General features: G+C 45.9%; 7 protein-coding genes across 7 annotated transcripts; all 7 read left to right on the forward strand.

Moving 5' to 3' along the window:
* Positions 1 to 13369: 13369 nt before the first annotated feature.
* Positions 13370 to 18537, forward strand: LOC139322411 (SLAM family member 5-like). Its single transcript, XM_070951509.1, has 4 exons — positions 13370 to 13820; positions 14747 to 15010; positions 18127 to 18243; positions 18425 to 18537. The coding sequence occupies exons 1-4, from the start codon at positions 13370 to 13372 to the stop codon at positions 18535 to 18537; spliced, it is 945 nt and encodes a 314-aa protein (XP_070807610.1).
* Positions 18538 to 29614: 11077 nt separating this feature from the next.
* On the forward strand, positions 29615 to 54368 carry LOC139322227 (maestro heat-like repeat family member 5). Its single transcript, XM_070951252.1, has 26 exons — positions 29615 to 30047; positions 30760 to 30896; positions 32354 to 32449; positions 33494 to 33610; positions 34442 to 34564; positions 35118 to 35267; positions 35874 to 35993; positions 36554 to 36633; positions 37136 to 37271; positions 37630 to 37725; positions 39205 to 39309; positions 39848 to 39983; positions 44456 to 44574; positions 44910 to 45059; positions 45259 to 45413; positions 46987 to 47125; positions 48464 to 48615; positions 48976 to 49113; positions 49577 to 49691; positions 50607 to 50750; positions 51664 to 51840; positions 52116 to 52265; positions 52515 to 52640; positions 52974 to 53076; positions 54020 to 54085; positions 54205 to 54368. Exons 1-26 carry the CDS (start codon positions 29648 to 29650, stop codon positions 54366 to 54368), a joined length of 3594 nt encoding a protein of 1197 aa, XP_070807353.1. The 5' UTR covers positions 29615 to 29647.
* A 10871-nt stretch (positions 54369 to 65239) lies between these two features.
* LOC139322412 (maestro heat-like repeat family member 5) lies at positions 65240 to 90344 on the forward strand. Its single transcript, XM_070951511.1, has 26 exons — positions 65240 to 65675; positions 66395 to 66531; positions 67973 to 68068; positions 69113 to 69229; positions 70061 to 70183; positions 70738 to 70887; positions 71480 to 71599; positions 72160 to 72239; positions 72744 to 72879; positions 73238 to 73333; positions 74813 to 74917; positions 75456 to 75591; positions 80064 to 80182; positions 80518 to 80667; positions 80867 to 81021; positions 82625 to 82763; positions 84145 to 84296; positions 84657 to 84794; positions 85284 to 85398; positions 86334 to 86477; positions 87393 to 87569; positions 88081 to 88230; positions 88480 to 88605; positions 88947 to 89049; positions 89993 to 90058; positions 90178 to 90344. The coding sequence occupies exons 1-26, from the start codon at positions 65273 to 65275 to the stop codon at positions 90342 to 90344; spliced, it is 3600 nt and encodes a 1199-aa protein (XP_070807612.1). The 5' UTR covers positions 65240 to 65272.
* Positions 90345 to 119889: 29545 nt separating this feature from the next.
* Positions 119890 to 133799, forward strand: LOC139322413 (SLAM family member 5-like; the record flags this gene model as incomplete). Its single annotated transcript, XM_070951512.1, has 5 exons — positions 119890 to 119905; positions 128821 to 129018; positions 129948 to 130211; positions 133354 to 133470; positions 133687 to 133799. Coding segments are annotated over 5 exons (708 nt in total), but the record flags the coding sequence as incomplete, so codon positions are not given.
* An 11088-nt stretch (positions 133800 to 144887) lies between these two features.
* Positions 144888 to 170731, forward strand: LOC139322226 (maestro heat-like repeat family member 5). The gene is made up of 26 exons (XM_070951251.1): positions 144888 to 145320; positions 146041 to 146177; positions 147659 to 147754; positions 148799 to 148915; positions 149747 to 149869; positions 150423 to 150572; positions 151196 to 151315; positions 151876 to 151955; positions 152458 to 152593; positions 152952 to 153047; positions 154513 to 154617; positions 155156 to 155291; positions 159764 to 159882; positions 160218 to 160367; positions 160567 to 160721; positions 162295 to 162433; positions 163794 to 163945; positions 164285 to 164422; positions 164885 to 164999; positions 165899 to 166042; positions 166956 to 167132; positions 167652 to 167801; positions 168051 to 168176; positions 169337 to 169439; positions 170383 to 170448; positions 170568 to 170731. The coding sequence occupies exons 1-26, from the start codon at positions 144921 to 144923 to the stop codon at positions 170729 to 170731; spliced, it is 3594 nt and encodes a 1197-aa protein (XP_070807352.1). The 5' UTR covers positions 144888 to 144920.
* A 19274-nt stretch (positions 170732 to 190005) lies between these two features.
* Positions 190006 to 209340, forward strand: LOC139322414 (SLAM family member 5-like). Its single transcript, XM_070951513.1, has 5 exons — positions 190006 to 190029; positions 196601 to 197132; positions 198062 to 198325; positions 201443 to 201583; positions 209288 to 209340. Exons 1-5 carry the CDS (start codon positions 190006 to 190008, stop codon positions 209338 to 209340), a joined length of 1014 nt encoding a protein of 337 aa, XP_070807614.1.
* A 6380-nt stretch (positions 209341 to 215720) lies between these two features.
* Positions 215721 to 228289, forward strand: TMEM79 (transmembrane protein 79). Its single transcript, XM_070950930.1, has 4 exons — positions 215721 to 215801; positions 219670 to 220532; positions 223990 to 224203; positions 227928 to 228289. The coding sequence occupies exons 2-4, from the start codon at positions 219815 to 219817 to the stop codon at positions 228142 to 228144; spliced, it is 1149 nt and encodes a 382-aa protein (XP_070807031.1). The 5' UTR covers positions 215721 to 215801; positions 219670 to 219814; the 3' UTR covers positions 228145 to 228289.
* Positions 228290 to 285679: the final 57390 nt, after the last annotated feature.

Raw genomic sequence — 285679 nt, forward strand, 5'->3', positions numbered from 1 at the left:
CGAGCCATCTCCGCCGCCCGCCGACGCCTGCCCCCCCAGCCGCAGCCGACGAGGATGACGCCTCGACGTACGAGGTGGACAGTATCCGGGACTCCCGTTGGCTGAAGGGGCGCTTCCAATACCTCATCGCCTGGAAGGGGTATGGGCCCGAGGATTTCACCTGGGTGGACGCATCTGCCGTTCAGGCCCCTGACCTGGTGCGGGCTTTCCACGAACAGTTCCCGTCCCGACCCCATCCCGACCGTCAGACCCGGGGGAAGGGCCCTGCGGTGGGGGATAGTGTTGTGGCCCCGCCCTCTGAGCCTGTCCCATCGGAGGAAGAAAGCTCCGAGCATGAGGAAGAGGAGTCAGCCAGGCCTCCCTCTCCAGGCCCCTCCCCTCTGGCATTGTCTCAAGTGCCGGCCGAGGGAGAGGAGACAGCTGATTCGAGTCAAAGTGATAATGACACATCATTCCTGGACGCACGCCTCCGAAGGCGTGATAAACGTTTGCAGCAGCTTGGGAGGCGTGCTAGGGATTAGAACTGAGTCACTGGACCACACCCCAGAGACCACACCCCAGAGACTATATAATAGAGAGTGGTGGTCAAGGATCTTTTGTGACGAACAAAGCAAAACCTTGGAGTCACTAAAGCCTCATCCGGAACTGCTGGGAGGAATATTATTTCTGTTTGGACTTTCTTGAACGTTCGTATCTTATCTGTCTGTTTGTGAAAATAAAGTAACTTGGCAGACGGTGTGTCTATCGCTGCCAAGTCGGAGATAAGAACTGAGTGCGTTCCAAAGTGTTTCCTTAACCCTCGACTGGCTGTGTGTGTGTGTGTGTGGGTACGGGGACAGATCAGAAACCTGAGGTTTTCATGTCCTCATGAACATGAGGTTCATGAGGACTTCCTTGACGGGTCTGCCTTTTAGCGGCTTCTTGCTCTCCCATAAATTTCTAAAGCACTCGTCAGAGAGTTCTGAGAAGAAGAGACAGACAGAGATTGATGGGCAATTTGATGGGACAAGTCTTCTCAAAGCGAAGAGAGAAAAAATTTGCTTAGACTAGACTGATCCTGAGGGAAGGGTCAAACGTGTCATAACTCTCGAGTCCCTGATCTTCATGTTCTTAGACAACCGTCTTGAGGAGGAACTTTGAACTCCATATATGGAATTGGAATTTTTTCCAATTCCATATATGGAGGAGGGGGTCAACTTATTTTCCAAAGCAGCAGAAGGCAGGAAGAGAAGCAACGGATGGAAGCTACTCATGGAGAGAAGCAGCCTGGAATTAAGGAGAAACTTCCTAACAGTGAGGACAATCAACCAGTGGAACTTCTTGCCACCAGAAGTTGTGAGTGCTTCATCACTGGAGGCTTTTAAGAAGAGACTGGATAGGCATTTGTCTGGGATTGTTAGCATCTCCTTCTTGAGCAGGAGGTTGGACTAGAAGACCTTCAAGGTCCCTTCTGGCTGTGTTCTGATAGATAGATTGATTGGTAGTGTGGGGTGGGCTGATGTGATGGGACAAGGTGGTTCCATAGGTAGCCCAGCCCTGTAGCGTCTATACCTGGATATGAAGGCAGGACGGCGTCTGGAGTGGGTTTACTCCCCCGAGGCCTTTCCCTCTTGGGCCTCCTTGGAAAGGGAGGGGGCTCTTTCAGGCCAGGCTTCATCTCCCCCTGAGAAGCCTTCAGAGGGGTCCTGGCAGATGTCCTGCGCACCAAATCAGGTAGCACCAGCACTGGAAGCTGCACCTTCTTCCTCATGTCCAATTGAACTGGGGAAGACGTCACAATCAGAGGCAAGGCCTCCATGGTTCTTTGACTGGCTAAAGAACCGGATGGGTGGGAGCCAGAGAAGAGGACTTCCTGATTGTCCCACTGACGCAGGTCATTGTTGCTGATTTGTGACTCTGACTCCTTGCTGTCCTTCTTCAGGAAGGGAAGCTTTTTCAGCCTATGATCCATCCTGTTGTGAAGAGTGAGTGTTGGAACTGGAGTAGAGTAGAGTAGAGTAGAATAGAATAGAATAGAATAGAATAGAATAGAATAGAATAGAATAGAATAGAATAGAATAGAATAGAATAGAATGAGCTGGAAGGGATCTTGGAGGTCTTCTCTTCCAGCCCCCTGTTCAAGCAGGAGAACCTATAGATTTCAGATAAGTGGCTGTCTAGTTTCCACTCTAGGGATTCACTTAACAACGGTGGCAAGAAAGGTTGTAAAATGGGGCAAAACTCACTTAAGGACCGTCTCGCTTAGCAACCTCAATTTTGGCCTAGATTGTGATGGCAAGTCAAGGGTTGCCTGCGTTTCAGTTTCCTTGCAGACCATCCAGAATCTCTTCCTTTGTGAGATGGACAATCCTTTCACTTAGATGAAGAAAGAAAGAAAGTTTGTTTTGAAGGGGGCGATTTTGGTGATTCAATGCAGCTTCTGGTTTCAGAGCTGAGTTTGCTTCAGTTGCTTTAAACACCGGCAGCTCTTTAAATTTCGAGTTTCTTGGCCTCTTCAGCTTTGAACAACCTTCATGGCATCAGATCTCCCTACCGTCAGTTTTGCACCTAACCATTCCTTCTTTCTCACGGGGTTACACGGCACATCAAGGTGTCTGCGCTTTCTCCAGAGATTTGAGCTGCCATTCACTTGCTGAACGTTTTCTGGATTGGACACAAATAGTTTCTTTACTGGAAGAGACTTTAGACATGAAATAAACGCTAATAAGTCAAACAACAATAGGAGAGCGTGTTACGTTCAGGGTCCCAGCGTCTGTGAGAAATATACCCTATTAATAATGTCTTTGTGTATTTTGAATGTCCTCGCTGAGCCAAATTATCTGCTGTTTCCACGAGTCACAGCTATTGTCTTAATCAGTTGAACTTTGAACTGAGTAGAATTCTCCAATTATTTCAGAATAAGAGAGTTGGAAGCGACCTTGGAGGTCTTCTAGTCCAACCCCTAGCTCAGGCAGGTGACCCTACAATCATCTCAGACCAATCATCTCAGACCAATCTCTTCTGAGAAGCTTCCAGTGTGGTTGGAGTTTCAACTTCAGCTTCAACTTCTGGAGGCAAGTTGTCCCACTGGGTGAATGTTCTAACGGTCAGGAAATCTCTCCTTAGTTCTAGGTTGCTTCTCTCCTTGATGAGTTTCCACCCGTTGCTTCTTCTCCCGCCCCCTTCTTCTTTGGGGCAGCCCCTGAGATATTGGAAGACTGCTATCCTGTCTCCCCTAGTCCTTCTCTTCATCAAACTAGACATAGCCGCCCTGAGTCTTCGGAGAGGGGCGGCATATAAATTCAATTGATTAAATTAAATTAAATTAAATTAAATTACCCAGTTCCTGCAACCGTTCTTCATATGTTTTCGCCTCCAGTGGTATTAACACTTCACGGGCTCTTGATTCTCTCCCTCTGTTTACGCAGCCCAGAACTGTGTTGGCTTTTTTGGCAGCTGCTGCACACGGCTGGCTCCTATCTAAATGGTTGTCCACTAGGACTCCAAGATCCCTCTCACAGTCACCACTATTGAGCAAGGGACCACATCTACGGTACCTGTGCATTTGGTTTTTCTTCCCTAAAAGTAGAACCTTGCTCTTTTCACTCTTGAATTTCATTTTGTTAGATAGCGCCCAATGTTCAAGATCTGTCAAGATCCTTCCGTATCTTGAGCCTATCTGCTGGAGTGTTGGCTATTGCTGCCAGCTTGGTGTCATCTGCAAATTTGATGAGTTCCCCATCTCTCCCCTCGGCCAACATCAAGTTGGCCATGCCCACCAAGCCATCAGTGACCGTCTGATAGGCCAAGTCAATGGGGAAACCGGATTCACTTAAGAACCGCGTGACTAACTTAACAACTGCAGGTCGTACAGTGGGGCAAAACTTGCTGAAGAACTGTTTCGCTTAGCAGCAGAAATTTGGGGCTCAGTTGTGGTCGTAAGACGAGGACAATCTATAGAAGGAAATCACTGAAAGATCTTGTTTATCCTAAGTATTCGACCACGGCATTGGCTTAAGGACTGCTGCGATCACTTAGTGACCACTGGAGGTTCTATGACGGTCATATGTCGAGGAGTATACTATGGGAAAAGGTAGTGTAAATGACAGTTGTAAAAATACAAAACTGCCTATAATGCAAAGAGTAAAAGGAATTTGGGGTCATTGAGTCTTCCTTCCTCCCTTCCTCCCACCCGCCCTCCCTCCCTCTGCTTCCTTCCTTCCTTCCTTCCTTCCTTCCTTCCTTCCTTCCTTCCTTCCTTTCCTTCCTTCCTTCCTTCCTTCCTTCCTTCCTTCCTTCTTTCCATCCTTCCTTCCTTCCTCCCTCCCTCCCTCCCTCTGCTTCCTTCCTTCCTTCCTTCCTTCCTTCCTTCCTTCCTTCCTTCCTTCCTTTCCTTCCTTCCTTCCTTCCTTCCTTCCTTCCTTCCTTCCTTCCTTCTTTCCATCCTTCCTTCCTTCCTCCCTCCCTCCCTCCCTCTGCTTCCTTCCTTTCTTCCTCCCTTCCTTCCATCCTTCTTTTCTTCTTCCCTCCCTCCCCACCAACAACTTCTGGAGGGAAGCCCTTCCACCGATTAACAGACTAGCAGAAGACCTTGGAGACCCCCTGCTCAAGCAGCAGACCCTCTACAACAGGCACCCTCAAACTACGGCCCACGGGCAAAGAATACGGCCCGCGGGGTGGTGTGATTAAGCCCCGCCCCTTGCCCCGCCCCTAACTGCCTTATCTCCCAGCGAGCCAGCTGTAAGGCCAGCTGAGGGCCAGCTGAGGGGTGATCTCGCCGGTGCAGCCTGGAAAAGCAGCTCTGGGCTTGTAAAGAACTCCTTTAAATTAAAAGTCTTTAAAAACGGATTTAAACGGGGGCTTAGGAAGGAGAAAAGCCAGAAAATGGACAGTTAAATTGGCCACGCCCACCCAGTCACATGACCACCTAGCCATGCCCACCCACCCAGTCCGGTCCCCCAACAGTCTGAGGGTTAAAACGTTGGAGGACCCCTGCTCTACAACCTCAGACAAATGGCTGTCCAGAATATTGGGGTGCATCCCAAGGTCTCCTCCCCTCCGAGAAGAAAACCTTCCCGATGGTCTTCTCTCTTAGATCGGGACGGGGCAGGTAGGTGTTGGCCTCTCTGAACATCACCTTCAGCTCCAGTTTAGAGAAGCTGACTAAATTCCCAAAAGAGCAAATATGGAGAGCTCAGAGGAGATCTGCTGTCTTATGGGCCTGCTGGGTATCGTTTCTGAGTCGTGCATGTGTTGGGCCTCCCTCTCAGTGAGTGCATCTACTTTTACCTTTAGGATGGGGTGGTTCTCTTTCCATTCTTTGGCATTTACCCTTTTGTGTTTGGGTTTTTGTTTCTCGCGCGTCTCGCTTTCGGTTGTGTCTGGTTTGTTATTGGTCCTAGCATTGTCATCAGTTTCTTGCCCGGGCAGTACCTCATTGAGGTGTATTCTTGACCAGTTTGTGTTCTCGTGGAACACAGCTGATCTGGACACGACAAATCTGTTGTCTTTGTCGATGAACCTGTAACCTTTGGTTCCGGACTCATACCCCATGAATCTTAGTCTCCTTGACACTTTGTCCCCTTTTCTCCTTAACTTTTTGGGTATGTGTACATCTGCAGTTACCCCAAATATGTGCAGGTGTGCTATCTGAGGCTTCCTATTGTACATGACCTCGTAGGGAGTTTTGTTCACTACACTTGACCATATTCTGTTCAGTGTGTAGTTTGAATATGTGAGTGCCTCTGCCCAGAAGTGTTGCCCTAGTCCGGCGTCTTCTAAGACGCACCTTACCATTGTTTGTAATACGCCGTTTTTGCGTTTTGATACTCCATTTTGGAATGGCGAAAACGGAGAAGAGGAGAAGTGTAGTATCCCGTGCTTCTTTGTCCAATTGGAGAAGTCCCTAGATAGGAACTCTGAGCCCCTATCTGTCATGATTTGTTTTATTTTTACGTTATGTTGAGTTTCTACCCTTTTGTAGAACTCTTTAAATTTTTGGAACACCTCACTTTTGTGGTTGAGGGTGTATACAAATCCGTAACGGCTATAGTCATCGACTATGGTAAGGAAGAACCTCTTCTTGTATTTAATAGAGGGTCTCATGGGTCCCACCACGTCCATGTGAACTAATTGGAATATTGAGTTGGTGGTGCGGGAGGCCTTCTTGGGCCTTGGTTTGGTTTTGATTTTTCAACATTTACACACAGAACACTCCAAATAATTTTTACAGTTCTTTAATGGCAAGCCATTTGAGCATTCATTCATCTTTTGTACCATTGGAAAACTAGCATGGCCTAATTTTCTGTGTAGTAAGTGGGCGCACCCATCATGAATGGGTTTGCCAATATGTGGTTTCCCTTTGTGTGTTGTGTTTGTGGTGGGTTTGCCTCCTGCAGTGTGTTCTCCTTCACCCCCTCTATTTTCTGTGGGCATGCTTGTCCCTTTCTCGTTACTTTCTGAGTTAGTGTTTGAGTGCTCTTGGGGCACTAAGTAGGATAGTCCCCCTTCTATCATGATCTTTCCTATGCTTCTCTTTCCTTTGGTCATATATGCTTTCCCTTCCCTGAAGGTTGTCTCAATGCCCAAGTCTTTACTTAGTTTGACTGCTGCTAATATATTGTGGGGTATTTCTGGGATGAATAGTACCCCCTCTATCTTCCCTATTCCATCTATGTGTGTGCTCCCTTCTCCTTTCACCAATACCTTGTTCTGGTTGGCTACATTGATGTGGTATTCCTTAGGCGTGAATGCCTCCAGTATGTTCCTATTGTTGGTGGTGTGATTGGTGGCTCCTGAGTCAATGAGCCATGTGTTCCTTCCTTTTGCCTGGGTGTTTGGGTGTTGGTGGTCTCTAAGTTCGTATAGTGACCCAGTCTGACTATCCCTGGAGCTATCCCTATATCCTCTCCTGTCCCTGGAGTTGGGTGAATCCCTGTGCCTGAACCTGCTTTCTGGGGAGCGCCTGTCTGAGTATCCTGGTTTGCGGCCTTGCCTTTCCCTACGGTAGCCGTGGTCCCTGTCCCTCTGGTTTCTGGGGCAATCTCTCCTATAGTGATTCCTAGACCCACAGTTAAAACATTCTGGCTTATCTTGGTCCCTGGTCTGGAAGTCTACCCTTTTTGTTGGTCTGCTTTCCCTGAGGCTTGATGAGCGTTCCCTTCTCAGGCTGTCCTCCGCAATCAGCCTGTTGGATAATGTCTCTAAAGAGAGGTGCTCTATGTTGAGACTCTCCAGTTGCATGATAAAGTTCTCCCAACTGGGGTTTAGGGAGTTTATGATGATGCTTTTCATGATATTATCAGAAATGGTTTCCCCCCTTTGTATGAGTTCTGCCCTGGTGGTGTTTAGCTTGAGTATATGTTCCCCCATGGGTGTCCCTGCCTTATGCCTGGCTGAGTAAAATTCCCTGGATATTTTGGTTGTAGTGGCTGCACTCTTACTGTAAAATAAATTAAGTATTTTTTGTAGTATCTCTGCCACGGTTAAGTGGCGCCCAAGACTGGGGTAAATGCTGGGTGACAAGCTAGACATTAGCAGATAGTAAGCCCTGTGGTGCAAACAGTCAATCTCAAAAGTCCATGGCTTCTTGGGTGGGTCATCAAATAAGTACAACATATTTTCTTTCAGAAAAGCAATCTGTAGTTGGTGGTACCACTCCAAGAGATTGGCCCCATCTAATTTCAATTTGTAATTGTCAGCAGTAAAAGTTATGTTACTTACAGTCTGGTGCTGTCCATGGTTCTTTATGTGAGTGAACTCACAATATGCTGGGGGAATGCTTGTTGCCAGTCTGAACTGACTTATCTCTATGTTCCTTGTACTTATCTCTACGTTCCTTGTACTTATCTCTATGTTCCTTGTACTTCCTGTAGGTGGCGACTGGGCATGCGCGAGGCTCATTTCGCGCCGGAGGTCGTCTGGTGAGGAGCTCCTTATTGCTGCTCTCAGGCCTAGGCTTAGGCCTGCTGGTGGGGGGCTGGGCTCGCTCCTGGCGGGCCCGTAGCCCTCCCTGGGCGTCGGATGCCATGGCTGGGCCCCTGCATCTTGGGCGAAGGCTGGAAGAAGGCGAGGAGGTGAGGCGGTCGCAGGTCGAGGATCCCTGGAAACGGCGGCGGTGGCTGTCGTAAGTCGAGGATCTCCCGGATTCGGCGGCACGGCAGCAGCGGTGGATCCTGGGCGACGCTGGAGGACCTCCGGATGGGTCGGGGAGCCTGGTGGAGGCCGCGTGGTTGGTGAGTCGTTGTTTCTTCTCCTCATTCCGCGGCCTAGGGAAGTTGGTGCAGCGGGTGGCGAGCGTGAATCCTGCGGGTATTCAGTCCTGCAAGCGGCCGGGTCTTGGGTGTAGTTTTTGGGGTGCGTTGTCCTGCGTGGTGTCTGCTGGCATGCTGCAAGGGTTCCGGTAGCTACCCTGCTGCTCTTTTGGGGGTGCTGAGCGTCGCTTTGTTTCTTCCTGGCTCCTGGGGGCTTGAGTGCTGAGCCGAGTGCTGCAGCCAGGTTTTCGATCATTTCGTCTGCTTCGGGCTCAATGGGTGAGCCCCCGCAGGCTTGTGATCTTGCTTGGGTGCTGTTTTGGGGGTCTTCCCCAGCGAAGTTGGGGTTCTCGCTGTTTCCTGCCATTCGATCTTGGCTTCCCATTGGCTGTTGGCCATTCCAAGATGGCCACCGAGAGCATGGCGCGGAAATGAAATCCTCTACGTCCGGAGCTTCAGCTTGGGGATACCTTCCTCTTGCCGGGCTGAGGATTTCTTCTCTCTGTTGCTGGGTGCTCATCGCTGCTCCATTGCTTTCGAGTAGGCTTTGGAGTTTCGCGGTGAGCTCCTCTTTGCTGGCAGTCGCTTCCATCATCCCCAGGATGGTGGATCGGAATTCTTCATTGCTTGGTGGCTCTGCCCTTTCGCAGTAGTAGGTTTCTTCTCTTGGCCCTTCGTCCCTGAGTTGTGGACTCGGGTTGTAGTCTCCATCACCTTCAGTTGTGGTGGTCCTTGCTGTGGCACCTTCGAGAGCCTGCAGTTCTTTCATCTGTTTGATGTAGGCTCTGATGGCCATTCTTTTCTCTGCCTCTGTCTGGGTTCTTGATTCTGCCATCTCTGTGAGTTGTGGGTAAGCCGTCCTCTGCTACCAACCTGTGACTGATTTCTAGGATCTTACCCAATAACTCCAAACACAGGATGCAGTGAACCAATGCTCTTTATTGATCAATGTTTCTATTACAGGTATTTAGCTGGAAGTGGCCCCTGGACTCCTGGACCATGACTTAAGTACCTGGGAGGCGGAGCTAAGGTAAGGAGGGGTCAAGGGAGGATCTAGGTGGATGTAGAGTTAACCCTTATCATACCTGGGATGGTGAATGGTGGGCATTTATACATAACAGAACCAGCCTATGCCAGTCTTCAAAGCCCTGAAACCTCATTGAACATCAGTTAACTCTGCATTCGTATTTGTCTTTATCTCCCCTCCCATTTGTGTTTCCTTATTGATTTATTTTATTACATTTCTATACCGCCCTTCTCCCGAAGGACTCAGGGCGGTGAACAGCCAGAAGATAAAACACAGAGATACAAAAATTTAAAATAGATTAAAAATGAATTAAATAATATGGCTGAATTTAAAATACCCCATAATTTAAACAGATTAAAATTTGTATTTAAAATTTATATTTAAAAGGGGAGAAGATTTAGGCCAGGCCAGCTTGATGAAAGAAAAACGTTTTAAGCGTTTTTGCAGGACTAACATCTCTGAAAAAGGGGGCAGAATGTCAGAACTGCAATCTTCAACTTGGCACTTCACTGGCGTCCTGCCACCAATTGTTAGGGGAGAGGATGGAGGCAATTGTCATGGACAGGGTAGAGTTGGCCTACAGGGAGGGCGTGTAACAGGCTTCAAAGAAACCACAGGTGTGAGAACCAGCCTGTTCCAGTCTTCAAGTCCACAAAGCCTGAGAAAAGAATGCAAACTCCACCAAGAGGCACCAAACATCTGAGCGGTTCCCCAAACACCTCCTCGGCACACCATTGGTTGAAGACGAACCGGTCGGGGTGGGTGGATGGGATGGTGAGAAGGGGAGAAATTTGCAAATTTTTGACCAGGAGCTTTAGTTCTAGCCTGCTTTTGCTGCAACCACTAATTCCTCTTTTAAAAACCTATCACTTCAACCAAGTGACACTTCAACCAAGTGTCCGGGAGGATCCCGGATCTGCGCACCTTCCGTCGCGCGCTTAAAACGTTTTTATTTCATCAAGCTGGCCTGGCCCAAATCTTCTCCTCTTTTAAATTTAAATTTTAAATACAAATTTTAATCTGTTTAATTATGGGGTATTTTAAAATTCAGCCAAATTATTTAATTCGTTTTAATCTATTTTAAATTTTGTATCTCTGTGTTTTATCTTCTGGCTGTTCACCGCCCTGAGTCCTTCGGGAGAAGGGCGGTATAGAAATTTAATAAAATAAATAAATAAAATGGAGTGGAGGGTCTTTCTTTCCTAACGTCCTAGTTTTGGCAAGCCTAACAACATCATCCTGGGCAAAGGAATGAGGCCAGGAACTTCCTGACATGATTGGGATACCTATTAGAAACACTCACGTCAACGGACTCTTCCACCACATTTTTGTTGCGATTTGGCAAGATCTGGCCATGAATGGTGTGAATGGGTTTTAATTGTTTTTTTTTATTGAAAAGTTTTACAAACAAGAATTTTTTTTTCAAATATTTCCCCTCCCCCACTCCTTTCCTTCCCCACTCTACCCCCCCCCGGACTTCCCAGAACAAAATACAGGGTAAAACAATTAACAATCATGTGCTAAGCTAAGCTAACTAACTACAGATTCCTATCCCCCCCTCGACACTTTAACTCACCTTTTACTTAACTAAATATACATACTCTTAACTTTTCTATTCATTCATAAGCTATTTGATACTTTTTAGTCCGATATTTGTTTTGAATATAATCAATCCATCTTCTCCATTCCAATATATATTTTTCTTGTGAGTGATCTTTCAAATATGCTGAAATTTTCGCCATTTCTGCCAAATTTGCCACTTTTAATGTCCACTCTTCAATAGTAGGCAATTCTTCCTTCTTCCAGTATTGCGCCACCAAAAGTCTAGCTGCAGTTATTAAATTTAAAATCAATTTAGTCTCTATAACCGTACAATTATACCCAAGAAAAACAATTGTGGGGTAAACTTTATCTTCTTTTTAAGAATATTTTGGATAATCCACCATATTTTAATCCAAAATGCTTTAACTTTTTTACAAGTCCACCATATATGATAATCACAATCACATCTCCAACACTTAGATTGCAAATCCGGATACATACAAGCCAACTTTTTAGGATCTAAATGCCATCTGTAAAACATTATATAAAAATTTTCTCTTAAATTTTGTGCTTGCATAAATTTTACATTTGTTTCTATTTCTTGCATAAGTATCTTGGTTACCCAAACCATGTCTATTCTGGACCAGGACTTATGGGGGTTAGAATAATATGTGAATTTCTTTACCTCGGAATTATAAAATCTGCAACCATCTATTAAATTCACTTCTTGTACTAAATCCATAAAAGTTCTAGGCAGTACATTTTTCTTTTTTTTATTACTCTGATCACTGCTATAATCCTTTTTACATCTACAATTGCGTTGAAATCGCCGATCAAACATATATTCCCTATTTTTTCTTCTATTATCTTTTGATGTACTTTTTTTTGTAAAATTCTAATTGTCCACTGTTCGGCGCATAGATAACCACCAATAACATACTTTTATATTTAAATTTTACTTCTATCATCAATATTCTTCCTACTGAATCTGCATATCTCAATTTACACTCTATTCCTTCTCTAATGTACACCACTATTCCTCTTTTCTTTTCTTCCGCTAGTGTTACAAATGATTCCCCTAATTTTTTACGTAATAAGTATTTTTCATCTTGTTTTCTTATGTGTACCTCTTGAAGGCACACAATATCCATTTTTTGTTTTATCACTTTTCTAAAAATTTGATGTCGTTTAGCCAGAGAATTGAGAGCATTTACATTTAATGATAAGATTTTTAAATTTTGTTCCATTCCTTTGTGATTCTACTATGTGATATTTCCTATTACTTCCTGTCCTTTCTCTTAGCTCTTGTTTTCACTCCTTCTTCCTCTTGAGGTTCCCCTTCTTCCTCTTTATCTCCTTCCTCTAGTAGTTTTTCTCGCTCTTCCTGTTTTTGTGTCCTTTTAGTCCTCCGTTCCGGTTCCTCCCTGTTACTATTTGCTCCTTCTATGCCCATCATTTGGTCATGCAGGTTCTGTGCTCTGTGCTGTGAATCCACTTTTATTTTTTTCCCTTGCCACGACACCACCATTCCTTCCGGTATTATCCATCTAAATGGTATATGCCGTTTATTTAATAATGTGGCTAGGAACCAATATTCTTTTCTTAGTTCTCTTATTCTCTTAGGTACTTGCTTTAGCGTAATTATTTCTTTGCCTTTATAAAACATGGGTTCATTTTTTGTCATTTTATAAACAATGTCTCTTATTTGGAGGTGGGGGTGGGGGTGGGGATACAGTACAGCCGCAATTAATAGGACTAAGAACCCAATGTCAGACCAAGCTGTAGTAATAATGCAAATCCAGAGCATGTAAATAAAAATATCAATCTCTGCTGTAATTTTCTGTTGATGTAATTTTTTGTTGCAGTGAATGAAACAATACTTCTGTCACTGTTTTTCAAAGCAAAATCCTGCTGATTTATAAAGACAGGCAATGAGTATTTCAATAATTGTACAGAGATATAGAGAATATTCATAAGTCAGGACTGAAGTGTGGGATCCTTGGTGCTCTCTGAGCTTGGTTGAGCCATGGTGGTGGTTAACAGAGTTAGCCTGCAATACTGCTTTCAAACCAGTATTGCAGGCTAACTCTGTTAACACTGTCAGGAGTTCAATTCCTGTGCTAATTGTACAGGTGATTGTTGATGTGATTTAGCTTCACCTGCTGCTTCCTGTCTGATAGAAAGCTTGTGATCCACTTACAAGGTCAGACACACCTAGCTGAATCAGTTTAATTAGAAGAATATCTGGAATGGTGGTGCTGAATGCTGAGCTGAAGTCTACAAAGAGGACCCTTGCATAGGTCTTTGGAGATTCAAGATGTTGTAGGATTTGCTCGATAGGCAAATTGCAAGCGGTCTAACAGAAGATCTCTGATGGTCTTCAAGTGGGCCAGCACGAGCCTTTCAAACGTTTTCATAATTATGGATGTCAGAGCAACTGGTCTGAAGTCATTCAGTTCCTTGATGGAGGGTTTCTTCGGTACTGGGATGATAGTAGAACATTTGAAGCAAGAAAGAGCACAACACATCTCTAGCGATTTATTAAAGATATGAGTGAAGATGGGGGGCAATGCATCAACAGTCCTCTATCCTGGAGCCATTTAGTCTTTCTTCACAAAGGTTTTCTGGGAGTCTGAGGGTCAGAAATGGGATTCTTGGAAAGTCACGTGGTCCAACTTTGAACGTTTTCTGTGGCCCTGCAGGAGTTTGTGGAAGAGAAGAACTGTATGGTGATCTGGGGTACTCTGTCACTTTCCGATTGATGAAACCTCCACCCTATCAAAATATTTACTGGAGTAAAGGTATCGGCAAAAACTCCATAAATATTGCTGTGGTGAACTTTCGGGAACCATGTCATCTCCAGCACTCCCACGCAGCCTATAAAAAACGATTGTGGGTCTCTAAGGACTGCCAAAAACTAGCTCTCATGAATCTAAAGAAAGAGGATGCTGGCACATACACGGCAGACATTGTTTTCCAAAACACAACTGCAAAGGAGTCCTTTGACCTGCAGGTGCGTAGTAAGTATCCCAGCCATGGCAGCAAATTCCTGGCCTCCCTCCTTTGCCCAGGCTGATGTGGAAGGGTGGGGGGCTTTTCTTTTGAGGGGTGATCTTTAGGTATCCAGTTTCTGCAGAGATGAACTTTTTGGAGGGAGCCCAGAGCTGATTTTTGGATAACTCTTTGTCCATTTTTTCCAATGCAAATTAGTTCAAGGTGTTTTGATCAGGCCGAGCCTTGCTTATGTTCCCCCGCCCCTCCACAAATCTACCATTTTGCTCCCTGTCCCACCCTGTCCACCATCTTCCACACCAGGAGATTTGGTTCGGCTGAGGACTTGCATTTCTACGATGGGTCAGAAATGGAGTTCAAGCCGTGTCCTGCATGCTCTTCCCTCTGGAAGTGGGACCATGGGGATCCGTCACAGCTCCCTCCAGGCTTCCCTCCCACAGGGGCATAGGCTGCATTGGCCAGACCATGTGGGTTCCCAGACGGGGTAGCAGGGAGTGGCTGGTGTGCTTTGAAACTGGGATCTCCAGAGAGGCAGTTTAGGAGTCTGTCTGTGGATCTGGTGGGACTGGTTGGAACCTCAAAGACTTTGGGGGAAGAGTCAGGGGGTCCCTGAGGGTCCCTGAGCCTGGAAGGTTATCATCTTGCCCTCAATCCCTGGTTTGGTGTAAGGAGGGCTTGCTGGAAGGCAGAGGGTGGGGTGTGGGGTGCCTGCCCTCCTGTATCATGGTGGCCATAATGTGTCTTTATGATGTGAGAGGGGGGATTGTTGTGGTGTTGTTACTTGTGACAGAAATGGATGAGACGTATTTTCCTTGCTCTAATCTAAGCAAATCTATGGATTGACTCATGCCGTTGCTGCTTCTCCTTCCTCTCTGGCCTCACTGTGATTTTGTGGTCTCTTACAATGTGATGTGTCTCTCCATCTCCTGCTCAGGAAAGTTGCCAGACTCTGAGTTACGACTGACCTGCATTTCCAAGGGGGCTGGAAATGGAACCTGGCAGCTGATTTGCTCTCAAGAGACCTGGAAAGGTGAGGTGAACCTCAGATGGATCTCAGATTTCTATGCCAGGGATGAAACCTTAGGGAGTTCTGTGATGGAGCTCACCTCCCAAGACCTTGAACTAATAGTCACCTGCGAGGGAGAAAGCAAGGATAGCATAGCATCCAGGACAGTCACCTTAAAGGAAGTTTGTGCTGGTAAGTTTTTCTCTCCATGAAAGAGACTGTTGAATCAAAAGGAGCCTCATTGCGACCACTTCTCCTCCTATGACCGGAGCCTAGTGGATTGGTCCACTTCCTTAGGCACAGGTTGACCACTGAGTGGGACTGTTTCCATTGCTTTATACATTTAACCACTCATGATCCAAATGTGTGTTTCCTGACCACAGCAGAAGTCCCCTCTGGGCATCTTGAAGTTGCAAATTACCCCTTTGCCCTTCCTTCCAGCAATTCTTAAATTTCCCCTTCAGATTACTGATTGATCTCTGTTCATGTCTGGGATTGGAGGGTCTTCTGGCCAAGCTTCCCCTCTTCTCCTTTCCTGTGTTGATTGTTGTGATTATCTTAGAGTCACACATGGGTCTTCTGACCGGGAAGGAACAGCCTTTTATATGATCTCTTTCATGTTCACACACTCCCCCCTCTCAAAGGGGGCCATTCCCCATTCAGAGTCTGCCCTGATCCCCATTCTACATGTTTCCCCTGGCTAGTATCAGCTTTGCAAACCTCACTCAATGAGACAATGGGAAAAAGGGGTTTGGACAGAGCCTCTGGGTCAGTCTCTGCCTGACACAGGAAGGTCACCCTTGCCTCCAAAGCCAAATTCCCCCCTTGATTTCTGGACACCTCCAGTTGAGCTGGCAGCAGGACAGAGGCAGCTGAGAATTGGGATGAAAAGGGGCCACACACATTCAACAGTGTTTGTCTCCAGAAGGTTATGCTAGAACACACACACACACACACACACACCGAGGGGCTTTAGGGGTGTCTTACCCCCACAGTGTTTGTCTCCAGAGGGCAAGTCATCTATGTACTAAGTTTGGTTGGAATTGCTCAAGGCATTCCAGAGTTATGCTTGAACATACATACATACATACATACATACATACATACATACATACATACATCCTTATATATATAGGTAGAGAGGGATAACATGGAGAATTGCAGGATCTGAACTCCCCACGCAGAAACATTAGGTTAAAAGTCACTTTTCAAAAACCCTCCCAATTGTCTGGTGCAGTGGGAGCCAATCCCAAGATGTGAAGATGTTGTGGGAACTCCAAGCTGAGAAGGTGGTAAGAAGTTGTTTCAGGCACAGCAGTCTGGCTCCTCTGGAGTTGAGATGAAACAGATGGTCCCAGGCTCATCCCTTCCCCCACCCATTCCCAGGAGCAAGGTAAAAGACACATCACAGAACTTCCCTCCAAGCGCCCCACCCTTCCCTCCAGAATGGCAGTGTCCCTCCAGTATATGGACAAATGTATTGTAGTAAAGAATAGAGAGGACTCTTTTACACACACACACACACACACACACACACACACACACACACACACCTGGGTGCCAAATCTCAGGGATGTATGTGAGACTCAAAGGGGTTGAGGCAGTACTCCAAACTCTCATTGTGTGACATGTAACTGGAGAGGATTATCAAGGTCTGGATGGGAAGGATCAGGCTCAGGCTCAGGCTCAGTCCTAGCAAGTCTGAGTGACAGTAGATTCAGGGATCTTGTTTCCATGGGGTCACACTTCCCTAACCTCTGTGCCATTCAGGGGTCCTTATGGACTCTTGGCTTGTGTTGAGCTGTGCCCAGGAGGGCTTAGCATACATCCATCTCATGTGACAATCACACTAATTCCTGCCACTGTCACACATGCTGATCCAACTTGTGTTGGGACAAGCCTTTGAAGACCGTGCAAGAGCTTCAGCTGATCCACTGGGGGTCAGCACAAGTAACCGTGGGTACAGATTGGTGCACCCTGGTAACACCTGCTCTGGTTGCTTGACGGAGTCTGGGTGCGTGTCAAGACTGACTTATACTTCCACCTATAGTCTGCTTTGCTTGCAGCTTGACAAAGAAAAGGGAGGGGGTGGAATGGAATGCAAAGGTAGGGGGAATGGCATCCCATGAGACGCTGCTCCCACCCCAAGCAGATGTCCCAGTGCGGTTGCCTGGTTCCCATAACAAAATGCACAGGAGTTATTGGTGGATGTAATGGACCGTGAGTGGCCGGTGGGAAAAGTGGGGGATGACCTATGCTCGCTTTTGCATGGGAAGCCCAGAGCTGATTTCACTTCTTCCGTGCCAATGTGGTTTATTCCGTAAAGTTTTATATTCTTGGTAAAATAATGTTGCGGGAATTTCTTTTTTTGGCTTTGCCAAGTGGATGTCAGTGTTCCAGAAAGCTTCCACGCTGCCACTGGACAGTTGACATCAAACCAGCTCTCCAAATAGCAGCCCACTTGGACCCCACCAGGAGGTTGGCAGTTTCAAGATTTTGGCACCAACAAAGAAATGGAAGGGCGGGAGAAGCCAAGGGAAGACTCCTCTCAAGAGACCCCAGTGGCAGCCAAGCCGAAGGCCCAAACAGAGGGCTGAGAAGCTGGAGCAAGAGCCCGTGCTCCAGAGGGAGAGAGTGACGGAAGAATCAGCGAGCCCCAGCAGAAGCAGAGGATCAACCTGTCCCCCCTGGAGTCACAGTGATCTGGGGGAGCAAGTGGAAGGCTGGGCGAGCAGCCAAATGGAAGTTTGGAGACAGATTTATTTATTTATTTATTTGTTGGTTCGATTTAGATGCCGCCCTTCTCTGGAGACTCAGGGCGGCTTACAATGCGTTAAGCAATAGCCTTCATACTTTTGTATATACCTGCTTAGTAGGGCTTTTGCCCCCCCCCCCCCAAAGCAGTGTTCTTTTTTATACAAAGTCAGCTTATTGCCCCCACAATCCGGGTCCTCATTTTACCTACCTCGAAAGGATGGAAGACTGAGTCAACCTTGAGCCTGGTGAGATTTGAACTCGCAGTAATTGCAGGCAGCTGGTGTTACTTAACAGCACTTTAGTCTGCTGTGCCACCAAGGCTCTTGTTATGATAAATGGTTCCAGAGACATTAAGATGACCTGTTGATAAAGGAGGGTTTGGCATGGAAGGGGAGTAAAATCTACATCCCAGCCAGCCAGAATGATATGTCCCATTCCAGGGGCTGCTTATCTGCCTGGGCCTAGTGCTTCTTCTTCTGCAAATGCAGACAAGCACCTCCATTCTCTGGGGCCCCCTGAAAGGATTAACAGGGGCTGTTACTCTTTTTCAGGACAGACCAAGAACCCTTCAAGGCTGCCTCTCTGGGCCCTGCTGTGCCTTAGCAAAGTGGGAAATCTTCTCCTTCTTGGCTGTTTGGGGCTTCTTCTGGTGGTGAAATCCAGAAAAGGTACCATTTTAAGGAAGCCCTCCTGTGAAAACCAACTTTTCCTTTTCCCTCCTCCCTCTCTCCCCTTCCTTCTCCCCTTCCCTTCCCTTCCCTTCCCTTTGCTTTGCTTTGCTTTCTAGACCTCTACCTTCTGGCCCATCCTGTCTACTAAAGCTCAACCTCTACTTTGCTTTCTACTTAGCAGCTGGAGGAAGGAGGATGCTGGTCCGATTCCTGCCAGCCTCCCAGAGGAGACCACGACCACCTGCAAGACATCCCAGCTCCATGTCAAACCCAACTGATGGATGCGACTGATGAACCTTCCCCAGTTCCTTCGCTTCAGATGTCCGTGGTCTTCTTTGATGGCTTTCAAGAGGGTTCTTTGGGACAAGGGTGCTTGCTTCTACTCACTGAAGATGATTACCAGTTTGGCTATTGGGGGGAGGGCTCAAAAGGTGGCCACAGGGCTAGTCCATGTCACTCTGTGTGGCCACTCCCTTCTTTCCTTTCCCACATCCCAATTGCCCCAGAAACTGCCTCATCTGCCCTCCCCCCCCCATCACAAATAAAACCCACTTTTGCTGCTTGATTCTTTGTATAATATTCAGGAGTATTCCCTGTTCTTTTCTCCACCACACTGTTGTGAGGGAAGCTGAGGGAGCTTCCACAGCTAAAGATCATGCTGGGGCCTCAGAGAGCCTTCCCTATTCTCTCTGGGTGTTTGAGGGGGCTGCTACCCTGGTTTTCCTCCCCTCCATCTTTCCGTCTCAGCCCCGACTCCCTATTTTCAAACTCACCCTTTGTTTCAGTCATTTTACTCTACTTTACTTCTACATAAAGATTCAACTTGATTGCATCCTTGCACGCTGCCTTTTCTTGGAAGCACCCTCAACGAACCATTGATCTTCATGAGATCCCTCACAAAGTGGTAGCAGAGGATGGTTTGAGGCAATGCTTCCAAGCCAGCAGAAGCAAGATGCCTGGAGGTTCCAGCAAGAACCCCCAAGAGATGGATGGCAGGAGATCCCCGATTGTGACCAGAAGTCTTCAATCAAGAATGGCAGCCTTGCATCCAGTCCCAGACGCTAGCTTCGATCCAGAGGAGGGTACAGATGATCTCTATGCCCCCAGAGATCCGAGCAGAGCGCCAGAGACCCGTTCGCATGCTTCCCTGCGATTGCAAGCCACAGAGGAAAGCATGGAAGGCCAGCAGTCCACCATGGACTGCCAGGACACCGGGTAGGTGGCCAGGGACCGGGCCACCCCCAGCTTAGACCGGCTCACTGGCGAGGAATGCAGAGAGAGGCTATGAACACTCCTAGCAACCCAAGGGACACCAGGAACCCAGCCATGTGGGACACCAGCGCTGGGGGCCTCTGGACACTGGGTAAGTCCTTCCCCAGTGCCCAGGAGGCTCCCTAACATGGTGCCGGCCACCCTGGGGGCCCCCGGGGTCCCGGAGCTTTTGGCGGGAAAATTCCCACCAAATCGCAAGCTGTAGCTTCCGGGGCCAACTGGAAGCAACATGGCGGCCCCTAGGCTACCTACTTCAGAGAGGCTTGGTGGGCCTCAGCTAGGCCACGACACCCAGCAACCGATGGCAGCCAGCTGAAGCAGCATGTAAACGGTCAGTCCCCCCACAGGCAAGCCTCGAAGTCTGCCCAGCTGCACCTGCTGCAGCGGGCATCAGGGCCACAATCCAAGCCCTGGTCATGGCCCTGGAAACCACGACCAACACAACCTTGATGTCAGGGGTAGCCAGCCCCCCTCACTACCCCCAGGAGACCAACGAGGGGGGGCATCCAGTCCAGTGTGACCCGCACCTCCAGAGAGTCTCAGAAGAACCCCTCGGGGCTCCAGCCTTCCCAACACCCCCACCGAGGCAATGGAGGACTCACCTCGATGACTTCAGGGGGCCTCCAGCCGAGCCTCCCACCTCCGACGATGGCTGCCTCCTCCGGAGTCTTCAGGACCAGCGGTGGGCCCCTCCAGGGGCTTTTCTGGCCCCATCCTGCAGCCTTCACCCCCTGGTAAGTGTTCCAGTACTGGGAGGGCTTCCAGAAGAATCTTCAGAGCTCCACAGGCCTGGGCTCAGGCCTGGCCCTGAAGCACCGAGAGAGAGGTTCACTCCCATCGGCTCTTGGGCTGGAATGAGCTCTGAGCATGCTCAGTTCACTCCAGCTGAAAAAGAGAAAAATAATCAGAGAAAAATACCTATATTCACCAGCAGAGGGATCCCTCTCCCATTTACTTCAATGGAACCCAAGCAAAGGTACCACGGACAGCAAATTACTACTGTATTTTCTACTCCTATTTACTCGTCTACCTCTGCACTCCCGAATAATTTTGAGAAATTACATCTGGAGGGTGAGAACTTCAACATATGGAATAAAGAGATATGTCTCTTAAAAGAAGGAACCCTAGAAATGGTTTTAGACCCCCCACCTTTCCCTTGGGGCCTCAAGAAGAGTGGTACCACAGGAAAGCCTATACCACTCTACTGAGCTCACTGGATGCTAAATTTTACCCCAGCATTCCAGATGGGCTCACGGCTGGTGAGATTTGGGGGTTGTTATATAGCCTATTTAATAGTGATAGCTTGGGCTCCACCACAAGGCTTACATCGGAGTTCTATAACACCAAGCTGAAATCTGGAGCTAGCATGGTTGAACACCTGGGAAAGTTGAAGGCACTCAGGGCAGAACTGGTGCTCAGGGACTACCCCATGACTGAGGCCAACATGATTGCTGTTATTCTGGCATCCCTGGACAAAAGTTGGGGCAATTTTATTGTCTCACTAGAGGGAACCAGGAAGGAAGCCATGACTCTGTCCTACCTCACAGGGAGGTTCAATGAGGAAGACAGGAGGTGTAAAGATGCAGGAGAATACACCAGGGCCGCAACTCAGTGCATCAATAGGAGGCACCAGAGTTCAGAGCAGGTTAACGCTCTACCCAAGTGTTTCATCTGTGGCTCTGAGGAGCATCTGAAGAAGGACTGCCCCCATTACCAGCAAGGACCTAAGCATGGTTTCAATCAAGGAAGGGGAAGGGGGCAGAGAAGGGGACCTGGCGGGGGCAAAGGTGGTGCTAAGGGCAATTTTGTGTGTACTACTTACCTAACCCCCGCCACAAGGGCTGATGGCCCTATTTGCCTCTGGTTACTGGACTCTGGGGCTTCATCTTACATTGCTAACATGAAGCAAGGCTTTAAGAGGTTAAGGAGAATTAACTCCTCCATCAAGGTTGCTAATGGTAACAATGCTTTGGTTGTTGGGGAAGGCACTGTCTCTTTACCAGGGCTGGGCAATGTTGAAGGTGTGTTGCATGCTCCCTCTATCGCAAATAACCTACTGAGTATAACCAAGTTTTATTTATTTATTTATTTATTTATTTATTTATTTATTTATTAAATTTTTAAACCGCCCCCTCTCCCGAAGGACTCAAAATTAAATCCAAAATGGCTCCCCAATTTAAAACGCCTTACCCATAACCCTATAATTAAACAAATTTAAAATTTCCACATTTAAAAGGGGGAAGATTTAGGCCAGGTTATGTGATGATGGCAGGGTGGAGGTATTGTTTTGCAAAGGGGGAGGTCATGTCACTGGAGACAAAAAGGTCATAGGGAGTGTTACCATTATAAATGGTTTGCCATATTTCTCCCCCAAGTACCCAGCTACAGGAGACAGCTCACGGGGTGCCACTCCAGAAGGGTCCTGTGCGCAGAGAGAGAGAGAGGCCCCACAGCCAGCCCCCAGGCTGTCAAAGGGGCGCAAGGCTGAAGCAGTTGTGCCCATACCGCCTCAGCCAGCCCCACGGCCTTCCAAGGCCAATGCGGGCAAGAAACCTGAGCCTCAGCAGGCACCTAAGGCAGGTAAGCCCAAAGAAGGGCCTAAGGTGTCAGCACCTCCCAAGACAACCGGAGCCAAGGGGGTGTCAGTGGGGAAGCCACTTCATACCAAATGTGCCCACCTCTTACATCGGAGGTTAGGCCATGCCAGCTTCCCAGTGATCAAAAAGATGGGGGAATTTGCTGAGGGGATTCACCTCCAGAATTGTGAGGTATTTCTGGACTGCACCATCTGTAAGAGGGCAAAGAGGAAGGCAGCCCCAATACCTAAGGTGTGACTACGTAAAATCCAATACCCATATCAATTAGTACATGTTGATTTGGTTGGGCCATTTACATCATCCCTAGGGAAAAGGCAGTATTTCCTCACTGCTGTCGACGACTTCTCGAGGTACGGCCATGTGTATACCCTCACAGAAAAGTCTGAAGCCTTTGATGCCATAAAATCACTGTACAACTACGTGGAAACTCAGTACAAGACCAAGATCGCACAGCTGCAGAGCGACCATGGGGCCGAGTTTATGTCCTGAAAGTTCCAGGACTGGGTAAAGCATAAGGGCATACACCATTTTCATACAGTGCCTTTTACTCCTGCGCAGAATGGTGTGGTTGAAAAATGAAATGGTGTCCTGCAGACTATGGTGCGTAGTCTGATTGCAGATGCTGGGGTTGCAGAATCATACTGGGCGGAAGCAGTACACTACACTAGGCCAATTACACCCTGAACCACACCTGGAGCAGCGTTGTGAACCAGACCCCATACTTTCTGGTCCACGGTAGGAAGCCATGTTTGGGGCATTTGCGTGTATTTGGCTCCTACGCTTGGGTGCACATCCCCAAGCAGCTGTGGAAGAAGGGGAGATCCGTCTCCCAGAGACTGAGGTTCTTGGGCTATGCCCTTGGCTCCAAGGCCTACCAATTCCTGGGAGAAGGGGGCAGGACTGTGACCTCCCAATCTGCCTCCTTCGAAGAAGACTCCAATTGGACCCAGATCCACTCAAATGATCTGGGCCCATACATCAACCGGCACAGTAAGGCCGCACCAACCACGACACTGCCCGAGATAACCCTGCCACCAACGAGATCAAGGAACAGGATGAAGAGGTCAGGTCCAGCAATGCTTTAGAGGCCCATGATGCCCAACACCTGGGACCGAGGGCCTCCACATCCTGGTCGTGAACAGCAGTCGGCGAGAAACCTGCAGAAGAAAAGGGTGGTGACTGGCAGGAGGTCAGAAGGTCAAAGAGGTCCAACAAGGGGGTCCCACCGAAGAGAATTGACATTGGTCACGTTGTGTCTGTCAACAGCGTCGTGGTCATCCCAAAGACCTTCTCTGACATCCCGGAGCTGCCCATCGAAGAACAGGAGAAGTGGCAGCTCGCGATGGAACAGGAGATGGAGAGCCTGAGAAAGCTCAAGATCTTCACCCCCAGGCAACCACCAAAAGAGAAGAAGGTCATTGGCACAAGGTGGGTTTTCAAGGCCAACCACTTGCCAGTGGCCACTACCTGTACAAGGCCTGCTTGGTAGCACAGGGGTTCGCCCAACGCTACATGGAGGACTACATAGAAACCTATTCTCTGACTGTCCGGGCAGAAAGTGTCAAGGCCGCCCTTGTAACTGCAGCTGCTCTGGGGAAGAAAGTCTACCAATTTGACATCCAGACGTCCTACCTCCACGCCAACTTGGACCGGCAGATCTACGTGAGGGCCCCTCCTGGTTACCAGCAGGAGGGGGGAAAGACATGGTTGCTCCAAAAGGGACTATATGGCCTCAAGCAGTCAGGGAAACTCTGGTACGATTGCCTTAAAAAGGGTTTAGAGCAAATTGGCTTCAGGGCATCTCATGCAGATGAGTGCGTTTTCACACGTGACACCAAAGGTGATACAGAATGGGTTTTGGTCTACATGGACGACCTCCTACATGTAGGGCCTGGCAAGGAAAGGTGTGACGAATTTGCCAAGGCCCTGGGGGAAAAGTTTACCCTGAAGTCCTTGGGGCGGGTTGACAGGTACCTGGGCGTACATATCTTGGCCACTAAAAAGGGATTTGCATTATCCCCCCCCCCCAAAAAAAATTGAGGAGTTGTTGGCCAAATGCAAAATGGCGGAGTCTAACTCAACGCATAGCCCCATGCAAAGTGACTACTATGGCCATAATGACAAGGACAGCCCTGAGTTCACAGATAATAAATTATATAGATCTGTGATTGGCTCCTTGCTATACATTAGCAATTGGAGCAGGCCTGACATAGCTTTAGCTGTAAATCTATTGTCCAGGCATGTGGAAAACCCAAAGGAATTCCACTGGAATGCTGTCAAGAGGGTACTTAGGTACCTCAGGGGCACGGCCAATGCCCTCTTTATGCTGGAACCAGAGAAGGGGAAGCCGGCCCAGCTCTCCGCTTACTCGGATGCAGACTGGGCTGGTGACACCAAGAGTAGACGGAGCACCTCTGGTTTCCTCATACTGCTAAATGGCTGTCCTATCCTTTGGCATGTTAGGCAGCAAAAAATTGATTCTTGCTCCACGGCCGAGGCAGAATATGCCAGCCTATCGGACACAACAAATGACTTGATTTGGTTCAATGCTCTGGTAACGAGCATCTGGGCACCTCCTACTCTGCCCATCCAAATTCAAGAAGATAACACGGCTGCAATTGGAATCTCGGGGGCATACACGGTGGGCTCTAGGTCACGCCACATAGACATCCGCTACAAGAATGTCAGGTAGCTTGCCAGAATGGGGTTTGTACACATCAAACATTGTAATACAACCGACCAGTTAGCTGATCTGTTCACAAAACCTGTGCCCATTGACCGACACAACCTTCTGTGTAAGCGTTTGTGTTTGCTCCTGTAAACGACGCATCTGCATGTCTATGACACCTGCTCACCCCCTCACTCATACTCACTGGCACCTGTCATTGGCTGGCAAGAAGGGGAATTGTTAGGTGTTTTGTGCCAGCCATGGCAGTTTCTTAAAAGGCCACCAGATGGGAGCAAAGAGGCACCTTTGATCCCACTGCTGGGCCAAAGGGCTCCGGCCCCTGCAGCCCCATTGGGGAGAGTTAATGGCCCTCCGGCCCCCTCACACTTTGGTAAGGGAGAGTCCAGGGGCCCCTATAAGAATCCCTGCACAGGGGCTGCTCTTTGGCTCTTGTTCTAACTTCCTACAGGACTGAACCATGGGCTCAATCCAGGCATGGAAGCCTCCATGCCAGGGAACTCATTTTACTCTACTTTACTTCTAAATAAAGATTCAACGTGATTGCATCCTTGCGTGCTGCCTTTTCTTGGAAGTGGCCTCAACGAACCATCGATCTTAGTGAGATCCCTCACATCCCCATCATCTTTGCTGGTCAGAAAGTCAGAAAAGGGGGTCATGGGACCTCGGGACACTGCAACCGTCATAAGTACATGCCAGTTGCCAAGCCTCTTGAGCTGAATTGTGGCTGTACGTCTAGGTAGCCCAGCCCCAGAGACGAGGCAGGCCCCAAACCTCCTGACCTTCCCCAAGAGCATGAAGACTCAACTCTGCCAGCTGTCTGGGGGCCCAAGGGGGCCCTGCAAGCCATGGGGGGGGGTTGGGGAAGAAGGAGCTTCCTCTCCTTTCAACTCTGCAATTGTCCCTTTTGCCTTTTTTAAAAAAACAAACCTGTTTGGCTTTTTTTTAAAAAGACTTTGTTTTCAACTGCAGCTTTTGTATCGTTGGAGAGTTTTACCAAAACTACTACAACACTTCAGCAATGATGGGCAGTGCAGAAACTGGACCCCCCAAAAAAATCATATATACAAGTAGTCCTCGATTTACGACCACAACTGAGCCCAACATTTTTGTTGCCAGTTGTTAAGTGAATCACTGCAATTCCTAAATTAGTAACATGGTTGTTAAGTGAATCAGGTTTCCCGCTTGGCTTTGCTTGTCAGAAGGCCGCAAAAGGGGATCACGTGACTCCTGGGACACGGCGACTGTCATAAATGTGAGTCACTTGCCAAAGGTCCAAATTCTGATCATATGACCGTGGAGATGCCAGAATGGTCATAAGTGTGAAAAATACTTTGTTCAGTGCTGTTGTAATTTGAACCAGCACTAAAAGAACGGTTGTAAGCCAAGGACTCCATAAGAATAGAATAGAATAGAATAGAATAGAATAGAATAGAATAGAATAGAATAGAATAGAATAGAATAGAATAGAATAGAATAGAATAGAATAGAATAAGAGAGTTGGAAGGAACCTTGGAGGTCTCCTAATCCAACCCCTGCCCATGCAGGAAACCCTACACCAGTATATCATATCTCATATATCTCATATCTCATAATAAGAAAAATTAAAAAACCAAGCTCGGTAGCAGACTTAGCCAATCAAAGAACAAAGTTGATCAGCCTTAATCTTGGTTAGGTTCTTTTGAGATCTAGCACGTTGAGGGACACCATCACACTGAGTCATTCCATAGTGACCCCTAGTTTTGCTCCCCATAATGTCGCTAATGTTTTTTGTGTTTTTTTTTTGAGAAACTTTATTGAGATTTTTTACAAAAAAGAAAAAAAACATAAGTGTACTGACATTTTCAGTTAGTATCAGATGTGCAGTGTTTTAACTATATACATAAATAATACTTGGTGATATTTCAAATCACTTTTTACCATTATTTAACACACCTTTAGGTCTTTCTTTCATTTTATCATGCATCCACTTGTACCACCTTTCCCACACAATATAATAAACTGACTTCTCATCATCGTTTAATTCATGAGTTAATTTAGTCATCTCTGCTCACTCCAATATTTTCCTAATTGTGAGCTCTTCTGGTGGTTGGGTTTTCTCTTTCCAGTACTGTGCGTATGCCAATCTGGCGGCTCTAATTATGTGGATCATTAAATGTATCTTTTCCTTTCCATATGGCTTCTTTACTATTCCCAGGAGAAATATCTCTGGTGTTAATTCAATATCTTCGCCAATTATTTCATATAACCATCTCCTGATCTTGTTCCAATATTCTTTCGCTTCCGGGCATGTCCACCACATGTGAAAGAAGGTGCCTTGACCGTGGCCACATTGCCAACAATTAGGATGTATATTAGGGTATATCTTTGCTAGTCTGGCCGGGGCTAAATACCATCTATGTAGCATTTTATAATGGTTTTCCTTGTATGTCGCAGCTGTAGTCAATTTAAGATTCCTATTCCATGCCTCCTCCCATTCCCCAAAATTTATATCACGCCCTATATTTTTCTCCCATGCATTTATTTGATTCTTTGTGATATCTTCGGACTTGTCATCACCTAATAAATAGTTGTATAGTTTGGCCAGAATCTTTTTATTTGTTCCCATCAGGACTTTATCCAATCCATTTGATCCAAGTTCTAAACCGTATTGTTCTTTGTCTTTCTGATATCTAGATTTTATTGGTGAATAGGTCCACCAATCTAAAGTTATTCCTTGCTCTCGTAAAGTATCATTTGATTTAAGATTCCCTCCTTTGTCTAAGATATCTTTGTATCTGCCCATTTTCTCCATCCCCCATCTATTGGGGTGGATCAGGGCCTCCATTGTTGAGAGCCAACTTGGAATTTTTTTGTAATATCTTTGCCTAATCGGGGTCCATGTTTGTATCAATGAGTCTCTAATTTTATGTCTATGGAAATATGTCTTCCTTTTCTTCTCTACATCCCAAATGTGGGCATGCCACCCTTTCTGCAAATCGTGGCCTTCTAGGGTAAGAATCCTCTCATTTTCCAGGGTGATCCAATCTCTTATCCAGACTAGCTTAGCTGCCCTGTAATATATTTCCCAATCGGGGAGTCCAAATCCACCTATATCTCTTTTGCCCCTTAAAATTTTAATAGAAAACCTTGGTTTTTCCCCCTCCCATATAAATTCTCTGATGATTTTGTCTAATTCTAAAAAAAACTTTTTCTCTAAATTTACCGGTATGTTTTGGAATAAAAATAGTATTCTGGGGAGAATATTCATCTTAATTGTGGCTATCTTGCCCAAAAGTGATCATCTTATTTCTTCCATCTGTCAAGGTCTTGTTTCATCTTCCTAATTAGGGGAGTATAATTGTCGTCTTTTAAGGTCGAACATCTTGATATAATCCAAATTCCTAGGTATTTAATTTTTTTGGCAACCTGAAGTCCTAATACTTGTTTTTCTGTCTCTCAGTTGTATTCTTAATCAATACTTTGGTTTTGGTTTTGTTCAATGTGAAGCCTGCCACCTCTCCATATTTACTTAATTCCTCTAGCACTTTTGGTCCTGATTCTATGGGGTCTTCAAGGATTAAGGCTACATCGTCTGCAAATGCTTGCGTCTTGTAAATTTCCTTCCTGATCTTCAGTCCTTTTATTTCCTCATTAATTCTAATTTTCCGTAAAAGAACTTCTAAGGCCAAAATAAACAATAATGGGGATAGGGGGCAACCTTGCCTTACTCCCTTACTAATTTGGAATGTTTTAGTCCTATGCTCAGTGGCAGACTTAGCCAATCAAAGAACAAAGTTGATCAGCCTTAATCTTGGTTAGGTTCTTTTGAGATCTAGCACGTTGAGGGACACCATCACAGTGGGTCATTCCATAGTGACCCCTAGCTTTGCTCCCCATAATGTCGCTAATGTTATCAAGGGGGTTATCCAGGGGACCCTCCATATCCCATCCCTATTATCTTGGGGAGTAAGAGGCCCCTTGGGTCATGACACCAGCTGTCCCCCATGAGAACATAATGCGGTGATGTCACAGCCCCTGGGGCAGAGATATAAAGGCAGAAGGGATGAGAGGGGAGCTGTGGAGAGTTGAGGAGAGGAGAGGATAGTTGAGTTCAGTTGAGTTGTGTTGAGCAGAGTAGAACAGAGCAGAGCGGAGGGGAGTGTTCTACTTTGTCAAATACCTCGCTGAAGCCTTTCAACTGTTATTTCTAGTCTGTCTTTCACAGTTACGTTGTTGGTAGGTTGGGCTATAGTTTCTTTTTGCATGAAGACCGATGCAAAGAACGAGTTAAGCAACTCTGCTTTCTCTCTGCTGCCTGTAATTTCCTTGCCGTCTTCTCTCTTTAGGGGACTTTTAGTTTGGTTGCTGTGCCAAACCAGACAGTTGTAGAGGTACAAAGGAGAGACTCCCAAATTCCTCTGTAGATCAGCAGCTCCTTGGGCAGTCTGAGCTTGTTGACCCAGGAAGAACATGTGATAAATAGAGATAGATAGATAGACAACTAGATAGATAGATAGATAGATAGATAGATAGATAGATAGATAGATAGATGATAGATAGATAGATAGATGATAGATAGATAGATAGATAGATAGATAGATAGATAGATGATAGATGATAGATGATAGATGATAGATGATAGATGATAGATGATAGATGATAGATGATAGATGATAGATGATAGATAGATAGATAGATAGATAGATAGATGATAGATAGATAGATAGATAGATAGATAGATAGATAGATAGATAGATAGATAGATAGGAGCACCAAGGACCCCTCCTTTCAATCTGGAGTTACAAAACTTCTCCTTTATTGACAGGATCTCCATCCAGTTCAAGAACTCCCTCTTCACGAGAGGATGGACCACATGCTAAAAAAGTTGCCCTTCTTGAAGAAGGAGGACAGCAAGCTGTCCCATCCACAAATTACGAATAATGACCCACGGCAGTGGAAGAGTCAGGAAGCCGACTTCTCTTCCCACCCATCCACTTCTTCGGCCACTCAAAGAACCACGCAGGTCTTGCCCCTTCTTGTAAAGGGTTTGCCAGCTCCAGTGGACATGAGGAACACGGTGCAGCCTCCAGCACTGGTGCTGCCCAATTTACTGCGCAGGACAACTGCCAGGACCCCTCCGAGGGCTCCTCAGGGGGAGATCAAGGCTGGCCTGAAGGAGCCCCCTCCCTTGCCAAGGAGGCCCGAGAGGGAAAGGGCTCCGGGGAGAAAACGCTCTCCAGTCGCCCTCCTGCCTTCGTATCCAGGTATAGACGCTACAGGGCTGGGCTACCTATGGAACCAGCCTTGTCCTATCACATCAGCCCACCCCACACAATCCATCCATCCATCAATCAATCCATCAGGACAGAGCCAGAAGGGACCTTAGAGGTCTTCCTTCTCCAGAGACCAATTGCATTAAGCAATAAGTTTCTCTTCCTACCTTCTAGTGCTTTGGAAAATAAGTTGAACCCCCTCCTCTGTGTGCCAGCCCCTCAAATACTGGAAGACTGCTCTCATGTCACTAGTACACCCTTCCTTCCTTTTCCTAGACTACCCAAATCCAAATCCTGCAATCATCCTTCATCAGGTAGGGACGTTATGGTGCAGACTCCATCAGTCAAAGAGTTTCGACTGTGGGGTCTAGGAAGAGGGTCTTCTCTACCGCTGCCACTGTATTAGGGAACATCTTACCCTCAGAGGTGAGGAAAGACCCCTCCCTCTTAGCCTTTTTCAAAGGCTAGATTTAAATTATAAGATTACAACATCATGAAATTTCAAAGCAATAAAAAATTCCAATTCCATATATAAGATGGTTGTCTAAGGACAGGAAGATCAGGGCCTCGAGACTTTTGACATATTTGACCCCTCCCTCAGGCTCAGCCTGGTGATCCACTACGCACTCCTTGTCTCTCTCTGCTTTGAGAAGGCTTGTCCTGTCGAATTGCCCATCAATCTCTGTCTGTCTCTTCTTCTCAGAACTCTCGGATGAGTGCTTCAGAAACTTATGGGAGAGCAGGAAGCCATTGAAAGGCAGACCCGTCAAAGAAATCTTGGATCTGATGGACGAGAGAGAAATATTAGAGACCATCTTGAACCATCTTCGTCCTTTCCAGGTAAGCAGCTGGGTTTGTGTCGCGGTGGGCCCTGAGGTCCATCGTGGAGAGGGTCCAGAAGCCAGGGCTGCCTCGGTGGAGATCATTTATCCCAAAAGTAGACAAATGTAGTTATGGAGAATTTGCTGAACTATGGGGTCCTTGCTGGAAGGATCATGGAACGACCATGGAATGATTGCCTCAACCATTTTGGACTCCACCTCAACATCAAGACTGGGTACTTAGGGACTGTCACCACCCCTGGAATGCTTCAAATCAATGGAGAAAACCTAAAGAAGGTGGACATTTTTTGGTATCTGGGATCCCACCTCCAATGTCAATGGTGACATCAATGGCGAGGTGAGAGCAAAGGAGAATGCAGCCTGGATACGTTGGCGAGAACTCACCAGTGTGTTACTGGACAGACGAATGGCCACCCATCTTAAATCTAAGACCTACAAGACAACCATCCGCCCTGTTGCACTGTCTGGCACTGAATGCTGGGCAGCAACAACAGGGACCGGAAGCTCTCTACATGCCACGGAAATGCGAAATGGTCCTGAGTGTGAGAAACAGTCCATTTTTTTCAGTTGTAAACTACCCGTTATAACTTCGAACAGTCAGTAAATAAATGTTCTGACCCAAACACGACAAACCCTCTGAAGTGAACTCAAAGATTCCTTTATGAGGAGAGCCAGCAGCCCCGACAAAAAGTTTCTCTCTCACCGCAGGCTAACAAGTCCATCCGGCAGGGAGAAGAATCGTTGTCTGCCACATCTATTCATCTCCGCCCCCTGCCTTTTATCCCCAGAGCTAGGGAGGGGCTTCGCTAGCCGTGGTGGCTCGTCTGTCCCAAGGACCGGCCCATAGATTTCCACTGCTCTCCTCTCCTCTGCCTTCTGTGTATCCGCGCGTCAGGCACTGGACCCAGCTGCTCCTCCTCTTCCTCATCCATCTCCAGACCTGCGGTCTGTTGACTCACCATCTGAGGGCTGACGGATGGCCCAGGCTCCTCCTCTGTCTCTCTCTCTGCCAGCCCCATTCCCTCTTCCCCCTCGGAGCTCTCAGGTTGCCTTGATGCTGGCCCTGACTCCCACACCACCACCACCTCCTCCTCCTCCTCCTCCTCCTCCTCCTCCTCCTCCTCCTCCTCCTCCTCCTCCTCCTCCTCTGATTCGGCTGCTGGAGGGCCACAACAATAAATGGTGATAAATCAAGTTCTCAAAATTTGTGGCAGAGATTTTCCAACCGTTCATCTTAAAAGCTGCCTCAGCTCCAGCTGATATAATCCGGATGGTCCTTGTTACGTGCTTCGTGTCTGTCCCAGCTAGAAAAGTCAAATTACTTATAATATGCATCCAGACGCAGAAGGGAAACCACTCCTCCCCTTGGAAACACACAGAAAGCTGTTCCTTCCTCTGCTCCTTCACTTTCTCACAACTTCTTTTTTGTTGTTCTTGTTGTTGTTGGCAAAGCAGATTCCTTCAGACCACAAACTGCCCAGGAGGAAAACAAGCGCATTGCCGCCCATCGACCAGAAGCAAAGCACGTCCCAGGTCTTGTCTAAAGACAAGGTAAATATGCGGAGGTTTTACACTTTTAGGGCCGCAGTTATCTTAGATGCAACATCAGAAGAGGACAGCTTGCCATGGCCAACTCACCGTGGCTGCCCACGAGCCACAGCAGACTCACCGCGGGTTAATTCAACCATTCCGTTCTCTCCAATAATGTTAAAAATCATTTTAACATTTGTCATTTATGTTTCATTTGTCCCTCCTTTGAGGCCTCCTTTCTTTGACGCTTCTGTTCCACCATTTCCTCAATATTAGACAGACAATGATTAATAGAACTACAGACTTGGAAGGGGGCCTTGGAGGTCTTCTAGTCCAACCCCCTACTGAAGGAGGAAACCCTTTCCCATTTCAGGCAAATGGTTGTACAATCTCTTCTTAAAAGCTTCCAGTGATGCAACACCCACAACTTCTGGAGGCAAACTGTTCCACTGGTTAATTGTTCTCACTGTTTGGAAGTTTCTCCTTGGTTCTAGATTGGTTCTCTCCTTGATAAGTTTCCATCCATTGTTTCTTGTCTTGCCTTCGGGTGCTTTGGAGAATAGGCTGACCCCCTCCTCTTTTTGGCAACCCTGGAGGTATTGGAACCCTGCTATTAGTGTAACTCTTGTTCCCTGGTGAGTTGGCCACGGCAAGTAGGCCATGGCTAGTTGGCCATGGTTAGTTGGCCAAGCCAAGAGGGCCATGGCAAGTTGTCCCAATCCACCACGGAGAGCTAATGCATGTAAAAAGATGAAGCTGCCAGATCTCCACAGAAACCATAAAGGATCTCAGGACGGCCAAACAGAGAATCAGCAAAGGGCACCTATGGGGATGGGGGAAGGGGGGTTAAAGTAGCTTTTCAAGAAGAAGAAGAAAGTCAAAATGGCAATTATTGACTTATTAGATTCATATGCTGCCCATCTCCCCGATCAGGTCACCCAGGACCAGTTTCCGTGTGCTTGACCACACGGAGTCCTTTTTTGATCATAATTTCTCCTATATTTCCTTTTCCTGGCCGTTTGGTGGAGCTCCCTAGGACTCACGGACTCTTTTTCCCACCTTCAGATTAGCCTCTACAAATATTATGGCGTTAAACTGCGAAACTCAACACAGAAGGACCTGGTGACGGAACAGCTCCAAAGCCTTCTAAGTTTTTCACTCCAGGAAGAAACAGACCGAGAAGTGAGTGGCAGTGGGATGCCTGCGGGGGCTGAGACCTCCATCTTTGTGGGGTCCTTGGGGCTCTCTGAGCTTGGATGTTTTCTTGCAGACGTTTAGTGACCCAACTAGGTCACCTCATCAGTGCCAGAAGAGAACAGGTTTTGCAGAATAGAGGTGAAGGGAGGAGGAGGAGGAGGAGGAGAATTGTGGGGTCCTTGGTGCTCTCTTAACTTGGTTGTTTTCCTGTAGATGTTTTATTATCCAGCTAGGTAACATCATCAGTGCTAGAAGAGAATGGGGGTTACAGAGAGGAGGAGGAGGAGGAGGACTGTGGGATCCTTGGTGCTCTCTGTGCTTGGTTGTTTTGTTGCAGACATTTCATTAGCCAGCTAGGTAATTTCATCAGTGCTAGAAGGGCCTGGGGTTTGCAGAGAGGAGGAGGAGCAGGAGGTGGAGAAGGGGAGGAGAAAGCGGAAGGTAAAGACAAAGGGTTAGGTGCAAATAAGAGCCTTGGTGGTGCAGCGGACTAAAGTGCTGTTAAGTAGCACTTAGCTGCCAGCTGCCGGCAATTACTGTGAGTTCAAATCTCACCAGGCTCAAGGTTGACTCAACCTTCCATCCTTCCGAGGTAGGTAAAATGGGGACCCGGATTGTGGGGGCAATAAGCTGACTTTGTACAAAAAACAACACCGCTTGGGGGGGGCGAAAGCCCTACTAAGCAGGTCTATACAAAAGTATGAAGGCTATTGCTTAACGCATTGTAAGCCACCCTGAGTCTCCGGAGAAGGGCGGCATATAAATCGAACCAATAAATCAATAAATGTCCTAATTCACAAACATCGCTTTGCCTAGGGAATCTCGGAATCCATTCGAATGGCATCCTTTTGCCACCTGCCTGAGATTCTGGTGGCCCTGGAGGAGGCTGGCCAGTTCAGGCAGACAAGAGGACCGTTTGCAGTAGAAGCCCCCATTGAGGTAAGACCAGGGATGGGGTTGCAAGGTCTGAAACTCAGTACAGAAGGAGGCTGGGGGATTCTGGGAAGGAAAGTCCAATGTGCTTAGAAGGACTTAGGCTCCAGGCTGTCAGGTCTCCTCAGATTGGTCATAGATCTCGTAGACCAGAGACCAGCGCTGAGGATGTAGGTGGTGCTGAAATTCTCCATCTCCATCTCCTGGAGAACTATTTTATAAGGCTAGAGAAGATTAGGAGCTGCCCCAACAAACACCTCGAGTAGACCCAAAGGTGCTTTTTCCAAAGGCCTGGGCTTGGTTTTTTCCTGAAGACATTTCGCTTCTCATCCAAAAAGCTTCTTCTCTTTTAACCAAAGTCAGACCTGAAGAAGCTTCTGGGATGAGAAGCGAAACCTCTTCAAGGAAAAACAAAGTCCAGTTGCCTTTGGAAAAAGCCCCTTTGGGGCAACCGTGACCTGGATGACTAAGAAGCTCCATCAGTTTCCATCCATTGCTTCTGGTCTTGTCTTCTGGTGCTTTGGGAAAGAGTTTGACCCCCTCGTCTTTGGACTGACAGGACTCACAGACTCTCTCTGAGAGATGGATTCGGACCACATTAATACTCTGCTATGGCCAGGCAGTCCTGGGAGCGCAAGTAGAGGACATGATGCCTTTCCTGGACAACATTGTCTCAGAAATACTCTATCAGTATTCCAGCATGAAAAAGGTAGGCAGGTTTCCACCCTCTACTTCTCTTAATGCTGAGTTTAATCACAAGAACAATTATAATCCGGAGTCCTTAGCTTGTTTGATTTCTTAAAGACATTTCATGACCCAACTAGCATGTTGTGGGAGAGGAGGAGGAGGAGGAGGAGGAGGAGGAGGAGGAGGAGGAGGAGGAGGAGGAGGAGGAGGAGGAGAATCTATGGTCTTGTTGCATTTATTATCCTCAAGGCAGCGCTCATGCATTACACTCTTTCTTCCTTTCCACACAACAACTCTGTGACGTGTTTGGATTGAGACTGGCCCCAACTCACCTAGCTGGCTCTCGTGCCTAGGGCGGGACTTGAACTCACAGTCTCCTGGTGATTGGCCCAAAGACAGTTGGCCTTTTTCCCTAAGGAGGACTAGAACTCACCATCTCCTGGTGATTGGCCCAAAGTCTCTCAGCTGCCTTTCATCCTAAAGTGGGACTAGAACCCAGAGTGTCCAGGGATGCTTTGATTGGGGGCCCCCAGAGTTCAACCAAAGACAATCGGCTACGTAAAGGTTTCAATAAATAAATACATCCTCTTCCTTCTGGTTTCTTTTCATTCCCACTGGGGTTTTCCAGGACGAAGGGCTGAAGAAAGCCTTCATGAGGTCCATCATCATGATCACCAAAGCTGTTGCCAACAGCAGGAGGCAAGACCTCGATTTGCCCCAGAAACAGGAACTGGTCACAAACATCGTTGTAAGTGGGGAGAGGGAGGGAGGCAGGTGCTCCTGGGCGTCTTTCTTTTTGGAAGTGAATTTGAACCGAATTGAATGCCAATCAATGGAGCCTGAAAGGTTTTGTTGCTAAGTGGGACATTTGTTAAGGGAATTCTGCCCATTGTATGACCTGTCTTGCCACCGTTGTAAGCCGAATCCTTTTCGTTCAGTTAATCGCACGGCTGTTAAGGGAATCTGGCTTCCCAATTTTATATAGGTCATCAAGAGGCCACAGTTACCCACCCCTGACTTAAATCATGGTCACGGGACGCTGCAAACTGCCATCAATGCAAGCTGGTGGCCAAGTGACCGAAATGGGGTCACAGGATCGCTGAGGAAGGGGCGCCTCTCGGAACTTGGCATCTGGGTCATAAGTAGTCCTGAAGAGATCCCTCAAAACTTTAAATGGTGGCTAAGTGACCAGTTGTAAGCTGGGGACTTCCTGTGTCAACCAGAAAAAGCGTAGGGCTGGGAAGAGGGCCAGCTGGATGGTGGCCATATCTCAGGTTCTTTCTTAGATGGGTTTCCTTCTCTTTTCAGGAAGTCATTGAAGATGAGCCCGCGAAACCCTTGTCCATCGAAAATCTCCATCAAGCGATCATCACCATCACCTGCATGAGGTATGTACCTGCCGAGAGAGAGAGAGAGAGACAGAGAGAGAGACAGAGGAAGGAGGGAGGGAGAGAGAGAGAAATCCTGCATCCTGTTTTGGTCACCACAATATAAAAAAGATGTTGAGACTCTAGAAAGAGTGCAGGGAAGAGCAAGCAGGATGATGAGGGGACTTCTGATATTTGAGGGGCTCTCACAGAGAGGAGGGGGTCACCTTCCTCTCCAAAGTAGCTGAGAGCATGATGAGAAGCGATGTATGGAAGCTTATCAAAGAGAGATCCAGGAGAAATTTCCTGACACCGAGAACAATCCATCAGTGGAACAGTTTGCCTCCAGAAGTTGGGGGTGCTCCATCCCTCGAGGTTTTCAAGAAAAGAGTGGACAACCATATGACTGGGATGGTTTAAGGACCATCAAGCAAGGGTTGGAGTAGAAGACCTCCGAGGTCCCTTTTAGCCTAATGAGTCTATGATCTTCTCACCCTCCTCCTCTTTTCTCGTCTTTCATCAGCCGTATGAAGCCCCCCTTGAACTCCGAGATGAGGTCTAAAGTGGTGAGAAAAAGCATCCAGAAGGTGTTTTCCTTGCCGGCTTACCTGGTGACAAAACTGAACGTGAACAGCCCAGGACAACCAGCTCAAACTCAGGTGAGCAGTCCAGATGGAGCCAAGCCATCTGAGATCCACCTGGAAATAAGCATGATTCAAAATCTCCTCCAAAACTCTGGATCCATCCATCGAGCCCAATGTCCTTTTGTTCCTCGTGTTCAGCCGAGAAAGCATTTCCTCCAACTCTGGAAGAAAAACCAGCCCTGCAAGACGGGCCACTCCGTTGATTGCAGAAGGGTGGACTTCAACTCCCAGAAGTCCGTGGCTGGCTCAGGATTGTTGGGAGTTGCAGTCCACCAGTCGTCCTAAAAGGGCCATAAGTTCCCCAGCCCTGGATTTCTTCCTCTTTCTTCCTTTACACCACTTCTTCCTTTAGATATTCTTTTTCTCCTTCTAGGATTTTTATGACCAGATGGTGACCACCTGCAACACCATGCTCACTGCCTTGCTGTCCGAGGCTCCCAATTTGGATTCCCTGCAGGATGTCTTGACGGTAAAGAGTGATTCTTTCTCGGGGTTGGTCAGCCAGATGTTTAGGCTGGATTTGGCGATTCTGTCCAGCTGTCGAGTCCCTCCCAAGGACCCGGGATAGGCAAATGTGGCTGTTGGATGGACAACTCGTCCCATGGGACAATTCAACCATTCAATTTAACTCATTTCAATAGTTAAAAAATGATGGTCATTTTTGTCATTTACATTTGTTTTGTCCCTCCTCTGGCATCTTTTCACTAATGATTCTATTCCACTATTTCTCTGATATTCGTGTCTCTCTTGTCCCACGGCAAGGAGGAAGGGAGGGAGGGAGGGAGGAGATGATAATAAGAGTGAGGGAGGGTCTCAGGGAAGTCCACAGGTGCCCCTGACATGAGAGACGTTGAGCTGGCCACTCCCACCTCGGCCACGCCCCCCTCGAGGTCAAACACAACCTTGATTCGGCCCTCCATGAAATCGAGTTTGACACCCCTGTCATAGAGTCTCGCAGCTGTTCCGAGTAAAGCTGCCTTCTGCAATTGACCGATGCAGATTATGTCGATGCCGATGGGATTCATTTTAGCAACAGAAATTTTGGACTCATTGTGGTCATAAGTCGAGGACTACCTGTATTTGTGATGGTTGCAGCATCCTGGGGGGGGGGTGTCACCTGACCACCATTGGCGAACTGCCCAACTGGCTTCCGACAAGCCAAAGTCTACGGGGAAAGCGAGATTCGGCTAATGACTGCATTATTCACTTAAGGACCACAGGGATTCATTCAACCCTGGCAAAAAAAGGTCATAAAGCCAGTCACAAGTCGCCTAACATCCACCTTGGTAAGCACCCCAAATTCTGGTCGTAAGTCAAGGATTACTTATACAGGAAGTCCTCGACATACAGCCATTCATTTAGGGACCGAGCTGGGATGCTGCAACCGTCATAAAGATGAGTCATTGGCCAAGTGTTCAAATTTTGATCACGTGACCATAGGGATGCTGCAATGGTCATAAGTGTGAAGAATGGTCGTAAGTCCCTTTTTCAGTGCCATTGTAACTTTGAACAGTGACTAAATACTAATAGCACTTAGACTTACATACCGCTTCACCGTGATTTACAGCCCTCTCTAAATGAGGACCCAGGTTCTTCTCCTATCTGGGTCCTCATTTTACCGACCTGGTAAGGACGGAAAGCTGAGTCAACCTGGAGCTGATCAGGATGGAACTGCTGAACTTCTGGCAGTTGGCAGAATTAGCCTGCAATACTGCGTTCTAACCACTGTGCCACCACGGCTCTAAATGAACTGTTGTAAGACAAGTTGTATTCCAGAAATCTTCAATTGCTACTCTAGTTTTCAGTCTAAAATAGACCTCAATTGACCAATGTCTCAAATTTGTTGAGTTCCTTAGATTTTCTCCCCAGTCCTGGCAACTTCTGTGGCTCTTCCAACTGTGAATCACAAATTCTTCCTTTCCTCCTCCTCCTTTGTTTTTCCGGGCAGCACATTAATCCCTGGATTGAATCTCCCAAGGGACACGAGAGAGAGAGGGCCATCAAGAGCATCAGACACCTCCTGAAGTTCGTTTCTGAAAACGTCAATTTCGACGTAAGTCACCGTTTGGGATGCGAAGTGAGATGTTTTCAAAGAAAGGAAGAAAAAGAAGAAAGTCCTGCTGCCTTTTGGAAAAAGCATCTTTGGGATGTGACCAGGAGGATATAAGGAGTCCCGCTTGATGAAGGGGTTGGAGGAGAAAACCTCCACAGTCCCTTCCAGCAATTGAGGTTCTGGGATTCTAAGGTTCTATGATTCTGTGATTCAAAGATTCAGAGATTCAAAGATTGTATGATTTAGAAATTCAAAGATTCTATGATTCTATGATTCTAAGATTCTATTATTCAAAGATTCTAGGATTCCCTGATTTGATGAATCTATGACTATGATTCTAGTCTTCTAAGATTCAAATATTGGATAATTCTAAAATTCTAAGATTTTATGTTTCTAAGATTCTGTGATTCTAGAATTCTAAAAGGTAGGATTCTAGGATTCTATGGTGCTATGCTTCCTATGCTCTGATTTCAGCTGGCTGAAACCTTCATGAGCCCCCCTTCTCATCTTTCCCCTCCTTTTTGCTTCCTTTCATTAGACCACAGGTGACTTTTCTTTGCTGGGACAGCTGGTGGCTTTGCTGGGCCTGCACGTTGGCGACACCAGCAAAGAAGTTGGCCAGACGTCCGCAGAGGCCGCCTACCACCTCCACCACCTCATCATGAGCAAAATGGGTGAGAAAGTTGGACTCCAAGGGCTGCCAGGAGCCCAGGGATGCGCACTGCCCAGGAGAACACTGGGTGGCACAGCTTGTGGCGTGACCAAGACCCCGGTCGTTTGCCTGGGCAGAGATGCCTGGAATTGGCCGTTGGTATTGGCACCTCTCAGGGCCAGGGGTCATTTGAAGACTGAGTTTCTCAAGTTAAGTGGATCCGTTAGGCCAGTGGTCGGCAAACTCATTAGTCAACAGAGCCAAATATCAACAGTACAACGATTGAAATTTCTTTGGAGAGCCAAATTGGTTAAACTTAAACTAGATAGGTAGGTACATTGTTATTAACTTAATTAGGGTACTCCTAAACTGGCCTTTGCTAAGAATGTCCTCAATCTGATGGAGGTACGTTCGCTGAGGTCGACCCCTTCCATCTCTCCCATCCACACTCGTCCTGTATACTTCTTTCGTCTATCTCCTTTCGTTCATCCTCTTTATATGTCCAAACCATCTCCCCGACACTACATCTTCTTTCACTCCACAACGTTCCCTAAAATTAACTTAATAAACTTTACTTAAAGTTTTAAGTCTTAGTTAAACTATAGGTACGTTGAATCAAACTTGATCTCATACTTAATAACGATATTATTTATTGATAAAATTAAATTTCTTACAATTGACCTTACAATATCCATAAAATTAAATCATGACAATGACTGACAAACACTAATGTGAACAATGGCCTTGCATCTCCTTGGAAAGTTTGAGTAAGTCAGGTTTGTTTTTAATTTTAGTCACGATTCCAGGTTCTCATCAATAAGACAACTTCTCAATTTACTCTTGATAAGGTTCATGCTTGAAAATGATTGTTCGCATAACTATGTAGACCCGAATAAGGAAAAAACAGCAAACGCTATTTTTTTCAGTTGATGATATGAGTCAGGAATACTATTCCAGGTGTTAAAAATCATCATATCTTCCTTCTCCGGGTCTTTCAAAGCAGACCACTTGTGCTGTGAACTAAGTTCACATTTATTTTTCTCCAATATTTCTGTATCGGCACAAAGACCTTCAAATTTCGAGCTCCACAATTCTTTGTTTTTGAAATCCAGCAATTGCATTTCAAAGTTGCCAATGTCAATATTAAAGGGAGAAAAATTTAATTCTGTTACAGTAGCATTAAGAGGCTTTTTAACAACGGCTAACGTCGCTTTGCTGTTTCTGAATTCCTGAAACCTGTTGAGAAAAGCTTCCCTCATATTTAAAAGTGTTGTTTTGAAATAGCAAATGTCAATATCAGAATTATTTTCTTGGCGATGTTTCAACAGGCTTGGAAAGTGAATCAAAGTTTCTCTTTCAAAATCTTGAGCAAAAAGAGATCATTGGTTTTCGAATGAAATAACTTCTTCTAACATCGAAAAAATGGTGTTTCCTTTCCCCTGTAGTTTACGATTAAGCTGATTTAGATGAGATGTAATGTCTACCATGAAATAAAATTTTTGGATCCACTGATCGTTCGTTAGTTCTGGATAGCGAATCCCCTTCTCATGGAGAAATGCTTTAATTTCTGTTAATAAGGAAGCGAAACGTTTCAAAACGTTTCCTCTTGATAACCAACGTACCTTGTTATGCAGCAGAAGATCGGCGTACTCGCTCTCCATTTCAACTAAAAATCCTTTAAATTGGCGATGATTAAGAGGTTTAGTTATAATGGAGTTGATAATCTTAATCACCAATTCCATAACTTTGCAAATTTCTTCTGGAAATGTCTGAGCACAAAGCGCTTCTTGATGAATGATGCAATGGTAAGTAAGTACCTCGTGATTAATTTTTTCTTTCAAAATAGCAACAAACCCGTTTCTTACGCCGGTCATACTTTTCGCCCCGTCTGTTGAAATTAAGACAATTTTATTGAGTGGAATATGATGTTTTTCAATGTACTCAATTACAGCATTGCCGTGTCCTCTCCACGTGTTTGACCTTTGAGTGGCAATAATCCTAAAATTTCTTCTTTAGGACCTGTAGATGAAATAAATCGTACAAAAAGTGAAACTTGCGCTGTATCATTTATGTCACAAGACTCGTCAACTGCTATTGATAAAGCTGAAACCAATTTAAGATCTTCGACTTGCTGGTTGGTTATATTCGAAGACATTTTGACTGTTCTGTCTTTCACTGTTTTAGCAGACAATGGTAACTCTTTAATTTTTTTTAGAATATCGGCTTTGTTCTTAAAATCCCGAAATAGCTCTTCGGATGCATTTATAAAACAACTTTTTATGTATTCGCCGTCTGTATATGGTTTTCCTCTCTTAGCAATCTTTTGACTAACCACAAAACTTGCAATATTAACATTGTTGGAAGATTGAATCCAGTAATTAAATACAGAACTTGATTTTTCTTGACTCTTCTGAAGTTCCTCAACTGCTTTCTTCCTTGCATCACCGACAGGATATTTACTACTAAATGACACGTGTTTAGTTTTAAAGTGTCTCTCCAAATTTGATTTCTTGTTATGCACCAATTTTTCCTGACAAATAAGACAGGTCGGAAGGCCATTTAAGTTTTGAACAAACGCGAAAGTCTCGGTCCGTTCAACTTTAAATTCATGGTTTTCGTCTTCCGTTTTTCTTTGCTTCTTCTTTGTAGCCATGTCAAACAGGGCACCTAAAAAAATGTTTCATTTTATAATAATAAAGCCACCAACACAAAATAATTACAATTCTTAAATTGATGACAAAAATACCTGTAGGATTTGCAGCTGGTTGGAAAAATACAGGTAACTTTATGCTCCGAGTAGTTACTTTTGTCACCTGCGCGTGATTTGCGGATGCGACTAGCACTAACCACTGCACAAGGAGATTGCTGACTGACTGGCTCACGCAACTCGTGCATGAATCGCGTGCGCCTCTCCCACGCTGCGTATCCCATGGCCCACCTGCGCCGCGTCTCCCGTCTCCCGTCTCTCGCCCGCAAGACACCCCCACTTCTTCTAACGCCACTTCTTCAGAATAGACTCGCCCAGGCCGAAAACCGACTTCTGCGCATGGGCCACGAAGTTTCAATCGCACTGTGCGTGCGCGCCCGCAGGTGGTATTTTGTGGAAGAGCCACACTCAAGGGGCCAAAGAGCCGCATGTGGCTCGCGAGCTGCAGTTTGCCGACCACAGAGTTAGGCTAGGCATCTGCCATCAGCCAGCCTGGGCTTGTGAGTCTTGGCACATGGATTGGGTCTTAGCGTGTTTTGCAAAGCCACCTTTTAGTCATTGGATGGCTGCATGTATTGCAAGAAGCCAGAAAACGGGTTAACCAAGTTACGGGTTGAGTGGGCATTGTTAAGGAAAGAGCTAAAGAGGGTTTATAATTGCAATACATTATTTGTTAATTTTATAGTTTCAACCCCATTTTACGTGTCTTCTAATTTTTAATTGGGAGCCGTCCACAATCGGTTGAAAGACAGGCACTTATATCAATGGTTTACCTAAAGAAAAGGATCGGTTAAATTTGGCTAGTTAAAAGCTTAACCCAGTGGCAACTTTAAGCCATGTGGATTTCAATGCCCAGAATTCCCCAGGCAGCACACAATCAATTCACAACCTAATGCTTCATTTGCACATCAGACCAAGGTAGTCTGGGTTAAATCCGGTTAGATTCATTCATTCCTTTGTTCATTCGTTTGTTGGTTCATTCCTTCATTCCTTCATTTATGTAATTTGTCTCTTATGTAGCCCTATATTTCCCCTCCATTTACAGTCCCATCTATTGTGTTAACCTAGAAAAGGGGTTACAGGTAGTCCTTGACTTACAACAATTCATTTAGTGACCATTCAAAGTTTAACCGGCACTGAAAAAAAGTGACTTGTGATTGTCTTTCACACTTACGACCGTTGCAGCATCCCCATGCTCACGGGATCAAAATCTGGACACTTGGCCACTGACTCCGATTTATGACAGTCGCAGTGTCCCAGGGTCATGTGATCCCTTTTGTGACCTTCTGCCAAACAAAGTCAATGGGGAAGACGGATTCACTTAACAACCGGGTTGCTAACTTAACTGCTGCGGCAATTCACTTAACCACGTTGGCAAGAAAAAAAATCGCAACATGAGGCAAAACTCGCTTCATAACTGTCTTGCTTAGGACTCCATGGTGGCCGTAAGTCGAGGACTGCCTGTAATTGGACCACTAAAGAGGTCATTGTACCTGTTTCGTTCCTGATCAGTGAGATAAGAGAAAGGGGGGGCAGAGAAAGAGGGAGCGAGGGGGGAGGAGGAGGACTGGTGTCTCTGAGCTTTGTTGTTTTCTTGTGAAGGTTTCATGACCCAACTAGGTAACGAGAAAACCACCGAGCCCAGAGAGCACCAGGGACCCCTCAGGTCAGCCCTGAGCTACAGAGCTTCTCTTCTGTTGGAACGACTAAACCGGCCGTCAGACGAAGGATCTTCAGAAGTTCCGAATGCCAAAATCTGACCTTCTCTTGTTTTCCTCCCTCCAAAGCCAAAGAAATGGATGAGAAACCTAGAAACAAGAAGGGGAAGGTCGTCAGTTGGCTGAGGGAAGACTTCTCCTTTTCGGGCCCAACAATATTTTATAATAACGTCTCCAAAATGGCTACGGTACGTTTTCCTTCAGCATTTTGCCTGGCTTCTTATTGACCTTCCTTTCTCTCCTCCTCTTGACCTGGAGATACTCAAAAAAGTCAATATCACAGTGGGGACGGCAGGCTCCAAAGGCCGGAGGGTGGATATCCATCCCCCACAATGTCTAGGAGCAGGCGATCTCGGCTGCCATGTTGGCTTCTTTCACCCACATCCTAATATCACGTGGTGGATGTCATGGAATATGGCCTGCCTCTCTACATGGGGTGCTGTCCCCAGATACGGGTCAAAGTCTCTGGCTTGTCAAAACCCTGATGCATCTCTTCATGGTCTCCTTTTCTTCTTTCCGATAGGCCTTTGGCGAGCATCTGAGCCCATCACAAATAAACGACCTGATCTTAAAAGCCCTGGCAGCTCTGACACACCTGGACAAAAACATTTCACACACTGCGGGACTCCTGCTCAATTCGTTCTTGGAGGAATGTGGGATGGATATGGAGGAGGTAAGAAAATGGCAGGGTTTGGAGCAAAAGGGATAGAGGAGATTTTGTAGAAAAGAAAGATGAGAATGGGTGAGACCTTGTTGACTTGGTGACAACACTTCGGCTGGATTTAAGAAGGCTAGGGTTGGATGGAGACCACCAGGTAATCTTAGGGCTGTTGAGAAAGTTGGTCATCCCTTGGATTTCTCTTTTGCCATAGCTACCCATGATCCTCAAGGAGATCTACCGACGTCTCCCGAAGATCTTGGACCCTGCCACCAAACAACAAATGCTAAAGGCAGTGTGTCACCTGGCGTCCAAACGGGTGAACAAAGTCGTGGATATTCTCCTCGAGTGCTCGGTGGCGTGCGATGGGTAAGAAGAACCTCAAGGAGATGTGCCTCCTGTTTTCTTGTGCTCTACAGAGATTCTCAACCATTTGCGATAGGGGTGAATATCTGTAGCTTGGGGTGGGCAGGTCATGTGCTGATTGGGGGGGAGGTTGCATTGGGTTGGTTGAGGGCCAGTGCAGTCGCTGGTTGGCTGTGCAGTCGATCTGAATTCTGAGAGCTTCCTAGGCTGGTTGTCTCCACCATCCAGGTCATGATTGTCCCAAAGGTGCTTTTCCAAAAGGCAGCTGGACCTCCTTGGTTTTTTAACTTTCTTGGTCGCCACACTGTAGAAACAATGCAGAGACTCTGAAAGAGTGCAGAGAAGAGCAACGAAGATGATTAGTGAACCGGAGCCTAAAACATATGAAGAAGAGTTGCAGGAATTGGGTCTCTCTAGTTCAATGAAAGGAAGGATTGAGGGGGGACAGGATAGCAGTGTTCTGATATCTGAGGGGCTGCCACAAAGAGGAGGGGGTCAACCTATTTTCCAAACCACCTGAGGGCAGGCAAGAAGCAAAGGATGGAGACGAATCAAAGAGAGAAGCAACCTACAATGTGCAGAACTTTCCTAGCAGCGCAAACAATTAACCAGTGGAACAACTTGCCTCCAGAAGTTGTGGGTGCACCATCACTGGAGGTTTTCAAGAAGAGATTGGACAGCCATTTGTCTGAAATGGGATAAGATTTCCTGCCTGAGAAGCGGTTTGGAGTACAAGACCTCCAAGGCAGGGGTGAAATCCTCTGGTTTGGTCTGGTTCGCCCGAACCGATAGGAATAATTGCTACTGTTTGCCCGAACCGGTAGTAAAAAAAAACGCTTTAAAAAGTACGACAATCAGCTGTGCCGGGCAATGTCGGAACCTTTTTGTAATTTCTAATTTCAGCATTTTTTTACTACCAGTCAGCTGTGAGAAAATCAGCTGTGCCTGATTGTCTGTGAGGTTCCTGTTTGTTGCAGGGGCCATTTTGTGTAAAGTCCAGCTGCTTCTGCATTGTATGTGAGTCAGTTGTGTAGCTTTTGTGTTACTTTTGTGTAAAGTGTGATAGTTTGCTTTTGAGCTCTCTGTGATTCAGTGAGGTTCTGCATTGTGTGTGAATCAGTTGTGCAGCCACGCCCACCCGGACACATAACCACCAAGCCATGGCCGCCTGGTCATATGACCACCAAGAAACGGCCACAGAACCGGTTGGGAACATTTTTGAATTTCACCACTGCTCCAAGGTCCCTTCCAACTCGGTCATTCTGTGAAAAGCACCTTTGGGTTAATTCTGTAGACACACTGCTCCTAGAAACATCCCCTCCCTTGACCAGTTCTGGGTTCTCTGGCACTTCCGGTGGCGCAGAGGCCCTCCTTTGAATGGCTACTAGACAAACGGTTGCAAGTCGAGAACTACCTGTAGCTATATTTTTTTCCATGCCTTAAAGCAGTTGATTTGGCCATCGGTTCTCTAACCCTTTCTTCCGTTGTGGGGGTTAATCTATCTGGAATGGCCGTCTCTTTGAAAATGGGGAAAGAATCTGATTTTTTTCCCCAATCCATTTTTCCACCTGCACAGAAGTGCTAGGGAGCTGTGGAGGGCGCTGGCTGCAGACCCCTATGCTAACCTGAAGATCATGAAGCCCCTCCTCAAAAGGCTTGATGACCAAAGCCCCAGCACCGAAGCTATTGGGAGGAGATGCATCATGCCCATTGCGGTAAGCCCTCAACCGGTGGCTCTCCTTTCCTTAGATCTGCAGGTGGGCCAGGCCTGAGGAAAGGGGGAAGGGGCTGAGCAGAAGAGTCACCCTCGGGGGTCTCCTCATCAGGAGCAGGCACGCCCTGGCTGGAGGGAGGCAGAGGGCAAACTGGTGGGGGCTGAAATCGGAGCAAAATTTGACGTAAGCCCCCCTTCCCCCTAAAATGCCCCATTGAAAGTAGAGGCATCTGTGGGCTTCCTCACCAGAACAGCTTTGATATTCATCCATCCATCCACCCATTCATCCAGCCAGCCAGCCAGCCAGCTCTATCATCTATCCACCCATCCATCCATCGGTTCATCTTTTCATTAATCCATTCATTCATGTATCCGTTCATTGATTTATTCGTTTATTCATACATTCCTTCATTTATTCATTCCTTTACTCATCCAATCATTCATAATTCAATTGATTCCTTTATTCATTTCTTACGTTATTTCTTACAGAAATAACTAAAAAAGAGTTTAAGAAAATACATGATAGGAACCAACAAAGGCAAACACCCAACGGAGTACTTTGTGTCATACCTTATTTTAAATATTCTTAATCTGTATTTTTATTATGTGTTATATTGTTTTATTACATTGTTGTAAACTTCCCAGTGTCAGATTGCTCAGATGGCTGGTGGAGAAATTTAATTAATTTGTAGTCCAGGTTTGAACTGTGGGGTCCTTGGTGCTTACTGAGCTTGGTGGTTTTCTTGCAGATGTTTCCCGACCCAACCAGTCTAACCCTACCTCTAAGCCTAACTCTTCCAGCACTGATGATGTTACCTAGCTGGGTCATGAAACATCTGCAACCAAAAAACACACGCTCAGACAGCACCCAGGGCCCCTCCAAGGACCCCTAAGAGGTGGAGAGTCAAGAGCCCACTTAGGGGGTTACCGATCTCTTTGTCCCCAGTTCTGTCTCACTTGCGCTACTCGTTGTCTCCCTTTTGTCCTGTATCTACACCCCACTGGCCTCTCAAAGTCTGGAGGGGGTGTAGAATGGGAGTTTCAGAAGTCCCACTTCTAGCAACCTTTGGCTCCGTGTCTCAGACATGGACATTCCTGGCTCAGGTTTCATGGACATGAGGATTTTTTTCTTTCTCTGGGCACAATGAGAATGTATCTGCCGAACAAAACTCTGCATTGGCGACAAGAAGGGCATCCAGCCAGGAAAGCCTCAGCTCCATTCAGTTGCCCAGACTCCACCCCGCAAGGGATTAGGGGGTCGTTAAAAGAAGAAATAGATGATGATGAATCTAAGTAACCTGATGAGCCTGAGCTGACTCTCCTCTCCTCCTGTTTCTAGGCCACCAATGCGCTCTCCTTCCTCCTCTCGCTTCCTGAGGCAGCAATCATTGTCCAGCATAAGTTCTCCAGCCTGCTCCTGGCGCTCGTGACGCACATCTATTTTCTGCTGGGAGCAGGCAAGAGCGGGTCAGAACTGACCTACCATCTGGGGTAAGGAATCTCCTGGGCCCAATCTGGATCCTTTCTCCATTTCTGCAAAGCTCAGGAAACAGTCGTTAAGTGAACTTTGTCCCATTTTGCAACCTTTCTTGCCAGAGTGGTTAAGTGAATCATTGCACTGGTTAAGTCCCATGGTCGTTAAGTGAATCTGGCTTCCCCGTTGACTTTGCTTGTCAGAAGGTCCCAAAAGGGGATCGCGTGACTCTGAGACACTGCGACCGTCATAAATATGGCTCAGTTGCCGAGAGTCTGAATTCTGACCACATGACCATAGGGCTACTGTAACGGTCGGAAGTGCAGGGGGATCAGCTGAATGATTGGCACCAACTCTTCTGCCTTTGTTTCATTTAGCAACGCAGTCAAAGCCGTCAAACACCTCATCTTGCGCACCGGCTATCAGGAGGAGTTCAAGGACTTAGATATGGTTCAATGTTGGGCGATGCTGATGAGTCCTGAAAGTGTGTTTGAAGGCATTTTCCACCTGGTCCGGTAAGAAATTAAAAGTCAAAAGAGCTTGGCTACGAGGGGCAGTGGGTGAGAGAGGGAGGGGAGGCAGAGGGAGAGGAGGAAGAAGAGGAGGCAGAGAGATAGGGGGAAGGGGAGAGAGAGGGAAGGGGAGAGGGAGAGGGGAGAGGGAGAGAAAGAGGGAGAGAGACACACAGAAGGCAAAAGTGTGAGAGAGGAAAGATTAGAGGGGAGGAGAGGGAGGGGAGAGGGAGAGGGAGAAAGAGAGAGGGAGGGTGAAAGAGAGAGGGAGGGTGAGAGAGAGAGAGGGAGGGTGAGAGAGAGAGGAAGGGGAGAGGGAGAGAGGGAGGGTGAGAAATTCTCTAAATGGAGTAATTCATTGAGTAATTCATTTATCGATCATTCAGCTCATGATTTCTCTAGCTTGGTGATTTTCTTCTCCCTAACCAGCAGATCTTGTCTGATCTCTCCATCTTTATTCTCTTAGGATCTTGTTCAACTACTCGAAACATGAGCTGAAGGTCATGTTCCGACAGGCCGAGACCTACGTGCGCCACCCCGATTTAAGACACAAAACCATTGGGATGGTTTTCTTTTCGGAGGTGAGGAGACCTTGAGATGCACCCCAACCTTCTGGAGCTCAAGGAAAGTTGCCCAGGGTTCAACAGAACTTTATGGTTAGAAACTAGAAGTTGTGGGTTCTCCATCACTGGAGGTCTTGAAGAAGAAACTAGACAGCCATTTGTCTGACATGGTAGAGGGTCTCCTGCTTCACCAGGGGGTTGGGCTAGAAGACCTCCAAGGTCTCCTGGTATTCTGTTAATCAGTGGAATGGCTTCCCTCCAGAAGTTGTGGGAGGGAGGGAGGGAGGGAGGGAGGAAGGAAGGAAGGAAGGAAGGAAGGAAGGAAGGAAGGAGATTGAGGGAGGGAGGATGGGAGAAAGGGAGGAAGGAAGACTCAATGACCCCAAATTCCTTTTACTTTTTGCATTATTTTTTGTATTCTTGCAACTATCATTTACACTACCTATCAGACAGTCACAAAAGGGATGACGTAACCTCGAAACACTGCGACCGTCACATATATATATATATATTTATATGCCGCCATTCTCCCGAGGCACTCAGGGTGGCTTACAAAAACAATATCCAATACAAATCACAATAAATTAAAATCAACAACCCAATTAAAACAATTTAAAATTATAACAATGTACACCCATAACGGATCAGTTAAGTTGACGAAAGAGCCACATCTTCAACTCAAATATGGACCGGCAAGTACCCAAATTTTGATCACATGACCATGAGGATGCTACCATGGTCATAATTCTGAAAAATGGACGTATCTCTTTTGTCAGTGCCGTTGTGACTTTCAGCGGTCACTAACCGAGGACTGTGTTTATTTTCTTTTTCTCTCCCCGTAATGGCTGAAAGTGGCATCTTTAGTAGAGGCTCTCAGGGAAGTTCCCTTCCTTTGCTTGGCTAATGCTCCGTATCTCCACTCTTCTTCCTCAGTTGCTGTACCATCCGGAAATTTGCCAATTCTTTGTCATCCAAGACATCCTCCAGGTGCTGAAGGAATGGATGACACAGCCATATCCGCTGATACAGACTTTCAGCGTTAGAGGACTGGGGAACCTCATCCAACACCCGTTTGAGGTAAGAGATGGGGGGCAGGAAGGGAGTGGCTTCCAAGGTAGTAGCAGGTGTGACCTCGCTCTCTCGGAAGTCTACAAGGCTGGGAAGGATAGAAGAAGGAGAAGAAGAAGGCAACCAGCAGAAAGAGGACAGCTAGAGTGGTGTCTCTTCTCCAAAGATGGCTGCAACCCTGGAAGATCTGAAGGTGCAAGTAGAGGCCAGATCCTCTTGGAGGACATCTGAAAGCAGAACAAGAAGCAACGGATGGAAACTAATCAAGGAGAGAAGCAACCTAGAACTTAGGATAAATTTCCTGACACCCAAAACAATTAATTAGTGAAACAACTTGTCTCCAGAAGTTTTGGATGCTCCAACACTGGAGCTTTTCAAGAAGAGTTTGGATAACCATTTGTCTGAAATGATCTAGGGGTTCCGGCTTGAGCCGGGAGTTGGACTAGAAGATCTCCAAGATCCCTTCCATCTTTGTGATTCTGTTAAGGACCAGGGGAGACCTGAGAGCAGTCTTCCAATATTTGAAGGGCTGCCCCAAAGAAGAGGGGGTCAACCTATTATCCAAACCCCTGAAAGGAGAACGAGAAGCAGCAGATGGGAACTAATGAAGGAGAGAAACAACCTGGAACTAAGGAGAAATTTCCTGACACCGAGAACAATTCATCCTTGGAACGACTTCCCTCCAGAAGTTATGGGTGCTCCATCACTGGAGCTTTTCAAGAAGAGTTTAGATAACCATTTGTCCAGCAGAGTCTAGGGTCTCCTGCTTGAGCAGGGGGTTGGACTGGAAGACCTCCAAGTTCCTTTTCAACCCTCTTCTTCTATGCTCTGTGGCCTTCTCTTGCGTTTGTCATGATCGCTGTGAGACTCAGAGAACTCCATTGACCGTTTAATTGCTCGTTTCTTTCCCTGCTTCCTCCAGAAGAACATCTTGGAGCCACTGTTGATGCCAGTACTAAACTGCGCTTGTCACGAACAGAAGACGGTGGCAAAAGAAGCTATAAGGACCCTGCATTTCCTCCTCAGACACCTCAAGATAGAAACCCATGCATGGAAGGCAGTCAACCTCATTCCGCTCCTTCTAAAATATTTTCATGATGTAAGTCAACCAAATCATGACAAAATGGTTTCCCCCCTCTCCCTCCCTCCCTCCCTCCCTCCCTCTCTCTCTCTCTCTCTCTCTCTCTCTCTCTCTCTCTCCCCCTCTTCCCTCCCTCCCTCCCTCCCTCCCTCTCTTTCTCCCCCTCCTCCCTCCCTCTCCATGGACATTGAACTGGGAATAGGTGTGCTCTGAACTTGTGTGTTCTCCTTCAAGAAACTTCTGCATGGCTATTCTGCTATTGGAGGGACTAACCTGTCTCTCTTCCTTCGTAGGACGACATCGAACTGAGGAATACCTCCATCACCATTTTTGGCATGCTCCTGAAAGGACTGAAGGAGTTACGGAACAGTAATATGGCCGAAAACATCCTGAACAGCCTTATTCCTCTAGTCATACAACTGTCAAATGATCGGACAAAAGAGGTGAGTTGAAGGGCTGGCTAACCTGAGCTCCTGCTCTGATCATGCTACCTTCACAGAGACCACTCTGTACCCCCATCTTCACTCAGAGCAACGTGGTTGTACCACGTGGACACTCTGGAGAATGCAAAGACATTGTAGACAATCCTGAAGTTGTGGGGTCCTTGGTGCTCCCTGAACTTGGTCGTTTCCTTGAAGACCTTTCATGACCCAACTAGGTGACAGGATCTCCCTCTTTCCTCCCTCGGCCAGGTCTCCAGGAAGACCCTCGACTCCTGCGTGTCCTTTATGAACTGGGGGGGCTTTCCCAGCAACTTGTTTGACTATGAAATGTACACCAGTCTCCATAGCATGTACTCCAACATCTGCTACGTGGTTGTAAGTAGGAGCCAAGCTGGCCTGTTTTCTTCCAGATTAGAGTATACTAACCATTTATTTCTTTATTTTGCCCTGCCTTTCTTATTTTTATAAATAGTTCAAGATGGTGGTCATCCCTAATACTTCTTCTTTTCTTCACAACAACCCTGTGAGGTGGGTTGCCCTGAGAGAGAGGGACTGCACCAAAGTCACCCAGTGGCCATCGTGACTAAGGAGGGACTAGAACTCCCAAAGTCACCCAGCTGGCTTTGACCAAGAAAGCAGCCCCTTGGTAAAAAAAAAAAAAAAAAGCTCTATAGTTCATTGGCTTCTTTGTTGCCTTGTTTTCCCCAGATGAATAAATGCAAGCAAAACCTTCCTGCGATGTTGGATCAGATGCTGGGATTCCTGAGGAGCCGGAACTCTTCCCATCGCGAGGCAGCTGCCCTCTTAATTGGTAATCACCAATGCCAACTCTGGAAGGAGGGCAGGAAAACCCAAGACAGGCGGGCGGCCTTATCACCAAAAGAATCTATGCCGAATTAAGCCATGTCGCTTAATCAGACTGGAAGCTGCTCTTATACCGGGTGGCTTCTCCGGAACTGCTACGATCGCGCAACAGTTTCTCAGGCAGTTCCTGCCCTCTTTCTTAAGGGTATCGCTGCCGTTGTTAAGTTAGTCACATGGTTGTTAAGTGAATCTGGCTTCCTCCCGGATTTGGCTCATCCGAAGTGATCTTTGACCCCCAAGACACTGTAAGCGTCATAAATACGAGTCGGTTTGCCAAGCATCCGGATTTTGATCTTGATGTGGCATCGCTTCTAAGTGTGAAAAGCAGTCGTAAGTCACTTTTTTCAGTGCCATTGTAACTTTGAATGGTCACTAAATGAACTGTTAGAAGTTGAGGACTACCTGGCCTGTATCCCTCTCTCTTGTATAGGCAAACCCACAGCCGTGGTTTTTTCTCTGGAAATATTTCCAGCTGGCCTCCCATTCTAGTATTAACTGGATTCAAGGCTGCTTAGATTTTTTTCCAAGATGATGGTTGTTTGCACAGTCCTAGAACATAAAATAATAGAGTTGGAAGGGACCTTAGAGGTCTTCTAGTCCAACCCCCTGCTAAAGCAGGAGACCCGATTCCATTTCAGACCAGTGGCTGTCCAATCTCTTCGTTAATCTCTTCTTGAAAGCCTCCAGTGAGACCTGGAGACAAAAACATAGGAAGATCGGCTACCCCTAGTCCTTCTTATTATTAGACAGACCCAATCCCTGGAACCATCCCGTAAAGTCCCAAAGCGACTCTTCCAAGTGGAAACCAGTGAATTGCGCGTTTTTTTCCTGAATCAGTCGATTTAGCCGTCTCTGTTAACCCCACCAACGTTTTCTTTTTACGTGCCCAGGCTGCTGCGCGCAATACATGCAACCGGAAGTGATGACTTCAAAACAAATGAAAGAAGTTTTCCTGGGTGAGTTTCAAAGTTCCCTCGCTTGAAACAAGGAGTTTTTCTCCAGAAGCTCTTTCGCTGATCAGGGCTGGTTCTCAGGGTTGATCCCGGAAATCCTTTGTTTTTTGGATTCGTTTCAGGTCTCCAGGATCTGCAAGGCGATTCCGAAGCCTCAGTGGCTCAGGCTGCAGCTGACTCAATGCAAGAAATCTTTCGGCAGTGTGGCCATCTGATCAAGCCGGGTCTTGTTAGTAGTCAACTCCCCTCCAAAGTCATCAGGAGGATCTCCGAGACCAAGCAATAATAGTTTCATAGTTTCATAGTTTTCATTATTGTCATGGCACCTCATAGAATGAAATTAAGTGCCATCCTCACTGTATATTATACTTTTTAAAAACCCTATAAAAATAAAACAAAAACACACTTCCTTCACATTGTATGCAATTGAATTAAAAAACCCTGGTATTGTATTAATATTGCACTGTACGTAGAATTGTATAGTTACTGCTCTGGGATAGAAGCTGTTTTTCAGCCTATTTGTCCTTGTTTTTATTGTCCTGTACCGTCTGCCAGATGGTAATAGTTCAAAAAGAGGGGGGCCCAGGATGAAATGGATCCTTAAGGATGCTTTGAACTTTCTAAAGCCAGCGGGAGCTATAAAGCTCTTCCAAAGTGGGGAAGGGGCAACCCATGACCCTCTGGGCACCTGCCTTCCAGCTGGTCTTTGGGGAAAGCGAGGAAGCGTGAAGATAATTCTTACATCGCGAAGGACCACGAAGGAACGTCACAGAAACAAGACCTGGCAGGGAGATTGTGGAAACAGGCCCTGCAGATAGACAGAACAATTTAATGTCAGAGAGAGGAGAAGGTTCCACGAGAAGGTCACAGAGCCACAGGTGCTATTGGAGAAGGGTGGTAGCAACCATCGACCATCGATGATATCTGGAACATCTCCACTCTTGGTCGTCTTCCAACAGAAATAGGAACGCCTAGAGTAGGGCAGATGCAGAGAGCTGAACACTCCGTGGGGGGAGATCTAATGTCCTCCAAAAAGATGCTCATTATTATCCACATAGATGGAGCATTGAATAAAAGCCTTCAGGAAAACCTCTGGATCCCAAAGGCGTCTTCCCATCGGCCCTGATCTCCTTTGGAAAGCATGCGACGTTTCTCAACTTAGTTTGTTAAGCCAGAAGGTGGCCGAGCACTGGTCCCCTCCTCATATCTCTTCCTGGCAGTCCTTTCAACTTTCAGCCCTGAATGAGCCCAGCCTCATAGGTTGTAAGTTGGACCGGTCATAAACCAGGTCATCCTGCGTCCGTGATCGATTTAATGACTTTTAAATGGATTAAGGGAGTTGTTCAGTACAGACATTGTCAATAATCATATATTCATGTGCGTCTCCTAGGGCAAATTGTTTTTAGAATAGAAGAAGAAGAATAGAATAGAGCTGGAAGGGACCTTGGACAGGGGTGAAATGTAAAATTTGTTACTACCGGTTCTTTGGGCGTGGCTTGGGGGGGGTAATGTGACTGGGTGGGCATGGCCAACTTTGTTTTTTTAACTTTTCAAAGTATTTTTTCTGCAAATGCAAAAAAATGCTTTGAAAAGCCTCTGCCGATCAGGCAACACAGCTGGGATTGTCAGAGGCTTTTAAAGCATTTTTTAAAAAAGCCTCTCTGCCAATCAGGCAACTCAGCTGGGATCGGCGGAAGCATTTTTTCGGCGGAAGAGGTTGTAGAAAAAATGCTTTTAAAAGTAAAAAAAAAGCCTCTGATGATCGTGCGGGTCAGCTGGGCATGTTGTGTGTGTGGGGGGGGGGGGATGCAGGGATTTTTGCCACTGGTTCTCCGAACCACCCGCCGCCATCGCTACCGGATCGGGCAATCTGGTCCGAACCAGGAGATTCACCCCTGACCTTGGAGGTCTTCTAACCGAACCCCTGCTCAAGCAGGAGAATTTACACAATCTAAGATAACTTTGTCTTCTTAAAAGCCTCCACTGATAAAGCACCCACAACTTCTGGTGGCAGGCTGTTCCCCTGGTTAATTGTCTTCTTTGTTAAGAAGTTTCTCCTTAATTCCAGGTTGCTTCTCTCCTTGATGAGTTTCCGTGGTTTCTTCTCCTGCCTTCTGGTGCTTTGGAGAATAATTGGACCCCGTCTTCTTTGGGGTAGCCCCTCAAATACTGCGAAACTGCTATCATGTCGCCCCTAATTCTTCTTTTCTTTAGAAAAGAATAGCGTCTAATTATGGTAGATGCCCCAAAGTGGAGAAAGGCAGACCAAAAAGGCATAGAAATATCAGGACAGGTAGTTCTCAACTTATAACCGGTCATTTAGTGTCCGTTCGAAGCTACAATAGCACTGAAGAAAGTGTTTTACGTCCCTTTTTCACACTGATGACCGTTGAAACATGTTTGGTCCTCAACTTACGACCACAATTGAGCCCAAAGTTTCTGTTGCTAAGTGAGACATTTTTAAGTGAGTTTTGTCCCATTTTACGAACCATTCTTGCCACCATTGTTAGGTGAATCTCTGCAGTTGTTAAATCAGCAACAAGGTTGTTAAGTGAATTGGCTTTGCTGGTCAGACGGTCGCAAAAGGGGATCACGTCACCCGGGGACACTGCAACAGTCGTAAATGTGAATCAGTGGCCTAGTGTCTGGATCTGGATTGTGTGACCCTGGGAAATGCTGTGGAAAACAGCCCTAAGTCACTTTTTCCGTGCCGTTGTAACTTTGAATGGTCACTAAATGAACTGTTGTAAGTCAAGGACTACCTTACCCCAAGGCTTTCCTTTCTTTTCGTTCTCCACTTTCCGTTTCCTTTCTTTTCGTTCTCCACTTTCTGTTTCCTTCCTTTTCGTTCTCCACTTTCTGCCAAGTCTTTCCAAATTCTTCCAGCAGATGGTGGCATAATCTTACGAGTCTTTCCTCAGCCAAGTTCTGTAAAAAAATAATAATCAGAATTTGATTTTGGAATGTTGGAATTTCCCGATATATACGGCATACCTTGTTTGAACTTTCTGAACATGTCCTGGTCAGTTTCTCAACATGATGAGATGGAGGAATAAGACTGAAGAAGAAGGTTCGCAAAAAGGTCAGGAAAAAATCGAGATGGAAAAATTACAATCTTTTTGCCTGGGAAGGATAGTAGTAGTGAAAATGAATGACTAGACTTTTATTTAGGGACATGATTTGTTTTGAAAAGTTATATTAAGTAATCTTACGTTTGAATTGTTATGGGCTACTGACCAAACTTTCACTTTTGTCCTGAAGTATATTATCCGGCTATTTTGGATCCGGCTATTTTGGCTAACTATCGTCCAGTCTCCAACCTTCGCTTTATTGCGAAGGTTGTTGAGAGTGTGGTGGCGCGACAGCTTCCCCAGTACCTGGATGAAGCTGTCTATCTGGATCCGCTCCAGTCCGGCTTCAGACCTGGGTACAGCACGGAAACGGCATTGGTCGCGTTGGTGGATGATCTCTGGAGGGCCCGGGATAGGGGTTATTCCTCTATCCTGGTCCTATTAGACCTCTCAGCGGCTTTTGATACCATCGACCATAGTATCATGTTGCGCCGGCTGGAGGGACTGGGAGTGGGGGGCACTGTTTTGCGGTGGTTCTCCTCCTATCTCTCCGACCGGTCGCAATCTGTGTTGACAGGGGGGCAGCGGTCGACCCCAAGGCGCCTTGTTTGTGGGGTGCCGCAAGGGTCGGTCCTCTCGCCCCTCCTGTTCAACATTTATGTGAAGCCGCTGGGTGAGATCATCCATGGTTTTGGGGTGGAGTTCCATCAGTACGCTGATGACACTCAGCTGTACATTTCCACCCCAGACCATCCCAATGATGCCTTGGAAGTGATGTCCCAGTGCCTGGAGGCCGTGCGGGTCTGGATGGGGAGAAACAGGCTTCGACTCAACCCTTCCAAGACCGAGTGGCTGTGGCTGCCGGCGTCCCGGTATAGCCAGCTGACGCCATCGCTGGTTATTGGGGGCGAATCATTGGCCCCCACAGAGAGGGCCCGCAACTTGGGTGTCCTCCTGGATGCGCAGCTGTCCTTAGAAGGGCATATGACAGCCGTGGCCAGGGGGGCTTTTTGTCAGGTTCGCCTGATACGCCAGTTGCGCCCCTTTCTGGACCGGGACTCCCTACGCACGGTCACTCAAGCACTCGTCACTTCTCGTCTGGACTATTGTAATGCTCTCTACATGGGGCTCCCCTTGGGGTGCACCCGGAGGCTCCAACTGGTGCAGAATGCGGCTGCGCGGGGGATTATGGGAGCGACGGGGCGCTCCCATGTGACTCCTCTCCTGCGCGAGCTGCATTGGCTTCCGGTGGACTTCCGGGTGCGCTTCAAGGTGTTGGTGATCACCTTTAAAGCGCTCCATGGCTTAGGGCCAGGGTACTTACGGGACCGCCTTCTGCCACCAATAGCCTCCCACCGGCCGGTTCGCTCCCATAGAGAGGGCCTCCTCAGGGTGCCGTCGGCCAGACAATGCCGGCTGACGACCCCCAGGAGGAGAGCCTTCTCTGTGGTGGCACCTACCCTTTGGAACAATCTACCCCCAGAGATATGAGTGATCTCCGACCTCCGGATTTTTCGTCGGGCCCTAAAAACTCATTTTTTTTCAGCTAGCCGGTCTGTCCTGATTTTAGGGTTAGTTTTTAAAATTTTAATATTTATTTTAATTGACAAGTTTTAAATTATGAGCCAAATTTATAAATTATTTTAACTTTATTTTAACTGTGATGTTTGTATAGATGTTTTTTATCTGGCTGTTCACCGCCCTGAGTCCGAAAGGAGAAGGGCGGTATAGAAATTCGAATAAATGAAATGAAATGAAATATTAACACTAAAGTTAATTTTAAGGAATGCTTTGCTGAAAATTTATATAAGCTTATAAATAATGTTTTGTTGAAGAATAAATATAAACTTGTGGGGTATAAGGAAAATATAAGTGGTGCAAGGGTTGAGGGAAGGTCTTTTACAATATTTTTTATAGATATCAAATAATGAAGATGTTATTTGATTATAAGCAGTGTATTTGTAGAGAATAAGATGAATAAGTTTATGCAAAGTTATTAAGTAAGGCATGTTCCCAGGAAGAATTAATATGAGTTTATGGGGTAAAAAGTACAAATAAGGTTTTTACAATATAGTTTATTTAAGATTGGTTAAAATATTTTGTCAATGGGTTCATATATGTAAGGGTTGGAGATGTGATGGTTAATTGTAATTGGGTGCTGATTGTGCAATGCTGGAAAAAAGAAGACTTGCATATTATTGAAGAACGGACAAGAATGAAGTTGGATTCATTATTTTCAAATAATAATTGGTTTAAATAGTTATATTCAGATATGAACAAGGGGAGTTAAAGTGTAAAAGGGAGATAAATCTATAGATAGTTAGCTTATGTTTTTTTATATGTTTGTTAAATGCTATAGCCTGTATTTGCTCTGGGAAGTCGGGGGGGTGGGGGTGGGAGGGTTGGGCAGGAGGGGGGAGGAGGGAAGAGAAAATATGTGTAAAATTAAAAAAAACTTTTTAATAAAAAAAAAGAAGTGGTTTGGAGTAGAAGGCCTCCAAGGCAGGGGTGAAATGCTACCAGTTTGGGCAGGTGAGCCCGAACCGATAGTAATAATTGCTACCTTTTGCCCAAACCGATAGTTTAAAAATGCTTTAAAAAGTACGACAATCAGCTGAACCAGGCAATATCGGAGCTTTTTTAAAACTTTTTTTTAAGCATTTTTTTACTACCAATCAGCTGTGAGAAATCAGCTGTGCCTGATTGTCTATGAGGTTCCTGCTTGTTGCAGGGGCCATTTTGTGTGAAGTTCAGCCGCTTTTGCATTGCGTGTGAGTCAGTTGTGCAGCTTTTGTGTTATTTTTGTGCAAAGTGTAATAATTTCTTTTTGAGCTCTCTGTGATTCTGTGAGGTTCCTGTTTGTTGCAGGGGCCATTTTGTGTGAAGTCAAGCAGCTTTTGCATTGTGTGTGAGTCAATTGTACAGCCACGCCCACCCAGTCACATAACCACCAAGCCACGCCCACCCGGTCAACTGCCCACCAAGCCACGCCCACAGAACCGGTAGGGAAAATTTTTGAATTTCACCACTGCTCCAACTTCCAACTGGGTCATTCTGGGAAAAGCACCTTTGGGTTAATTTTGGAGACACGCTGCTCCTGGAAACCTCCCCCCCCTTGATCAGTTTTGGGGTCCCTGGCACTTCCGGTGGCGCAGAGGCCCTCCGTGAGGGACGGCCCACTGACCTCTCAGCCACGGAGGGTGTGGTGTGGCTTGCCAACTCCTCAGCAGATGTGGCAGGGAAATGGCCAACGTTTTACCTGCCTGGGCTTCCTTGAAAAGCAAACTTCGGGAGTGGACCAGGGTTTCCGTGCTTCGGAAGGCTTTCATTGCTGCAGAGAAAAAGCAGCAAAGGCCCAGGAGCAACGTAAGCTTCCTGCAATCAGATCAGTTGGCAACCCTTGCTCCTTCACAGGGAGATACCAACCCAGAGGAATATATGGGCGGTCCTCGACTTACGACACAAGTGAGCCCAACATTGCTGTTCTGAAGCAAGACAGTTGTTAAGTGGATTTCCCCCCATTTTACGAACTTTCTTGCCATGGTTGTTAAGTGAACCACTGCAGTTGTTGGGTTAGAAACAGTTGTTGAGGAAAGAAGGAAGGAAGGAAGGAAGGAAGGAAGGAAGGAAGGAAGGAAGGAAGGAAGGAAGGAAGGAAGGAGGAATTAAGGGAGGGAGGGAGGGAAAGAGGGAAGGAGGGAAGGAGGGAAGGAAGGGAGGGAGGGATGGAGGGAAGAAGGGAAGGAGGGAAGGAGGGGAGAGGGAGGGGGAAGAGGATATGGGAATGACCTTTTAAAGATATTTTAGGACTTTTCTTGTCACATCTGTTAAGTGAATCACTGCAGCTCTCAAGTTAGAAACATGGTTGTTAAGTGAATCTGGTTTCCCCACTGACTTTCCTTGTCAGAAGGTCGCAAACTGTGATCGCTTGACTTTGGGACACAGCAACGGTCATAAATCTGAAGCAGTGGCCAAGCGTCTGATGCTGGGCTTTTTTTTTTCTGGCAGCCAGCAAACACTCTGCTGCCCATTGGGAGACTAAGGAGACTATGATAGATCTATCTCGGACTTATAAGTCCTCATCAGTTAGCCACACCCTCATCCCATGTATCCTCCCTGTATAGGTACAGTATTTGTTTTTTTTTTCCTTTCCTTTTCATAGGCTTTACGTGTATTTCTCTTTAGCCAGGTTCTTCCTACATAAACCAAGATTTTTATGGAACCCTAATTCAGTGAAATCACAATCCACTAGTTTCTAGGCTTTTTTTTTCCTGGCAGCCAGCAAATACTCTGCTGCCCATTGGGAGACTAAGGAGACTAAGATAGATCTATTTTGGACTTATAAGTCCTCATCAGTTAGACACACCCTGTTTGTATTAAAACGGTTCATTTGGCCATCTGTTTTCTAATCCTTTCTTCCGTTGGTGGGGGGGATTTAATCTATCTGGATTGGCCGTCTCTTCGAAAATGTGGAAAGAATCTGATTTTTCCCCCAATCCATTTTTCCACCTGCACAGAAGCACCAGAGAGTTATGGAAGGCGCTGGCCGCAGACCCCTATGCTAACCTGAAGATCACGAAGCCCCTCCTCAAAAGGCTTCAGGATCAAGACCCCAGCACCAAAGCCATCGGGAGAAGAAACAGCAAGTCTACCATGCCCATTGCAGTAAGCCCTCAGCCCGCGGCTCTGCTTTCCTTAAATCTAGAGGTGGGCCAGGCCTGAGGGAAGGGGGAAGGGACTGAGCGGAAGAGTCAGCCTCGGGGGGTCTCCTCATCAAGAGCAGGCATGCCCTGGTTGGTGGGAGGCAGTGGGCAAACTGGTGGGGGCTGAAATTATTTAATTCGTTTTTAATTCATTTTAAATTTTTTGTATTTATGTGTTTTATCTTGTGGCTGTTCACCGCTCTGAGTCCTTCGGGAGAAGGGCGGTATAGAAATTTAATAAAAAAAAAAAAATTGGAGCAAAATTTGGCATAAGCCCCCACCCCCCAAAATGCACCACTGAAAGTAGAGGCATCTGTGGGCTTCCTCGCCAGAACAGCTTTGATATTCATCCATCCATCCTTCCATCCTTCCATCTATCCATCCAGTCATTCATCCATCCATCGGTTCATCTATTCATTAATCCATTCATTTATTTATTCATTTATCCATCTATTCCTTTGTTTATTCGTTCCTTTATTCATCCATTCACTCATGTATTTATTGATTCCTTCATTCATTTCTTATTTCTTACAGAAATAATTAAAAAAGAGGAGGGGAAACCAGTTTGTCGTGATTTGGTTGACTTTCGTCAGGAAAATATTTCAACAGGAGAGGAATTATGTTTTATTTTTATGGCTGTTCACCGCCCTGAGTCCTTCGGGAGTAGGGCGGTATATAAATTTAATAAATAATAATAAATAATAATAATTAGATGGACCGCCTCAATGCATGGATGTCCGCAGCAAGGTGCCTAAGGAGGAAATGGAGGGTCCGGAGAGTTTCCTTCGCTACACTCTTCTCTGGGTGACAAGCGCAGTTGATGACCGGCATGAAAACTGGCCCTGAGATGTTCTTCTGGAGGAAGCAGGGAAAGGAACGAGCAATTAAACACGGTCACTGGAGTTCTCTGAGTCTCGGAGACCCTAGACTATGCTGCACAAATGGCTGCCTGGTCACTTCTTGAAAAGCTCCAGTGATGGAGCAGCCACAACTTCTGGAGGCAAGTCGTTCCAAGGATGAATTGTTCTCACAGTCAGGAAATTTCTCCTTAGTTCCAGGTTGTTTCTCTCCTTCATCAGTTCTCATCTGTTTCCTCTTGTTCTGCTTTGAGATCTTCTCCAAGAGGATCTACTTGATCCTTCAGATCTTCCAGGGGTGCACCCATCTTTGTAGAAGAGACACCACTCTAGCTGAGTCCATCCTGTTCCTGATGATTGTCTTCTTCTCCTTCTTCTGTCCTTCCCAGCCTTGAAGACTTCCCAGAGAGTGAGGCCACACCTGCTACTACCTTGGAAGCCACTCCCTTCCTGCCCCCCATCTCTTACCTCAAACAGGTGTTGGATGAGGTTCCCCAGTCCTCTAACGCTGAAAGTCTGGATAAGAGGATACGGCTGAATCATCCATTCCAGGAGAACCTCGAGAATGTCTTGCGTCATAAAGAAGTCTCCAACCTCCGGGTGATACAGCAGCTGAGGAAGAAGAGTGGAGATACGGAGCATTAGCCAAGCCAAGGAAGGGAACTGCCCTGAGAGCCTCGACTAAAGATGCCACTTTCAGCCATTACGGGGAGAGAAAAAGAAAATACAGTCCTCGGTTAGTGACCACTGAAAGTCACAACGGCACTGACAAAAGGGACATGCCCATTTTTCAGACTTTCAGACCATTGTAGCATCCTCATGGTCATGTGATCAAAATTTGGGTACTTGCCGGTCCATATTTATGACGGTCGCAGTGTTTCGAGGTTACGTGATCCCTTTTGTGACCGTCTGATAGGCCAAGTCAATGGGGAAACCAGATTCACTAATTCATCCGATTGACCACCGTAAGAACTGCACTGCAGCGATTCACTTAACAACTGTGGCAAGGAAGGTCAAACAATGAGGCAAAACTTGCTTAAGAACTTTTGCTTAGCAACAGAAATTTGGGGCTCAGTTGTGGTCGTATATCGAGGACAACTTTTAGATGGAAATCACTGAAAGATCTGGTTTATCCTAAGTATTCGACCATAGATCATAGGCTGAAAAAGCTTCCCTATAGGTTCTCCTGCTTGAGCAGGGGACTGGACTAGAAGACCTCCAAGATCCCTTCCAGCTCATTCTATTCTGTTCTGTTCTGTTCTTTCCTACCCTACCCTACCCTACCCTACCCTACCCTACCCTACCCTACCCTATCCTATCCTATCCTATCCTATCCTATCCTATCCTATCCTATCCTATCCAAGTTAGTCACATGGTTGGGAACTGAATCTGGCTTCCTCATCGTCTTTGCTGTTCAGAAAGTCAGAAAAGGGGGGTCATGTGACCTCGGGACACTGCAACCGTCATAAGTACATGCCAGTTGCCAAGCCTCTTGAGCTGAATTGTGGCTGTACGTCTAGGTAGCCCAGCCCCAGAGACGAGGCAGGCCCCCAACCTCCTGACCTTCCCCAAAAGTATGAAGACTCAACTCTGCCAGCTGTCTGGGGGCCCAAGGGGGCCCTGCAAGCCATGGAGGGGTTGGTGGGCCGAAGGAGCTTCCTCTCCTTTCGACTCTGCAATTGTCCCTTTTACCTTTTTTTTTTTTAAAAAAAAAACTCTTTGGTTTTTTCACAAAAACTTTGTTTTCAACTGCAGCTTTTATATCGTTGGAGAGATTTACCAAAACTACCACAACACCCCAGCGATGATGGGCAGTGCAGAAACTGGACCCCCCAAAAAATCATATATTCAAGTAGTCCTCAATTTGCAACCACAACTGAGCCCAACATTACATTAGTTACATGGTTGTTAAGTGAATCGAGTTTCCCCCTTGACTTTGCTTGCCAGAAGGTCGTAAAAGGGGATCACGTGACTTGTCATAAATGTGAGTCACTTGCCAAAGGTCTGAATTCTGATCATATGACCGTAGAGATGCCAGAATGTTCATAAGTGTGAAAAATAATTTGTTCAGTGCTGTTGTAATTTGAACCATCAGTAAAAGAACTGTTATAAGACAAGGACTCCATAAGAATAGAATAGAATAGAATAGAATAGAATAGAATAGAATAGAATAGAATAGAATAGAATAGAATAGAATAGAATAGAATAGAATAGAATTAGACAGTTGGAAGGAACCTTGGAGGTCTCCTAATCCAATCCCCTGTCAAACCAGACAGTTGTAGGGGTACAAAGGAGAGACTCCCAAATTCCTCTGTAGATCAGCAGCTCCTTGGGCAGTCTGAGCTTGTTGACCCAGGAAGAACATGTGATAAATAGAGATAGATAGATAGACAACTAGATAGATAGATAGATAGATAGATAGATAGATAGATAGATAGATAGATAGATAGATAGATAGATAGGAGCACCAAGGACCCCTCCTTTCAACCTGGAGTTACAAAACTTCTCCTTTATTGACAGGATCTCCCTCCAGTTCAAGAACTCCCTCTTCACGAGAGAATGGACCACATGCTAAAAAAGTTGCCCTTCTTGAAGAAGGAGGACAGCAAGGAGTCCCATCCACAAATCAGCAGTAATGACCCATGGCAGTGGAACAATCAGGAAGCCCACTTCTCTGGTTCCCACCCATCCACTTCTTCGGCCACTGAAAGAACCACGCAGGTCTTGCCCCTTCTTGTAAAGGGCTCCCCAGCTCCAGTGGACATGAGGAACAAGGTGCAGCCTCCAGCACTGCTGCTCCCTGACTTGGTGCGCAGGACAATTGCCAGGACCCCTCTGAAGGCTTCTCAGAGGGAGATGAAGCCTGGCCTGAAAGAGCCCCCTCCCTTGCCAAGGAGGCCCGAGAGGGAAAGGGCTCCGGGGAGAAAACGCTCTCCAGACGCTGGCCTGCCTTCCTATCCAGGTATAGATGCTACAGGGCTGGGCTACCTATGGAACCAGCCTTGTCCTATCACATCAGCCCACCCCACACAATCAATCAATCCATCCATCCATCAATCAATCCATCAGGACAGAGCCAGAAGGGACCTTAGAGGTCTTCCTTCTCCAGAGACCAATTGCATTAAGCAATAACTTTCTCTTCCTACCTTCTAGTGCTTTGGAAAATAAGTTGACCCCCTCCTCTGTGTGCCAGCCCCTCAAATACTGGAAGACTGCTCTCATGTCACTAGTACACCCTTCCTTCCTTTTCCTAAACTACCCAAATCCAAATCCTGCAATCGTCCTTCATCAGGTAGGGACATTATGGTGCAGACTCCATCAGTCAAAGAGTTTCGACTGTGGGGTCTAGGAAGAGGGTCTTCTCTACCGCTGCCACTGTATTAGGGAACATCTTACCCTCAGAGGTGAGGAAAGACCCCTCCCTCTTAGCCTTTTTCAAAGGCTAGATTTAAATTATAAGATTACAACATCATGAAATTTCAAAGCAATAAAAAATTCCAATTCCATATATAAGATGGTTGTCTAAGGACAGGAAGATCAGGGCCTCGAGACTTTTGACATATTTGACCCCTCCCTCAGGCTCAGCCTGGTGATCCACTACGCACTCCTTGTCTCTCTCTGCTTTGAGAAGGCTTGTCCTGTCGAATTGCCCATCAATCTCTGTCTGTCTCTTCTTCTCAGAACTCTCGGACGAGTGCTTCAGAAACTTATGGGAGAGCAGGAAGCCATTGAAAGGCAGACCCGTCAAAGAAATGTTGGACCTGATGGACGAGAGAGAAATATTAGAGACCATCTTGGACCATCTTCGTCCTTTCCAGGTAAGCAGCTGGGTTTGTGTCGCGGTGGGCCCTGAGGTCCATCGTGGAGAGGGTCCAGAAGCCAGGGCTGCCTCGGTGGAGATCATTTATCCCAAAAGTAGACAAATGTAGTTATGGAGAATTTGCTGAACTATGGGGTCCTTGCTGGAAGGATCATGGAACGACCATGGAATGATCGCCTCAACCATTTTGGACTCCACCTCAACATCAAGACTGGGTACTTAGGGACTGTCACCACCCCGGAATGCTTCAAATCAATGGAGAAAACCTAAAGAAGGTGGACATTTTTTGGTACCTGGGATCCCACCTCCAATGTCAATGGTGACATCAATGGCGAGGTGAGAGCAAAGGAGAATGCAGCCTGGATACGTTGGCGAGAACTCACCAGTGTGTTACTGGACAGACGAATGGCCACCCATCTTAAATCTAAGACCTACAAGACAACCATCCGCCCTGTTGCACTGTCTGGCACTGAATGCTGGGCAGCAACAACAGGGACCGGAAGCTCTCTGCATGCCACGGAAATGCGAAATGGTCCTGAGTGTGAGAAACAGTCCTTTTTTTTCAGTTGTAAACTACCCGTTATAACTTCGAACAGTCAGTAAATAAATGTTCTGACCCAAACACGACAAACCCTCTGAAGTGAACTCAAAGATTCCTTTATGAGGAGAGCCAGCAGCCCCGACAAAAAGTTTCTCTCTCACCGCAGGCTAACAAGTCCATCCGGCAGGGAGAAGAATCGTTGTCTGCCACATCTATTCATCTCCGCCCCCTGCCTTTAATCCCCAGAGCTAGGGAGGGGCTTCGGTAGCCGTGGTGGCTCGTCTGTCCCAAGGACCGGCCCATAGATTTCCACTGCTCTCCTCTCCTCTGCCTTCTGTGTATCCGCGCGTCAGGCACTGGACCCAGCTGCTCCTCCTCTTCCTCATCCACCTCCAGACCTGCGGTCTGTTGACTCACCATCTGAGGGCTGACGGATGGCCCAGGCTCCTCCTCTGTCTCTCTCTCTGCCAGCCCCATTCCCTCTTCCCCCTCGGAGCTCTCAGGTTGCCTTGATGCTGGCCCTGACTCCCATGCCGCCTCCTCCTCCTCCTCCTCCTCCTCCTCCTCCTCCTCCTCCTCCTCCTCCTCCTCTGATTCGGCTGCTGGAGGGCCACAACAATAAATGGTGATAAATCAAGTTCTCACAATTTGTGGCAGAGATTTTCCAACCGTTCATCTTAAAAGCTGCCTCAGCTCCAGCTGATACAATCCGGATGGTCCTTGTTACGTGCTTCGTGTCTGTCCCAGCTAGAAAAGTCAAATTACTTATAATATGCATCCAGACGCAGAAGGGAAACCACTCCTCCCCTTGGAAACACACAGAAAGCTGTTCCTTCCTCTGCTCCTTCACTTTCTCACAACTTCTTTTTTGTTGTTCTTGTTGTTGTTGGCAAAGCAGATTCCTTCAGACCACAAACTGCCCAGGAGGAAAACAAGCGCATTGCCGCCCATCGACCAGAAGCAAAGCACGTCCCAGGTCTTGTCTAAAGACAAGGTAAATATGCGGAGGTTTTACACTTTTAGGGCCGCAGTTATCTTAGATGCAACATCAGAAGAGGACAGCTTGCCATGGCCAACTCACCGTGGCTGCCCACGAGCCACAGCAGACTCACCGCGGGTTAATTCAACCATTCCGTTCTCTCCAATAATGTTAAAAATCATTTTAACATTTGTCGTTTATGTTTCATTTGTCCCTCCTTTGAGGCCTCCTTTCTTTGACGCTTCTGTTCCACCATTTCCTCAATATTAGACAGACAATGATTAATAGAACTACAGACTTGGAAGGGGGCCTTGGAGGTCTTCTAGTCCAACCCCCTACTGAAGGAGGAAACCCTTTCCCATTTCAGGCAAACGGTTGTCCAATCTCTTCTTAAAAGCTTCCAGTGATGCAACACCCACAACTTCTGGAGGCAAACTGTTCCACTGGTTAATTGTTCTCACTGTTTGGAAGTTTCTCCTTGGTTCTAGATTGGTTCTCTCCTTGATAAGTTTCCATCCATTGTTTCTTGTCTTGCCTTCGGGTGCTTTGGAGAATAGGCTGACCCCCTCCTCTTTTTGGCAACCCTGGAGGTATTGGAACCCTGCTATTAGTGTAACTCTTGTTCCCTGGTGAGTTGGCCACGGCAAGTAGGCCATGGCTAGTTGGCCATGGTTAGTTGGCCAAGCCAAGAGGGCCATGGCAAGTTGTCCCAATCCACCACGGAGAGCTAATGCATGTAAAAAGATGAAGCTGCCAGATCTCCACAGAAACCATAAAGGATCTCAGGACGGCCAAACAGAGAATCAGCAAAGGGCACCTATGGGGATGGGGGAAGGGGGGTTAAAGTAGCTTTTCAAGAAGAAGAAGAAAGTCAAAATGGCAATTATTGACTTATTAGATTCGTATGCTGCCCATCTCCCCGATCAGGTCACCCAGGACCAGTTTCCGTGTGCTTGACCACACGGAGTCCTTTTTTGATCATAATTTCTCCTATATTTCCTTTTCCTGGCCGTTTGGTGGAGCTCCCTTGGACTCACGGACTCTTTTTCCCACCTTCAGATTAGCCTCTACAAATATTATGGCGTTAAACTGCGAAACTCAACACAGAAGGACCTGGTGACGGAACAGCTCCAAAGCCTTCTAAGTTTTTCACTCCAGGAAGAAACAGACCGAGAGGTGAGTGGCAGTGGGATGCCTGCGGGGGCTGAGACCTCCATCTTTGTGGGGTCCTTGGTGCTCTCTGAGCTTGGATGTTTTCTTGCAGACGTTTAGTGACCCAACTAGGTCACCTCATCAGTGCCAGAAGAGAACAGGTTTTGCAGAATAGAGGTGAAGGGAGGAGGAGGAGGAGGAGGAGAATTGTGGGGTCCTTGGTGCTCTCTTAACTTGGTTGTTTTCCTGTAGATGTTTTATGACCCAGCTAGGTAACATCATCAGTGCTAGAAGAGAATGGGGGTTACAGAGAGGAGGAGGAGGAGGAGGACTGTGGGGTCCTTGGTGCTCTCTGTGCTTGGTTGTTTTGTTGCAGACATTTCATTAGCCAGCTAGGTAATTTCATCAGTGCTAGAAGGGCCTGGGGTTTGCAGAGAGGAGGAGGAGCAGGAGGTGGAGAAGGGGAGGAGAAAGCGGAAGGTAAAGACAAAGGGTTAGGTGCAAATAAGAGCCTTGGTGGTGCAGCGGACTAAAGTGCTGTTAAGTAGCACTTAGCTGCCAGCTGCCGGCAATTACTGTGAGTTCAAATCTCACCAGGCTCAAGGTTGACTCAACCTTCCATCCTTCCGAGGTAGGTAAAATGGGGACCCGGATTGTGGGGGCAATAAGCTGACTTTGTACAAAAAAGAACACCGCTTGGGGGGGGCGAAAGCCCTACTAAGCAGGTCTATACAAAAGTATGAAGGCTATTGCTTAACGCATTGTAAGCCACCCTGAGTCTCCGGAGAAGGGCGGCATATAAATCGAACCAATAAATCAATAAATGTCCTAATTCACAAACATCGCTTTGCCTAGGGAATCTCGGAATCCATTCGAATGGCATCCTTTTGCCACCTGCCTGAGATTTTGGTGGCCCTGGAGGAGGCTGGCCAGTTCAGGCAGACAAGAGGACCGTTTGCAGTAGAAGCCCCCATTGAGGTAAGACCAGGGATGGGGTTGCAAGGTCTGAAACTCAGTACAGAAGGAGGCTGGGGGATTCTGGGAAGGAAAGTCCAATGTGCTTAGAAGGACTTAGGCTCCAGGCTGTCAGGTCTCCTCAGATTGGTCATAGATCTCGTGGACCAGAGACCAGGGCTGAGGATGTAGGTGGTGCTGAAATTCTCCATCTCCATCTCCTGGAGAACTATTTTATAAGGCTAGAGAAGATTAGGAGCTGCCCCAACAAACACCTCGAGTAGACCCAAAGGTGCTTTTTCCAAAGGCCTGGGCTTGGTTTTTTTCCTGAAGACATTTCGCTTCTCATCCAAAAAGCTTCTTCTCTTTTGACCAAAGTCAGACCTGAAGAAGCTTCTGGGATGAGAAGCGAAACCTCTTCAAGGAAAAACAAAGTCCAGTTGCCTTTGGAAAAAGCCCCTTTGGGGCAACCGTGACCTGGATGACTAAGAAGCTCCATCAGTTTCCATCCATTGCTTCTGGTCTTGTCTTCTGGTGCTTTGGGAAAGAGTTTGACCCCCTCGTCTTTGGACTGACAGGACTCACAGACTCTCTCCGAGAGATGGATTCGGACCACATTAATACTCTGCTATGGCCAGGCAGTCCTGGGAGCGCAAGTAGAGGACATGATGCCTTTCCTGGACAACATTGTCTCAGAAATACTCTATCAGTATTCCAGCATGAAAAAGGTAGGCAGGTTTCCACCCTCTACTTCTCTTAATGCTGAGTTTAATCACAAGAACAATTATAATCCGGAGTCCTTAGCTTGTTTGATTTCTTAAAGACATTTCATGACCCAACTAGCATGTTGTGGGAGAGGAGGAGGAGGAGGAGGAGGAGGAGGAGGAGGAAGAGGAGGAGGAGGAGAATCTATGGTCTTGTTGCATTTATTATCCTCAAGGCAGCGCTCATGCATTACACTCTTTCTTCCTTTCCACACAACAACTCTGTGACGTGTTTTGGATTGAGACTGGCCCCAACTCACCTAGCTGGCTCTCGTGCCTAGGGCGGGACTTGAACTCACAGTCTCCTGGTGATTGGCCCAAAGACAGTTGGCCTTTTTCCCTAAGGAGGACTAGAACTCACCATCTCCTGGTGATTGGCCCAAAGTCTCTCAGCTGCCTTTCATCCTAAAGTGGGACTAGAACCCAGAGTGTCCAGGGATGCTTTGATTGGGGGCCCCCAGAGTTCAACCAAAGACAATCGGCTACGTAAAGGTTTCAATAAATAAATACATCCTCTTCCTTCTGGTTTCTTTTCATTCCCACTGGGGTTTTCCAGGACGAAGGGCTGAAGAAAGCCTTCATGAGGTCCATCATCATGATCACCAAAGCTGTTGCCAACAGCAGGAGGCAAGACCTCGATTTGCCCCAGAAACAGGAACTGGTCACAAACATCGTTGTAAGTGGGGAGAGGGAGGGAGGCAGGTGCTCCTGGGCGTCTTTCTTTTTGGAAGTGAATTTGAACCGAATTGAATGCCAATCAATTGAGCCTGAAAGGTTTTGTTGCTAAGTGGGACATTTGTTAAGGGAATTCTGCCCATTGTACGACCTGTCTTGCCACCGTTGTAAGCCGAATCCTTTTCGTTCAGTTAATCGCACGGCTGTTAAGGGAATCTGGCTTCCCAATTTTATATAGGTCATCAAGAGGCCAAAGTTACCCACCCCTGACTTAAATCATGGTCACGGGACGCTGCAAACTGCCATCAATGCAAGCTGGTGGCCAAGTGACCGAAATGGGGTCACAGGATCGCTGAGGAAGGGGCGCCTCTCGGAACTTGGCATCTGGGTCATAAGTAGTCCTGAAGAGATCCCTCAAAACTTTAAATGGTGGCTAAGTGACCAGTTGTAAGCTGGGGACTTCCTGTGTCAACCAGAAAAAGCGTAGGGCTGGGAAGAGGGCCAGCTGGATGGTGGCCATATCTCAGGTTCTTTCTTAGATGGGTTTCCTTCTCTTTTCAGGAAGTCATTGAAGATGAGCCCGCGAAACCCTTGTCCATCGAAAATCTCCATCAAGCGATCATCACCATCACCTGCATGAGGTATGTACCTGCCGAGAGAGAGAGAGAGAGAGACAGAGAGAGAGACAGAGGAAGGAGGGAGGGAGAGAGAGAGAAATCCTGCATCCTGTTTTGGTCACCACAATATAAAAAAGATGTTGAGACTCTAGAAAGAGTGCAGGGAAGAGCAACCAGGATGATGAGGGGACTTCTGATATTTGAGGGGCTCTCACAGAGAGGAGGGGGTCACCTTCCTCTCCAAAGTAGCTGAGAGCATGATGAGAAGCGATGTATGGAAGCTTATCAAAGAGAGATCCAGGAGAAATTTCCTGACACCGAGAACAATCCATCAGTGGAACAGTTTGCCTCCAGAAGTTGGGGGTGCTCCATCCCTCGAGGTTTTCAAGAAAAGAGTGGACAACCATATGACTGGGATGGTTTAAGGACCATCAAGCAAGGGTTGGAGTAGAAGACCTCCGAGGTCCCTTTTAGCCTAATGAGTCTATGATCTTCTCACCCTCCTCCTCTTTTCTCGTCTTTCATCAGCCGTATGAAGCCCCCCTTGAACTCCGAGATGAGGTCTAAAGTGGTGAGAAAAAGCATCCAGAAGGTGTTTTCCTTGCCAGCTTACCTGGTGACAAAACTGAACGTGAACAGCCCAGGACAACCAGCTCAAACTCAGGTGAGCAGTCCAGATGGAGCCAAGCCATCTGAGATCCACCTGGAAATAAGCATGATTCAAAATCTCCTCCAAAACTCTGGATCCATCCATCGAGCCCAATGTCCTTTTGTTCCTCGTGTTCAGCCGAGAAAGCATTTCCTCCAACTCTGGAAGAAAAACCAGCCCTGCAAGACGGGCCGCTCCGTTGATTGCAGAAGGGTGGACTTCAACTCCCAGAAGTCCGTGGCTGGCTCAGGATTGTTGGGAGTTGCAGTCCACCAGTCGTCCTAAAAGGGCCATAAGTTCCCCAGCCCTGGATTTCTTCCTCTTTCTTCCTTTACACCACTTCTTCCTTTAGATATTCTTTTTCTCCTTCTAGGATTTTTATGACCAGATGGTGACCACCTGCAACACCATGCTCACTGCCTTGCTGTCCGAGGCTCCCAATTTGGATTCCCTGCAGGATGTCTTGACGGTAAAGAGTGATTCTTTCTCGGGGTTGGTCAGCCAGATGTTTAGGCTGGATTTGGCGATTCTGTCCAGCTGTCGAGTCCCTCCCAAGGACCCGGGATAGGCAAATGTGGCTGTTGGATGGACAACTCGTCCCATGGGACAATTCAACCATTCAATTTAACTCATTTCAATAGTTAAAAAATGATGGTCATTTTTGTCATTTACATTTGTTTTGTCCCTCCTCTGGCATCTTTTCACTAATGATTCTATTCCACTATTTCTCTGATATTCGTGTCTCTCTTGTCCCACGGCAAGGAGGAAGGGAGGGAGGGAGGGAGGAGATGATAATAAGAGTGAGGGAGGGTCTCAGGGAAGTCCACAGGTGCCCCTGACACGAGAGACGTTGAGCTGGCCACTCCCACCTCGGCCACGCCCCCCTCGAGGTCAAACACAACCTTGATTCGGCCCTCCATGACATCGAGTTTGACACCCCTGTCATAGAGCCTCGCAGCTGTTCCGAGTAAAGCTGCCTTCTGCAATTGACCGATGCAGATTATGTCGATGCCGATGGGATTCATTTTAGCAACAGAAATTTTGGACTCATTGTGGTCATAAGTCGAGGACTACCTGTATTTGTGATGGTTGCAGCATCCTGGGGGGGGGGTGTCACCTGACCACCATTGGCGAACTGCCCAACTGGCTTCCGACAAGCCAAAGTCTACGGGGAAAGCGAGATTCGGCTAATGACTGCATTATTCACTTAAGGACCACAGGGATTCATTCAACCCTGGCAAAAAAAGGTCATAAAGCCAGTCACAACTCGCCTAACATCCACCTTGGTAAGCACCCCAAATTCTGGTCGTAAGTCAAGGACTACTTATACAGGAAGTCCTCGACATACAGCCATTCATTTAGGGACCGAGCTGGGATGCTGCAACCGTCATAAAGATGAGTCATTGGCCAAGTGTTCAAATTTTGATCACGTGACCATAGGGATGCTGCAATGGTCATAAGTGTGAAGAATGGTCGTAAGTCCCTTTTTCAGTGCCATTGTAACTTTGAACAGTGACTAAATACTAATAGCACTTAGACTTACATACCGCTTCACCGTGATTTACAGCCCTCTCTAAATGAGGACCCAGGTTCTTCTCCTATCTGGGTCCTCATTTTACCGACCTGGTAAGGACGGAAAGCTGAGTCAACCTGGAGCCGATCAGGATGGAACTGCTGAACTTCTGGCAGTTGGCAGAATTAGCCTGCAATACTGCGTTCTAACCACTGTGCCACCACGGCTCTAAATGAACTGTTGTAAGACTAGTTGTATTCCAGAAATCTTCAATTGCTACTCTAGTTTTCAGTCTAAAATAGACCTCAATTGACCAATGTCTCAAATTTGTTGAGTTCCTTAGATTTTCTCCCCAGTCCTGGCAACTTCTGTGGCTCTTCCAACTGTGAATCACAAATTCTTCCTTTCCTCCTCCTCCTTTGTTTTTCCGGGCAGCACATTAATCCCTGGATTGAATCTCCCAAGGGACACGAGAGAGAGAGGGCCATCAAGAGCATCAGACACCTCCTGAAGTTCGTTTCTGAAAACGTCAATTTCGACGTAAGTCACCGTTTGGGATGCGAAGTGAGATGTTTTCAAAGAAAGGAAGAAAAAGAAGAAAGTCCTGCTGCCTTTTGGAAAAAGCATCTTTGGGATGTGACCAGGAGGATACAAGGAGTCCCGCTTGATGAAAGGGTTGGAGGAGAAAACCTCCACAGTCCCTTCCAGCAATTGAGGTTCTGGGATTCTAAGGTTCTATGATTCTGTGATTCAAAGATTCAGAGATTCAAAGATTGTATGATTTAGAAATTCAAAGATTCTATGATTCTATGATTCTAAGATTCTATTATTCAAAGATTCTAGGATTCCCTGATTTTATGAATCTATGACTATGATTCTAGTCTTCTAAGATTCAAATATTGGATAATTTTAAAATTCTAAGATTTTATGTTTCTAAGATTCTGTGATTCTAGAATTCTAAAAGGTAGGATTCTAGGATTCTATGGTGCTATGCTTCCTATGCTCTGATTTCAGCTGGCTGAAACCTTCATGAGCCCCCCTTCTCATCTTTCCCCTCCTTTTTGCTTCCTTTCATTAGACCACAGGTGACTTTTCTTTGCTGGGACAGCTGGTGGCTTTGCTGGGCCTGCACGTTGGCGACACCAGCAAAGAAGTTGGCCAGACGTCCGCAGAGGCCGCCTACCACCTCCACCACCTCATCATGAGCAAAATGGGTGAGAAAGTTGGACTCCAAGGGCTGCCAGGAGCCCAGGGATGCGCACTGCCCAGGAGAGCACTGGGTGGCACAGCTTGTGGCGTGACCAAGACCCCGGTCGTTTGCCTGGGCAGAGATGCCTGGAATTGGCCGTTGGTATTGGCACCTCTCAGGGCCAGGGGTCATTTGAAGACTGAGTTTCTCACGTTAAGTGGATCCGTTAGGCCAGTGGTCGGCAAACTCATTAGTCAACAGAGCCAAATATCAACAGTACAACGATTGAAATTTCTTTGGAGAGCCAAATTGGTTAAACTTAAACTAGATAGGTAGGTACATTGTTATTAACTTAATTAGGGTACTCCTAAACTGGCCTTTGCTAAGAACGTCCTCAATCTGATGGAGGTACGTTCGCTGAGGTCGACCCCTTCCATCTCTCCCATCCACACTCGTCCTGTATACTTCTTTCGTCTATCTCCTTTCGTTCATCCTCTTTATATGTCCAAACCATCTCCTCGACACTACATCTTCTTTCACTCCACAACGTTCCCTAAAATTAACGTAATAAACTTTACTTAAAGTTTTAAGTCTTAGTTAAACTATAGGTACGTTGAATCAAACTTGATCTCATACTTAATAACGATATTATTTATTGATAAAATTAAATTTCTTACAATTGACCTTACAATATCCATAAAATTAAATCATGACAATGACTGACAAACACTAATGTGAACAATGGCCTTGCATCTCCTTGGAAAGTTTGAGTAAGTCAGGTTTGTTTTTAATTTTAGTCACGATTCCAGGTTCTCATCAATAAGACAACTTCTCAATTTACTCTTGATAAGGTTCATGCTTGAAAATGATTGTTCGCATAACTATGTAGACCCGAATAAGGAAAAAACAGCAAACGCTATTTTTTTCAGTTGATGATATGAGTCAGGAATACTATTCCAGGTGTTAAAAATCATCATATCTTCCTTCTCCGGGTCTTTCAAAGCAGACCACTTGTGCTGTGAACTAAGTTCACATTTATTTTTCTCCAATATTTCTGTATCGGCACAAAGACCTTCAAATTTCGAGCTCCACAATTCTTTGTTTTTGAAATCCAGCAATTGCATTTCAAAGTTGCCAATGTCAATATTAAAGGGAGAAAAATTTAATTCTGTTACAGTAGCATTAAGAGGCTTTTTAACAAAGGCTAACGTCGCTTTGCTGTTTCTGAATTCCTGAAACCTGTTGAGAAAAGCTTCCCTCATATTTAAAAGTGTTGTTTTGAAATAGCAAATGTCAATATCAGAATTATTTTCTTGGCGATGTTTCAACAGGCTTGGAAAGTGAATCAAAGTTTCTCTTTCAAAATCTTGAGCAAAAAGAGATCATTGGTTTTCGAATGAAATAACTTCTTCTAACATCGAAAAAATGGTGTTTCCTTTCCCCTGTAGTTTACGATTAAGCTGATTTAGATGAGATGTAATGTCTACCATGAAATAAAATTTTTGGATCCACTGATCGTTCGTTAGTTCTGGATAGCGAATCCCCTTCTCATGGAGAAATGCTTTAATTTCTGTTAATAAGGAAGCGAAACGTTTCAAAACGTTTCCTCTTGATAACCAACGTACCTTGTTATGCAGCAGAAGATCGGCGTACTCGCTCTCCATTTCAACTAAAAATCCTTTAAATTGGCGATGATTAAGAGGTTTAGTTATAATGGAGTTGATAATCTTAATCACCAATTCCATAACTTTGCAAATTTCTTCTGGAAATGTCTGAGCACAAAGCGCTTCTTGATGAATGATGCAATGGTAAGTAAGTACCTCGTGATTAATTTTTTCTTTCAAAATAGCAACAAACCCGTTTCTTACGCCGGTCATACTTTTCGCCCCGTCTGTTGAAATTAAGACAATTTTATTGAGTGGAATATGATGTTTTTCAATGTACTCAATTACAGCATTGCCATGTCCTCTCCACGTGTTTGACCTTTGAGTGGCAGTAATCCTAAAATTTCTTCTTTAGGACCTGTAGATGAAATAAATCATACAAAAAGTGAAACTTGCGCTGTATCATTTATGTCACAAGACTCGTCAACTGCTATTGATAAAGCTGAAACCAATTTAAGATCTTCGACTTGCTGGTTGGTTATATTCGAAGACATTTTGACTGTTCTGTCTTTCACTGTTTTAGCAGACAATGGTAACTCTTTAATTTTTTTTAGAATATCGGCTTTGTTCTTAAAATCCCGAAATAGCTCTTCGGATGCATTTATAAAACAACTTTTTATGTATTCGCCGTCTGTATATGGTTTTCCTCTCTTAGCAATCTTTTGACTAACCACAAAACTTGCAATATTAACATTGTTGGAAGATTGAATCCAGTAATTAAATACAGAACTTGATTTTTCTTGACTCTTCTGAAGTTCCTCAACTGCTTTCTTCCTTGCATCACCGACAGGATATTTACTACTAAATGACACGTGTTTAGTTTTAAAGTGTCTCTCCAAATTTGATTTCTTGTTATGCACCAATTTTTCCTGACAAATAAGACAGGTCGGAAGGCCATTTAAGTTTTGAACAAACGCGAAAGTCTCGGTCCGTTCAACTTTAAATTCATGGTTTTCGTCTTCCGTTTTTCTTTGCTTCTTCTTTGTAGCCATGTCAAACAGGGCACCTAAAAAAATGTTTCATTTTATAATAATAAAGCCACCAACACAAAATAATTACAATTCTTAAATTGATGACAAAAATACCTGTAGGATTTGCAGCTGGTTGGAAAAATACAGGTAACTTTATGCTCCGAGTAGTTACTTTTGTCACCTGCGCGTGATTTGCGGATGCGACTAGCACTAACCACTGCACAAGGAGATTGCTGACTGACTGGCTCACGCAACTCGTGCATGAATTGCGTGCGCCTCTCCCACGCTGCGTATCCCATGGCCCACCTGCGCCGCGTCTCCCGTCTCCCGTCTCTCGCCCGCAAGACACCCCCACTTCTTCTAACGCCACTTCTTCAGAATAGACTCGCCCAGGCCGAAAACCGACTTCTGCGCATGGGCCACGAAGTTTCAATCGCACTGTGCGTGCGCGCCCGCAGGTGGTATTTTGTGGAAGAGCCACACTCAAGGGGCCAAAGAGCCGCATGTGGCTCGCGAGCTGCAGTTTGCCGACCACAGAGTTAGGCTAGGCATCTGCCATCAGCCAGCCTGGGCTTGTGAGTCTTGGCACATGGATTGGGTCTTAGCGTGTTTTGCAAAGCCACCTTTTAGTCATTGGATGGCTGCATGTATTGCAGGAAGCCAGAAAACGGGTTAACCAAGTTACGGGTTGAGTGGGCATTGTTAAGGAAAGAGCTAAAGAGGGTTTATAATTGCAATACATTATTTGTTAATTTTATAGTTTCAACCCCATTTTACGTGTCTTCTAATTTTTAATTGGGAGCCGTCCACAATCGGTTGAAAGACAGGCACTTATATCAATGGTTTACCTAAAGAAAAGGATCGGTTAAATTTGGCTAGTTAAAAGCTTAACCCAGTGGCAACTTTAAGCCATGTGGATTTCAATGCCCAGAATTCCCCAGGCAGCACATAATCAATTCACAACCTAATGCTTCATTTGCACATCAGACCAAGGTAGTCTGGGTTAAATCCGGTTAGATTCATTCATTCCTTTGTTCATTCGTTTGTTGGTTCATTCCTTCATTCCTTCATTTATGTAATTTGTCTCTTATGTAGCCCTATATTTCCCCTCCATTTACAGTCCCATCTATTGTGTTAACCTAGAAAAGGGGTTACAGGTAGTCCTTGACTTACAACAATTCATTTAGTGACCATTCAAAGTTTAACCGGCACTGAAAAAAAGTGACTTGTGATTGTCTTTCACACTTACGACCGTTGCAGCATCCCCATGCTCACGGGATCAAAATCTGGACACTTGGCCACTGACTCCGATTTATGACAGTCGCAGTGTCCCAGGGTCATGTGATCCCTTTTGTGACCTTCTGCCAAACAAAGTCAATGGGGAAGATGGATTCACTTAACAACCGGGTTGCTAACTTAACTGCTGCGGCAATTCACTTAACCATGTTGGCAAGAAAAAAAATCGCAACATGAGGCAAAACTCGCTTCATAACTGTCTTGCTTAGGACTCAATGGTGGCCGTAAGTCGAGGACTGCCTGTAATTGGACCACTAAAGAGGTCATTGTACCTGTTTCGTTCCTGATCAGTGAGATAAGAGAAAGGGGGGGCAGAGAAAGAGGGAGCGAGGGGGGAGGAGGAGGACTGGTGTCTCTGAGCTTTGTTGTTTTCTTGTGAAGGTTTCATGACCCAACTAGGTAACGAGAAAACCACCGAGCCCAGAGAGCACCAGGGACCCCTCAGGTCAGCCCTGAGCTACAGAGCTTCTCTTCTGTTGGAACGACTAAACCGGCCGTCAGACGAAGGATCTTCAGAAGTTCCGAATGCCAAAATCTGACCTTCTCTTGTTTCCCTCCCTCCAAAGCCAAAGAAATGGATGAGAAACCTAGAAACAAGAAGGGGAAGGTCGTCAGTTGGCTGAGGGAAGACTTCTCCTTTTCGGGCCCAACAATATTTTATAATAACGTCTCCAAAATGGCTACGGTACGTTTTCCTTCAGCATTTTGCCTGGCTTCTTATTGACCTTCCTTTCTCTCCTCCTCTTGACCTGGAGATACTCAAAAAAGTCAATATCACAGTGGGGACGGCAGGCTCCAAAAGCCGGAGGGTGGATATCCATCCCCCACAATGTCTAGGAGCAGGCGAGCTCGGCTGCCATGTTGGCTTCTTTCACCCACATCCTAATATCACGTGGTGGATGTCATGGAATACGGCCTGCCTCTCTACATGGGGTGCTGTCCCCGGATACGGGTCAAAGTCTCTGGCTTGTCAAAACCCTGATGCATCTCTTCATGGTCTCCTTTTCTTCTTTCCGATAGGCCTTTGGCGAGCATCTGAGCCCATCACAAATAAACGACCTGATCTTAAAAGCCTTGGCAGCTCTGACACACCTGGACAAAAACATTTCACACACTGCGGGACTCCTGCTCAATTCGTTCTTGGAGGAATGTGGGATGGATATGGAGGAGGTAAGAAAATGGCAGGGTTTGGAGCAAAAGGGATAGAGGAGATTTTGTAGAAAAGAAAGATGAGAATGGGTGAGACCTTGTTGACTTGGTGACAACACTTCGGCTGGATTTAAGAAGGCTAGGGTTGGATGGAGACCACCAGGTAATCTTAGGGCTGTTGAGAAAGTCGGTCATCCCTTGGATTTCTCTTTTGCCATAGCTGCCCATGATCCTCAAGGAGATCTACCGACGTCTCCCGAAGATCTTGGACCCTGCCACCAAACAACAAATGCTAAAGGCAGTGTGTCACCTGGCATCCAAACGGGTGAACAAAGTCGTGGATATTCTCCTCGAGTGCTCGGTGGCGTGCGATGGGTAAGAAGAACCTCAAGGAGATGTGCCTCCTGTTTTCTTGTGCTCTACAGAGATTCTCAACCATTTGCGATAGGGGTGAATATCTGTAGCTTGGGGTGGGCAGGTCATGTGCTGATTGGGGGAGAGGTTGCATTGGGTTGGTTGAGGGCCAGTGCAGTCGCTGGTTGGCTGTGCAGTCGATCTGAATTCTGAGAGCTTCCTAGGCTGGTTGTCTCCACCATCCAGGTCATGATTGTCCCAAAGGTGCTTTTCCAAAAGGCAGCTGGACCTCCTTGGTTTTTTAACTTTCTTGGTCGCCACACTGTAGAAACAATGCAGAGACTCTGAAAGAGTGCAGAGAAGAGCAACGAAGATGATTAGTGAACCGGAGCCTAAAACATATGAAGAAGAGTTGCAGGAATTGGGTCTCTCTAGTTCAATGAAAGGAAGGATTGAGGGGGGACAGGATAGCAATGTTCTGATATCTGAGGGGCTGCCACAAAGAGGAGGGGGTCAACCTATTTTCCAAACCACCTGAGGGCAGGCAAGAAGCAAAGGATGGAGACGAATCAAAGAGAGAAGCAACCTACAATGTGCAGAACTTTCCTAGCAGCGCAAACAATTAACCAGTGGAACAACTTGCCTCCAGAAGTTGTGGGTGCACCATCACTGGAGGTTTTCAAGAAGAGATTGGACAGCCATTTGTCTGAAATGGGATAAGATTTCCTGCCTGAGAAGCGGTTTGGAGTACAAGACCTCCAAGGCAGGGGTGAAATCCTCTGGTTTGGTCTGGTTCGCCCGAACCGATAGGAATAATTGCTACTGTTTGCCCGAACTGGTAGTAAAAAAAACGCTTTAAAAAGTACGACAATCAGCTGTGCCGGGCAATGTCGGAACCTTTTTGTAATTTCTAATTTCAGCATTTTTTTTACTACCAGTCAGCTGTGAGAAAATCAGCTGTGCCTGATTGTCTGTGAGGTTCCTGTTTGTTGCAGGGGCCATTTTGTGTAAAGTCCAGCTGCTTCTGCATTGTATGTGAGTCAGTTGTGTAGCTTTTGTGTTACTTTTTTGTAAAGTGTGATCGTTTGCTTTTGAGCTCTCTGTGATTCAGTGAGGTTCTGCATTGTGTGTGAATCAGTTGTGCAGCCACGCCCACCCGGACACATAACCACCAAGCCACGGCCGCCTGGTCATATGACCACCAAGAAACGGCCACCCGGTCACATGCCCACCAACCAACGCCCACAGAACCGGTTGGGAACATTTTTGAATTTCACCACTGCTCCAAGGTCCCTTCCAACTCGGTCATTCTGTGAAAAGCACCTTTGGGTTAATTCTGTAGACACACTGCTCCTAGAAACATCCCCTCCCTTGACCAGTTCTGGGTTCTCTGGCACTTCCGGTGGCGCAGAGGCCCTCCTTTGAATGGCTACTAGACAAACGGTTGCAAGTCGAGAACTACCTGTAGCTATATTTTTTTCCATGCCTTAAAGCAGTTGATTTGGCCATCGGTTCTCTAACCCTTTCTTCCGTTGTGGGGGTTAATCTATCTGGAATGGCCGTCTCTTTGAAAATGGGGAAAGAATCTGATTTTTTTCCCCAATCCATTTTTCCACCTGCACAGAAGTGCTAGGGAGCTGTGGAGGGCACTGGCTGCAGACCCCTATGCTAACCTGAAGATCATGAAGCCCCTCCTCAAAAGGCTTGATGACCAAAGCCCCAGCACCGAAGCTATTGGGAGGAGATGCATCATGCCCATTGCGGTAAGCCCTCAACCGGTGGCTCTCCTTTCCTTAGATCTGCAGGTGGGCCAGGCCTGAGGAAAGGGGGAAGGGGCTGAGCAGAAGAGTCACCCTCGGGGGTCTCCTCATCAGGAGCAGGCACGCCCTGGCTGGAGGGAGGCAGAGGGCAAACTGGTGGGGGCTGAAATCGGAGCAAAATTTGACGTAAGCCCCCCTTCCCCCTAAAATGCCCCATTGAAAGTAGAGGCATCTGTGGGCTTCCTCACCAGAACAGCTTTGATATTCATCCATCCATCCATTCATCCACCCATTCATCCAGCCAGCCAGCCAGCCAGCTCTATCATCTATCCACCCATCCATCCATCGGTTCATCTTTTCATTAATCCATTCATTCATGTATCCGTTCATTGATTTATTCGTTTATTCATACATTCCTTCATTTATTCATTCCTTTACTCATCCAATCATTCATAATTCAATTGATTCCTTTATTCATTTCTTACGTTATTTCTTACAGAAATAACTAAAAAAGAGTTTAAGAAAATACATGATAGGAACCAACAAAGGCAAACACCCAACGGAGTACTTTGTGTCATATCTTATTTTAAATATTCTTAATCTGTATTTTTATTATGTGTTATATTGTTTTATTACATTGTTGTAAACTTCCCAGTGTCAGATTGCTCAGATGGCCGGTGGAGAAATTTAATTAATTAAGACCAATAGATTTGTAGTCCAGGTTTGAACTGTGGGGTCCTTGGTGCTTACTGAGCTTGGTGGTTTTCTTGCAGATGTTTCCCGACCCAACCAGTCTAACCCTACCTCTAAGCCTAACTCTTCCAGCACTGATGATGTTACCTAGCTGGGTCATGAAACATCTGCAACCAAAAAACACACGCTCAGACAGCACCCAGGGCCCCTCCAAGGACCCCTAAGAGGTGGAGAGTCAAGAGCCCACTTAGGAATGAAGACAAACAGAAACGTGAGGTTACCGATCTCTTTGTCCCCAGTTCTGTCTCACTTGCGCTACTCGTTGTCTCCCTTTTGTCCTGTATCTACACCCCACTGGCCTCTCAAAGTCTGGAGGGGGTGTAGAATGGGAGTTTCAGAAGTCCCACTTCTAGCAACCTTTGGCTCCGTGTCTCAGACATGGACATTCCTGGCTCAGGTTTCATGGACATGAGGATTTTTTTCTTTCTCTGGGCACAATGAGAATGTATCTGCCGAACAAAACTCTGCATTGGCGACAAGAAGGGCATCCAGCCAGGAAAGCCTCAGCTCCATTCAGTTGCCCAGACTCCACCCCGCAAGGGATAGGGGGTCGTTAAAAGAAGAAATAGATGATGATGAATCTAAATAACCTGATGAGCCCGAGCTGACTCTCCTCTCCTCCTGTTTCTAGGCCACCAATGCGCTCTCCTTCCTCCTCTCGCTTCCTGAGGCAGCAACCATTGTCCAGCATAAGTTCTCCAGCCTGCTCCTGGCGCTCGTGACGCACATCTATTTTCTGCTGGGAGCAGGCAAGGGCGGGTCAGAACTGACCTACCATCTGGGGTAAGGAATCTCCTGGGCCCAATCTGGATCCTTTCTCCATTTCTGCAAAGCTCAGGAAACAGTCATTAAGTGAAGTTTGTCCCATTTTGCAACCTTTCTTGCCAGAGTAGTTAAGTGAATCATTGCACTAGTTAAGTCCCATGGTCGTTAAGTGAATCTGGCTTCCCCGTTGACTTTGCTTGTCAGAAGGTCCCAAAAGGGGATCGCGTGACTCTGAGACACTGCGACCGTCATAAATATGGCTCAGTTGCCGAGAGTCTGAATTCTGACCACATGACCATAGGGCTACTGTAACGGTCGGAAGTGCAGGGGGATCAGCTGAATGATTGGCACCAACTCTTCTGCCTTTGTTTCATTTAGCAACGCAGTCAAAGCCGTCAAACACCTCATCTTGCGCACCGGCTATCAGGAGGAGTTCAAGGACTTAGATATGGTTCAATGTTGGGCGATGCTGATGAGTCCTGAAAGTGTGTTTGAAGGCATTTTCCACCTGGTCCGGTAAGAAATTAAAAGTCAAAAGAGCTTGGCTACGAGGGGCAGTGGGTGAGAGAGGGAGGGGAGGCAGAGGGAGAGGAGGAAGAAGAGGAGGCAGAGAGATAGGGGGAAGGGGAGAGAGAGGGAAGGGGAGAGGGAGAGGGGAGAGGGAGAGAAAGAGGGAGAGAGACACACAGAAGGCAAAAGTGTGAGAGAGGAAAGATTAGAGGGGAGGAGAGGGAGGGGAGAGGGAGAGGGAGAGGGAGAAAGAGGGAGGGAGGGTGAAAGAGAGAGGGAGGGTGAGAGAGAGAGAGGGAGGGTGAGAGAGAGAGAGGGAGGGTGAGAGAGAGAGGAAGGGGAGAGGGAGAGAGGGAGGGTGAGAAATTCTCTAAATGGAGTAATTCATTGAGTAATTCATTTATCGATCATTCAGCTCATGATTTCTCTAGCTTGGTGATTTTCTTCTCCCTAACCAGCAGATCTTGTCTGATCTCTCCATCTTTATTCTCTTAGGATCTTGTTCAACTACTCAAAACATGAGCTGAAGGTCATGTTCCGACAGGCCGAGACCTACGTGCGCCACCCCGATTTAAGACACAAAACCATTGGGATGGTTTTCTTTTCGGAGGTGAGGAGACCTTGAGATGCACCCCAACCTTCTGGAGCTCAAGGAAAGTTGCCCAGGGTTCAACAGAACTTTATGGTTAGAAACTAGAAGTTGTGGGTTCTCCATCACTGGAGGTCTTGAAGAAGAAACCAGACAGCCATTTGTCTGACATGGTAGAGGGTCTCCTGCTTCACCAGGGGGTTGGGCTAGAAGACCTCCAAGGTCTCCTGGTATTCTGTTAATCACTGGAATGGCTTCCCTCCAGAAGTTGTGGGAGGGAGGGAGGGAGGGAGGGAGGAAGGAAGGAAGGAAGGAAGGAAGGAAGGAAGGAAGGAAGGAAGGAAGGAAGGAAGGAGATTGAGGGAGGGAGGATGGGAGAAAGGGAGGAAGGAAGACTCAATGACCCCAAATTCCTTTTACTTTTTGCATTATTTTTTGTATTCTTGCAACTATCATTTACACTACCTATCAGACAGTCACAAAAGGGATGACGTAACCTCGAAACACTGCGACCGTCACATATATATATATATATTTATATGCCGCCATTCTCCCGAGGCACTCAGGGCGGCTTACAAAAACAATATCCAATACAAATCACAATAAATTAAAATCAACAACCCAATTAAAACAATTTAAAATTATAACAATGTACACCCATAACGGATCAGTTAAGTTGACGAAAGAGCCACATCTTCAACTCAAATATTGACCGGCAAGTACCCAAATTTTGATCACATGACCATGAGGATGCTACCATGGTCATAATTCTGAAAAATGGACGTATCTCTTTTGTCAATGCCGTTGTGACTTTCAGCGGTCACTAACCGAGGACTGTGTTTATTTTCTTTTTCTCTCCCCGTAATGGCTGAAAGTGGCATCTTTAGTAGAGGCTCTCAGGGAAGTTCCCTTCCTTTGCTTGGCTAATGCTCCGTATCTCCACTCTTCTTCTTCAGCTGCTGTTTTACCCGGAAATTTGCCAATTCTTTGTCATCCAAGACATCCTCAAGGTGCTGATGGAATGGATGACACAGCCATATCCGCTGATACAGACTTTCAGTGTTAGAGGACTGGGGAACCTCATCCAACACCCGTTTGAGGTAAGAGATGGGGGGCAGGAAGGGAGTGGCTTCCAAGGTAGTAGCAGGTGTGACCTCGCTCTCTCGGAAGTCTACAAGGCTGGGAAGGATAGAAGAAGGAGAAGAAGAAGGCAACCAGCAGAAAGAGGACAGCTAGAGTGGTGTCTCTTCTCCAAAGATGGCTGCAACCCTGGATGATCTGAAGGTGCAAGTAGAGGCCAGATCCTCTTGGAGGACATCTGAAAGCAGAACAAGAAGCAACGGATGGAAACTAATCAAGGAGAGAAGCAACCTAGAACTTAGGATAAATTTCCTGACACCCAAAACAATTAATTAGTGAAACAACTTGTCTCCAGAAGTTTTGGATGCTCCAACACTGGAGCTTTTCAAGAAGAGTTTGGATAACCATTTGTCTGAAATGATCTAGGGGTTCCGGCTTGAGCCGGGAGTTGGACTAGAAGATCTCCAAGATCCCTTCCATCTCTGTGATTCTGTTAAGGACCAGGGGAGACCTGATAGCAGTCTTCCAATATTTGAAGGGCTGCCCCAAAGAAGAGGGGGTCAACCTATTATCCAAACCCCTGAAAGGAGAACGAGAAGCAGCGGACGGGAACTAATGAAGGAGAGAAACAACCTGGAACTAAGGAGAAATTTCCTGACACCGAGAACAATTCATCCTTGGAACGACTTCCCTCCAGAAGTTATGGGTGCTCCATCACTGGAGCTTTTCAAGAAGAGTTTAGATAACCATTTGTCCAGCAGAGTCTAGGGTCTCCTGCTTGAGCAGGGGGTTGGACTAGAAGACCTCCAAGTTCCTTTTCAACCCTCTTCTTCTATGCTCTGTGGCCTTCTCTTGCGTTTGTCATGATCGCTGTGAGACTCAGAGAACTCCAGTGACCATGTTTAATTGCTCGTTTCTTTCCCTGCTTCCTCCAGAAGAACATCTTGGAACCCCTCTTGATGCCAGTGCTAAACTGCGCTTGTCACGAACAGAAGACGGTGGCAAAAGAAGCTATAAGGACCCTGCATTTCCTCCTCAGGAACCTCGATATCAAAACCCATGCGGTGAAGGCAGTCAACCTCATTCCGCTCCTTCTAAAACATTTTCATGATGTAAGTCAACAAAATCATAACAAACTGGTTTTCCACCTCTCTCTCCCTCCCTCCCTCCCTCCCTCTATTTCTCCCCCTCCTCACTCCCTTCCTCCCTCTCTCTCTCTCTCTTTCTCTCTCTCTCTCTCCCTCCTCCCTCCCTCCTTCCCTCCCTCCCTCCTGCACTCCCTTTCATTCTCCCTCTCCCTCTATCTCTCTCTTTCTCCCATAAAGATGGGAGAAAGTCCAGAAGGAGCTGCTGAGATTGAACAACTCTGGTCTAGATCAGGATTTCTCAACCTTGGCAACTTTAAGAGGTGAGGACTTCAACTCCCAGAACTCTCCAGCCAGCATACTGGAGTTGGGGTCCCCATCTTTGGGGCAACCATGACCTGGATGATTGACCATCTCCATGGACATTGAACTGGGAATAGGTGTGCTCTGAACTTGTGTGTTCTCCTGCAAACTTCAAGAAACTTCTGCATGGCTATTCTGCTATTGGAGGGACTAACCTGTCTCTCTTCCTTCGTAGGACGACATCGAACTGAGGAATACCTCCATCACCATTTTTGGCATGCTCCTGAAAGGACTGAAGGAGTTACGGAACAGTAGTATGGCCGAAAACATCCTGAACAGCCTTATTCCTCTAGTCATACAACTGTCAAATGATCGGACAAAAGAGGTGAGTTGAAGGGCTGGCTAACCTGAGCTCCTGCTCTGATCATGCTACCTTCACAGAGACCACTCTGTACCCCCATCTTCACTCAGAGCAACGTGGTTGTACCACGTGGACACTCTGGAGAATGCAAAGACATTGTAGACAATCCTGAAGTTGTGGGGTCCTTGGTGCTCCCTGAACTTGGTCGTTTCCTTGAAGACCTTTCATGACCCAACTAGGTGACAGGATCTCCCTCTTTCCTCCCTCGGCCAGGTCTCCAGGAAGACCCTCGACTCCTGCGTGTCCTTTATGAACTGGGGGGGCTTTCCCAGCAACTTGTTTGGCTATGAAATGTACACCAGTCTCCATAGCATGTACTCCAACATCTGCTACGTGGTTGTAAGTAGGAGCCAAGCTGGCCTGTTTTCTTCCAGATTAGAGTATACTAACCGTTTATTTCTTTATTTTGCCCTGCCTTTCTTATTTTTATAAACAGTTCAAGACGGTGGGCATCCCTAATACTTCTTCTTTTCTTCACAACAACCCTGTGAGGTGGGTTGCCCTGAGAGAGAGGGACTGCACCAAAGTCACCCAGCTGGCCATCGTGACTAAGGAGGGACTAGAACTCCCAAAGTCACCCAGCTGGCTTTGACCAAGAAAGCAGCCCCTTGGTTAAAAAAAAAAATTAAAAAAGGAAGCTCTATAGTTCATTGGCTTCTTTGTTGCCTTGTTTTCCCCAGATGAATAAATGCAAGCAAAACCTTCCTGCGATGTTGGATCAGATGCTGGGATTCCTGAGGAGCCGGAACTCTTCCCATCGCGAGGCAGCTGCCCTCTTAATTGGTAATCACCAATGCCAACTCTGGAAGGAGGGCAGGAAAACCCAAGACAGGCGGGCGGCCTTATCACCAAAAGAATCTATGCCGAATTAAGCCATGTCGCTTAATCAGACTGGAAGCTGCTCTTATACCGGGTGGCTTCTCCGGAACTGCTACGATCGCGCAACAGTTTCTCAGGCAGTTCCTGCCCTCTTTCTTAAGGGTATCGCTGCCGTTGTTAAGTTAGTCACATGGTTGTTAAGTGAATCTGGCTTCCTCCCGGATTTGGCTCATCCGAAGTGATCTTTGACCCCCAAGACACTGTAAGCGTCATAAATACGAGTCGGTTTGCCAAGCATCCGGATTTTGATCTTGATGTGGCAACGCTTCTAAGTGTGAAAAGCAGTCGTAAGTCACTTTTTTCAGTGCCATTGTAACTTTGAATGGTCACTAAATGAACTGTTAGAAGTTGAGGACTACCTGGCCTGTATCCCTCTCTCTTGTATAGGCAAACCCACAGCCGTGGTTTTTTCTCTGGAAATATTTCCAGCTGGCCTCCCATTCTAGTATTAACTGGATTCAAGGCTGCTTAGATTTTTTTCCAAGATGATGGTTGTTTGCACAGTCCTAGAACATAAAATAATAGAGTTGGAAGGGACCTTAGAGGTCTTCTAGTCCAACCCCCTGCTAAAGCAGGAGACCCAATTCCATTTCAGACCAGTGGCTGTCCAATCTCTTCGTTAATCTCTTCTTGAAAGCCTCCAGTGAGACCTGGAGACAAAAACATAGGAAGATCGGCTACCCCTAGTCCTTCTTATTATTAGGCAGACCCAATCCCTGGAACCATCCCGTAAAGTCCCAAAGCGACTCTTCCAAGTGGAAACCAGTGAATTGCGCGTTTTTTTCCTGAATCAGTCGATTTAGCCGTCTCTGTTAACCCCACCAACGTTTTCTTTTTACGTGCCCAGGCTGCTGCGCGCAATACATGCAACCGGAAGTGATGACTTCAAAACAAATGAAAGAAGTTTTCCTGGGTGAGTTTCAAAGTTCCCTCGCTTGAAACAAGGAGTTTTTCTCCAGAAGCTCTTTCGCTGATCAGGGCTGGTTCTCAGGGTTGATCCCGGAAATCCTTTGTTTTTTGGATTCGTTTCAGGTCTCCAGGATCTGCAAGGCGATTCCGAAGCCTCAGTGGCTCAGGCTGCAGCTGACTCAATGCAAGAAATCTTTCGGCAGTGTGGCCATCTGATCAAGCCGGGTCTTGTTAGTAGTCAACTCCCCTCCAAAGTCATCAGGAGGATCTCCGATACCAAGCAAAAATAGTTTCATAGTTTCATAGTTTTCATTATTGTCATGGCACCTCATAGAATGAAATTAAGTGCCATCCTCACTGTATATTATACTTTTTAAAAACCCTATAAAAATAAAACAAAAACACACTTCCTTCACATTGTATGCAATTGAATTAAAAAACCCTGGTATTGTATTAATATTGCACTTTACGTAGAATTGTATAGTTACTGCTCTGGGATAGAAGCTGTTTTTCAGCCTACTTGTCCTTGTTTTTATTGTCCTGTACCGTCTGCCAGATGGTAATAGTTCAAAAAGAGGGGGGCCCAGGATGAAATGGATCCTTAAGGATGCTTTGAACTTTCTAAAGCCAGCGGGAGCTATAAAGCTCTTCCAAAGTGGGGAAGGGGCAACCCATGACCCTCTGGGCACCTGCCTTCCAGCTGGTCTTTGGGGAAAGCGAGGAAGCGTGAAGATAATTCTTACATCGCGAAGGACCACGAAGGAACGTCGCAGAAACAAGACCCGGCAGGGAGATTGTGGAAACAGGCCCTGGAGATAGACAGAACAATTTAATGTCAGAGAGAGGAGAAGGTTCCACGAGAAGGTCACAGAGCCACAGGTGCTATTGGAGAAGGGTGGTAGCAACCATCGACCATCGATGATATCTGGAACATCTCCACTCTTGGTCATCTTCCAACAGAAATAGGAACGCCTAGAGTAGGGCAGATGCAGAGAGCTGAACACTCCGTGGGGGGAGATCTAATGTCCTCCAAAAAGATGCTCATTATTATCCACATAGATGGAGCATTGAATAAAAGCCTTCAGGAAAACCTCTGGATCCCAAAGGCGTCTTCCCATGGGCCCTGATCTCCTTTGGAAAGCATGCGACGTTTCTCAACTTAGTTTGTTAAGCCAGAAGGTGGCCGAGCACTGGTCCCCTCCTCATATCTGTTCCTGGCAGTCCTTTCAACTTTCAGCCCTGAATGAGCCCAGCCTCATAGGTTGTAAGTTGGACCGGTCATAAACCAGGTCATCCTGCGTCCGTGATCGATTTAATGACTTTTAAATGGATTAAGGGAGTTGTTCAGTACAGACATTGTCAATAATCATATATTCATGTGCGTCTCCTAGGGGAAATTGTTTTTAGAATAGAAGAAGAAGAATAGAATAGAGCTGGAAGGGACCTTGGACAGGGGTGAAATGTAAAATTTGTTACTACCGGTTCTTTGGGCGTGGCTTGGGGGGGGGTAATGTGACTGGGTGGGCATGGCCAACTTTGTTTTTTTAACTTTTCAAAGTATTTCTTCTGCAAATGCAAAAAAATGCTTTGAAAAGCCTCTGCCGATCAGGCAACACAGCTGGGATTGTCAGAGGCTTTTAAAGCATTTTTTAAAAAAGCCTCTCTGCCAATCAGGCAACTCAGCTGGGATCGGCGGAAGCATTTTTTCGGCGGAAGAGGTTGTAGAAAAAATGCTTTTAAAAGTAAAAAAAAAGCCTCTGATGATCGTGCGGGTCAGCTGGGCATGGTGTGTGTGTGTGGGGGGGGGGGATGCAGGGATTTTTGCCACCGGTTCTCCGAACCACCCGCCGCCATCGCTACCGGATCGGGCAATCTGGTCCGAACCAGGAGATTCACCCCTGACCTTGGAGGTCTTCTAACCGAACCCCTGCTCAAGCAGGAGAATTTACACAATCTAAGATAACTTTGTCTTCTTAAAAGCCTCCACTGATAAAGCACCCACAACTTCTGGTGGCAGGCTGTTCCCCTGGTTAATTGTCTTCTTTGTTAAGAAGTTTCTCCTTAATTCCAGGTTGCTTCTCTCCTTGATGAGTTTCCGTGGTTTCTTCTCCTGCCTTCTGGTGCTTTGGAGAAGAATTGGACCCCGTCTTCTTTGGGGTAGCCCCTCAAATACTGTGAAACTGCTATCATGTCGCCCCTAATTCTTCTTTTCTTTAGAAAAGAATAGCGTCTAATTATGGTAGATGCCCCAAAGTGGAGAAAGGCAGACCAAAAAGGCATAGAAATATCAGGACAGGTAGTTCTCAACTTATAACCGGTCATTTAGTGTCCGTTCGAAGCTACAATAGCACTGAAGAAAGTGTTTTACGTCCCTTTTTCACACTGATGACCGTTGAAACATGGTTGGTCCTCAACTTATGACCACAATTGAGCCCAAAGTTTCTGTTGCTAAGTGAGACATTTTTAAGTGAGTTTTGTCCCATTTTACGAACCATTCTTTCCACCATTGTTAGGTGAATCTCTGCAGTTGTTAAATCAGCAACAAGGTTGTTAAGTGAATTGGCTTTGCTGGTCAGACGGTCGCAAAAGGGGATCACATCACCCTGGGACACTGCAACAGTCGTAAATGTGAATCAGTGGCCTAGTGTCTGGATCTGGATTGTGTGACCCTGGGAAATGCTGTGGAAAACAGCCCTAAGTCACTTTTTCCGTGCCGTTGTAACTTTGAATGGTCACTAAATGAACTGTTGTAAGTCGAGGACTACCTTACCCCAAGGCTTTCCTTTCTTTTCGTTCTCCACTTTCCGTTTCCTTTCTTTTCGTTCTCCACTTTCCGTTGCCTTTCTTTTCGTTCTCCACTTTCTGCCAAGTCTTTCCAAATTCTTCCAGCAGATGGTGGCATAATCTTACGAGTCTTTCCTCAGCCAAGTTCTGTAAAAAAATAATAATCAGAATTTGATTTTGGAATGTTGGAATTTCCCGATATATACGGCATACCTTGTTTGAACTTTCTGAACATGTCCCGGTCAGTTTCTCAACATGATGAGATGGAGGAATAAGACTGAAGAAGAAGGTTCGCAAAAAAGTCAGGAAAAAATCGAGATGGAAAAATTACAATCTTTTTGCCTGGGGAGGATAGTAGTAGTGAAAATGAATGACTAGACTTTTATTTAGGGACATGATTTGTTTTGAAAAGTTATATTAAGTAATCTTACGTTTGAATTGTTATGGGCTACTGACCAAACTTTCACTTTTGTCCTGAAGTATATTAACACTAAAGTTAATTTTAAGGAATGCTTTGCTGAAAATTTATATAAGCTTATAAAGAATGTTTTGTTGAAGAATAAATATAAACTTGTGGGGTATAAGGAAAATATAAGTGGTGCAAGGGTTGAGGGAAGGTCTTTTACAATATTTTTTATAGATATCAAATAGTGAAGATGTTATTTGATTATAAGCAGTGTATTTGTAGAGAATAAGATGAATAAGTTTATGCAAAGTTATTAAGTAAGGCATGTTCCCAGGAAGAATTAATATGAGTTTATGGGGTAAAAAGTACAAATAAGGTTTTTACAATATAGTTTATTTAAGATTGGTTAAAATATTTTGTCAATGGGTTAATATATGTAAGGGTTGGAGATGTGATGGTTAATTGTAATTGGGTGCTGATTGTGCAATGCTGGAAGAAAGAAGACTTGCATATTATTGAAGAACGGACAAGAATGAAGTTGGATTCATTATTTTCAAACAATAATTGGTTTAAATAGTTATATTCAGATAACTGGTTTGGAGTAGAAGGCCTCCAAGGCAGGGGTGAAATGCTACCAGTTTGGGCAGGTGAGCCCGAACCGACAGTAATAATTGCTACCTTTTGCCCAAACCGATAGTTTAAAAATGCTTTAAAAAGTACGACAATCAGCTGAACCAGGCAATATCGGAGCTTTTTTAAAACTTTTTTTTAGCATTTTTTTACTACCAATCAGCTGTGAGAAATCAGCTGTGCCTGATTGTCTATGAGGTTCCTGCTTGTTGCAGGGGCCATTTCGTGTGAAGTTCAGCCGCTTTTGCATTGCGTGTGAGTCAGTTGTGCAGCTTTTGTGTTATTTTTGTGCAAAGTGTAATAATTTCTTTTTGAGCTCTCTGTGATTCTGTGAGGTTCCTGTTTGTTGCAGGGGCCATTTTGTGTGAAGTCAAGCAGCTTTTGCATTGTGTGTGAGTCAATTGTACAGCCACGCCCACCCAGTCACATAACCACCAAGCCACGCCCACCCGGTCAACTGCCCACCAAGCCACGCCCACAGAACCGGTAGGGAAAATTTTTAAATTTCACCACTGCTCCAACTTCCAACTGGGTCATTCTGGGAAAAGCACCTTTGGGTTAATTTTGGAGACACGCTGCTCCTGGAAACCTCCCCCCCCTTGATCAGTTTTGGGGTCCCTGGCACTTCCGGTGGCGCAGAGGCCCTCCGTGAGGGACGGCCCACTGACCTCTCAGCCACGGAGGGTGTGGTGTGGCTTGCCAACTCCTCAGCAGATGTGGCAGTGTCATAATAAATGCCTAACTACTATATCTCCCTGATCACCCGGACCTTCAAGGGTTAACTAACCACATATCCCATAATCCCTGTAACCACTCCTTACCTCTTAGCCCCTCCTCCTGGGTACAAAAGGTCCGACCACATGGTCCACAGATGATTCCAGATGTATACCTGAAAGAGAAAGGTACAAGGTCAGTGACCTCCAGTACCAACAGATCAATAATAAAGCTACAGAAAAGAATTGGAGTCTGTCTTTGAGTTATTGGGCTAGATCCAGCTTTTAACAGGCAGGGAAATGGCCAACGTTTTACCTGCCTGGGCTTCCTTGAAAAGCAAACTTCGGGAGTGGACCAGGGTTTCCGTGCTTCGGAAGGCTTTCATTGCTGCAGAGAAAAAGCAGCAAAGGCCCAGGAGCAATGTAAGCTTCCTGCAATCAGATCAGTTGGCAACCCTTGCTCCTTCACAGGGAGATACCAACCCAGAGGAATATATGGGCGGTCCTCGACTTACGACACAAGTGAGCCCAACATTGCTGTTCTGAAGCAAGACCGTTGTTAAGTGGATTTCCCCCCATTTTACGAACTTTCTTGCCATGGTTGTTAAGTGAACCACTGCAGTTGTTGGGTTAGAAACAGTTGTTGAGGAAAGAAGGAAGGAAGGAAGGAAGGAAGGAAGGAAGGAAGGAAGGAAGGAAGGAAGGAAGGAATTAAGGGAGGGAGGAGGGAAAGAGGGAAGGAGGGAAGGAAGGGAGGGAGGGATGGAGGGAAGAAGGGAAGGAGGGAAGGAGGGAAGGAGGGGAGAGGGAGGGGGAAGAGGATATGGGAATGACCTTTTAAAGATATTTTAGGACTTTTCTTGTCACATCTGTTAAGTGAATCACTGCAGCTCTCAAGTTAGAAACATGGTTGTTAAGTGAATCTGGTTTCCCCACTGACTTTCCTTGTCAGAAGGTCGCAAACTGTGATCGCTTGACTTTGGGACACAGCAACGGTCATAAATCTGAACCAGTGGCCAAGCGTCTTGTCAGATGTAAATGCCTTATTCTCTAATATGTAAATAATGTATATATGGAACATCAGGGGTTAACTTATTCTTTAGACTTTAATGTATTCATAATTTACCACTCCCATTCCTGGCTCCACCCCTTGTATATATAAGGAGCCATCCTCCCCATTTTCCTTGCTTCTATCTTGAATATTCAGCGAATATAGAATGCCTATTATGATTAAAGAGAAATATATTTAAATCTCTAACTTCTATTATCTTTATTGAGTCTGATCCTGAAAATATTGCAACAAGCTGGTAGCAGAGGATGGTTAATTGACTCGATAAGTAATTAAAAATGTCCAAGAAAGATAGGCCCAACACCAGGGCCTACAGCAAAGAAATAGAAACTGATCAAGAGATGATCAACGAATCCACTAATGCGATTTCGAGAGAATCCGAAGAATACACCACTGAAGAAGAAGAACTGATGAGTGAAAATAACGACCAGGAAGAAATTGAGATAGAAAATAACGAACTCAGGTCAGAGATATTAAAGATACTAAAAAGCCAAAAGAATGATGAAAGCCTCATCGCGGACCTCCAAGAGATGCTGAGGAACAGCGGAGCAGCGAGAGAGAAAAACGTCATTAAAGAAAAACCCAAAGATCAAAAAACTGTGAGTGAAATGACTACTGAGAAAATAGTTGTAAAAAAGAAAAGATGTGACCTCGCGCGAAATTTTGAATGGCAGCCATCTTGGTTTCAACGAACTTCAAAAGAGAGTGAAGCAGAGCCAATCAAAACGCTCAGTTCAAAATTTCTGGCGCGAAAAACGCTATCAGACGAAGAAAGTGAAAAAGAAGTCTCAAACTCTTCAGATGAATCAAAATCAGAAAGTGAAGACGATTTAACAAAGTCTCAAGTAAAGTCAGCAATGAAAACGCTTTTTGCTGCTTTTGGGCCAAGATTGAAAATTTCCAAGACATCAACGAAGAAGCAAGAAATCAAACCGACAACTCAAGACCTGCACGCTCCCATCCTGACTTCGAAAACGACGACACCCGAGCCCAGAGAGCCATGCCGATTCCGTCCTACACCGCAGACAGAATCGAGTGCCAGCGCACACAAGAGAAAGAGAAGAACCGTCGCCATCACCAAAGCCCCAAAAACCGAGCCAGAGACCGACTCATCTGAAGAGGTGCGGATCGAGAGAGCTGAAATGGAGAGAACCTTCCACAACGGCGCCAAAGAAGAAATGAGCAACGCGCATGTGCAAAACTACGTAGACGGCCCCGAAAGACTTGAACTGGCCAGAGAACCGCGCAGACTCGTTACAAGCATCCCAATGCCGTTCTGTAATTTCCTGCACTTGAGAGACCACGGACTGCCTCAGGTTGTAAGTAATGGACAAAATAATGTGGGGAACTTACCCAGTGACTTCCCAAAACTTAGAGTTGATGGCATTAACTTACAAGAGTGGTACCAACAGCTTCAGGTTATTTTCATGAAAGAAAATTTACTATTCTTTATAACTAGTCCTCCAAGAAGACCTTGGACTTTAAAAATAGATTGTTTACATCATAGAGCATTTTTCATAATAATTTCTAGCGTGTCTCCTGCAATGTATCATAGCATCAAACCAAACCTAACTGTATCAGAAATAATTCAATGCATGTTTAATCTATTTCACAGCGATAGCGTAGCCACAACCACAAGAATGTCTAAGGATTTCTTTTCTTCTAGAGTGAAACCAGGGGTTTCTATAAGTGAGCATTTGATAAATCTAAACAAAATAAGAGCTGAGCTGCAATTGAGGGGGGAAGTGATTTCAGATCAAACAATGAAAAGTGTTATTATCAATTCACTTGATCCATCATGGGATAGCTTTATGTCACACTTAGATACCATTAATTTGGGATATTTATCAATAGAAAGTCTATCTAACAAATTGATAGCAGAAGACAATTCAAGAAAAAATCGTTCCAGTAACCAAACAGAACACAAATCTTTTAGGAAAGTAGTCTTTCAAGATAAATATAATGAGGCCTTTAGATGCCACAATTGTGGATCCAGGGAACACAGTAGAAGAGACTGTCCCAAAGTCCCAAGGGAGAGACATAGGCCAGAATATAGGAGCAAATACAATTACAGACAATCTTCCACAGATAGACACAAATATAGAAGTCCACCAAATTACAGAGAAAGTAGAGGGGGTAGAGAAAATTCAAAAGAGAGAAAATCTGGGTCACTAAATGGGCTAAATAAACAAGACAGCACCAGAACACAACAAGATGAGAACAATAATTGGCTTATTGATTCTGGTGCAACAAATCACACCACTAACAACAAAAGTATATTATCTTCATTTACAGAAGATAAGTTTGTGATAAAGGTAGCTAATCAAGAAAAGGTTCAAGTATTAGGCAGAGGAAATGTGACCTTGCCTGGTTTAGGGAAAATAGAGGGGGTATTATTAATCCCAGAAATACCTCACAACATACTGAGTGCTATAAAACTAAGCAGAGAATCTGACATCAATATAGTTTTCTCAAAGGGGAAAGCAACTATAGAAAAGAACAAAACAAATGTAGGTACTGTGATGATAAAAGGGGGTCTACCCTATCTGATAACCAAAGAAAGATGGTTACATAACATTGATTCAAATATGGAAGATTGTATTGAAGCAGGTGATGAAAATGTCAGTAACAGTGACAATGATGAATGTAAAATAACTCATGATAACAAAAATACACACAATGAGAAGAAACCAAAAATAGGTAAACCAATTCATGATGAGTGTGCTCACATCTTACATAGGAAGTTAGGACATGCAAGCTTTCCCGTAGTACAAAAAATGACTGAACACGCAGAAGGTGTCAAAATAAAAAATTGTGAAAATTATTTGGAATGCTCAGTATGTAAATCCACCAAACTAAAAACCAGTCCCAGACCAAAAAAATCTAACAGATCAACTAACAATATTTTTGATTTGGTACATATGGACTTAGTTGGTCCATTAACTCCATCAATTACCTATAGAAAACGTTACTTCCTAACAATAGTGGATGATTACAGTCGCTATGGTTTTGTTTACACATTAAAGCACAAGGATGAAACCTTTCAGAAATTTAAGGAATTCTACAAACGCATAGAAACACAGCATAATATCAGAATAAAACAAATTATGACAGATAGGGGATGTGAATTCATGTCTAAAGAATTCTCCCAATGGTTAAAGGATAGAGGGATGCTACATTTCACGTCCAATCCATTTTCTGCATTTCAAAATGGGATTGCAGAGAGAAAGAATTCCACACTACAAACCATGATTAGATGCACATTAGAGGATGCTGGTTTAGGCAAACAATTTTGGTCAGAAGCCTTACATTATTCAAATTACACTCAAAATAGAACATGGTCCAGTATTGTGAATAAGACACCATATGAGGTGATGTACAATAGAAAACCCAAATTAGCACACATGCACATATTTGGAGTTACTGCAGACGTACACATACCTAAACAATTGAGGAGAAAGGGAGAAAACGTATCCAGGAGATTAAGATTCATGGGATACGAAACTGGAACCAAAGGGTACAGATTCATTGATAATAATAACAAATTTATAGTATCCAGAACAGCTGTGTTCCATGAGCAGGCCAATTGGTCTAAATTGCACCTTAATGAAATATTTCCTAATAAAAGCAAAGATAATATATCTTGCGAGGAAGGAACAACAGAAAATCAAAATATTAACAAAAGTAAGAACAAAACCAAAACTTGGACAAATAGCCAGCATAAAATAAAGACAGACACATTAACAAAAAAGGAAGCCAGATATTTGCATGACAACCATAGCAAACCTGAAAGAAATATTAGAAACAATAGAAACCAAATACCAAATAAATACAAAGATTACATAATGCATATGGATGGAGAACAAATAACACCTAATACATATGAGGAAGTATTGAAACTTCCCCGTGAAGAAAGAGAAAAATGGGAACTAGCTATGGAAAAAGAGATGGAAAGTTTACAAGGATTAAATGTATTCACACCTGCGATCGCACCTAAGGATAAAACAATTATAGGTACCAGGTGGATTTATAAAATTAAGAATTTAGAAGGAGGTAATACCTTATACAAGGCCAGACTAGTTGCACAAGGTTATGCACAAAAATATCCAGAAGACTATACTGACACTTATTCACCAACAGTGAGAACAGAGAGTGTCAAAACAGCTCTTGTAGTAGCATCTGCACTCAATCTGGACGTGTTTCAATATGACATACAGACTGCATACTTACACGCAAAATTAGATAAGGAAATATATGTAAGAGCACCACACAGTCAATACACTAATAAGAACGAAATTTGGTTATTAAATAAGAGTCTGTACGGATTGAAGCAATCTGGCAAAAGATGGTACGATTGTTTGGTAAAAGTACTTAAGACCATGGATTTCAACGCCACCACTGCTGATAACTGTTTCTTTGTAAAAAAGAGTAATGATCATATTGAATTTGTATTAATTTATGTGGATGATATTTTATATATTGGAAAGCATAAAGAGAGCAGGGAAATCTTTGTAAATAAGTTAAACGAACATTTCTCATTGAAATCACTAGGTAGAGTGAATAAATACCTTGGTGTACAAATTAACAAAACTAAAAGGGGATTCAAACTTACTCAGAAAGATAAAATCATTGAACTTCTAAACAAATGTAACTTAAATAATGCCAAAACATGTGACACACCTATGCAAACTGATTTTCTTAGAAACACTGATGAATCTTCCCCTGAGTTTAAAGACAACACATTTTACAGATCAGTTATAGGTTCACTCCTTTATATATCTAATTGGACTAGGCCAGATATTGCATTACCTCTCAATTTATTGTCAAGATATGTTAGCAAACCAACCTTGTATCATTGGGAAGCTGTCAAAAGAATTTTAAGATATCTGAAAAGTACATTAGATTTTTGTTTAATATTGGAACCAAATAATGACAAAGAACCAAAAATTACTTGTTATGCTGATGCAGATTGGGCTGGTGATACATCATGCAGAAAGAGTACCTCTGGTTATGTTTTTCTATTGAACGATTGTCCAGTTTACTGGTATACTGGTAAACAAGAACTGGTAGCCACTTCTACCACAGAAGCGGAATATGTTTGCTTGTCTAAAGCTGCAAATAACCTTGTATGGTTCAATGATTTGATCACAGATGTTTGGAAGAAACCTACTTTACCATTTATTATGCATGAAGACAATAAAGCGGCCATTGAAATATCTAGATCCGATGCAATTGGACAAAGGTCCAGGCATATTGATATAAAATTTAAGCACGTGAGACAACTATCTCAAGACGGATTCATCAAAGCAATACATTGTGATACTTCTGAACAATTAGCTGATATATTAACAAAACCCTTACCTTCTAAACAACACAAATATTTAACTTCTAAATTATATGTATTATATTGTCCTGAATCTGAATGTAACTGGTGTTGTATAACGAACCGGCATTTAGAGGGGGATTTGTCAGATGTAAATGCCTTATTCTCTAATATGTAAATAATGTATATATGGAACATCAGGGGTTAACTTATTCTTTAGACTTTAATGTATTCATAATTTACCACTCCCATTCCTGGCTCCACCCCTTGTATATATAAGGAGCCATCCTCCCCATTTTCCTTGCTTCTATCTTGAATATTCAGCGAATATAGAATGCCTATTATGATTAAAGAGAAATATATTTAAATCTCTAACTTCTATTATCTTTATTGAGTCTGATCCTGAAAATATTGCAACACGTCTGATGCTGGGCTTTTTTTTTCTGGCAGCCAGCAAACACGCTGCTGCCCATTGGGAGACTAAGGAGACTATGATAGATCTATCTCGGACTTATAAGTCCTCATCAGTTAGCCACACCCTCATCCCATGTATCCTCCCTGTAAAGGTACAGTATTTGTTTGTTTTTTTTCCTTTCCTTTTCATAGGCTTTATGTGTATTTCTCTTTAGCCAGGTTCTTCTGCTGCACCGGCTAGAGGAGTTAGGGGTGGGGGGCACCGTCCTACGGTGGTTTTCCTCCTTTCTCTCTGACCGGTCGCAGTCTGTGTTGACAGGGGGGACAGAGATCGACCTCGAGGCACCTTGTGTGTGGGGTGCAGCAAGGGTCGGTCCTCTCGCCCCTTCTGTTCAACATTTATGTGAAGCCGCTGGGTGAGATTATTCGTGGTTTCAGGGTGAAGTGTCATCTGTATGCTGATGATACTCAGCTGTACATCTCCACCCCGGACCACCCCAACGATGCCCTTGAAGTGATGTCCCGGTGCCTGGAGGCCGTGTGGATCTGGATGGGGAGAAACAGACTCAGGCTCAACCCATCCAAGACCGAGGGGCTGTGGTTTCCGACATCCCGATATAGTCAGTTGGTGCCATCACTGACTATTGGGGGCGAGTCACTGGCCCCCACGGAGAGGGTTCGCAACTTGGGTGTCCTCCTGGACTCACGGCTGTCTTTAGAAGAGCACATGACGGCCGTGGCCAGGGGGACTTTTTATCAGGTCCGCCTGATTCGCCAGTTGCGTCCCTTTCTGGATCGGGACTCGTTAAATACGGTCACTCATGCTCTCGTTACTTCCCGCTTGGACTACTGCAATGCTCTCTACATGGGGCTCCCCTTGAGGAGCACCCGGAGGCTCCAGCTGATCCAGAATGCGGCCGCGCGGGTGGTTATGGGAGCGACGTGGCGCTCCCATGTGACCCCCCTCCTGCGCGAGCTGCACTGGCTCCCGGTGGTCTTCCGGGTGCGCTTCAAGGTTTTGGTTACCACCTTTAGAGCGCTCCATGGCATCGGACCGGGGTATCTACGAGACCGCCTTCTGCTACCAATAGCCTCTCACCGACCAGTACGCTCCCATAGAGAGGGGCTTCTCAGGGTGCCGTCAGCCAAACAGTGTCGACTGGCGGCCCCCAGGGGGAGAGCCTTCTCTGTGGGGGCACCTACCATCTGGAACGAGCTCCCCCCAGAGATACGGAAGATCCCGGACCTGCGCACGTTTCGCCGTGCTCTCAAAACTTTTCTATTTCAGCAAGCTGGCCTGGCTTAACTCCCATCTTTTAAATTTTTAAATTTTTTAATTCATGATTTTACAAATTGGGTGTTTTAATCTGTGTTTCGGCCGAAATATTTAATAATTTTAAGGTTTTTTTTTAATATTTGTATTATCTGTATTTTATCTTGGCTGTTCACCGCCCTGAGTCCTTCGGGAGTAGGGCGGTATAGAAATTTGATTAATAAATAAATAAATAAATAAATAAATAAATAAATAAATAAATAAATAAATAAATAAATAAATAAATAAATAAATAAATAAATAAATTTCTCCTTAGTTCCAGGTTGTTTCTCTCCTTCATCAGTTCCCATCTGTTTCCTCTTGTTCTGCTTTGAGATCTTCTCCAAGAGGATCTACTTGATCCTTCAGATCTTCCAGGGGTGCACCCATCTTTGTAGAAGAGACACCACTCTAGCTGAGTCCATCCTGTTCCTGATGATTGTCTTCTTCTCCTTCTTCTGTCCTTCCCAGCCTTGAAGACTTCCCAGAGAGTGAGGCCACACCTGCTACTACCTTGGAAGCCATTTCCTTCCTGCCCCCCATCTCTTACCTCGAAGGGGTGCTGAAGAACATATCCCAGTCCTCTCACGCTAAAGATCTGGATAAGAGGATACGGCTGAATCATCGAGAATGTCTGGCGTCATAAAGAAGTCTCCAACCTCCGGGTGATACAGCAGCTGAGGAAGAAGAGTGGAGATACGGAGCATTAGCCAAGCCAAGGAAGGGAACTGCCCTGAGAGCCTCGACTAAAGATGCCACTTTCAGCCATTACGGGGAGAGAAAAAGAAAATACAGTCCTCGGTTAGTGACCACTGAAAGTCACAACGGCACTGACAAAAGGGACATGCCCATTTTTCAGACTTTCAGACCATTGTAGCATCCTCATGGTCATGTGATCAAAATTTGGGTACTTGCCGGTCCATATTTATGACGGTCGCAGTGTTTCGAGGTTACGTGATCCCTTTTGTGACCGTCTGATAGGCCAAGTCAATGGGGAAACCAGATTCACTAATTCATCAGATTGACCACCGTAAGAACTGCACTGCAGCGATTCACTTAACAACTGTGGCAAGGAAGGTCAAACAATGAGGCAAAACTTGCTTAAGAACTTTCGCTTAGCAACAGAAATTTGGGGCTCAGTTGTGGTCGTATATCGAGGACAACTTTTAGACGGAAATCACTGAAAGATCTGGTTTATCCTAAGTATTCGACCACAGCATTGGCTTAAGGACTGCTGAAATCACTTACTGACCACTGGAGGTTCTATGACAGTCATATGTCGAGGACTACAGTATGGCAAAAGGTAATGTAAATGATAGTTGTAAGAATACAAAACTGCCTATAATGCAAAGAGTAAAAGGAAATTGTGGTCATTGACTCTTCCTTCCTTCCTTCCTCCCTCCCTCCCTTCTTTTCCCTCCATCCCACCTTCCCCACCAACAACTTCTGGAGGGAAGCCCTTCCACCGATTAACAGACTAGCAGAAGACCTTGGAGACCCCCTGCTCAAGCAGCAGACCCTCTACAACAGGCACCCTCAAACTACGGCCCACGGGCAAAGAATACGGCCCGCGGGGTGGTGTGATTAAGCCCCGCCCCTTGCCCCGCCCCTAACTGCCTTATCTCCCAGCGAGCCAGCTGTAAGGCCAGCTGAGGGCCAGCTGAGGGGTGATCTCGCCGGTGCAGCCTGGAAAAGCAGCTCTGGGCTTGTAAAGAACTCCTTCAAATTAAAAGTCTTTAAAAACAATTTAAACGGGGGCTTAGGAAGGAGAAAGGCAAAAAAAATGAATCGGCCCCCTCTTTAAAACGTTGGAGGACCCCTGCTCTACAACCTCAGACAAATGGCTGTCCAGAATATTGGGGTGCATCCCAAGGTCTCCTCACCCCCGAGAAGAAAAGCTTCCCGATGGTCTTCTCTCTTAGATCGGGACGGGGCAGGTAGGTGTTGGCCTCTCTGAACATCACCTTGAGCTCCAGTTTAGAGAAGCTGACTAAATTCCCAAAAGAGCCAATATGGAGAGCTCAGACGAGATCTGCTGGTTAGGGAGAAAAAAACAAGCTAGAGAAATCATGATCTGAATTCAATTACTCAATGAATTACTCCATTTAGAGAATTTCTCACTGTCCCTCTCTTTCTCTCTCTTTCTCTCCCTCCCTCTCTCTCTCCCTCTCCCCTCCCTCTCCCTCTCTCTCTCTCTCCCCCTCCCTCTCTCTTTCCCTCTTTCTCCTTCTCCCTCCCTCTCTCCTCTTCCTCTCTCTCCCCCTCCCTGTTCCTCTCTTTCTCTCTCCCTCTCCCCTCCCCTCCCTCTCCCCACTCTCTCTAGCTTTCTCTCTCTCTCTGCCTTTTCTTCTTCCTCTCCCTCTCCCCTCCCCTCCCTCTCCCCACTCTCTCTAGCTTTCTCTCTCTCTCTCTGCCTTTTCTTCTCTCTCCCCCTCCCAGTTTCTCTCTTTCTCTCTCCCTCTCCCCTCCCCTCCCTCTCCCCACTCTCTCTAGCTTTCTCTCTCTCTCTGCCTTTTCTTCTCCCTCTCCCTCTCCCCTCCCCTCCCTCTCCCCACTCTCTCTAGCTTTCTCTCTCTCTCTGCCTTTTCTTCTCCCTCTCCCTCTCCCCTCCCCTCCCTCTCCCCACTCTCTCTAGCTTTCTCTCTCTCTCTGCCTTTTCTTCTTCCTCTCCCTCTCCCCTCCCCTCCCTCTCCCCACTCTCTCTAGCTTTCTCTCTCTCTCTGCCTTTTCTTCTTCCTCTCCCTCTCCCCTCCCCTCCCTCTCCCCACTCTCTCTAGCTTTCTCTCTCTCTCTGCCTTTTCTTCTTCCTCTCCCTCTCCCCTCCCCTCCCTCTCCCCACTCTCTCTAGCTTTCTCTCTCTCTGCCTTTTCTTCTTCCTCTCCCTCTCCCCTCCCCTCCCTCTCCCCACTCTCTCTAGCTTTCTCTCTCTCTCTGCCTTTTCTTCTTCCTCTCCCTCTCCCCTCCCCTCCCTCTCCCCACTCTCTCTAGCTTTCTCTCTCTCTCTGCCTTTTCTTCTTCCTCTCCCTCTCCCCTCCCCTCCCTCTCCCCACTCTCTCTAGCTTTCTCTCTCTCTCTGCCTTTTCTTCTCCCTCTCCCTCTCCCCTCCCCTCCCTCTCCCCACTCTCTCTAGCTTTCTCTCTCTCTCTGCCTTTTCTTCTCCCTCTCCCTCTCCCCTCCCCTCCCTCTCCCACCCGCTGCCACTTGTAGCCAACCTCTTTTGTCTTTTAATTTCTTACAGGACCAGGAAGAAAATGGCTTCGAACAATCCATCAGGAGTCACCGTCATGTCCCAGCATCTAACCTTCTCCAACTGACTGAACTCCTCCTGATAGCCGGCACATAATATTAAATTTTTGATGGCTTGCACCGCATTGCTAAATCCAAGAAAGGAGGAAGAGTTGGGGCCAATCATTCAGCCGAGGCCCCCTGCAAAGCCCAGGCTTGCGCTGACACCGATCGGCCTCCCGCTGCTGTTCAGGAGAGCACTCGGCGGCTTGTGCAGCAACCACAAAACACAATGCAAAACAAACAAGCAACAGCAACCAATCGGCCTCCCATTTTCTCTTCCCCCTCAAATAATAGAGTGGATTATTAGAGCTCCCGCTGGTTTGGTCAATTCCACGTTTCCTTGGCCTGCATCACCAAGAATGGGACAAAGTTCACTTTACGACTGTTTCCCTCAGCAGCAGAAATTTGGTGCTCCGTTGTAGTCTTACATCAACTTGGGGAAAACCTGAGGTTTTCATGTCCTCATGAACATGAGGTTCATGAGGACTTCCTTGAGGGGTCTGCCTTTTAGCGGCTTCTTGCTCTCCCACAAATTTCGGAAACATTCGTCAGAGAGTTCTGAGAAGAAGAGACAGACAGAGATTGATGGGCAATTTGATGGGACAAGTCTTCTCAAAGCGAAGAGAGAAAAAATGTGCTTAGACTAGACTGATCCTGAGGGAAGGGTCAAACGTGTCATAACTCTCGAGTCCCTGATCTTCATGTTCTTAGACAACCGTCTTGAGGAGGAACTTTGAACTCCATATATGGAATTGGAATTTTTTCCAATTCCATATATGGAGGAGGGGGTCAACTTATTTTCCAAAGCAGCAGAAGGCAGGAAGAGAAGCAACGGATGGAAGCTACTCATGGAGAGAAGCAGCCTGGAATTAAGGAGAAACTTCCTAACAGTGAGGACAATCAACCAGTGGAACTTCTTGCCACCAGAAGTTGTGAGTGCTTCATCACTGGAGGCTTTTAAGAAGAGACTGGATAGGCATTTGTCTGGGATTGTGTAGCATCTCCTTCTTGAGCAGGAGGTTGGACTAGAAGACCTTCAAGGTCCCTTCTGGCTGTGTTCTGATAGATAGATTGATTGGTAGTGTGGGGTGGGCTGATGTGATGGGACAAGGTGGTTCCATAGGTAGCCCAGCCCTGTAGCGTCTATACCTGGATATGAAGGCAGGACGGCGTCTGGAGTGGGTTTACTCCCCCAAGGCCTTTACCTCTTGGGCCTCCTTGGAAAGGGAGGGGGCTCTTTCAGGCCAGGCTTCATCTCCCCCTGAGAAGCCTTCAGAGGGGTCCTGGCAGATGTCCTGCGCACCAAATCAGGTAGCACCAGCGCTGGAGGCTGCACCTTCTTCCTCATGTCCAATTGAACTGGGGAAGACGTCACAATCAGAGGCAAGGCCTCCATGGTTCGCTGACTGGCTAAAGAACCGGATGGGTGGGAGCCAGAGAAGAGGACTTCCTGATTGTCCCACTGACGCAGGTCATTGTTGCTGATTTGTGACTCTGACTCCTTGCTGTCCTTCTTCAGGAAGGGAAGCTTTTTCAGCCTATGATCCATCCTGTTGTGAAGAGTGAGTGTTGGAACTGGAGTAGAGTAGAGTAGAGTAGAGTAGAGTAGAGTAGAGTAGAGTAGAGTAGAGTAGAATAGAATAGAGTAGAGTAGAGTAGAGTAGAATAGAATAGAATAGAATAGAATAGAATAGAATAGAATAGAATAGAATAGAATAGAATAGAATAGAATGAGCTGGAAGGGATCTTGGAGGTCTTCTCTTCCAGCCCCCTGTTCAAGCAGGAGAACCTATAGATTTCAGATAAGTGGCTGTCTAGTTTCCACTCTAGGGATTCACTTAACAACGGTGGCAAGAAAGGTTGTAAAATGGGGCAAAACTCACTTAAGGACCGTCTCGCTTAGCAACCTCAATTTTGGCCTAGATTGTGATGGCAAGTCAAGGGTTGCCTGCGTTTCAGTTTCCTTGCAGACCATCCAGAATCTCTTCCTTTGTGAGATGGACAATCCTTTCACTTAGATGAAGAAAGAAAGAAAGTTTGTTTTGAAGGGGGCGATTTTGGTGATTCAATGCAGCTTCTGGTTTCCGAGCTGAGTTTGCTTCAGTTGCTTTAAACACCGGCAGCTCTTTAAATTTCGAGTTTCTTGGCCTCTTCAGCTTTGAACAACCTTCATGGCATCAGATCTTCCTACCGTCAGTTTTGCACCTAACCATTCCTTCTTTCTCACGGGGTTACACGGCACATCAAGGTGTCTGCGCTTTCTCCAGAGATTTGAGCTGCCATTCACTTGCTGAACGTTTTCTGGATTGGACAAAAATAGTTTCTTTACTGGAAGAGACTTTAGACATGAAATAAACGCTAATAAGTCAAACAACAATAGGAGAGCGTGTTATGTTCAGGGTCCCAGCGTCTGTGAGAAATATACCCTATTAATAATGTCTTTGTGTATTTTGAATGTCCTCGCTGAGCCAAATTATCTGCTGTTTCCACGAGTCACAGCTATTGTCTTAATCAGTTGAACTTTGAACTGAGTAGAATTCTCCAATTATTTCAGAATAAGAGAGTTGGAAGGGACCTTGGAGGTCTTCTAGTCCAACCCCTAGCTCAGGCAGGTGACCCTACAATCATCTCAGACCAATCATCTCAGACCAATCTCTTCTGAGAAGCTTCCAGTGTGGTTGGAGTTTCAACTTCAGCTTCAACTTCTGGAGGCAAGTTGTCCCACTGGGTGAATGTTCTAACGGTCAGGAAATCTCTCCTTAGTTCTAGGTTGCTTCTCTCCTTGATGAGTTTCCACCCGTTGCTTCTTCTCCCGCCCCCTTCTTCTTTGGGGCAGCCCCTGAGATATTGGAAGACTGCTATCCTGTCTCCCCTAGTCCTTCTCTTCATCAAACTAGACATAGCCGCCCTGAGTCTTCGGAGAGGGGCGGCATATAAATTCAATTGATTAAATTAAATTAAATTAAATTAAATTACCCAGTTCCTGCAACCGTTCTTCATATGTTTTCGCCTCCAGTGGTATTAACACTTCATGGGCTCTTGATTCTCTCCCTCTGTTTACGCAGCCCAGAACTGTGTTGGCTTTTTTGGCAGCTGCTGCACACGGCTGGCTCCTATCTAAATGGTTGTCCACTAGGACTCCAAGATCCCTCTCACAGTCACCACTATTGAGCAAGGGACCACATCTACGGTACCTGTGCATTTGGTTTTTCTTCCCTAAAAGTAGAACCTTGCTCTTTTCACTCTTGAATTTCATTTTGTTAGATAGCGCCCAATGTTCAAGATCTGTCAAGATCCTTCCATATCTTGAGCCTATCTGCTGGAGTGTTGGCTATTGCTGCCAGCTTGGTGTCATCTGCAAATTTGATGAGTTCCCCATCTCTCCCCTCGGCCAACGTCAAATTGGCCACGCCCACCAAGCCATCAATGACCGTCTGATAGGCCAAGTCAATGGGGAAAACGGATTCACTTAAGAACCACGTGACTAACTTAACAACTACAGGTTGTACAGTGGGGCAAAACTTGCTGAAGAACTGTTTCGCTTAGCAGCAGAAATTTGGGGCTCAGTTGTGGTCGTAAGACGAGGACAATCTATAGAAGGAAATCACTGAAAGATCTTGTTTATCCTAAGTATTCGACCACGGCATTGGCTTAAGGACTGCTGCGATCACTTAGTGACCACTGGAGGTTCTATGATGGTCATATGTCGAGGAGTATACTATGGGAAAAGGTAGTGTAAATGACAGTTGTAAAAATACAAAACTGCCTATAATGCAAAGAGTAAAAGGAATTTGGGGTCATTGAGTCTTCCTTCCTCCCTTCCTCCCATCCGCCCTCCCTCCCTCTGCTTCCTTATTTATTTATTTATTAAATTTATATACCGCCCTATTCCTAAGGGACTCAGGGCGGTGAACAGCGAACGATAAAAATACATTTAATACAAACGTTAATAAAAAACCAATTAAAATATACTAAACACTCTGGTCCTAGATAATTCAAGACATCCCAGTTTAAAATAAAATCAAAAAGCAATATAAAGGGAAAGTTAGGCCAGGCCGGCCTGCTGAAACAGGAATGTTTTGAGGGCACGGCGGAAAGTGCGCAGATCCGGAATCTTCTGTATCTCTGGGGGGAGCTCGTTCCAGATGGTGGGTGCCCTCACAGAAAAGGCTCTCCCCCTGGGGGCCGCCAGTCGACACTGTTTGGCTGACGGCACCCTGAGAAGCCCCTCTCTATGGGAGCGTACTGGGCGGTGAGAGGCTATTGGTGGCAGAAGGCGGTCTCGTAAGTACCCCAGTCCTAAGCCATGGAGTGCTCTAAAGGTGGTAACTAAGACCTTGAAGCGCACCCGGAAGACCACAGGGAGCCAGTGCAGCTCGCGCAGGAGGGGAGCCACATGGGAGCGCCATGCTGCTCCCATAACTACCCGCGCGGCCGCATTCTGGACCAGCTGGAGCCTCCGGGTGCTCCTCAAGGGGAGCCCCATGTAGAGAGCATTACAGTAGTCCAGGCGTGAAGTGACGAGGGCATGAGTGACCGTATTTAACGAGTCCCGATCCAGAAAGGGACGCAACTGGCGAATCAGGCGAACTTCCTTCCTTCCTTCCTTCCTTCCTTCCTTCCTTCCTTCCTTCCTTCCTTCCTTCCTTCTTTCCATCCTTCCTTCCTTCCTCCCTCCCTCCCTCCCTCTGCTTCCTTCCTTCCTTCCTCCCTTCCTTCCATCCTTCTTTTCTTCTTCCCTCCCTCCCCATCAACAACTTCTGGAGGGAAGCCCTTCCACCGATTAACAGACTAGCAGAAGACCTTGGAGACCCCCTGCTCAAGCAGCAGACCCTCTACAACAGGCACCCTCAAACTACGGCCCACGGGCAAAGAATACGGCCCGCGGGGTGGTGTGATTAAGCCCCGCCCCTTGCCCCGCCCCTAACTGCCTTATCTCCCAGCGAGCCAGCTGTAAGGCCAGCTGAGGGCCAGCTGAGGGGTGATCTCGCCGGTGCAGCCTGGAAAAGCAGCTCTGGGCTTGTAAAGAACTCCTTCAAATTAAAAGTCTTTAAAAACAATTTAAACGGGGGCTTAGGAAGGAGAAAGGCAAAAAAAATGAATCGGCCCCCTCTTTAAAACTTTGGAGGACCCCTGCTCTACAACCTCAGACAAATGGCTGTCCAGAATATTGGGGTGCATCCCAAGGTCTCCTCACCCCCGAGAAGAAAACCTTCCCGATGGTCTTCTCTCTTAGATCGGGACGGGGCAGGTAGGTGTTGGCCTCTCTGAACATTACCTTGAGCTCCAGTTTAGAGAAGCTGACTAAATTCCCAAAAGAGCCAATATGGAGAGCTCAGACGAGATCTGCTGTCTTATGGGCCTGCTGGGTATCGTTTCTGAGTCGTGCATGTGTTGGGCCTCCCTCTCAGTGAGTGCATCTACTTTTACCTTTAGGATGGGGTGGTTCTCTTTCCATTCTTTGGCATTTACCCTTTTGTGTTTGGGTTTTTGTTTCTCGCGCGTCTCGCTTTCGGTTGTGTCTGGTTTGTTATTGGTCCTAGCATTGTCATCAGTTTCTTGCCCGGGCAGTACCTCATTGAGGTGTATTCTTGACCAGTTTGTGTTCTCGTGGAACACAGCTGATCTGGACACGACAAATCTGTTGTCTTTGTCGATGAACCTGTAACCTTTGGTTCCGGACTCATACCCCATGAATCTTAGTCTCCTTGACACTTTGTCCCCTTTTCTCCTTAACTTTTTGGGTATGTGTATATCTGCAGTTACCCCAAATATGTGCAGGTGTGCTATCTGAGGCTTCCTATTGTACATGACCTCGTAGGGAGTTTTGTTCACTACACTTGACCATATTCTGTTCAGTGTGTAGTTTGAATATGTGAGTGCCTCTGCCCAGAAGTGTTGCCCTAGTCCGGCGTCTTCTAAGACGCACCTTACCATTGTTTGTAATATGCCGTTTTTGCGTTTTGATACTCCATTTTGGAATGGCGAAAACGGAGAAGAGGAGAAGTGTAGTATCCCGTGCTTCTTTGTCCAATTGGAGAAGTCCCTAGATAGGAACTCTGAGCCCCTATCTGTCATGATTTGTTTTATTTTTACGTTATGTTGAGTTTCTACCCTTTTGTAGAACTCTTTAAATTTTTGGAACACCTCACTTTTGTGGTTGAGGGTGTATACAAATCCATAATAGTCTGTAATACAAATGCTATAGTCATCAACTATGGTAAGGAGGAACCTCTTCCTGTATTTAATAGAGGGTCTCATGGGTCCCACCACGTCCATGTGAACTAATTGGAATATTGAGTTGGTGGTGCGGGAGGCCTTCTTGGGCCTTGGTTTGGTTTTGATTTTCGAACATTTACACACAGAACACTCCAAATAATTTTCACAGTTCTTTAATGGCAAGCTATTTGAGCATTCATTCATCTTTTGTACCATTGGAAAACTAGCGTGGCCTAATTTTCTGTGTAGTAAGTGGGCGCACCCATCATGAATGGGTTTGCCAATATGTGGTTTCCCTTTGTGTGTTGTGTTTGTGGTGGGTTCGCCTCCTGCAGTGTGTTCTCCTTCACCCCCTCTATTTTCTGTGGGCATGCTTGTCCCTTTCTCGTTACTTTCTGAGTTAGTGTTTGAGTGCTCTTGGGGCACTAAGTAGGATAGTCCCCCTTCTATGATGATCTTTCCTATGCTTCTCTTTCCTTTGGTCATATATGCTTTCCCTTCCCTGAAGGTTGTCTCAATGCCCAAGTCTTTACTTAGTTTGAGTGTTGCTAATATATTGTGGGGTATTTCTGGGATGAATAGTACCCCCTCTATCTTCCCTATTCCATCTATGTGTGCGCTCCCTTCTCCTTTCACCAATACCTTGTTCTGGTTGGCTACATTGATGTGGTATTCCTTAGGCGTGAATGCCTCCAGTATGTTCCTATTGTTGGTGGTGTGATTGGTGGCTCCTGAGTCAATGAGCCATGTGTTCCTTCCTTTTGCCTGGGTGTTTGGGTGTTGGTGGTCTCTAAGTTCGTATAGTGACCCAGTCTGACTATCCCTGGAGCTATCCCTATATCCTCTCCTGTCCCTGGAGTTGGGTGAATCCCTGTGCCTGAACCTGCTTTCTGGGGAGCGCCTGTCTGAGTATCCTGGTTTGCGGCCTTGCCTTTCCCTACGGTAGCCGTGGTCCCTGTCCCTCTGGTTTCTGGGGCAATCTCTCCTATAGTGATTCCTAGACCCACAGTTAAAACATTCTGGCTTATCTTGGTCCCTGGTCTGGAAGTCTACCCTTTTTGTTGGTCTGCTTTCCCTGAGGCTTGATGAGCGTTCCCTTCTCAGGCTGTCCTCCGCAATCAGCCTGTTGGATAATGTCTCTAAAGAGAGGTGCTCTATGTTGAGACTCTCCAGTTGCATGATAAAGTTCTCCCAACTGGGGTTTAGGGAGTTTATGATGATGCTTTTCATGATATTATCAGAAATGGTTTCCCCCCTTTGTATGAGTTCTGCCCTGGTGGTGTTTAGCTTGAGTATATGTTCCCTCATGGGTGTCCCTGCCTTATGCCTGGCTGAGTAAAATTCCCTGGATATTTTGGTTGTAGTGGCTGCACTCTTACTGTAAAATAAATTAAGTATTTTTTGTAGTATCTCTGCCACGGTTAAGTGGCGGCCAAGACTGGGGTAAATGCTGGGTGACAAGCTAGACATTAGCAGATAGTAAGCCCTGTGGTGCAAACAGTCAATCTCAAAAGTCCATGGCTTCTTGGGTGGGTCATCAAATAAGTACAACATATTTTCTTTCAGAAAAGCAATCTGTAGTTGGTGGTACCACTCCAAGAGATTGGCCCCATCTAATTTCAATTTGTAATTGTCAGCAGTAAAAGTTATGTAACTTACAGTCTGGTGCTGTCCATGGTTCTTTATGTGAGTGAACTCACAATATGCTGGGGGAATGCTTGTTGCCAGTCTGAACTGACTTATCTCTATGTTCCTTGTACTTATCTCTATGTTCCTTGTACTTATCTCTATGTTCCTTGTACTTCCTGTAGGTGGCGACTGGGCATGCGCGAGGCTCATTTCGCGCCGGAGGTCGTCTGGTGAGGAGCTCCTTATTGCTGCTCTCAGGCCTAGGCTTAGGCCTGCTGGTGGGGGGCTGGGCTCGCTCCTGGCGGGCCCGTAGCCCTCCCTGGGCGTCGGATGCCATGGCTGGGCCCCTGCATCTTGGGCGAAGGCTGGAAGAAGGCGAGGAGGTGAGGCGGTCGCAGGTCGAGGATCCCTGGAAACGGCGGCGGTGGCTGTCGTAAGTCGAGGATCTCCCGGATTCGGCGGCACGGCAGCAGCGGTGGATCCTGGGCGACGCTGGAGGACCTCCGGATGGGTCGGGGAGCCTGGTGGAGGCCGCGTGGTTGGTGAGTCGTTGTTTCTTCTCCTCATTCCGCGGCCTAGGGAAGTTGGTGCAGCGGGTGGCGAGCGTGAATCCTGCGGGTATTCAGTCCTGCAAGCGGCCGGGTCTTGGGTGTAGTTTTTGGGGTGCGTTGTCCTGCGTGGTGTCTGCTGGCATGCTGCAAGGGTTCCGGTAGCTACCCTGCTGCTCTTTTGGGGGTGCTGAGCGTCGCTTTGTTTCTTCCTGGCTCCTGGGGGCTTGAGTGCTGAGCCGAGTGCTGCAGCCAGGTTTTCGATCATTTCGTCTGCTTCGGGCTCAATGGGTGAGCCCCCGCAGGCTTGTGATCTTGCTTGGGTGCTGTTTTGGGGGTCTTCCCCAGCGAAGTTGGGGTTCTCGCTGTTTCCTGCCATTCGATCTTGGCTTCCCATTGGCTGTTGGCCATTCCAAGATGGCCACCGAGAGCATGGCACGGAAATGAAATCCTCTACGTCCGGAGCTTCAGCTTGGGGATACCTTCCTCTTGCCGGGCTGAGGATTTCTTCTCTCTGTTGCTGGGTGCTCATCGCTGCTCCATTGCTTTCGAGTAGGCTTTGGAGTTTCGCGGTGAGCTCCTCTTTGCTGGCAGTCGCTTCCATCATCCCCAGGATGGTGGATCGGAATTCTTCATTGCTTGGTGGCTCTGCCCTTTCGCAGTAGTAGGTTTCTTCTCTTGGCCCTTCGTCCCTGAGTTGTGGACTTGGGTTGTAGTCTCCATCACCTTCAGTTGTGGTGGTCCTTGCTGTGGCACCTTCGAGAGCCTGCAGTTCTTTCATCTGTTTGATGTAGGCTCTGGTGGCCATTCTTTTCTCTGCCTCTGTCTGGGTTCTTGATTCTGCCATCTCTGTGAGTTGTGGGTAAGCCGTCCTCTGCTACCAACCTGTGACTGATTTCTAGGATCTTACCCAATAACTCCAAACACAGGATGCAGTGAACCAATGCTCTTTATTGATCAATGTTTCTATTACAGGTATTTAGCTGGAAGTGGCCCCTGGACTCCTGGACCATGACTTAAGTACCTGGGAGGCGGAGCTAAGGTAAGGAGGGGTCAGGGGAGGATCTAGGTGGATGTAGAGTTAACCCTTATCATACCTGGGATGGTGAATGGTGGGCATTTATACATAACAGAACCAGCCTATGCCAGTCTTCAAAGCCCTGAAACCTCATTGAACATCAGTTAACTCTGCATTCGTATTTGTCTTTATCTCTCCTCCCATTTGTGTTTCCTTATTTATTTATTTTATTAAATTTCTATACCGCCCTTCTCCCGAAGGACTCAGGGCGGTGAACAGCCAGAAGATAAAACACAGAGATACAAAAATTTAAAATAGATTAAAAATGAATTAAATAATATGGCTGAATTTAAAATACCCCATAATTTAAACAGATTAAAATTTGTATTTAAAATTTATATTTAAAAGGGAAGAAGATTTAGGCCAGGCCAGCTTGATGAAAGAAAAACGTTTTAAGCGTTTTTGCAGGACTAACATCTCTGAAAAAGGGGGCAGAATGTCAGAACTGCAGTCTTCAACTTGGCACTTCACTGGCGTCCTGCCACCAATTGTTAGGGGAGAGGATGGAGGCAATTGTCACGGACAGGGTAGAGTTGGCCTACAGGGAGGGCGTGTAACAGGCTTCAAAGAAACCACAGGTGTGAGAACCAGCCTGTTCCAGTCTTCAAGTCCACAAAGCCTGAGAAAAGAATGCAAACTTCACCAAGAGGCACCAAACATCTGAGCGGTTCCCCAAACACCTCCTCGGCACACCATTGGTTGAAGACGAACCGGTCGGGGTGGGTGGATGGGATGGTGAGAAGGGGAGAAATTTGCAAATTTTTGACCAGGAGCTTTAGTTCTAGCCTGCTTTTGCTGCAACCACTAATTCCTCTTTTAAAAACCTATCACTTCAACCAAGTGACACTTCAACCAAGTGTCCGGGAGGATCCCGGATCTGCACACCTTCCGTCGCGCGCTTAAAACGTTTTTATTTCATCAAGCTGGCCTGGCCCAAATCTTCTCCTCTTTTAAATTTAAATTTTAAATACAAATTTTAATCTGTTTAATTATGGGGTATTTTAAAATTCAGCCAAATTATTTAATTCGTTTTAATCTATTTTAAATTTTGTATCTCTGTGTTTTATCTTCTGGCTGTTCACCGCCCTGAGTCCTTCGGGAGAAGGGCGGTATAGAAATTTAATAAAATAAATAAATAAAATGGAGTGGAGGGTCTTTCTTTCCTAACGACCTACTTTTGGCAAGCCTAACAACATCATCCTGGGCAAAGGAAGGAGGCCAGGAACTTCCTGACATGATTGGGATACCTATTAGAAACACTCACGTCAAAGGACTCTTCCACCACATTTTTGTTGCGATTTGGCAAGATCTGGCCATGAATGGTGTGAATGGGTTTTAATTGTTTTTTTTTTATTGAAAAGTTTTACAAACAAGAATTTTTTTTTCAAATATTTCCCCTCCCCCACTCCTTTCCTTCCCCACTCTACCCCCCCCCCCCCGGACTTCCCAGAACAAAATACAGGGTAAAACAATTAACAATCATGTGCTAAGCTAAGCTAACTAACTACAGATTCCTATCCCCCCCTCGACACTTTAACTCACCTTTTACTTAACTAAATATACATACTCTTAACTTTTCTATTCATTCATAAGCTATTTGATACTTTTTAGTCCGATATTTGTTTTGAATATAATCAATCCATCTTCTCCATTCCAATATATATTTTTCTTGTGAGTGATCTTTCAAATATGCTGAAATTTTCGCCATTTCTGCCAAATTTGCCACTTTTAATGTCCACTCTTCAATAGTAGGCAATTCTTCCTTCTTCCAGTATTGCGCCACCAAAAGTCTAGCTGCAGTTATTAAATTTAAAATCAATTTAGTCTCTATAACCGTACAATTATACCCAAGAAAAACAATTGTGGGGTAAACTTTATCTTCTTTTTAAGAATATTTTGGATAATCCACCATATTTTAATCCAAAATGCTTTAACTTTTTTACAAGTCCACCATATATGATAATCACAATCACATCTCCAACACTTAGATTGCAAATCCGGATACATACAAGCCAACTTTTTAGGATCTAAATGCCATCTGTAAAACATTATATAAAAATTTTCTCTTAAATTTTGTGCTTGCATAAATTTTACATTTGTTTCTATTTCTTGCATAAGTATCTTGGTTACCCAAACCATGTCTATTCTGGACCAGGACTTATGGGGGTTAGAATAATATGTGAATTTCTTTACCTCGGAATTATAAAATCTGCAACCATCTATTAAATTCACTTCTTGTACTAAATCCATAAAAGTTCTAGGCAGTACATTTTTCTTTTTTTTATTACTCTGATCACTGCTATAATCCTTTTTACATCTACAATTGCGTTGAAATCGCCGATCAAACATATATTCCCTATTTTTTCTTCTATTATCTTTTGATGTACTTTTTTTTGTAAAATTCTAATTGTCCACTGTTCGGCGCATAGATAACCACCAATAACATACTTTTATATTTAAATTTTACTTCTATCATCAATATTCTTCCTACTGAATCTGCATATCTCAATTTACACTCTATTCCTTCTCTAATGTACACCACTATTCCTCTTTTCTTTTCTTCCGCTAGTGTTACAAATGATTCCCCTAATTTTTTACGTAATAAGTATTTTTCATCTTGTTTTCTTATGTGTACCTCTTGAAGGCACACAATATCCATTTTTTGTTTTATCACTTTTCTAAAAATTTGATGTCGTTTAGCCAGAGAATTGAGAGCATTTACATTTAATGATAAGATTTTTAAATTTTGTTCCATTCCTTTGTGATTCTACTATGCGATATTTCCTATTACTTCCTGTCCTTTCTCTTAGCTCTTGTTTTCACTCCTTCTTCCTCTTGAGGTTCCCCTTCTTCCTTTTTATCTCCTTCCTCTAGTAGTTTTTCTCACTCTTCCTGTTTTTGTGTCCTTTTAGTCCTCCGTTCCGGTTCCTCCCTGTTACTATTTGCTCCTTCTATGCCCATCATTTGGTCATGCAGGTTCTGTGCTCTGTGCTGTGAATCCACTTTTATTTTTTTCCCTTGCCACGACACCACCATTCCTTCCGGTATTATCCATCTAAATGGTATATCCCGTTTATTTAATAATGTGGCTAGGAACCAATATTCTTTTCTTAGTTCTCTTATTCTCTTAGGTACTTGCTTTAGCGTAATTATTTCTTTGCCTTTATAAAACATGGGTTCATTTTTTGTCATTTTATAAACAATGTCTCTTATTTGGAGGTGGGGGTGGGGGTGGGGATACAGTACAGCCGCAATTAATAGGACTAAGAACCCAATGTCAGACCAACCTGTAGTAATAATGCAAATCCAGAGCATGTAAATAAAAATATCAATCTCTGCTATAATTTTCTGTTGATGTAATTTTTTGTTGCAGTGAATGAAACAATACTTCTGTCACTGTTTTTCAAAGCAAAATCCTGCTGATTTATAAAGACAGGCAATGAGTATTTCAATAATTGTACAGAGATATAGAGAATATTCATAAGTCAGGACTGAAGTGTGGGATCCTTGGTGCTCTCTGAGCTTGGTTGAGCCATGGTGGTGGTTAACAGAGTTAGCCTGCAATAGTGCTTTCAAACCAGTATTGCAGGCTAACTCTGTTAACACTGTCAGGAGTTCAATTCCTGTGCTAATTGTACAGGTGATTGTTGATGTGATTTAGCTTCATCTGCTGCTTCCTGTCTGATAGAAAGCTTGTGATCCACTTACAAGGTCAGACACACCTAGCTGAATCAGTTTAATTAGAAGAATATCTGGAATGGTGGTGCTGAATGCTGAGCTGAAGTCTACAAAGAGGACCCTTGCATAGGTCTTTGGAGATTCAAGATGTTGTAGGATTTGCTCGATAGGCAAATTGCAAGCGGTCTAACAGAAGATCTGTGATGGTCTTCAAGTGGGCCAGCACGAGCCTTTCAAACGTTTTCATAATTATGGATGTCAGAGCAACTGGTCTGAAGTCATTCAGTTCCTTGATGGAGGGTTTCTTCGGTACTGGGATGATAGTAGAGCATTTGAAGCAAGAAAGAGCACAACACATCTCTAGCGATTTATTAAAGATATGAGTGAAGATGGGGGGCAATGCATCAACAGTCCTCTATCCTGGAGCCATTTAGTCTTTCTTCACAAAGGTTTTCTGGGAGTCTGAGGGTCAGAAATGGGATTCTTGGAAAGTCACGTGGTCCAACTTTGAACGTTTTCTGTGGCCCTGCAGGAGTTTGTGGAAGAGAAGAACTGTATGGTGATCTGGGGTACTCTGTCACTTTCCGATTGATGAAACCTCCACCCTATCAAAATATTTACTGGAGACTTCCGGTTTGCGAGCTTCGGCGACGGCGGTGATTTTTTAAAGACCGCCAGCCCCGCCGCCTGTAGAGCCGCCCCGCGAACGAGGAGCGGCTCGAAAACTCCGAAATCTCGAAGATTGCAGGAGCAGAGACAGCAGGGTACAGGTTGAGCCCCTGTAACCCCCCCAGGGAATTGCTTCTGGGGGTGAAAACAGGAGCGGCTCCCTTCCAACCTGCGGAGACTCCGGGCGGCGTGGGACGATTCTGCCTTCAGCAGAACAAGCCGATAGCAGCAAACTTTTAAAGTGAGAGGAACTAATTCTAACAAATAGCGGAAATATCAACTTGAATTCAGAAACCTGAAAATTGCAAGTATTAGTGCTTTATTGACTTTTTTAAATCAAAGAGAAAGTGAGCGAGTGAAAGTGATTTGAAAAAATATGGCGTCCAGCATTTGAGTTAACGAGCTAGTGAAAGTGGATTTGTGAAGCCTCCCTGCTTTGTTACAAAGTTGAAAAGTTGCTACAAAGTTGTTCTACTTAAAGAAAAAAAATTTTTTTTGCTAAAATTTGACTTTGCTTTACTTCAGTTTTACTTGATTAAATCTGGGGGACTTTTTTAGAAGTTTCTGTGGAAGAGGGAAAGGAAAAAGAACTTCCCTCTTCAGAAAAACTAGCTTACGTGGCACGATGGCTTCAAAGAAGCAGGAAGGGAAGGCATCAGGGGGGGGATCCCCCACACACAAACATCAAATGCAACTTCCCCCTGCTCAACAGCTACAAACTCAGAAAAAAGAATTTGATGTGGGAGATTTAAAAGAATTTATTTCTAAAACTTTGGATGACAAATTTCAAGAATCTCAACAGGAAATAGATTGTAAACTTCAAAAATCACATGAGGAATTTTTGCAGGAAATTAATGAAGTTAAAGACATGGTGAAACAGAATCAAAATATGGTGACCAAAAAAATATCAGAAGTGGCGTCTGGCCTGGCAAATTTTATTGGGAAAGTTGATTTTAAACTTGAAGAATTCAAATCAGAAGTTAATGTTAGGATGAAAGATAATGACTATAAAATTGATGAAGTTGACAATAAAATGCAGAGAATTGAAGATGAGATTGTCATGATACAATTCCGGGCGATGGAATTTGCCATACGGCTTCGGGGAATTCGAGAGGAGGAGAGACAGGACTTGAGACAAGTTTGCTCTGAAGCCCTGGCTAAGATTTTACAAGTTAATCCTGATTTGGTATTTCATAAAATAGATAAAATCTACAGAGTGAACTCTTGGGTGGCCAGACAAAGACAACTGCCTAGAGATGTGGTCATATACTTTACTGAGAGAGAAATTAGAAATGAAATCCTCCAAAAATCTTTTCACACCTCTGTACAAGTGGGGGGCTCACGACTTGTAATTTTTAAAGAATTACCTCCTAAAATGCTGAAAGCTAGAAAGGAATTTGGTTTTCTTGTTAAGGAATTGAAAGACTTACAGATACCCTTCCGGTGGGATGCACCAGCTGGGATAATTTTTAGATATAAGGGAGAAGGATATCGGTTGAATACCGTGGAGAAGGCACAACATTTTTATAGTACTATTCTTAAGGAAAGAACACCATCTCCACGTACATCTACAGTTTTGGAGATTAAGGAGAGTGAAGAGAGGCAATTGGAAGAACAGTCTAAGCAGGAATTAGAAGTGCAAGGTGCAGAAGGAGGTTTTCTGAGTGAGCCCTTGTTGGATTCTTCTCCAATTTTGGATTTGATTCAGTTGACTGAAGTTAAAGATCAACGTATAACTAGAGCTCAATCCAAGTTACTTAAACAAAAGCAACAACAACAACAGGAAAGACAAGACAAGAAGGCAGCTAAGAGTACCCCACAAGAGAGTGGAGCTATGGGAGGAGCAAGATCGAAGCTCTTGGATGAACTTCAAATATTTTGCTCTGCGCTCCAGAAACAGGCTGATGACTCTTAAGTGTCTATCTTGGAATGTTAATGGGTTGAATTCAGCACAGAAAAGGAAGAAATTATTTACATATTTGAAACAATTTAATAATGATATAATATGTTTACAAGAAACGCATATTACAACTCAAGATCAAAAATATTTGATAAACTCAAAATTAGGAGCACATTATATATCTTCAACTTCGCAGAAAAAGAATGGTGTGGTTATTTATGTAAATAAAAAATTAACAGCAAAAGTTATAGAAGTAGATCAAGATGGTAGGTTTGTAGCAATTGAATTGCTCACTGCAAATGGTCAAATTCTTTTGATTGGAATTTATGCTCCCAACCAACAACAGGATTATTTTTACAAGATGTTACATACTAAAATATTGCAATGGGACTATAGATCTATTTTACTTATGGGAGATTGGAATGGAGTAATTGATTCTAAATTAGATAAAAAGAGCTTGGCAAAGTCTAGAATTAGACTACCGCAGACCTTTTTTGATATGAAAGAAGATATGGAACTAAAAGATGTTTGGAGAATACATAATCCAAATGAATTGGATTACACTTTCTTTTCCGATAGACATAGATCCTTTTCTAGGATTGATTTTATCCTGTTGTCAAATGATCTATTTGTTAAGACAAAAAGAACAAAGATTTTTCCAAGAACTTTGACGGACCATAGCCCTGTATGGATAGAAATCGAGATGGATAAGGTTGAGAGACGTTCTTGGAGATTAAATGAGAACTTGTTTAGATATGAAAAAAATACAATAGAACTTAAAAAGCATTTGAAAGAATTTTTTGAAATAAATTTGAATAAAGGTACTCCAATTGAAATTGTTTGGGACGCAAGTAAAGCTTATATGAGAGGGGTACTTATCTACATGAATTCTAAACATAGACTGTTCCGACAAAAGAAAAGATCTGAGTTGGAAATGGAAATAAAAAATAAAGAACAGTTACTTATTAAAAACCCAACAGATGAAAGAATACGAAGCGCTATAAAACTTTTGAAAGACCAATTTCAAATGCTTATGGCAGAACAAGTTGCAACAAGTTTACAATACGCGAAGCATAATACATTTTGCAACGCTAACAAACCGGGCAGATGGTTGGCTTACACACTGAGGAAAAAACAAAGTATACGGACTATTGATAGTATTGACATTGGAGGGAAAGAAATTTTTCAACAAAAATTAATTAAAGAAGCTTTTGTGGATTATTATACTAAATTATATGCCAAAGAAGAGGTGCAGAATGGACTTATAGAAAAATATTTAAAGGATAAGAGAGTTACAAAAATTACTGATCAACAAAAGGAAAGAATGAATTATCCTATAACAGAGGAGGAGATAATAGCAGCAATTAAGCAGCTAAAAACAGCCAAAGCTCCTGGCACGGATGGTTTGACTGCAGTGTATTACAAAACTTTACAAGCTGAAATGGTGGGACAACTTAGAGATTTATTTTGCAATATTCAACAAGGGGGTAGAATACCCCCATCTTGGACAACTGCTTATATATCTTTGATACCAAAGGAACAAGTTGGTCCTAAAAAACCAGAGAACTACAGACCAATATCTCTTTTGAACACAGACTATAAAATTTATGCGAAGGTGTTAGCCAACAGGTTGATGCCAGTAATCCAAAAAGTGATTCATGAGGACCAAGCGGGATTTATTGAGGGCAGATACATGAAGGACAATGTAAGGCAAGTAATAGACTTATTGGAATATCTTGATAAGAATAAACAGATTTCTGCAGTGCTGGTTTTTTTGGATGCGGAGAAGGCCTTTGATAGAGTGGATTGGAATTTTCTACTAAAGACTTTAAAAAAGATGGGCTTTGGGGACCAATTTATACAGGCGATCTCAGCAATTTATCAAGAGCAAAAAGCACAGATTATTATTAATGGAAGTTTGACGACAGAGTTTAAAATTGAAAAAGGAACAAGACAGGGATGTCCGTTGTCCCCACTTTTATTTATTTTAACATTGGAAGTCTTGCTAAATACAATACGGGACTCAAAAATTCTGAAAGGCATAGTGATAAGGCAAGAGGATTATAGAATAAAGGCATTTGCAGATGATCTGGTTGTTACCCTATCACAACCAATGGAATCAACAATCCTGATGAACGACATTATACAAGACTATGGTAGAGTTTCAGGTTTTAGACTGAATTCAAAAAAGACTAAAATGATAGTTAAGAATATGACACAAGATCGTAAACATGAGCTTGAAAGGAGGGCAGGTTTTGAAATTGTACCTAAGGTAAAATATCTTGGAGTTCAGGTTGCAGAATCAAATATGAAATTGTTTCAAAATAATTATGAGGTGTTGTGGCGAGAGGTTCAGAAAGACATGGAGACTTGGAAAAAGCTGCAACTGTCTTTACTTGGAAGAATAGCAGCAGTTAAGATGAATATTTTGCCAAGATTTCTGTTTTTGTTTCAAATGATTCCGGTGCTTAAAAGTGATAAACAATTGAAAGTCTGGCAGTCTGGCGTGAATAAGTTTGTCTGGAACGAGAAAAAGCCGAGAGTGAAATTGAAAATTATGCAAGATGTTCCAGAAAGAGGAGGTCTTAAACTCCCAAACCTACAGTTATATTATGATGCAGCAGCTTTAACTTTAACAAGCGATTGGTTTGGAAATAAGAAGGCTGGAATATTGAATGCAGAAAGTTTTGATCTTGAATTTGGATGGCATGCTTACTTATTTTATGATGATAAAGTTGATAAAGTATTTAAAAGTCATATACTCAGAGATTCTTTGATGAGAGTTTGGAAGAAGCACCGACTCAAATGGGATTATAAAATACCGCTATGGCTGGATCTTGGTCATACCTTGTGGAATACAAATATAATGTCACTCGGGGGGTTTTTATACAAAGAGGTTCTTTTTACAGATGCGGGCAGATGGCAGCTGAAGACATTGCAGACACTGTTGGACGAAGGGATTAATTTAACCTGGTTACAATATAATCAATTACAATTGAGATGGAAAGAGGACCAAAAAACTGGTATTATATTGCATGAGGAAGAATTAGTTAGACATATAAGAGAGAAAGGTCCAATGCATATTAAAAGGCTTTATAATGTTTTGTTAGAAAGGGACTCAGAAACTGAATTAGTTAAAGATTGTATGATTAAGTGGGCACAAAATTTTGAAGAACCAGTGATGTTGGAAACATGGGAAAAAATTTGGGTTCAGAATGTTAAGTTCACACAGTCGCAGAATTTGAGGGAAAATTTTTATAAAATGTTTTATAGATGGCATTTGGATCCTAAAAAGTTGTCATGTATGTACCCTAATGTTCAGCCAAAATGTTGGAGATGCGAATGTTTGGATGCTACGTATTATCATGTATGGTGGACCTGTAGGAAAGTTAAGGCTTTTTGGATAAAAATTTGGTGGGTCATGCAGAATGTTTTGAAGAAAAAAATTCAATTTTCTCCACAATTGTTTTTATTGGGTATAGTTAAGGGTTTTACACGGGGTGAAATAAAACTAATATTGTATATGATAACAGCAGCAAGATTGTTGATAGGTAAATATTGGAAGAATGAAGCTTTGCCTACTATCGAGGAATGGACTTTGAAGATGGCTAGTTTTGCAGAGATGGCGAAGATTTCAGCGTATTTAAAAGATTGTTCACAAGAGACTTATGAATGGGAATGGAAAAGGTGGATAGAATATGTTCAGAACAAATACCAAACTAGAAAGTATCAAATAGCTTTTATTTGAAAATAATGTATTAGAAATATTTTAATGTAAAGAGACAAAGAGGAAAAATTATATAGGGGGAGGGATGGGTTCAGGTTTATATATTAGTGTTATTAGTTATGAGTATGTAATAGGGAAGTCTGGGGGGGGAGGGTTAGGGAGGGTTAGGGAGGATGGGAAGTTTGGGGAGGGAGGTGGGGGGGTGAAAAAAGGGGTGAAAATGTAATTGTAAAACTTTTGCAATAAAAAAAAAAAATTTACTGGAGTAAAGGTATCGGCAACAACTCCATAAATATTACTTCCCGTGGTGGCACTTCCTGTTTGCTGTTTGTCCCCGCTGGACGCTCCTCTGGGATCGTCGAACCCACTGCCTGTAAGAGCCGCCTTTTTCAGCGGAATGGCGGCTCGAAAAAACTCCGTTTCCATTAGGAAACGGAGATAGAGCCGGCTGGGGTGGGTAGAGTCCTCTGCCTAATCCCAAAAGTTTTTTATTTACTTTTGGGAGGGAGCGGAAGAGACTCCCCGTATCCCCAGCCGACGCTCCGGGCTCTGGGAAATCTCTGCTACATGCAGAGCTAGGGGGCAAAAGCAAGCCTGTAAATCTGTCAAATAAATTAATTAAAGAAGATATGAGCTGGACCTTTGATCCTGAAGCGCAAGTATTCCTTTTATTCTATTTTGCCTAAGAAGTGAAGTGAAGGGAAAAAAGTTTTTTTTTAAAATGGCGATTGCTGCTGCGGCTTGAAGAGAGGCTGAAAGGGAAACTCCTTCCGTTTTCAATTACAAAGTAGCAGAATGAATACTTTTGGCTGTAACTGAAGGCAAAATCTCACTCTCATTTCTGTTTTTTTTTTCTTTTTTCTTTTTTCTCTTTGAGGATTTGATATTGATCTTGGTTGGAAAAAAGTTTTTTTTTTCTTTCTTTTCCAGTAAATTTTGTCTGCGTGGAAAAATGGCACTGAGACTTATAAAACTAGACAAACAGGCAGTGGGGGGGGATTCCCCCATTAATAAATTACATCAACAAGTTTTAACTCTCCAGTCACAGAAACCTGACTTTAATATAATAGAATTTCTTCTTGAGGAGATTGTAAGAAGGGATGAGATTGTGAATCAGCAACGTGAAAAATTTAAGTTGGAAATCAAAGAAATTGGTGAACTGGTGAAATCTAAGTTTGGCTTTTTGGATCGAAAGATTTTAAAAGTAGCTAATGGCTTAGCAGACTTTATGACTCAGTTGGAAGCAAATACTAACTCTAAAATGAAAGAAACTGAGGAGAATTTGGATGACAAGATCCAAAAAATTAAAAAGGATTTGGCAAACATTCAGGATAATAGTTCAGAAGACAAACTTAAAATGGAGGCTGATCAAAAGACTGTTATTGAAGAAAATGTACAACAGAGGATTGAAAGAGAAGTTTTAATGATCCAATACAATTTTACAGAATATGCAATTAGACTGAGAGGTTTGCAGGAAGATGACAGAGATGATTTAAGGAAGATATCTTCTGAAATTCTGGCTGGGATTTTAAAGGTTCAACCTGATGAAGTGTTTTGCAGGATTGACAGAATTTATAGAATAAACTCCTGGTTGGCAAAACAAAGGCAATTGCCTAGAGATGTGGTGATTTATTTTACAGACAAAGAAATTAGAAATAATATTGTCCAGAATTCTTATGACTCTGCTTTGCAATTTCGTGGAAGAAAGATTTGGATTTTTAAGGAACTCCCGCCCAAGATGTTAATGGAGAGGAAGAAATTTGGTTTTCTAGTGAATGAGTTAAAAAAAAGGAATATTCTATTTAGGTGGGACGTCCCAGTTGGTTTAATATTGAGACACCAAGGAGTAAGATACCAACTGGATACAGTCGAAAAAGCGGAAGAATTTTATCAAAAAATTTTAAAAATAAATTTAACATCTTTAGGCATAACACAGGACAAGCAAAAGGAGTTGGAAATAAAGGGAAAACATCAAATTAAAGAGGCTGTGGTAGATAAACTGTCTTTGGACTCCTTGGATACCCCAGCTGGACTGTCTATAAATTTGAGAGCAGTGTCATCTGATTTTAATGTGATGAACTATCAACTTACAGACAAGTGCGTAAATCAACCAGTTGATATACAAGTGAAGGAAAAGACATATGAGATAATAAAACAAAACCAACAAGATCAATTTACAAAGCAGAATGACAACCGATCAGCTGATACACAACTTGTAGGAAGGAAATCTGGATGGAAATGCAACCCGCAAAAGAAAAAGAAAAGAAACAGATCTCGTAGAAATAGTAGTTTCTAAACCAAGCAACAGTGAAGCCAGGGATTTAAAAAAAAAAATAAATGAATATGTGAAAAGATATTGGAGGCGAATTATTGTTTAATACTATCTTGAGGAAAGTGGCAGATCTCTGCAATGCCGTGATTTTGGGATGTGGAAAGAGCCTTACATTGTTGGATTTGAACTTGAACTATCTATTTTGGATTTCTCTTACCGATAAATATATTATAACTATTTTGAGTTACAAGGCAAGAGAGTCATGCTGGGGCATGCAGAAGATCTGGCTGTTACCCACAAAGATGATGGGGATTTATAATCCTGATGAAAACCACAATTACAACTATATGGAATATAATTATAATGTCACTCGGGTGGTTGTTTTTATTTTTATATATACATGAGGATATTCATTATTGATGGGGGCAGAAGATGACTGAAGATTTTGAATAAACTGTTGCACCAGGATGCTATGTTACCCTATTATGGATGATGGATTTAACAATCTAGTGGAAAGACATCAAAGAAGATACTAAATGAATTATAAATTTAAAGTTATTGTCTTTTTTTATAAAATGGAATGTATATATAGACATATGTATATTTTAGCAGAGTGGGCAGTGGATTATATTTAGAATTGTAGTGCATGGTAATCTTGCAGGAAACTGGGTTGAAATAGGCTAGTTTAGTGATTGATTAGTTTAAGAAAAAGGATTTTTAAGTCATATATTTTGGGGAGTGGAAGAATCGGATAGAACTGAACAAATGTTAAATTTGGAGAAGGCTGCTTTGAAATGTTAAATTAATATATATAAAAGTAAAGGTTATGTTGTTGTAATAATAATAATATTTTATAAGTTTGGGGGAGGAGAAAAAGGGTAGATTGTGAAAAGCGGAGAAAAGCGGAGTTATAAGAATACTTTGCTAAGGGTCAGTACTTTGAGGAGTGAGTAAGGGCATGGTAAAATATTATGTAATTAATTATGAATTAGCTTATTGTTGTGAAGAAGAAGTCACGGGGGGGATGGGTGGTGAGGGGGGGTTAGGGAAGAAGGGAGGAAAAGGGGGAAAAACTTGTATTTGAAAAACTTTTTCAATAAAAAAAAAAAAATATTGCTGTGGTGAACTTTCGGGAACCATGTCGTCTCCAGCGCTCCCACGCAGCCTATCAAAACCGATTGTGGGTCTCTAAGGACTGCCAAAAACTAGCTCTCATGAATCTAAAGAAAGAGGATGCTGGCACATACACGGCAGACATTGTTTTACAAAACACAACTGCAAAGGAGTCCTTTGACCTGCGGGTGCGTATTAAGTATCCCAGCCATGGCAGCAAATTCCTGGCCTCCCTCCTTTGCCCAGGCTGATGTGGAAGGGTGGGGGGCTTTTCTTTTGAGGGGTGATCTTTAGGTATCCAGTTTCTGCAGAGATGAACTTTTTGGAGGGAGCCCAGAGCTGATTTTTGGATAGCTCTTTCTCCATTTTTTGCAATGCAAATTAGTTCAAGATGTTTTGATCAGGCTGAGCCTTGCTTATGTTCCCCCGCCCCTCCACAAATCTACCATTTTGCTCCCTGTCCCACCCTGCCCACCATCTTCCACACCAGGAGATTTGGTTCGGCTGAGGACTTGCATTTCTACGATGGGTCAGAAATGGAGTTCAAGCCGTGTCCTGCATGCTCTTCCCTCTGGAAGTGGGACCATGGGGATCCGTCACAGCTCCCTCCAGGCTTCCCTCCCACAGGGGCATAGGCTGCATTGGCCAGACCATGTGGGTTCCCAGACGGGGTAGCAGGGAGTGGCTGGTGTGCTTTGAACCTGGGATCTCCAGAGAGGCAGTTTAGGAGTCTGTCTGTGGATCTGGTGGGACTGGTTGGAACCTCAAAGACTTTGGGGGAAGAGTCAGGGGGTCCCTGAGGGTCCCTGAGCCTGGAAGGTTATCATCTTGCCCTCAATCCCTGGTTTGGTGTAAGGAGGGCTTGCTGGAAGGCAGAGGGTGGGGTGTGGGGTGCCTGCCCTCCTGTATCATGGTGGCCATAATGTGTCATTATGATGTGAGAGGGGGGATTGTTGTGGTGTTGTTACTTGTGACAGAAATGGATGAGACGTATTTTCCTTGCTCTAATCTAAGCAAATCTATGGATTGACTCATGCCGTTGCTGCTTCTCCTTCCTCTCTGGCCTCACTGTGATTTTGTGGTCTCTCACAATGTGATGTGTCTCTCCATCTCCTGCTCAGGAAAGTTGCCAGACTCTGAGTTACGACTGACCTGCATTTCCAAGGGGGCTGGAAATGGAACCTGGCAGCTGATTTGCTCTCAAGAGACCTGGAAAGGCGAGGTGAACTTCAGATGGATCTCAGATTTCTATGCCACAGATGAAACCTTAGGGAGTTCTGTGATGGAGCTCACCTCCCAAGACCTTGAACTAATAGTCACCTGCGAGGGAGAAAGCAAGGATAGCATAGCATCCAGGACAGTCACCTTAAAGGAAGTTTGTGCTGGTAAGTTTTTCTCTCCATGAAAGAGACTTTTGAATCAAAAGGAGCCTCATTGCGACCACTTCTCCTCCTGTGACCGGAGCCTAGTGGATTGGTCCACTTCCTTAGGCACAGGTTGACCACTGAGTGGGACTGTTTCCATTGCTTTATACATTTAACCACTCATGATCCAAATGTGTGTTTCCTGACCACAGCAGAAGTCCCCTCTGGGCATCTTGAAGTTGCAAATTACCCCTTTGCCCTTCCTTCCAGCAAGTCTTAAATTTCCCCTTCAGATTACTGATTGATCTCTGTTCCTGTCTGGGATTGGAGGGTCTTCTGGCCAAGCTTCCCCTCTTCTCCTTTCCTGTGTTGGTTGTTGTGATTATCTTAGAGTCACACATGGGTCTTTTGACCGGGAAGGAACAGCCTTTTATATGATCTCTTTCATGTTCACTCACTCCCCCCTCTCAAAGGGGGCCATTCCCCATTCAGAGTCTGCCCTGATCCCCATTCTACATGTTTCCCCTGGCTAGTATCAGCTTTGCAAACTGCACTCAATGAGACAATGGGAAAAAGGGGTTTGGACAGAGCCTCTGGGTCAGTCTCTGCCTGACACAGGAAGGTCACCCTTGCCTCCAAAGCCAAATTCCCCCCTTGATTTCTGGACACCTCCAGTTGAGCTGGCAGCAGGACAGAGGCAGCTGAGAATTGGGATGAAAAGGGGCCACACACATTCAACAAACAGTGTTTGTCTCCAGAGAGTTATGCTAGAACACACACACACACACACACACACACACACCGAGGGGCTTTAGGGGTGTCTTACCCCCACAGTGTTTGTCTCCAGAGGGCAAGTCATCTATGTACTAAGTTTGGTTGGAATTGCTCAAGGCATTCCAGAGTTATGCTTGAACATACATACATACATACATATATACATACATACATACATACATACATACATACATACATACATCCTTATATATATAGGTAGAGAGGGATAACATGGAGAATTGCAGGATCTGAACTCCCCACGCAGAAACATTAGGTTAAAAGTCACTTTTCAAAAACCCTCCCAATTGTCTGGTGCAGTGGGAGCCAATCCCAAGATGTGAAGATGTTGTGGGAACTCCGAGCTGAGAAGGTGGTAAGAAGTTGTTTCAGGCACAGCAGTCTGGCTCCTCTGGAATTGAGATGAAACAGATGGTCCCAGGCTCATCCCTCCCCCCACCCATTCCCAGGAGCAAGGTAAAAGACACATCACAGAACTTCCCTCCAAGCGCCCCACCCTTCCCTCCAGAATGGCAGTGTCCCTCCAGTATATGGACAAATGTATTGTAGTAAAGAATAGAGATGACTCTTTTACACACACACACACACACACACACACACACACACACACACACACATCTGGGTGCCAAATCTCAGGGATGTATGTGAGACTCAAAGGGGTTGAGGCAGTACTCCAAACTCTCATTGTGTGACATGTAACTGGAGAGGATTATCAAGGTCTGGATGGGAAGGATCAGGCTCAGGCTCAGGCTCAGTCCTAGCAAGTCTGAGTGACAGTAGATTCAGGGATCTTGTTTCCATGGGGTCACACTTCCCTAACCTCTGTGTCATTCAGGGGTCCTTATGGACTCTTGGTTTGTGTTCAGCTGTGCCCAGGAGGGCTTAGCATACATCCATCTCATGTGACAATCACACTAATTCCTGCCACTGTCACACATGCTGATCCAACTTGTGTTGGGACCAGCCTTTGAAGACCGTGCAAGAGCTTCAGCTGATCCACTGGGGGTCAGCACAAGTAACTGTGGGTACAGATTGGTGCACCCTGGTAACACCTGCTCTGGTTGCTTGACGGAGTCTGGGTGCGTGTCAAGACTGACTTATACTTCCACCTATAGTCTGCTTTGCTTGCAGCTTGACAAAGAAAAGGGAGGGGGTGGAATGGAATGCAAAGGTAGGGGGAATGGCATCCCATGAGACGCTGCTCCCACCCCAAGCAGATGTCCCAGTGCGGTTGCCTGGTTCCCATAACAAAATGCACAGGAGTTATTGGTGGATGTAATGGACCGTGGGTGGCCGGTGGGAAAAGTGGGGGATGACCTATGCTCGCTTTTGCATGGGAAGCCCAGAGCTGATTTCACTTCTTCCGTGCCAATGTGGTTTATTCCATAAAGTTTTATATTCTTGGTAAAATAATGTTGCGGGAATTTCTTTTTTTGGCTTTGCCAAGTGGATGTCAGTGTTCCAGAAAGCTTCCACGCTGCCACTGGACAGTTGACATCAAACCAGCTCTCCAAATAGCAGCCCACTTGGACCCCACCAGGAGGTTGGCAGTTTCAAGATGTTGGCAACCAACAAAGAAATGGAAGGGTGGGAGAAGCCAAGGGAAGACTCCTCTCAAGAGACCCCAGTGGCAGCCAAGCCGAAGGCCCAAACAGAGGGCTGAGAAGCTGGAGCAAGAGCCCGTGCTCCAGAGGGAGAGAGTGACAGAAGAATCAGCGAGCCCCAGCAGAAGCAGAGGATCAACCTGTCCCCCCTGGAGTCACAGTGATCTGGGGGAGCAAGTGGAAGGCTGGGCGAGCAGCCAAATGAAAGTTTGGGGACAGATTTATTTATTTATTTATTTGTTGGTTCGATTTAGATGCCGCCCTTCTCTGGAGACTCAGGGCGGCTTACAATGCGTTAAGCAATAGCCTTCATACTTTTGTATATACCTGCTTAGTAGGGCTTTTGCCCCCCCCCCAAAGCAGTGTTCTTTTTTATACAAAGTCAGCTTATTGCCCCCACAATCTGGGTCCTCATTTTACCTACCTCGAAAGGATGGAAGGCTGAGTCAACCTTGAGCCTGGTGAGATTTGAACTCGCAGTAATTGCAGGCAGCTGGTGTTACTTAACAGCACTTTAGTCTGCTGTGCCACCAAGGCTCTTGTTATGATGAATGGTTCCAGAGACATTAAGATGACCTGTTGATAAAGGAGGGTTTGGCGTGGAAGGGGAGTAAAATCTACATCCCAGCCAGCCAGAATGATATGTCCCATTCCAGGGGCTGCTTATCTGCCTGGGCCTAGTGCTTCTTCTGCTGCAAATGCAGACAAGCACCTCCATTCTCTGGGGCCTCCTGAAAGGATTAACAGGGGCTGTTACTCTTTTTCAGGACAGACCAAGAACCTTTCAAGGCTGCCTCTCTGGGCCCTGCTGTGCCTTAGCAAAGTGGGAAATCTTCTCCTTCTTGGCTGTTTGGGGCTTCTTCTGGTGGTGAAATCCAGAAAAGGTACCATTTTAAGGAAGCCCTCCTGTGAAAACCAACTTTTCCTTTTCCCTCCTCCCTCTCTCCCCTTCCTTCTCCCCTTCCCTTCCCTTCCCTTCCCTTCCCTTCCCTTCCCTTCCCTTCCCTTCCCTTCCCTTCCCTTCCCTTTGCTTTCTAGACCTCTACCTTCTGGTCCATCCTGTCTACTAAAGCTCAACCTCTACTTTGCTTTCTACTTAGCAGCTGGAGGAAGGAGGATGCTGGTCCGATTCCTGCCAGCCTCCCAGAGGAGACCACGACCACCTGCAAGACATCCCAGCTCCATGTCAAACCCAACTGATGGATGCGACTGATGAACCTTCCCCAGTTCCTTCGCTTCAGATGTCCGTGGTCTTCTTTGATGGCTTTCAAGAGGGTTCTTTGGGACAAGGGTGCTTGCTTCCATGGGCAACTCACTGAAGATGATTACCAATTTGGCTATTGGGGGGAGGGCTCAAAAGGTGGCCACAGGGCTAGTCCATGTCACTCTGTGTGGCCACTCCCTTCTTTCCTTTCCCACATCCCAATTGCCCCAGAAACTGCCTCATCTGCCCTCCCCCCCATCACAAATAAAACCCACTTTTGCTGCTTGATTCTTTGTATAATATTCAGGAGTATTCCCTGTTCTTTTCTCCACCACACTGTTGTGAGGGAAGCTGAGGGAGCTTCCACAGCTAAAGATCATGCTGGGGCCTCAGAGAGCCTTCCCTATTCTCTCTGGGTGTTTGAGGGGGCTGCTACCCTGGTTTTCCTCCCCTCCATCTTTCCGTCTCAGCCCCGACTCCCTATTTTCAAACCCACCCTTTGTTTCAGTCATTTTACTCTACTTTACTTCTACATAAAGATTCAACTTGATTGCATCCTTGCACGCTGCCTTTTCTTGGAAGTGCCCTCAACGAACCATTGATCTTCATGAGATCCCTCACAAAGTGGTAGCAGAGGATGGTTTGAGGCAATGCTTCCAAGCCAGCAGAAGCAAGATGCCTGGAGGTTCCAGCAAGAACCCCCAAGAGATGGATGGCAGGAGATCCCCAATTGTGACCAGAAGTCTTCAATCAAGAATGGCAGCCTTGCATCCAGTCCCAGACGCTAGCTTCGATCCAGAGGAGGGTACAGATGATCTCTATGCCCCCAGAGATCCGAGCAGAGCGCCAGAGACCCGTTCGCATGCTTCCCTGCGATTGCAAGCCACAGAGGAAAGCATGGAAGGCCAGCAGTCCACCATGGACTGCCAGGACACCAGGTAGGTGGCCAGGGACCGGGCCACCCCCAGCTTAGACCGGCTCACTGGCGAGGAATGCAGAGAGAGGCTATGAACACTCCTAGCAACCCAAGGGACACCAGGAACCCAGCCATGTGGGACACCAGCGCTGGGGGCCTCTGGACACTGGGTAAGTCCTTCCCCAGTGCCCAGGAGGCTCCCTAACATGGTGCCGGCCACCCTGGGGGCCCCCGGGGTCCCGGAGCTTTTGGCGGGAAAATTCCCACCAAATCGCAAGCTGTAGCTTCCGGGGCCAACTGGAAGCAACATGGCGGCCCCTAGGCTACCTACTTCAGAGAGGCTTGGTGGGCCTCAGCTAGGCCACGACGCCCAGCAACCGATGGCAGCCAGCTGAAGCAGCATGTAAACGGTCAGCCCCCCCACAGGCAAGCCTCGAAGTCTGCCCAGCTGCACCTGCTGCAGCGGGCATCAGGGCCACAATCCAAGCCCTGGTCATGGCCCTGGAAACCACGACCAACACAACCTTGATGTCAGGGGTAGCCAGCCCCCCTCACTACCCCCAGGAGACCAACGAGGGGGGGCATCCAGTCCAGTGTGACCCGCACCTCCAGAGAGTCTCAGAAGAACCCCTGGGGGCTCCAGCCTTCCCAACACCCCCACCGAGGCAATGGAGGACTCACCTCGATGACTTCAGGGGGCCTCCAGCCGAGCCTCCCACCTCCGACGATGGCTGCCTCCTCCGGAGTCTTCAGGACCAGCGGTGGGCCCCTCCAGGGGCTTTTCTGGCCCCATCCTGCAGCCTTCACCCCCTGGTAAGTGTTCCAGTACTGGGAGGGCTTCCAGAAGAATCTTCAGAGCTCCACAGGCCTGGGCTCAGGCCTGGCCCTGAAGCACCGAGAGAGAGGTTCACTCCCGTCGGCTCTTGGGCTGGAATGAGCTCTGAGCATGCTCAGTTCACTCCAGCTGAAAAAGAGAAAAATAATCAGAGAAAAATACCTATATTCACCAGCAGAGGGATCCCTCTCCCATTTACTTCAATGGAACCCAAGCAAAGGTACCACAGACAGCAAAATACTACTGTATTTTCTACTCCTATTTACTCGTCTACCTCTGCACTCCCGAATAATTTTGAGAAATTACATCTGGAGGGTGAGAACTTCAACATATGGAATAAAGAGATATGTCTCTTAAAAGAAGGAACCCTAGAAATGGTTTTAGACCCCCAACCTTTCCCTTGGGGCCTCAAGAAGAGTGGTACCACAGGAAAGCCTATACCACTCTACTGAGCTCACTGGATGCTAAATTTTACCCCAGCATTCCAGATGGGCTCACGGCTGGTGAGATTTGGGGGTTGTTATATAGCCTATTTAATAGTGATAGCTTGGGCTCCACCACAAGGCTTACATCGGAGTTCTATAACACCAAGCTGAAATCTGGAGCTAGCATGGTTGAACACCTGGGAAAGTTGAAGGCACTCAGGGCAGAACTGGTGCTCAGGGACTACCCCGTGACTGAGGCCAACATGATTGCTGTTATTCTGGCATCCCTGGACAAAAGTTGGGGCAATTTTATTGTCTCACTAGAGGGAACCAGGAAGGAAGCCATGACTCTGTCCTACCTCACAGGGAGGTTCAATGAGGAAGACAGGAGGTGTAAAGATGCAGGAGAATACACCAGGGCCGCAACTCAGTGCATCAATAGGAGGCACCAGAGTTCAGAGCAGGTTAACGCTCTACCCAAGTGTTTCATCTGTGGCTCTGAGGAGCATCTGAAGAAGGACTGCCCCCATTACCAGCAAGGACCTAAGCATGGTTTCAATCAAGGAAGGGGAAGGGGGCAGAGAAGGGGGCCTGGCGGGGGCAAAGGTGGTGCTAAGGGCAATTTTGTGTGTACTACTTACCTAACCCCCGCCACAAGGGCTGATGGCCCTATTTGCCTCTGGTTACTGGACTCTGGGGCTTCATCTTACATTGCTAACATGAAGCAAGGCTTTAAGAGGTTAAGGAGAATTAACTCCTCCATCAAGGTTGCTAATGGTAACAATGCTTTGGTTGTTGGGGAAGGCACTGTCTCTGTACCAGGGCTGGGCAATGTTGAAGGTGTGTTGCATGCTCCCTCTATCGCCAATAACCTACTGAGTATAACCAAGTTTTATTTATTTATTTATTTATTTATTTATTTATTTATTTATTTATTTATTTATTTATTAAATTTTTAAACTGCCCCCTCTCCCGAAGGACTCAAAATTAAATCCAAAATGGCTCCCCAATTTAAAACGCTTTACCCATAACCCTATAATTAAACAAATTTAAAATTTCCACATTTAAAAGGGGGAAGATTTAGGCCAGGTTATGTGATGATGGCAGGGTGGAGGTATTGTTTTGCAAAGGGGGAGGTCATGTCACTGGAGACAAAAAGGTCATAGGGAGTGTTACCATTATAAATGGTTTGCCATATTTCTCCCCCAAGTACCCAGCTACAGGAGACAGCTCACGGGGTGCCACTCCAGAAGGGTCCTGTGCGCAGAGAGAGAGAGAGGCCCCACAGCCAGCCCCCAGGCTGTCAAAGGGGCGCAAGGCTGAAGCAGTTGTGCCCATACCGCCTCAGCCAGCCCCACGGCCTTCCAAGGCCAATGCGGGCAAGAAACCCGAGCCTCAGCAGGCACCTAAGGCAGGTAAGCCCAAAGAAGGGCCTAAGGTGTCAGCACCTCCCAAGACAACCGGAGCCAAGGGGGTGTCAGTGGGGAAGCCACTTCATACCAAATGTGCCCACCTCTTACATCAGAGGTTAGGCCATGCCAGCTTCCCAGTGATCAAAAAGATGGGGGAATTTGCTGAGGGGATTCACCTCCAGAATTGTGAGGTATTTCTGGACTGCACCATCTGTAAGAGGGCAAAGAGGAAGGCAGCCCCAATACCTAAGGTGTGACTACGTAAAATCCAATACCCATATCAATTAGTACATGTTGATTTGGTTGGGCCATTTACATCATCCCTAGGGAAAAGGCAGTATTTCCTCACTGCTGTCGACGACTTCTCGAGGTACGGCCATGTGTATACCCTCACAGAAAAGTCTGAAGCCTTTGATGCCATAAAATCACTGTACAACTACGTGGAAACTCAGTACAAGACCAAGATCGCACAGCTGCAGAGCGACCATAGGGCCGAGTTTATGTCCTGAAAGTTCCAGGACTGGGTAAAGCATAAGGGCATACACCATTTTCATACAGTGCCTTTTACTCCTGCGCAGAACGGTGTGGTTGAAAAATGAAATGGTGTCCTGCAGACTATGGTGCGTAGTCTGATTGCAGATGCTGGGGTTGCAGAATCATACTGGGCGGAAGCAGTACACTACACTAGGCCAATTACACCCTGAACCACACCTGGAGCAGCGTTGTGAACCAGACCCCATGCTTTCTGGTCCACAGTAGGAAGCCATATTTGGGGCATTTGCGTGTATTTGGCTCCTACGCTTGGGTGCACATCCCCAAGCAGCTGTGGAAGAAGGGGAGATCCGTCTCCCAGAGACTGAGGTTCTTGGGCTATGCCCTTGGCTCCAAGGCCTACCAATTCCTGGGAGAAGGGGGCAGGACTGTGACCTCCCAATCTGCCTCCTTCGAAGAAGACTCCAATTGGACCCAGATCCACTCAAATGATCTGGGCCCATACATCAACCGGCACAGTAAGGCCGCACCAACCACGATACCGCCCGAGATAACCACAGACCCTGCCACTGACGAGATCAAGGAACAGGATGAAGAGGTCAGGTCCAGCGATGCTTTAGAGGCCCATGATGCCCAACACCTGGGACCGAGGGCCTCCACATCCTGGTCGTGAACAGCAGTCGGCGAGAAACCTGCAGAAGAAAAGGGTGGTGACTGGCAGGAGGTCAGAAGGTCAAAGAGGTCCAACAAGGGGGTCCCACCGAAGAGAATTGACATTGGTCACGTTGTGTCTGTCAACAGCGTTGTGGTCATCCCAAAGACTTTCTCTGACATCCCGGAGCTGCCCATCGAAGAACAGGAGAAGTGGCAGCTCGCGATGGAACAGGAGATGGAGAGCCTGAGAAAGCTCAAGATCTTCACCCCCAGGCAACCACCAAAAGAGAAGAAGGTCATTGGCACAAGGTGGGTTTTCAAGGCCAAACCACTTGCCAGTGGCCACTACCTGTACAAGGCCTGCTTGGTAGCACAGGGGTTCGCCCAACGCTACATGGAGGACTACATAGAAACCTATTCTCTGACTGTCCGGGCAGAAAGTGTCAAGGCCGCCCTCGTAACTGCAGCTGCTCTGGGGAAGAAAGTCTACCAATTTGACATCCAGACGTCCTACCTCCACGCCAACTTGGACCGGCAGATCTACGTGAGGGCCCCTCCTGGTTACCAGCAGGAGGGGGGAAAGACATGGTTGCTCCAAAAGGGACTATATGGCCTCAAGCAGTCGGGGAAACTCTGGTACGATTGCCTTAAAAAGGGTTTAGAGCAAATTGGCTTCAGGGCATCTCATGCAGATGAGTGCGTTTTCACACGTGACACCAAAGGTGATACAGAATGGGTTTTGGTCTACATGGACGACCTCCTATATGTAGGGCCTGGCAAGGAAAGGTGTGACGAATTTGCCAAGGCCCTGGGGGAAAAGTTTACCCTGAAGTCCTTGGGGCGGGTTGACAGGTACCTGGGCGTACATATCTTGGCCACTAAAAAGGGATTTGCATTATCCCCCCCCCCAAAAAAAAATTGAGGAGTTGTTGGCCAAATGCAAAATGGCGGAGTCTAACTCAACGCATAGCCCCATGCAAAGTGACTACTATGGCCATAATGACAAAGACAGCCCTGAGTTCACAGATAATAAATTATATAGATCTGTGATTGGCTCCTTGCTATACATTAGCAATTGGAGCAGGCCTGACATAGCTTTAGCTGTAAATCTATTGTCCAGGCATGTGGAAAACCCAAAGGAATTCCACTGGAATGCTGTCAAGAGGATACTTAGGTACCTCAGGGGCACGGCCAATGCCCTCTTTATGCTGGAACCAGAGAAGGGGAAGCCGGCCCAGCTCTCCGCTTACTCGGACGCAGACTGGGCTGGTGACACCAAGAGTAGACGGAGCACCTCTGGTTTCCTCATACTGCTAAATGGCTGTCCTATCCATTGGCATGTTAGGCAGCAAAAAATTGATTCTTGCTCCACGGCCGAGGCAGAATATGCCAGCCTATTGGACACAACAAATGACTTGATTTGGTTCAATGCTCTGGTAACGAGCATCTGGGCACCTCCTACTCTGCCCATCCAAATTCAAGAAGATAACACGGCCGCAATTGGAATCTCAGGGGCATACACGGCGGGCTCTAGGTCACGCCACATAGACATCCGCTACAAGAATGTCAGGTAGCTTGCCAGAATGGGGTTTGTACACATCAAACATTGTAATACAACCGACCAGTTAGCTGATCTGTTCACAAAACCTGTGCCCATTGACCGACACAACCTTCTGTGTAAGCGTTTGTGTTTGCTCCTGTAAACGACGCATCTGCATGTCTATGACACCTGCTCACCCCCTCACTCATACTCACTGGCACCTGTCATTGGCTGGCAAGAAGGGGAATTGTTAGGTGTTTTGTGCCAGCCATGGCAGTTTCTTAAAAGGCCACCAGATGGGAGCAAAGAGGCACCTTTGATCCCACTGCTGGGCCAAAGGGCTCCGGCCCCTGCAGCCCCATTGGGGAGAGTTAATGGCCCTCCGGCCCCCTCACACTTTGGTAAGGGAGAGTCCAGGGGCCCCTATAAGAATCCCTGCACAGGGGCTGCTCTTTGGCTCTTGTTCTAACTTCCTACAGGACTGAACCATGGGCTCAATCCAGGCATGGAAGCCTCCATGCCAGGGAACTCATTTTACTCTACTTTACTTCTAAATAAAGATTCAACGTGATTGCATCCTTGCGTGCTGCCTTTTCTTGGAAGTGGCCTCAACGAACCATCGATCTTAGTGAGATCCCTCACATCCCCATCATCTTTGCTGGTCAGAAAGTCAGAAAAGGGGGTCATGGGACCTCGGGACACTGCAACCGTCATAAGTACATGCCAGTTGCCAAGCCTCTTGAGCTGAATTGTGGCTGTACGTCTAGGTAGCCCAGCCCCAGAGACGAGGCAGGCCCCAAACCTCCTGACCTTCCCCAAGAGCATGAAGACTCAACTCTGCCAGCTGTCTGGGGGCCCAAGGGGGCCCTGCAAGCCATGGGGGGGGGTTGGGGAAGAAGGAGCTTCCTCTCCTTTCAACTCTGCAATTGTCCCTTTTGCCTTTTTTAAAAAAACAAACCTGTTTGGCTTTTTTTTAAAAAGACTTTGTTTTCAACTGCAGCTTTTGTATCGTTGGAGAGTTTTACCAAAACTACTACAACACTTCAGCAATGATGGGCAGTGCAGAAACTGGACCCCCCAAAAAAATCATATATACAAGTAGTCCTCGATTTACGACCACAACTGAGCCCAACATTTTTGTTGCCAGTTGTTAAGTGAATCACTGCAATTCCTAAATTAGTAACATGGTTGTTAAGTGAATCAGGTTTCCCCCTTGGCTTTGCTTGTCAGAAGGCCGCAAAAGGGGATCACGTGACTCCTGGGACACGGCGACTGTCATAAATGTGAGTCACTTGCCAAAGGTCCAAATTCTGATCATATGACCGTGGAGATGCCAGAATGGTCATAAGTGTGAAAAATACTTTGTTCAGTGCTGTTGTAATTTGAACCAGCACTAAAAGAACGGTTGTAAGCCAAGGACTCCATAAGAATAGAATAGAATAGAATAGAATAGAATAGAATAGAATAGAATAGAATAGAATAGAATAGAATAGAATAGAATTAGAGAGTTGGAAGGAACCTTGGAGGTCTCCTAATCCAACCCCTGCCCATGCAGGAAACCCTACACCAGTATATCATATCTCATATATCTCATATCTCATAATAAGAAAAATTAAAAAACCAAGCTCGGTAGCAGACTTAGCCAATCAAAGAACAAAGTTGATCAGCCTTAATCTTGGTTAGGTTCTTTTGAGATCTAGCACGTTGAGGGACACCATCACACTGAGTCATTCCATAGTGACCCCTAGTTTTGCTCCCCATAATGTCGCTAATGTTTTTTGTGTTTTTTTTTTGAGAAACTTTATTGAGATTTTTTACAAAAAAGAAAAAAAACATAAGTGTACTGACATTTTCAGTTAGTATCAGATGTGCAGTGTTTTAACTATATACATAAATAATACTTGGTGATATTTCAAATCACTTTTTACCGTTATTTAACACACCTTTAGGTCTTTCTTTCATTTTATCATGCATCCACTTGTACCACCTTTCCCACACAATATAATAAACTGACTTCTCATCATCGTTTAATTCATGAGTTAATTTAGTCATCTCTGCTCACTCCAATATTTTCCTAATTGTGAGCTCTTCTGGTGGTTGGGTTTTCTCTTTCCAGTACTGTGCGTATGCCAATCTGGCGGCTCTAATTATGTGGATCATTAAATGTATCTTTTCCTTTCCATATGGCTTCTTTACTATTCCCAGGAGAAATATCTCTGGTGTTAATTCAATATCTTCGCCAATTATTTCATATAACCATCTCCTGATCTTGTTCCAATATTCTTTCGCTTCCGGGCATGTCCACCACATGTGAAAGAAGGTGCCTTGACCGTGGCCACATTGCCAACAATTAGGATGTATATTAGGGTATATCTTTGCTAGTCTGGCCGGGGCTAAATACCATCTATGTAGCATTTTATAATGGTTTTCCTTGTATGTCGCAGCTGTAGTCAATTTAAGATTCCTATTCCATGCCTCCTCCCATTCCCCAAAATTTATATCACGCCCTATATTTTTCTCCCATGCATTTATTTGATTCTTTGTGATATCTTCGGACTTGTCATCACCTAATAAATAGTTGTATAGTTTGGCCAGAATCTTTTTATTTGTTCCCATCAGGACTTTATCCAATCCATTTGATCCAAGTTCTAAACCGTATTGTTCTTTGTCTTTCTGATATCTAGATTTTATTGGTGAATAGGTCCACCAATCTAAAGTTATTCCTTGCTCTCGTAAAGTATCATTTGATTTAAGATTCCCTCCTTTGTCTAAGATATCTTTGTATCTGCCCATTTTCTCCATCCTCCATCTATTGGGGTGGATCAGGGCCTCCATTGTTGAGAGCCAACTTGGAATTTTTTTGTAATATCTTTGCCTAATCGGGGTCCATGTTTGTATCAATGAGTCTCTAATTTTGTGTCTATGGAAATGTGTCCTCCTTTTCTTCTCCGTGTCCCAAATATGGGCGTGCCACCCTTTTTGCAAATCGTGGCCTTCTAGGGTAAGAATCCTCTCATTTTCCAGGGTGATCCAATCTCTTATCCAGACTAGCTTAGCTGCCCTGTAATATATTTCCCAATCGGGGAGTCCAAATCCACCTATATCTCTTTTGCCCCTTAAAATTTTAATAGAAAACCTTGGTTTTTCCCCCTCCCATATAAATTCTCTGATGATTTTGTCTAATTCTAAAAAAAACTTTTTCTCTAAATTTACCGGTATGTTTTGGAATAAAAATAGTATTCTGGGGAGAATATTCATCTTAATTGTGGCTATCTTGCCCAAAAGTGATCATCTTATTTCTTCCATCTGTCAAGGTCTTGTTTCATCTTCCTAATTAGGGGAGTATAATTGTCGTCTTTTAAGGTCGAACATCTTGATATAATCCAAATTCCTAGGTATTTAATTTTTTTGGCAACCTGTAGTCCTAATACTTGTTTTTCTGTCTCTCAGTTGTATTCTTAATCAATACTTTGGTTTTGGTTTTGTTCAATGTGAAGCCTGCCACCTCTCCATATTTACTTAATTCCTCTAGCACTTTTGGTCCTGATTCTATGGGGTCTTCAAGGATTAAGGCTACATCGTCTGCAAATGCTTGCGTCTTGTAAATTTCCTTCCTGATCTTCAGTCCTTTTATTTCCTCATTAATTCTAATTTTCCGTAAAAGAACTTCTAAGGCCAAAATAAACAATAATGGGGATAGGGGGCAACCTTGCCTTACTCCCTTACTAATTTGGAATGTTTTAGTCCTATGCTCAGTGGCAGACTTAGCCAATCAAAGAACAAAGTTGATCAGCCTTAATCTTGGTTAGGTTCTTTTGAGATCTAGCACGTTGAGGGACACCATCACAGTGGGTCATTCCATAGTGACCCCTAGCTTTGCTCCCCATAATGTCGCTAATGTTATCAAGGGGGTTATCCAGGGGACCCTCCATATCCCATCCCTATTATCTTGGGGAGTAAGAGGCCCCTTGGGTCATGACACCAGCTGTCCCCCATGAGAACATAATGTGGTGATGTCACAGCCCCTGGGGCAGAGATATAAAGGCAGAAGGGATGAGAGGGGAGCTGTGGAGAGTTGAGGAGAGTAGAGGATAGTTGAGTTCAGTTGAGTTGTGTTGAGCAGAGTAGAACAGAGCAGAGCGGAGGGGAGTGTTCTACTTTGTCAAATACCTCGCTGAAGCCTTTCAACTGTTATTTCTAGTCTGTCTTTCACAGTTACGTTGTTGGTAGGTTGGGCTATAGTTTCTTTTTGCATGAAGACCGATGCAAAGAACGAGTTAAGCAACTCTGCTTTCTCTCTGCTGCCTGTAATTTCCTTGCCGTCTTCTCTCTTTAGGGGACTTTTAGTTTGGTTGCTGTGCCAAACCAGACAGTTGTAGAGGTACAAAGGAGAGACTCCCAAATTCCTCTGTAGATCAGCAGCTCCTTGGGCAGTCTGAGCTTGTTGACCCAGGAAGAACATGTGATAAATAGAGATAGATAGATAGACAACTAGATAGATAGATAGATAGATAGATAGATAGATAGATAGATAGATAGATAGATAGATGATAGAGAGATAGATAGATGATAGATAGATAGATAGATAGATAGATAGATAGATAGATAGATAGATGATAGATGATAGATGATAGATGATAGATGATAGATGATAGATGATAGATGATAGATGATAGATAGATAGATAGATAGATAGATAGATAGATGATAGATAGATAGATAGATAGATAGATAGATAGATAGATAGATAGATAGATAGGAGCACCAAGGACCCCTCCTTTCAATCTGGAGTTACAAAACTTCTCCTTTATTGACAGGATCTCCATCCAGTTCAAGAACTCCCTCTTCACGAGAGGATGGACCACATGCTAAAAAAGTTGCCCTTCTTGAAGAAGGAGGACAGCAAGCTGTCCCATCCACAAATTACGAATAATGACCCACGGCAGTGGAAGAGTCAGGAAGCCGACTTCTCTTCCCACCCATCCACTTCTTCGGCCACTCAAAGAACCACGCAGGTCTTGCCCCTTCTTGTAAAGGGTTTGCCAGCTCCAGTGGACATGAGGAACACGGTGCAGCCTCCAGCACTGGTGCTGCCCAATTTACTGCGCAGGACAACTGCCAGGACCCCTCCGAGGGCTCCTCAGGGGGAGATCAAGGCTGGCCTGAAGGAGCCCCCTCCCTTGCCAAGGAGGCCCGAGAGGGAAAGGGCTCCGGGGAGAAAACGCTCTCCAGTCGCCCTCCTGCCTTCGTATCCAGGTATAGACGCTACAGGGCTGGGCTACCTATGGAACCAGCCTTGTCCTATCACATCAGCCCACCCCACACAATCCATCCATCCATCCATCCATCAATCAATCCATCAGGACAGAGCCAGAAGGGACCTTAGAGGTCTTCCTTCTCCAGAGACCAATTGCATTAAGCAATAAGTTTCTCTTCCTACCTTCTAGTGCTTTGGAAAATAAGTTGAACCCCCTCCTCTGTGTGCCAGCCCCTCAAATACTGGAAGACTGCTCTCATGTCACTAGTACACCCTTCCTTCCTTTTCCTAGACTACCCAAATCCAAATCCTGCAATCGTCCTTCATCAGGTAGGGACGTTATGGTGCAGACTCCATCAGTCAAAGAGTTTCGACTGTGGGGTCTAGGAAGAGGGTCTTCTCTACCGCTGCCACTGTATTAGGGAACATCTTACCCTCAGAGGTGAGGAAAGACCCCTCCCTCTTAGCCTTTTTCAAAGGCTAGATTTAAATTATAAGATTACAACATCATGAAATTTCAAAGCAATAAAAAATTCCAATTCCATATATAAGATGGTTGTCTAAGGACAGGAAGATCAGGGCCTCGAGACTTTTGACATATTTGACCCCTCCCTCAGGCTCAGCCTGGTGATCCACTACGCACTCCTTGTCTCTCTCTGCTTTGAGAAGGCTTGTCCTGTCGAATTGCCCATCAATCTCTGTCTGTCTCTTCTTCTCAGAACTCTCGGACGAGTGCTTCAGAAACTTATGGGAGAGCAGGAAGCCATTGAAAGGCAGACCCGTCAAAGAAATCTTGGATCTGATGGACGAGAGAGAAATATTAGAGACCATCTTGGACCATCTTCGTCCTTTCCAGGTAAGCAGCTGGGTTTGTGTCGCGGTGGGCCCTGAGGTCCATCGTGGAGAGGGTCCAGAAGCCAGGGCTGCCTCGGTGGAGATCATTTATCCCAAAAGTAGACAAATGTAGTTATGGAGAATTTGCTGAACTATGGGGTCCTTGCTGGAAGGATCATGGAACGACCATGGAATGATTGCCTCAACCATTTTGGACTCCACCTCAACATCAAGACTGGGTACTTAGGGACTGTCACCACCCCTGGAATGCTTCAAATCAATGGAGAAAACCTAAAGAAGGTGGACATTTTTTGGTATCTGGGATCCCACCTCCAATGTCAATGGTGACATCAATGGTGAGGTGAGAGCAAAGGAGAATGCAGCCTGGATACGTTGGCGAGAACTCACCAGTGTGTTACTGGACAGACGAATGGCCACCCATCTTAAATCTAAGACCTACAAGACAACCATCCGCCCTGTTGCACTGTCTGGCACTGAATGCTGGGCAGCAACAACAGGGACCGGAAGCTCTCTGCATGCCACGGAAATGCGAAATGGTCCTGAGTGTGAGAAACAGTCCATTTTTTTCAGTTGTAAACTACTCGTTATAACTTCGAACAGTCAGTAAATAAATGTTCTGACCCAAACACGACAAACCCTCTGAAGTGAACTCAAAGATTCCTTTATGAGGAGAGCCAGCAGCCCCGACAAAAAGTTTCTCTCTCACCGCAGGCTAACAAGTCCATCCGGCAGGGAGAAGAATCGTTGTCTGCCACATCTATTCATCTCCGCCCCCTGCCTTTTATCCCCAGAGCTAGGGAGGGGCTTCGCTAGCCGTGGTCGCTCGTCTGTCCCAAGGACCGGCCCATAGATTTCCACTGCTCTCCTCTCCTCTGCCTTCTGTGTATCCGCGCGTCAGGCACTGGACCCAGCTGCTCCTCCTCTTCCTCATCCACCTCCAGACCTGCGGTCTGTTGACTCACCATCTGAGGGCTGACGGATGGCCCAGGCTCCTCCTCTGTCTCTCTCTCTGCCAGCCCCATTCCCTCTTCCCCCTCGGAGCTCTCAGGTTGCCTTGATGCTGGCCCTGACTCCCACACCACCACCTCCTCCTCCTCCTCCTCCTCCTCCTCCTCCTCCTCCTCCTCCTCCTCCTCCTCCTCCTCCTCCTCCTCCTCCTCCTCCTCCTCCTCCTCTGATTCGGCTGCTGGAGGGCCACAACAATAAATGGTGATAAATCAAGTTCTCACAATTTGTGGCAGAGATTTTCCAACCGTTCATCTCAAAAGCTGCCTCAGCTCCAGCTGATACAATCCGGATGGTCCTTGTTACGTGCTTCGTGTCTGTCCCAGCTAGAAAAGTCAAATTACTTATAATATGCATCCGGACGCAGAAGGGAAACCAATCCTCCCCTTGGAAACACACAGAAAGCTGTTCCTTCCTCTGCTCCTTCACTTTCTCACAACTTCTTTTTTGTTGTTCTTGTTGTTGTTGGCAAAGCAGATTCCTTCAGACCACAAACTGCCCAGGAGGAAAACAAGCGCATTGCCGCCCATCGACCAGAAGCAAAGCACGTCCCAGGTCTTGTCTAAAGACAAGGTAAATATGTGGAGGTTTTACACTTTTAGGGCCGCAGTTATCTTAGATGCAACATCAGAAGAGGACAGCTTGCCATGGCCAACTCACCGTGGCTGCCCACGAGCCACAGCAGACTCACCGCGGGTTAATTCAACCATTCCGTTCTCTCCAATAATGTTAAAAATCATTTTAACATTTGTCATTTATGTTTCATTTGTCCCTCCTTTGAGGCCTCCTTTCTTTGACGCTTCAGTTCCACCATTTCCTCAATATTAGACAGACAATGATTAATAGAACTACAGACTTGGAAGGGGGCCTTGGAGGTCTTCTAGTCCAACCCCCTACTGAAGGAGGAAACCCTTTCCCATTTCAGGCAAACGGTTGTACAATCTCTTCTTAAAAGCTTCCAGTGATGCAACACCCACAACTTCTGGAGGCAAACTGTTCCACTGGTTAATTGTTCTCACTGTTTGGAAGTTTCTCCTTGGTTCTAGATTGGTTCTCTCCTTGATAAGTTTCCATCCATTGTTTCTTGTCTTGCCTTCGGGTGCTTTGGAGAATAGGCTGACCCCCTCCTCTTTTTGGCAACCCTGGAGGTATTGGAACCCTGCTATTAGTGTAACTCTTGTTCCCTGGTGAGTTGGCCACGGCAAGTAGGCCATGGCTAGTTGGCCATGGTTAGTTGGCCAAGCCAAGAGGGCCATGGCAAGTTGTCCCAATCCACCACGGAGAGCTAATGCATGTAAAAAGATGAAGCTGCCAGATCTCCACAGAAACCATAAAGGATCTCAGGACGGCCAAACAGAGAATCAGCAAAGGGCACCTATGGGGATGGGGGAAGGGGGGTTAAAGTAGCTTTTCAAGAAGAAGAAGAAAGTCAAAATGGCAATTATTGACTTATTAGATTCGTATGCTGCCCATCTCCCCGATCAGGTCACCCAGGACCAGTTTCCGTGTGCTTGACCACACGGAGTCCTTTTTTGATCATAATTTCTCCTATATTTCCTTTTCCTGGCCGTTTGGTGGAGCTCCCTAGGACTCACGGACTCTTTTTCCCACCTTCAGATTAGCCTCTACAAATATTATGGCGTTAAACTGCGAAACTCAACACAGAAGGACCTGGTGACGGAACAGCTCCAAAGCCTTCTAAGTTTTTCACTCCAGGAAGAAACAGACCGAGAAGTGAGTGGCAGTGGGATGCCTGCGGGGGCTGAGACCTCCATCTTTGTGGGGTCCTTGGGGCTCTCTGAGCTTGGATGTTTTCTTGCAGACGTTTAGTGACCCAACTAGGTCACCTCATCAGTGCCAGAAGAGAACAGGTTTTGCAGAATAGAGGTGAAGGGAGGAGGAGGAGGAGGAGGAGAATTGTGGGGTCCTTGGTGCTCTCTTAACTTGGTTGTTTTCCTGTAGATGTTTTATTACCCAGCTAGGTAACATCATCAGTGCTAGAAGAGAATGGGGGTTACAGAGAGGAGGAGGAGGAGGAGGACTGTGGGGTCCTTGGTGCTCTCTGTGCTTGGTTGTTTTGTTGCAGACATTTCATTAGCCAGCTAGGTAATTTCATCAGTGCTAGAAGGGCCTGGGGTTTGCAGAGAGGAGGAGGAGCAGGAGGTGGAGAAGGGGAGGAGAAAGCGGAAGGTAAAGACAAAGGGTTAGGTGCAAATAAGAGCCTTGGTGGTGCAGCGGACTAAAGTGCTGTTAAGTAGCACTTAGCTGCCAGCTGCCGGCAATTACTGTGAGTTCAAATCTCACCAGGCTCAAGGTTGACTCAACCTTCCATCCTTCCGAGGTAGGTAAAATGGGGACCCGGATTGTGGGGGCAATAAGCTGACTTTGTACAAAAAAGAACACCGCTTGGGGGGGGCGAAAGCCCTACTAAGCAGGTCTATACAAAAGTATGAAGGCTATTGCTTAACGCATTGTAAGCCACCCTGAGTCTCCGGAGAAGGGCGGCATATAAATCGAACCAATAAATCAATAAATGTCCTAATTCACAAACATCGCTTTGCCTAGGGAATCTCGGAATCCATTCGAATGGCATCCTTTTGCCACCTGCCTGAGATTCTGGTGGCCCTGGAGGAAGCTGGCCAGTTCAGGCAGACAAGAGGACCGTTTGCAGTAGAAGCCCCCATTGAGGTAAGACTAGGGATGGGGTTGCAAGGTCTGAAACTCAGTACAGAAGGAGGCTGGGGGATTCTGGGAAGGAAAGTCCAATGTGCTTAGAAGGACTTAGGCTCCAGGCTGTCAGGTCTCCTCAGATTGGTCATAGATCTCGTAGACCAGAGACCAGCGCTGAGGATGTAGGTGGTGCTGAAATTCTCCATCTCCATCTCCTGGAGAACTATTTTATAAGGCTAGAGAAGATTAGGAGCTGCCCCAACAAACACCTCGAGTAGACCCAAAGGTGCTTTTTCCAAAGGCTTGGGCTTGGTTTTTTCCTGAAGACATTTCGCTTCTCATCCAAAAAGCTTCTTCTCTTTTAACCAAAGTCAGACCTGAAGAAGCTTCTGGGATGAGAAGCGAAACCTCTTCAAGGAAAAACAAAGTCCAGTTGCCTTTGGAAAAAGCCCCTTTGGGGCAACCGTGACCTGGATGACTAAGAAGCTCCATCAGTTTCCATCCATTGCTTCTGGTCTTGTCTTCTGGTGCTTTGGGAAAGAGTTTGACCCCCTCGTCTTTGGACTGACAGGACTCACAGACTCTCTCTGAGAGATGGATTCGGACCACATTAATACTTTGCTATGGCCAGGCAGTCCTGGGAGCGCAAGTAGAGGACATGATGCCTTTCCTGGACAACATTGTCTCAGAAATACTCTATCAGTATTCCAGCATGAAAAAGGTAGGCAGGTTTCCACCCTCTACTTCTCTTAATGCTGAGTTTAATCACAAGAACAATTATAATCCGGAGTCCTTAGCTTGTTTGATTTCTTAAAGACATTTCATGACCCAACTAGCATGTTGTGGGAGAGGAGGAGGAGGAGGAGGAGGAGGAGGAGGAGGAGGAGGAGGAGGAGGAGGAGGAGGAGGAGGAGGAGGAGGAGGGGAGGAGAATCTATGGTCTTGTTGCATTTATTATCCTCAAGGCAGCGCTCATGCATTACACTCTTTCTTCCTTTCCACACAACAACTCTGTGACGTGTTTGGATTGAGACTGGCCCCAACTCACCTAGCTGGCTCTCGTGCCTAGGGCGGGACTTGAACTCACAGTCTCCTGGTGATTGGCCCAAAGACAGTTGGCCTTTTTCCCTAAGGAGGACTAGAACTCACCATCTCCTGGTGATTGGCCCAAAGTCTCTCAGCTGCCTTTCATCCTAAAGTGGGACTAGAACCCAGAGTGTCCAGGGATGCTTTGATTGGGGGCCCCCAGAGTTCAACCAAAGACAATCGGCTACGTAAAGGTTTCAATAAATAAATACATCCTCTTCCTTCTGGTTTCTTTTCATTCCCACTGGGGTTTTCCAGGACGAAGGGCTGAAGAAAGCCTTCATGAGGTCCATCATCATGATCACCAAAGCTGTTGCCAACAGCAGGAGGCAAGACCTCGATTTGCCCCAGAAACAGGAACTGGTCACAAACATCGTTGTAAGTGGGGAGAGGGAGGGAGGCAGGTGCTCCTGGGCGTCTTTCTTTTTGGAAGTGAATTTGAACCGAATTGAATGCCAATCAATGGAGCCTGAAAGGTTTTGTTGCTAAGTGGGACATTTGTTAAGGGAATTCTGCCCATTGTACGACCTGTCTTGCCACCGTTGTAAGCCGAATCATTTTCGTTCCGTTAATCGCACGGCTGTTAAGGGAATCTGGCTTCCCAATTTTATATAGGTCATCAAGAGGCCACAGTTACCCACCCCTGACTTAAATCATGGTCACGGGACGCTGCAAACTGCCATCAATGCAAGCTGGTGGCCAAGTGACCGAAATGGGGTCACAGGATCGCTGAGGAAGGGGCGCCTCTCGGAACTTGGCATCTGGGTCATAAGTAGTCCTGAAGAGATCCCTCAAAACTTTAAATGGTGGCTAAGTGACCAGTTGTAAGCTGGGGACTTCCTGTGTCAACCAGAAAAAGCGTAGGGCTGGGAAGAGGGCCAGCTGGATGGTGGCCATATCTCAGGTTCTTTCTTAGATGGGTTTCCTTCTCTTTTCAGGAAGTCATTGAAGATGAGCCCGCGAAACCCTTGTCCATCGAAAATCTCCATCAAGCGATCATCACCATCACCTGCATGAGGTATGTACCTGCCGAGAGAGAGAGAGAGAGACAGAGAGAGAGACAGAGGAAGGAGGGAGGGAGAGAGAGAGAAATCCTGCATCCTGTTTTGGTCACCACAATATAAAAAAGATGTTGAGACTCTAGAAAGAGTGCAGGGAAGAGCAACCAGGATGATGAGGGGACTTCTGATATTTGAGGGGCTCTCACAGAGAGGAGGGGGTCACCTTCCTCTCCAAAGTAGCTGAGAGCATGATGAGAAGCGATGTATGGAAGCTTATCAAAGAGAGATCCAGGAGAAATTTCCTGACACCGAGAACAATCCATCAGTGGAACAGTTTGCCTCCAGAAGTTGGGGGTGCTCCATCACTCGAGGTTTTCAAGAAAAGAGTGGACAACCATATGACTGGGATGGTTTAAGGACCATCAAGCAAGGGTTGGAGTAGAAGACCTCCGAGGTCCCTTTTAGCCTAATGAGTCTATGATCTTCTCACCCTCCTCCTCTTTTCTCGTCTTTCATCAGCCGTATGAAGCCCCCCTTGAACTCCGAGATGAGGTCTAAAGTGGTGAGAAAAAGCATCCAGAAGGTGTTTTCCTTGCCGGCTTACCTGGTGACAAAACTGAACGTGAACAGCCCAGGACAACCAGCTCAAACTCAGGTGAGCAGTCCAGATGGAGCCAAGCCATCTGAGATCCACCTGGAAATAAGCATGATTCAAAATCTCCTCCAAAACTCTGGATCCATCCATCGAGCCCAATGTCCTTTTGTTCCTCGTGTTCAGCCGAGAAAGCATTTCCTCCAACTCTGGAAGAAAAACCAGCCCTGCAAGACGGGCCGCTCCGTTGATTGCAGAAGGGTGGACTTCAACTCCCAGAAGTCCGTGGCTGGCTCAGGATTGTTGGGAGTTGCAGTCCACCAGTCGTCCTAAAAGGGCCATAAGTTCCCCAGCCCTGGATTTCTTCCTCTTTCTTCCTTTACACCACTTCTTCCTTTAGATATTCTTTTTCTCCTTCTAGGATTTTTATGACCAGATGGTGACCACCTGCAACACCATGCTCACCGCCTTGCTGTCCGAGGCTCCCAATTTGGATTCCCTGCAGGATGTCTTGACGGTAAAGAGTGATTCTTTCTCGGGGTTGGTCAGCCAGATGTTTAGGCTGGATTTGGCGATTCTGTCCAGCTGTCGAGTCCCTCCCAAGGACCCGGGATAGGCAAATGTGGCTGTTGGATGGACAATTCGTCCCATGGGACAATTCAACCATTCAATTTAACTCATTTCAATAGTTAAAAAATGATGGTCATTTTTGTCATTTACATTTGTTTTGTCCCTCCTCTGGCATCTTTTCACTAATGATTCTATTCCACTATTTCTCTGATATTCGTGTCTCTCTTGTCCCACGGCAAGGAGGAAGGGAGGAAGGGAGGGAGGAGATTATAATAAGAGTGAGGGAGGGTCTCAGGGAAGTCCACAGGTGCCCCTGACACGAGAGACGTTGAGCTGGCCACTCCCACCTCGGCCACGCCCCCCTCGAGGTCAAACACAACCTTGATTCGGCTCTCCATGAAATCGAGTTTGACACCCCTGTCATAGAGTCTCGCAGCTGTTCCAAGTAAAGCTGCCTTCTGCAATTGACCGATGCAGATTATGTCGATGCCGATGGGATTCATTTTAGCAACAGAAATTTTGGACTCATTGTGGTCATAAGTCGAGGACTACCTGTATTTGTGATGGTTGCAGCATCCTGGGGGGGGGTGTCACCTGAACACCATTGGCGAACTGCCCAACTGGCTTCCGACAAGCCAAAGTCTACGGGGAAAGCGAGATTCGGCTAATGACTGCATTATTCACTGAAGGACCACAGGGATTCGTTCAACCCTGGCAAAAAAAGGTCATAAAGCCAGTCACAACTCGCCTAACATCCACCTTGGTAAGCACCCCAAATTCTGGTCGTAAGTCAAGGACTACTTATACAGGAAGTCCTCGACATACAGCCATTCATTTAGGGACCGAGCTGGGATGCTGCAACCGTCATAAAGATGAGTCATTGGCCAAGTGTTCAAATTTTGATCACGTGACCATAGGGATGCTGCAATGGTCATAAGTGTGAAGAATGGTCGTAAGTCCCTTTTTCAGTGCCATTGTAACTTTGAATAGTGACTAAATACTAATAGCACTTAGACTTACATACCGCTTCACCGTGGTTTACAGCCCTCTCTAAATCTTCTCCTATCTGGGTCCTCATTTTACCGACCTGGTAAGGACGGAAAGCTGAGTCAACCTGGAGCCGATCAGGATGGAACTGCTGAACTTCTGGCAGTTGGCAGAATTAGCCTGCAATACTGCGTTCTAACCACTGTGCCACCACGGCTCTAAATGAACTGTTGTAAGACTAGTTGTATTCCAGAAATCTTCAATTGCTACTCTAGTTTTCAGTCTAAAATAGACCTCAATTGACCAATGTCTCAAATTTGTTGAGTTCCTTAGATTTTCTCCCCAGTCCTGGCAACTTCTGTGGCTCTTCCAACTGTGAATCACAAATTCTTCCTTTCCTCCTCCTCCTTTGTTTTTCCGGGCAGCACATTAATCCCTGGATTGAATCTCCCAAGGGACACGAGAGAGAGAGGGCCATCAAGAGCATCAGACACCTCCTGAAGTTCGTTTCTGAAAACGTCAATTTCGACGTAAGTCACCGTTTGGGATGCGAAGTGAGATGTTTTCAAAGAAAGGAAGAAAAAGAAGAAAGTCCTGCTGCCTTTTGGAAAAAGCATCTTTGGGATGTGACCAGGAGGATACAAGGAGTCCCGCTTGATGAAGGGGTTGGAGGAGAAAACCTCCACAGTCCCTTCCAGCAATTGAGGTTCTGGGATTCTAAGGTTCTATGATTCTGTGATTCAAAGATTCAGAGATTCAAAGATTGTATGATTTAGAAATTCAAAGATTCTATGATTCTATGATTCTAAGATTCTATTATTCAAAGATTCTAGGATTCCCTGATTTGATGAATCTATGACTATGATTCTAGTCTTCTAAGATTCAAATATTGGATAATTCTAAAATTCTAAGATTTTATGTTTCTAAGATTCTGTGATTCTAGAATTCTAAAAGGTAGGATTCTAGGATTCTATGGTGCTATGCTTCCTATGCTCTGATTTCAGCTGGCTGAAACCTTCATGAGCCCCCCTTCTCATCTTTCCCCTCCTTTTTGCTTCCTTTCATTAGACCACAGGTGACTTTTCTTTGCTGGGACAGCTGGTGGCTTTGCTGGGCCTGCACGTTGGCGACACCAGCAAAGAAGTTGGCCAGACGTCCGCAGAGGCCGCCTACCACCTCCACCACCTCATCATGAGCAAAATGGGTGAGAAAGTTGGACTCCAAGGGCTGCCAGGAGCCCAGGGATGCGCACTGCCCAGGAGAGCACTGGGTGGCACAGCTTGTGGTGTGACCAAGACCCCGGTCGTTTGCCTGGGCAGAGATGCCTGGAATTGGCCGTTGGTATTGGCACCTCTCAGGGCCAGGGGTCATTTGAAGACTGAGTTTCTCACGTTAAGTGGATCCGTTAGGCCAGTGGTCGGCAAACTCATTAGTCAACAGAGCCAAATATCAACAGTACAACGATTGAAATTTCTTTGGAGAGCCAAATTGGTTAAACTTAAACTAGATAGGTAGGTACATTGTTATTAACTTAATTAGGGTACTCCTAAACTGGCCTTTGCTAAGAACGTCCTCAATCTGATGGAGGTACGTTCGCTGAGGTCGACCCCTTCCATCTCTCCCATCCACACTCGTCCTGTATACTTCTTTCGTCTATCTCCTTTCGTTCATCCTCTTTATATGTCCAAACCATCTCCTCGACACTACATCTTCTTTCACTCCACAACGTTCCCTAAAATTAACTTAATAAACTTTACTTAAAGTTTTAAGTCTTAGTTAAACTATAGGTACGTTGAATCAAACTTGATCTCATACTTAATAACGATATTATTTATTGATAAAATTAAATTTCTTACAATTGACCTTACAATATCCATAAAATTAAATCATGACAATGACTGACAAACACTAATGTGAACAATGGCCTTGCATCTCCTTGGAAAGTTTGAGTAAGTCAGGTTTGTTTTTAATTTTAGTCACGATTCCAGGTTCTCATCAATAAGACAACTTCTCAATTTACTCTTGATAAGGTTCATGCTTGAAAATGATTGTTCGCATAACTATGTAGACCCGAATAAGGAAAAAACAGCAAACGCTATTTTTTTCAGTTGATGATATGAGTCAGGAATACTATTCCAGGTGTTAAAAATCATCATATCTTCCTTCTCCGGGTCTTTCAAAGCAGACCACTTGTGCTGTGAACTAAGTTCACATTTATTTTTCTCCAATATTTCTGTATCGGCACAAAGACCTTCAAATTTCGAGCTCCACAATTCTTTGTTTTTGAAATCCAGCAATTGCATTTCAAAGTTGCCAATGTCAATATTAAAGGGAGAAAAATTTAATTCTGTTACAGTAGCATTAAGAGGCTTTTTAACAAAGGCTAACGTCGCTTTGCTGTTTCTGAATTCCTGAAACCTGTTGAGAAAAGCTTCCCTCATATTTAAAAGTGTTGTTTTGAAATAGCAAATGTCAATATCAGAATTATTTTCTTGGCGATGTTTCAACAGGCTTGGAAAGTGAATCAAAGTTTCTCTTTCAAAATCTTGAGCAAAAAGAGATCATTGGTTTTCGAATGAAATAACTTCTTCTAACATCGAAAAAATGGTGTTTCCTTTCCCCTGTAGTTTACGATTAAGCTGATTTAGATGAGATGTAATGTCTACCATGAAATAAAATTTTTGGATCCACTGATCGTTCGTTAGTTCTGGATAGCGAATCCCCTTCTCATGGAGAAATGCTTTAATTTCTGTTAATAAGGAAGCGAAACGTTTCAAAACGTTTCCTCTTGATAACCAACGTACCTTGTTATGCAGCAGAAGATCGGCGTACTCGCTCTCCATTTCAACTAAAAATCCTTTAAATTGGCGATGATTAAGAGGTTTAGTTATAATGGAGTTGATAATCTTAATCACCAATTCCATAACTTTGCAAATTTCTTCTGGAAATGTCTGAGCACAAAGCGCTTCTTGATGAATGATGCAATGGTAAGTAAGTACCTCGTGATTAATTTTTTCTTTCAAAATAGCAACAAACCCGTTTCTTACGCCGGTCATACTTTTCGCCCCGTCTGTTGAAATTAAGACAATTTTATTGAGTGGAATATGATGTTTTTCAATGTACTCAATTACAGCATTGCCATGTCCTCTCCACGTGTTTGACCTTTGAGTGGCAGTAATCCTAAAATTTCTTCTTTAGGACCTGTAGATGAAATAAATCATACAAAAAGTGAAACTTGCGCTGTATCATTTATGTCACAAGACTCGTCAACTGCTATTGATAAAGCTGAAACCAATTTAAGATCTTCGACTTGCTGGTTGGTTATATTCGAAGACATTTTGACTGTTCTGTCTTTCACTGTTTTAGCAGACAATGGTAACTCTTTAATTTTTTTTAGAATATCGGCTTTGTTCTTAAAATCCCGAAATAGCTCTTCGGATGCATTTATAAAACAACTTTTTATGTATTCGCCGTCTGTATATGGTTTTCCTCTCTTAGCAATCTTTTGACTAACCACAAAACTTGCAATATTAACATTGTTGGAAGATTGAATCCAGTAATTAAATACAGAACTTGATTTTTCTTGACTCTTCTGAAGTTCCTCAACTGCTTTCTTCCTTGCATCACCGACAGGATATTTACTACTAAATGACACGTGTTTAGTTTTAAAGTGTCTCTCCAAATTTGATTTCTTGTTATGCACCAATTTTTCCTGACAAATAAGACAGGTCGGAAGGCCATTTAAGTTTTGAACAAACGCGAAAGTCTCGGTCCGTTCAACTTTAAATTCATGGTTTTCGTCTTCCGTTTTTCTTTGCTTCTTCTTTGTAGCCATGTCAAACAGGGCACCTAAAAAAATGTTTCATTTTATAATAATAAAGCCACCAACACAAAATAATTACAATTCTTAAATTGATGACAAAAATACCTGTAGGATTTGCAGCTGGTTGGAAAAATACAGGTAACTTTATGCTCCGAGTAGTTACTTTTGTCACCTGCGCGTGATTTGCGGATGCGACTAGCACTAACCACTGCACAAGGAGATTGCTGACTGACTGGCTCACGCAACTCGTGCATGAATTGCGTGCGCCTCTCCCACGCTGCGTATCCCATGGCCCACCTGCGCCGCGTCTCCCGTCTCCCGTCTCTCGCCCGCAAGACACCCCCACTTCTTCTAACGCCACTTCTTCAGAATAGACTCGCCCAGGCCGAAAACCGACTTCTGCGCATGGGCCACGAAGTTTCAATCGCACTGTGCGTGCGCGCCCGCAGGTGGTATTTTGTGGAAGAGCCACACTCAAGGGGCCAAAGAGCCGCATGTGGCTCGCGAGCTGCAGTTTGCCGACCACAGAGTTAGGCTAGGCATCTGCCATCAGCCAGCCTGGGCTTGTGAGTCTTGGCACATGGATTGGGTCTTAGCGTGTTTTGCAAAGCCACCTTTTAGTCATTGGATGGCTGCATGTATTGCAGGAAGCCAGAAAACGGGTTAACCAAGTTACGGGTTGAGTGGGCATTGTTAAGGAAAGAGCTAAAGAGGGTTTATAATTGCAATACATTATTTGTTAATTTTATAGTTTCAACCCCATTTTACGTGTCTTCTAATTTTTAATTGGGAGCCGTCCACAATCGGTTGAAAGACAGGCACTTATATCAATGGTTTACCTAAAGAAAAGGATCGGTTAAATTTGGCTAGTTAAAAGCTTAACCCAGTGGCAACTTTAAGCCATGTGGATTTCAATGCCCAGAATTCCCCAGGCAGCACACAATCAATTCACAACCTAATGCTTCATTTGCACATCAGACCAAGGTAGTCTGGGTTAAATCCGGTTAGATTCATTCATTCCTTTGTTCATTCGTTTGTTGGTTCATTCCTTCATTCCTTCATTTATGTAATTTGTCTCTTATGTAGCCCTATATTTCCCCTCCATTTACAGTCCCATCTATTGTGTTAACCTAGAAAAGGGGTTACAGGTAGTCCTTGACTTACAACAATTCATTTAGTGACCATTCAAAGTTTAACCGGCACTGAAAAAAAGTGACTTGTGATTGTCTTTCACACTTACGACCGTTGCAGCATCCCCATGCTCACGGGATCAAAATCTGGACACTTGGCCACTGACTCCGATTTATGACAGTCGCAGTGTCCCAGGGTCATGTGATCCCTTTTGTGACCTTCTGCCAAACAAAGTCAATGGGGAAGATGGATTCACTTAACAACCGGGTTGCTAACTTAACTGCTGCGGCAATTCACTTAACCATGTTGGCAAGAAAAAAAATCGCAACATGAGGCAAAACTCGCTTCATAACTGTCTTGCTTAGGACTCAATGGTGGCCGTAAGTCGAGGACTGCCTGTAATTGGACCACTAAAGAGGTCATTGTACCTGTTTCGTTCCTGATCAGTGAGATAAGAGAAAGGGGGGGCAGAGAAAGAGGGAGCGAGGGGGGAGGAGGAGGACTGGTGTCTCTGAGCTTTGTTGTTTTCTTGTGAAGGTTTCATGACCCAACTAGGTAACGAGAAAACCACCGAGCCCAGAGAGCACCAGGGACCCCTCAGGTCAGCCCTGAGCTACAGAGCTTCTCTTCTGTTGGAACGACTAAACCGGCCGTCAGACGAAGGATCTTCAGAAGTTCCGAATGCCAAAATCTGACCTTCTCTTGTTTCCCTCCCTCCAAAGCCAAAGAAATGGATGAGAAACCTAGAAACAAGAAGGGGAAGGTCGTCAGTTGGCTGAGGGAAGACTTCTCCTTTTCGGGCCCAACAATATTTTATAATAACGTCTCCAAAATGGCTACGGTACGTTTTCCTTCAGCATTTTGCCTGGCTTCTTATTGACCTTCCTTTCTCTCCTCCTCTTGACCTGGAGATACTCAAAAAAGTCAATATCACAGTGGGGACGGCAGGCTCCAAAAGCCGGAGGGTGGATATCCATCCCCCACAATGTCTAGGAGCAGGCGAGCTCGGCTGCCATGTTGGCTTCTTTCACCCACATCCTAATATCACGTGGTGGATGTCATGGAATACGGCCTGCCTCTCTACATGGGGTGCTGTCCCCGGATACGGGTCAAAGTCTCTGGCTTGTCAAAACCCTGATGCATCTCTTCATGGTCTCCTTTTCTTCTTTCCGATAGGCCTTTGGCGAGCATCTGAGCCCATCACAAATAAACGACCTGATCTTAAAAGCCTTGGCAGCTCTGACACACCTGGACAAAAACATTTCACACACTGCGGGACTCCTGCTCAATTCGTTCTTGGAGGAATGTGGGATGGATATGGAGGAGGTAAGAAAATGGCAGGGTTTGGAGCAAAAGGGATAGAGGAGATTTTGTAGAAAAGAAAGATGAGAATGGGTGAGACCTTGTTGACTTGGTGACAACACTTCGGCTGGATTTAAGAAGGCTAGGGTTGGATGGAGACCACCAGGTAATCTTAGGGCTGTTGAGAAAGTCGGTCATCCCTTGGATTTCTCTTTTGCCATAGCTGCCCATGATCCTCAAGGAGATCTACCGACGTCTCCCGAAGATCTTGGACCCTGCCACCAAACAACAAATGCTAAAGGCAGTGTGTCACCTGGCGTCCAAACGGGTGAACAAAGTCGTGGATATTCTCCTCGAGTGCTCGGTGGCGTGCGATGGGTAAGAAGAACCTCAAGGAGATGTGCCTCCTGTTTTCTTGTACTCTACAGAGATTCTCAACCATTTGCGATAGGGGTGAATATCTGTAGCTTGGGGTGGGCAGGTCATGTGCTGATTGGGGGGGAGGTTGCATTGGGTTGGTTGAGGGCCAGTGCAGTCGCTGGTTGGCTGTGCAGTCGATCTGAATTCTGAGAGCTTCCTAGGCTGGTTGTCTCCACCATCCAGGTCATGATTGTCCCAAAGGTGCTTTTCCAAAAGGCAGCTGGACCTCCTTGGTTTTTTAACTTTCTTGGTCGCCACACTGTAGAAACAATGCAGAGACTCTGAAAGAGTGCAGAGAAGAGCAACGAAGATGATTAGTGAACCGGAGCCTAAAACATATGAAGAAGAGTTGCAGGAATTGGGTCTCTCTAGTTCAATGAAAGGAAGGATTGAGGGGGGACAGGATAGCAGTGTTCTGATATCTGAGGGGCTGCCACAAAGAGGAGGGGGTCAACCTATTTTCCAAACCACCTGAGGGCAGGCAAGAAGCAAAGGATGGAGACGAATCAAAGAGAGAAGCAACCTACAATGTGCAGAACTTTCCTAGCAGCGCAAACAATTAACCAGTGGAACAACTTGCCTCCAGAAGTTGTGGGTGCACCATCACTGGAGGTTTTCAAGAAGAGATTGGACAGCCATTTGTCTGAAATGGGATAAGATTTCCTGCCTGAGAAGCGGTTTGGAGTACAAGACCTCCAAGGCAGGGGTGAAATCCTCTGGTTTGGTCTGGTTCGCCCGAACCGATAGGAATAATTGCTACTGTTTGCCCGAACCGGTAGTAAAAAAAAACGCTTTAAAAAGTACGACAATCAGCTGTGCCGGGCAATGTCGGAACCTTTTTGTAATTTCTAATTTCAGCATTTTTTTACTACCAGTCAGCTGTGAGAAAATCAGCTGTGCCTGATTGTCTGTGAGGTTCCTGTTTGTTGCAGGGGCCATTTTGTGTAAAGTCCAGCTGCTTCTGCATTGTATGTGAGTCAGTTGTGTAGCTTTTGTGTTACTTTTGTGTAAAGTGTGATAGTTTGCTTTTGAGCTCTCTGTGATTCAGTGAGGTTCTGCATTGTGTGTGAATCAGTTGTGCAGCCACGCCCACCCGGACACATAACCACCAAGCCATGGCCGCCTGGTCATATGACCACCAAGAAACGGCCACAGAACCGGTTGGGAACATTTTTGAATTTCACCACTGCTCCAAGGTCCCTTCCAACTCGGTCATTCTGTGAAAAGCACCTTTGGGTTAATTCTGTAGACACACTGCTCCTAGAAACATCCCCTCCCTTGACCAGTTCTGGGTTCTCTGGCACTTCCGGTGGCGCAGAGGCCCTCCTTTGAATGGCTACTAGACAAACGGTTGCAAGTCGAGAACTACCTGTAGCTATATTTTTTTCCATGCCTTAAAGCAGTTGATTTGGCCATCGGTTCTCTAACCCTTTCTTCCGTTGTGGGGGTTAATCTATCTGGAATGGCCGTCTCTTTGAAAATGGGGAAAGAATCTGATTTTTTTCCCCAATCCATTTTTCCACCTGCACAGAAGTGCTAGGGAGCTGTGGAGGGCGCTGGCTGCAGACCCCTATGCTAACCTGAAGATCATGAAGCCCCTCCTCAAAAGGCTTGATGACCAAAGCCCCAGCACCGAAGCTATTGGGAGGAGATGCATCATGCCCATTGCGGTAAGCCCTCAACCGGTGGCTCTCCTTTCCTTAGATCTGCAGGTGGGCCAGGCCTGAGGAAAGGGGGAAGGGGCTGAGCAGAAGAGTCACCCTCGGGGGTCTCCTCATCAGGAGCAGGCACGCCCTGGCTGGAGGGAGGCAGAGGGCAAACTGGTGGGGGCTGAAATCGGAGCAAAATTTGACGTAAGCCCCCCTTCCCCCTAAAATGCCCCATTGAAAGTAGAGGCATCTGTGGGCTTCCTCACCAGAACAGCTTTGATATTCATCCATCCATCCATCCATCCACCCATTCATCCAGCCAGCCAGCCAGCCAGCTCTATCATCTATCCACCCATCCATCCATCGGTTCATCTATTCATTAATCCATTCATTCATGTATCCGTTCATTGATTTATTCGTTTATTCATACATTACTTCATTTATTCATTCCTTTACTCATCCAATCATTCATAATTCAATTGATTCCTTTATTCATTTCTTACGTTATTTCTTACAGAAATAACTAAAAAAGAGTTTAAGAAAATACATGATAGGAACCAACAAAGGCAAACACCCAACGGAGTACTTTGTGTCATATCTTATTTTAAATATTCTTAATCTGTATTTTTATTATGTGTTATATTGTTTTATTACATTGTTGTAAACTTCCCAGTGTCAGATTGCTCAGATGGCCGGTGGAGAAATTTAATTAATTAAGACCAATAGATTTGTAGTCCAGGTTTGAACTGTGGGGTCCTTGGTGCTTACTGAGCTTGGTGGTTTTCTTGCAGATGTTTCCCGACCCAACCAGTCTAACCCTACCTCTAAGCCTAACTCTTCTAGCACTGATGATGTTACCTAGCTGGGTCATGAAACATCTGCAACCAAAAAACACACGCTCAGACAGCACCCAGGGCCCCTCCAAGGACCCCTAAGAGGTGGAGAGTCAAGAGCCCACTTAGGGGGTTACCGATCTCTTTGTCCCCAGTTCTGTCTCACTTGCGCTACTCGTTGTCTCCCTTTTGTCCTGTATCTACACCCCACTGGCCTCTCAAAGTCTGGAGGGGGTGTAGAATGGGAGTTTCAGAAGTCCCACTTCTAGCAACCTTTTGCTCCGTGTCTCAGACATGGACATTCCTGGCTCAGGTTTCATGGACATGAGGATTTTTTTCTTTCTCTGGGCACAATGAGAATGTATCTGCCGAACAAAACTCTGCATTGGCGACAAGAAGGGCATCCAGCCAGGAAAGCCTCAGCTCCATTCAGTTGCCCAGACTCCACCCCGCAAGGGATTAGGGGGTCGTTAAAAGAAGAAATAGATGATGATGAATCTAAGTAACCTGATGAGCCTGAGCTGACTCTCCTCTCCTCCTGTTTCTAGGCCACCAATGCGCTCTCCTTCCTCCTCTCGCTTCCTGAGGCAGCAACCATTGTCCAGCATAAGTTCTCCAGCCTGCTCCTGGCGCTCGTGACGCACATCTATTTTCTGCTGGGAGCAGGCAAGAGCGGGTCAGAACTGACCTACCATCTGGGGTAAGGAATCTCCTGGGCCCAATCTGGATCCTTTCTCCATTTCTGCAAAGCTCAGGAAACAGTCGTTAAGTGAAGTTTGTCCCATTTTGCAACCTTTCTTGCCAGAGTGGTTAAGTCCCATGGTCGTTAAGTGAATCTGGCTTCCCCGTTGACTTTGCTTGTCAGAAGGTCCCAAAAGGGGATCGCGTGACTCTGAGACACTGCGACCGTCATAAATATGGCTCAGTTGCCGAGAGTCTGAATTCTGACCACATGACCATAGGGCTACTGTAACGGTCGGAAGTGCAGGGGGATCAGCTGAATGATTGGCACCAACTCTTCTGCCTTTGTTTCATTTAGCAACGCAGTCAAAGCCGTCAAACACCTCATCTTGCGCACCGGCTATCAGGAGGAGTTCAAGGACTTAGATATGGTTCAATGTTGGGCGATGCTGATGAGTCCTGAAAGTGTGTTTGAAGGCATTTTCCACCTGGTCCGGTAAGAAATTAAAAGTCAAAAGAGCTTGGCTACGAGGGGCAGTGGGTGAGAGAGGGAGGGGAGGCAGAGGGAGAGGAGGAAGAAGAGGAGGCAGAGAGATAGGGGGAAGGGGAGAGAGAGGGAAGGGGAGAGGGAGAGAAAGAGGGAGAGAAAGAGGGAGAGAGACACACAGAAGGCAAAAGTGTGAGAGAGGAAAGATTAGAGGGGAGGAGAGGGAGGGGAGAGGGAGAGGGAGAAAGAGAGAGGGAGGGTGAAAGAGAGAGGGAGGGTGAGAGAGAGAGAGGGAGGGTGAGAGAGAGAGGAAGGGGAGAGGGAGAGAGGGAGGGTGAGAAATTCTCTAAATGGAGTAATTCATTGAGTAATTCATTTATCGATCATTCAGCTCATGATTTCTCTAGCTTGGTGATTTTCTTCTCCCTAACCAGCAGATCTTGTCTGATCTCTCCATCTTTATTCTCTTAGGATCTTGTTCAACTACTCAAAACATGAGCTGAAGGTCATGTTCCGACAGGCCGAGACCTACGTGCGCCACCCCGATTTAAGACACAAAACCATTGGGATGGTTTTCTTTTCGGAGGTGAGGAGACCTTGAGATGCACCCCAACCTTCTGGAGCTCAAGGAAAGTTGCCCAGGGTTCAACAGAACTTTATGGTTAGAAACTAGAAGTTGTGGGTTCTCCATCACTGGAGGTCTTGAAGAAGAAACTAGACAGCCATTTGTCTGACATGGTAGAGGGTCTCCTGCTTCACCAGGGGGTTGGGCTAGAAGACCTCCAAGGTCTCCTGGTATTCTGTTAATCAGTGGAATGGCTTCCCTCCAGAAGTTGTGGGAGGGAGGGAGGGAGGGAGGAAGGAAGGAAGGAAGGAAGGAGATTGAGGGAGGGAGGATGGGAGAAAGGGAGGAAGGAAGACTCAATGACCCTAAATTCCTTTTACTTTTTGCATTATTTTTTGTATTCTTGCAACTATCATTTACACTACCTATCAGACAGTCACAAAAGGGATGACGTAACCTCGAAACACTGCGACCGTCACATATATATATATATATATAATTATATGCCGCCATTCTCCCGAGGGACTCAGGGCGGCTTACAAAAACAATATCCAATACAAATCACAATAAATTAAAATCAACAACCCAATTAAAACAATTTAAAATTATAACAATGTACACCCATAACGGATCAGTTAAGTTGACGAAAGAGCCACATCTTCAACTCAAATATGGACCGGCAAGTACCCAAATTTTGATCACATGACCATGATGATGCTACCATGGTCATAATTCTGAAAAATGGACGTATCTCTTTTGTCAGTGCCGTTGTGACTTTCAGCGGTCACTAACCGAGGACTGTGTTTATTTTCTTTTTCTCTCCCCGTAATGGCTGAAAGTGGCATCTTTAGTAGAGGCTCTCAGGGAAGTTCCCTTCCTTTGCTTGGCTAATGCTCCGTATCTCCACTCTTCTTCCTCAGTTGCTGTACCATCCGGAAATTTGCCAATTCTTTGTCATCCAAGACATCCTCAAGGTGCTGATGGAATGGATGACACAGCCATATCCGCTGATACAGACTTTCAGTGTTAGAGGACTGGGGAACCTCATCCAACACCCGTTTGAGGTAAGAGATGGGGGGCAGGAAGGGAGTGGCTTCCAAGGTAGTAGCAGGTGTGACCTCGCTCTCTCGGAAGTCTACAAGGCTGGGAAGGATAGAAGAAGGAGAAGAAGAAGGCAACCAGCAGAAAGAGGACAGCTAGAGTGGTGTCTCTTCTCCAAAGATGGCTGCAACCCTGGAAGATCTGAAGGTGCAAGTAGAGGCCAGATCCTCTTGGAGGACATCTGAAAGCAGAACAAGAAGCAACGGATGGAAACTAATCAAGGAGAGAAGCAACCTAGAACTTAGGATAAATTTCCTGACACCCAAAACAATTAATTAGTGAAACAACTTGTCTCCAGAAGTTTTGGATGCTCCAACACTGGAGCTTTTCAAGAAGAGTTTGGATAACCATTTGTCTGAAATGATCTAGGGGTTCCGGCTTGAGCCGGGAGTTGGACTAGAAGATCTCCAAGATCCCTTCCATCTTTGTGATTCTGTTAAGGACCAGGGGAGACCTGATAGCAGTCTTCCAATATTTGAAGGGCTGCCCCAAAGAAGAGGGGGTCAACCTATTATCCAAACCCCTGAAAGGAGAACGAGAAGCAGCGGATGGGAACTAATGAAGGAGAGAAACAACCTGGAACTAAGGAGAAATTTCCTGACCCTGAGAACAATTCATCCTTGGAACGACTTCCCTCCAGAAGTTGTGGCTGCTCCATCACTGGAGCTTTTCAAGAAGAGTTTAGATAACCATTTGTCCAGCAGAGTCTAGGGTCTCCTGCTTGAGCAGGGGGTTGGACTAGAAGACCTCCAAGTTCCTTTTCAACCCTCTTCTTCTATGCTCTGTGGGCTTCTCTTGCGTTTGTCATGATCGCTGTGAGACTCAGAGAACTCCAGTGACCGTTTAATTGCTCGTTTCTTTCCCTGCTTCCTCCAGAAGAACATCTTGGAACCACTGTTGATGCCAGTGCTAAACTGCGCTTGTCACGAAGAGAAGACGGTGGCAAAAGAAGCTATAAGGACCCTGCATTTCCTCCTCAGGAACCTCGATATCAAAACCCATGCGGTGAAGGCAGTCAACCTCATTCCGCTCCTTCTGAAACATTTTCATGATGTAAGTCAACCAAATCATAACAAACTGGTTTTCCACCTCTCTCTCCCTCCCTCCCTCCCTCCCTCCCTCCCTCTATTTCTCCCCCTCCTCACTCCCTTCCTCCCTCTCTCTCTCTCTCTTTCTCTCTCTCTCTCTCCCTCCTCCCTCCCTCCTTCCCTCCCTCCCTCCTGCACTCCCTTTCATTCTCCCTCTCCCTCTGTCTCTCTCTTTCTCCCATAAAGATGGGAGAAAGTCCAGAAGGAGCTGCTGAGATTGAACAACTCTGGTCTAGATCAGGATTTCTCAACCTTGGCAACTTTAAGAGGTGAGGACTTCAACTCCCAGAACTCTCCAGCCAGCATACTGGAGTTGGGGTCCCCATCTTTGGGGCAACCATGACCTGGATGATTGACCATCTCCATGGACATTGAACTGGGAATAGGTGTGCTCTGAACTTGTGTGTTCTCCTGCAAACTTCAAGAAACTTCTGCATGGCTATTCTGCTATTGGAGGGACTAACCTGTCTCTCTTCCTTCGTAGGACGACATCGAACTGAGGAATACCTCCATCACCATTTTTGGCATGCTCCTGAAAGGACTGAAGGAGATACGGAACAGTAATATGGCCGAAAACATCCTGAACGGCCTTATTCCTCTAGTCATACAACTGTCAAATGATCGGACGAAAGAGGTGAGTTGAAGGGCTGGCTAACCTGAGCTCCTGCTCTGATCATGCTACCTTCACAGAGACCACTCTGTACCCCCATCTTCACTCAGAGCAACGTGGTTGTACCACGTGGACACTCTGGAGAATGCAAAGAGATTCTGGACAATCCTGAAGTTGTGGGGTCCTTGGTGCTCCCTGAACTTGGTCGTTTCCTTGAAGACCTTTCATGACCCAACTAGGTGACACGATCTCCCTCTTTCCTCCCTCGGCCAGGTCTCCAGGAAGACCCTCGACTCCTGCGTGTCCTTTATGAACTGGGGGGGCTTTCCCAGCAACTTGTTTGACTATGAAATGTACACCAGTCTCCATAGCATGTACTCCAACATCTGCTACGTGGTTGTAAGTAGGAGCCAAGCTGGCCTGTTTTCTTCCAGATTAGAGTATACTAACCGTTTATTTCTTTATTTTGCCCTGCCTTTCTTATTTTTATAAATAGTTCAAGACGGTGGGCATCCCTAATACTTCTTTTCTTCACAACAACCCTGTGAGGTGGGTTGCCCTGAGAGAGAGGGACTGCACCAAAGTCACCCAGCTGGCCATCGTGACTAAGGAGGGACTAGAACTCCCAAAGTCACCCAGCTGGCTTTCATGCCTAAGGCAGGACCAAAACTCACCATTCCCTGCTCATTGGCCCAAAGTCACCCAGTCCGCTTGCTTGCCCAAGGGGGGACTAGAACTCACCGTCTCCTGGTAATTAGCCAAAATCACCCATCCAGCTTTCATGCCAAAGGCGGGACTAGAACTCTCAAAGTCCCCCAGCTCACTATCATGATGAAGGCGGGACTAGAACTCACCGGTTCCTGGTTTCTTGCCTGAGGCGTTAAGCACTAGACTCAACTGACTAGAGGGATTCTTCTTGGGTTTTTGCTCTCTCGGGAACAGCAGAGGTTCCATGCAACCATGAGGACTAGAAACCTTGCTGGTTTGTGGGTTTGAGGCTTGGAAATGGCAGTTTGTGGGAAAAGGAAATTAGGACGTACAGGGGGGCAAAATATAAATGCATTTATAAGTTTAGAAGCCATTTCCTTATCATTTTTCTTTCCCTTTTCTTTTTCTATTTTCTTTTTTCACTATCTGCTATTTTTCTTTATTTTCCTTTATGCTTTTAATTTGATTAAAACTGTCTCTAATAACATAAATATCAATTAGTATAGTAAAGTATAGCATAGTATAATAATGTCACAGTTTAGTACAGTACAGTAAGTTGTTGAGGACACGAGGACTAGAAACCTAACCAAGAAAGCAGCCCCTTGGTAAAAAAAAAAAAAAAAAAATTAAAAAAGGAAGCTCTATACTTCAGCCCTGTGAGGTGGGTTGCCCTGAGAGAGAGGGACTGCACCAAAGTCACCCAGCTGGCCATCATGACTAAGGAGGGACTAGAACTCCCAAAGTCACCCAGCTGGCTTTGACCAAGAAAGCAGCCCCTTGGTTAAAAAAAAAAAAATTAAAAAAAAAAGCTCTATAGTTCATTGGCTTGTTTGTTGCCTTGTTTTCCCCAGATGAATAAATGCAAGCAAAACCTTCCTGCGATGTTGGATCAGATGCTGGGATTCCTGAGGAGCCGGAACTCTTCCCATCGCGAGGCAGCTGCCCTCTTAATTGGTAATCACCAATGCCAACTCTGGAAGGAGGGCAGGAAAACCCAAGACAGGCGGGCGGCCTTATCACCAAAAGAATCTATGCCGAATTAAGCCATGTCGCTTAATCAGACTGGAAGCTGCTCTTATACCGGGTGGCTTCTCCGGAACTGCTACGATCGCGCAACAGTTTCTCAGGCAGTTCCTGCCCTCTTTCTTAAGGGTATCGCTGCCGTTGTTAAGTTAGTCACATGGTTGTTAAGTGAATCTGGCTTCCTCCCGGATTTGGCTCATCCGAAGTGATCTTTGACCCCCAAGACACTGTAAGCGTCATAAATACGAGTCGGTTTGCCAAGCATCCGGATTTTGATCTTGATGTGGCAACGCTTCTAAGTGTGAAAAGCAGTCGTAAGTCACTTTTTTCAGTGCCATTGTAACTTTGAATGGTCACTAAATGAACTGTTAGAAGTTGAGGACTACCTGGCCTGTATCCCTCTCTCTTGTATAGGCAAATCCACAGCCGTGGTTTTTTCTCTGGAAATATTTCCAGCTGGCCTCCCATTCTAGTATTAACTGGATTCAAGGCTGCTTAGATTTTTTTCCAGGATGATGGTTGTTTGCACAGCCCTAGAACATAAAGTAATAGAGTTGGAAGGGACCTTAGAGGTCTTCTAGTCCAACCCCCTGCTAAAGCAGGAGACCCGATTCCATTTCAGACCAGTGGCTGTCCAATCTCTTCGTTAATCTCTTCTTGAAAGCCTCCAGTGAGACCTGGAGACAAAAACATAGGAAGATCGGCTACCCCTAGTCCTTCTTATTATTAGACAGACCCAATCCCTGGAACCATCCCGTAAAGTCCCAAAGCGACTCTTCCAAGTGGAAACCAGTGAATTGCGCGTTTTTTTCCTGAATCAGTCGATTTAGCCGTCTCTGTTAACCCCACCAACGTTTTCTTTTTACGTGCCCAGGCTGCTGCGCGCAATACATGCAACCGGAAGTGGTGACTTCAAAACAAATGAAAGAAGTTTTCCTGGGTGAGTTTCAAAGTTCCCTCGCTTGAAACAAGGAGTTTTTCTCCAGAAGCTCTTTCGCTGATCAGGGCTGGTTCTCAGGGTTGATCCCGGAAATCCTTTGTTTTTTGGATTCGTTTCAGGTCTCCAGGATCTGCAAGGCGATTCCGAAGCCTCAGTGGCTCAGGCTGCAGCTGACTCAATGCAAGAAATCTTTCGGCAGTGTGGCCATCTGATCAAGCCGGGTCTTGTTAGTAGTCAACTCCCCTCCAAAGTCATCAGGAGGATCTCCGAGACCAAGCAATAATAGTTTCATAGTTTCATAGTTTTCATTATTGTCATGGCACCTCATAGAATGAAATTAAGTGCCATCCTCACTGTATATTATACTTTTTAAAAACCCTATAAAAATAAAACAAAAACACACTTCCTTCACATTGTATGCAATTGAATTAAAAAACCCTGGTATTGTATTAATATTGCACTGTACGTAGAATTGTATAGTTACTGCTCTGGGATAGAAGCTGTTTTTCAGCCTATTTGTCCTTGTTTTTATTGTCCTGTACCGTCTGCCAGATGGTAATAGTTCAAAAAGAGGGGGCCCCAGGATGAAATGGATCCTTAAGGATGCTTTGAACTTTCTAAAGCCAGCGGGAGCTATAAAGCTCTTCCAAAGTGGGGAAGGGGCAACCCATGACCCTCTGGGCACCTGCCTTCCAGCTGGTCTTTGGGGAAAGCGAGGAAGCGTGAAGATAATTCTTACATCGCGAAGGACCACGAAGGAACGTCGCAGAAACAAGACCTGGCAGGGAGATTGTGGAAACAGGCCCTGGAGATAGACAGAACAATTTAATGTCAGAGAGAGGAGAAGGTTCCACGAGAAGGTCACAGAGCCACAGGTGCTATTGGAGAAGGGTGGTAGCAACCATCGACCATCGACGATATCTGGAACATCTCCACTCTTGCTCGTCTTCCAACAGAAATAGGAATGCCTAGAGTAGGGCAGATGCAGAGAGCTGAACACTCCGTGGGGGGAGATCTAATGTCCTCCAAAAAGATGCTCATTATTATCCACATAGATGGAGCATTGAATAAAAGCCTTCAGGAAAACCTCTGGATCCCAAAGGCGTCTTCCCATGGGCCCTGATCTCCTTTGGAAAGCATGCGACGTTTCTCAACTTAGTTTGTTAAGCCAGAAGGTGGCCGAGCACTGGTCCCCTCCTCATATCTCTTCCTGGCAGTCCTTTCAACTTTCAGCCCTGAATGAGCCCAGCCTCATAGGTTGTAAGTTGGACCGGTCATAAACCAGGTCATCCTGCGTCCGTGATCGATTTAATGACTTTTAAATGGATTAAGGGAGTTGTTCAGTACAGACATTGTCAATAATCATATATTCATGTGCGTCTCCTAGGGGAAATTGTTTTTAGAATAGAAGAAGAAGAATAGAATAGAGCTGGAAGGGACCTTGGACAGGGGTGAAATGTAAAATTTGTTACTACCGGTTCTTTGGGCGTGGCTTGGGGGGGGTAATGTGACTGGGTGGGCATGGCCAACTTTGTTTTTTTAACTTTTCAAAGCATTTTTTCTGCAAATGCAAAAAAATGCTTTGAAAAGCCTCTGTCGATCAGGCAACACAGCTGGGATTGTCAGAGGCTTTTAAAGCATTTTTTAAAAAAGCCTCTCTGCCAATCAGGCAACTCAGCTGGGATCGGCGGAAGCATTTTTTCGGCGGAAGAGGTTGTAGAAAAAATGCTTTTAAAAGTAAAAATAAAGCCTCTGATGATCGTGCGGGTAAGCTGGGCATGGTGTGTGTGTGTGTGGGGGGGGGATGCAGGGATTTTTGCTACCGGTTCTCCGAACCACCCGCCGCCATCGCTACCGGATCGGGCAATCTGGTCCGAACCAGGAGATTCACCCCTGACCTTGGAGGTCTTCTAACCGAACCCCTGCTCAAGCAGGAGAATTTACACAATCTAAGATAACTTTGTCTTCTTAAAAGCCTCCACTGATAAAGCACCCACAACTTCTGGTGGCAGGCTGTTCCCCTGGTTAATTGTCTTCTTTGTTAAGAAGTTTCTCCTTAATTCCAGGTTGCTTCTCTCCTTGATGAGTTTCCGTGGTTTCTTCTCCTGCCTTCTGGTGCTTTGGAGAAGAATTGGACCCCGTCTTCTTTGGGGTAGCCCCTCAAATACTGCGAAACTGCTATCATGTCGCCCCTAATTCTTCTTTTCTTTAGAAAAGAATAGCGTCTAATTATGGTAGATGCCCCAAAGTGGAGAAAGGCAGACCAAAAAGGCATAGAAATATCAGGACAGGTAGTTCTCAACTTATAACCGGTCATTTAGTGTCCGTTCGAAGCTACAATAGCACTGAAGAAAGTGTTTTACGTCCCTTTTTCACACTGATGACCGTTGAAACATGGTTGGTCCTCAACTTACGACCACAATTGAGCCCAAAGTTTCTGTTGCTAAGTGAGACATTTTTAAGTGAGTTTTGTCCCATTTTACGAACCATTCTTGCACCATTGTTAGGTGAATCTCTGCAGTTGTTAAATCAGCAACAAGGTTGTTAAGTGAATTGGCTTTGCTGGTCAGACGGTCGCAAAAGGGGATCACGTCACCCTGGGACACTGCAGCCGTCGTAAATGTGAATCAGTGGCCTAGTGTCTGGATCTGGATTGTGTGACCCTGGGAAATGCTGTGGAAAACAGCCCTAAATCACTTTTTCCGTGCCGTTGTAACTTTGAATAGTCACTAAATGAACTGTTGTAAGTCAAGGACTACCTTACCCCAAGGCTTTCCTTTCTTTTCGTTCTCCACTTTCCGTTTCCTTTCTTTTTGTTCTCCACTTTCCGTTGCCTTTCTTTTCGTTCTCCACTTTCTGCCAAGTCTTTCCAAATTCTTCCAGCAGATGGTGGCATAATCTTACGAGTCTTTCCTCAGCCAAGTTCTGTAAAAAAATAATAATCAGAATTTGATTTTGGAATGTTGGAATTTCCCGATATATACAGCATACCTTGTTTGAACTTTCTGAACATGTCCCGGTCAGTTTCTCAACATGATGAGATGGAGGAATAAGACTGAAGAAGAAGGTTCGCAAAAAAGTCAGGAAAAAATCGAGATGGAAAAATTACAATCTTTTTGCCTGGGGAGGATAGTAGTAGTGAAAATGAATGACTAGACTTTTATTTAGGGACATGATTTGTTTTGAAAAGTTATATTAAGTAATCTTACGTTTGAATTGTTATGGGCTACTGACCAAACTTTCACTTTTGTCCTGAAGTATATTAACACTAAAGTTAATTTTAAGGAATGCTTTGCTGAAAATGTATATAAGCTTATAAAGAATGTTTTGTTGAAGAATAAATATAAACTTGTGGGGTATAAGGAAAATATAAGTGGTGCAAGGGTTGAGGGAAGGTCTTTTACAATATTTTTTATAGATATCAAATAGTGAAGATGTTATTTGATTATAAGCAGTGTATTTGTAGAGAATAAGATGAATAAGTTTATGCAAAGTTATTAAGTAAGGCATGTTCCCAGGAAGAATTAATATGAGTTTATGGGGTAAAAAGTACAAATAAGGTTTTTACAATATAGTTTATTTAAGATTGGTTAAAATATTTTGTCAATGGGTTCATATATGTAAGGGTTGGAGATGTGATGGTTAATTGTAATTGGGTGCTGATTGTGCAATGCTGGAAGAAAGAAGACTTGCATATTATTGAAGAACGGACAAGAATGAAGTTGGATTCATTATTTTCAAATAATAATTGGTTTAAATAGTTATATTCAGATATGAACAAGGGGAGTTAAAGTGTAAAAGGGAGATAAATCTATAGATAGTTAGCTTATGTTTTTTTATATGTTTGTTAAATGCTATAGCCTGTATTTGCTCTGGGAAGTCTGGGGGGAGGGGGGAGGGTTGGGCAGGAGGGGAGAGGAGGGAAGGGAAAATATGTGTAAAATTTTTAAAAAAACTTTTTAATAAAAAAAAAAAGAAGTGGTTTGGAGTAGAAGGCCTCCAAGGCAGGGGTGAAATGCTACCAGTTTGGGCAGGTGAGCCCGAACCGATAGTAATAATTGCTACCTTTTGCCCAAACCGATAGTTTAAAAATGCTTTAAAAAGTACGACAATCAGCTGAACCAGGCAATATCGGAGCTTTTTTAAAACTTTTTTTTAGCATTTTTTTACTACCAATCAGCTGTGAGAAATCAGCTGTGCCTGATTGTCTATGAGGTTCCTGCTTGTTGCAGGGGCCATTTTGTGTGAAGTTCAGCCGCTTTTGCATTGCGTGTGAGTCAGTTGTGCAGCTTTTGTGTTATTTTTGTGCAAAGTGTAATAATTTCTTTTTGAGCTCTCTGTGATTCTGTGAGGTTCCTGTTTGTTGCAGGGGCCATTTTTTGTGAAGTCAAGCAGCTTTTGCAGTGTGTGAGTCAGTTGTACAGCCACGCCCACCCAGTCACATAACCACCAAGCCACGCCCACCCAGTCACATAACCACCAAGCCACGCCCACCCGGTCAACTGCCCACCAAGCCACGCCCACAGAACCGGTAGGGAAAATTTTTGAATTTCACCACTGCTCCAACTTCCAACTGGGTCATTCTGGGAAAAGCACCTTTGGGTTAATTTTGGAGACACGCTGCTCCTGGAAACCTCCCCCCCCTTGATCAGTTTTGGGGTCCCTGGCACTTCCGGTGGCGCAGAGGCCCTCCATGAGGGACGGCCCACTGAACTCTCAGCCACGGAGGGTGTGGTGTGGCTTGCCAACTCCTCAGCAGATGTGGCAGTGTCATAATAAATGCCTAACTACTATATCTCCCTGATCACCCGGACCTTCAAGGGTTAACTAACCACATATCCCATAATCCCTGTAACCACTCCTTACCTCTTAGCCCCTCCTCCTGGGTACAAAAGGTCCGACCACATGGTCCACAGATGATTCCAGATGTATACCTGAAAGAGAAAGGTACAAGGTCAGTGACCTCCAGTACCAACAGATCAATAATAAAGCTACAGAAAAGAATTGGAGTCTGTCTTTGAGTTATTGGGCTAGATCCAGCTTTTAACAGGCAGGGAAATGGCCAACGTTTTACCTGCCTGGGCTTCCTTGAAAAGCAAACTTCGGGAGTGGACCAGGGTTTCCGTGCTTCGGAAGGCTTTCATTGCTGCAGAGAAAAAGCAGCAAAGGCCCAGGAGCAACGTAAGCTTCCTGCAATCAGATCAGTTGGCAACCCTTGCTCCTTCACAGGGAGATACCAACCCAGAGGAATATATGGGCGGTCCTCGACTTACGACACAAGTGAGCCCAACATTGCTGTTCTGAAGCAAGACAGTTGTTAAGTGGATTTCCCCCCATTTTACGAACTTTCTTGCCATGGTTGTTAAGTGAACCACTGCAGTTGTTGGGTTAGAAACAGTTGTTGAGGAAAGAAGGAAGGAAGGAAGGAAGGAAGGAAGGAAGGAAGGAGGAAGGAAGGAAGGAAGGAAGGAAGGAAGGAAGGAAGGAAGGAATTAAGGGAGGGAGGAGGGAAAGAGGGAAGGAGGGAAGGAAGGGAGGGAGGGATGGAGGGAAGAAGGGAAGGAGGGAAGGAGGGAAGGAGGGGAGAGGGAGGGGGAAGAGGATATGGGAATGACCTTTTAAAGATATTTTAGGACTTTTCTTGTCACATCTGTTAAGTGAATCACTGCAGCTCTCAAGTTAGAAACATGGTTGTTAAGTGAATCTGGTTTCCCCACTGACTTTCCTTGTCAGAAGGTCGCAAACTGTGATCGCTTGACTTTGGGACACAGCAACGGTCATAAATCTGAAGCAGTGGCCAAGCGTCTGATGCTGGGCTTTTTTTTTCTGGCAGCCAGCAAACACTCTGCTGCCCATTGGGAGACTAAGGAGACTAAGATAGATCTATTTTGGACTTATAAGTCCTCATCAGTTAGACACACCCTGTTTGTATTAAAACGGTTCATTTGGCCATCTGTTTTCTAATCCTTTCTTCCGTTGGTGGGGGGGGATTTAATCTATCTGGATTGACTGTCTCTTCGAAAATGGGGAAAGAATCTGATTTTTCCCCCAATCCATTTTTCCACCTGCACAGAAGCACCAGAGAGTTATGGAAGGCGCTGGCCGCAGACCACTATGCTAACCTGAAGATCACGAAGCCCCTCCTCAAAAGGCTTCAGGATCAAGATCCCAGCACCAAAGCCATCGGGAGAAGAAACAGCAAGTCTACCATGCCCATTGCAGTAAGCCCTCAGCCCGCGGCTCTGCTTTCCTTAAATCTAGAGGTGGGCCAGGCCTGAGGGAAGGGGGAAGGGGCTGAGCAGAAGAGTCAGCCTCGGGGGGTCTCCTCATCAAGAGCAGGCATGCCCTGGTTGGTGGGAGGCAGTGGGCAAACTGGTGGGGCTGAAATTATTTAATTCGTTTTTAATTCATTTTAAATTTTTTGTATTTATGTGTTTTATCTTGTGGCTGTTCACCGCTCTGAGTCCTTCGGGAGAAGGGCGGTATAGAAATTTAATTAAAAAAAAAAATTGGAGCAAAATTTGGCATAAGCCCCCACCCCCCAAAATGCACCACTGAAAGTAGAGGCATCTGTGGGCTTCCTCGCCAGAACAGCTTTGATATTCATCCATCCATCCTTCCATCCTTCCATCTATCCATCCAGTCATTCATCCATCCATCGGTTCATCTATTCATTAATCCATTCATTTATTTATTCATTTATCCATCTATTCCTTTGTTTATTCGTTCCTTTATTCATCCATTCACTCATGTATTTATTGAATCCTTCATTCATTTCTTATTTCTTACAGAAATAATTAAAAAAGAGGAGGGGAAACCAGTTTGTCGTGATTTGGTTGACTTTCGTCTGGAAAATATTTCAACAGGAGAGGAATTAGATGGACCGCCTCAATGCATGGATGTCCGCAGCAAGGTGCCTAAGGAGGAAATGGAGGGTCCGGAGAGTTTCCTTCGCTACACTCTTCTCTGGGTGACAAGCGCAGTTGATGACCGGCATGAAAACTGGCCCTGAGATGTTCTTCTGGAGGAAGCAGGGAAAGGAACGAGCAATTAAACACGGTCACTGGAGTTCTCTGAGTCTCGGAGACCCTAGACTATGCTGCACAAATGGCTGCCTGGTCACTTCTTGAAAAGCTCCAGTGATGGAGCAGCCACAACTTCTGGAGGGAAGTCGTTCCAAGGATGAATTGTTCTCACAGTCAGGAAATTTCTCCTTAGTTCCAGGTTGTTTCTCTCCTTCATCAGTTCCCATCTGTTTCCTCTTGTTCTGCTTTGAGATCTTCTCCAAGAGGATCTACTTGATCCTTCAGATCTTCCAGGGGTGCACCCATCTTTGTAGAAGAGACACCACTCTAGCTGAGTCCATCCTGTTCCTGATGATTGTCTTCTTCTCCTTCTTCTGTCCTTCCCAGCCTTGAAGACTTCCCAGAGAGTGAGGCCACACCTGCTACTACCTTGGAAGCCACTCCCTTCCTGCCCCCCATCTCTTACCTCAAACAGGTGTTGGATGAGGTTCCCCAGTCCTCTAACGCTGAAAGTCTGGATAAGAGGATACGGCTGAATCATCCATTCCAGGAGAACCTCGAGAATGTCTTGCGTCATAAAGAAGTCTCCAACCTCCGGGTGATACAGCAGCTGAGGAAGAAGAGTGGAGATACGGAGCATTAGCCAAGCCAAGGAAGGGAACTGCCCTGAGAGCCTCGACTAAAGATGCCGCTTTCAGCCATTACGGGGAGAGAAAAAGAAAATACAGTCCTTGGTTAGTGACCACTGAAAGTCACAACGGCACTGACAAAAGGGACATGCCCATTTTTCAGACTTTCAGACCATTGTAGCATCCTCATGGTCATGTGATCAAAATTTGGGTACTTGCCGGTCCATATTTATGACGGTCGCAGTGTTTCGAGGTTACGTGATCGCTTTTGTGACCGTCTGATAGGCCAAGTCAATGGGGAAACCAGATTCACTAATTCATCAGATTGACCACCGTAAGAACTGCACTGCAGCGATTCACTTAACAACTGTGGCAAGGAAGGTCAAACAATGAGGCAAAACTTGCTTAAGAACTTTTGCTTAGCAACAGAAATTTGGGGCTCAGTTGTGGTCGTATATCGAGGACAACTTTTAGATGGAAATCACTGAAAGATCTGGTTTATCCTAAGTATTCGACCACGGCATTGGCTTAAGGACTGCTGAAATCACTTAGTGACCACTGGAGGTTCTATGACAGTCATATGTCGAGGACTACAGTATGGCAAAAGGTAATGTAAATGATAGTTGTAAGAATACAAAACTGCCTATAATACAGAGTAAAAGGAAATTGTGGTCATTGAGTCTTCCTTCCTTCCTTCCTTCCTTCCTCCCTCCCTCCCTTCTTTTCCCTCCCTCCCTCCCTCCCTCCCTCCCTTCTTTTCCCTCCATCCCACCTTCCCCACCAACAACTTCTGGAGGGAAGCCCTTCCACCGATTAACAGACTAGCAGAAGACCTTGGAGACCCCCTGCTCAAGCAGCAGACCCTCTACAACAGGCACCCTCAAACTACGGCCCACGGGCAAAGAATACGGCCCGCGGGGTGGTGTGATTAAGCCCCGCCCCTTGCCCCGCCCCTAACTGCCTTATCTCCCAGCGAGCCAGCTGTAAGGCCAGCTGAGGGCCAGCTGAGGGGTGATCTCGCCGGTGCAGCCTGGAAAAGCAGCTCTGGGCTTGTAAAGAACTCCTTTAAATTAAAAGTCTTTAAAAGCAATTTAAACGGGCGCTTAGGAAGGAGAAAGGCAAAAAAAATGAATCGGCCCCCTCTTTAAAACGTTGGAGGACCCCTGCTCTACAACCTCAGACAAATGGCTGTCCAGAATATTGGGGTGCATCCCAAGGTCTCCTCACCCCCGAGAAGAAAAGCTTCCCGATGGTCTTCTCTCTTAGATCGGGACGGGGCAGGTAGGTGTTGGCCTCTCTGAACATCACCTTCAGCCCCAGTTTAGAGAAGCTGACTAAATTCCCAAAAGAGCCAATATGGAGAGCTCAGACGAGATCTGCTGGTTAGGGAGAAGAAAATCACCAAGCTAGAGAAATCATGATCTGAATTCAATTACTCAATGAATTACTCCATTTAGAGAATTTCTCACCCTCCCTCTCTTTCTCTCTCTTTCTCTCCCTCCCTCTCTCTCTCCCTCTCCCCTCCCTCTCCCTCTCTCTCTCTCTCCCCCTCCCTCTCTCTTTCCCTCTTTCTCTTTCTCCCTCCCTCTCTCCTCTTCCTCTCTCTCCCCGTCCCAGTTCCTCTCTTTCTCTCTCCCTCTCCCCTCCCCTCCCTCTCCCCACTCTCTCTAGCTTTCTCTCTCTCTCTGCCTTTTCTTCTTCCTCTCCCTCTCCCCTCCCCTCCCTCTCCCCACTCTCTCTAGCTTTCTCTCTCTCTCTGCCTTTTCTTCTTCCTCTCCCTCTCCCCTCCCCTCCCTCTCCCCACTCTCTCTAGCTTTCTCTCTCTCTCTGCCTTTTCTTCTTCCTCTCCCTCTCCCTCTCCCCTCCCTCTCCCACCCGCTGCCACTTGTAGCCAACCTCTTTTGTCTTTTAATTTCTTACAGGACCAGGAAGAAAATGGCTTCGAACAATCCATCAGGAGTCACCGTCATTTCCCAGCATCTAACCTTCTCCAACTGACTGAACTCCTCCTGATAGCCGGCACATAATATTAAAGTTTTGATGGCTTGCACCGCATTGCTAAATCCAAGAAAGGAGGAAGAGTTGGGGCCAATCATTCAGCCGAGGCCCCCTGCAAAGCCCAGGCTTGCGCTGACACCGATCGGCCTCCCGCTGCTGTTCAGGAGAGCACTCGGCGGCTTGTGCAGCAACCACAAAACACAATGCAAAACAAACAAGCAACAGCAACAAATCGGCCTCCCATTTTCTCTTCCCCCTCAAATAATAGAGTGGATTATTAGAGCTCACGCTGGTTTGGTCAATTCCACGTTTCCTTGGCCTGCATCACCAAGAATGGGACAAAGTTCACTTTACGACTGTTTCCCTCAGCAGCAGAAATTTGGTGCTCCGTTGTAGTCTTACATCAACTTGGGGGAAACCTGAGGTTTTGTCCTCATGAACATGAGGTTCATGAGGACTTCCTTGACGGGTCTGCCTTTTAGCGGCTTCTTGCTCTCCCACAAATTTCGGAAACATTCGTCAGAGAGTTCTGAGAAGAAGAGACAGACAGAGATTGATGGGCAATTTGATGGGACAAGTCTTCTCAAAGCGAAGAGAGAAAAAATGTGCTTAGACCAGACTGATCCTGAGGGAAGGGTCAAACGTGTCATAACTCTCGAGTCCCTGATCTTCATGTTCTTAGACAACCGTCTTGAGGAGGAACTTTGAACTCCATATATGGAATTGGAATTTTTTCCAATTCCATATATGGAGGAGGGGGTCAACTTATTTTCCAAAGCAGCAGAAGGCAGGAAGAGAAGCAACGGATGGAAGCTACTCATGGAGAGAAGCAGCCTGGAATTAAGGAGAAACTTCCTAACAGTGAGGACAATCAACCAGTGGAACTTCTTGCCACCAGAAGTTGTGAGTGCTTCATCACTGGAGGCTTTTAAGAAGAGACTGGATAGGCATTTGTCTGGGATTGTGTAGCATCTCCTTCTTGAGCAGGAGGTTGGACTAGAAGACCTTCAAGGTCCCTTCTGGCTGTGTTCTGATAGATAGATTGATTGGTAGTGTGGGATGGGCTGATGTGATGGGACAAGGTGGTTCCATAGGTAGCCCAGCCCTGTAGCGTCTATACCTGGATATGAAGGCAGGACGGCGTCTGGAGTGGGCTTACTCCCCCGAGGCCTTTCCCTCTTGGGCCTCCTTGGAAAGGGAGGGGGCTCTTTCAGGCCAGGCTTCATCTCCCCCTGAGAAGCCTTCAGAGGGGTCCTGGCAGATGTCCTGCGCACCAAATCAGGTAGCACCAGCGCTGGAGGCTGCACCTTCTTCCTCATGTCCAATTGAACTGGGGAAGACGTCACAATCAGAGGCAAGGCCTCCATGGTTCTTTGACTGGCTAAAGAACCGGATGGGTGGGAGCCAGAGAAGAGGACTTCCTGATTGTCCCACTGACGCAGGTCATTGTTGCTGATTTGTGACTCTGACTCCTTGCTGTCCTTCTTCAGGAAGGGAAGCTTTTTCAGCCTATGATCCATCCTGTTGTGAAGAGTGAGTGTTGGAACTGGAGTAGAGTAGAGTAGAGTAGAGTAGAGTAGAGTAGAGTAGAGTAGAATAGAATAGAATAGAATAGAATAGAATAGAATAGAATAGAATAGAATAGAATAGAATAGAATAGAATAGAATAGAATGAGCTGGAAGGGATCTTGGAGGGCTTCTCGTCCAGCCCCCTGTTCAAGCAGGAGAACCTATAGATTTCAGATAAGTGGCTGTCTAGTTTCCACTCTAGGGATTCACTTAACAACGGTGGCAAGAAAGGTTGTAAAATGGGGCAAAACTCACTTAAGGACCATCTCGCTTAGCAACCTCAATTTTGGCCTAGATTGTGATGGCAAGTCAAGGGTTGCCTGCGTTTCAGTTTCCTTGCAGACCATCCAGAATCTCTTCCTTTGTGAGATGGACAATCCTTTCACTTAGATGAAGAAAGAAAGAAAGTTTGTTTTGAAGGGGGCGATTTTGGTGATTCAATGCAGCTTCTGGTTTCAGAGCTGAGTTTGCTTCAGTTGCTTTAAACACCGGCAGCTCTTTAAATTTCGAGTTTCTTGGCCTCTTCAGCTTTGAACAACCTTCATGGCATCAGATCTCCCTACCGTCAGTTTTGCACCTAACCATTCCTTCTTTCTCACGGGGTTACACGGCACATCAAGGTGTCTGCTCTTTCTCCAGAGATTTGAGCTGCCATTCACTTGCTGAACGTTTTCTGGATTGGACAAAAATAGTTTCTTTACTGGAAGAGACTTTAGACATGAAATAAACGCTAATAAGTCAAACAACAATAGGAGAGCGTGTTATGTTCAGGGTCCCAGCGTCTGTGAGAAATATACCCTATTAATAATGTCTTTGTGTATTTTGAATGTCCTCGCTGAGCCAAATTATCTGCTGTTTCCACGAGTCACAGCTATTGTCTTAATCAGTTGAACTTTGAACTGAGTAGAATTCTCCAATTATTTCAGAATAAGAGAGTTGGAAGGGACCTTGGAGGTCTTCTAGTCCAACCCCTAGCTCAGGCAGGTGACCCTACAATCATCTCAGACCAATCATCTCAGACCAATCTCTTCTGAGAAGCTTCCAGTGTGGTTGGAGTTTCAACTTCAGCTTCAACTTCTGGAGGCAAGTTGTCCCACTGGGTGAATGTTCTAACGGTCAGGAAATCTCTCCTTAGTTCTAGGTTGCTTCTCTCCTTGATGAGTTTCCACCCGTTGCTTCTTCTCCCGCCCCCTTCTTCTTTGGGGCAGCCCCTGAGATATTGGAAGACTGCTATCCTGTCTCCCCTAGTCCTTCTCTTCATCAAACTAGACATAGCCGCCCTGAGTCTTCGGAGAGGGGTGGCATATAAATTCAATTGATTAAATTAAATTAAATTAAATTACCCAGTTCCTGCAACCGTTCTTCATATGTTTTCGCCTCCAGTGGTATTAAGACTTCACGGGCTCTTGATTCTCTCCCTCTGTTTACGCAGCCCAGAACTGTGTTGGCTTTTTTGGCAGCTGCTGCACACGGCTGGCTCCTATCTAAATGGTTGTCCACTAGGACTCCAAGATCCCTCTCACAGTCACCACTATTGAGCAAGGGACCACATCTACGGTACCTGTGCATTTGGTTTTTCTTCCCTAAAAGTAGAACCTTGCTCTTTTCACTCTTGAATTTCATTTTGTTAGATAGCGCCCAATGTTCAAGATCTGTCAAGATCCTTCCATATCTTGAGCCTATCTGCTGGAGTGTTGGCTATTGCTGCCAGCTTGGTGTCATCTGCAAATTTGATGAGTTCCCCATCTCTCCCCTCGGCCAACGTCAAATTGGCCACGCCCACCAAGCCATCAATGACCGTCTGATAGGCCAAGTCAATGGGGAAAACGGATTCACTTAAGAACCGCGTGACTAACTTAACAACTACAGGTTGTACAGTGGGGCAAAACTTGCTGAAGAACTGTTTCGCTTAGCAGCAGAAATTTGGGGCTCAGTTGTGGTCGTAAGACGAGGACAATCTATAGAAGGAAATCACTGAAAGATCTTGTTTATCCTAAGTATTCGACCACGGCATTGGCTTAAGGACTGCTGCGATCACTTAGTGACCACTGGAGGTTCTATGACGGTCATATGTCGAGGAGTATACTATGGGAAAAGGTAGTGTAAATGACAGTTGTAAAAATACAAAACTGCCTATAATGCAAAGAGTAAAAGGAATTTGGGGTCATTGAGTCTTCCTTCCTCCCTTCCTCCCATCCGCCCTCCCTCCCTCTGCTTCCTTATTTATTTATTTATTAAATTTATATACCGCCCTATTCCTAAGGGACTCAGGGCGGTGAACAGCGAACGATAAAAATACATTTAATACAAACGTTAATAAAAAACCAATTAAAATATACTAAACACTCTGGTCCTAGATAATTCAAGACATCCCAGTTTAAAATAAAATCAAAAAGCAATATAAAGGGAAAGTTAGGCCAGGCCGGCCTGCTGAAACAGGAATGTTTTGAGGGCACGGCGGAAAGTGCGCAGATCCGGAATCTTCTGTATCTCTGGGGGGAGCTCGTTCCAGATGGTGGGTGCCCTCACAGAAAAGGCTCTCCCCCTGGGGGCCGCCAGTCGACACTGTTTGGCTGACGGCACCCTGAGAAGCCCCTCTCTATGGGAGCGTACTGGGCGGTGAGAGGCTATTGGTGGCAGAAGGCGGTCTCGTAAGTATCCCGGTCCTAAGCCATGGAGTGCTCTAAAGGTGGTAACTAAGACCTTGAAGCGCACCCGGAAGACCACAGGGAGCCAGTGCAGCTCGCGCAGGAGGGGAGCCACATGGGAGCGCCATGCTGCTCCCATAACTATCCGCGCGGCCGCATTCTGGACCAGCTGGAGCCTCCGGGTGCTCCTCAAGGGGAGCCCCATGTAGAGAGCATTACAGTAGTCCAGGCGTGAAGTGACAAGGGCATGAGTGACCGTATTTAACGAGTCCCGATCCAGAAAGGGACGCAACTGGCGAATCAGGCGAACTTCCTTCCTTCCTTCCTTCCTTCCTTCCTTCCTTCCTTCCTTCCTTCCTTCCTTCCTTCCTTCCTTCCTTCCTTCTTTCCATCCTTCCTTCCTTCCTCCCTCCCTCCCTCCCTCTGCTTCCTTCCTTTCTTCCTCCCTTCCTTCCATCCTTCTTTTCTTCCTCCCTCCCTCCCCACCAACAACTTCTGGAGGGAAGCCCTTCCACCGATTAACAGACTAGCAGAAGACCTTGGAGACCCCCTGCTCAAGCAGCAGACCCTCTACAACAGGCACCCTCAAACTACGGCCCACGGGCAAAGAATACGGCCTGCGGAGTTGTGTGATTAAGCCCCGCCCCTTGCCCCGCCCCTAACTGCCTTATCTCCCAGCGAGCCAGCTGTAAGGCCAGCTGAGGGCCAGCTGAGGGGTGATCTCGCCGGTGCAGCCTGGAAAAGCAGCTCTGGGCTTGTAAAGAACTCCTTCAAATTAAAAGTCTTTAAAAACAATTTAAACGGGGGCTTAGGAAGGAGAAAGACAAAAAAAATGAATCGGCCCCCTCTTTAAAACGTTGGAGGACCCCTGCTCTACAACCTCAGACAAATGGCTGTCCAGAATATTGGGGTGCATCCCAAGGTCTCCTCACCTCCGAGAAGAAAACCTTCCCGATGGTCTTCTCTCTTAGATCGGGACGGGGCAGGTAGGTGTTGGCCTCTCTGAACATCACCTTCAGCCCCAGTTTAGAGAAGCTGACTAAATTCCCAAAAGAGCAAATATGGAGAGCTCAGACGAGATCTGCTGTCTTATGGGCCTGCTGGGTATCGTTTCTGAGTCGTGCATGTGTTGGGCCTCCCTCTCAGTGAGTGCATCTACTTTTACCTTTAGGATGGGGTGGTTCTCTTTCCATTCTTTGGCATTTACCCTTTTGTGTTTGGGTTTTTGTTTCTCGAGCGTCTCGCTTTCGGTTGTGTCTGGTTTGTTATTGGTCCTAGCATTGTCATCAGTTTCTTGCCCGGGCAGTACCTCATTGAGGTGTATTCTTGACCAGTTTGTGTTCTCGTGGAACACAGCTGATCTGACACGACAAATCTGTTGTCTTTGTCGATGAACCTGTAACCTTTGGTTCCGGACTCATACCCCATGAATCTTAGTCTCCTTGACACTTTGTCCCCTTTTCTCCTTAACTTTTTGGGTATGTGTACATCTGCAGTTACCCCAAATATGTGCAGGTGTGCTATCTGAGGCTTCCTATTGTACATGACCTCGTAGGGAGTTTTGTTCACTACGCTTGACCATATTCTGTTCAGTGTGTATGTGAGTGCCTCTGCCCAGAAGTGTTGCCCTAGTCCGGCGTCTTCTAAGACGCACCTTACCATTGTTTGTAATACGCCATTTTTTGCGTTTTGATACTCCATTTTGGAATGGCGAAAACGGAGAAGAGGAGAAGTGTAGTATCCCGTGCTTCTTTGTCCAATTGGAGAAGTCCCTAGATAGGAACTCTGAGCCCCTATCTGTCATGATTTGTTTTATTTTTACGTTATGTTGAGTTTCTACCCTTTTGTAGAACTCTTTAAATTTTTGGAACACCTCACTTTTGTGGTTGAGGGTGTATACAAATCCGTAACGGTTATAGTCATCGACTATGGTAAGGAAGAACCTCTTCTTGTATTTAATAGAGGGTCTCATGGGTCCCACCACGTCCATGTGAACTAATTGGAATATTGAGTTGGTGGTGCGGGAGGCCTTCTTGGGCCTTGGTTTGGTTTTGATTTTCCAACATTTACACACAGAACACTCCAAATAATTTTTACAGTTCTTTAATGGCAAGCCATTTGAGCATTCATTCATCTTTTGTACCATTGGAAAACTAGCATGGCCTAATTTTCTGTGTAGTAAGTGGGCGCACCCATCATGAATGGGTTTGCCAATATGTGGTTTCCCTTTGTGTGTTGTGTTTGTGGTGGGTTTGCCTCCTGCAGTGTGTTCTCCTTCACCCCCTCTATTTTCTGTGGGCATGCTTGTCCCTTTCTCGTTACTTTCTGAGTTAGTGTTTGAGTGCTCTTGGGGCACTAAGTAGGATAGTCCCCCTTCTATCATGATCTTTCCTATGCTTCTCTTTCCTTTGGTCATATATGCTTTCCCTTCCCTGAAGGTTGTCTCAATGCCCAAGTCTTTACTTAGTTTGACTGCTGCTAATATATTGTGGGGTATTTCTGGGATGAATAGTACCCCCTCTATCTTCCCTATTCCATCTATGTGTGCGCTCCCTTCTCCTTTCACCAATACCTTGTTCTGGTTGGCTACATTGATGTGGTATTCCTTAGGCGTGAATGCCTCCAGTATGTTCCTATTGTTGGTGGTGTGATTGGTGGCTCCTGAGTCAATGAGCCATGTGTTCCTTCCTTTTGCCTGGGTGTTTGGGTGTTGGTGGTCTCTAAGTTCGTATAGTGACCCAGTCTGACTATCCCTGGAGCTATCCCTATATCCTCTCCTGTCCCTGGAGTTGGGTGAATCCCTGCGCCTGAACCTGCTTTCTGGGGAGCGCCTGTCTGAGTATCCTGGTTTGCGGCCTTGCCTTTCCCTACGGTAGCCGTGGTCCCTGTCCCTCTGGTTTCTGGGGCAATCTCTCCTATAGTGATTCCTAGACCCACAGTTAAAACATTCTGGCTTATCTTGGTCCCTGGTCTGGAAGTCTACCCTTTTTGTTGGTCTGCTTTCCCTGAGGCTTGATGAGCGTTCCCTTCTCAGGCTGTCCTCCGCAATCAGCCTGTTGGATAATGTCTCTAAAGAGAGGTGCTCTATGTTGAGACTCTCCAGTTGCATGATAAAGTTCTCCCAACTGGGGTTTAGGGAGTTTATGATGATGCTTTTCATGATATTATCAGAAATGGTTTCCCCCCTTTGTATGAGTTCTGCCCTGGTGGTGTTTAGCTTGAGTATATGTTCCCCCATGGGTGTCCCTGCCTTATGCCTGGCTGAGTAAAATTCCCTGGATATTTTGGTTGTAGTGGCTGCACGCTTACTGTAAAATAAATTAAGTATTTTTTGTAGTATCTCTGCCACGGTTAAGTGGCGCCCAAGACTGGGGTAAATGCTGGGTGACAAGCTAGACATTAGCAGATAGTAAGCCCTGTGGTGCAAACAGTCAATCTCAAAAGTCCATGGCTTCTTGGGTGGGTCATCAAATAAGTACAACATATTTTCTTTCAGAAAAGCAATCTGTAGTTGGTGGTACCACTCCAAGAGATTGGCCCCATCTAATTTCAATTTGTAATTGTCAGCAGTAAAAGTTATGTTACTTACAGTCTGGTGCTGTCCATGGTTCTTTATGTGAGTGAACTCACAATATGCTGGGGGAATGCTTGTTGCCAGTCTGAACTGACTTATCTCTATGTTCCTTGTACTTATCTCTATGTTCCTTGTACTTATCTCTATGTTCCTTGTACTTCCTGTAGGTGGCGACTGGGCATGCGCGAGGCTCATTTCGCGCCGGAGGTCGTCTGGTGAGGAGCTCCTTATTGCTGCTCTCAGGCCTAGGCTTAGGCCTGCTGGTGGGGGGCTGGGCTCGCTCCTGGCGGGCCCGTAGCCCTCCCTGGGCGTCGGATGCCATGGCTGGGCCCCTGCATCTTGGGCGAAGGCTGGAAGAAGGCGAGGAGGTGAGGCGGTCGCAGGTCGAGGATCCCTGGAAACGGCGGCGGTGGCTGTCGTAAGTCGAGGATCTCCTGGATTCGGCGGCACGGCAGCAGCGGTGGATTCTGGGCGACGCTGGAGGACCTCCGGATGGGTCGAGGAGCCTGGTGGAGGCCGCGTGGTTGGTGAGTCGTTGTTTCTTCTCCTCATTCCGCGGCCTAGGGAAGTTGGTGCAGCGGGTGGCGAGTGTGAATCCTGCGGGTATTCAGTCCTGCAAGCAGCCGGGTCTTGGGTGTAGTTTTTGGGGTGCGTTGTCCTGCGTGGTGTCTGCTGGCGTGCTGCAAGGGTTCCGGTAGCTACCCTGCTGCTCTTTTGGGGGTGCTGAGCGTCGCTTTGTTTCTTCCTGGCTCCTGGGGGCTTGAGTGCTGAGCCGAGTGCTGCAGCCAGGTTTTCGATCGTTTTGTCTGCTTCGGGCTAGATGGGTGAGCCCCCGCAGGCTTGTGATCTTGCTTGGGTGCTGTTTTGGGGGTCTTCCCCAGCGAAGTTGGGGTTCTCGCTATTTCCTGCCATTCGATCTTGGCTTCCCATTGGCTGTTGGCCATTCCAAGATGGCCACCGAGAGCATGGCGCGGAAATGAAATCCTCTACGTCCGGAGCTTCAGCTTGGGGATACCTTCCTCTTGCCGGGCTGAGGATTTCTTCTCTCTGTTGCTGGGTGCTCATCGCTGCTCCATTGCTTTCGAGTAGGCTTTGGAGTTTCGCGGTGAGCTCCTCTTTGCTGGCAGTCGCTTCCATCATCCCCAGGATGGTGGATCGGAATTCTTCATTGCTTGGTGGCTCTGCCCTTTCGCAGTAGTAGGTTTCTTCTCTTGGCCCTTCGTCCCTGAGTTGTGGACTTGGGTTGTAGTCTCCATCACCTTCAGTTGTGGTGGTCCTTGCTGTGGCACCTTCGAGAGCCTGCAGTTCTTTCATCTGTTTGATGTAGGCTCTGGTGGCCATTCTTTTCTCTGCCTCTGTCTGGGTTCTTGATTCTGCCATCTCTGTGAGTTGTGGGTAAGCCGTCCTCTGCTACCAACCTGTGACTGATTTCTAGGATCTTACCCAATAACTCCAAACACAGGATGCAGTGAACCAATGCTCTTTATTGATCAGTGTTTCTATTACAGGTATTTAGCTGGAAGTGGCCCCTGGACTCCTGGACCATGACTTAAGTACCTGGGAGGCGGAGCTAAGGTAAGGAGGGGTCAGGGGAGGATCTAGGTGGATGTAGAGTTAACCCTTATCATACCTGGGATGGTGAATGGTGGGCATTTATACATAACAGAACCAGCCTATGCCAGTCTTCAAAGCCCTGAAACCTCATTGAACATCAGTTAACTCTGCATTCGTATTTGTCTTTATCTCCCCTCCCATTTGTGTTTCCTTATTGATTTATTTTATTAAATTTCTATACCGCCCTTCTCCCGAAGGACTCAGGGCGGTGAACAGCCAGAAGATAAAACACAGAGATACAAAAATTTAAAATAGATTAAAAACGAATTAAATAATTTGGCTGAATTTAAAATACCCCATAATTTAAACAGATTAAAATTTGTATTTAAAATTTATATTTAAAAGGGGAGAAGATTTAGGCCAGGCCAGCTTGATGAAAGAAAAACGTTTTAAGCGTTTTTGCAGGACTAACATCTCTGAAAAAGGGGGCAGAATGTCAGAACTGCAGTCTTCAACTTGGCACTTCACTGGCGTCCTGCCACCAATTGTTAGGGGAGAGGATGGAGGCAATTGTCATGGACAGGGTAGAGTTGGCCTACAGGGAGGGCGTGTAACAGGCTTCAAAGAAACCACAGGTGTGAGAACCAGCCTGTTCCAGTCTTCAAGTCCACAAAGCCTGAGAAAAGAATGCAAACTTCACCAAGAGGCACCAAACATCTGAGCGGTTCCCCAAATACCTCCTCGGCACACCATTGGTTGAAGACGAACCGGTCGGGGTGGGGGGATGGGATGGTGAGAAGGGGAGAAATTTGCAAATTTTTGACCAGGAGCTTTAGTTCTAGCCTGCTTTTGCTGCAACCACTAATTCCTCTTTTAAAAACCTATCACTTCAACCAAGTGACACTTCAACCAAGTGTCCGGGAGGATCCCGGATCTGCGCACCTTCCGTCGCGCGCTTAAAACGTTTTTATTTCATCAAGCTGGCCTGGCCCAAATCTTCTCCTCTTTTAAATTTAAATTTTAAATACAAATTTTAATCTGTTTAATTATGGGGTATTTTAAAATTCAGCCAAATTATTTAATTCGTTTTAATCTATTTTAAATTTTGTATCTCTGTGTTTTATCTTCTGGCTGTTCACCGCCCTGAGTCCTTCGGGAGAAGGGCGGTATAGAAATTTAATAAAATAAATAAATAAATAAATAAAATGGAGTGGAGGGTCTTTCTTTCCTAACGACCTACTTTTGGCAAGCCTAACAACATCATCCTGGGCAAAGGAAGGAGGCCAGGAACTTCCTGACATGATTGGGATACCTATTAGAAACACTCACGTCAAAGGACTCTTCCACCACATTTTTGTTGCGATTTGGCAAGATCTGACCATGAATGGTGTGAATGGGTTTTAATTGTTTTTTTTTTATTGAAAAGTTTTACAAACAAGAATTTTTTTTTCAAATATTTCCCCTCCCCTACCTCCTTTCCTTCCCCCCTCTACCCCCCCCCGGATTTCCCAGAACAAAATACAGGGTAAAACAATTAACAGTCATATGCTAAGCTAAGCTAACTAAGTACAGATTCCTATCCCCCCCTCGACACTTTAACTCACCTTTTCCTTAACTAAATATACATACTCTTAACTTTTCTATTCATTCATAAGCTATTTGATACTTTTTAGTCCGATATTTGTTTTGAATATAATCAATCCATCTTCTCCATTCCAATATATATTTTTCTTGTGAGTGATCTTTCAAATATGCTGAAATTTTCGCCATTTCTGCCAAATTTGCCACTTTTAATGTCCACTCTTCAATAGTAGGCAATTCTTCCTTCTTCCAGTATTGCGCCACCAAAAGTCTAGCTGCAGTTATTAAATTTAAAATCAATTTAGTCTCTATAACCGTACAATTATACCCAAGAAAAACAATTGTGGGGTAAACTTTATCTTCTTTTTAAGAATATTTTGGATAATCCACCATATTTTAATCCAAAATGCTTTAACTTTTTTACAAGTCCACCATATATGATAATCACAATCACATCTCCAACACTTAGATTGCAAATCCGGATACATACAAGCCAACTTTTTGGGATCTAAATGCCATCTGTAAAACATTATATAAAAATTTTCTCTTAAATTTTGTGCTTGCATAAATTTTACATTTGTTTCTATTTCTTGCATAAGTATCTTGGTTACCCAAACCATGTCTATTCTGGACCAGGACTTATGGGGGTTAGAATAATATGTGAATTTCTTTACCTCGGAATTATAAAATCTGCAACCATCTATTAAATTCACTTCTTGTACTAAATCCATAAAAGTTCTAGGCAGTACATTTTTCTTTTTTTTATTACTCTGATCACTGCTATAATCCTTTTTACATCTACAATTGCGTTGAAATCGCCGATCAAACATATATTCCCTATTTTTTCTTCTATTATCTTTTGATGTACTTTTTTTTGTAAAATTCTAATTGTCCACTGTTCGGCGCATAGATAACCACCAATAACATACTTTTATATTTAAATTTTACTTCTATCATCAATATTCTTCCTACTGAATCTGCATATCTCAATTTACACTCTATTCCTTCTCTAATGTACACCACTATTCCTCTTTTCTTTTCTTCCGCTAGTGTTACAAATGATTCCCCTAATTTTTTACGTAATAAGTATTTTTCATCTTGTTTTCTTATGTGTACCTCTTGAAGGCACACAATATCCATTTTTTGTTTTATCACTTTTCTAAAAATTTGATGTCGTTTAGCCAGAGAATTGAGAGCATTTACATTTAATGATAAGATTTTTAAATTTTGTTCCATTCCTTTGTGATTCTACTATGCGATATTTCCTATTACTTCCTGTCCTTTCTCTTAGCTCTTGTTTTCACTCCTTCTTCCTCTTGAGGTTCCCCTTCTTCCTCTTTATCTCCTTCCTCTAGTAGTTTTTCTCACTCTTCCTGTTTTTGTGTCCTTTTAGTCCTCCGTTCCGGTTCCTCCCTGTTACTATTTGCTCCTTCTATGCCCATCATTTGGTCATGCAGGTTCTGTGCTCTGTGCTGTGAATCCACTTTTATTTTTTTCCCTTGCCACGACACCACCATTCCTTCCGGTATTATCCATCTAAATGGTATATGCCGTTTATTTAATAATGTGGCTAGGAACCAATATTCTTTTCTTAGTTCTCTTATTCTCTTAGGTACTTGCTTTAGCGTAATTATTTCTTTGCCTTTATAAAACATGGGTTCATTTTTTGTCATTTTATAAACAATGTCTCTTATTTGGAGGTGGGGGTGGGGGTGGGGATGGGGATGGGGATACAGTACAGCCGCAATTAATAGGACTAAGAACCCAATGTCAGACCAACCTGTAGTAATAATGCAAATCCAGAGCATGTAAATAAAAATATCAATCTCTGCTATAATTTTCTGTTGATGTAATTTTTTGTTGCAGTGAATGAAACAATACTTCTGTCACTGTTTTTCAAAGCAAAATCCTGCTTAAAGTCTTTAGTAGAAAATTCCAGTCCACTCTATCAAAGGCCTTCTCCGCATCCAAAAAAACCAGCACTGCAGAGATCTGTTTATTCTTCTCAAGATATTCCAATAAGTCTATAACTTGCCTTACATTATCCTTCATGTATCTGCCTTCTATAAATCCCGCTTGGTCATCGTGAATCACCTCTTGGATTACTGGCATCAGTCTGTTGGCTAATACTTTTGCATAAATTTTATAGTCATTATTTAAAAGAGATATTGGTCTATAATTTTCCGGTTTTTTAGGACCTACTTGTTCTTTTGGTATCAAAGTGATATATGCTGATTTCCATGATGGGGGTATTTTACCCCCTTGTTGTATATTGCAAAATAAATCTCTAAGTTGTTCCACCATTTCTGCTTGTAAAGTTTTATAATATACTGCAGTCAATCCATCTGTTCCAGGAGCTTTAGCTGTTTTCAGTTGTTTAATTGCTGCGATTATTTCCTCAACAGTTATAGGATAGTTCAATCTTTCTTTTTGTTGGCTAGTAATTTTTGAAACTCTTTTCTCTTCTAGATATTTTTCTATAAGTCCATTCTGTATATCATCTTTAGCATATAATTTAGTATAATAGTCTACAAAAACTTCTTTAATCAATTTTTGTTGAGAAATTTCTTTCCCTCCAATATCAATACTCTCAATAGTCCGCAAGCTCTGCTTCTTCCTTAAAGTGTAGGCCAACCATCTTCCCGGTTTATTAGCATTACAAAACGTATTATGTTTCGCATATTGTAAATTTGTTGCAGCTTGCTCCGCCAAGAGCATTTGAAATTGATCTTTCAAAAGTTTTATAGCACCAGATATTCTTTCATCTGTTGGGTTTTTAATGAGTAGCTGTTCCTTATTCTTTATTTCTACTTCCAATTCGGATCTTTTCTTTTGTCGATTCTGTTTGTGTTTAGAATTCATATAGATGAGTACCCCTCTCATATACGCTTTACTCGCATCCCATACAATTTCAATTGGGGTACCCTTGTTCAAGTTCATCTCAAAAAATTCTTTCATCTGTTTTTTAAGTTCTGTTATATTTTTTTCATATCTAAACAAATTTTCATTTAGTCTCCATGACCTTCTCTCAGTCTTTCCCATCTCAATTTCTATCCATACAGAACTATGATCGGTTAAAGTTCTTGGAAATATCTTTGTTCTTTTTGTTTTAACAAGTAAATCATCTGATAACAAGATAAAATCAATCCTGGAAAAAGATCTATGTCTATCAGAGAAAAAAGTATAGTCCAATTCTTTTGGGTTCTAAATTCTCCAAATATCTTTTAATTCCAAATCTTCTTTCATGTCAAAAAAAGTCTGTGGTAGTCTGAGCCTTACTTTCGCCAAACTCTTTTTATCTAGTTTAGAATCGATTACTCCATTCCAGTCTCCCATTATTAAAATAGATCTGTAATCCCATTGCAATATTTTATTATGTAAAGTCTTATAAAAATGATCCTGTTGTTGGTTCGGAGCATAAATTCCAATCAAAAGAATTTGACCGCTTGCCGTATGCAATTCAATTGCGATAAACCTACCACCTTCATCTGCTTCTATGATTTTAGCAGACAATCTTTTATTTACATAGATAACCACACCGTTCTTTTTTTCCGAGGTTGAAGCTATAAAATGTGTTCCTAATTTAGAGTTTATCAAGTATTTATGATCTTGAGTTCGAATATGAGTTTCTTGTAAACAAATTATGTCATTATTAAATTGTCTCAGGTATGTAAATAACTTCTGCCTTTTTTGTGGTGAATTTAATCCGTTAACATTCCAAGATAAAAGCCTAATTGTCATCTTGACCTTTCTGAAGCGATGAGCTGCCTTGCCTCGCTTCTTCTGAGGTCTTCGGCCTCGCTCCCCCCATGGCTTCACTTTGTGTGGTGCTTTTAGCTCCCCTTTTATGTTGACTTTCTTGTTGTTGTTTTTCTTTTATTTGCTTAGAAATTGCACGAGTTATGCGCTGGTCCTTAACTTCAGGGATCCGAGCTAGATCCAAAGCGGCATCTCTTGTTGACAAAATTGGTGAAGATTCTAACAGGGATTCCTCCATAAAACCTCCTCCTCCAACAGCTCCCTGCATTTCCACTAATTCCATCTGCTTGGACTGTTGTTCCCTCTCATGCTGAGGTTGCTTTTCCTTGTCACTTTTTGTCTCCAACATTGTAGATGTACGTGGGGATGATGATCTTTCTTTAAGAATATTATAATAAAAATATTCCGCCTTCTGAAAAGTATTCAATCGATGGCTCTCTCCATTATATTTCAAAATTATACCAGTTGGGGCATCCCACCGGAATGGTATATCTTGCTTTTGCAATTCATTCACTAGAAACCTATATTCTTTTCGATCTTTTAACATCTTAGGTGGTAATTCCTTGTAGATTCCAATTTGAGCTCCCTCCACTTGCACAGAGGAAAGAAAGGATCTTTGCAAAATATCATTTCTTATTCTTCTGTCAGTAAAATATATCACCACATCTCTGGGCAATTTTCTTTGTCTAGCCACCCATGAGTTCACTCTGTATATTTTGTCTATTTTATAAACCACGTCTGCTGGGTCAATTTTTAACAATACAGCCAGGGCATCCGAACAAATCTGTCTCAGATCTTGCCTATCATTCTCTTTTATTCCTCGAAGCCTTATAGCAAATTCCATGGATCGAAACTGTATCATTGTAATTTCATTTTCAACTCTCTGCACTTTATTGTCCACATCAACAATTTTAGAATCAGTATCCTTCATTTTAACATTAACTTCTGATTTAAATTCTTCCAGTTTGGAATCCACTTTGGTAATGGTTTCTGCCAAATCAGAAACCACATTTGACAATTTGTCAGACACCTTGTCATAATTTTCTTTCATTGCCTCTTTAAATTCATTAATTTCTTTCTTCATTTCCTGTTGTGATTTTTGAAATTTATCATCCAGAGCCTGGGTAATAAAATCTTTCAAACTTTGTACATCAAAATCCTTTCCCTCACTCTGCTGACTGGGAGGGGGCTGCTGTTCCGGTTTGTGAGTGGGAGATCCCTCCCCTGCAGCCTTTGCTTCCTGTTTCTTTGAAGCCATTCTGCCACGTAAATTAACTTTTCTGAAAAAAGGAAGTCTTTTTTTTTTCCCCCCCCTTTGCACCTCCACAAAGTCCTTTAAAAAAGTCCCCCAGATTTGATCAAGTTAGAAATTAAGTAAGCTGGAGCAAGCTCAGGTTTATTTTAAAAAGGAATTTTTCTTCCACTCTTCTCTGTTCGCTTGCTACAAGCAATGCTACAATGTAGCTTGTTGAAATAGCTTTGCGAGATCACTCTCCCTTTCAGCTCGTTAACACTGGAGCGGCGCCATTTTTTCAAGCCGTTTCCGCTCGCTCTAACTTTTCCCAAATCAAAAGTTCAAAAACAGGAAAATACTTGCAGTTTCTTGGTTTAGGGGTTGAGGTTGTGTTATAGCAAAATTATTTTTTAAATGTTTGCTGCAGCCAGCTTGCTCTGACAGGCAGAGTCGTCCCACGCCGTCCGGAGTCTCCGCAAGTTAAAAGGGAGCCGCGCCCGTTTCCTCCCCAGTAGCAGACTTCTGGGGGTTCACGGGGGCTCAACCTGCCTCTTGCTTCCCTCTTCTCCTCAAATCCTCAGGATTTTGGAGTTTTCAAGCCGCTCCCCTCACTCGGAGCGGCTCTACAGGCGGCGGGGCTGGCGGTCCTTCAGAAGCGACCGTCTTCGCCGGTGGCAGACAAACCCGGAAGTCCTAGTCTTTCTTCACAAAGGTTTTCTGGGAGTCTGAGGGTCAGAAATGGGATTCTTGGAAAGTCACGTGGTCCAACTTTGAACGTTTTCTGTGGCCCTGCAGGAGTTTGTGGAAGAGAAGAACTGTATGGTGATCTGGGGTACTCTGTCACTTTCCGATTGATGAAACCTCCACCCTATCAAAATATTTACTGGAGTAAAGGTATCGGCAACAACTCCATAAATATTGCTGTGGTGAACTTTCGGGAACCATGTCATCTCCAGCGCTCCCACGCAGCCTATAAAAACCGATTGTGGGTCTCTAAGGACTGCCAAAAACTAGCTCTCATGAATCTAAAGAAAGAGGATGCTGGCACATACACGGCAGACATTGTTTTACAAAACACAACTGCAAAGGAGTCCTTTAACCTGCAGGTGCGTAGTAAGTATCCCAGCCATGGCAGCAAATTCCTGGCCTCCCTCCTTTGCCCAGGCTGATGTGGAAGGGTGGGGGGCTTTTCTTTTGAGGGGTGATCTTTAGGTATCCAGTTTCTGCAGAGATGAACTTTTTGGAGGGAGCCCAGAGCTGATTTTTGGATAGCTCTTTGTCCATTTTTTGCAATGCAAATTAGTTCAAGATGTTTTGATCAGGCCGAGCCTTGCTTATATTCCACCCCCGCCCCTCCACAAATCTACCATTTTGCTCCCTGTCCCACCCTGTCCACCATCTTCCACACCAGGAGATTTGGTTCAGCTGAGGACTTGCATTTCTACGATGGGTCAGAAATGGAGTTCAAGCCGTGTCCTGCATGCTCTTCCCTCTGGAAGTGGGACCATGGGGATCCGTCACAGCTCCCTCCAGGCTTCCCTCCCACAGGGGCATAGGCTGCATTGGCCAGACCATGTGGGTTCCCAGACGGGGTAGCAGGGAGTGGCTGGTGTGCTTTGAAACTGGGATCTCCAGAGAGGCAGTTTAGGAGTCTGTCTGTGGATCTGGTGGGACTGGTTGGAACCTCAAAGACTTTGGGGGAAGAGTCAGGGGGTCCCTGAGGGTCCCTGAGCCTGGAAGGTTATCATCTTGCCCTCAATCCCTGGTTTGGTGTAAGGACGGCTTGCTGGAAGGCAGAGGGTGGGGGGTGGGGTGCCTGCCCTCCTGTATCATGGTGGCCATAATGTGTCATTATGATGTGAGAGGGGGGATTGTTGTGGTGTTGTTACTTGTGACAGAAATGGATGAGACGTATTTTCCTTGCTCTAATCTAAGCAAATCTATGGATTGACTCATGCCGTTGCTGCTTCTCCTTCCTCTCTGGCCTCACTGTGATTTTGTGGTCTCTCACAATGTGATGTGTCTCTCCATCTCCTGCTCAGGAAAGTTGCCAGACTCTGAGTTACGACTGACCTGCATTTCCAAGGGGGCTGGAAATGGAACCTGGCAGCTGATTTGCTCTCAAGAGACCTGGAAAGGCGAGGTGAACTTCAGATGGATCTCAGATTTCTATGCCACGGATGAAACCTTAGGGAGTTCTGTGATGGAGCTCACCTCCCAAGACCTTGAACTAATAGTCACCTGCGAGGGAGAAAGCAAGGATAGCATAGCATCCAGGACAGTCACCTTAAAGGAAGTTTGTGCTGGTAAGTTTTTCTCTCCATGAAAGAGACTTTTGAATCAAAAGGAGCCTCATTGCGACCACTTCTCCTCCTATGACCGGAGCCTAATGGATTGGTCCACTTCCTTAGGCACAGGTTGACCACTGAGTGGGACTGTTTCCATTGCTTTATACATTTAACCACTCATGATCCAAATTTGTGTTTCCTGACCACAGCAGAAGTCCCCTCTGGGCATCTTGAAGTTGCAAATTACCCCTTTGCCCTTCCTTCCAGCAATTCTTAAATTTCCCCTTCAGATTACTGATTGATCTCTGTTCATGTCTGGGATTGGAGGGTCTTCTGGCCAAGCTTCCCCTCTTCTCCTTTCCTGTGTTGATTGTTGTGATTATCTTAGAGTCACACATGGGTCTTCTGACTGGGAAGGAACAGCCTTTTATATGATCTCTTTCATGTTCACACACTCCCCCCTCTCAAAGGGGGCCATTCCCCATTCAGAGTCTGCCCTGATCCCCATTCTACATGTTTCCCCTGGCTAGTATCAGCTTTGCAAACTGCACTCAATGAGACAATGGGAAAAAGGGGTTTGGACAGAGCCTCTGGGTCAGTCTCTGCCTGACACAGGAAGGTCACCCTTGCCTCCAAAGCCAAATTCCCCCCTTGATTTCTGGACACCTCCAGTTGAGCTTGCAGCAGGACAGAGGCAGCTGAGAATTGGGATGAAAAGGGGCCACACACATTCAACAAACAGTGTTTGTCTCCAGAAGGTTATGCTAGAACACACACACACACACACACACACACACACACACACACACACACACAGGGGCTTTAGGGGTGTCTTACCCCCACAGTGTTTGTCTCCAGAGGGCAAGTCATCTACTGTATGTACTAAGTTTGGTTGGAATTGCTCAAGGCATTCCAGAGTTATGCTTGAACATACATACATACATACATACATACATACATACATACATACATCCTTATATATATAGGTAGAGAGGGATAACATGGAGAATTGCAGGATCTGAACTCCCCACGCAGAAACATTAGGTTAAAAGTCACTTTTCAAAAACCCTCCCAATTGTCAGGTGCAGTGGGAGCCAACCCCAAGATGTGAAGATGTTGTGGGAACTCCGAGCTGAGAAGGTGGTAAGAAGTTGTTTCAGGCCCAGCAGTCTGGCTCCTCTGGAATTGAGATGAAACAGATGGTCCCAGGCTCATCCCTCCCCCCACCCATTCCCAGGAGCAAGGTAAAAGACACATCACAGAACTTCCCTCCAAGCGCCCCACCCTTCCCTCCAGAATGGCAGTGTCCCTCCAGTATATGGACAAATGTATTGTAGTAAAGAATAGAGATGACTCTTTTACACACACACACACACACACACACACACACACACACACACACACATCTGGGTGCCAAATCTCAGGGATGTATGTGAGACTCAAAGGGGTTGAGGCAGTACTCCAAACTCTCATTGTGTGACATGTAACTGGAGAGGATTATCAAGGTCTGGATGGGAAGGATCAGGCTCAGGCTCAGTCCTAGCAAGTCTGAGTGACAGTAGATTCAGGGATCTTGTTTCCATGGGGTCACACTTCCCTAACCTCTGTGCCATTCAGGGGTCCTTATGGACTCTTGGCTTGTGTTGAGCTGTGCCCAGGAGGGCTTAGCATACATCCATCTCATGTGACAATCACACTAATTCCTGCCACTGTCACACATGCTGATCCAACTTGTGTTGGGACAAGCCTTTGAAGACCGTGCAAGAGCTTCAGCTGATCCACTGGGGGTCAGCACAAGTAACCGTGGGTACAGATTGGTGCACCCTGGTAACACCTGCTCTGGTTGCTTGACGGAGTCTGGGTGCGTGTCAAGACTGACTTATACTTCCACCTATAGTCTGCTTTGCTTGCAGCTTGACAAAGAAAAGGGAGGGGGTGGAATGGAATGCAAAGGTAGGGGGAATGGCATCCCATGAGAAGCAGATGTCCCAGTGCGGTTGCCTGGTTCCCATAACAAAATGCACAGGAGTTATTGGTGGATGTAATGGACCGTGGGTGGCCGGTGGGAAAAGTGGGGGATGACCTATGCTCGCTTTTGCATGGGAAGCCCAGAGCTGATTTCACTTCTTCCGTGCCAATGTGGTTTATTCCGTAAAGTTTTATATTCTTGGTAAAATAATGTTGCGGGAATTTCTTTTTTTGGCTTTGCCAAGTGGATGTCAGTGTTCCAGAAAGCTTCCACGCTGCCACTGGACAGTTGACATCAAACCAGCTCTCCAAATAGCAGCCCACTTGGACCCCACCAGGAGGTTGGCAGTTTCAAGATGTTGGCAACCAACAAAGAAATGGAAGGGCGGGAGAAGCCAAGGGAAGACTCCTCTCAAGAGACCCCAGTGGCAGCCAAGCCGAAGGCCCAAACAGAGGGCTGAGAAGCTGGAGCAAGAGCCCGTGCTCCAGAGGGAGAGAGTGACGGAAGAATCAGCGAGCCCCAGCAGAAGCAGAGGATCAACCTGTCCCCCCTGGAGTCACAGTGATCTGGGGGAGCAAGTGGAAGGCTGGGCGAGCAGCCAAATGGAAGTTTGGAGACAGATTTATTTATTTATTTATTTGTTGGTTCGATTTAGATGCCGCCCTTCTCCGGAGACTCAGGGCGGCTTACAATGCGTTAAGCAATAGCCTTCATACTTTTGTATAGACCTGCTTAGTAGGGCTTTTGGGCCTCCCTAAGCGGTGTTCTTTTTTATACAAAGTCAGCTTATTGCCCCCACAATCCGGGTCCTCATTTTACCTACCTCGAAAGGATGGAAGGCTGAGTCAACCTTGAGCCTGGTGAGATTTGAACTCGCAGTAATTGCAGGCAGCTGGTGTTACTTAACAGCACTTTAGTCTGCTGTGCCACCAAGGCTCTTGTTATGATGAATGGTTCCAGAGACATTAAGATGACCTGTTGATAAAGGAGGGTTTGGCGTGGAAGGGGAGTAAAATCTACATCCCAGCCAGCCAGAATGATATGTCCCATTCCAGGGGCTGCTTATCTGCCTGGGCCTAGTGCTTCTTCTGCTGCAAATGCAGACAAGCACCTCCATTCTCTGGGGCCTCCTGAAAGGATTAACAGGGGCTGTTACTCTTTTTCAGGACAGACCAAGAACCCTTCAAGGCTGCCTCTCTGGGCCCTGCTGTGCCTTAGCAAAGTGGGAAATCTTCTCCTTCTTGGCTGTTTGGGGCTTCTTCTGGTGGTGAAATCCAGAAAAGGTACCATTTTAAGGAAGCCCTCCTGTGAAAACCAACTTTTCCTTTTCCCTCCTCCCTCTCTCCCCTTCCTTCTCCCCTTCCCTTCCCTTCCCTTTGCTTTCTACACCTCTACCTTCTGGTCCATCCTGTCTACTAAAGCTCAACCTCTACTTTGCTTTCTACTTAGCAGCTGGAGGAAGGAGGAAGGAGAAAACGCTCTACTCCGTGGTCAGGAAAAATGCTGCCCAGGATCCAAAAATGTTTTTGAAAGCCAAATTTGTTTTTTTATTCCAAATGGAAAAACGGACACCAGGATGAATTTCAGGATGAAATTCCATGTCTAAAAATGGTGTTGCTTCCACTTTTAAAAAATCGAGCCTTTTTGGTGCCAGGGGACGAAAACGCTTTACTCCGCTGTCAGGAAAAATGCTACCCAGGAACCAAAAATGTTTTTTAAAGAGAATTTTTTTTTTTTGAAACCAAATGCAAAAACGGACACCAGGATGAGTTTCAGGATGAAATTCCATGTCTAAAAATGGTGTTGCTTCCACGTTCTAAAAATCGAGCCTTTTTGGTGCCAGGGGAAGAAAACTCGTGAGTCCGCGGTCAGGAAAATTGCTGGCAAGGAACCAAAAATGTTTTTTAAAGAGAATTTTTTTTTGAAACCAAATGCAAAAACGGGCACCAGGATGAAATTCAGGATGAAATTCCATGTCTAAAAATGGTGTTGCTTCCACTTTTTAAAAATCGAACCTTTTTGGTGCCAGTGGAAGAAAACGCGTGACTCGGCGGTCAGGAAAAATGCTGCCCAGGAACCAAAAATGTATTTAAAGCCAAATTTGTTTTTTTAATCCAAATGGAAAAATGGACAACAGGATGAGTTTCAGGATGAAATTCCATGTTTAAAAATGGTGTTGCTTCCACTTTCTAAAAATCGAGCCTTTTTGGTGCCAGGGGAAGAAAACGCGTGACTCCGCGGTCAGGAAAAATGCTACCCAGGAACCAAAAATGTTTTTTAAAGAGAATTTTTTTTTTTGAAACCAAATGCAAAAACGGACACCAGGATGAGTTTCAGGATGAAATTCCATGTCTAAAAATGGTGTTGCTTCCACTTTTTAAAAATCAAGGCTTTTTGGTGCCAGGGGAAGAAAACGCGTGACTCCGCGGTCAGGAAAAATGCTGCCCAGGAACCAAAAATGTTTTTTGAAGCCAAATTTGTTTTTTTTTTGAAACCAAATGCAAAAACGGGCACCAGGATGAGTTTCGGGATGAAATTCCATGTCTAAAAATGGTGTAGGTTCCCCTTTTAAAAATCGAGCTTTTTTGGTGCCAGGGGAAGAAAACGCGTGACTCCGCGGTCAGGAAAAATCCTGCCCCGGAACCAAAATGTTTTTTGAACCCAAATTTGTTTCTTTAAACTAAATGCAAAAATGGACACCAGGATGAATTTCAGGATGAAATTCCATGTCTAAAAATGGTGTTGCTTCAACTTTTTAAAAATCGAGCCTTTTTGGTGCCAGGGGAAGAAAACGCTCTACTCTACGGTCAGGAAAAATGATGCCCAGGAACCAAAAATGTTTTTTAAAGAGAATTTTTTTTTGAAACCAAATTCAAAAACGGGCACCAGTTTGAATTTCAGGATGAAATTCCATGTCTAAAAATGGTGTTGCTTCCACTTTTTAAAAATCAAACCTTTTTGGTGCCAGTGGAAGAAAACGCGTGACTCGGCGGTCAGGAAAAATGCTGCCCAGCAACCAAAAATGTATTTAAAGCCAAAATTGTTTTTTTAATCCAAATGGAAAAATGGACACCAGGATGAGTTTCATGATGAAATTCCATGTCTAAAAATGGTGTTGCTTCCACTTTTTAAAAATCGAGCCTTTTTGGTGCCAGGGGAATAAAACGCGTGACAGGAAAAATGCTGCCCAGGAACGAAAATTTTTTTTTGAAGCCAAATTTGTTTTTTTTTAAACCAAATGCAAAAACGGGCACCAGGATGAGTTTCGGGATGAAATTCCATGTCTAAAAATGGTGTAGGTTCCCCTTTTAAAAATCGAGCCTTTTTGGTGCCAGGGGAAGAAAACGCGTGACTTCGCGGTCAGGAAAAATCCTGCCCCGGAACCAAAATGTTTTTTGAAGCCAAATTTGTTTCTTTAAACTAAATGCAAAAATGGACACCAGGATGAATTTCAGGATGAAATTCCATGTCTAAAAATGGTGTTGCTTCAACTTTTTAAAAATCGAGCCTTTTTGGTGGCAGGGGAAGAAAACACGTGACTCCCTAGACAGGAAAATTGCTGCCTAGGAACCAAAAATGTTTTTTAAAGAGAATTTTTTTTTTTTGAAACCAAATGCAAAAACGGACACCAGGATGAGTTTCAGGATGAAATTCCATGTCTAAAAATGGTGTTGCTTCCACTTTTTAAAAATCGAGCCTTTTTGGTGCAAGGGGAAGAAAACGCTCTACTCCTCGGTCAGGAAAAATCCTGCCCCGGAACCAAAATGTTTTTTGAACCCAAATTTGTTTCTTTAAACCAAATGCAAAAACGGACACCAGGATGAGTTTCAGGATGAAATTCCATGTCTAAAAATGGTGTTGCTTCCACTTTCTAAAAATCAAGGCTTTTTGGTGCCAGGGGAAGAAAACGCTCTACTCTACGGTCAGGAAAATGCTGCCCTGGAAGCAAAATGTTTTTTGAAGTCAATTTTTTTCTTTAAAACCAAATTCAAATATGGACCCCAAGATGAGTGGCGGGATGAAATTCTATGTCTAAAAATGGTGTTGCTTCCACTTTCTAAAAATCGAGCCTTTTTGGTGCCTGGGGAAGAAAACGCGTGACTCCGCAGTCAGGAAAATGCTGCCCAGGAAGCAAAATGTTTTTTGAAGCCAAATTTGTTTTTTTAAACCAAATGCAAAAACGGACACCACGATGAGTTTCGGGATGAATTTCCATGTCTAAAAATGGTGTTGCTTCCACTTTTTAAAAATCGAGCCTTTTTGGTGCTTTGGGAAAAAAACGTGTGACTCCGCGGCCAGGAAAATGCTGCCAAGGCAAAAAATGTTTTTTGAAGCCAAGTTTGTTATTTTAAACCAAATTCAAAAACGGATACAAGGATGAGTTTCGGGATGAAATTCCGTGTCTAAAAATGGTGTTGCTTCCACTTTTTAAAAATCGAGCCTTTTTGGTGCCAGGGGAAGAAAACGCGTGACTCCGCGGTCAGGAAAATTGCTGTCCAGGAACCAAAAATGTTTTTTGAAGCCAAATTTGTTTCTTTAAACCAAATGCAAAAACGGACACCACGATGAGTTTCGGGATGAAATTCCATGTCTAAAAATGGTGTTGCTTCCACTTTTTAAAAATCGAGCCTTTTTGGTGCCTGGGGAAGAAAACGCGTGACTCCGCGGTCATGAAAATGCTGCCCAGGAAGCAAAATGTTTTTTGAAGCCAAATTTGTTTTTTTAAACCAAATGCAAAAACGGACACCACGATGAGTTTCGGGATGAAATTCCATGTCTAAAAATGGTGTTGCTTCCACTTTTTAAAAATCGAGCCTTTTTGGTGCCTGGGGAAGAAAACGCGTGACTCCGCGGTCAGGAAAATGCTGCCCAGGAAGCAAAATGTTTTTTAAAGAGATTTTTTTTTTTTTGAAACCAAATGCAAAAACGGACACCAGGATGAGTTTCAGGATGAAATTCCATGTCTAAAAATGGTGTTGCTTCCACTTTTTTAAAATCAAGGCTTTTTGGTGCCAGGGGAAGAAAACACTTTACTCCGCGGTCAGAAAAATCCTGCCCTGGAACCAAAATGTTTTTTGAACCCAAATTTGTTTCTTTAAACCAAATGCAAAAACGGACACCACGATGAGTTTCGGGATGAAATTCCATGTCTAAAAATGGTGTTGCTTCCACTTTTTAAAAATCGAGCCTTTTTGGTGCCTTGGGAAAAAAACGTGTGACTCCGTGGTCAGGAAAATGCTGCCCTGGAAGCAAAATGTTTTTTGAAGTCAATTTTTTTCTTTAAAACCAAATTCAAATATGGACCCCAAGATGAGTGGCGGGATGAAATTCCATGTCTAAAAATGGTGTTGCTTCCACTTTTTAAAAATCGAGCCTTTTTGGTGCCTGGGGAAGAAAACGCGTGACTCCGCGGTCAGGAAAATGCTGCCCAGGAAGCAAAATGTTTTTTGAAGCCAAATTTGTTTTTTTAAACCAAATGCAAAAACGGACACCACGATGAGTTTCGGGATGAAATTCCATGTCTAAAAATGGTGTTGCTTCCACTTTTTAAAAATCGAGCCTTTTTGGTGCATGGGGAAGAAAACGCGTGACTCCGCGGTCAGGAAAATGCTGCCCAGGAAGCAAAATGTTTTTTGAAGTCAATTTTTTTCTTTAACCTCATTGATTTAGGTGCAGTGTTGGGTTGCTCCCGTTTCACACCGGTTCGCAAGAACCAGTAGTAAAAATTTGTAGTAGTTCCGAGAACCGGTAATAACATTGGCTGGCCATGTCCCAGAACCAGTCCTGGTCGCCGCTCGCTTACCTCACCCACCTCATCAGAGGTTTTTTGGTTTTTTTACTTTTTAAATCATTTTTTCTACAACCTCTTTGGCTGAACAAATGCTTTTAAAAGTTAAAAAAAAAGCCTCTGATGATCACGCGGCTCAGCTGGGATCGTCAGAGGCTTTTCAAAGCATTTTTTTAACCACCTCTTCAGCTGAAGAGGTTGTAGAAAAAAATGCTTTGAAAAGCCTCTGATGATCTCAGCTGAGTTGCCTGATTGTCAGAGGCTTCTAAAAGTATTTTTTTTTTCCTGCAACCTCTTAAGGTTGTAGAAAAAATGCTTTTAAAAGTAAAAAAAAAAAAAAAAGTTGGCTACGCCCACCCAGTCACATTACCCCCCACTAAGCCACACCCACAAAATAAGCCACACCCACAGAACCGGTAGTAAAAAAATTTAGAACCCACCCGTTTCGGTGGACATTTTCTCCCTGCATCACAGAAAAGCAGCCGAGCTGGCTAAGAAACAACTGCAAAAATAATAATAAAAGAATAAATTTATTTCTTTATTTTGGGGTCAAAAGTATTACAGTAATATCAGCATGTCATCAGGGATATAAGATCACTGACTGGAGAAACACACACAGACACGTATAAATGCATCCTGGTTCGGACCGGATTGCCCGATCCGGTAGCGATGGCAGCGGGTGGTTTCAGAGATCCGGTAGCAAAAATCACTGCCCCCCCCGCCCCATGCCCAGCTGAGCTGCGCGATCATCAGAGGCTTTTTTTTTCTTTTAAAAGCATTTTTCTTTGGCTAAAAAAAAAAGCCTCTGATGATCGCGCAGCTCAGCTGGGATCGTCAGAGGCTTTTAAAAGCATTTTTTGTACAAGGGGTTGTAGAAAAAATGCTTTTAAAAGGCTCCGACGATTCCAGCTAAATTGCCTGATCATCAGAGGATTATTTTTCTTTTAAAAGCAAAAAAAAAAAAAAAACGCTTTTAAAAGAAAAAAAAAGCCTCTGACAATCAGGCAACTCAGTTGGGATCGTCAGAGGCTTTTAAAACCATATTTTTACAACCTCTTCAGCCGAAAAAATGCTTTTAAAAGTAAAAAAAAACAAACTGATGATCGCGCGGCTCAGCTGGGATCGTCAGAGCTTTTTAAAAGCATTTTTCTTACAATCTCTTCGGCCGAAGAGGTTGTAGAAAAATGCTTTTAAAAGTAAAAAAAAGAAAAAGTTGGCCACGCCCACCCAGTCACATTACCCACCCACCCCACCAAGCCACGCCCACAGAACCTGTAGTGACAAATTTTACACTTCACCACTGAGGTAGATATTATAAACATACAAAGTGAATCAGGTTGAAAAGTGAATTTTATTGACAGAGGGAAACAGGAAGAAATTTTAACTGCTTTTAATTTAATGCAACCTTCCTTCCCTTGAACCATCTAGAACTGTGATGGCGAACCTTTTTGCTGTCGCATGCCAAAAGCGGGGGGAGAGCGGAGGGATCGTGCGTGTGCGTGCCCACACCCATAATTCAATGCCCACCCGTGCCCTGCTCTCCTGCGCATGTGCGTGCGCTCCCCCCCGCACTTCCCCCGCTTTTGGCACGTGATGGCACAGTGGGCCCGTTTTTCACTCTCCCCAGGCTCCAGAGACTTTCTAGGAGCCTGGGGAGGGCAAAAACAGCCTTCCTCAATCCCCCTGGAGGCCCTCCGGAGGCCAGAAACAGCCCATTTCCTGACTTCCGGTGGGCCCGGAAGGCCCGAAAATCAGCTGGCCAGCGGGCACATGTGTGCTGGAGCTGAGCTAGGGCAACGCTCATATGCCCTCAGATATGGCTCCGCATGCCACCTGTGGCACCCGTGCCACAGGTTCGCCATCACAGGACTAGACAGTCACTTGTCTGAAATTGTGTTTTTGCTTGAGCAGGGGGTTGGACTATAAGACCTCCAAGATCCCTTCCAACTCTTCTCTTCTCTTCTCTTCTCTTCTCTTCTCTTCTCTTCTCTTCTCTTCTCTTCTCTTCTCTTCTCTCCTCTCCTCTCCTCTCCTCTCCTCTCCTCTCCTCTCTTCTCTTCTCATCTTCAAAGAAAGTCCAGTTCCCTCTTTGGGACAACCATGACCTGGAGAACTGAGAATCTCCATAGACTTTTGCTAATAAACAGGCAGGCAGGATCAGGAAAGGAGACCACCAGGAAATTCCATGGGGCTGTAAACTAGGCAGGGCAGTTGCGGAGGAAATGTCAAAAAAAAAAAACCCACCAAGGTGAAATTTGTGACTACCAAGAAATGGCAAGCGACACAGTTGTGAGATCAGCAACACAACGCTTCTCAACTTTATCATAATATAAAATACAGATGAAGTTAAAGATGATCGGAAAATAGGGGACTTTGATTTACAGATTAGGATTTTTTTCCTGCAGCGAATCCTCAAGTTACAACAGTTACAATGGCACTGAAAAAAGGGACTTACGAGTTAAAACCTTTTTTTTATTATTTTTAAAAAAACATAAACATAAAATACATCTTTTAAGAATGAAGTCTTGATCCGGTCATTAATAGGTACATTCACTTAAAATTCTTTAACAATTCTTTGCCGAATTTCCTCCATTGCATCTTTTAACGTAAAAATCAAAGCACAAATTTTTCACAAATATTCTAACATCTTAATCTAAATATTTACCTTATTATTTTATCACCACAAATCTTAATTTTCTAATAAACACTATTTTTATTTCCATTTATAAATCAACTTTCTATCTATACTCCTTCATCCCTGGACCCAGAGTCTTAAACTCTGTTAATTTACATATAATTTTCTTAAACTTATCATCAATTACCCTTTTAATTTTACACAGAATCATTTCATATTCATCTCGCTTCATTTTAATAATCTTCCAACATTTTCTTCTTCACCCCACATCTATTGTTTTATCTATTATTTTGGCTGATTCGCAGCATATTTTATTTTAGCTGTTTTCCAGCGTATTCTCCTCCATACCTCTAACTATTGTTTGACTGATTTCCAGCATATTTTGTTTTGGCTGTTTTCCAGCATATTCTCCTCCGTAGCTCCAGCTATTGTTTGGCTGATTCCCAGCATATTTTGTTTGGGCTGTTTTCCAGCATATTCTCCTCCATACCTCTGACTATTATTTGGCTGATTCCCAACATATTTTATCTGGCTGTTTTCCAGCATATTTTCCTCTATACCTCCAACTATTGTTTGGCTGGTTCCCAGCATATCTTATTTTGGTTGTTTTCCAGCATATTCTCCTTCACACCTACTTCTAAGGCTGCTTTTCAGCATATTCTCCTCCATATCTCCAACTATTGTTTAGCTAATATTTAACATATTCAACATATTTATCTGTTATTTCACTGTTTTCCAACATATTCTTCCTGGGTATTTCCCTGCATATTTCTAAATGTTAACCATTTCCAAAATACATTAAGCTCAATCTTAATTTACTACTTAGTCTGTGAATCTGATTTTACCATCCAACAATACATTAAACATTCATATTTAATCATATTTACCATTCTCTATTTTGTTTACAATTTAACATTGAGACTTATTACATCAAACATATTTATATACATTCTCCACGTATTCTCCTATGAACAAATAAATTTTCTTAGGTTTCTCTTATATTCATGTATGTTCTTATTCTTCTATAAAAATATCATCTTTATCCACCTTTGCATTAATTTTCTATTTAAATTACCTTATTTTATTTTCCATCATTATTATTCTATAAACACCTCCTGTTTAAATTCAAAATTCATTTAAATATAACATTTTCATTTTCAATCAAACTATTTTATATTCTTATTTCCAAGCCAAGTATATTTTATGTCTTCATTTCCTTATCTGTCCATAAATATTCCATTTCAAATTCAGTGTTGGCAAATTTAAAACTCTATATGTCATTTTAATTCTTTAGTTGCTTCTATTCCATGCAAAAAACATCAGCTTTCCTTCTTTTGTTCCTGCGCCAATGCTTCAATTTTAATAATTCCGCTATATTTCTTCTTTCTTTCCACTAATAAAACCACCCGTAGACAGAATAAGAATCTCCAAAACCAAAAACCCTTGGTTATTTTCAAAGTAATCCAGAATAAATGATAAATCGCATTGTTTCTTTTTCAAACAGAAAGTGACTTTCTGCAATCAACACTTTCCCTTAGTCACGGCAATCTCCATTTTGTTACAATTATGTAGCCATCCATTTGTCTCTCCTCTTCTCAATTTTAAAGATGTTTGTCCCTTTTTTCCCCCTTCTCCAAACATCATCATTTCCAATTTAAAAAAAAAATTTCCCCCAATTTTTCTAGCGTGTCTCAATGTTCAATTATTCCAAATCGGTCTGTATTTAAAATTCCTTAATGGGTCTTTACCTCCTATAATTGCTTTAGTAACTCTTCTTGCCCCACAAATCCACAGCCGTTGTTTAAGGCTAGGGGTCTTACTTATACAAATCCATGCTTTAACGTTGTTTCTCGCCTGGGTTGGTGTCACTCACCCGACTTCAAAGCAGATCGTTCTTTTCTTCTTTCCTCCTGCACAATTCTTTTTCGGTTTGTCACAGCTTTGTGGCAGCCGCCATGGCTGCCGCCCCCCACTGCCGACTCATAGAGGGTTCCCTCCGACCTCCGAGGAACTTACCTGTTCCTCTTGGTTGTCCGAGGCGCTCCTCTTCTCCCCCCGTCCCTGCAAGACGGGTTCGGTCCGAAGACCCATCGATGGCAGTTTGGCAGCGGGGGTTTTCGCGGGGCTCATCAGAGCCTGTTATTTCCCCAACTGTCTCGCCGCGACGCCAAACCGGAAGTCTCAAGTTACGACCTTTTTTGTTCCACACTTACAACTGTTGCAGCCTCCCCATGGTCACCTGATCAAAACTCAGACGCTCGGCAACTGACTCATATTTATGACGGTCGCAGTGTCCTGAGGTCATCTGATTCCCCTTTTGCAACCGTCACTGGGGAAGCCAGATTCACTTAACAACTGGGTTACTAACTTAACTGCCGTGATTCACTTAACAACTGTGGCGAGAAAGATCGTAAAACGGGGCAAAACTCACTCAACAACTGCCTTGCTCAGTGACAGAAATTTTGGGCTGAATTGTGGTCGTAAGCCGAGGACTGCCTGTCAAATCAATAACCCGCCAAACCTAACATGAACAGTTCATCTTTTCTTGGTCTGGAGTGGAGGAGTGCCAGAGTTTTAAATAAATTTAAATAAATTTAGCCTGGCTAGGTGGCTCAGGGGCTAAGATGCTGAGCTTGCCGATCAGAAAGGTCAGCAGTTCGGCGGTTCGAATCCCTAGTAGAGGTTCTCCTGCGTGAGCAGGGGGTTGAACTAGATGACCCCCAAGGTCCCTTCCGACTCTGTTACGGTTACACAATGCACACACATCTGAAAGTTAGAGCAACACCTGCGCTGCCCTCTAGTGGCGAACCTGGGCTGAGACAGGCGGGGAGCACACAGGTTGCAAATAAGGCCTTTGGGTTAATGGGCCTGCATGCCTTTGGGGCGGGGGAATGAGGGGGAGTGTGTATGTGTGTGTGTATTTCTCCTTCTGTGTGTGTGTGTGTGTCTCCTCTCCCCCATTTTTGTGTTTGTCTGCCTGTATCCGTCTCTGTGTTTCCCTCCCTCTGTATGTTTGTGTTTCTGTGTCTATCTGTGTGTCTTTCCCTCTCTCTCTCTCTCTCTCTCTCTCCCCTCTAAGTTTGTCTGTCTCCTGGAGTGTGTGTGTGTCTTTGATTGTGTGTGTGTGTGTGTTCCTCTCTCCCCCCTGCCCCCATTTGTCTGTCTGTCTCTCTTCTGGTGTGTGTGTGTGTGTGTGTCTTTCTCTCCCCCCCCTCCCCTCCCCCGGTTTCTGTGTGTGTCTCCCTCCCTGTTTGTATGTTTCTGTGTGTCTGCCGGTATCTGTGTGTGTGTGTCTCCTTGTCTGTCTTTTTCTCTCTCTCTCTCCCCCCACCCATGTGAATGTGTCTCTGTGTGTGTCTTTGTATGTGTATCTTTGTGTTTCTCCCTCTCACTCTATGTAGGTCTGTCTTTGTATGAGAGTGTGTGTGTCTGTTCCTCTGTGTATCTGTGTGTGTGTCTCTCTCCCTCTGTGTGTGTTTGTATGTCTCTCTCTCTCTCTCTCTTTCTCTCTCTCTCTCTCTCTCTCTCTCTCTCTCTCTCTCTCTGACTCTTCCTCTGTGTTTATTTGTTTATTTATTTATTTATTATTTAGATTTGTATACCGCCCTTCTCCCGAAGGACTCAGGGCGGTGCACAGCCAGATTAAAATACATACAATACAAAATTTAAAATAATTTAAAACAGAATTAAATCCAATTGGCTTCCCGAAATGTTTAAAACCCATTACCCTTAAAATAACCCTTTTAAAATTTTAAGCCAGCCCAGCTTGCTGGAATAGGAAGGTCTTCAAAGCTCGACGGAAGGTCCGGAGGTCCGGGATTAGTCGTATTCCTGGGGGTAGCTCATTCCAGAGGGCGGGTGCCCCCACAGAGAAGGCTCTCCCCCTGGGGGTCGTCAGTCGGCATTGCTTGACCGACGGCACCCTAAGGAGGCCCTCTCTGTGGGACCGAATTGGCCGGTGGGAGGTTATCGGTGGCAGAAGGTGGTCTCGCAAATAGCCGGGCCCTAAGCCATGGAGCACTTTAAAGGTGAGAACCAATACCTTGAAGCGCACCCGGAAGACCACCGGGAGCCAGTGCAGCTCGCGCAGGCAAGGTGTCACATGGGAGCACCAAGTCGCTCCCAAAATTACCCATGCAGCCGCATTCTGGACCAGCTGGAGCTTCCGAGTGCTCCTCAAGGGGAGCCCCATGTAGAGAGCATTGCAGTAGTCCAGGCGAGAGGTGACGAGGGCATGAGTGACCGTGCATAGGCAGTCCCGATCCAGAAAGGGACGCAACTGGCGTATCAGGCAAACCTGATAAAAAGCCCCCCTCGTCATATGTTCTTCTAAAGACAGCTGTGCATCCAGGAGGACGCCCAAGTTGCGAGCCCTCTCCGTGGGGGCCACTGACTCGCCCCCAATAGCCAGAGTTGGCACCAGCTGACTATATCGGGACGCCGGCATCCACAGCCACTCGGTCTTGGAAGGGTTGAGTCGAAGCCTGTTCCTCCCCATCCAGACCTGCACGGCCTCCAGGCACCGGGACATCACTTCAAGGGCATCGTTGGGGTGGTCTGGGCTGGAGATGTACAGCTGAGTATCATCAGCGTACAGATGGCATCGCACCCGAAATCCACGGATGATCTCACCCAGCGGCTTCACATAAATGTTGAACAGGAGAGGCGAGAGGACTGACCCTTGCGGCACCCCACAAACAAGGTGCCTCGGGGTCGACCTCTGCCCCCCTGCCAACACGGACTGCGACCGGTCAGAGAGATAAGAGGAGAACCACCGTAAAACGGTGCCTCCCACTCCCAACCCCTCTAGCCGGTGCAGCATGATACCATGGTCGATGGTATCAAAAGCCGCTGAGAGATCTAATAGGACCAGGACAGAGGAACAACCCCTGTCCTGAGCCCTCCAGAGATCATCAACCAACGCGACCAATGCCGTTTCCGTGCTGTACCCAGGCCTGAAGCTGGACTGGAACGGATCCAGATAGACAGCTTCATCCAGGTACTGTGGGAGCTGTCGCGCAACCACACTCTCGACAACCTTCGACACAAAGCAAAGGTTGGAGATAGGACGGTAGTTTGCCAAAACAGCCGGATCCAGAGAAGGCTTCTTGAGGAGGGGCCTCACCACCGCCTCTTTCAAGGCGGGAGGTAAGACACCCTCACTCAGAGAAGCATTAATGATCCTCTGGAGCCAGACTCGTGTAACCTCCCAGGTAGCCAGCACCAGCCAGGAGGGACACGGGTCCAATAAACATGTGGTTGCGTTCAATCTCCCCAGCAACCTGTCCACGTCCTCGGGAGTCACAGGATCGAACTCCTCCCAGATGACATTCTCAAGACCCGCCTCAGACACATCGCCTGAACCCACCCAGTCAGAGTCCAAGCCGTCCCGAATCTGAGCGATTTTATCGTGCAGATAACATGCAAAATCCTCAGCGCGCCCTTGCAAGGGGTCTTCCCGCGCTCCCAGATGGAGAAGGGAGCGGATCACCCTAAACAAGGTGGCTGGGTGATTATCTGCCGATGCGATAAGAGCGGAGAAGTAATTACACTTTGCCGCTTTTATCGCCACTAAGTAGGTCTTGATATAAGACCTAACTAGTGTTCGGTCAGATCCAGAACGACTAGCCCTCCAACTACTCTCTAGGCGTCTTTTCCGGCGCTTCATCTCCCTCAGCTCCTCGGAGAACCAAGGAGCTGGGCCGATTCGGCGCCGGGTCAGAGGCCGCAAAGGCACGACCCGATCTAAAGCACCAGCGGCCGCCCTGTGTGTGTTTGTCTCTCTTCCACTCTCTCTCTATTTGTGTGTGTGTGTGTGTGTATGTCTCTTTCTGTGTCTCTCTCTTCCTCTGTCTGTTCCTCTCTCTCGCTCTTTCTCTGAGTGTGTGTCTCTCTCTTCCTCAGTGTGTGTCTGTGTGTGTCTTCCTCTCTCTCTCTGTGTGTGTCTTCCTCTGTCTGTTCCTCTCTCTCCCTGTGTGTGTCTCTGTGTTTCTCTCTTTCTCTCTGTTTGTGTGTCTCTTCCTCTCTTTTTCTGTGTGTGTTTGTGTGTCTCTCTCTGATTGCCTCTCTTCCTCTGTCTGTTCCTCTCTCTCCCTGTGTGTGTGTGTCTCTCTCTTCCTCTCTGTCTCTCTCTCTGTTTGTGTGTGTGTCTCTTTCTCTGTGTGTCTCTCTTCCTGTCTGTTCCTCTCGCTCTTTCTCTGAGTGTATGTGTGTGTCTCTCTCCCTCAGTGTGTGTTTGTGTGTCTGTGTGTCTCTCTTCCTGTCTGTTCCTCTCTCCCTGTCTGTGTCTGTGTCTCTTCCTCTCTCTCTGTTTGTGTGTGTGTGTCTCTGTGTGTCTCTCTCTTCCTCTCTCTCTTCTCTCTCTGTGAGTGAGTGTGTGTGTGTGTGTCTGTCTGTCTGTCTCTCTCCCTCTGTCTGTTCCTCTCTCCCTGTGTGTATCTCTCTCTCTCCCTCTCTGTTTGTGTATGTGTGTCTCTCTCTTCCTCTGTCTGTTCCTCTCTCTCGCTCTTTCTCTGTGTGTGTGTGTGTGTGTGTGTGTGTGTGTGTCTCCCTCAGTGTGTCTCTGTGTGTCTGTCTCTCTCTGTGTGTCTCTCTTCCTGTCTGTTCCTCTCACCCTGTCTGTGTGTGTGTGTGTGTGTGTCTTCCTCTCTCCCTCTCTCTGTGTCTCTTTTCCTCTGTCTGTTCCTCTCTCTCCCTGTGTGTCTGTGTGTGTGTCTCTCTCTCTTCCTCTGTCTGTTCCTCTCTCTCTTCTCTCTCTCTGTGAGTATGTGTGTGTTTGTGTATGTTTTCCCAACTCAGAAACCGGGCGGGCCAGGCTCAGCCGACCGGCCCCCGCAGCTCTTACCAGGGACTCCACCTGGGCTGGTCAAACAGGTTTGGGAGTCCAAAGGACAAAAAGCTAGAAAATCGAAGTTGCGCACTTGACAAACTTGCGGAAGAGCTGCCCGGGCGGGGAGTTCCTGGCACCTAAAGCCGCTCCGGTTTATTCCCCCTTTCCCACCCCCCTCCACACACACATACATCCCGGGGTGAAAAAGCGAGCGTGCAAGGTGTGAGAAAAGAGAACCAGGTAAAGGACCCAGGATTTCTCTCCATCTCCCCGGTAAGTTTTCTAACCAGCAACTTTAATTTGGCTTCTCTCACACTTTTCTTCTGGTTTTTCCTCCTAAATGCCGTCAGATCCTTCCTGGGGCTCAACCGGTTGGGTTTCTGCCTGCTTGGCTTTTTTTGGCCGCTCAGCCTGGTGTGACACCGCTGATTCACGTCGTTTTAGCGTGAATCGTTCCGTGTGTTGTGCAAATCCAGAAAGTTGGTTGATCCAGTAGCCAAGTTAAGTGTGTAAACCCAACTGAAATACAGGTAGTCCTCGACTTACACTAAAGTTCATTTAGTGACTTTTCGAAGTTGCGCCGCTGCTGAAAAAAAAAAAGACTTATGAACATTTTTTCACACTTATGACCATCTTCGCGATTCGTGGGATCAAAATTCGGACGCTTGGCAACTGACTTGTATTTATGACGGGCGCAGCGTCTCCCTGAGTCACGCAATCCGCTTTTGTGACCTTCTTGTCAAGCCAAGTCGATGGGGAAGCCAGATTCACTTAACAACTGTGTGACTCACTTAACAACGGCAGCGATTCACTTAAAACAAACACAGCAAGGAAAGTCGTAAAATGGGGCATAACTTTTCACTTAGCCACATAAACGTTGGGGGATCAATTGTGGTCATAAATCAAGGACTATCTGTACCTTCACTGCTCCCCCCCCAACCTGGTGAGGAGGGGAGCTGAAATACTACACTGGTGTGTAGTTGTATAGTTACTTTCTTCAATTGCAGTCAGTTGGGTTTGCTGCATTTTGCTACACAACTTAACTTTTTGCTTCTTTTTCTGTGTTGGGTTCACATATAATGGATATTTTTTTTAAAAAAATGTAACCACGACAGCTTGTTTGCACATCATGTTAGGCCAGAACAGAGTTCCTTAATAGTAGTTTGTCTGGATTCCTACTTTATGTAGTTTGCTTAGCCATGCTTAGCATAAATAAGCCACAATTGGATGTGGCTGGATGCACGCAGGCAACTAATCTACGTTTAAGATACCATGGATAGGTTGGTGCGACATGCTACATACCGTAATAAACCTTGACATTTTTGTGCCTTTGTGTATAAACACAAACAGATCCAGAATTATGAAGTCGAGCAACTTAAAGTAACACTCTGCACATCTAATGAAGTAAATCCTAATTGATGGAAAAGTTTAACCCTATTCTACAACAGTTAAGTTATAGGAGGAGAGGCGGGTTAGCCTACCAACCAGTAGCAGGAAATCACATTTGATGAAGTAGAGTGAAGCTTATAAAACTTGGGTCAGTTTAATAAAACGTGTTACTAGGTTTGACAAAGGAGCGGTTACGGCCCTCTTGGTTTTTATAGCAGGAGGCAAATTCTGTTGGATATCGAAATGAAGATAAGGGCCAAAAACTGGCTTATTATTTGGATGTGGAAGTTGAAAAAAAACATCTCAAAAGAAACCTGTGACAAACCAAAGGTGCTTTTTTTCCCAGAGGCAACTGGACTTTCTGGTTTTTCTTTGAAGACGTTTCTCTTCTCATTCAAGAAGCTTCTTCAACTCTGACTGGATGGTGGGGAATGGAAGGATTGGTACTCCTTGCAGACGGCTGGTCATTTGCATCCTTTTAGAGGGTCGTTGAGGCCACTTGGAGGTTTCTCTGTGTCCTCAGGGTCACCTGAGTAGTGCAAATGGGGTGTGGAAGGACCCTTTTACCTGAGGACACAGATTTATCTGAGGATACAGAGTAACCTCCAAGTGGCCTCGACAAACCTCTAAAAGGATGCAAATGACCAGCTGTCTGCAAGGAGTATCAATCCTTCCCTTCCCCACCAACCAGTCAGAGCTGAAGAAGCTTCTTGGATGAGAAGCGAAACATCTTCAAAGAAAAACCAGAAAGTAAACAGAATAACAGAGTTGAAGGGACCTTGGAGGTCTTCTAGTCCAACCCTCTGCTTAGGCCTAGTTGCCTCTTGGGGGAAAAAAAACACTTTGAGACCACCACGACCTGGATGGCTGAGAATCTCCCTAGACATCGATGACAAACCCCTTTAATATCATTGCCAAGGAATTAACCAACATGGTTATTAAATTAACAAGCATCTAACCTAACCTAAAGCACAGTAACAATACACTGTAATTTATACTTGAGTGTTTCTCAGCCACAGTTATTTTAAGACAACTGGACTTCCAGCCAACACCCTAGAAGGCAGGCTGAAGCAGGGTGGATAAAAATCAATGATTTTTTTAAAAAAAATCAAAAAAATCAGATTCTTTTGATTTAAATCGGATTTTTTTTATTTAAATTGGATTTTTTTTATTTTTATTGAATTTATTTTAATAAAAAACTTTTGGGGTAAAAATCTTTCATAAGATCGTTTTCTATTTAAGATACATAAATAATTTAGTTTATTCAGCCTGAAATGGAGCTTAGTTATGTAGCACGAGGCTGTATATTCTGCAACACCGGGACTGTCGGTGAGTCAACAGTGGGTCAAAGGAGTAGCAGAGATGACAGTTGCTCTTTAAAAATTACGATTTAAATTGAGTTGATTTAAATCAAGCCTTTTTACTAGTGATTTAAATCAACTCGATGTAAATCAAATCCACCCTGGGCTGAAGATACAGAAGGATTTTGACAGACTTGAAAAATGGGGCGCTATCTAACAAAATGAAATTCAAGGGTGAGAAAAGTGAGGTTCTACATTTAGGCAAGAAAAAACCAAATGCACAGGTATAGGATAGGCCCGTGATGGCGAACCTGTGGCACGCAAAGCCATATCAGTGGGCACGCGAGCATTGCCCTAGCTCAGCTCCAGCGTACATGCGCGAGCCGGCCAGCTGATTTTCAGGCCTTCCGGGCCTACCGGAAGCCAGGAAACAGGCTGTTTCCGACCTCTGGAGGGCCTCCAGGAGTGGGGGGTAAGGAAGGCCCATTTTTCGCCCTCCCCAGGCTCCAAGAAAGCCTCTGGAGCCTGGGGAGGGCGAAAAAACGGGCCTACCGTGTCCACCGTGCCATCACATGCCAAAAGCGGGGGGGAACGCGGGGGAGTTGCGCACATACACGGGGCACATTGAATTACGGTGTGGGCACATGCGCGTGTCACCCCCCCCTCCGCACTCCCCTCACTTTTGGCACGCGACAACAAAAAGGTTAGCCATGACTGGGATAGGTGGTACTTGGCTCAATAGCAGTAACTGTGAGAGGGATCTTGGAGTCCTAGTGGACAACCATTTAGATAGGAGCCAGCCGTGTGCTGCAGCTGCCAAAAAAGCCAACACAGTTCTGGGCTGCATCAACAGAGGGATAGAATCAAGATCACGGGAAGTGTTAATACCACTTTATAATGCTTTGGGAAGGCCACACTTGGAATACGGCATCCAGTTTTGGTCGCCATGATGTAAAAAAATTGTTGAGACTCTAGAAAGAGTGCAGAGAAGAGCAACAAAGATGATGAGGGGGCTGGAGGCTAAAACATACAAAGAACAGTTGCTGGAATTGGGTATGTCTAGTTTAATGAAAAGAAGGACTAGGGGGGACATGATAGCAGTGTCCCAATATCTGCCACAAAGAAGTGAGGGTCAAATTCTTCTCCAAAGCTCCAGAGGGCAGGACAAGGAACAATAGATTGAAAGTAATCAAGGAGAGAAGCAACCTGGAACGAAGGAGAAACTTCCTGACAGTGAGAACAATTAACCAGTAGAACATTAAACTAGACCTACCCAATTCCTGTAGACTTTCTTCATATGTTTTAGTGTCCAGCTCCCTAATCATGAAAATTTTTCCTTTTTGCTGCTTCTTGCAGACTTTTGTTCAGCAGGAAGGCCTCAGAGCCACCCTCTCTGTATCCCTTGGCTGTCTCCAAACCAATTTATTTATATTTTTCCATCCCTTTTGCAGCACCGAGAACCGGCCGCAGCACATCCTGTGATTTTTTTTTCCCAGAGCCTCCTCCCATTCTGGGGAAGAAGGGATGGAGACTGCAAAGATTTAGCAGAAAAAAGCTCAACAGATACAGAACAAACTTTTTCTAAAACACTTGAAGATGTCGTCCGTTGTTCCTTCAGAAGATTTGGCGATGGTGCCCCTGGGGAAGGACTCGTCCCCTGCTGCCCAGCTGGCCCAGCCTCACACCCAGGAGCCGAGTTCGAATGACCCTGAGGCAACTTTGCCCTGGGACCGAGCCCAACAAGACGTAGCAGGCGAGATGCTTGGGGTTTTGGAGACGGACGCCCGGCCGAGCCCGGAAGGGAGCATGAAGGCAGCTGCGTTGGGCTCCAGCATGGACCATCAAGCTTTCCTGAAGCCTCTGGAGGACGACGAGTATAGTGGGATGCCCGCCGTGGCAGCCCATGCCTTCGTCCCCATCGACCCCCTCTGCATCGAACGCCGTCCCAGGAGCCACAAGAAGCAGGCGTGGCAGCTGGAAGTGCCACCGCAGGACAGGGCACCGTGCCAGGAGGAGAAGGGCGACCCCGACCAGCACCCCTTCCTCGACCGAGGCTGCTCGGGCTGTTCGCATGACTTCCCCGATCCTGCCGGGGAGCCGTTCCAGAACCCGTGTTGCCGGACGAAGGGCTGTTGCAACTCGGTCAACCTCAAAGCCGTGGCTTCCATGACTACCGCTTTGATCATCTTCCCGGGCTTGATCTACAGCGCCTACGTCTTCCTGCCTTTCGATGTGCCCATCATGGAGAGCATGAGCGCCCGGCTGGTATACACACTGCGCTGCGGGGTGTTCGCCACTTTCCCCATCATTTTAGGTGAGCGGAGTCTGCTTGCCATGGAGAAGGTGCCAGGCAGGGGAAGCTGACATTCATCGTCAGCACAGAGTCCCCTACATTCATTCCTCAGGGCTGGCGAGATTGTTAAGGATATTTTTGGCTCATAACTGATGTTATGGGTTATTGAGCAGAGTACCCCTTGAGTATGCACATGAAAGCGGCTGAGAGTGAATGACCACAGTTAATATACTGACACACTGAGTTGTGGTAGTCTTTTACTTTTAGAAGAAAGTAAAGCAAAGTCCAATAACAAGCCAAGTCATACACAGATAAGGCGATAAGTTAAAATATCAATTCAGGGATATTCCAAGTACAAAGTCTTCTTATCAGTTGTTGTCATTACACAATAAAACAGTTCTTCTCGAGTTTCAAACAGGAACAAGTTCAGTATTAAAACATTCAATAAATAGTAGAAAGCAACAAGTAGCAATAATCAAACAGTGATCTTTCAGAGAGATCAGGTAGAGAGTAACTGCAAATAAGCAGATAAAATGGTATAGTGTTCTCAAGCCATGATTCAGGCTTCCCCTTAAGTACATTGGCTACAGACCTTAGCCAATCAGGATACAGAATGATGCAATACAGTCTTAAAGCAATATAATACCTTTTGACAAACATGTATTGATAGTTTATATATTGCCTGACCAACTAGTTAGACAATAGGCATTTCCTAACAGAGAGACTCCGTTGAAGCGCTCCACGAGCCAGGAAATCTGCACGCGAAGTCCCCAAAAAAGCAAAAAAAAATAAAAATAAAATAATAACCCCCCCCCCCAATAATTGCCGTACTGAACGCATCGTGATGCTGGCCATCTTGCCATCTTTGGCCACCAGGAAAGCCAGCTATAAATTCTACAACCAAGTGCCGGTTGGGCTATTTTCCAGATATTCCCCTTTATTTATTTATTTATTTGGAAAATTTGTATGGCTGCCCAACTCAGTGACTCCGGGCAAAATAAAAGCCCCAAATATAAAAATCCAATGAACTCCTCAACCATTTACGACGGCTGCAATGTCCCAGGGTCATGTGAATCGCTCTTTGCGACTTTTCCAGCTGGCTTCCCACAAGCAGAGACAATGCAGGAAGCCAGATTCACTGAACAACCATGTCTCAGTTAATGATCGTAGTACAGATAGTCCTCGACTTACAACCACAATTGAGCTCAACATTTCTGTTGTTAAGTTAGACATTTGGCTCCTCCCAGGCCCTCCCTCCCTCCATTTATATATTATATTCTATATTAACATTATATTCTATAATTATATTCTATAATTAATTCTATTCTATTCTATTCTATTCTATTCTATTCTATTCTATTCTATTCTATTCTATTCTATTCTATTCTATTCTATTCTTATTCTTCTTGTGCCATGTCCATCATCGGACATTGGCGATCATGTTGGCAATCCTATTTTTGTCAACAGCCGTATGAAAAAGTGCTGCTGAATTTTGTCCAAACCAGCCCCTTAGGTTTTGAAGCCATGATGTTCTTCTTCTGCCTGGGCCTCGTTTGCCTTCAGTCTTTCCCTGGAGGATGAAGTGAAGGACGTCGTATTTTTCTGAGTGTTGCATCACATGTCCAAAATACTCTAATGGCTTTGATTATTTCCCTTTGTTTTCCCAGGCGGCTTATCACCTACTCATTTGTGATTTTGTTAACTAATCTAATCTAATCTAATCTAATCTAATCTAATCTAATCTAATCTAATCTAATCTAATCTAACCTAATCTAATCTAGTCAGACCTTCCTTAAAGATGATGGGAATTGTCCCCAAATCGTTCGGAATTCTGCCTCAGGTACAGAATTATCTCCTTGGGGACAGGGGTGAAATCTACTCACCTTCCCTAACGGTTCGGAAGTAGGCACGCCGCACTATCGTCACATGCAATTTTGGACCCTCCGTGCATACACAAAGCCTTCTGTGCATGCACAGAGGGTCAAAAACAGGTTACTTCCTGGTTAAAACCAGGAAGTAATGACGTCCGGGCAGGTGGGTGGAGCCTCGCACTGCCGCCACTGCCGGTTTGCCGAACCATGCGCTGCCACCACTACCAATTCACACGAACCGATAGCATCTCACCACTGCCTTGGTAGTCTGAAGGCTAAATCAAAAGATGAATGGCTTAAGGGAACTAGGTATGTTTAGCCTAACAAAGATAAGAGCCTTGGTAGTACAGGGGTTTAAGGCACCCTCTTATTAAGCTTATTAAGACCAGCTGCCTGCAATTACTGCAGGGTTCGAATCTCGCCAAGGCTCAAGGTTGACTCAGCCTTCCATCCTTTCTAAGGTAGGTGAAATGAGGACCCAGTTTGTGGGGGCAATAAGCTGACTTTGTATAAATATACAAAAGGATGAAGGCTATTGCTGAGCACATTGTAAGCCGCCCTGAGTCTTCGGAGAAGGGCGGCATATAAATCAAATTAAAAAAAAAAAAAAAAGAGAAGGACCAGGGGGTGACCTGATATCATCTTCCAATATTTGAGGGGCTGCCACAAGGAACAAAAGCCCCTGAATGCAGGGTAAGAAGTAACAGATGGAAACTAATCAAGGGGAGAAGCAACCTAGAACTAAAGAGAAATTTTCTGACAGTGAGGACAATCAGTGGAATGGCTTGCCTTTGGAAATTGTGGGTTGCCCCATCACTGAAGGCTTTTAAGAAGGGATTGGACAGCCATTTGACTGGCATGTTATAAGACAGTGATGGCTAACCTTTTTGTCATCACATGCTAGAAGGAGGGAGAGCGGGGGGGTGGGAGTCACGCACATGTCCACAACCATAATTCTATGCGTCCCGCCCCTGCGCATGTGTGCATGACCCTGCCCCCGCTCTCCCTGCTCCTGGCATGTGATGGCCCAGTAGGCCCGTTTTTCTCTCTCACCTGGCTCCAGAGACTTTCTAGGAGTCTGGGGAGGGTGAAAACAGCCTTCTCCATCCCTCCGGAGGCCCTCTGGAGGCCAGAAACGGCCCGTTTGCCAACTTCCGGTCCCACCGGAAGTTGGCAAATGGCCATTTCGGGCCTCCGGAGGGCCTCCTGTGAGGGGGGGAGGCCGTTTTCGCCCTCCCCAGACTCCTAGAGAGGCTCTGGAGGCTGGGGCCAGCAAAAAAACAGGCCTTCCCCACCAACCCCCGAGGCCCTCTGGAGGCAGGAAACAGCCTGTTTCCCTACTTCTGGTGGGCCCAAAAGGCCCGAAAATCAGCTGGCCAACACACGCATGCATGCCGGAGCTGAGCTTGCATGCCCATTGATATGGCTATGCATGCCATCTGTGGCACGCATGCCATAGGTTCACCATCAGAGTTATAAGATCTCCTGCTTGAGCAGGGGGTTGGACTACAAGACCTCCAAGGTCCCTTCCAGCTCTATGATTCAATCAGGTCCCCTCTGAGCCAGCCTTTCTTGACCCCTTCCTCCTGTCCCTCTTCCCCCTGCAGGGATGATGGTTTACGGGGTGTCCCGCCTTTGTGCCTCCTCCCTGCAGCCTTTTGAGGAGCTGAGCCGGGAGGTGGAGATCCATCGGCATTTCGTCTCCCAGTCGGTCGACCTCTTCATTCTTTATTTCTTCAACATCGCTGTCCTTTCCACCTACCTGTCCCAGGAAGGGCTCAAGCTGATCCCGCTGCTGACGGGCCTTTTTGCCATCTCACGGTAAGTCTCTCCTCTCACTTCTGGATCCTTCCTCTGGGTTGGATCCATTTGCCTGGTAGAGTCTCCTTCTTGAGCAGCGGGTTTCATGCCCTTGTCGGAGCCTGAATCTGCAGAGGAGGAGCCGGAGTTGGAGCTGATGGAGATGGGGTGGGCGGTTTCGTTGGTGTGTGGGGAAGAGCAGGCTGAGGCAGCCTAGGGCCCCTCAGGATTAGGACAGCTTGTAGGCAGGGAGGAACAGGGGCAGGATGACCGAGAGAGAGTAAGCAGTGGACACAAGAAGCGACAAGAGCTCTGGCAGCAAAGACAGCCCCCTCCTGATCCCCAAGCATGGAGAGTGGAGAGAAGGTGGGAACAGCGCAGGCCGACCTGATGATTTGGGAGGAGAGCGCCCCGCCCTTCTTCACAAGGCACACCCAGGGACTGAGATTTAAGGAAACACTGTGGGGAGAATTTATCGGGAACAAACACTGAATTGGTAGAGTTGGGTGTGCCGGTACAGACATTTGGAATTTGCAACACTGATTGCTTCTTCCTGACTTCGTGGACTTGGGCTTGTTCCTTACTTTATGGACTCATTGTTTGTTCCTTGGTTCATGGACTCCTTTCTCTGTTCCTTTGCTTTGCTGCACTGGGCAGTCAGAGGCTGCTCTCTCTCTCTCTTTATATGTGTGTGTGTGTGTGTGTGTGTGTGTGTGTGTGTGTGTACATGCTTTGCTTGGGGACTTGCCAAAAACATGGGAAAGGGGAGTTTGAACTCTCAGCTGGCTGTGTGACTTTCATGCCTTGTCCCAAGTCATCACACGATTGGACTAGAAGACCTCCGAGGTCCCTTCCAACTCTTGTTATTCATCCATCGTTTAACCTTGTTTTTCAACCATCGCCCCTTGAAGAAAGGTGGTTCTTCAACTCCCAGAATTCCCCAGCCAGCCTGAGCTGCTTAGACCAGGGGTGGGCAAATATGGCCCCTTTATGACCTGTGGATTTCAACTCCCAGAATTCCTTAGCCAGCTTGGCTGTCTCAGGAATTCTGGGAGTTCAAGTCCACAGGTTGTAAAAGGGCCAGAGTTGCCCACCCCTGACTTAGGTTGAAGTTCTAATATGTTTAAAACAGGCTGGCTGGGGAATTCTGGGAGTTGAAGTCCCACCCCTCTTCAAGGGGCCAATTTTGACAGACAAAAATGTATTGAAATGTGTTCATCAGACAAATATGTCAGCAGGCTCCTGGTTTTTTTAAATTTTATTTTAAGATTGAAAAAAACCGATTGTTGGGAAACCTCCATCCTGTTGACGGTACAGTTGGTTTAGGAAGTTTTTTAATATATTAAAAGCCTTTTAATATATATATATGTTTTCTGAGGTTTTCGCGGGTGTTTGTATGTAGGTCTTTGGTTATTCGGTTTTCTACCGCATAAAATTGGAGGTTTCTTGGCAATGTTTCGACAAAATCTCATTCGTCATCTTCAGGCTGGTGTTTTTGGTTTCGTGCTTCTAGGAGCAATGTGTGTGATCGCAGCTGTTTCTTCCTTTTAACTGCCACTGGGGGTGTGAACTGATTGGGTGGGAGCCCAGACTGACACCCACCATGAAGAGGTGGCACGGCCACGAACACGAAGCCAAACAACAGCAACACAGCTCACCAGCTCAAATCCCCCTGCTACTCAAACTAACCTGAACACAATCAAGCCCCCACCTAAACAAAACACACACCCAGCCAATCAGAGCACAGCCAACCCCCCATCCAATCAGAGCACAGCCAAACCCCCAACCAATCAGAAGACACCTCCACCCAATCAGAACACAGCCAAGCTCCTTATATATTTATATATATATTTGGGGTGCTGAAAGGCGAATGGGCAGCCGTTTTTGGTGGCAAGAAGAATCCGATGGGAGTCTGCTGGCATTTTTTTTTTTCTAATTCAGATTTTATAACTGGGTGTATTCTTTTGTGAGCTGCAACACCATTCATCAGATACATGTAGTGGCTGGACCAAAGTTTCCCAACTTTGGCAACTTGCAGAAGGGTGGATTTCAATTTCCGGAATTTCCCAGCCTGTTGGGAAATCTCCATTGCGATTTTACATTGAAGTTAGTGTTATGCAACCGCTGTGCAGATATGAGGGAGGGGTTCCTGGATTTAGAGAAGAGCAGGCATGTCCTGATGGGGGTTTGTGAGAAACTCTAGCGAAGATTCTGTGCAGTTTGGAGAACCCACAAATCCCACTCTTGGCTGGCCCTCCCCACCAGTGGTGGGTTGCTCCTGGTTCACACTGGTTCGCAAGAACCGGTAGTAAAAATTTGTAGTAGTTCCGAGAACCGGTAATAACATTGGCTGGCCACACCCCCGAACCGGTCCCCGGCCCGGTCCCCGCTCACTTACCCCGCCCACCTCATCAGAGGCTTTTTTTTTTTTTTTTTACTTTTACCTCTTTGGCCGAAAAAATGTTGTTAAAAGTTAAAAAAAAAGCCTCTGATGATCCCATGGCTCAGCTGGGATTGTCAGAGGCTTTTCAAAGCATTTTTTCTACAACCTCTTCAGCCGAAGGGGTGGTAAAAAAAATGCTTTGAAAAGCCTCTGACGATCTCAGCTGATCGGCAGAGGCTTTTCAAAGCAATTTTTTCTGCAATCTCTTAAGGTTGTCGAAAAATGCTTTTAAAAGTAAAAAAAAAAAAGTTGGCCACACCCACCCAGTCACATTACCCCCCAAGCCACCCCGACAAAATAAACCATGCCCACAGAACCGGTAGTAAAAAAATTTAGAACCCACCCCTCCTGCCCATCTCGAGCCACCGCTCCCAAGAGTCCCCACCTGGCCTGTTTTGGATGCAGGAAAGTGCACAGTGTGCACAGAGACTCAGGGAGGGCAAAAAATGGACCTACCGGAAGTTCATCTTCCTGGCGTGTGCACGCGGACTGGGCGGCTGCTCCCGGTTTGCACCGGTTCACAAGAACCGGTAGTAAAAATTTGTAGTAGTTCCGAGAACCGGTAATAACATTGGCTGGCCACGCCCCTGAACCGGTCCCCAGCCCAGTCGCCGCTCGCTTAACCCGCCCACCTCATCAGAGGCGTCTTTTTTTTTTTTTTACTTTTAAAAGCATTTTTCTACAACTTCTTCGGCCAAAAAATGCTTTTAAAAGTAAAAAAAAAAAGCCTCTGATGATCACGTGGCTCAGCTGGGATCGTCAGAGGCTTTTCAAAGTATTTTTTCTACCACCAAGAGGTGGTAAAAAAAAATGCTTTGAAAAGCCTCTGATGATCCCAGCTGAGTTGCCTGAACGGCAGAGGCTTTTCAAAGCATTGTTTTCTGCAACCTCTTCAGCCGAAGAGGTGGTAAAAAAATGCTTTGAATAGCCTCTGATGATCCCAGCTGAGTTGCCTGATCCGCAGAGGATTTTCAAAGCATTTTTTTCTGCAACCTCTTAAGATTAAAAAAAAAAAGTTGGCCACGCCCACAGAACCGGTAGTAAAAAAAATTTAGAACCCACCCCTGGGTTCGTCATCACAAGTATAGAGTCTCCAGCTTGAGCAGAGGGTTGGACTAGAAGACCTCCAAGGTCCCGACTCTCTTATTCTTATTCGGTTATCTGTTAACTGGAATTGTTCCTGTGAAATGCAAGCAAGGGCTGGAATTTTAATGGGATACCCACAAGGACGCAACGGATGTGACGCTTGGATCCCACCATCATGGCTGCCATTTTGACCATTTTTCTTTCTCACCCTTTTAGGCTTCTCTACTGGCTGGCGTACGCCATGGGCCGCTCGTTCCGAGGCTTTGGATTTGGCCTGACCTTCTTCCCCTTGGTCGCCATGTTGCTCTTCAACCTCTACAGCATGTTTCTGCTGGACACGGAGAACATGTTTGCCGTGAGGAGTCCCAAGGCGGCTTCTCCGTTGAAGAAGGAAAAGGAGTTGGACGTCTCCAGGCCCTGGTACTGGGGGTGAAGCCGAGCAGAGCCCCAAGCCAAGGAATATCCCAGTCTTCTCTTTCTGAACCGTTGCTGGGCTCATTTCCACCCTTGGCCGACTGTAGAATTTGGAGGAGCCTCCCCGAGGTCATGTAGTCTCACCCCGCCTCTGTCCAGACCAGTGAAAGCATCCCAGTTGAGAAGACTGGCCGACCTCAGCTCAACTCCTTGGAGAGAATCCCATCTCTGCTCTGCACCCTTGGAGCCTCGGCCAGCTTATTTAGAAGTCCTTTCTGATCTTTATCTGGGTGCCTTCCTACCACTGGAAGCCATCTTCTGTTCTTGGAAGGAAAGAAGCCAAATCTGGTCCTTCTTCTCTCTTTAGAGATGGGAGGTGGGCTGGCACATTCCATATTCCCTTCAATATTTTCCACGAAATTCAATACATCCCCCCAATCGAAGAGGAGAATTCGGGGAGACATGCTGGCTGTCTTCCAGTATTTGAGGGGCTGTCACAAAGAAGAGGGGTTTGATTATTAATTAACAATTACTGTATTTTTTTGGACTATAAGACACACTTTTTTGTCTCCCAAAAGGGGGTGAAAGTTTGTGCAATTTATAGCTCGAATATTGCCGAAACTCCATCCACCCGCTGTTTTTTGTCCTCCGCATGCCCCATTTTGGCGCCTTTTTTTCAGCTTTTTCAGGCCCTTTTTCCATGACTTTTTTCAGCCTGTTTTTGAGGCTTTTGGGGGGGGGGGCTTTTTTTTTTTGAAAATTAAAAAAAAAAAAACCCTGCTGAAAAAGGCCTCAAAAACAGGCTGAAAAAAGCCTCAAAAACAGGCTGAAAAAAGCCTCGGAAACGGGCTGAAAAAAAGCCTTGGAAACGGGCCAAAAAAAGGCCCAAAAACGGGGCGTGCAAAGGACCAAAAAAGGCCAGTGAGTGGGCGGGGTTTTGGCAATATTCGGTCTATAAGATGCACAGACTTTCACCCCCTTTTGGGAGACAAAAAAGTGCATATAATAGTCTGAAAAAATACAGTAATTGTTAATTAATAATCAACCCCCTCTTCTTTGTGACAGTCCCTCAAACACTGGAAGACATTCGATGGATGGAACAACTTCTCTCCTAGGATTGCAGATGCTCCATTGCTGGAGGCTTTCAAAAATAATCCGGACAGCCGTTTGTCTGAGAAGACTCTTGGCCTGAGCAGAGGGTTGGACTAGAAGACCTCCGAGGTCCCGTCCAGCCTAGGATTCCATGTTCTATGTAAATTGGGTTGTCTTCGCTTCCATTTTCCTGCTCATTCCCCGCGACCTTTTCTGAACCTCTTCCAATTTCTCGGAATCCTTCCTAAACTGTTTCTACAATGGAAGAATGATTGGAAAAACTAGCAACAAGACTAGCAGATATGGCCAAATTAAATGCCTTACTATCGAAGAGAAGAATACGTCTAACATCATTTATCTCTGGAAACCGCTTCTGGACTTTGTGAATCTTTGATTCGGGGATTTACTGCATGTATATTGTTTTTGGTTAGAGAACGGGCATGTAAAGTAATGTATGTAAAGCTGGGGCTACAGCAAAGCATTATTATGATGTTCACTCTACTGTTCTGAAAGGAGTCTGAAGTTACAAGTCCCCCACTTTTTTTTCTTCCTTGATCCTACTATTTTTATTGTCGTCGTATTTTGTACGGCTGATAAGTTTAATAAAATGATATTATCAGAATCCTTCGTAAACGTATTCTCCAAAGTGCCTGAGGGCAAGACAAGAAGCAATGGCTTGAAATTCCTCGGAGGTAGATCCAACCTGGAGAAATTTCCTGACCATGTGAACAATTAATTAATGTAACAGTTTGTGTCCAAGAGTTGGGGTGCTCCATCACTGGAGGTTTTGAAGAAGAGATCAGACAGCTGTTGTCATAGACCGCCGTACTTGAGCACGGGGTTGGACTAGAATATCAGGGTTGTGTTTGACCTTGGAGCGCCGGGGTGTGGGGGACATGTGTGGGGTGGGCATGGTCATGGTGGATGTGACATGGGACCACACCTCTGCACACAAGGTTTTATCTGTATGTATAAAAATGGCTTGCTCTGTGTGTGTGTGTGTGTGTGTGTGTGTGTGTGTGTGTGTGTGTGTTCCAGCATAACTCTGGAATGCCTCGAGCAATTTCAACCAAACTTGGTATACTTGCCAGTGGCAAGCAGACACAATGTCCAAGTGGCGCTTGGCTGCAGCACCCTTTAAGGAAAGCCAGCTGTTTGGAGAAACTCTTTCTGAGGTTCTTCCTCAGAGACTAGGAGAACTGATAGACGGTCTACCCCTTATTACCGTAGGCAGTCCTTTTGGACCACGGAGGTGGGATTCCCCACCTCCCAGTATCACAGGCAATACTTCCCTGGGGGGGGGGGACAGAGCGCAAGATAGATCAGGATTTCGAGACAGATCTCGACAATCGCAGTCAAGGCGGCCTTACAGAGGTTCAGGGGGATGCCCCTACCACTGTTCCAAATTACTCATGGGCTCAAATCCTGATTGGCAGCAGACTATATTGGTTTGCCACCAGTGGCGGGATACCACCATGGACGCATGGGTCTTACAAACAATTGCCCTAGGTCTGACCTTGGAATTTTGCTCCAGACCCCCTCTTCTTTGTGGATTTATTTTGGTTTATCCGACGGAGGAGAAAAACCTCCCTTTTTGAGTAAAGGGTTGGGTTGCTGGGTTGCTGCCAATTCTGTTATCTCAAAGGAATTCCTGACTGCTGGTTTTATTAACTCCTGGCTGACTGTTTGTGTGTGTGTGAGAGAGAGAGACTGGGACAGAACATCTCCTCAGTGCATCTTTCTCAGCAGCCACAGTTGAGGAATGTGGAAGATTTGGCTTGAGTGGGAACAGAAGCCTTGCCAGATCTTAATCTGGGCTTTTTAAGGACAGGACAATCAGCCTGATATTGGGAATCTTCAGAATCACTGCTATTAGTCGTATCTAACCTTGAAAAAAGGCTTTAGAACCCACAAGAGAATAAAGGCTGAAAGACTTACTCACTGCGCAGATCAGAGTTCAAATCACACCCAAACCAGCGAAATGGTTTGTTAGGTTATGATTACAAGTAGCAGCAACAATGACCAGACACTTCAGGTGTTAGCAGGGCTTGCTCCCAGCAACATGGCAATCAATCACTCAAATAATGCTTTATAAACCGACGAAACGGTTTTTACTTGCGTGGCCACGATTTTCTTCAATGGTCAGGCCTCCAGAACTGCCCAGCTGGTCAATTTTTCCAGAAATCTGCTGCGTTGTGTGCTGCTACGAAATGGCCGCCGCCCACAAAATGGTGGCTACTGGCCCCATGATCAGCACGCTTTCCTCCGGCCTTCTGCTCTCCAGCAGCTCTCAAAATGCAGGGAAACTGAAGCCTCGGACTTCCCAGGTGCCGGCGATGCCTTCCAGATGTCCAGGAATGAATTCCAGCGCGATCTGCGCCATGCGGTAATGGCGGCCGCCCCAGTGATCAAAACGCTGTTTGCAGAGTCTGCAGCACTAATCACTCTCTGTGCTCCGTTTTCGCCACTCCCAATCCAATTTAGAGGCTCTAATTACGTTTAGTTGAAGATAAGTTAAAAGTAGCCAATTTCCTTGGTGCAGGAATTTTGCCTCCAGGATGCGTGGAAGGAAATAAATAAAGATAAAAAACAGTACACTTTCTATTCCAATCCACACCTATCTTGGTCCAGAATAGATATGACCTGGATGTCAACAGATCTCAGGAAAGACCTAGAAGAAATAGAAATAATGAAATAAAGTAATCTGGAAAGGATATCAGAAGAAGAAGAGATGGATGATGAACACCGAAATACTAATACATCGACTGGTGTCCCTACCTACAAATAAAATCAAGATATCAGAAAGATTTGACCCAATTTGAATTCCAAAAAGGCCAAAATGAACTAGACAAAATTTTACAAGGACCGCAGGACAAATTGATAAAAAAAGTTTATAACTATCTACGAGTATACAAATTAGAAGAGGAGGTGGTTAAAGACAACATGTTAAGCTGGGCAAAGAACTTCGGCCATAACATCGAATTAGATAAATGGGATAAATGGGAAAAACTATGGACAACAAATTACAAATTGACAATGTCTGTACCCTACAAGAAGAACCTGCTCAAAATGTTTTATAGGTGGCACCTTCCCCCGGCCAGGCTGGCAAAAATGTTCCCCAACACATCTCCAACATACTGGAAGTGTAAGCTACACAAAGGAACCTTCTATCATACATGGTGGACCTGCCCAAAAGCAAAACAATATTGGCGAATGATCAGAACACAAATAGAACAAATCACACAACACAGAATAGAAATGAGGCCAGAAAACCTTCCTATTAGGCATTATATCTGGACAATATGAAAAGGAAATAAAATACTTAATAATCCACATAACAACAGCAGCACATATAATTTTTGCACAAAATTGGAAGAGTAATGACATACCAAGTGAAGAGAGAGTAATTAGTAAAATCATGGAATGTGCAGAAATGGACAGACTCACAAGGAACTCCAAGATAAAGAGGAACATGAATACTATTTAGTATGGGATAAGTGGTAAACTTGGTTGGAAGATAGGAAAAGGAAAAAACAGGACTAGGAGGTAGCCAGTGGAACCTAAGAAAGATATAGAAATACAAATTAGTTAATTTAGGCCAATAGTGACCTAAAAAAGTTTAGACACAATGTAAAAGACTCAATTAGGGAGAAGTCAAATATGCAAATGAGAATCATATAACAGACTACAGTTGTGATAACTTTGATAAGATTATACCTGACTTCTTTTTTTGTTTATATGTTTTGTATGTCTTGTTATTACTTGTTTTGTTCTGTTTGTATCTTTAAATAAACATTTTTTTAAAAAAAAATAGCCAATTTCCTAATTTTTATTTAATTTATTTAAAGGAACCAACTCAAACAAGTTTTTCTTTCAGACTGAGTTGAAAAAACTGAGGCTCGGCCAGAAGAAGGAGGGCATGGCCAAAGAAATTCCAACTCAGTGAGGTCATAACAGACTGAAATTAACCCATGCTTGGACTTACCAAGCAGTGCACAGGAGATTTTGGATTTCACCACTGCTTCTACTGTATAGCACATTGGAGTTGCCATAGTAATGGCTTTACCATACTCCACAAGGGGGCTCCCTCTAGTAAGAGGGAAAATCCAACGTTAGAAATTATGTTTGGTCCGGACATTTTCAACAATGCTTTGATTATTTTTGAGGACAAATGTATGGCCATGATCAATAAAACATTAACGCAACTCGGCTTGCCTGCACCACTACGAGACCGACCTGACGTACTTCAGGCAGATTACAATAGAGAAAAGAACTACAATATCGAACAGCATAGTGCATATATCGCGGACAAGAAGCCACTTCTAAATCAAGATCAGAAAAAAAGCATACCAAATGATCATGGATCAGTTACCAAAACAACAAGGTGGTATCATTTACTTGATGCTTCTGGGGGCACAGGGAAAACATTTGTAACTAATTTAATTCTCACAGAAGTCAGGACTCAGGGAGAAGTTGCTCTTGCCAACGCCTCTTCAGGAGGTCAAGACATGTAAATTAATCGTATGGGATGAATGCACCATGGCTCACAAGAAAGCTCTCGTAGCCCTTGACGTCACTATGAGAGGACAACATTATGTTGTTTGTTCAAGGGTGGGTTCACCCATGAATTTATTTATTCTTGGCTCCTGGAGGAGAAACTAAAAATGTTGTTCATAATCAAGTTTTATGTTAAATTAATATTATAGTGAATTTCTGAAACATTTCACTTTATAATTTGTATACTTTTAAAAGACTGTGAATAAAATTACTTTGATTTGACACTATACATATAATTCATTCCTTTTCCTGTCTAATACAGGATTGGGATGAATAAAATATCCGGGCAATGCTGGGTTATCAGCTACTACACTTATAAAAATAGAGATGCGTACATTTCGGTGATTTTGTTTTTTTAATACTTATTTGATCTACTGGATCACCCTATGAGAGAGACCCGATCAAGAAACTGACTCCATAGGAAGACTAGAATTATAAATTATTGACACAGGCTATATGAGCAGAATCCAGCAAGCCTGAAAGGTAAAATATTTTACCTTTCCTCCCTTTTATAACCTTCTGTGTCAAGGACAGCCTCCTGCAGCACTCTGGAGGCCAAAATGGGGCATGGGGGGGGGGTCTGTCCCGTTTTCTGCCTGGACGGCCTCCTGCAGCACTCTGGACTTTGGGACCACAACCAGGAGACGGTGAGTATTTTTGGAATATTTACAGGAAAGCCAGGTTTGTGACATTAGAAAAATAACCAGGAGGGTGAGTGTTTTTGGAATATTATACAAGAAAGGCAGGTTCGTGACTTTGGACCAATAACCAGAAAAGGGTGAGTATTTTTGGAATATTTACAGGAAAGGCAGGTTTGTGACATTAGAAAAATAACCAGGAGGGTGAGTGTTTTTGGAATATTATACAAGAAAGGCAGGTTCATGACTTTGGACCAATAACCAGGAGAGGGTGAGTATTTTTGTAATATTATACAGGAAAACCAGGTTTGTGACTTTAGAAAAATAACCAGGTGGGTGAGTATTTTTGGAATATTGTACAGGAAAGGCAGGTTCGTGATTTTGAACCAATAACCAGGAAAGGGTGAGTATTTTTGGAATATTGTACAGGAAAGGCAGGTTCGTGACTTTGGACCAATAACCAGGAGAGGGTGAGTATTTTTGGAATATTGTACAGGAAAGGCAGGTTTGTGACTTTGGGACAATAACCAGGAGAGGGTGAGTATTTCTGAATACTTTACAAGACAGCCAGGTTACTGACTTTGGGCCAATAATAACTAGGATACGGTGACTATTTTTGGGAATAATAAACAGGACAGCCAGATTAGTGACTTTTGCCCGATAACCAGGAGACAGTGAGTATTTCTGGAATATTATGCAGGAAAGCCAGATTTGTAACTTTGGGCAAATAACCAGGAGAAGGTGAGCATTTTTGGAATATTATACTTCTCCCTAGGACTTCACTTGCCCAAACACCAAGGGGGAGAGCAAAGAGGATGGCGGAGTGGGATGAAGACGCCAAGTGGAGGTATCTGGCTGCTAACCGCAGCGTGTCGGTAGAGCAACTGAGGGAGGTTGAACCAGACAGAAATGAGCAGCGTGGAGCTGCAGGCTGAAGCCAAGATTCCACCTAACCCAGCCACTCCTGGTGTCCATTGGAGCCCGAGCCCGGTTGTGGTGGCCAGAGCAGCCAGCCCTCCCCTTAGGGCCACCTCCACCCCAGCGAGACCGATCCCCAGACTGATCCCCACGAGGCAGCAGCGAGCCCACATGCTGGGATAAGCTGGTCAGCAGCAGCACACACACACACACACACCCAGGGTGGCCGGGACCAGTGGTGGGTTCCTCCCGGTTTGGTCTGGTTCGGCCGAGCCGGTAGCGGTGACGATATGATGTCACCGAACCGGTTCTCCTCCCCCGCCCTCCCATCCCCCCACGTTATTCTTACTTTTTATTTGGTCCCACCCCCAATCTATTGCTGCCTCCTGAGTCCCAGCTGATGACTAGAGGGAAAAAAACTGTTTAAATTCTTGCCGCGGGGCTTCAAAGGGCCGTCCTACAGCTGATTAGTGTTAAAAGCAAACAAATGAGTCGGGTCGTAAGTGCGAGGACTGGTCGTAAGTGCGAGGACCTTCCAGAAATGACTCTGACCAGCTAGCCACATCCACCTAGTCACATGACCTCCAAACCACACCCACAAAATAAGCCACGCCCACAGAACCGATAGTAAAAAAAATTAGAACCCACCCCTGGCTGGGACACCAACCACGGCCCTACCCCCAGGGGCCTGTTTGGTTCCCTGGGCACTGGGGCCCCGGCCATTCTACCTGTGGATCTCCCTATAGATAGATGATAGAGATAGATAGATAGGTAGATAAATAGATATAGAATGAGACTGGCATAATTATACATATATATATATGCCAGTCTCATTCCATCTCTCTCTCTCTCCTCTCACTATATTCATAGCCCCTTGCAGGGATGGGCTGCTGGGGGTTCGGGAGAACCTCTAGCTAAGATTCTGTGCAGTTCAGAGAACCCCTCCCCCCATCCCACTCCTGGCTGGCCCCGCCCACCCCATCCCTCCCAGGAGTGGCCACGTGGCCCGTTTTGGATGCAGGAAGTGCAAAGCACGCCCGGAGGCTCGGGGAGGGCGAAAAACGGGCCTACCGGAAGTTCGAGAAGGCCAGAAACGGGCCTGTTTCCGGCCTCCAGAGGGCCTCTGGAGCCTGGGGAAACTGTTTTCGCCCTTCCGGAGGCTCAAGAAAAGCCTCCGGAGCCCGGGGAGGACAAAAACACCCCTCCCACCGTAGTGCAGGAGGCAGACTAGGCCACGCCCACCATGGCTACGCCCACTCAGCAACCGGGCAGAGAACCCCTTGTAAAGTTTTTGAAGCCCACCCCGGGTCCCTTGGTGTACCTTAGCTATCCAAAGTCTCTTGTTCACAGCCAGGTGAAGCTCATAAGAGTTGGGCAGGAAGGGGGGGGGCGGAGTTAGGAAAGGCACAGAGCATAAAATCAAAAAGTCGTGAAAAGGAAAGAAAGGGGAAAACCCAAACGCATGCACACACAATGTTGCCATCCCAGATGCTGCAGGTCCCGGTCTACCGCTCTGGATCGCCGATGGGTTAGCGCATGGTAATGTGCTTGGCCGGCCTCGTCGGGGTGTCAGTGGTCTGCCTCGCCTGGGCGTGGTAGGCCCACCTCATCGGGGTGTCACAGGTCTACCTCGCCGGGGTGTTGTAGGCCTGCCTCGCCGGGGTGTTGCAGGCCTACCTCGCCGGGGTGTTGCAGGCCTACCTCGTCAGGCTGGTTTCCTTCCGATCCCCTCCACCTTTTCCGGAGCTGGTCGATGTGACGTGTACAGACCTGTCCATCTTCTAGCTCGACTCGGTAGGACTTCGGGCTAGTTGTGCTCTCTATTCTCCCCTTTAGCCACTTTGGAGAGCCATTGAAGTTTAGTGCAAACACCGGGTCTCCTATGGCGAAGGCGCGGAGCGGCTGGCTGGCCGTTGCTGTCACCTCGGGGTTGTACTGGGGGTGCAGCCGGTCCAGGGGTGACCTCAGGCGTCTGCCCATCAGTAGCTCAGCTGGACTCTTCCTGGTGGTGGCATGCGGGGTGATGTGCTGTGTTAGGAGGAAGTTGTCGATCCTCTCTTGCCAGTCGCCCGGACCCATCTTGGTGAGCATCTCCTTGGTGAGTCTCACCATGAGTTCCGCTTGACCATTTCCGGCTGGCCTGTAAAATGCGGTGAGGGCATGGCGGATGCCCTGTCCCGCCAGGAACTCTTCCATGGCCTTGGAAGTTAGTTGTGGGCCATTGTCTGAGACCAGGACATCTGGCAGCCTGTGTGTTGCGAATAGGCGCCTGAGTGCCCTGATGGTGGCTTCGGAAGTGGTAGATGCCATGGGGATGACCTCTAGCCACTTGGAGAAGGCGTCCACGACAATTAGGAGGTAGTGCTCCTGCATCAGACCCGCGAAGTCAATGTGGATCTGTGCCCATGGGCTGCTGGGCGTCTCCCACTCTGACACTGGGGCTTGGGCGGGGTGGGACGTACCTCTTGGCATGGGTCACATCTGGCGACCCACTCTTCAATGTCCTTGTCCAGGGATGGCCACCAGACATAACTCCGTGCCAGTCCTTTCATTCTTACGATGCCAGGGTGTCTGTTGTGGAGCGTTTCAAGCATCTTCTTCTGTAAGGCGCTGGGAATCAGCACCCGGTCTCCCCATAGGATACAGCCTTTCATGGTGGACAGCTCCTGCTGCTTCCGTGCGAAAGGGCTGAACTTTTCTGCTGGTTTCTCTGCTGGCCAGCCTCGCAGGACCCAGGATCTCACTTGCCTGAGTATGGGGTCCCTCTGGGTGTGGGTGGCCACGTCTGCTGATGTCACTGGGCAGTCTCTGTCGGCGTCGATGTGGAGGAGGCTTATGGTGGGTGCGGGGTCTTCTACTGGCTCCCTGGATGGGCACCTGCTCAGGGCATCTGCGTTCCCAATGGTTTTGCCGGGCTTGTGAATGAGTCTGTATGAATACCCGGCAAGGAAGATGGCCCAGCGTGTCATCCTGGGCGACATGTAACCGGGTGTGGGCTTGTCACCCGCTAACAGTCCCAATAGTGGCTTATGGTCTGTGATGACCGTGAAGTTCCGGCCATATAGGTACTCATGGAAGTGCTTGACGCCAGCCACAATGGCCAAGGCTTCCTTGTCCAGCTGGCTGTAATTCCTTTCGGTGCTGGACATCATTTTAGAGAAGTAGGCGATGGGTGCCTCTGATCCGTTGGGGAGCTGGTGGCTGAGGACTGCGCCAATCCCGTATGGTGAAGCGTCGCAGGTCAGCAGCAGGGGAAGCGTCTCATGGTACTGGATCAGCACGCTGTCTGATGATAGGAGCCCCTTGATGGTCTTGAAGGCGGTTTCCTCTTCTGTCCCCCATCTCCACGGAACCGTTTTTCCCAGCAATCGATGGAGTGGCTCAGCAGCTGTTGCCTTCTGTTTAAGGAACACCGCATAAAAATTTAGCAATCCCAAAAATGCTTGAAGCTCGGCTTTGTTTTTGGGGGCTGGAGCTTCGTGGATTGCCCTGACTTTAGCTTTGGTGGGGTGGATACCGGTGCCATCTATGAGATAGCCCAGGAACTCGACCTCCTGGACCCCAATGATGCATTTGTCTCTCCTAACTCTCAAACCCTTCTCCTTGAAGCGCTGCAAAACTTGTTTAAGTCGCTCAAGCAGCTGGGTTTTAGAGTGCCCGGAGATCAACACATCATCAAAGTACGGCACCACCCCTGGAATGCCTTGGAGAAGGCGTTCCATCATTGATTGGAAAATGCCTGGGGCTGCGCTGACTCCAAATTGGAGGCGGTTGCACTTAAATGCGCCTCTATGGGTGACAATAGTTTGTGCCTCCGCAGTTTTTTCATCCACTGGCAATTGCTGGTAAGCCTGGGCCAGGTCCAGTTTTGCAAATATTGTCCCACTCCCAAGTGAATGCAGCAGATGTTGCACCACTGGAACTGGGTATGTGCTCTGCGATAGGGCCTTATTGATCGAACATTTATAGTCGGCGCAGATGCGCACAGATCCATCATGCTTCATGGGGGTCACAATGGGCGTCTCCCATGCTGCATGATCGATCGGTTCCAACATGCCCTGGGCTATCAGCTTATCTAGCTGAGCATCTACTTTGGGCCTCAGGGCAAACGGAACTCTGCGGGGCTTAAGCCTAATGGCGGTAATTGCCTTATTAAGATTAAAGGAAATGGGCTTTCCCACAAATTTCCCCAGTTTACCGTCGAAGACTTCCTTGAACTCTTCGAGGAGGGTGTCGAGTTCGTCCTGACGAATTTGGTTAACCCCTACTATCCCGAGCCCTAGTGGCTTGAACCACTCCATGCCTAGCAGGGTCGGGCGGCTGTGCTCGATGATGGTGATGGGGAGGTCGCCTTGGAACTCTCGGTAAGACACGTGGAGTGAGGCTCTTCCCAGGACTCCGATGTGGTTCCCTCCGAAATCCACCAGCCTGGAGCACAGGGGTTTCAGGTCCTTCTTGCGGACGTCTGGCTTGATGCGCTTTAAGTTTTTCCAGTCCATGATGGAGTAGATGGAGCCAGAGTCTACTTCCATGGAACATGGGGTTCCATCCAACAGCGCGGTCACGTGACACTTGGTGGTGGTGTCGTCGTCGTCGGAGAGGTGTATTGTAGTTTGGTGCACTGCTCTCCTTCGGTTTCCGTCGCTCTCACCCCGTCTGGATTGGTAGGAGGACCGTTTGGATGACCTCGCGTTGTCCTCCCGATTTTCGCGAGGTCAGTGGCTGGAGGGCTCTGGGGCTGGTTCCTAGGCTCTGCAAGCCTCTGCGATGTGGCCCCTTCTGTTACAACGCCTGCAGGTTGCGTCTTTCCATTTGCAGCTGGCTCTGGTGTGGTCTCCTCTGCAGCTGGCGCAGCGCTCTCCCCGATCGCTTTTCTGAGCGGTGTCTCGTTTGGGGGGCCTGGAGACCTTGTGCACGGCCGACTCTTCCTCGGACTCCGATCCAGCTGTGGAACCCTCAGATGATGATTGGGCAGCTCTGTGAATCTTATGGATTCCTTTTGCCCGGATCACTGCGGCTGCTGCTTTTTCCGAAATTTCGGATGCTGTAGCTTCCTCCACCACATCCTTGAGCATGAGCTTTTTTCGGCTCAGGAACTTCTTCTGCAGGCCTCTGTCCCTCATGCCGAAAACCACGCGGTCAGCGATGGCGTTGTCCACATGGTCAAACTCGCAGCTGGCTGCGATTTGGCGCAGGGCGGCCACGAACTCCTTTATGGTTTCCCCTTCCATCTGGTCTCTCTGGTGGAAGGTGAACCGGTTTGCCACTGGTGTTCCCGTCGGGGCGTAGTGGTCCTGCAGGATCTGCAGCAGATCGGTCCATGGAACTTCCTCGATGTCCCGTGGAGCCACCAGGTCGATGGCCATGTCGAGGACTTCTGAGCCACAGTTGGCCAGGAAAATGCCCTTCTTGCGGTCATCGTCGGCATCCCTGATGTTGTTGCCTCTCAGGTATTGCCGGAATTTGACCACATAGGATTTCCACTTGTCCTTCCCTGGGCAGAAAGGAGCAAGGGCTGGCAATGTGACTTCAGCTGTTGCCATGCCTCTGGAAATTCCTACAAAAGTGACTCAGCTGCTAAGTGACTTAGCTCTTGAGGTTGGCTTTGCGCCACGAGGTTCGTCGCTTGGTTCTTAGTTTAGTTTAGTTTATTTGATTTGTATACCGCCCTACTCCCGAAGGACTCAGGGCGGTGAACAGCCAACAATAAAATACATAAATACACAAAATTTAAAAACCCGATAAAATCAAATTAAATTATTTGGCCCAGACAAATTAAAATACCCCAATAATTTAAAAACAGATTAAAATTTACATATTTAAAAAGGGAAGAGATCAGGCCAAGCCCGCTTGATGGAATAAAAAGGTCTTGACAGCACGGCGGAAGGAGCGCAGATCCGGGATCCTCCGTATCTCCGGGGGGAGCTCGTTCCAGATGGTAGGTGCCCCCACAGAGAAGGCTCTCCCCCTAGGGGCCGCCAGTTGACACTGTTTGGCTGACGGCACCCGGAGGAGTCCCTCTCTATGAGAGCGTACTGGCCGGTGGGAGGCTATTGGTGGTAGTAGGCGGTCCCGTAAATAACCAGGCCCTAAGCCATGGAGCGCTTTAAAGGTGGCAACCAAAACCTTGAAGCGCACCCGGAAGACCACCGGGAGCCAGTGCAGCTCGCGCAGGAGAGGTGTTACATGGGAGCGCCATGTCGCTCCCATTACCACCCGCGTGGCCGCACTCTGCACCAGTTGGAGCCTCCGGGTGCTCCTCAAGGGGAGCCCCATGTAGAGAGCATTACAATAGTCCAGGCGGGAGGTGACGAGGGCATGAGTGACCGTGCGTAACGAGTCCCGATCCAGAAAGGGACGCAACTGGCGAATCAGGCGGACCTGATAAAAAATCCTCCCGGTCACAGCCGTCAAGTGCTCTTCTAAAGACAGCCGTGAATCCAGGCGGACGCCCAAATTGCGAGCCCTCTCCGTGGGGGCCAATGATTCGCCCCCAATAGTCAGTGATGGCGTCAACTGGCTATATCAGGACGTCGGAAACCACAGCCACTCGGTCTTGGATGGGTTGAGCCTGAGCCTGTTCCTCCCCATCCAGATCCGTACGGCCTCCAGGCACCGGGACATCACTTCAAGGGCATCATTGGGGTGATTCGGGGTGGAGATGTACAGCTGGGTGTCATCAGCGTACTGATGGTACTCCACTCCGAAACCACGGATGATCTCGCCCAGCGGCTTCACATAAATGTTGAACAGGAGAGGTGAGAGGACCGACCCTTGCGGCACCCCACATATGAGGGGCCTCAGGGTCGACCTCTGTCCCCCTGTCAACACAGACTGCGACCGGTCAGAGAGAAAGGAGGAGAACCACCGCAACACAGTGCCTCCCAGCCCTAACTCTTCCAACCGGTGCAGCATGATACCATGGTCATTAGTCCTTCATCGCCAGTGTTAGATCGGCGCAGGGAAGTAAAATGCAACCAGCTCTGGTCCAATTCAGTACTTTATTTAAGCACAAGAAAAAGACGAGCGGCTGGGCTGCCGGGGCTCTTTAAATACGCTCCGGCAGGCTCAGCCGCCCAATGACAGTTCTTTGAATTTCCCGCCGGAGGATTAGCCAATCCCCGGCGGATGCCCATATAAGGACATAACAATTAGGTCTCGATAACTTATTTGGGGGTTTGAGGAAGTTTGTTACTTATGGTTGATTCACTTAGTTGCAGCTTGATTGTCAATTATCTCCTGGAGACGCCGATAATCAGTCCATGGTAGATTCTCTTAATGTTTTAAATGAGAATGGAAGCAATATAAAGAATAAAACGATATTTTTAAATAGAGCTTCTCAATCTCTTCCTTTTCTTCTATTTTTGCTTTGTAAAATAGTGACATGGTTAACTTCTGGGGCGCTAATCCTCTTGCTATGTGAAGCCCTTTTTACTTGCTCTCCTGTAAGTTTACCCGTGGCTTTTGCAAATTCCTTTTTCTGTGCAACGTAAGGAAAAAAAACTCTTCTCCCCTGGGATATTCTCCAATCTCTCTGTTAAATAGTGGGCGCCGTAAGAACACAGGACAAGCACAGCAGTTACATTAGTTTATTCAGCTCCGGTACAGCAATAGAGTGCAAGCCGCGGCAGCCTCTTTTAAAGGGAGCTGTCCACGGCTTCAGCCACTGTCATGCTTCTAAATCTCCCGCTCTATTTGCTCGCTTCTAATTGGTCCGTTTGAATTGTCATTCAATACTCAACACTCTCTGTTGTGGCCCGCCAGCAGAGCTCAGATGATGAGGAGGCTGGGGAAGAACTTGGGCCAGTTTTGGAGTCTGGGGGAGGCTCTGATGGATGCTCAGTGTTGGACACTGAGATAGAGCCAGGGCCATCTGACATTTCCCAGCCACTGGAGGCAGCTGCCTTCGGAGCTGGAGATAAGTGGGGAGGAAGAACAGCTGGGGCCTGTTCCAGATGCACGTATGAGCAGAGCTGTTAGGAGAGGAGGACAAGGAGTCGACTCGGGAAGCAAGGCACACGTGGACGCTGAATGGCCCCTCCCTGGCTGGGGAATAAATAGAAGGAAAGGGGAGTGGTGGTCGTAGGAGACAACCGTTCGTATTTCTGAAGATTTTGCTCATTGTGTTTCATCCATCAAAGGCTGCTAGCGAGAGCTTAATTTGCAGCCTTTCGGCTGGGAGCTCCCGGCCTGGCAATTATCGCAAGGAACTGATAAGGTCTGTTACTGGAGTTAACTCTTTGAAGGACTCTTGCCTGGACTTTTGGTGTGTGACTGCCATTAATTCACAGGAGGTAAATAAAGAGGGTTTTTTTTGTGATAAGGAGTCTGTTTCTTGTTTCTGCCAAGCCTGGGTCAGAACAGTCTCTCTACCCTTTTCTTTCTGTTCTATTAAGCTCCCACTCCCACCCACCCCCATCAGCCCCTTCTACCACAAAGATCCTGCAGGAGAAAAATACGGACAACCATGGGATCTGGCAGGGCAAGAACCGTGAACCGCAAACACAAAGCTTTCGCTGCGTCCCCACATAACAGACACAGCTGCCCTTGCTGCCCTTAATAGAGATACTACGGTGGCAGGTCAAGGTAGTTGTGACGACGATGGTAACTCACATGACCAGGATAAGAACTCGTTTTGGATAGGGGAAAGCGTGAATCGGGTATTACACGTCCGTCACACCAGTAGAGCAAGGTATCCCCAAAAAGAGAAGCCACCGTTTGGTTGGTGATTCACTTGAAAGGGGTGTCGATTTAGGAAAGGATTGTTGTTTCGATGAAGAAAGACGCGTAGGCAGGTTCACGGGAAGGCCCCTCGGTGGGAGGGCACCTTGATCAAGGTACCTCAGTGTGAAAGTACCTTGGGGAAGGCACCCTGACTCCATCCAGAAGGCTTCCTTTTATTGTCATTTTACAACTATCATGGCAAAACATTAATCAACGTTTACAGATGCTAATTAGCTAAAGAAAGCTCGTGAAGTCCACATGGATCCCTCGTGTTACCCTCATGTTATTTCCTGTGACAAACAATGCTACGTGCTGAGTTGCATATCTTGATAAAGGGTCCTTTTGTCAGACATTCTGTCTTTACATTTCTGTCTTTACATCTCTGATAGGATTAGGACTATGTGCTGACGTTGTTTACTCAGTGCGGTTTGCCGACAACTGAGGTCACACCATCTCCACAAAGGATGGGTTTGAAAGAGGCCAGGCGTCTGCCAGGTGCTATTGCCAACAGAGACAAGAAGCCTATTTTTAAGATATTCAAGAACACCTGTAAAGACCATTGTCAGCGTTCTGAGTAATGTACCCATTCAAAGCAGAACTCCGAGGCAGGTAGATTCCTCCAAGGATATCTTTATTGGATACATCATATCAGCACAGCCGGTGAAAACCAACTCAGTTCCCGCAGTTTTCACCTAATTAAAAGAGTAAAAGTCCCTCCTCCCAGGGGTCACCGGTCAAATTGTCCAATGAAAATGGAAGACAGGCTCCTCTCCTCTTATAAAAGTCACCTGTTTCAATGACCTTGGTTCCCCTTTTGTTTTGACTGTTAGCTGGGCTACTACCCCAGTGGTGGGTTGCCCCCGGTTTGGACCGGCTCGCAACAACTGGTAGTAAAACCAGTGGGAGGCTCCGCCCACTGCCTCAGATGTCATCACAGGCGATCTGCGCATGCGTAGAAGCTTGGTGCACGCGTGATCCTGTTGTGAACCGATAGTAAAGGTAAGTAGAACCCATCCCTGATCTACTCCCCCCTCCCTTCCCCAACTCAAGGCTTCCTGGCAACTATGAGGCAGCACAAGATGGCTTCAGCCAGGTTCGTTTCAGAGTTGGCATGTGATGTTGATGCTGGGGGCCTGCGGTGCCCCTACTGGTGAAAATGGAGCGATTGTTGGGATAAAATTGAGGCCAGCTGGAGGTTAAAGATCCGGTGGGGATCCGTGAAGGGGGATGAGTGGGCAAGCAAAGGAGCTCAGCCATGCCCAAGGGCAGAGCCCTGAAAGATGCATTTTTTGGGGGGGGGGGCGCCTCTATGCAAGAATGCTTCTGTCCACCCGGCTGCATTTTTTTCTGAGAACCACTGCCCATCCTCAATCCTTTGACTTCAAAACCCCACAAGAAGCATGCTGGCAAAACCACCATGGCTAGCAAGTCCAGTGCTCATGACCTAACCCAAGAAAAACTTCCCCAACCTCCCCACCTTCCTTCTCCCCTCTCCCGCAATCCTTCAGTAAAGAAAGCCAAGGGCAGCATAGAATTCCCCCAAGAAAAACCTCCCCAAACTTCCACCAGTGAGTCTAGCGGTCTGTCAAGGAAGAGATCCAAGAGCAGTAAGCACCGTGCTGCATCCTCCCACAAAGACCAGGTGATCCTGCCCTCTCTTAGCCCCCTGCCACAATCTCGCACCGCTCCTGACACCTGGAGGCCTTCGGCTCCTGCATGCTCCCCCAGTGATCCTCCGCCCAATCCGTCTCACCGCAACGCCCAACAAAATCTCCTGCAATGCCAAACTCCACATTCAGAAGCCTGAAAAGCTACACCTGGTCTGACATAGGACTCTCAGAAATACCTCCAAGCTGGCCATCCACTATACCACACACCTCACCCCCATCACACAGCCTTTAGGCTTCGGAAGACCACAGCTGAGGGGCTGCTGAACAGAACACAATGACCATTGGAAGCAGCCATTAGCCCCTAAGCAGTCTTAGGCCTTAGCGCAAAGGGAACCCTTCGGGGCTTGATCTGGACAGGGGCTACCTGGGGATCTAGGTTAAACGTGATGGGGGACCCCTTGCACTTGCCTAGTTCGCCGTTAAACACTTCTGCGAACTCTTTCATCAGGTCTTCTTCCCAGGCATCGTCTCCGATGTGGTCGATGCCGGTAATTGCCAGTCCCAACGGCTCAAACCATTCCATGCCCAATAGGCTGGGTCCGTCTCTGTCCACTATTGTGAGGGGCAGTTTACCTTTAAAGTTCTTGTAGGAGACGTTGAACATGCCGATGCCCACTACAGGAATTCGGTGTCCCTGGTAATCGATGTGTGGCAGCAGTTTCTTTATCGTTGTCCAGGATACCATCGATAAGCAGGATCCCGAGTCCACCTCCATTTTGCAGGGTCTCCCTTCGATGAGGACGGTCACTGCCATCTTGTTCGCCTTTCCCGCGCTGGCATGGCCGACCACGATGGTCTGATGTGTTCGCCTCGGTCTGCCCTGTGGTCCTCGTTCCTCTGGCCTTGTCCGAACGGTTGCTTCCTTCCGCTGGCCTGGAACTTTCTGTTATTCGTTGGTGAACGGGGAGGTCTGGTCCTTCTGGAAACTGGCTGGGATGCCCTGCAAGCTCTTTCTATGTGCCCTTTCTTCTCACATCTCTGGCAAATAGCATCCCGGAACCTGCACTTGGCCCATGGATGGTTGCCTTCGCATCTCGAGCACCAGGTCTCTTTTTTCCCTTGTTGCCTCTCTTTACGTTTGGATCGGAGGTGATGGACTTCATCTTCCTCTTCCTCCTCTTCCAATTCCGACTCCACTTTCTCATAGTGCATGGATGCCTCATCCTTTACTGGCGGTCTGTCTTTCATCTTTTTCATAGCTGCCGTCAATTTCTGGGACGCCTCGGTTGCTGATGCCTCTTCCAGAGCCTCCTTGAATGTAATCTGAGGCCTGGCTAGCAACCTGCTCTGCAACATGAGGTCTCTCAGTCCCAGCACCAAACGATCCCTCATCGCCTCTTCCAAATTCAAGAAGTCACATGTGGTGGCTATCTCTCTTAATGTTGCCATGAACGCACTGATTGACTCTCCCTCTCTCTGGTCCCTCCGGTAAAACTCATGCCTTCTTACCAGAGAAGATGCTTGTGGCGCGTAGTGCGTCTTTAGTATTTCTTGTAGCGTCGTCCAGGTCATCGTTCTCAGGTTGGCTGGGACGGCGAGTGCCTTTGCCATTTTAAACCCTGCTGGCCCGCAATGGGTGAGGAATAGGGCTCTTTTACTCTGTTCTGACAAACTTAATAAGTCTTTTGCCTCCATGAACATGTAGAAACGCTCCATCATGTAGGCTCCCCAATCTTCTCCGGTTGAGTTGAATGGAGCGGGCAGGCTGATCGCAGACATCTCGGTAACCGATGATCTGACCGGTGCGGTGTGGTAGAGCTGATGGTTGTTGATTGTTTGGAGTTTGCTGTATCGTCCTTTTCTTCAGAATCCCACCTTCGTCGCCAGTGTTAAATAGTGGGCGATTGAAGAAAGGACTCAATACGACTTCCGGCGGTGACGTCAGCAGGTTAGGGACGAGCAAATGGCTCTCCGCTCTCGAAATCCCTAACATTCTCAATCTGAGCGCTGATTTTGGCGCTATCAGCCCTGGAGAGGTCAATAGAAGAAAGGGGAACTTCCGAGGACCTCGGGGAGGGCAGCAACTCCCCCGAAGGTTCAGGAAAACCCCCTTAACTCAGATCGAGGAAAAAGCAGCCATTTAGGCTGGCCCAACACGGTGACAGCTGTTTAGAAGGAAGCGAAGATCGTAAAAGAAGCATCGGTGGAAAAAGGAGGAGAGAGCAAAAGAAGAATTGAAAAAGGTATCTCAAAATTCTGAAATTGTTGAAAGAAGGCGGGTGGAAGGAATCTCCTAGTAGGATATAGAGAGAGAAGCGGCGAGTGGAAAACTGGAACGGAAGGGGGAATCCATTTTAAAAGTGACAACGCACAACTTGACAGCCAGTGAAACCAAAGAAATCCAGAGGAAAGCTGGCGCTGTGAACGTTGGGACAAGACTTAGAACTTTTACAGTAAGATCCTGAGAGAAGAGAAAGTCTAAAAAAGTTGGAGAATTTTTGACACAGGATCGCTAGATATTTGGACATTTAAAGAAGAAAAGACGGTGAATCCTTACTGATTTGATACAGTGAGGATGTGGCGAGTTTAGGATTTATAATATTTACCGGATAATTTGGACACAGAGCTTTTCAACATTTATTCTAACACTTGGACAATTGGCTTAGGAGACGTTCGAACAGGTGGACTAAGACATTTGGACACGTTAACGCTCAAAACTTATGGAGGATACTTAATGTGTATTGGACATACAAAAAAAAAAGAGCAAGAGTGATCGTTAAGTGTACCAGGCCCAGATGGAATTCCAACTGAATTTTATAAAAAATGCCAAGTCAGCGATAGATGAAATACTCCTCCAAGTCCTCAACGACAAATTACTAGAAGCAGAAACTCCTAAATCTTGGGACAAAACTATCATTTCACTCATCCCCAAAGAAGACACAGACTGGACTCAGGTTAAGAACTATAGACCGATTTCACTATTAAATGTCGATTATAAACTATTCATGACAATTATAGCACAAAGATTGAAAACAATTATACACAACTATATACACTCTGATCAAAATGGCTTTGTCCCAAAGAGGCAGATTAAAAATAACACCAGAACAATTATAAACGTCCTAGAATATTATGAACAACGAATCGATAAACAAGTAGCCTTAATCTTTCTTGATGCACAAAAGGCATTTGATAATTTGAATTGGAAGTTCCTCATAGCACAATTAGAGTTAATGGATTTTGGCGACAAATTTTTAAAAATGATTAAGAAAGTATATTCCTCCCAGACTGCGAGAATTACAATTAATGGGGACATGACTGAAAGACTGGACATACAAAAAGGGGTGAGGCAAGGGTGCCCATTATCTCCCTTACTGTTCATAATATCGCTGGAAGCCTTACTAAATGAGGTAAGGAAGGAAGAAGACATAAAGGGACTACGGATACGAAATGAGGAATACAAATTACAGGCCTTCGCCGATGACATGGTGTTCATAGTAGAACAACCAGAAATATCAGGAATTAAATTACTGGCGAAGATAGAAGAATACAGCAAAGTAGCAGGATTTAAAATCAACAAACAAAAAACTAAAGTTTTGACAAAAAATCTGACTAAGACACAAGAGACAAAATTGGAAGAAGAATTAGGAATACAGATTGTAAAGAAAGTAAAATATTTGGGAATTTGGATCACTACAAAAGCAATAACGATTAGAGAGGATAACTATATTAAATTGATGAAACAAATTAAAAAGGATCTGGAAACTTGGAACAAATTGCAGCTGTCACTTCTGGGCAGAATAGCATCAGTCAAAATGAACATATTACCGAAATTACTTTATCTTTTTCAAGTGATACCAATTGGCCCAGGAAAAGACTTCTTTAAAGATCTCAACAAGATAATAATGAAATACATATGGCAAGGAAAGAAGGGCAGAATCAAAATAAAATGCCTACAGGATACACGTGAGAAAGGAGGCCTCGGTTTACCCGACTGGGAGTTATACTATAAAGCATTGTCATTAAATTGGATCAGGGAATGGATAGACTTAAAAAACAAGAGAACGTTATACTTAGAGGGATTTGACCTGAGCTGGGGCTGGCACGCCTTCTTATGGGAAGGCATAGATAAGCAACACGGGTATTTTCAGCGGCACATTATCAGAGGCTCACTATACAAAACTTGGCAAGAAATCAGGAAACAACACTACACTAAGATCCCGCGCTGGTTGTCGACTATGGAAGCCTTAATCCACCCAAACACCATAGAAGTAGGAAAAATGAGGAATTATCAAGAATTACTGAGTAGTGAAGGAGACTTATACATGAGGCAAGAATTGGAAAGCCGGGGGATAGTTATCGATTGGTGGCCATACCGTCAAATAAAGTCAAGATATATAGCAGACCGGACACAATATGGATTTCAGACCGAACCAAACGAACTTGACAAGATATTAAAAAGTACAGAAGAGAAAATGATAACTAAAATTTACAGATATCTAATAAACTATAAATTGGAGGAGGAAATTGTGAAAGAAAATATGATAATATGGGCAAAAAATATAGACCACAACATAGAATTGGATAATTGGGACAAATTATGGACAGAAAGCCTCAAACTGACAATGTCGATACCATACAAAGAAAACCTTTACAAGATGTTCTACAGATGGTGCCTCCCACCGGCACGTCTGGCGAAAATGTTTCCAAATGTGTCACCAATGTGTTGGACATGCAAGGCACAAAAGGGGTCATATTACCATCTCTGGTGGTCATGTAGAAGAGCACAACATTACTGGCAAGAAATCAAGATAATGATCGAAGAAATAACGAAACAGAAGGTCGATATGAAACCGGAATTTTTTTTATTTGGAATGATCACACCACAACAGACCAGAGATAAAATATCTTATTATTCATATCCTGACAGCAGCACACATAGTATACGCTCAAAACTGGAAATCAGAATTATTACCAACAGAAGAAAAAATAATTGCAAAGATAAGAGCCTTGGTAGTACAAGGGTTTAAGGCACCCTGTTATTAAGCTGCTTAAGACCAGCTGCCTGCAATTACTGCAGGGTTCGAATCTCGCCAAGGCTCAAGGTTGACTCAGCCTTCCATCCTTTCTAAGGTAGGTGAAATGAGGACCCAGTTTGTGGGGGCAATAAGCTGACTTTGTATAAATATACAAAAGGATGAAGGCTATTGCTGAGCACATTGTAAGCCGCCCTGAGTCTTCGGAGAAGGGCGGCATATAAATCAAATTAAAAAAAAAAACAGAATGTGCAGAAATGGACAGGCTCACAAAAGAGCTACAAGAGAAAGAAGGACACTGATTATTATGCAGTCTGGCAAAGATGGTACTCTTGGCTAGAGGGAAAGATAGCATTAATAAAATGATACTTATGTAAGAAATGTAGATAACCACATAGGAGGAAGACTTCATGACTGTATATATAAATAGTTAGAATGATTAATAGAATGATAAATAGAAGTAATAGATACTCTTGCAAAAAGAAAAACTTTAAAAACAGAATACAAAGTCAAGTCTTGGACTTGTAAAAAGTAAAAACAAGTAAGCACATAAAATAGATTTTCAATAGAGGTGAAACAGAAAATAACCACCGATGCAACAGTTTTTTTTTAGAAGTTAGCCAACAGGCTAAAATAATGTTAGTTTGTTTCTCCTTTTTGTTTGTATTGTTTTTATGTATTTATGTTTGTAAGTATTTTTGTCTCATGTTTTTGTTTAATAATAAAAATTTTATAAAAAAAAGAAGAAGAAAGGACTCAATACAATGTGTGCTAGTAATATTTTGTTTAAGCTCCGTAACAGCAATGGCAACTCCAGCCGCGGCAGCCCTTTATAAGCAGGAGCTGTCCGCGGCTTCAGCCATTGACGTTCCTCTAAATTTCCCAGGACTAATTCCTGATTGGCTCATTTAAACTGTCACTTGATATTCAACAGAGGAGATATGCAGAGCAGCGACATGGTCTTCCCTATCCCCGTTTATACAGCATTATAAGGTGGATGCCTTTGCTTCTGCTGAAATGGCTTTCGGCAGACAAGTTTTCCAGGTAGATTGACTCTGGATTCCTGAATTACACAGATTCGGGGACTCTGGACCAGACTGCTGCCCACCCTTAGGACATGCTGGCTTTGGTATGTTCCATTCCTTGTAGCCATCTCGTCAGCCGCGCCAACCGAAGTGGCCATCCTGTGCTTCCGATGCACCTAGCAAGGCCACAGGGCAGCAGAATGCTTGGCACCTGCCCCCCCCCATCAGAACTTGGGACGCCCAGTCCTGCAAAGCCAAAGAAACAGCAGCAAAAGGGGAGAGAGAAATCGAGCATGGTGCGCCAGATCGTGGAGGTCTCCTCTCCCAGCAGCGAGAGAGGGAACTCCGACTGAAAAGAGCCTACAGCCGACCCCTTACGAGAGCGAAGATGAAGGGGAGAACGACCTCATGGTTAAGTGGAACTATCCCTGTTCTCTCTCTGTCCCGGCGAAAATCGTAGCCCCCAAGTTGAGGGGGGGAGCCAGACAGGCAGCTGAGCAACTTTGGGCCAATCAGAAAGTGACGGTGAGAGTTCCAGTCCTCCAATAGGCACAATGAGTCCTATTTCTGCAATTTAAATGACAATCACCTGAGTGACTCTGAACCAACCGGCAATAGGTGAGTTCTAGTCCAACCTTAGGTACTGCAACCAAAAGTAGCACTTTGGGCCAATGACCTGGAGGCAGTGAGTATTTTTGGAATATTGTACGGGAAAGGCAGGTTCATGACTTTGGACCAATAACCAGGAGACTGTGAGTATTTTTGGAATATTTGTACAGGAAAGCCAGGCTTGTGACTTTGGGACAATAACCAGATGCCCCAACGCAAGATCTTTATATACTGTTGTTGCTCTCTAGCCCCATCTAGTGGTCTGAGGGACAAATATGCCCCAATGCATGGGCATATTTATGCTGTTGTAGCCCCATCTAGTGGCCGGAGGGACAAATACCAAGTATATTGTTTGAAGCTGACCCAACCCATTTTACCCATCAAACCAAGTGCACGCTGGGAAGCCAGACTCCATTTCCTTTAGCATTGGGAGAAGGCAGGGAGCACAAAGAAGCATCTATCTTAATCTATGGCACATGGTCATCCAAGGACAAGCCCACACCCCGCACAGAGCATTGGTGGTGAAATTTAAATTGCTTGCATTTATTCATTGTTATGTTCAGCAGTAACTTAATACTCTCTTATCTTGTATTTGGTTCTCATTGTACGTATTCCTATTTTCCCCAGTTTCACCATATCCAGATTCCAGCTGATCCAGCCACCCCTGGTCCATTGAAGCACGAGCCCAACTGTAGTGGCCAGAGCAGCCAGCCCTCCCCTTAGAAATACCTCCAGCCGGCCACCCACTCCTCACCACACACCTCACCCCCATCACACAGCCTTTAGGCTTCTAAAAACCACAGCTGAGGGGCTGCTGAACAGAACACAACAGCCATTGGAAGCAGCCATTAGTTGGCAAATATTGGCTGGAACCGCTGGCGGAGCAAAGGAGCACAGCCATGCCCAAGGGAAGAGCCCCGAATGATGCGTCTTCTGATGCCCCACACTCTCCCGCTCATCCGCACCGGATCTTTGGGGCGCGCCTTTATGCGAGGCCCCTGATATCCAGCTGGTCTCAGTTTACCCCGACTACCGTTGCCCACCATCCATTCTTCAACCATACTGCCAAAACCTCCATGCTCAGCAAGCCCAGGGCTCATGAATTAACCCAGAAAAAATCTCCCCCCACTCCCTACAACTTTTCACTCAGAAAGCCATGGGCAGCAAGCACTGTGCGCCTGCATCTTCCCCTGACTACTCTGTGACCCTACCCCGGAGGTTTTCCCGTGGCTTTGCAAATTCCTTTTTCTGAGCAACATAAGCAAAAAAACTCTTCTCTACCGCAAATGGGTTCACCGGCGCAACAGGCTGGCGAGAGAAGGAAAAAGAAAGGAGAGGCACTCAGAATGTGTGTTTCTTCAATTCTCTCCTCTCCCCTGCCTTGCCGCCTTTCCCTCCTCCTCTTCCTTCGTATATGCTGCATTTCCCCACAAGTAGCCGCTTGCTACTTGGGGGAAATGCTTGCAATGTAGTGGCCTTCTCCACCAGCGTCCAAATGGAACGAAACGTGGATGTGACTGTTTGGTAACCGCATAGAATCATCCCCAGGGTTGGCTGCAATTTTCCAGAGGAGCAGAGGAGATGAAAGCAGTGGAAATCTGTGGGCTGGTCCTTGGGACAGAGCAAAGCCCCACCCTAGTTCTGGGGATAATAGGCAGGGGGCGGAGATGAATTGGTCATCACACAACATCTCATGTCATGAATAGATAACAACTATTCATCTTCCAGCCGGAAGGACTTGTCAGCCTGCGAGATAAACTTTTGGCTGGGGTTGCCGGCATTACTAATAAAGGAACCTTTTGGGTTGACATCACGAGACCTGGGTCAGAACACTGGCCCATTAATAATTGTCACTACTGTGTTGTGACAAGCATTCAGCGAGATCGCCTGGCTTAAGGACCTCCACCTTCTATTCTCCCGGACGTGTTTGTCAAGTAGAGCATAGGTGCCTCAGGGGTGGAAGAGCACCCCCCACTTCCGGGTCCAAAAAGGGAGCAGAGGAGAAGCCAAAAGCTTTGCGAGTTTCGCCAACTGCAACATCTTCCAAACCATTGGAGGGAAAAAAATTTATGGTCATTTTTTTAAAAAATGCGGGACTACTTCTGAGCTTCTTAGCGGGATTCGTCTTAATTCCACGTTCCTGGAGTGGGTCAGCATCAAGGCAACCTGAGAGCTCCGAGGGGGAAGAGGGAATGAAGCTGTCAGAGAGACCGACAGAGGCGGAGTCTGGGCCGTCCGTCAGCCCTCAAAAGAGCTGATCAGCAACACAGCAACTGCTCCAGTTTCTTCATGGAGTTATCCTGGTTGCTTGTGTCGAACAGTGGCTGAGAGAAGCCGAGAGAGAGAGAGGGAGGGAGAAGCAAGGAAAAGGTTTGGAGAAGCTGTCCCAGAGCTGTGCCCCCTTTGCAAGCAAGGGGGTCACTCCCCCAAAGCCTTGCAAGGGCCAGCAGAGGCCTGAAGTCCCCCGATTGGGTGATTATGGGATCGGGCCATAAACCAGACCCACAAGCCGGCTTCCCTCTCTTGGAAACTGCCAGAGGAGGAGCAGCTGGGCCCAGTGCCTGATGCGTGGCTGCAGAGAAGAGAAGAGCGGAGCGGAGCGGACTGGAGTGGAGCGGAGCACATAGAGTCATCCCCAGGATTGGCTGCCATTTTGCAAGACATCCTTCATGGGGTTCCAACGAGCAAGAGGAAATGTGTAGCATGGGACCTGTTTCCCACCTCTGCTAACCAACAGTTCTTCATTGGGATCTTATTTGTGGCTATTAAGAGCTTGGACTTAGCCAGAGAAGTTCCCAACCTCAATCACAAATTGTAGAAGGAATACCAATTCTCCTAATGTCGACAATTAGCATATGAACAGATAAATAAGTACATTTATATTGCTTGGAAACCAAATGGGAGGCAAATTTTCCTCCTAATAGTATCAACGGTGGAAGTTTTTTACACCTCTAGGTTATCCATGTATTGACATGCAAGTATCTGTATATCACAGTATAAATACACACTGTGCTATTTTGTCTTGATTTCAGGAATCCAGAGTCAATCTACCTGGCCAATAATGGGACCCACTTGTCCGCTTCTTTGCTTAGCGTTTTGGGATGGCTTATGTGGTTTACTTCCACAGCCACTGAACACTGGAGAACACGGTAGGTGGAAAATCAGGAGGGCAAGATAAGAGATGGGCATCTGGAGAGCGTATTCTCTGCCCGGCTCTCGTCTAGTTAACACATGTGCCCACTGTGTGAAATTCACCGCAGACCTCACTTTGCTGCCAAAAGAGATTTTGTTAGCTAAGGATTTTCCAAAGGTGCTTTTTTAGGAGGCAGCTGGACTTTCTGGTTTTTTTCTTTTAGCTCAGGATGCAATGCACTTGTGTTGCATTGTGAGAGCGTTGGTCATCATCTTCATGAGTTTTGTCAACTGCAACATCTTCCAAACCATTGGAGGGGAAAAAATTTGTGGTCATCTTTTTTTTTTTAATGCGGGAGTCCTTCTGAGCGGGACTCGTCTTAATTCCACATTCCTGGAAAGTTTATTCCATCTGGATGCCCAGAGACATTCAGTTTCCGAAGTCTTTCCAAGTGGATTGTTTGGTAGAGCATCAGGAGGTTTTATAGCAAGGTCTGCTGATCCTGTCACAGGAGTGTCTCACAAACGTGGAGAGGAAATGAAGATGTGGCCCCAGAAGAGGAACTACGGAGAGCACTTGATGTTCTTACAAACCGTGGTTCTTTCATCCAAAATGACTTCCAGGAGAAAAAGGAACCTCGATGCAATGCTGAAGAGTTTCCATCTGTCTTCTGTGCCGATGGAAATCAAGATTCTCCACAAACAATTCCAAATTGGCTTCTTGAGGATGCTATGAAGTCCTGATTATATTAGTGACGCCACACATGGAACCATATGGGCTGAAAAGGGGCTTGACGCTCCTTGTCCATAAACACACCATAGCAAGTACAAGTAGTCTTTGACCTATGGCCCTAATGGAGACTTCCTGTTGTGGCCTGTCACCACTGGCCCCACCAGGAGCTGACTCAGAGGAGGCGTGAGAGTCGGAGTCAGCATCAAGGCAACCTGAGAGCTCCGAGGGGGAAAAGGAAATGGAGCTGGCAGAGAGAGAGAGAGAGGCGGAGTCTGGGCCGTCCATCAGCCCTCAGATGGAGAGTCAACAGCCCACAGGTCTGGAGGTGGCTGATGAGGAAGAGGAACAGCTGGGTCCAGTGCCTGATGCGTGGCTGCAGAGAAGAGAAGAGTGGAGGATATAAAAGCATCTTCCAGCTGGAAGGACTTGTCGGCCTGCAAGATAAGCTTTTCGCCGGGGCTGCCGGCATTCCTAATAAAGGAATCTTTCGTGTTCACATCAGAGGGTTTGAGGCCTGAAGTCCCCCGATTGCCAGCAGATAAGGGCATAAACCAGACCCACGAGCCGGCTTCCCTCTTTTGCAAACCACCAGAGGAGGAACAGCTGGCCCCAGTGCCTGATGCATGGCTGCAGAGAAGAGAGGAGCAGAGGAGATAAAAGCAATGGAAATCTGTGGGCTGGTCCTCAGGACAGAAGAGCCACCGCTGCTAGCGAAGCCCAACCCTAGCTCTGGGGATAATAGGCAGGGGACAGAGTTGAATTGGTCATCTCGCAACATCTCACGTCATGAATAGATGACAACTATTCATCTTCCAGTCCGGCTGTAGTAGCAAATGACCTGCCAGATAATGAAGGAATGAACACAGCCCATCTGACGAGATCCTTGGAAAAAGAGCTGATCAGCAACAAAGCAACTGCTCCAATTTCTTCACAGAGTTATCCTGGTTGTTTGAGCCGAACAGTGGCTGAGAGAAACCAAGAGAGAGAGGGAGGGAGAAGCAAGGAAAAGGTTTGGAGAAGCTGTCCCAGAGCTGCGCCCCCTTTGCAAGCAAGGGGGTCACTCCCTCAAAGCCTGGCAAGGGCCAGCAGAGGCCTGAAGTCCCCCAATTGCCAGCGGATCAGGACATGAACCCAACCCATGAGCCGGCTTCCCTCTCTTGGAAACTGCCACCTGTGGATCATGGAGCTTCCTGCCAGGTGTTGGGAGAGCGCTGGGGTTTCCCACGGACAAACATGGGGGCTCGTATGGAAGACTCGCCGGCACTGAACATGGCACTTGCCCGAATTTCTCCTTGCTCCATTCAATTTTGTATCCTTCTCGACCCACAGGCTGAGAATCACCGGTATACTGTGTCCTACTTGAGAAGTGGGGTTGAGACGAGGCCTAAGCCATCCTACCGATAGGTAAAGCAAGCAAGCATGCCAGGAAGGAACCCGGTCATTAAGGAAACACAATTACAAAAGAAGTTGGAACTAAGCCCATGGGTAGCCCCTCCCCACCAACAAAGCAAGGACTTTGGTGGACAAACGGAGTCCTGAAGCCATCCTGCTCTCCATGGTTTTTGGACCCAGACTTGGCGGCTTCCATCCCGCTGGATAGTGAATGCCAGCCTAGTTGAGGACGCTGGGTAAGTGTGGACAAACGTGTGTGTGTGTGTGTGTGTGTGTGTGTAAAAGGAAATAGATATGTATCTATTTTTTGTATTCAAAATTTTTATTGTGGGTTTTTTCCTTTTCCAAAATTCCAAATATCTATTCCCAAATAGATACATATCTATTAACCAGTAAAGTTTACTTTATTTTAAATCCACTTTAAAATCTGAAACGCTTTGATAGAAGAGAGCAGAGAGTTTGAGACCCTTCTGTTAAAAACTAACTTCCTGGGAGAGGAGCTCAGAAACTCTAAAAGCAGGGATCCTTAAACTACGGCCTGTGGGCCGGATACAGCCCACCGATGCGAAGTATCTAGGCTGCAGAGTGGTGGGATTCATCCTCGCCCTGCCCCTCGCTGTCAGCCTTATCTTCAAGCGAGCATCTGCAAGGGTTGAACAGCACTTCTCATCACACCGCTGCTGCCAAAGGTAAGGCCGAAGGGCACGGGAGAAGGCCGGCTGACTGAGGGGTGATGATGCAGCTTAGAAAGAAGTGCTGCTGCCGGCAAAGAGGCCACAGCTTCAGGGCCGATGCAGGAAGGGCTGCCGCCAGCTTAGAAAGAAGCCCTGCTGCCAGCAAAGAGGTCTTCTAGGCCGGTGGAGGAAGAACCAGCTTCAGTGGTTGAATTCACCCCTGCCTCCCAGTCTCCGGTGAGCGGCCAGACCAGTCAAACAGATTCATATGAATGGCCAAGTGTCTTGTCAAGACCAGAACTGGTAGTCCTTGCACAGTTAAGGATGGAGACTTAGCACAGATCTATGGCTGTGTCCAATCTTTTAAGAGTCATGAATAAAGACCCCCCCACCCCAAAAAAGAAAAACTGGATAGCTGAGGCAGCAACATGTCCCATGCTGCACATCCTCTCTTGCTCATTTGACTCCAGTTAAATTGAATCTGCATTGTAAGTATCCCTCCAAGTAGGTTTATCAGAACCAGTCGTAAATTTAAGGTTAGGGTTTGGGCTTAGCTGGACCTGGGTTTAAGAGCAAGCAAAGTTACATGGTTCCAATCTAACAATTGTAGTTTACAGGACTTTTGAGGCCTATTAAACATACGTTGGTCTGCCATTGCATTCTTAAACCAAGTTTGTCATAGACCATTACATTTGTAATTGATTAGCCTGCTTTATTAGTCAACTTACATTCAAAGTTACAAAGGCACCGAAAAAAAGTGACATGACCAGCTCTCGCTTATGACCATTGCAGCATCTTCCTGATCATGTGATCAAGGGTGCTTGGCAACTAGCATGTATTTGCAATGGCTGCAGCGTCCCAGGTCATGTGATCGCCACGCGTGACCTTCCCAGCTTCCAATTCAATGGGGGAAGCTGTGTTTGCTTAACAAGAGTGTGATTCACTTAACAACCATCGTCAAAAAAAGTTATAAAATCAGGCACGACTAACTTAATAACCACCTTGCTTAGTAATGGAAATTCTGGGCTTAATTGTGGTTGTAAGTTGAGGACTACCTATATTTTTAAGTTCTCATCGTACACCATGGGAATCGTACAAAAAGTGGTGGGAATTTATTTCAAAGCCAGGGTGTAAATTCGTACCTGTATAAAACTTGGTTTGCCAGATGTATTGGCTTAGATTAAATCTTTGTGTAAGAATTGTTCTGGGACTCAATCAGGCGGGATCAGGAAGGACAATTTGCCAATTTTCCATGGGACAATTCAATGTGGTATTAATCGTTCTCAGTCACGGAGGAAACGCCAGTCACATTTGGGATGTGACTCATCCTAGTTTTTCGACTCGGTCTGGTAAAGGACAGTCGTGTCTGTTTAGCTCTCCCTATTAATTCCACGTGGGGAGAGCTTTTTGGTTAGATTTCTACTTATTTCTGTTTATTTTGCTGGCTATTTGCATCGGAGCAGCAGGATTTAATTGAAATCAGCTGGGGAGCGCTAGGAGCGTTCCGGCGGCCGCAAGCAGCCCCGCAGCAGCGCACACGTGCGGAAGCACCGCCGCGCTTACAAGCAGCTTTATTCTGCCCTTTTGGGGCCATTTGGGAGGTTTTCCTTTCCTCCTGTGTCGGTTGGAACCCTGTTTGCTGCTTATTATTGGCGCGAGGCTTTTCTGTGCCTTGTTTTGCGGTGTTTTTAAGCCCTTTGGCTAGCGGCTATTTCCAGGCTCCCGTTCGGCCATCCTGACCTCTGGCTCCATTCCAGCTTCTCTACTGGCGCAGTGTTACCTGAACCATCAATTATTCCCTGTGGGTGTATATTTGAGGGTTATTTCCCTCTTTTGGCCTTAAATTTCTGAGTTGTGAAGGTTTTCTCCCAGCCTCTCTTGCTGCCATTTTCTGCAAAAACAAACAAATGGAAGCATAAGATGGCTCTTTTTTTGACCAATTTCCCTTGGAAAATTCCTATTTCTCCTCTCAAAAGCTAATAAAAAAAATTGCACAATAGGGACCAATATAGAATCGTCATTACTGACTCTTCAGACCAACATTTTATGCCAGGACAGGCTAACATTTTAGGCAAAGATATTGCAGAAACCAGTGTCCTCTTCCTTCCACCACAGGCTCTTTCATGTTACACAGCATGTGCCATGTTTTATCAAAGCTTGCTACTAACACTCCCCCCACCGCCCATTTTGGATATTCAGGCAATAGTATCTACAGGGGCTTTGCTAGTCCTTGAACAACAAGGCAAGGACAGAAAAGCAGGCACGTGCGGGGAAAAAACTTTTTCCTTCTTCTTATAGTCTACACACTGCATGTATAGATCGTCATTGCTATAGAAACATTTCATATCTGCGGTTTTATGCAAAGCTCATGATTTTCTCAGCGCTCTGAAAAGAATAGACCTCAAATGGAGAAAGGAATACACTTTCTAGCGTATTAGACCGGTTTGTAATCTTCACATTATGTTACAGCAAACTGGCAGAATTCACATTTTGAAGTTAAGAGCAAGTTACTTGGAGGCTACTTGGCTAAGCTTGGCAATTAAGCCTGGAGGCTTTATCTCCTCAGTTGGCACATTAAGGTTACAATGGAGCTTCTTTCAGCAGCAAGGAGTATCAAAAGCTGAGTTGTATGCTCTAATCCTTTCAAAATGCTTCAAAGTATAGATGGGGAGATTCAGGTGCTTCCTTTTAGCATGAAACCTTGTTGGAAGAAATGTCCATCTGGGTTCAGTTCCAAGTGGGGAAAAAGACACTGGAAACATGGAAGAATGGTTTGGAAGAATGGTTTTAATGGACAGGATCGCATGCCTCGATGATGTTGGGCGTAGAGGGAAAAAAAGGGGCAGAGATGCTGAGAGTACCTGAGTTTTATACCCTCTCTGGGCTTTTGAATTTGAGCTTGTATTCTGATTGGTTGTCAGACTCCCATGGGGCCATGCAGGGTCAACTCTGTAGGCTGTCCTGAGTCCCAAGCTTGGTTGACTCTTGCTGGGTGATGATGTATGGAAGGGGCTTTGGGCAATTCCTATTATGGCTCTGCTAGGAGGTAGATCTTTATTATTTCAATTTCAATTATATAGAATGTAAAGGATGTATGATTGTGTTTTTATTTTTAGTGTTATAATATACACTGAAGATGGCATTTAATTACGTTGTACCATGTGCAATGACATTTTATTTATTTTTTATTAAAAGAGGTTGGACGCAGCCAGAAGAGAAGTGCCCAGCCTCAAATAGTGACTGCAGGGCTACAAATTCTGGTCTTGACAATGTGCCTATTCATGAGACTTTGGGTCATTCCTTTGAATTCCAAAAACTATTACTTTCCAGAAACGACATAGTGCTTCGGTTCCTTCCTTTTGGAGATTTTTAGATTATTCAATCCTTTTTTTAAAAAAATATCCTGTTTGAAGATGTGAAGAGATTAGGGTGATCTAAATAGCATCTCTGTTCCCACTTGGTCTTTTCAGATTTTGCTACCAAGGTAGGATAAGGAAATGATTAAAATTGCCCAACTGGTTTTTTGAAAGAGATCCCCAATCTGAGGGATTGCTTCCTTCAGGGTTATCAATGGAGGAATCTTTTTTTAAAAAACTTGTTATTTAATATTTTATTTTATATAAACAGCATGTTGTCTGAGTACAATTAATTTTGAGAAATAGTAATCATAATAATATTCATAACATTAATATCGATCACATATTTGCTTATCCATTTTAATAAACCTTCCTTATGCAATTATTGTCTTATGCTTCCAAATTTCTCACTTGTCTCCGCTAGTTAGCTATTGATAAAAATAAGTCCCATGTTAATCTACTCATTTCTGTGCATTCTAATATTTTTTTTATTACATTTTCCTCTGTGGGGGATTATTCTTATTACATTTTTTCAAAATTACACAATGGAGGAATCTTCTAACGCCTCAGTTCCCTGTTTATGTTAAGATTTTGCTATCAGGGAAGAAGGAGAAACAAAGAGTTTCATGAGAGTTGCCCAACTGGTTATTTTTGAAAGAGAAATCTCAGTCTTGAAAGGTTTCACATCCTTCAGGATATAAATGTCTGGAGAAATCACCAATTGAAGGGATTTCTTGCTGGCAGGAAGGAGAAATTTCTACGGATTTTGCCACCACCTAGGAGAAATTTTCATTTTCCTCCTTGGCTTGTCCAAAAACAGGACCAAGGGACCAACATGCTCTTAATTAAAAAAAATTATGCCACCAATCTCCTATATAAAAGCTGACTCTTTAGGTAGCTCTTAAATCTGCCGCCCCCTTCCAATATCCAGCTAAAAGTGGAGCTATTTTTGTCCAATTTTACTGTCTTGGTTTGATGTTGGGATTGAGCAGGAGCAGGGAAAGTGGACTTCCATCCCAATTTAGACACAAAATCCAGCTAGAGGAGTTTGGCCCAGTCTCTCAGGAGAGAGGCTGAGAGAGAATTTTTAAAACTTAAACTCAGGAGAAGGCCAGGTCAAACGCATCTGCCAGGCTCAAGACTGAGTCCAGGGCATTAAAAGAGGAAGGTAAGGAGTGCCTAAAGTGGAATGGAACCTCTAGCTAATTAGAAAACAAGAAATAAAATAGCAGTCAGGTGCCAACACACCCAACACCACCTTCCCACAACCTCCCCAGACAAGAGACTGAGACGACCGAGGTGGAAAAAAAAAAATCACCAACTGCCAAAATCTCCCCGCCCCTCCCTGGGATTGGCTGGCTGTCAGGTGGCCTGACTACTCCGCTTCCTCTGATTGAACAAGAGGCCTGTCACTCATGCAACTCCAGGCCCGCCTCACAGAAATGGTGAAGAAGGAAGGAGCTCTGCCTCAAAATGGCGGCCGGATTATTTCTGGCTTTATGCAGTTTTTCTTACTCCTCTATTTCAAATGACCTCATAAATTTTTCCCTGAACGGCCAAGGGAAACTGGGTCAGCTTTGCCTCCCCCACCCCTTTTTTTTTCTTCCACCAGGACATTTAAGTATTTCTAATAGTGTTTTGAAATGGGTAACCCCAAATTTGCTAAATAGAATAGAATTATAGAATAGAATAACAAGAGTTGGAAGGGACCTTGGAGGTCTTCTAGTCCAACCCCCTGCTTAGGCAGGAATGAATCCCCCCAAATAAAACCTCCCCTATCAGGAACAGGCTACCGCATTTTATGTCTTTTTAAAGAAAACATTTTGTGGAAGATCACACAAAGTCCTCTTAATCTGCTGTTCCTCAGGGCATGTGCAGAGTTCTTTTTTCCTATCAAGCCCTTTTTTGCCCCAATTTTCCTTTATAATCCCACAAAGCTAGGAAGGAGTTGTTTTTGCTGTTTCAGAAATATTATTATTTTTCCTTTGTATCTTGAAACATCTCTCCGTTGTTGCCATTTTCTCCAAAAAAATAAATGGAAACCTAAGATGTTTTCCCTTGGGAAAAGGGATTCACTGATTCCTATTTCTCCTCTAAATTTAATAAATAAAACCACAGGGGGCGGGGGGGGGGGGGCAAAAACTGGATTTTACTGACTTTTCAGACCCACAGATTAAACGTATGTCAGGATATGTAAAAAAAAATCATTACTGCATATGCAGAGTTCTTTCCTGCTGAGTCTTTTTGGTCCCAATTTTCTCCATATAGTCCTCAACGTACGACCACAATGGAGCCCAAAATTTCCTTTGCTAAGCAAGGTAGTCCTTAAGTGATTTTTTTTTTGTCCCATTTTACAAACCTTGCTTCCCACCATTGTTAAGGGAATCCCTGCAGTTGTTCAGTTAATAACACGGTTGTTAAGTGAATCTGGCTTCCCTACTGACGTTCCTTGTCGAGGTCGCAAAAGGGGATCAACATGATTCCGGGACACTGCAACCGTCATAAATAGGAGTCAGTTGTCAAGCATCCCAGTTTTGATCGCATGACCGTGGAGATGCTGCAGTGGTCATAAGTGTGAGAAACGGTCATAAGTCACTTTTTTCAGTGCCGCTGTAACTTTGAACGGTCACTAAATGAACAATTGTAAATCGAGGACTACTTGTAGTGTATTACAGATTAACAGAGTTGGAAGGGACCTTGGAGGTCCTCTAGTCCAACCCCCCCCACCCAAGCAGGAGACCTTACATCATTTCTGACAGATGGTAGTCCAATCTCTTCTTCAAAGCTTTCAGGGATGAAGCTCCCACAACCTCCGAAGGCAACTTCTGTTCCATGGGTCGATTGTTCTCACTGTCAGGAAATTTCTCCTTATTTCCAGGTTGAATCTCTCCTTGGTCAGTTTCCATCCATTATTCCTTGTCTGGCCTTCGGGGGCTTTTGAAAACAGCTTGACCCCCTTCCTCCTCTCTGGGGCAGCCCCTCAAATATTGGTGGTGTGGTTTGGTGACCCAAACTGGGGTCTATGTGGGTCTAAATTTAATCCCTCCGTGTGTCAGCCCCACTGAACCCCTGGAGTTAACAGATGCTTTCCAATCAGTTGGAGCAGGGGTGGCTTCTAAATTTTTGTACTACCGGTTCTGTGGGCATGGTTTATTTTGTGGCCGTGGTTTGACGTTCATGTGACAAATAATTCTTTAGGATTTAGCAGCGGTAATGGTCTACCAGGCTTTTAACTGCTTGCAGAGCCGTACCGATCTACCCATTTGTTTTTGGAGCATTCCATACTACCGATTTGTTTTTGGAGGCACCGGTCTACCCATTTGTTTTTGATCTACCCATTTGTTTTGGGAGGTTCCGGCCTACCTATTTATTTTGGAGCAGACTGGTCTACCCATTTGTTTTTCCAGCGCACTGGTCTACCACCACACTGCCTTTTACCACTGATCAGCTGTAGGGAGGCCCTTTGAAGTCCCGCGGCAAGAGTTTAAACAGTTTTTTTTCCTTCTAGCCGATCAGCTGGGACTCGGAAGGCAGCAAATAGATTGGGGACGGGGCCAGGCAGAGGTGGTATTTACCGGTTCTCCGAACTACTCAAAATTTCCACTACCGGAGAACCGGTAGCAACCTGTTGTGGCTCCGTTACCTGAGCCTGTGTTATCGGCGGGAGAAGGCTCCGAACATGAAGGAGAGGAGTTGGCCAGGCCTCCCTCTCCAGGACCCTCCTCTCTGGCAATGCCTCAGTTGTCTCCTGAAGAAGAAGAGATTGGCCAGGAGCCAGGTATCTCCTCGCAGTCGGACAGTGACGGAGATAAGTCTTGGCTGGATCCACGCCAGCGTCGGAGAGACAGGCGCGCGCAGCAGAAGAGGAGGCGTGCCAGAAATTAGGCTGAGTCACTGGACCACACCCCACAGGGGATAAAAGGGAGTGAGGTGGCCATTCAGACTCTGTGACGGACAAAACAAACTACTAGCGAGTCACATTGTATCTTTGAAACAACGTTATCTGCCTTGGATTTAATACGGACTGGACTTGACAATTCTTGAACTGTGTGTATCTTGTTTGGGTTTATCTGTCGGAGGAACACCCCCTCCCTCTGAGTAAAGTTCTTGGCAAGCAGCTGCTGGGTTGCTGCCAAGCCTCTTATCGAAAGAATTTGTTGTCTGCCAGTTTTATTTAACCCCTGGCTATCTGTTTGTGTGCGTGTGTGAGACGGGGACAGAACACAACCCACCACTGAGTTACAGAGTGTTGACCTCTTCTGCAGTTGCAATGGTTGGGAAATAAATAGAATTTTGCAAGGAGCAGAGGTAAGAGACTCAGCGGGTCAGTTACATGGCCAAGCTTTTATTTTATTCTCCTATTTCAGGACAAGGGGGGCAAGAGGGGGCTACCGGCAATTCTAGCATGAGGTGGGGCAATAGCAGGCATCTCCATTTCTGCGGCTGTCTTCCAGCTTGCTTCATCGCATTCACTTAGGATGCTCACCAAGAATAAAACCATTATCGATCACTCTAATTGGCTTGCAGTCATGGCTCACTACAGACTCTTCGTAGGATCTTTCATTTTTAAAAATGTCAAATTTGCATTCCAGTTGCTGAAAATAGAAAGGGAGAGAGAGGTAGACGGGGAGGGAAACCAAGGAACATGTAAGAAAGTTCGACGTGCAGTAAAAAGTTTCCCATCATAATTTCAAATGAGCTTTACATAAAATGAGCGTCACTCTTGCCTGGAAACATAAAAACACAAGAGGCTGGTCCAGGGGGGAAATGCTCCCAGTTCGGACCGGATCGCCCGATCCAGTAGTGATGGCGGCAGGTGGTTTGGAGAACCGGTAGCAAAAATCCCTGCCCCACCCCCATGCCCAGCTGAGCCACGCGATCATCAGAGGCTTTTTTTTTTTACTTTTAAAAGCATTTTTTCTACAACCTCTTTGGCTGAAATAATGCTTTTAAAAGTAAAAGTAAAAAAAAAAGCCTCTGATGATCGTGCGGCTCAGTTGGGATCATCAGAGGCTTTTAAAAGCATTTTTTCTACAACCTCTTCGGCCGAAAAGGTTGTAGAAAAAAAAAATGCCTTTAAAAGCCTCTGACGATCCCAGCTGAGTTGCCTGATCGTCAGAGGCTTTTAAAAGCATTTTTTTTTACAACCTCTTCGGCTGGTTGTAGTAAAAATGGTTTTAAAAGTTTAAAAAAAAAAAGTTGGTCACGCCCACCCAGTCACATTGCCCCCACCAATACCAAGCCATGCCCACAGAACCGGTAGTAAGAAATTTTACATTTCACCACTGGGTTAGTCCCTTCCATCTCTGATTCTAAGGGGGTCATGATACCCTGTTTCCCCCAAAATAAGACCAAATCGGACTTTTGAGCGCATGGCAATAAGGCTAAGCGCTTATTTCAGGGTTCAAAAAAAATATAAGACAGGGTCTTATTTTCAGGGAAACACGGTAGTGGAATCACAACTCAAGGCAGGAGAATTGACGCAATTCTGGAAAAATGAACGTCCTATTTTTTCTTGAAAACCTCCAACGAGTTATTTTTTTCCAAAAGGTGAGCAAGAGTCATTTAAAACATGCTGCTCAATGCATTGTGGGTGGAACCCGGTTTTGTCTAATTTGATGCATTTCTGTACATTACAGGCAGTCCTCGACCTACGACCACAATTGGGCCCCAAATTTCTGTTGCTAAGCGAGATAGTTGTTAAGTCAGGGGTCAGCAACCTGCGGCTCTGGAGCTGCATGTGGCTCTTTCATCCCTCTGCTGCGGCTCCCTGTCGCTCAAAATATGCGTCACAACCGCCAATGTGCGACGCCTGCTGGTACGCGATTTATTGAGCTTTTCAACCCCCGGTAGGCCAACCATGGATAAATCCAAGAAAAGAAAAGTTTCAGAAGAAAACAAAACATTTATTTCAACTACATATGCTAGTTTTGTGGCCGGTCAAGATATAGTCAGTCACCGGAAAGGTTTTGTGGCTCCCGGTGTTTTCTTTTCTGTGGGAAACAAGTCCAAATGGCTCTTTTGAGTCTTTAAGGTTGCAGACCCCTGTGAATTGCTGCCGTTGTTAAGTTAGTAACACAGTTGTTAAAGTTAGCTGGCTTCCCCATTGACTACGCTTGTCTGACGGTCGCAAAAGGAGATCACATAACCACGGGGACGTTGCAACCGTCATAAATATGAGCCCGTTGTCAAAGCATCTGAATCTTGACCACGGGCTGCTGCAACGGTCTTTAAGTGTGAAAAATGGTCACAGGTCACTTTTTCCAGTGCCATTTTAATTCTGAATGGTCACTAAACGAACTGTTGTAAGTCAAAGACTACCTGTTTTGTATTATTTTTCAATTTGGGCTTGCAAGTCATTTGGATTTTAGGGAGCCCTAAGAGGATCTTGGGGCCTCCCAGGGTCCTAGGACCAAACTTTTAAGAAACCCTGCTCTAGATTAAAAAAAAAAGATTAAATGATTGAGTGTAAATCCAGAGTTCAGCCTCCAGAAAACAGGTTAATAGGCACATTGCATGGTCTAGTGCAGGGGTCTCCAACCTTGGCAACTGTAAGACTTGTGGACTTCAAGTCCCAGAATCCCTCAGCCAGCAAAGCAGGGGTCTCCAACCTTGGCAACTTTAAGACTTGTGGACTTCAAATCCCAGAATCCCTCAGCCAGCAAAGCAGGGGTCTCCAACCTTGGCAACTTTAAGACTTGTGGACTTCAAGTCCCAGAATCCCTCAGCCAGCAAAGCAGGGGTCTCCAACCTTGGCAACTTTAAGACTTGTGGACTTCAAATCCCAGAATCCCTCAGCCAGCAAAGCTGGCTGAGGAATTCTGGGAGTTGAAGTCCACAAGTTTTAAAGTTGCCAAGGTTGGAAACCCCTGGTCCAGGGGTGGGCTTCAAAAATTTTAACCAGGGGTTCTCTGCCTGGTTGGTGGGTGGGCAGTGCCATGGTGGGTGTGACCTAGTAGGCCTCCTACACTACAGGCGGAGGGGTCATTTTTGCCCTCCCCGGGCTCCGGAGGCTTTTTTTTTTGAGCCTCCTGGAGGGTGAAAATGGCCTCCCCAGGCTCCGGAGGACCGTTTCCAGCCTTCCCAAACTTCCGGTAAGCCAGTTTTTCACCCTTCTCGAGACTCCGTGCGCACTCTGCACTTACCTGCATCCAAAACGGGCGGCGTGGGGAGGGGCGGGGAGGGGTGGGCGGGGCCAGCCGAGAGTGGGATTTAGAGGGTTCGCCGAACAGCACCGAATCTTAGCTAGAGGTTCTCCCGAACCCCTGCAAACCCCCAGCGGCCCACCCCTGCCCTGGTCTAGTGGTTAAAGCATCAGGCTAGAAACCAGGAGACAGTGAGTTCTAGTCCCACCTTAGGCACAAAAGCCAATCGGATGGCTTTGGCCCAATCACTCCGAGACCTTGAGTTCTAGTCCTGCCTTAGGCAATAGGTACGAAGGCCGGCTGAGTGACTTTGGCCCAGTCCCTCCCTCAGCCCAACCCACCTTATAGAGTTGTTGTTGTTGTGGGGAAGATAGGAGGAAGAAGAACTATTACATACATTCCTGCCTTAAGTCATTTAGTAAAACAATAAAGGCAGGACATTAAAATATCTAAAATAATTAAAAATGAATCAATTTGCCGGGGATCCTGTCGCTGGAAGGTGTTACTCTGCTGAGTTTTCCCAGGGTGGGGTTCCCATGCAGCCCCATTAAAGGCCAAACCCTATTTCCTCACCTCCTTGTCTTCTCCAGCAAGTGGCCCACAATATTTCGTGGGTTCTTCGTTTTCAGAGTCCGAGAGTCTCTCGATGTCAAATATGCTGCGATATTTTATGTCTTTTTTGGTGCAGTTGGTCTTTTCCACGGTCATCCGCAGGTACACCATGGATCCGATGGCTTTCTAGGGAAACAATCAGCGGTGTTTTGACTGTGAGATGCTCCCCAAAGGGCAAAGTCATCCTCAGGGAGAGAGGTTGAAGGGACATAATCATAATAGGACAGGTAGAATTGGTGGGAAATAATAGGGGAGTCAGTAGAATTGTTATCTTGTTTTTCTGTACAACTCAGTGCCTGGAGTGGGTTATGTCATGGCTTGGAAGGGTTACATTGGGCAAATACCTGTGTTGCTAAGCACCCAGCCCCTCTGTTGCTAAGCACTCAGCCCCCTTGTTCCTTGCTGCACAGCCAATGCAGGGCTACAAGGAAGGCATGGACCAGGGGGCCAGAATTGGGTACTAAGCTGATGTCTCTGAAGGTATAAAAGGATGCCATATCTTCCCCAAGGTGTGGCCTTCCTTACATGCACCTTGTCTGTATGTTCATGGAATGGTCTACCCAGCCTTTTGCTTTGATCAAAATAAATGCTGATTCTTTCTCAAGCCTCCGCTTAAATTCTTCTTTTGGCTCATTGTTGACTTAAGGGTATCGACGAACCTTACGAGGTCAAAAAAAGTTGAGATGGCACCTGCAAATGTGCAATCACAGCCACCATCTTAACTGCTACGACCACTCCCTTCCAAGCAGGAAATTAAACATCTCTCAGTGTGCAAAAAGTGCTCTTCTATCACGGGAGGGAAACAGGCAAAAAGAGGCTGCTTGAGGTTTGTGTGGGGGTTTGTTATCACTCTGCTCTGGGACTTGCCAGAAACGTGGGAGCGTTTGGGGAAATTTGGAGCAATAAAGGGGCGGTTTGAACTGTCAGCTGTTTATGTTATCTCTGTGCCGTGCCCTGGGTCACCACCTTAATTCTGCAACTGACAAGACCGGGAATTATGGGAACTACCATCCAGCCTTCCTGTGGGACGAGAGAGAGGGTGCTAAATGGCCCAATGGCTACAATCCTCACCGAAACAGTCATCAGATGGAGACCATCTCAGTGGCTTCGAGACGCTCCTTACCTTGACCGTCACGGTTGCGTCCTCCAAGGTTGTGAAGACGGACGCTTCCCGCGAGTTAAAATATATCAAGGCTAAGTCGTCGAAGTCGCGAATTTCATCTCGCCCCATTTCCCGCAGGGAAGCGATTCGTTGCCCGATGTTCTTCTCCAGCTCTTCGTCCGTGTTCGCCGCAGAGGCTGAATTGTCGTTCACCGCAGAGGTTGAATTGCCTTTCACCGAGTCTTCTGCTGAAAGACTTTGGACAAGTAGGCAGCAGACAAAGACCAACCGCCAGTAGCCTCCCATGGTGCCAAAGCCAACACCACAACTCCTTGGGCAAGCAATGGGCGGGCTGGGGGTGGCGGGCACCGACTGATATAGGTTCAGTGGCTCCACCCCGCAAGTTCAAACAGCCCCGCCTTCCCTGAGACACGTCCCAAAAGTTGATTTGGTGAAGGCATCTCAGGCTGGGCAAGCGAATGCCACTCCCTTAAAAGAAGGCTTTGGTTGGCCATGAAATGGATAGCTGGATAGCTATCCATTTCATGAGCCTGGAGCCTGGATAGCTCTGCAGACAGAAGCACTGTAATTTAACACCAGCTGTCTGCAATTAACGTAAGTTCGAATCTCGCCAGGCTCAAGGTTGACTCAGCCTTCCATCCTTTCTAAGGTAGGTAAATTGAGGACCCAGTTTGTGGGGGCAATAAGCTGACTTTGCATAAAATATACAGAAGTATGAAGGCTATTGCTTAACGCACTGTAAGCCGCCCTGAGTCTCCGGAGAAGGGCGGCATATAAATCAAATTTTTTTAAAAAAATCTCTTTCTTTGGTCCAGTCGCGTGCCTTCTCCTCCGTAGGCATGGATCTGACCCCACAATGGATGTCTTTGGGTAGGACACTCCGGAATCAGCCTTCGAAACCCAATTTTCCCTTTTTTTTTTCCCTCCCCTGGGCTTAAGCCAAAATTCAAATATATTCATTCAATACGCAAGAGAGGTAAGTTAAATTTGCTTGACTGCTCCACTCAGACCAATTTAAGGATTTTAGATGCCGCCAAAGCCATCCTTCTACGATGTTTTTTTTTCCCCCTCTTTAAATTATAAGTTTAATCAATCAATAAATTTGGCATTCGGGGGGGTAGACCCAAAAAATTGCCTTTTTTTAAAAAAAAAGAAAGAAATTGTGACATTTCTGGTCCTTTTGGTTTGTGTGTCAAATCCTACCCCGGCCCTCCACGTCCACCTAAAATTTCTGTAAGAGAGGTACATTGTTCTCGCAAAGAAACTTCTCGGCACGTTTGATTTTTTTCTTACTGGGAAAAAAAGAACAACAAAGAGAAATTAAGTTTAGACATTTTTTTCCCCTGACCCCTCTGGAAGATGAAATGGGTAGAAAGGAATTAAAAGATTAGATTTGGGGAAAGGTGTGTGTGTTGGAACAGATATCGAAAGCAGGGATTTTTTTTTCTTTTTTTTTTACAAACAAATTTTCCCCCCTCCTCCCCCCCACCCATTCCCTTCTCCCTCCCCCCCCCCTGACTTCCCAGAGCAAAATACAGGCTATTGCATTTAACAAACATAATCTAACATAAACAAACTAGCTATAAGCTCTTAACTCCCCCTTACTCTTTAACTCCCCCATAGGCACCAAAATGTCAGAATAAAAAGCAAAATCATCTAAATATTTCATTCATAAGCTGTTTGCAACTTTTTAGTCCCATATTTGTTTTGTATATAGTCAATCCATCTTCTCCATTCCTGTACATATCTTTCATTCAAACGATCCTTCAAATATGCAGAGATCTCCGCCAAATTAGCTACTTTTAATGTCCATTCTTCAATAGTAGGTAATTCTTCCTTCTTCCAATATTGCGCCACCAAAAGTCTGGCTGCAGTTGTTAAATTCAAAATCAAAGTAGTCTCTATAATTGTACAATCTACAGTTATGCCCAATAAAAACAACTGTGGAGTAAATTTTATCTTCCTTTAAAAAAAATAAATAAATAAAAATAAAAGAGCCTTGGTAGTACAGGGGTTTAAGGCACCCTGTTATTAAGCTGGTTATTAAGACCAGCTGCCTGCAATTACTGCAGGTTCGAATCTCGCCAAGGCTCAAGGTTGACTCAGCCTTCCATCCTTTCTAAGGTAGGTGAAATGAGGACCCAGATTGTGGGGGCAATAAGCTGACTTTGTATAAAATATACAAAAGGATGAAGGCTATTGCTTAACGCATTGTAAGCCGCCCTGAGTCTCCGGAGAAGGGTGGCATATAAATCAAATTTAAAAAAGAAAGAAAGAAAGAAAGAAAGAAAGAAAGAAAGAAAGAAAGAAAGAAAGAAAGAAAGAAAGAAAGAAAGAAAGAAAGAAAGCAGGGATTTTTACAGGTGTCTTTTCACACCAAGATGGAGAAAATTAACCTTTTGGAGAATAATCCAATGTTTTTCCAGGTCACCGGAGATTTTTCTTGGCCGGTTGGAATATTTGTGCATTGGTTATCTCTAATGTGCTTAAAGTTGGCTCAGGCCAAATCTTTGCCAAGTCAAACCCAGGTGAATTGAGGCTTTCAGAAATGAAGGCTCTTCTTTGTTCATTGTTTGGGATTGACTGACTTTATAATTATTATTATCATCTTTGGCTCCTTTTTAAAAACACAAAACGTTCTGAAGATGCTTCTTACTTCTGGTCCCTCAATGACCTCACAATATTCTGGCCAGAACTGGCCATGCATGCGTGGTCCAGGGAAGGATCTCCTTGCCAGAAATAACAACATCCTGTCCAGAGAAAGAGGGGAGCAATCTGAGTGGCCCCCAAAAATCAGGCTGGGAGAAAGTTCAAAGGAGAATCCAAAACAGAAGAGGCCAAGAAAACTGGCCCACCGTCAAGAGATCAGAGAGGGAAGGGAGGATTTTGGGGAGGGTTTCAGCAATGAGACTGTGGCTCCCTCAGTGTCCAAGGGTCTTCTTCATGGGTAGAAGATCCCACATTCAGATCCCAGGATCTCCAGCTAGGAAAGCATGGAAAAGAATTCGGCCTCAAATTGGGAGAGGTCAGGGACAGCTAGCAGAGAGGATGCCAAGGATTTCACAGCACAGAGAATTCTGAGCTAATTTGAAAATAAATCCTTCCTTCCTTCCTTCCTTTCTGCCTTCCTTCCTTTCTACCTTCTTTCCTCTCTCTCTCTTCCTCCCTCCCTCCCTCCATACCCTCCTTTCCTTCCTTCCTTTTCTTCCTTTCTACCTTCCTTTCTTTTCTTCCTTTCTACCTTCTTTCCTCTCTCCCTTTCTCCCTCCCTCCCTCCCTTCCTTCCTTCCTTCCTTTACTTCCTTTCTACCTTTCTTTTCTTCCTTTCTACCTTCTTTCCACTCTCTCCTCCTCCCTTCCACATGTCCCTCCCTCCCTCTCTTCCTCCATACCCTCCCTCCCTTCCTTCCTCACTCACTCATTCACTCTACGTCCCTCCCTCCCTCCTTCCATCCTCCCTCTCTCCCTCCATGTCTTTCCCCCACTCCTTTTGTACATCCCCTCCACCCACCTCACACAAATGACTGAGAAGCATGCCAGAATTAAAAATAGAAAAAAAAAACCCACAACATATAACCCCCTGGCACTCAAGAATAAGAATAACAGCCCCCCCTTTAAAAAGACATTACAATGCAATACATGGAATTCTAGGACTGGAAGGAGCCTTGATGGTCTTCTAATGGACTCAAGGCAAGGCAACATCTGTTCCATCGGTTGATTGTTCCCACTGTCAGAAAATTCCTCCTTATTTCCAGGTGGAATCTCTCCTTGATCAGTTTCCATCCATTATTCCTTGTCTGGCCTTTGGGTGCTCTGGAAAATAGCTTGACCCCCTTCCTCCTCTCTGGGGCAGCCCCTCAAATATTGGAAGATGCTCTCCTGTCTCCCCTGGTCCTTCTCTTCACTAGACTAGCCAGGCCCAGTTCCTGCAACCGTTCATTGTTATGTTTTAGCCTCCAGTCCCCTCATCATCTTTGTTGCTCTTCTCTGCACTCTTTCCAGAGTCTCAACATCTTTTTTTATAGTGCGGTGACCAAAACTGGATGCAGGACTCTAGATGTGGTTTTACTAAGGCTTTATAGAGTGGCTTTAGTATCTCCCTTGATCTTGATTGAATCCATCTGTTAATGCAATTTAGGATTGCACTGGCTTTTTTGGCTGCCGCCACTCATATTTAGCTGGTTGTCCACTAAGACTCCAAGATCCCTCTCACAGTCACTGCTCTTAAGCCTGGTTTCCCCCAGTGTTCACACAAAGTGTTTTGCCAAAAAGTTGGAGTAGTGATCAGGTACCTCTTGGTTAATTTTATTTATTTTATTTGTCAAGCATGTTTGAGAAAATAAGTACAGTATAAGTATAAATATAACATATAAACATATAAGTATAAACAGGTATAAACATAAGAAATGAGTACGAATAAATGGACAATAATCCTACCAGTAAATAAAGGAAATTTAAGCTTTATTTTTTACTCATAATCCATACAACATAAGCCAGCAGTGCACTGCAGCTGCCAAAAAAGCCAACACAGTTCTGGGCTGCATTAACAGAGGGATAGAATCAAGATCACGTGAAGACTTAATACTACTTTATAAGGCCTTGGTAATAATTGCATCCAGTTTTGGTCACCACGATATCAAAAAGATGTTGAGATTCTAGAAAGAGTGCAGAGAAGAGCAACCAAGAGGATTAGGAGACTGGAAGCCAAAACATATAAAGAACCGTTGCAGGAATTGGGTATGTCTAGTCTGATGAAAAGAAGGACCAGGGGTGACATGATAGCAGCATTCCAATATCTCAGGGGCTGCCCCAAAGAAGAGGGAGTCAAGCTATTCTCCAAAGCACCTGAGGGCAGGACAAGAAGCAACGGATGGAACCTAATCAATCTGGCATTAAAGGAGAAACTTCCTGACAATGAGAACAATTATCCCGTGGAACTGCTTGCCACCAGAAATTGTGAATGCTCCAAACACTGGAAGTTTTTAAGAAGATGTTGGATAACCACTTGTCTGCAATGATATCGGATTTCCTGCCTAAGCAGAGGGTTGGACTAGAAGACCTCCAAGGTCCCTTCCAACTCTGTTATTCTATTTCTAGTCTATTTCTAGTCTAGTGAAAAGGGGTGACATGATAGCAGTCTTCCAATATCTCAGGGGCTGCCCCAAAGAAGAGGGAGTCAAGCTCTTCTCCAAAGCACCCGAGGGCAGGACAAGAAGCAATGGGTGGAAACTAATCAAGGAGAGAAGCAACCTAGAACTAAGGAGACATTTCCTGACAGTGAGAACAATAAGAGAGAGCCTTGATGGTACAGTGGTCTACGCACCCTGTCATTAACACAGCTGCCTGCAATTTCTGCTGGTTCGAATCTCTCCAAGGCTCAAGGTTGGCTCAGCCTTCCATCCTTTCTAAGGTAGGTGAAATGAGGACCCTGTTTGTGGGGGCAATAAGCTGACTTTATAAAATATACAAAAGGATGAAGGCTATTGCTTAGCACATTGTAAGCCGCCCTGAGTCTCCGGAGAAGGGCGGCATATAAATCAAATTAAAAAAAAAAAAAAAAAAAAAAATAAAGCAGTGGAACAAATTGCCTTTAGAAATTGTGGGTGCTCCATCAGTGGAGGCTTTTAAGAAGAGACAGGACAGCCGCTTTTCTGGAATCGTACAGGGCCTCTTGTCATCAGGGGGTTGGACTAGAAGACCTCCAGGGTCCCTTCCTAACACTTATTCTCCTGCATTGCCACGACACAAATTTGCTGACGAGATGAAGGAAGAAAAGCCATTGTCTACGGTGCCTTGGCATCCCCAAGTGAGGTCTCCTTGGAATGACGAGGGACAGTGAAACGATGGGATGGACTTCTTCAGCCCTTCCTTCCTCCCAGATCTTGCCAATGGGCGGACCTGACTTAAAGGAGACGGGGTTCTACCAGCTGGTGGGTGGAGCCAACCCAAGAGGCGGGGCTTCCTGAGAGGTATATCAGCCTCCGTCCTCCAGCCAGGATTGTTGGCTTCTTTCAGCATCTCCTGGCCACCATGAGACAGTCCTGGCTGGGTTTCCAGCTGGTTCTTCTCAGCTGCGCTTTGTTGTTGGCCGTGGTTGCGGTGGAAGGGAGACACGGCAAGGAAGAGGAGGGTTCCTTGGAAGAGGAGTGTCACTGTGAAAAGAGGCATCGCTGCGTGGAGGAAGGTTGCAAGAAGAGGTGCCACCACGAGGAAGAGGAGTGTTGTTGCGAGAAGAGGTGCCGCCACGAGGAAGAGGAGTGTTGTTGCGAGAAGAGGTGCCACCACGAGGAAGAGGAGTGTTGTTGCGAGAAGAGGTGCCACCACGAGGAAGAGGAGTGTTGTTGCGAGAAGAGGTGCCACCACGAGGAAGAGGAGTGTTGTTGCGAGAAGAGGTGCCGCCACGAGGAAGAGGAGTGTTGTTGCGAGAAGAGGCATCACCACAAAGATGAAGAATGTTGCAAAAAGAAGCATTCCCACGGAAAGGAAGAGGCTGGCAAAAAGAAGCCTTCCCGTGTAGCAGTAGAAGAAGAGGCGGCTGACAAAAAAAAGGCTCCCCATAAGGGGAAAAGGCGTTTTAGAATGAGGCGCCCCTTTTTGGAAGAGTCGGAAGAAGCAGCTGGGGACTCGAGTGAAATTTACAAGCGCTTCGCCAAGGAAGAGCAAGAGAGGATAATGAAACAAGCAGCTCAAACCTCCGATGCTGTGTCTTACTACAGGAAGGATCAAGCCATCGCCCACTTCAATCAACGAAGCGAGGGAACCTACTACAAACATCTGGAGGATGGACAGCTGGAGTACAAGGTGAGCAGGAACCCCCTCCGCCAGCCAAAGCCCCTTCCACTTACACACTTACAAAGATCTACCTACCAAATGACCTAATACGTCATTTGGTCCAAAGTCACCCAGCCAATTTTCACGCCTAAGGCAGGACTAGAACTCCCAATCTCCTGGGGATTGGCCCAAAGTCACCCAGCTAACTTTCACCCCTAAGGCAGGACTAGAACTCCCAGTCTCCTGGGGATTGGCCCAAAGTCACCCAGCTAACTTTCACCCCTAAGGCAGGACTAGAACTCTCAGTCTCCTGGGGATTGGCCCAAAGTCACCCAACCAACTTTCATGCCTAAGGCAGGACTAGAACTCCCAGTCTCCTGGGGATTGGCCCAAAGTCACCCAGCCGACTTTCACGCCTAAGGCAGGACTAGAACTCCCAGTCTCCTGGGGATTGGCCCAAAGTCACCCAGCTAACTTTCACCCCTAAGGCAGGACTAGAACTCTCAGTCTCCTGGGGATTGGCCCAAAGTCACCCAACCAACTTTCATGCCTAAGGCAGGACTAGAACTCCCAGTCTCCTGGGGATTGGCCCAAAGTCACCCAGCCAAGTTTCACCCCTAAGGCAGGACTAGAACTCCCAGTCTCCTGGGGATTGGCCCAAAGTCACCCAGCCGACTTTCACGCCTAAGGCAGGACTAGAACTCCCAGTCTCCTGGGGATTGGCCCAAAGTCACCCAATCGACTTTCACGCCTAAGGCAGGACTAGAACTCCCAGTCTCCTGGGGATTGGCCCAAAGTCACCCAGCCAAGTTTCCCCCCTAAGGCAGGACTAGAATTTCCAGTCTCCTGGTTTCTAGCCTGCAACCTTTACCCCTCCCTCTCATCATTTTTATATAAAGCCTATATATTCTTTTCTTTTTCTACTCCCCCATCAAAATTTGTTTCTATTTTTCGTGTGTGTGCGCAAATATTGTACAAACTCTACTTCCCTGATGGCTGAAATTGAAAAGGCGCTCTGCACATGGTCCAAAGAGGCCCTCCCTTACATTTTTTTTAATTTTTAACCGAACCCTTAAAAGTTTCAGGGTCCGGACTGAACTCAACGCAGTTCAAAAAACTCCCTGAGGTTTGTAAGGGCGAGGGAGTGAGAGACGCGGGGTGATCCAAATCCACCTCTCTGAAATGCGATTCCTTCTTCCTCTTCTCTGACCACCAGAAAGCCATCGGCGTCATGATCTACGTCAAGATGCTTTTGGCCGAGACGAACTGCACCAAAACCGAAGAGCAAAAAGAGGCTGGCGTGGAATATTCCAGAGCCTACCTGGAGAAGGAGGGTTGCCATCTTCTACCGCAATTTAAACAGGAGGTAACGGTTGCGAGTTCGAATCTCCGACAACCGGCCCTGCCTAGCAAAAACGATGGCCGGTTTCAAATGGGGATAGTTGAATTAAGGCTCGGCGATCCGGCTTTGCCCTTTTTGTACATTTATGTAGCTGCCCAGCTCACAAAAAAACCTCTCCTTTATCTCTGGGATGGGTAGGATATAATAAATAATAATGACATTGAGCTTCCTCAAGCAAAAACTATCTGGATTCTCCAAGTAAGTGGGGTTGGACTAGATGATCTGCAAAGGTCCCTCCCAACTCTGTTAATCCGTTAACCAAACCAGCTGGGTTTTGTGGCACGTTATCGATCGCTTGATTTGTATCTTGTCTTTATTATTTGGACAAATAATTCACGGCAGCGAACATAACCCGCACACCATCCACGGTGAGCTGTTGGACAGCATTACTTGGTCTGTTGTGTGGATGCTTGGCTGGTTTTAGGGGTGGGGGATTTTTGGTGGGTGGGAGGGTGTCTGGGGATTGTCATGTGAGCTGGGTCTGGTCCCTGAGTGTTATGTGAATTTCGTTCTATTGTGTGTACACAATGACAATAAACTTTATTTATTTATTCCTATTTTCCCCACAACAACCCTGAAAGGTAGGTTGGGTTGAGAGATAGTGACTGGCCCAAAGTCACCCAGCCGGCTTTCTTGGCTAAGACGGGACTAGAACTCACCATCTCCTGGTGATGGACTCAGTCACTTAGCTTTCATGCCTAAGGCGGGACTAGAACTCACCGTCTCCTGGTGATTGACTCAGTCACTTAGCTTTCATGCCTAAGGCGGGACTAGAACTCACCGTCTCCTGGTGATTGACTCAGTCACTTAGCTTTCGTACCTAAGGCGGAACTAGAACTCACCGTCTCCTGGTGATTGACTCAGTCACTTAGCTTTCATGCCTAAGGCGGGACTAGAACTCACCGTCTCCTGGTGATTGACTCAGTCACTTAGCTTTCGTACCTAAGGCGGAACTAGAACTCACCGTCTCCTGGTGATGGACTCAGTCACTTAGCTTTCATGCCTAAGGCGGGACTAGAACTCACCGTCTCCTGGTGATTGACTCAGTCACTTAGCTTTCATACCTAAGGCGGAACTAGAACTCACCATCTCCTGGTGATGGACTCAGTCACTTAGCTTTCATGCCTAAGGCGGGACTAGAACTCACCGTCTCCTGGTGATTGACTCAGTCACTTAGCTTTCATGCCTAAGGCGGGACTAGAACTCACCGTCTCCTGGTGATTAACTCAGTCACTTAGCTTTCATGCCTAAGGCGGGACTAGAACTCACCGTCTCCTGGTGATTGACTCAGTCACTTAGCTTTCGTACCTAAGGCGGAACTAGAACTCACCGTCTCCTGGTGATGGACTCAGTCACTTAGCTTTCATGCCTAAGGCGGGACTAGAACTCACCGTCTCCTGGTGATTGACTCAGTCACTTAGCTTTCATACCTAAGGCGGAACTAGAACTCACCATCTCCTGGTGATGGACTCAGTCACTTAGCTTTCATGCCTAAGGCGGGACTAGAACTCACCGTCTCCTGGTGATTGACTCAGTCACTTAGCTTTCATGCCTAAGGCGGGACTAGAACTCACCGTCTCCTGGTGATTGACTCAGTCACTTAGCTTTCATGCCTAAGGCGGGACTAGAACTCACCGTCTCCTGGTGATTAACTCAGTCACTTAGCTTTCATGCCTAAGGTGGGACTAGAATTCACCGTCTCCTGGTGATTGACTCAGTCACTTAGCTTTCATGCCTAAGGCGGGACTAGAACTCACCGTCTCCTGGTGATTAACTCAGTCACTTAGCTTTCATGCCTAAGGTGGGACTAGAATTCACCGTCTCCTGGTGATTGACTCAGTCACTTAGCTTTCATGCCTAAGATGGTACTAGAACTCACCGTCTCCTGGTGATTGTCCCAAAGTCATCCAGATGGCTTTCTTGGCTAAGGCGGGACTAGAACTCACCGTCTCCTGGTGATTGACTCAGTCACTTAGCTTTCATGCCTAAGGCGGGACTAGAACTCACCGTCTCCTGGTGATTAACTCAGTCACTTAGCTTTCATGCCTAAGGTGGGACTAGAACTCACCGTCTCCTGGTGATTAACTCAGTCACTTAGCTTTCATGCCTAAGGTGGGACTAGAATTCACCGTCTCCTGGTGATTGACTCAGTCACTTAGCTTTCATGCCTAAGATGGTACTAGAACTCACCGTCTCCTGGTGATTGTCCCAAAGTCATCCAGATGGCTTTCTTGGCTAAGGTGGGACTAGAACTCACTGTCTCCTGCTTCCTAGCCTGGTGCCTTCACCACTAGGCCAGACTGGCTCAATGCCCCAACCTCTCACTTCCTGATCCAAAACCTCGGCATCCCTGTCTTCTCAGGTACCCCTCCCCATTTTCTAACTCTTTCGTTTCTTTGCTGTCTTTAGAAACACAACTGCACCTTCGGAATCTTCCTCGACATGAGAACCGAAAAGAAAGTTGTCACCAGCCGGGACTGCACAATAATCCCCGGGATTAAACAATTACCCAAACCTTTGAAGGGTCTCAGCAACTGATGCTCAGCTCTGGGAGGAAAGCCCCCTCCCCGCCTTCCCTAACAACCACATAATCACTTAGACGCAACTACTCACCCTCCCCACTCGCCCACCCTAAGAGGAACCCATCGCACACCCATCTCATTCCCCAAATCCCCATAGCTCTCTGCCTTTGCCTTCGTTCTGAAATAGGAGAATAAAATTACCCTAAATTGCACAGATCTGACCATGTGTTGCCTCTTCTTCCATTTTTTGGGGGTCTGGGTGACACTTGTGAGACTGGAGGAAGGATGCGGCAGCAGAACCCAACGATGGAGAGCCCATGTTTCAAATTTGTGTCTGTGTGTGTGTGTGTGTGGTGACCAAGAATCTGGAAGCTAAACCATAAACGCACTTAGCAATAGCCCTTAGACTTATATCCCGCTTCACGGCGCTTTTACAGCCCTCTCTAAGCGGTTTACAGAGTCAGCCTCTTGCCCCCAACAATCTGGGTCCTCATTTTACCGACCTTGGAAGGCCGGAAGGCTGAGTCAACCTTGAGCCGGTCAGGATCAAACTCCAACTGTAGGGAAAGTTTGTTTGCAATTCTATATTTATAACCACAGGGAAGGAGGGAGGGAGGGAGGGAGGGAAGGAAGGAAGGAAGGAAGGAAGGAAGGAAGGAAGGAAGGAAGGAAGGAAGGAAGGAAGGAAGGAAGGAAGGAAAATAGCAATAGCACTTAGACTTATATCCCCCTTCACAGGGCTTTCCAGCCCTCTCTAAGCAGTTTACAGAATCAGCCTCTTGCCCCCAACAATCTGGGCCCTCATTTTACCGACCTGGGAAGGACGGAAGGCTGAGTCAACCTGGAGCCTGGTGAGATTCGAACTGCCAAATTGCAGGCAGCCGGCAGTCAGCGGAAGTAGCCTGCAGTACTGCACTCTAACCACCGCGCCATTGCAAATTAGGATGAACTGTTGCGGGAACTCTGGTCTAAGAAAGTTTAGGGGTGACATGATAGCAGTCTTCCAGTATTTAAAGGGCTGCCCCAAAGAAGAGGAGGGGGTCAAATTATTCTCCAAAGCACCTGAAGGCAGGACAAGAAACAATGCATGGAAACTAATCAAGGAGAGAAACAACCTGGAATAAAGGAGAAAGTTCCTAACAGCGAGGAGAATGTAACCAGTGGAACAACTTGCCACCAGAAATCGTGGGTGCTCCATCACTGGACGGAATAACTGGACAGCCATTTGATTGAAATGGTACAAGCTCTTCTGCCTTAAGCAGGGGTTGGGCTAGAACAGGGGTCCCCAACTCCCAAGCCGTGGCCTATTCGTAACGGGGCAGCGGGAGCGGCAGGCAACTTGCACGAGCGGCGGGCTGGCACATGCGCACACAGCTCGACTTGCACAAATTGAGTTTGGCACGCCTGGGCATGCACGCCGCCAGCCAACCGCTCGTGCAAGTTGAGCTGCTCACACGTGCACCGGCCCGCCATTTACACGGCCTGGTTCCCCTCTCCTCCCATACCGGGTCGCCAAGCCACAAAGGTTGGGGACCACTCGGCTAATAACACACTGATGACACCCAGCTGTACATCTCCACCCCTGGCCACCCCAACGATGCCCTTGAAGTAATGTCCCGGTGCCTGGAGGCTGTGCGGATCTGGATGGGGAGAAACCGGCTCAAACTCAACCCTTCCAAGACTGAGTGGCTGTGGTTCCCGGCATCCCGATATAGTCAGATGACTCCATCTCTGACTATTGGGGGCGAGTCTTTGGCCCCCGCGGAGAGGGCGCGCAATCTGGGAATCCTTCTGGATATGCAGCTGTCCTTGGAGGAACATCTGACGGCTGTAGCCAGGGGGACCTTTTGTCAGGTTCGCCTGATTTGCCAGTTGCGGCCCTTTCTTGATCGGGATTCCCTGCGCACAGTCACTCATGCCCTTGTCACCTCTCGCCTGGACTACTGCAACGCTCTCTACATGGGGCTCCCCTTGAGGGGCACCCGGAGGCTCCAACTGGTCCAGAATGCAGCCGCGCGGGTAGTTACGGGAGCTGCATGGCGCTCCCATATAACACTTCTCCTGCGCGAGCTGCACTGGCTCCCAGTGGTCTTCCGGGTGCGCTTCAAGGTGTTGGTTATCACCTTTAAAACGCTCCATGGCATCGGGCCTAGCTATCTTCGAGACCGCCTGCTGCCCCCGACGGCCTCCCATCGACCCATGCGCTCCCACAGAGAGGGCCTCCTCGGGGTGCCATCAGCCAAACAATGTAGGCTGGTGACCCCCAGGGGGAGGGCCTTCTCTGTGGGGGCACCTACCCTCTGGAATCAGCTGCCCCCAGAGATAAGGAGAATCCAAGACCTGGGTGCCTTCCGCCGTGCCCTTAAAACCTTCTTTTTCCAGCAAGCCAGGCTGGCCTAACACTTTTAAATGTTTTTAATTGGTTTGTCATTGTCTTTTAATTACGGGGCTAAATTTATATATGTCTTTTTAATAGTATTTTAATGTTTGTTGTCTATGTTTTTATTTGGCTGTCCACCGCCCTGAGTCCTCAGGGAGAAGGGCGGTATATAAATTTGATATAAATGAATAAAAAAAGTAAATAATAGACCTCCAAGATCCCCTTCAAGGCCTTGGACTCCATTCTGTGGGTCTCCCTGAAGGAGATCAATGGAACTGAACGTTGGAGAGCTCATCTTTTCAATTTGTGACTGTGAACATGCCGTTGAGTTAATCTTGAGTCTGGAGAAAGGTAAAGATTCCCCTCACACATATGTGCTAGTCGTTCCCGACTCTAGGGGGCAGTGCTCCTTTCCGTTTCAAAGCCGAAGAGCCAGCACTGTCCGAAGACGTCTCCGTGGTCATGTGGCCGGCATGACTCAACGCCAAAGGCGCACGGAAAACGCTGTTCCCTTCCCACCAAAGGGGGTCCCTATTTTTTCTACTTGCATTTTTTACCTGCTTTCGAACTTCTAGGTTGGCAGAAGCTGGGACAAGTCACGGGAGCTCACCCCGTTACGCTAGGGATTCGAACCGCTAGGGATTCGAACCGCTGAACTGCCAACCTTTCGATCGACAAGCTGAGCATCTTAGCCACTGAGCCACCGCGTCCCTGTATGACTCTGGATAGTTGCACTGAAAGTCCTTGCAGTTTTCTTGGCCAGATATTTTCAGAAGGGGCTTCCTAGGAGTGAAAAAGAGGGACTGGTCCAAAGTCCCCCAGCTGGACTCTGTGCCTGAACTACAGCTAAGGTCTCCTGGTTCTAGCCTCGCCAATCAATCAATCAATCAATCAATCAATCAATCAGAATAGAGCTGGAAGGGACCTTGCAGGTCTTCTAGCCCAACCCCCAAATGGTACAGAATCTCCAGCAGGAGACTCTGTACCATTTCAGACAAGTGGCTCTCCCGTCTCTTCTTGAAAGCCTCCAGTGTTGGAGCATTCACAACTTCTGGTGGCAAGGAGTTCCACTGGCTAATTGTTCTCACTGTCAGGAGGGAGGGAGGGAGGAAATACAATTCTCAGCCTGCAGACCAACCAAGCAACCCAGGACACCGGCTTCCTAAGAGAAAACACGACGTCCCACCCTGAACCCGAACACAAAGCACAATCAGGCTTATCTGTGGCCGCCTGTCGTCCTCCCTTCAACCCGGACACCGGACCCAGCGGGCTGCTCGACCAACCGCACGGAAGGGCAGTGACATTTCGCATCGGAAACCCCGCAGAAAAGGCCAGGTTGACTTTGGCTTCAGCCAAGCCCTTCATAATCCCCCTTGAACTTTTCTTTGGACCCCGGCTGGCTTAGAAACAGGGCCTCTTTCGGGGACCCCAAATAACGCCCTTTGCCAAAACCTTGTTGACAAAAATCCCAATGAATGGCGCCCCTTCTCCTTTGTTCGGAAACCTGTCCGTGCCACTGACCTGTGCTTTCATTTTCCTTGGCTTCAAAGACCTGGGTTTATGCTTGGGGGAGCTTGAGGCACGAGGAGATGGGGGGGGGGGCGGGCCAAGAAGGACCGTGCCACGCAACCAGAACAGAAGCGCACAAACTTGCTGTGTTGGCACGTGGCTGGAAACGTGGCATCGCCATCCGGAGCAGCGTCCCTCGAGCTTGGCAACTTTAAGATGTGTGGACTACAATTCCCATGCTGGCTGGGGAATTCCGGGATTTGGAGTCCGCCCAGCTTAAAGTAGCTGAGCTGGACAGTGTCCTGCCAAAACCAAAAAATCGGCCAGGCTGTCTTCCTCTTAACTGCGTCTTCCTGTGTGGTGGGAAGTCCACCACTTCCCACCACACGTTTGGGGGTACACTGGTATAATTTTAAATCGTTTTTTAATTGGGTTACTGATTTTAATTTGGTATTGTATTGTGATTTGTATTGAAGTTGTCATTTTGTAAGCCGCCTTGAGTCCCTAGGGAGAAAGGCGGCATATAAATCGCAATAAATAAATAAATAAATAAATAAATAAATAAATAAATAAATAAATAAATAAATAAATAAA

Source organism: Pituophis catenifer, unplaced genomic scaffold, assembly GCF_029215685.1.
Source record: "Pituophis catenifer annectens isolate HBS135680 unplaced genomic scaffold, rPitCat1.0.hap2 SCAF_10, whole genome shotgun sequence".
Lineage (NCBI taxonomy): Eukaryota > Metazoa > Chordata > Lepidosauria > Squamata > Colubridae > Pituophis > Pituophis catenifer.

What these genes read in the sequence shown, in the direction of transcription:
- LOC139322411 (XM_070951509.1), top strand. Translation starts at nt 13,370, where the DNA reads ATGCATCAACAGTCCTCTATCCTGGAGCCATTTAGTCTTTCTTCACAA. An exon ending in CTTTGACCTGCAGGTGCGTA is followed by an intron (nt 13,821 to 14,746) that starts GTAAGTATCCCA and finishes TCTCCTGCTCAG; the next exon opens with GAAAGTTGCCAGACTCTGAG. An exon ending in CTTAAAGGAAGTTTGTGCTG is followed by an intron (nt 15,011 to 18,126) that starts GTAAGTTTTTCT and finishes ACTCTTTTTCAG; the next exon opens with GACAGACCAAGAACCCTTCA.
- LOC139322227 (XM_070951252.1), top strand. Translation starts at nt 29,648, where the DNA reads ATGGACCACATGCTAAAAAAGTTGCCCTTCTTGAAGAAGGAGGACAGC. An exon ending in AGGAAGAAACAGACCGAGAA is followed by an intron (nt 33,611 to 34,441) that starts GTGAGTGGCAGT and finishes CGCTTTGCCTAG; the next exon opens with GGAATCTCGGAATCCATTCG. An exon ending in CCTCATCATGAGCAAAATGG is followed by an intron (nt 39,984 to 44,455) that starts GTGAGAAAGTTG and finishes CTCCCTCCAAAG; the next exon opens with CCAAAGAAATGGATGAGAAA.
- LOC139322412 (XM_070951511.1), top strand. Translation starts at nt 65,273, where the DNA reads ATGGACCACATGCTAAAAAAGTTGCCCTTCTTGAAGAAGGAGGACAGC. An exon ending in CTGAAAACGTCAATTTCGAC is followed by an intron (nt 74,918 to 75,455) that starts GTAAGTCACCGT and finishes TCCTTTCATTAG; the next exon opens with ACCACAGGTGACTTTTCTTT. An exon ending in CAAATGATCGGACAAAAGAG is followed by an intron (nt 88,231 to 88,479) that starts GTGAGTTGAAGG and finishes TCCCTCGGCCAG; the next exon opens with GTCTCCAGGAAGACCCTCGA.
- LOC139322226 (XM_070951251.1), top strand. Translation starts at nt 144,921, where the DNA reads ATGGACCACATGCTAAAAAAGTTGCCCTTCTTGAAGAAGGAGGACAGC. An exon ending in AGTATTCCAGCATGAAAAAG is followed by an intron (nt 150,573 to 151,195) that starts GTAGGCAGGTTT and finishes GGGGTTTTCCAG; the next exon opens with GACGAAGGGCTGAAGAAAGC. An exon ending in CTGAAAACGTCAATTTCGAC is followed by an intron (nt 154,618 to 155,155) that starts GTAAGTCACCGT and finishes TCCTTTCATTAG; the next exon opens with ACCACAGGTGACTTTTCTTT.
- LOC139322414 (XM_070951513.1), top strand. Translation starts at nt 190,006, where the DNA reads ATGGAGGCAATTGTCATGGACAGG. An exon ending in CTTTAACCTGCAGGTGCGTA is followed by an intron (nt 197,133 to 198,061) that starts GTAAGTATCCCA and finishes TCTCCTGCTCAG; the next exon opens with GAAAGTTGCCAGACTCTGAG. An exon ending in CTTAAAGGAAGTTTGTGCTG is followed by an intron (nt 198,326 to 201,442) that starts GTAAGTTTTTCT and finishes ACTCTTTTTCAG; the next exon opens with GACAGACCAAGAACCCTTCA.
- TMEM79 (XM_070950930.1), top strand. Translation starts at nt 219,815, where the DNA reads ATGTCGTCCGTTGTTCCTTCAGAAGATTTGGCGATGGTGCCCCTGGGG. An exon ending in CACTTTCCCCATCATTTTAG is followed by an intron (nt 220,533 to 223,989) that starts GTGAGCGGAGTC and finishes TTCCCCCTGCAG; the next exon opens with GGATGATGGTTTACGGGGTG. An exon ending in GGCCTTTTTGCCATCTCACG is followed by an intron (nt 224,204 to 227,927) that starts GTAAGTCTCTCC and finishes TCACCCTTTTAG; the next exon opens with GCTTCTCTACTGGCTGGCGT.